Here is a 283,819-nt window from a genome sequence, read left to right on the forward strand (position 1 = left end):
GGGGCATTGCGAGGGCTTCACAAGTCCTTGGTAAATGCACAACTGGGGCTGGGGAAGAAGCTCAATTGGGCAACACCCGCCGAGCATATGGAAGTCCCTGGGTTTGATCCCCAGAGCCATTAAAAAAAAACCAAACCAATGGTGGCCCTTGTCCCCAGCGAGTGGCAGGAAGATGTAAACGGTCCTGGTTCTCCCAGCGCAGATCCAGTTTTAGCCCTGAGAATTTAGCATCGCAGGAGCCCCTTACTCCCAGGCTAGCGGGGACAGTTTGTCACCCTGGTTCAAGCACAGAGCTTTGAGGGAGGACAGGGTCTTCCGGAGCTGGGAGACAGCAGGAGGAGGCACCCGCCTTCACTCACTCCACCTGAGGATGGGGTGCAGGTGGGAGAACGACTCCATCTCAAGAGCTTTTTGAGTTCTTGAAATTGCAGCTGATTATGAAGAAGAAAGCAAGTTTCTATTTCCCTGTAAGTGGCACTGGAGTAGAGAAATGACAGTGTAATGATGTTCCAGTGGAACAATTATTTTCCTGCGATGGAGCAAGGTGCAGGATCGCTTCGATCACTGCCAGCCTCCTCTCACCCCCAGCTTGGCTCAGCAGCCAATAAATCTTGCTGCCTCCCTGACCCTGGCCCCTGTCCCCAGGGACTCCCTGAGCCGGTCCTCATCTGCCCAGTGACCCCTGCTTCTCCTAAAGGTGCTTAGGGTGACAAGTCCAGGCCAGTGCCAGGGTGGATGTGAGAGCAGACTGACCAGGGCGAGCGACGGCTACTGAAAGCCTGGCAGTGACCCTGGGCTGCAGATGAAGGTCTCAGTGGGCAGTCGGAGTGCAGAGGTGGAGACAGGAGGGGCCAGGAAGGGCTTCGCAAGGCAGCCTTCACAGAGCTCTGCGCAAGAGAGTGAGGAAGAGGGATCCGAGGAGACAGGAAGGTCCCACCTGTGCTGACCACTGAGGGGCGTACGGGAGACCTTCCTGTCATTGTCACCACCATCGCCACCGTCATGGTCCTGAGGTGACGCGATCGAGTCAGATGCTCTCTCCTCGAGTCTGGGCTGCCACAGCAAAGGACTGCAGACTGGTGGTCTTGGTTCAGACCTGCAACGTCCCTGACAGTCAGTCGGGTGTGGTCAGAGGTGGGCCTTGGAAGGGGGCCCATGAGGATCGGCCCTCACTGCAGACGGACCCGCTGGTGAGGTGCCAGCTGTGTGTGCCGTCCCCGGTGCAGCAGGGGAGGTGGCTCCCGGAGAGCGAGTCCTGGAGGGTGCTCCTTGTCCCTGGCTCTGTCTCTGTCTCTCTGTCCTTCCTGGCTGCCATGGGCTGAGCAGCTTCCCTCCGCCTGGCCCTTCTGTCTTGCTGTTTCTGCCTTGAAGCCAGCGTAATTTCTCACAGTTCTGGAGGCTAAAAGTTCCAGGTCAGGGTCCCAGCCTGTGTGACTCCTGCTAAGGTACGCGTTCTTGGTTGGCAGATGGCCACCTTCTCAGAGAGGAACTCCAGTACCTTCCTCTTCCGGTATGGGCACTGGCCCTGTTCGGTTAAGATGCTACTTTTATGACACATTTCACTTTTCCTCACAGGCCCTATCTTCTAATACACGAAGTTTAGGAGGACACGAGCCTTTCCCTCATAACACTATCGCTACAGACTGAATCATTGCATGCCCAAGATTCACATGCTAACGTCCCAGAGCCTGGCGTGAGATACCAGCAGCAAGGACTTCCGGAAGTTGAGGAGGTGGAGCCCTTGTGCACATGCACGGGCTTAGTGTGCTCATCTCAGAGCCGCCCAGGGCTGTCTGCTCACTCCTCCCCCCAGGCGAGGCCACGTGAGCCAGGAGCCAGCTCCCTCCACCAGGGCCCTGGCCTTGGGCTTCCACCTGCAGAAAGGTGAGAATAGAGCGCCTGTTGACCATGGTCGCATTACAGCAGCCTGAGCAGACCAGGACAGTGCCTAGCTGGACCTGTTCCTTTACAGGCTTCCGCTGCCCCTGGGCACAGAGGTTTTGTCTGAGATCTGCTCCCTTTCAGCCTGATGATAGTGTCTTGTCACCAGCCTCACCTAGGAGCTGTCACCCACAAAGCTCCAGCTGCCTTCACGGTGCTGTGTCTCCTTCCAGGTAGCAGGGTCCTCCCAAGCTCCCTGCCCTCACCCACAGCACTGGACCCCGGCTCTCATTTCTGCTGCTGCACCTGGATGCCGTCATCCGGGAGCTGCAGGTTGGTGGCTGCTGGCCTCACTGGTACCTCCTCCTGCTCCTCCAGACCTCTGACCAGCTCGCTGGCGGCCAGTGCTGGCTGCTGCTGTCTGCTTGGGAGCCCCCTGCTTGGTGCACCCAGGGCACAAGCCCTGCCACCTCCTGCCCATCCCTCTGCCCATACCGCAACTCCGCACCCACACCAACTCCACCCAGTGGGAAGCCCAGGCCCGCAGGGTCCTCCTCAGCCTGCACACCTGGAGCAGAGCTTCTCGCAGGACAGACCAAGGATTGGAACACGTCGGGCCCCAGGTTGTCTCTGGGGCGATGCTGGCACTTACAGACACAGCACTGTGAGCTCCAAGTTTCTTTGGCCATCCAAGAACAAGCTGAATTTCTGGCTGAGCTGCCAAGTGCTGAGGATAAAGGACAGGTGGCGGGTTTTCATTGCATTGTTATCAATTATAGGGGTCCTTCAGCAATTGCAGGCTAGGAATGAGGGACATGAGGACATCTGTAGTTTTGGCCTAATTTGTTTGGTTTGGGGCTGGACCCCGAGCTCGGGAACTACAGTAATTAGCCCAGCTGCAGAATTGGGCAAATGTAGTGCACGGCTGTCACTGCTCCAAGAGGCTGGGCTGGGACTCAAGCCACCGGCTCTAACAAGGGCTTTTGTGGGCTTGGGGGTGTGACCGCCCTTGGATGGGGGGCCGGGGCTCTGGTTCCCCTGCCTTGCCCTCTCCAGGCCCTCACAGTCCCTTCAGCCTAAGGGAGGGAGGCAGGGAGTCCCCGGGTTGGGAAGGCAGAGGAGCGGGAACAGCCAGCGCCGCCCCGGGTGGTGTGGAGGGCGAGGGGGGAGAGCCAGGGATTTGGTGAGCGGGAGGAGCAGAGGATGGGGCACCGCAGCCACCGCAAATGCACACTGCACATGGGCCCAGTTCTGGGGAAAGCGCATCTGCAATTTGCCAAGCCAACCAGAAAATTAAAAAGAGCTCAACATGCATGTGGGGCGCTGGGGGGAGCAGGCAGCAGGAGCAGAGGAGTCAGGGCCCTGGGCTTCCAGAGCTCTGTGCAGCCGCAGGCCTGGGCCTTCCTCCTTGGGGCTCAGCAGTGTCCTGGAAGCGCATCTGCGAGCCTGGGCACCGGAGCTGCAAGCGGTGGGAGACACACTCCTCTGGGGGCCGTCCTCTAGGTCCAGAGGAGCTCTGTCCTTCCCTCAGCCTGCTCAGGACGCTCCGTCTTGGCCATAGCACCTCCGGGTACTGGGTGTTTCTGGGCCGTGGTGTCCAGAGTCTGTGACACTCCGCTGACTGTGCGAGGGACCTAGAGGAGGCCTTGGAGATAAACTTTTGCTCTTAACAACAGATAAAGACTGAAAAAATGGCTCAGGGCCGCCTCAACAGCCTTGGGTAGAGAGGCCAGCAGGAGCAGCGCTGGGCCTCTGCCTGTCCCGGGACAGGTGCTCCTCCCCTCTCCCGTGTAGGTCCTCGGGGTACACTTCCTTCCTCTTCCGGTCTGCAGCCTGGAGGGTACTTTCCTGGCCCACACCCGTGCGAGGCTGAAAACACCCGGATGCTGAGAGGCTGAGAGGCGGACAGCACAGGGCAGCGAGAGAGCCCGGGGACCGCACCTGAGAGTCAGGACGGGAGTGAAGCCCGGGTTCATCTGTCGCCCGAGCCAGGCGCGGGTGCCGTGAGAGAGGTTGGGGACCGTTGCCCCTCAGACCAGGTCCCTGCAGGTTCGCTGCCGCTCCAGGTGCAGACTCAGCTGTGTCGGCCTCGGGTCTGCGGCTCACACAATTATCTGCAGTCTCCCTTCTTAGCTCTATTGCACCAGGTCCTCCCGCTCCGCTCTCTGGTGGACATTTTTGGGAGAACAACAGCATCGCTGCAGTTTGGATGCTGAGTGTCCCTGGAAGGTCTGCTTGGGAAGGCCTGGGCCCCGACAGGCACCCCTGGGAGGTGCAGGAGCCTTTGGGGGCGGGCCTACTGGGAGGTCCTAGGTCACCGGGCTGCAGCCGCGAAGGGCACTGTGGGACACCCTTGCTTTCTCTCTTTAGCTCCCGGCCGTCACGTGGGCAGTTTCGCTCTGCCACGCATTCCTGCCCCACGCTCCCCTGCCGCAGGCCAGTGCCCTGGGACCAAATTCGCCACCAGGAGCTCCAACACTGTGAGTCAAAACAACTTTTGTCTCCAACAGTTGAATATCTCAGGTATTTGTACAGTAACAGAAAGCCGACTAACGTAGGTGTGTATTTTACTCAGTGTTATGTCCTTGGGTCTAAAACATATTAGGAAAACTCGAGAAAGTTAGTGAGATGACTAGCTCAGCTGGCTGCTTGGGCCTCTCTGTCCAGTTTCTCTCTCTTCTTGTCCCCTGTCTTCATATTCTCTCTCTCTCTCTCTCTCTCTCTCTCTCATTTCTCAGTTTCTTTATTTCCTCTTGTGGACTTGGCCTGGTCCTTGGCTGAGCGGACCTGTATGGGAATGCGTATTTGGAGCATGTATTTTTTTTTTTTGGTACCGGGGATCAAACTCGGGACCTTGCGCTTGCGAGGCAGGCGCCGGAACCACTGAGCTAAGTCCCCGGCCCTGTGGCATGTATTCTTAACAGGAAGCTCCCCGCAAACCTAATTCTTTGTGAAAATCCGGAGCCAGGAGCTCGTGAGCTCTCCCTGTGGGCCTTCCCAGGATTCCACCTCTGCCCTGCCCATTCTGAAAGGGCGCGTCAGGCCCGTGCACAGGGTGGCTGGCACTCTGACCATGCATCACACCCATGTTCTTACCAGGTTTGCTGATTCTTCACATTCCTTTGCAACAGTAGAAGCCTTTCCAAGCCACTGTGAGAAATCAGGTTTATTTTCCTAATGTGACTGACTCTAGATGTTGCACCTCTGCTCCCAGAAGACAGTATCAATCACGGTAGCACTGTGAGAATGCAGATGACTAGAAGTGACTGCCTTTTGTACAAGAGATTAATTTGTGGCATAGAAAATAATCATAGGGGAATTTTGAAAAGGTGGGATCAGTGAGGTGGGGGGACGAATGTCAGGATTCTAGCCATGATTTGGTCAAAACGTCAACTTCTAGAAAATCTCTGAGAATTGCTTTATGGTTATTCTGGCTGTCTACACCTTCTCTCCTGACGCCTCCTGCCATGAAAATTAATCACTCCTGTGGATAATGAATGAGGTAGAGTCTGCAAGATTTTTCATCCACCAGCCTGTCGTGGTGTTTGGTGAGCCTGCCTCCCTCTGTGAGGACCCCCACATGTAGGCAGCCTGTAATAGCCCCCCGCCCCGGCCCGGGGTTCCCTGCCGCTGGTATTCACTTGCTTGCGTAACCCTTCCCCTGCCATCCACACGGACTTGCTGATTTGCTTCCCATGAAAGACTTAAGTTATAAGGAGACTGTGGCGTCTGCCTTGGCTGCTTGCTCTCTCTCAGTTGTTTTCGCACTTTCTGTTTCCTGCTCTTCTTTCTATGATCGCCAGCAGCTGTGTCAAGAGCCCGAAGGCAGCTTACAGAGGCGCCTGCAAGGAGGGGGCTGAGAGCCTTTGGAGCCAGTACGGTTTGCGTCTGGCATGTCCCCAGGAGGAGTGGGAAGGCTTGGTCCTCGCTGCCCATGCTGTTGGGGTGATGGCACTCCATCCAGTTGGGGGTATAGGGGCCCTTGGGGATAGTCGGTCCTCACCACTCCCTCTCCTTCCCCTGTTGCTTCTTGTTATTCTTCAACTTCTTCCTCCTTCCTCTTCGCTTTCCTCTTCCTCTTCTTTTCTTCCTGTTCCTCCTTCTCCTCTTCCTGCTTCTTCCTACCCCCTTCCTGGTGACCATGGGCTGAGTAGCTTTGCTCCTCCAACCCTCCCTGCCATGATCTGCCTCACCACAGGCCCAAGAGCAGTGGGGCCAGCCAATCATGGGCTGAAACCTCCTAAGCTGCTCACTTGAGGTATCTTGTCACAGTGACAGAAAGCCGACTAACACCAGCAGTCGTGTGCGTGAACACAGAAGTGGTTCATCCAGTCCACCCTGCCCCTCCACCGGGTCTGCACAGGAGACCACGGCAGTGGCCACACTCACAGGAGACCTGTGAGCCTGGGCATGCACTGAAGCCATACCTGAACAGGAGACAGTAACTCTTGCTTCAAACCACCGAGTTTGGGGGTAATTTGTTATGCAGCATGGATACCTAATACACCGACATAGCACCAATTCTTGGTCTTTTGAGTTCCTTTGGACCCCTCCCTTTCTCTGCTACCCCTACTTACTAACCTCAAGATTCCTATTTTTCCTCTACCTCCCTTAAACCTTCTTTTGTTTCATCTTTGGCCCCTCCCCTGTCTGCTTGGATTGAAGATCAGGCCTTGCACTTAGCATGTGTCTTGTCCTTAGTGCCTCTCCAGTCATGATGTTGGGAGCTAACTTTTGACTTCACACTTTATTATCTAGTGTCAGTAATGACCCCCTGGACCTGTCCTGGGCCTTCACCTGCCTCAAGGTCTGACCCAGCACAGCATCTGAAACTAAGCTGATTTATTAGAGCTGGAAGGCTTGACCAGATGCTCTGGCAAGACTTTCAGTGAAAGCTGAAACAACCTTCTTATCATGAGAAAATCCAGTGGGCTGCAGCCTTCCAGCCCATTCTCACAGCCCCTGTCAGTCAGGGCTTTCCCGCATTTGTTAGCTGAGGGACGGCAAATGGTCGTTGGCCCATTACTTTGTAAAAACAAGATGTTGTATTCAGATATTTTTCTTTCCTCTCTCTTCCTCCTATCCCCACCTCACTTAATAGCTTTCATTCTTTAGGTCCAGTCAGCATTTCATTCATTACTATCGTTATTTTTGGAAGTTACACATTAAAATGATGGAGTGTGGGGTCCATTCCTGGGCTCCAGTGACAGGGTAAATAATCCCTGAAAGTGAGAAAAGGTTCAGCTACGTGTTCTCAGCCATCCTGGTGCTGTGATAGTTCAGGCCTCAGCATAAGTCAGAGGCCAACCGAGGTGGGGCAGCAGAATTGGAATTCAGTTCTCCAGCTTGCCAGCAGAGTTAAACCCAGTCTTGCTGTGTGGGTTGGAGAGCATCTAGCCTTGGCTGGAGATGAGGCATGACACTGCCCGTGTGTCGTCACTAGGGAGATGCTGTACTAATAGATGAAAGTGCTTGGTGGCCAGAGGCAGGTGCTGTGCATACAGGAGGCCCTGGTACAAGTGGGACGAGGGCTGAGCTGAGATTGCGAAAGCCCATTGAGCACCTGTGTGCTCTCGCGGGTGATCTCAGCCAGCATCCACGATCCGATTGTTCCGGGAGTGCTCTCTCTAGGCCTCGACATCTCCGGAGTCCTGGGCTTGTGCATCTGGAGCTCACTGGCCACGTGACTGCAGGTCCCCAGGAGCTGAGAGTGCTCAGGTCCACGACTGAGCCCGCCACCTCCTGCCCGGAGCCGCTCCTCTGCTTCCCTTTCCCATCTTCTGCGGGCCCTCTCCTTCGCTCAGTCCAGAAAGCCGGAGTCACATGTGGCTCCCTTGTGCTCATCACTGCATCTGGCCGTTTCTGTGGCCTCCCTCCTCAGGAAGGCGGCACTTCTCTTTCTCTCTGTCACCGCCTGCCCTGGCTCCCTGGTTGCTGGCTTCCAGGGTGGCCTGAGCCAAGCCGCCCTCCCTCCGCACTTGGAGACGGTGAAGGCAAGGCGGTTTGCTCACCCCATCTCTTCCGAAGAGCATTCCAGGCTCCTCAGCACCGCGGGTGACCTGCCCAGCTGTGGCCGCGACCCTCATTGCTGCCCTCGGCTGAGCTGGCCCTGCTTCCCTCTCCGGTCTTACCTGTGTATTTCTCCCGTCACACACTGCGAGCTGCGTGTCTCAGGCCCAGCGAGGTGCCAAGAGCCACTCTTGGGCCTTTGGACACATGGTTGCCTTGCTTGGCGCTTTCTCTTCTCACCACTCAGCCTGCGCTGCTTGCAGACCTCAGGGCAGTCATCGGCTCCTGGAGGAGCAGTCGGGCCAGGTGTTTTCCGGCGTGGCCTGGATTCCCCGGTCCTTGCTGTGCCGTCAAACCTCGCCCGCCTCCTCGGGAGCGAGGCTGTCTGTGGTCCCGAGGGCCCAGGCCCAGGCCTGGCGCCCAGCACGGGATTAGTAGGGAAGTGACTGGCAGCAACAGGAGGTGCAAAATCTACTGAGAAGAAGTTCCCACCTGCTCGAAACCACTCGGTAACCAATCCTCCAGGGCAAGCTCATGTGGCAAGGCCATCAGCGGGCAGAGTGGGCCGAGTGCCAGGCCCGGGTGCTCGGGTGCCGCTTCCTGCCTCCTGGGAGGATGGGAGACGCTGGGGAACATCTCGGCCAAGGTTTGCTCACCGGGAAACAGGGAGTGTGAGGTGCACCAGCAGGGCTGGTGTGAGCGCCTGCCTCGTCGAGTGCTGGCTGGGGTGCACATGTCCCCCGCCCCAGGAGCCGGGACCCCGGGCAGGAATCTGTGCTTTCCAGAGTGGGGCTGACAGCAGACTTGATAAGAGCCTTCGTTGTCGGATACGACAATAATAGTCTCATTTATTAATATAAAAGCCTGCTAATAGAGGCGGCACTTTTAATTAGCCAACACGGCCACGATATTAATTTTTATCCCGAGTTATTTAAGTCCGGGAGCCTTCCTCCCCTCTTCGGTTAGCACTTAGCTGGAGGGCGACTGAGAACATTTGTAATTGGATTTCTGTGCAGGACTTAATTATAAGGAGACAATAAAGCCCCTGAAATGCGGCAGGTTCTACTCTGCTAACTATTATTTTCCAGAGACACACTTGGGCCAATGAATGCGCAGATTTATCTACATTATAATTTTGAAACTTAACAAAGCTTTCCCTTGCCTCCCCAGGCCTGAGAGGAGCCCGGCGGAGGGCAGCTTGGCGGGAAGGAGGAGGAAGTGTAGCTCTTCCTTGTTGCAGCCACGGCCTTCGCTCTTCGCTCCTTGGTCCACCAAGCGCTTCCCCGGCCCCTTGGGCTCTTGAGAGTGCACTTTCTTCCTCGGCCAAATGGCTTGTTAATAGGACTGGCTTATTTAGGTCTCGCCCAGAAAAGTCCCAAAGTGACACAGCAACGGGAGATATCGAGCCAATTAGTTGTTGGGCTTGTTGTCGTGGGGGGAATCTAGTTATTAATTTACTGTCCTTCACAGTGGCAGAATCGATGCAGAGGAAACCAGGAGGAAAAGAGAAGAGAGGCTCGTGCTCAGACCCGGAGACCCGGGGAGCCTGGGTGAACTGAGCCGCTGGGCCTGCAGCTGCCCTGGGCTCTCGGGACACGGTGGGAGGCTCCAGCCGCTGACAGTGTTCATGCTCCGCAGGGCCCAGCAGCTCCTGCGGGGCCCAAGTCTGGGAAGGGGTTTGTGCCTCTCAGTTTAAATTTTTTAAATTTAAATTTAAATTATGGGTGAGGGTTGCAGTCCCAGGTAGAATGGGAAACTGGGGGTTGGGAGTGATGGCATGGGCATCAGAAGAAGTAAGAAATAAAACACGCCTGCAGTCTACGGCCCATTCAAATTGCACTGTAACAAACGGTGAACAGTTTCATAAGTCACCGAAAACTCTCCTCTTTGAGGACATAATTTTAAGAGAAAACACAGTATCCCATCCTGTGGACATACTATAATATATTACCTTTCCCATATTGGCAGATGGTTAATTCATTTCTACTCATTATTATAAAAAAAGAGGGGCATAGATGTTTGTCCTTCTTTTTACTTGCTTAGAATTGAAGTGGAATTACTGAAACAGAGGGAATGAAGGGCTAGTAGACTGGAGCTGCTGCAGTCTCGAACGCAGTACAGATTGCCGCTAGCCGCGTGTGGGGAGGCTGGAGGCTGTGCTCCCACCGTGCTTCCTTCATCATCCCTTGGCATTGGCCTTTACAAGTGTGTGCCAGTTCCACAAGGCAGAAATTCCACTTCACCATGTGGTCTTCACACACGTTCACTGCAGAAGCCCTTCAACCGTGCTTTGCGTGTTTAAGCCATCATTTGTATTTCTTCTGCAAATAGCCTATTCTTGTTCTTTGCACACTTTTCTTTCGGTTTTAGTGGGTTTTTAGGGTTATAAATGCTATTTCATATTTTAAGAATATTAACTTTTTGATGTTTTTGTTGCAGACATTTTTCTCAGGTTGATTTTGCTGTTTATTTTTAGTTTCTATGATATACTTTTACAGAGATGAATTTTTAAGCGGCAAAATACATCAGTTTTTTTCTTTGTGTTTTTCCAGTTGCTTTTAAGCTTGGAAATTCCATCTCCACACTGATATACACATACTAAGTATGTGTGTATTCCAAGTATTTTATGGCTTCATTTTTAAACATTTAACTCTTTAATTCATTCAAAATTCATTTTGTTCTCTGTGTTGTAGTGAGGATTGAAATTGATTTTCCTCCTAAATAGTTAATGGCATATTTGAGCACTGTTTATTAAAGAATGGTTTCTTTCCCTGTTGGCTTAGATGCCGCCTTTATCACATGCTAAATTTTCTTAATATACAGTAGACTCTTCTGAGCTATTTTATACTGTACAATTGGTTCTTCTTTTATAATCACACTGTTGTACTGTATCTTTATTATTTCACATATTTTAAAATGTGACACATTTGTATGTGAAATGTAATATTTTAGTATCTGGAAAAACAAATCTTTCACAGTTGCTCTGTTTCTAAGGAAAAACAAAAAGCCATTTCAGCTTGTGTATTTTCCAGATAGATTTCTGTTATGTTGTCTAGATCTGGGGGGGAAAATGATCCCATTTGGAATTTTTGTAAAAGATTTGATTCAACATATATCTTAATCTATGAAGAATTTGTATCTTTATACTATTATACGATCTTGCAATTCTGGAAAGTGGCAGGTACTGGCTTTTCTCTTTACACTGCTTTTGCAGGTTAACTCTTTGATCTAAATGGAATTTTAGTAGATACTGTGAGATGAGAAATAAAATTGATTCTTTTCAAGTAACCTTTTCCTCTGAATCCTAATTTTTGCATAACTTACACTTTCTCCAGTGATTTCCAATGTTTCTTTTTTATCAGTCCACATGCATTAGGGCCTACGAGGTGTGCTCAAAATACACCGTGATTGTTTGGATAAAAAGCATTACAGTAAGAGGCACATTGCCCCCCCCCCCCCCACACTCCTTCTTGCTCAGACACACTCATCCCATTGTTCTTGTCGCTTGCTGAAGCAGTTCTGGAGTCCTCCTTTAGAAGGGTCTTCATGAGCTGTGACCGAGAGTACCGTGGATGTGCTGCTGAGTGCCGTCCTTCCGTCCATCGGAAAGGCAGGCTGGTGAAGACATCATGGTTGTCCTCATCTGCTGCCACCTGACCTCCCGCTCTTCTCCAAAGTCAAAATGACCGTGAAAGGTGTTATGGTTTAGGTCTCGATGTTCCCCAAGAGTCCCTAGGTGGCACTGGATTGCGGGAGCATTCTAGCTGACTTGTGGGTAGGGGTAGGAGGTGGGGTCTGGTTGGAAAAGGCGGTCACTGTGGGTGTGACCCAGAGGGGCTCCTTCCTGACTCTGCTGCTCAGCAGCCACGAGGTGAGCAGCTCTCCTCTGCCCAGGCCCTTCCACCACACGCCCAACCATGCAAGGATGGAAGCTTAAAACCTGGGCCAAAATAAACCTCCTCTAAGCTGTGGGTTAGGGTCCAGTGTCCCAGTGATGAGAAAGTGACTATGACACAAGGTCAGCCTTTGAATCCATTCCGCATGGAGGCAGCCACGATAGCACAACCGAAACCCCAAGAGAGCACGCCAGAACTGCTTCGGAAATGGCGAGAATGACGGGATCAGTGTGTTTGAGGGACGGTGAGTGTTTTGAATGAGATTAGTGACAATGCGTCTTTTGCTGTAATACATTTTAAAAACTAAATAGTCACCATATTTTTGTCTCACCTCATTGCTAGGCCACTGAACCTCAGTGGTCTGCCACACTCTAACTGTGGCTACAGTATCTGACCAGAAACGGTTCTTCCTGTACCAGCTGCAAGTGCTGCCCCTCCAGGTGGCTCTTTGAGTCACTTCCTGCTTTCCCCCAAGCCGGGATTCATTTTCTGAATGCAGACAGCTTGACGGTCAGCGTCACTAGTCGGATGTCTTTAGTGGCTCAAGGAACTTGCTTCGGGTTTGAGTTTGGAAAATGCTTGAGCTGGAGGCAACTGCTTCCTGATGTTTCCCCTCTCCCAGCTTAGCTGAACCAAATGTGCACCAATGAGAGGTTCAGGCTCTGCACTCTCCCAGAAAGAGTGAGGGGCGGTCAAGTCTCTGGAAGGCGGTGCAGGTGAGATCAGCCTCCTAAGGCCCTCTGTGTTTCTCAGTGTTCGCCATGGGCCAGGCCATTGCTGAGGACCTTGTTACAGTTATTAGCTCTAATTTTTGCCATAGCCCCCGGGGCAATCAGTAAGTACATTTCACATTAGAAAAGGAGCCTGGGGGAGTAAGAAACTTACAGATCATCACCCAGCTACTGAGTGCCGATACCTGTCTCTCACCTGAGTTGGGTCTAATTCCCAAGCCCACAGCTGCTACTTCTGGCTGGTGGTTGACTCAGTCAGAGTGATGCTGGCAGCCCCTCCCTGAGGATGCTTCTCACTGGGATTTATCATCTCTGGAAAAACACGCCTGGCTCCTTGAGCTCGGAGGAGTCCAGCTCCGGCTCTCCTGGTGACAGTGTCAGGTGAGGCCAGGTGCGTGAAGCGAGTCACGTGAGCTCAGCACTCCTCTCTCCACGCAGGCCGCTGGGGTCCCGTTAACGTCCACGGCGTCTCTGGCTGGGGTGACCTCCTGATTTCTGAGGCTGAACACAGGAGCAGAGAGGGCCAGCGTGTAGAGGGAGGGTAAGGCAGGGCTGGGGGGCTGGGGGAGAAAGGGAGAGAAGAAGGCTTCAGAGAGCATGCTGTGGACGTGGTCACCTCTGTCCAGAACAGTTCTGGCTGAGGTGGCAGACGCAGCCACCATCTCAGAATACTAGCATTCACGCATTGAGCATCTACCACACCCCACCTAAATGTGCTGCTACGTTTGATCAGTGAGCAGCCGTGTACAGCCGTTCTTCCACCCCTTGTAGTCAGGGCTCCTAGTGACGGTGGATTCTCTTCTTTCCCACTGAAGTGACTCTGTGCTCGAGTGCAGATGTATCGACATAGCCCCCATTTGACTTGTAATGTTCCATAGCTCTCCATCACGAGGATAGCCGTAATTTAATAAAAACATATTCTGAATGTGGCTCGGGTGTGCAGGGCATGAGCGGACAGGTAGTGAGGCACTTGGTCGTGGGAGGATAGACACACTTTACCAGGGCATTTCGTTTTGGGGATCATGGGGGTGAAATTCACAGGTGATAATTTTAGAGCCTTTTTGGATACAAATACAGCTTTGGGCTTGGGATTCAGGTGCTGACCTTGACCTTTACTGTTGTTTATTTGCTCTTTCTTTGGTAGATGTTTTCTTCTCTTGCTCTGGAATTTTAATCGGGCCACCCTAATAATCATGACGCCAATGAAACTACACAGATGGAGGCGTGCCTGAGGTCAGGCAACTTGCGCGGGGTCACAGTCATCTCTGCCATCCTGGGAGTTCTAGGAAGCATGTCAGGGGTAAGGTCTTGAGCATCCCATGCAGACAGGCCTGGAGCAGTCCTGCATTCGCTGATGCCTGGACCAGCTTGGACCCTCAAGGTCTGTTCCCATCTCGGCAGTGGCCGTGTGCTGCTGCTACTGTTCTGCATGCCTGGAATGTGGGCCCTGAGGACAGCACTTTCGGGGTGGAGGGGACAGAGGGCCAAGGTGGACCAAGATGCGGGTGGCAGTGGCCAGGATAGCAAGGGCAGGTGGAGTTGAGCCTTAGCAAATCTGCCCGAGAAGCTGCAAGTCAGGTCTGAGGGTCCGATGAGCCTTCCCCAGGGAGAACTGTGCTGCGTGGTGGGGACTGCAGTTCGGTTTCATAGAACAATAACCAGGCAGTGCTGAGGTGGGTGCAGACAGCTCCCAGGTCTAGGAGGGAGGCGGAGTCCCCACGGAGGGCGTGGAGGACCCGAAAGCAGAGGTAACAGCGCGGGGGAGTCGGGATGGACAGTGGAGGGATCAGCAGTTGCAACCCAGTTTTCCAAGCTCAGAATCTCCCAGACCCTAAGGTCAGAGAATATCAAGGGTCCTCCTTGCTTGTTCTTGTGATTCCAGTAAATACAATTTGAATTGGTGCAAGGACACAGAGCGGGAGGAGGCCAGTGGTAAAGGGAGCCCAGGAAGAAGGGCTGAGCATTGTGGAGTGACGGGCCAGGCTGAGCGAGAAGGGGCTGCTGTCCAGCCCCTCCGACATCCAGAGTCGGGGCTGTGCTCCGAGCCCTCCCGCCTCTGCTTCTCAGTTACTGAAGTCGTCACTGTCTCTGGAAGTTTCCCAAGGCCTAGGTGGACAGAGGTAGGAGCGGGTGAAAAACTAAGAAGGAGCAAGTTTAGTCACCGGGTCACTTGCCCGTGTGGAAAGGGCTTTGTCTCGCTTTTCATTTCCTTTCCGCCATGAACCTTTGTTGATAAAAACTTGTGAACTACGGATCTTTTCTAAGCCCTTGTAATTTGCAAAGGAGAAAGGTGAGACTAACAAAGAGAAAGGCTCCATCAAGGCCTGGTTTCATGGCAGATGAGGGGTTTGGAGGGCGATCAGCCCCGCTGGGGTGGATTCTGAGGCCTGGCTGAGTAGCACGACCAGGCCTGAGTCTCGGGGGTTTCCTTGTCTTGCTCTGACTGTGGCTGTTGCAGGCTGAGGCTCCGAGGAGCCAGGGCCACCAGCCCATCTGCTGTCCGAACCATGGGCTGGGACAGGGCAGGCCCCTCCCCAAGTCCTGGGGTCACTGATGCCTCCAGATATGGGAGGGCCTGGGGCCAACTCCCAGCACCATCACTGAGCTCCAAATGGTTTTGGACTCCTTACCTAATCTCTCTGCTGCACTCGATTGGAGCCTTGAGAGCTGCAGGAACCCATCCCGTGTCCTTCCCTGGGGAGCAGCCTGAAGTTCCCATTTCCTCTTCATTTCCCAGGGGAAGGCAAGACTGCTGAGTGAGAACGGCATATCATCAATCCTCTTGACCATTTCCCCCCAAATTTGTCCTAGGGTCTTCTCCATCCTGACAGAATGTTCCTGTTCCTTTGTTTATTTGGTCAGATCTCTATGGAGAGCTCCTCTATCCTCCACTGTCTGGGAAGCACCAGGAGGGCCCTGACCTCTGCTGGGGGCCCCTCTCAGGTTGTGGTGTTCATCTGGCAAGAATGATTTCGGGGTGCGCAGTGCACTTTTTGGGTAACCTGCACTGTCATTAGCACCTCACAGAATCGACCTGACTGCCTCTGAAGAGAGCCCAGGGGAGCATGAATCAGTATCGCTGGCTCTCACTGTAGAGATGAGGCTCGGGTGTCACTGGAGTCCTGGTGTAAAAGGCCTTAGGTCAACAAGGTCCCTGTCACAGTGGGCTCCCATCCAGGCTTCTGCGGGGCAGGGCATCTGGAATGCTCCAGCCAGCTGGAGGGCGAGGACAGTGGCTCCGCATAAGGAGACCTCCAGGTGGGCTTTTAAAAAATAGAGACCTGAGGGGACAAGCGGGACCTGAGAAATGCAGCCAGGTGAAGATGGGAGAACCAAGGAAAGATGAGGCCGGGCAGATCCAGAAGACTGGAGCACTGCAGGGTTCCTGGAGAGCAATAGGGTCTGGTGTGTGCTTCTGGCTCACAGGATTAGGGCCGGGCCAGTGAGGATGTGGGCTGCTCAGGGGGAACCAAGAGGGAGTGGCTTCCAACCTAGCTCCTCACCATTCCTCCCCATGTGAATCCAAGTCACCCACTTCCCCGACCAGGGGCTGGAGCCCTCCCTGGTCCTCCACGCTGCTGACGGCTGCCTCTTTTCTTCTTTGTTTGGCCAGGAAGGTTGGGATCTTTAAGAAGCATTTTCTACCAAGAAACTAAGGGAGAAAGCACCCAACTGCAGGTCCCAAGCCCTTAGCTCAGTGTCAGCGCCTGCTGAGCAGACTGGCTCTGCTCCCTTCCCCCGATGGCCGATTTTAGGTGCAGTCCTGGCTATGGAGTGATGCTCATTGTTTGGTCCAACACCAGTCTAGATGATACGGAGAAGGTATTTCTAAGATGTATTAGCATTTAAATCAGCAGACTGAGTACAGCACATCCCCCTCCATCATGAGGATGGACTGCATCCAACGGCTGAAGGTCTTAAAAGACTGAAGCTTGCCAGGAATAAGATGTGGCACCCAGTCTGCTAGACTCCCAGGCTGCCAAACTGCCCTGTGGATTTCACACTTGCTAGCTCCCACGATTGCAGGATCCGATTCCATAATATTCTCTCTTTTTCTCCTCTCCTTGTGTCTCTGTCTCTGTCACACACACACACACACACACACACACACACACACACACACACACACAACCCTGTTGGTTCATTGGTTCCGCTTCTCAGGAAAACCAGTATTGATACACTTAAGACCAGTTGAGGATCAAGATCCCCATTCTCCCTCCAAAGGTGTGTCCTCCTGCCACTCTCGCTGGGCCTGCTGAACACTCTCCCTTTCCTACTGTGCTTCCCTAGCTTCGTGCTGGGAATGGGCCCTCCTGGATTTGTTCTTTTGGCCCCGTCTGCATCTGCTGCCCTGTCTGGGTGGGTATACAAGCCTGGACCTGCCCCTGGCTCTCTGGGTCACTGTGCATCTTCCTACTCAGCTCCACCCTTCCTACTGAGCCTCTCATCCTGGCCAGGCTCTCAGGAGACACTGATCCTTGCTGTGGCCAGCTGGGTCCTGTCAGTGGCCTTAGCTGGTGGGTATTGGGCTTGGTCCACTTCCTCTGCTAATGTATCTCATGCAGCAATTTTACGGGCTGGCTCGTAGCTGGCTTTGCCTTTGGGTAAACCTGATCCATCGCTTCTTTTCCCAGTCAGCCTCTGCACCTTGTCTCTGAAGGGCTGAAGTCTCAGATACCAACCTTCATTTCTGAAAGTGTGTGCATCAATTCAGCTTCTTCCAACAGCCAGATGGAGGCCCTCATTGCTTCCTGCCGCTGGTCCTGTTGAAGAAGAACGCATGGCTAATTCTCTCACTCCATTTTACTACGGTGATATTCACTGAGTCCCTTGCATACGGTATCGTATTCAGCTCCCACAGACGCTTACGGATACATATTTGATACATTTGATTATCATCTTCATTTTCTGGATTTGAAAGCGGATTGCAATGAGGTTATGTGACTCGCCCCAGACCTCACGGTTTGGGAATGAGCTGCTACGTGCAGCAGTCTGAGTCCCAAGCCTATGCTCTCGGCCAGGGAAACACGAATCGTAGCTGTGAGAAGGAGGCAGGCTGAGGATGACGGTGGGTGAGTCCGGGATGTAGAAGGCAGCTGGGAGTGGGGTGTAGTACAGCGCCACGTAGCAGAAGTCGGGCTGTGTGCCGAGGGTGGGCAGATTCACCTCCAAGCTTCTGGCAGCCAGAGCAGAATGGGTGGGCAGCTGCTCTGCCCCTGGCCAGAGCTCAGCCTGCCAGGTGACCCTCAGGGCGGGGCCAGTGCCCACACTCTCCTGTGGCTTCTCTCGTAGGCCTTACCCTCCACATAGAGCCCCACTGTCTAGAATCCTCTTCCTGCAGTTTGGCAACAATTCTTTCGCACTTCTAGAAAAACAAACCTGTAATCCCTTCCAAGAAAAGGGGTGAGTCTTTCTCAGGGTGCAAGGATGGGGGATTGACATCAGACTGTGAACTGCTGGGAGCTGAAACTTTAGGACTTAGCCCCTGCTTATACACCTGACAGTGGCCAGTCCAGTGAGCAGATACGGACTCTGATGGACAATACCAATGTTAATGAATGCTAACGTACACTCTGTAGCGCCTGCTTGCTACAAGAGAAAGGATCCATTTCGGGGAGGACTTCTCAGTATTAGAGCTAAGGAACGGAACAGCAGCATTGTACGCTGGAAAATCAGGAGACCTGAACTGCGGAATCGGACACCTGTGGCACCACCGCTTAGTAACTATGCCCCGTGTGAACCCTCAATTCTCTGGGCCTCAGACTGGAGGAGAGTGGAGGGATTCGGCCTCCCGAGAACGAGAGGCCCATAGCAGAGCACATTCAGTGCCTGGGACCTGGCGATGCTTCTCCAGGTCCATCCACTCAACCATTCTTTCATTCCCAGCGTTCTTACCGGGCAGCTGCGGGGCCAGGCTCCGTGCTCGGTCCGGGGACACAACAGCGAACCGCACAACAGGTTCCGATGTGCTTTCTTCCTCCTCTTCCTGCTCTTGCTCCCTCAGTCTAATGATGCTAGGGACGTCCCAAGCCCAAGCGGTCAAGGCCAAGATCAGCCGGGGGAAACTCGGGGTATAAAGACCCCGGCATCCTACTCTCTCCAGGTTTCCCTGCGTCCCCCACTCCCCTTGCCAAGCTGGGGGCCGGGCGGGCAGTGACCCTGCCCCACCCAGGTCGCCCATTGCCTTTGTTGAGAAATGATTACATCGTCTTCACTGCCTTGGAATAGCAATTCTCCGGGGGTCTGGGCTTGCATTTCCAACACAAGCAGAGGGTGATTTCATGTTAACAAAAGGGGGTGGACGCCTTGGATCCGCTGGTCTGCTAGGACGTACACTAATTCCATGCAGGCTCAGCCCTGTGCTCTTCTCTCCCTCTGCAGGGTGTGTGCTTGCATCTTCTTACCTTCAGTACCTGCGTTTGTACCCTCCTCTTTCTCTGGGAAGAGAGTGTGAGGCTTGTGCACACATGTGTGGGACACGGGGACACATGGACATCAGACACTCAGAGGCTGCTAGGTAGGGACCGAGAAATCTTCACAACTGTTGTTTCTTAGCATCAGTGGACATTCAATGGCTCCAGCGCAGCACTCTCTAACCTGCACTTTCCCCATGCTTTGGTTTCACAGGTCCCAGGCCTGTCCTTGTGTGTTGCCAGCCACACCCGACAGGGTCTCTTTGAGGACAGATCCATGTCCCCCTCAGCCTGGGGGCTGCACCACCTCCACCCATCTTCTTCAGAGGCTCTGGTCTTAGTGTGGGTGCCTGGCCGTGGGCCCAGAAAACTCTCCTGGTTTCTTTACAGGGGCGGGAAGAGCAGCCTCCCATGTACAAGTGGCTGAGGTGCCAGGTGGGTTCTTGAGTTGTTCTTGTCTGTGTCTCACTGGTGCCACCACATGCACTGGCATTTCAGGATGAAAAATAGAGCAGTGGAAGAACAGAAGGGTGGAGACATGGCACCGTCAGGTCGGAGGGCGCCAAGGGTTGGGGCGTGTGGTTGCTTTGCTACGGGGCAGCCTCCTGGCAGTGCTGTGAACTGTGTGCCCTCGACCACATGGTTTCCCGCTCTGCTGCTCTGCGCTGGACCCGGCAGTACACGCTTCTTGGTATCTTTCCCGCAATAGACAATAAGGAAAAAAGAAAGTAAAAAGAGAACAACAAAATAAAGAAACAAAGACTTAACTTTGTGATCCTTCCCAATGCCTGGCTGCAACATTCCCTCCTCAGAGTCCTTAGGGTTGGACCACACTGAAATCATTGCTGACTGCTACATTCTTGCCTTTTCATTTCCATTCCTTCCCCACATAGCTCGGGGCCAAGCCATGCTCCTCAAGGGATTCGCACAGATGAACGCCTGTGCTTTCCGGGAAGGGAAGACTGGGTGGATGTCCTCACTCGGGTCTGGGAAGGGGCCTCCACCCCGAGGCTGCAGCGCTGGGGAGCTGTATTCTGGGGTCCTGGGGCTAGGGGGCGGTGTTCACCCATGGGTTCAGCAGAAGCAGAGTGTGTGTGTGCGTGTGTGCGTGTTATGATGCTGGTGACATTAATAAGCTCTGGCTCCAGAGAGAATTCTAGAACTTCCTCAAAACAACTTAGCTCATCTTTCTGCAAGCACCCCACTTTGAAATAGGCCTGTGAGTTATTCTGCGTATATGCTGCCAAAAAAAGTCAAGTTTATTTGAGGATTTAAGTTTTTTTTATCCAGTAAACTTTATTTGTATATAACAACAGTACAAATTGTGTCCTTGGCTTGCAAAATAGGAGTGTTTCATATTTACAATAAGTACAGGATAATATATTAGAATAACAAAAAACCCCATTTTACTGGAACATTTTAAATAATTTTCTTATTATTCCACAACACCTATAAAAACAACAAAACCAGACAACCATCATTGTATTTTCTTAAAAATAGATATAGTACAGGTTCCAGTGTGTCATGGGGAGTGGGTTTGAGTGGGAGGAGCTGGGAGAGGCGCTGGGCGCAGTCCCTGGTGTTGTGTGGTACAGTGCTCGTCCCTCCTCCCCTGACTTGGGCATCTGCCCCGTGGTGGCAGCTCTCGGCTGCGGATGCCGACATGGACGTCAGATACAGTCAGAGCGAAGACGGGGCAGCCTCCCACCCCCCTCAGGTGAGGCCGGAGCGCCAGGGGCACCAGCAGAAAAGGTGCAGCGCCAGGGAGAGCTTTGTAGGGTGGAAGTGAGAAGGGGAATCCAGGAAAGGCCGAGGAACCTCCAGTTTCCTTACTGAGCTGAGGAGGCCCTGCTGTTGAGGAGTTGTCCTGATCGTCTGTCAAGACATTCTCTGAAACCCCTCAGAGTGACACATTATCCTTCATGCAGAGGCATCCCTGAGGCCCGGACAGTAAATTCCACTCTGGGGAACCCGGAAGAAAGGATGGAGACAAGGAAGCGAGACTGGAGTTCTGGAAAGGCTGCTATGGCTCTCAAGACGTCCCGAGACCCTGAACGCCATCTCTCGAGTCCCGCCCCCAAGGGATCAGCTCCAAGGCCCTGCGTCTGGAAGCTGCTTTGCATCTCTGGCTCACTGCATCCCAGCCTCTCACTTCTTCCTTGTCTGCGTCCAGGCCCCGGAGTCAGCGTGGCACAGCGTGGCTGGTAAAGGGCTCCGCCATAGCAGCGTGCCCAGTGGCAGGTCACGGGGACAGGCTGGCAGTGGTCAGGCTGAGGCTTCCCAACAGGGTCCATTAGCCCTGTCCAGACCACTCCTAGTCCTTGCACACCCACTGGTGCTCCTTCCTGCTCAGCAGGGCCAAGGCCTCGGCTGCTCCTCTTGTGCTCCTTTGCTGGGGCTGAGGGAAGGACAGGCGCTGAAGCAGCAGAGGCAGTGCCAGCAGAGGAGTGGGCAGCAGTGGAATGAGAGCAACTCTCCTTGCTGGGGGCTGTCCCCAGGGGAAGGCAAGGCAGCTGGGTGGGTCAGCTTGTGTTCTTCACCGCACTCCCTTTCTGTGTGACAGGAGCTCTGCCAGTGGGGGAGGAGGACTGGGCCCGCTGCAGGAACCAGCAGCCTGGAGTACAGACATCTGGTAGGAGAAGGACTCTTGTCACTCACTTTTCCAGCACCTTGCGAACCGTTGCTGCTCACGAAGATTCTCTGCATGAGTGGATGCACGAAACAACTCCTCCCCTCCATTGAGGTTAGCAGCTCATCCCTGAGGAGGATGGGAGAGGGTTTTGCGAGCCATGTAGTGGTCAGAGGTAGGACTAGGATGGCGGACACAGGCACCTGGCCATGCAGAGGGCGGGAACGGGGCCGCAGGGTCAGCCAGGCTTCCATTTCATTCACTGGCATCGTCGGTCTTGCCAGGCCTTTGGGGGTGCTGCTCCTTCCCGAGAGTTGTCTCTTCCAAGGCTCAACAGAACAAGCGCAGCTGGACAGACCTTGGGGAGCCTCCCTGCTTCCCCGCAGGATGGGTGGCTTCTTGTGGGGAGGGACTGTGGGTTCCATACTTCTTCACACGAGGCCAAAATATCCTCAGATTGGAAAACAGCAAGAAGGGAGGGAACAACCTTCGTCTCCTCCCCATTCCACAGGGACTTTCCATGGGGTCTTGGGGTCCCAAGCCAAGAGCTGGTGGAGGGTGGGTAGGTGGGAAGCTAGAATGGGGCCGGCTACAGCCAGCGGCCTCCTGGCCTGGCCTGTGTGCAGCCAGTTTTCCTTTGTCTTCCCCTGTAGGGATGTTGCTCTGCCACTTCCTTTGCCAGCTTACGCCCCCCGCCCCCCGCCATGGAATCCCGAGGAACGTGGCCAGACCATCCACGGCTGGCTGTGGTCCTTTCCACTCCTCTCTTCATCCCCATGGTCCTCCATACTCCCCAGGCACCTGCAGGGACGCCTCCTCAGGGACAGCGTGTGGTCACCAAAGTGGCCGTTGGGAAACACGAGGTAAATCCATAGGGGCGAGGGTCAGATGCCGCCGAAAGAGATGTGTGACTGGTTTTGACTTCTTGGCAAAACAGAGCCCTGGATGCCAGCCTGAGCAGCAGTGTGACCAGGAACCAACCCTTCATGCACCTGGGGCTGGAATTTTCCCTGGGGATCACAAAGTCGCCACTGGTGTCCCTCTGGCCATGTCTCTTTTCCTTGCATTTCCATACATGATGGGCTCCGAGCTGATGAGCTTTGGGTGCTGTGAGGAGCAAACACTTTGGCTTAGTGCACAGGGCCTGTCATTAGGCTTCCTTTCAGGCTGTCAAGGCTCAGGGAACATCTACAGAAGTACATCATCAGAAGAAAGTGGCCTTGGCATGGCTGGTTGTGAATCATAATGAAAACAGCAAGTTTCCTGAGTATTTTGCTGAATGCTTTTCTCTTCCCATTTGCCAGCTGCATTCAGATAAGAAACTAGAGCTGAAGAGACCAGGCAAAGTCTGCTGTGTGGTTAGATGGCCGTCCAAAGCCACAAGCCAAAGAGGGAAGCCAGGGCTCCATGCTGCCTCCCCGGCAGAGATTCCTGGGAATCGCATGTGGTCAGCAGAGCCTCCAGGAACTGGAGTGGCCCGGGGGTACAGCCGGGCAGGAGAAGCTGGGGCTGAGTTAACTGCAGAGGAGATGACCCTGGTCCAGTCCCTCCTGCGGTTGCTGGTCTACTTTCCCAGCACTGCAGCTGGGATGCCTGGAGCCAAGAAAGGCAGAAGGTGGGGTGGGGAGATTGTCTCCTCTTGCCGCCCTTACTCTGCCCCTTTGCCTTTCTCCTGCTCTCCTGACCCGGCTGCAGTGCTGCTCGTAGAGAAACTGGAGCTGGTTGCTTGGATCCATGCCAAGGACGGATGCTGGGACTTCCTGGTGGACCCTTGTGCAATGTCCTGCTGCCACCAGAGGTGTCCTCCTTTGAATCACTCCATCAGCTTCTTGGGGGCTTCTGGACCCAAGCGCAGGGCTTTGGTCTCTTGGTTGGGAAACTACGCTCAGGCACACTGGCCATCCATGCTTGTAGGAGTCAGCAGGAGAGAGAAGGAAAGGAGCCCAGTGAGAATACATTCACTTGTCCTTCGATCCCACAGGTCCACGGAGGCAGAAGGGGACAGTGAGTTGGGGACATGGCAGTCACATCTGCTGAGGCTAGTGTGGTCCGCCTAGGTGGTCAGGAGCTTGGGGATGTGAGCGAAGGGTTGTCTCCCCTCTCCAGGCACGAGAGAATGAAAGAAAGTATAACAATAAATACTGCAGCTTCTTAAACCTATGCTCTTCAAGTATTGCTTGCTGTAAACAGTGTTTGATTTTTGTTTTCTCTTTAATTGCCGGGAACCACCACGGGATGACTGGAGTGGAATCCAAAGCCAAACACCCTGTCCCCAGTCAACCCTGAGGGGACCTCCTGGAGACCAGGCTGGCATGCCCCAGAATGTCCCTGCCTCAGGGCGGGGCCTGAAGAGGGGCTGAGCTGCTGCTGTCCCTGGGAAGCCAGGTGTCTGGTCTGGGAGGCCCGCCTCTCCGACGCATCCCTTGGTCGTTTTCAGGACCGTTCCTACTCTGCCAAGGTTTGGGATTAAATAAACCCCGAAACAGTACAGAAAGCACTGGTGCGCTATAGATAGCCCTTCTCTCTGGAGATGAGATCGGACAGTGTGTGGGTGTAAAGCTCAAGTCCCTGCCAGCCAGGCACGGCAACGCGATGGCTTTGCGCTGTGTGCCCAGTTCCACGGTGCCCCAGTGCCTACGCTCTCCCGGCTGCCAGCAGCTTCCAGGTCTGACCAGCTTCTGGGTTTGCGAAGTGTTTGGTGTGGATCTGTGCTCGTCCATTCTCCTCCCGCTGTGTTTCCTGCTTTCTACCTGGAGAGAAAGGAGACCTCCTCTGGCCTCTGGCTTCTCTCTGCAGCTCTCCGTGGTTTTTCCTGCCATTTGGACAGAGGACTTACACGAAGAAGGGGAGACGACAGGGACTAGAAGGAAGGGGTGGAAGTCAGAGTTAAACAAAGTTGGACGGGATTAACAGGACGGCTTTTTGTTTTGTTTTATTTCTGTTTTTTTCCCTTTTTCTTAAAAAAATTAAATAAAGTTCTCATTATTTCCCCAATATACATCAAATGAGTTTCATGCAAAGCAGCAGTCACAGAGGCAGGACCAGCGAGCCTGAGCCTCTCAGCTGGAAGGGCCGCCTTTTCCTCGCCTGGTGGCAGCCCTAGGTGCCGCTGCCATGGACGGCCGACGCCCGCTCTCCTCCCCACAGGAACTGGCTGTGACGGAACCTGGCTGGCGGCCCACCCCTTTCCCCAGGATGGGGCCTCAGGGGCAGCAAGCTCGGGGCTGGTCCCCTGCACTTGTCTTTCCTTCCGAGACTCCAGGGTGACGGCTTGGATGGGTTCCTTGTCCCAGGACGGCAGGCCTCCTCTTAGCTCTCGATGGACATGGCGCTGATTAGCTGCTCCACCTTGTAGGCCAGCCGCTGCCGCCGAGCCTGCTCGTCCTGCTCCAGGGCCCCAATGAGCTGAGGGACAGAGCAGAGGGAGTGACTGCAGGCCAGGTGCCCAGACACTGCCCATGGAGCCTACACCCTTCTGTCTACGCTTCCATAACTTCTGGTAACTGAAATGATTAACTGAACGAATACATTTAATTAATATACAATCATGCACTGCTTAACCATAAGGGCACTTCCTGAGAAATGGGTCATTGGATAGCTTTGGCATCACACAAATGTGAAATTAAATCAAGGACAAAAGAAAATGATATCAAGAAGCACAGAAAACAAGATGTGTGAGGCCAGCTGTAGCTGGTATAATGCAGTGTCCTACTCTAAGGTCAGCCGTTTTATTTTGTAAGTAGAAAGAATATATTCTAAAATGATGATAAAAAGTCTAGTATAGTAAACGTGTAAGCCAGTAACAGCCCTTTAATATCAAGCATTACTACTGGACCCAAATGCGTGTGCCACACTTTTGCAGACTGGCTGCTGGAATAGGAGAGGTGTTTACACCAGCATCACCGTGAATGTGAGCAAAGCCTTGTAATGGGACAGTAAGATGGCTAGGAGGTCAGACAGAGACATTTCAGCTCCATTATAATCTCAAGAGGCCACCATCAGGCATATGATGTGCTGATGACCAAATGTCAACATGTAGTGCATGATTATAATGCACACATCATCTAAATATATGTACATATGTATATATAAATTATATAGTTTAAAACAGTATTGGGACATAGAAAGCACTATGTGATAGCTATTATTGACCCTAATCCTGGTAGCCTGGATACAAATAAGGGGCAAAAAGAGGCTTGTCTTGTCCCTCTTGCTTGCTTTGCCACCTTCTGCCCACCATGAACTGTTTCTCCTCCGCAATGCCCCTCTGCCATGCCACTCTGCCTCGGAGCCAGCCAACTATGGACTGAAACCTCTGCAAACTGTGAGCAGAAATAAGCCTTTCCTCCTTTAACTATGGGTGTCAGGTATTTTGTCTCAGCAATGAGAGAAAAGTAATTGAGACAATCATACAATGATCTTAATTGAAAAACAATCAAATTATTAAAAGTGCTATTTATTGTATTAACATTGGGTGAAAGAGACAACAATGTATAAGAAAGCACCCAAGAAATCAGGGAGCCGTTAGGCTGCCTTATAAAGAAACGATAATGATTCTGAGCTCATGGGCTTTTGACTCCAAACAGTTTTCTTAGCCAGGGTCCTTGCACCATTGTTACATAAGGACAGAGTGGGCCTGTGCCCTGACTGCCTGCACACTGCCTCTGTGCCTGCATGGCCCTGCCTTACCTCCTCGCTGTACTTGCTGACATACGAGTAGATCTCATTGAGGGCGCTCAGCATGTTGAACTCTGCAGCGTGCAGGCGGGACTGCTCGGCGAGGTAGGCGTTCATGTCCTGGTCGCTGATGGCGGGGAGTTTGGCGATGTCTGCATAGTATCTGCCGCACACAGGACAAGGCCCTCGATGAGGACATGGCAAGGGTCTGCCTGCCTCTAACCTGGCCCCAGTCCCTGGCTGCACCGGCTGCTCCTGCCCCTCATTTCTCTCATGCTGGCCTCAAGTTGAGGCTGAAGCTGGAGACCAGAGCTTCTTCAGAAGACTCCATCCAGCTTCTAGCTCTGGGCTGCAGGGCCTGACAGAGTGGGTAGAAGCCCAGACTCCGGCCAGAATCCTTGTACTCAAACCCCAGCTATGCTACCTGCTAGCGGTGACCTGAGGCAAGATATGGTCAGTGACAACTTCACTGGACTGCATGTGTGCATGTGTGTGCGTGCGTGCACGTGTGTGTGTGTGTGTGTGTGTGTGTGTCTGCGGTATTGAGGACTGAATCCAGATGCCCCACATCCCCAGCCCTTATGTTTTTAATTTGGAGACGGGGTCTCATGAAGCTACTAGTTGCTGAGGCTGAGCTTGACCTTGTGATCCTCTTGCTGTAGCCTCTCAGAGCGCTGGGATGACAAATGTGTGCCACACCCAGTGCCACTGGCATTTCAGTGAGATGGCACACACAAGGTCTTTACCATGGTGCTGTTCTGTTGCTTAGCCTGTGCTAAATACAGGTAATCAGGATAATAATCATCACTTCCCATGGCACAAACACAGCCTTCCACCCCTCCAAGCGGAACATCGGAGCGAGGGAGGGAGGAGTGTGAGGTTCCCAGCCCGCATCTGCACACCTCTCCACCCAGCTCTTGTAGCTGGGGATGTCCTTGGCGTAGAGCAGTTTGTTGGAGGGTGAGTCCTTGCCCAGCCGGTGCTCCGAGGTGGAGCAGGAGTCCATGAAGGTCTGGGCCACCACTGACAGGCAGGCGTCCGTGATGCTGCCCTTGTGGATGTCGAACACGAACTGCGGGTTCTTGATCACGTTCACCCAGAAGCGCAGGGGCAGGCTGCGGGAGGAGGCAGAGCACCCCAAGAATCACACCTTCTATCTGAAGGTGGGGAATGAAATCATAGCAAAGGGCTGCTCGCTCAGCCGAGCTGCTGCTGCTGAGCCTGGGGGAGGAGGAGAAGGGCCTTGGGCTCAGCAGGCCCCTGACCCGTTCCCTAACACCGGTGGGGTGGGTGTGCCTGGGCCCGGCCCCTCTGCCAGGCTTTTCTAAGGCCTCAGTGCCCCAAGGGGAGCCCAAGTACAGAGGACAGCACAGTTTTCTCAGAGCTTCAAACAAAGCCACCAGGCTCCCCTCCAGCGTCCGTGGCCATTGTCCGGAAGGAGGCCGCCGGCCGCCCCAGGCACTGCCTGAGTGGGCACAAAGGGCACCACCTGCTCTCTCCGCCCAGCCCGGCTGCCACCGCCGCTTCCCAGGGCTGGCCTTGCCCAGCGGGGCCGGGAATGGGCTCCCTGGGGCAAGTTCTTTCACGCCTCTCCCCAGGGCTTTCTTGTGTCCCGGTAGGGGCAGAGGGAGGAGGAGGCCGATGTGATGTGGGCACCCTGGGAAAGCTCCACTGTCGCTCCCAGTTCTCCCACCCCAAGACGAGCCATCAGTAGTTAGGAGACTTTCTTCAGCGACTCGGGAATTTTTAAGCAGAGGAATTTTTAAGCTTTTCTGTTCCTGGGACCATGAGGCAGAAAAGCCCATTTACCCTCCTTCTAAACCTGAACAGCTGCTGTCCCCTCCTTTCCAGTTCTGCCTTTTTCCAGCTGCCTTCCGGCCTTAACCCTTTCATGCCTGTGTGCAGTGAGCCCTGTCCCCAGGCTTGTCCTCCACCCCAGGCACGATGGCCGGCTATCCCCTTCTCTGTCATGCCTTGAGTCTCACAGACTCCAGGCTTCCCCAGATGTCCTTGTCATGGCAGATCTTGGGAAAGGCCACTGTCCGTCCCCCCAAGGCCGCCTGCTGTGATTTCTGCTTGACTTGGTCACTTTCCGCTGACCTGAAAGGAGCTGCCTCAGCTGAGAGCCAGTGCATATCTTTGGTCCTCCTCCTCCCGGCAACCTGGAGGCCTTCTGATCATATTTCTTGGACAAAGTCTGGACCAGGGGCTCTGCCCACCACAACACCAGGGGAGTGCGGCTCCGTTGTGTGGGTCTGGCCAGCCCACAGAAGGCACAGGTTGGATAACTCAGAACTTGCTCTGATTTCCCCAGACTGCCTTCACCCGGTGCTGGGCGAAGATCCCTCAAATCCTGTCACTGAGAGGCAGAGGAAAGGCCCACCCTAGGGTCCTCCACTGTGGGTGCCTCGCTCCACAACCACCCAGCCTCTCTGTTTTCCCTGCACTGTGATCAAAGCTGCAGAAGCAGGGGGTCAGCCACCACAACACCTCCCAGAAGCCAGGAGTAGAAGGGGTCAGGGTTGGCTCTTTCTAAACTGTTTTGCTGGTTGCTAGGACTTTTGATTCCCAAATAACAGCCTGGGCCCATCTGTGTCAGCTCTGTTTTCTGAGATCGCTGACTCCAGACAGCTGCGTGGGCGCCCTGCCCAACCCAAATGCCAGGGCCTCACCTCTCCCCACTCTCCCCCAGAGGAAGCCTCTGACTCTGGCTTGGCCAGGCCCTGTCTGACCCGAAAGCCAGTGCTTAGCTTGGCCTGTGGTCCAGGGTCACACAGCAGGAAGGGAAGTCTCCTGACAGCCAAGGGAGCTGTCCTCCACTGCTGGTCTGGATGTGGAGGTGGCTAGGGAGGACAGCACAGCTGCGGGACACTCTGCCCGCTGCTTCCTGAGAGCTATGGTGTTGGGGGAATAATGGGCTTAAGGGATCAAGTTTGCCCCGGAACTCGGAGCTGTGGATTCAAGGCTGCAGCAGGTGTGTGCTCTCTCCCCACTTCCTGCCCACTGTACCACCGTCCTGTCTCAGTCAGAATGCCTAGCAGAACCTGGCTCTGCTCCGCTGCCAGCTTCCAATGCAACCTCTGCGTAGGTGCCCCAGCTCCCTGTCCTGAAGACCAGAGGTTTCAGAGTCAGGGGAGGGCACTCCCGGGGGAGGCAACCAGGCTGCATGGGCAGAGCTTAGCTGTGCATGAGAGTTCCAGCCGGCAGCCCCTGGGAGCAGGCAGTCCCTGGGAGCAGCAGCCCGGAAACCACACTGCTGTGCACAGTGTGCGTGCGCTGTGTGTTCTAGGAGCCTCCAGTCACGCAGCCCCAGCTAGGAACAGCTTGCCTGGCATGTCCAGGGTCCTGCTGCCCCCACCCCCAGCTCTGGGCCTCTGCAGGCTGCACCTCCTGCGGGGCACCCCTGGGGTTACCAGTTGCTCTTCCAGGTGTGCCGAACATCGGTGTCGTGGATGCTGTGTCTGTCTGCCTGCTCGTCCAGGAAGTCAAACATGTATTTGATGGCTAGGGGCAGGGCACTGCCCCGGTGCACAGTGCTGAACAAGGTCTCAAACAGGTCATCCACAAACTTCTGCAGGGTGCCCTGGGGGAGCAGAGGGGACAGTGTGAAGTGGGTGGAGGGAGGGCACAGCAGATGGTGCCCTGGGCCCATCTTGCCTGGGAGCCAGCTGTGAGGAGAGGCTGTGTGTAGTGTGGCGAGGTGGGAGGGGCTGAGGATCTGCAGAGCCTCTGCTCTCATCTGCAGCTGCCTGCGGCTGCGAGAGCAGGCGGGCTCAGGGCCTGTGATGGGAAGACAGGAAGTGCGCTGAGCCCAGGCTTCCCAAGGGCGGGGGCACAGTGGGAGGACAGGGGCCTCCTGGCTGGAGCCTGGCAGCGCCCAGGAGGGTCTGACAGGAAGTACAAAGAGCCTCCGGCAACTAGTGACCTGGGCCGAGTGGCATCTGGAGCACGGACTTCCGGGGCTCTCAGGCAAGGGCAGACCGAGCCTGGGTCCCACTGTGTGCAGGCTCCGGGCCACCTGAACTGCTAGCTTTGCCTTCTCTGCCCCTCTCTGCTGGTCTTCGAGCGTCACTGGGCATACTTGGGCAGAGCAGAAATGGAGAGATGGGGTCTGAGACAATGGCTCTGGGCTTTCTGGGAGCAAGACTGGGGCTGTGAGTTGGACGGTGCTGCTGGAAACTCAGCAGCACTGCTGTGGGCTCAGTGGGGGAAATCTAGCCCGACTTGGGGACAGGAGCCATGTGGCTGACATCCTTAAGAGTTATTTCATCCTCTACTGGCAAGGCTAGAAGATGCTGCCTCCACCTCCATCAACATGTGGGGCAGTGGGGCTGAGGCGAGGAGAGAGCGCCTTCCCTTGGACCGTTGGCAGGATGGGGCCTTCTGCTTTCTCTCCCAGTTCAGCCAGAAAGGGGTAGAAAAGGCAGTGGGGTGGAGCGGGGGACATCTGCCAGGCTTACACAACAGTAGGGTCTTCCTGCGGGAGGGGCCCGGACTGAGGGAAACAGCATTCTCAGGGGAGCAGTGGGTCCATTGCCGCTTTGTCACGGGGCCGATGCCCTGGGGACTCCGTCCATGGTCCTGGACCATGTCCCATCTCCATGGGCCCTCCAGGGCTTCCTGGCCTGGGCAGAGCAGAGCGGGAGTTACCTTGGTGGCCAGCAGCCGGGTCAGGTAGATCTCAGACACCATCTTGCTGCCCCGGTCACCCTCCTTCTGGTCGCCGTGGTCATGGTTCTTCACCAGGTGCCAAATCTTGACCCCACTCTCCAGGTCTGGGGTGATCATGGGGGCCCGGGAGCGCAGGCTGTCAGGGCTGCCCGTGTACCTGAAGGAGGAGTCTGGAGGGAGCGAGGTGCAGGGCTCTGAGTGCCTCAGGCCATCCTGTGGCTGGCCAGTTCATTCTGGACTCCCGCCCACCTGTGCATTCACTCAACAATCCGGGTGCCACCAGAAACGGACTGTAGACCTCACACTTGCTGGGTTACTTCAGGGATGTCTGCTTGGCATGAGGAAGAGGAGCCCGTAGTCTTTTCTAGAACAAGGAGCCACCCTGACTCCTTCCCAAGCCTGCTGCTTCAGAGGAAGGGCACAGGGCCCTACTCCTTCAGCTGAGGGCTGGATTGGTGGGAACGGGAGCAAATGAGCCGTTGCCTTTGAGTGGCAGCCGGACAGGGGGCTTAGCCCTGAGAGGAGGGGTTAGTGGAGCCGGGGACCCGCAGGCCCCAGTCTGAGCTGCTGGGCTGCCTCCCCGGGGCTCACCGTATCTGCTGATGGACGTCCGGGAGATGCTGGCAGAGGCGGGCATGTTGTAGGAAGAGGTCTGTTTGGGGACCAGGGCCACCACCGACCTGTCTGACACCTGAGCGGGTGCAGAAGACACAGTACGGGTGAACGCGGGTATCACGGGACTTTACACAGCCAAGTATGGTGGGGGTTATGGGATCTGAGCGGCAGGCAGTGAGGAATTTAGGAAGACCCAAAACAGCAGTCACGCAATGCTTTGCACTGTTATTGGGCCAGAGTGGCACTGCTGGTGTGGTAGCTTCTTGTCACAGGTGACTGCTGAGCACCTGAAAAGCGGTCAGTGACAACCAGGACCCACTCTAAGCATCTGCAGTGGGGTGTGCTAGCAATGTGCAAGATACGCTGGATTCTGATGATGCAGCATAAATAAAAGGACCTAAACGGTCTCACTAATAATCTTTATATTGATTACACAGTGAAACACTACTTATTTTAGATTGATTAGGTTAAATTAAATACATTGTTAACATTAATTTCATCTGCCAATGTTTGCTTTTTAATGTGCTTAGTAAAAAGTTTAAAATTACACAGGCACCTTGCATGTGTGGTTTGCACTATGTTTCCACGGGACAGAGCGGGGCTAGATGTGGCCGCTATCTGTCCTGTGAGTTCAGGACAGTTACTCCCATTTTACAGATGAAGAGACGGGAGCGGGGGAGGCTAAGCAACATCTTCAAGGTCACATAGTTAGAGCGAATGTTGGTAGCCAGATCTGGCGGGCTCCAGAGCGCATATTCTCCTCCCTCTACAGGATCATCTGGGATTTTATCTCAAGTCATACGCTGTCCCTTTTGGCTCTGATTTCTTCCTGGCCTGCACGCTACGATGTCTGGGCTACCTTGAATAGTTTCTACCAAAAGGGCAGCTGCCCTTGGGGAGTCAGAGAGAAAGGTGGTGCCTTACTCCATGCTCTGCGAGGGGACCAGGCCCAGCACCCATCCGATAGGGATGGGCTGATAACTGAGGAGCCATATTGAAGACATTTGGGCCATTTTGATTTAAGATTACCCTCCATCCAATAAAAAGGGAGAATCCCCAGAATTCTGGCGATCCAATTAAACCCCTAACGCAGAGGGAATAAAACAGCTATAATAATGTTATGGGCCATAAAATATTCCTATTAAACCATTTTTCATTTTAACAATTTTTATGAACTTTATAAGTTTGATTTATAGCTGCACCAGTCATAAAACCATCTTTCTGGGTCTTATATCGTCAGTCCCTCTCTCCCACCAAAAAAGAATTAAATGTTGGGAAGTCAAACTGTAAATGAACATTAGTGCTAACGAGATTCCCTGATAGCCAGTTTTAGAGGTGGTGTTTAATTTTACCTTCCCTATAAATCTGCAGGAGACTGGGCAGTTTTTTAATATCACTTTGCTAATTAAGATTATGCAGATTTTCTTCTGTAGGGGCTCCAACGACCTCTGACTCCAGGGAGGGTCATGGGAGGGCAGTGCAGACCTGAGGGCCTGGAGCCCTCGAAGCTGGTCCTCCATTCAGAAGGTGCTGGTGCTCTGTCGCTTCCCCCTGGGGCAGCTCGGTCTGCACCATCGCATTGGACTCGCTGCTTCTGCCCTTCAGGGATTCTCCTTGCCACCAACTCCCCAGAAACCCCTTTCTAAACGCTTGGCAGGGACAGGGGTTTACATGCCCTGCAAGAACAGATTCCATTATTTATGGTTTCCTGTCACCTACCGGAAGAGCCACAAGGTGACTCACAGGACCGGAGTTCAACTCAATTCTAGGTCCAGCCATTAAACTGCTTTCATTCTTGGATTTTCTTTTTCTCACCCAAACTGGGTTGAGAAAGCCAGTGCCCAAGAAGCCTGGTAGGGACTGTCCTTGGCTACCAGCTGGACAACTTAAACTCTGGGCCTCAGTTGTCTCGTTTGTCAGGGGGACAATAATCGTGTCTAACAATCATAGCTGTGGGGATTATTAAAGGAACCGGGATGTGGAAAGGCTGAGCGAGTGGCTGGTGTTCATCGAGCACTCAGCAAGTGCTGGCCTTAGTGTCCCATTGTGAGTATCGCCCTCATTGTCATCATCAGAGCCTCCCAAAGGGGGGAAGACCCTGGGGCCCCTGCCACCCAGGGCTAGCATTCGAGAAATGTCTCACACTCAGTAACACTAGGTAAATACTTGACACATGAATGAACACATGAATGACAAATGCCATCAGGGAATTGGAAGTGGTTTGTAGGACGAGCACTGTTTCGTGCTTCCGCTCAGGGGCTACAGGGTGGGCAGCCCAGGAGCACGCGTCAGAGCACAGAGACAGCAGAAAGTCCCCACTCCTGCCCTCGAAGATGCAGGACTTTCGCATGTTCTTGTTCAGTCCTAATTGGCTCATTACAAGTGTTCTATGGGATGCCTTCACCGCGAGTCGTGGTGGGCCGTGGGATGTGTTGTGTACAGAATTAACGGGAGTGATTAGAACTCTGTTGCAGTACGTATGCGTTCTGGGTACCTCACCTCTGGTTTCTAATCCTTCCACCACCTTCATACATTCACCAGTCAGGGGGTTATCTCCATTTTGCAGATGAGGAGCCCAAGGCTGGGAGAGACTGCAGTCACACTACCAGTTCCTGGGGTGGCGGGGCTTCAAGGGCAGCTCCCAGATCCTATCTCTTCCCTTTGCATCACCCTCCTCCTGCATGGGCTGGGCTCCAGGTGAGGCGTGAACACAGAGGATGAGGCCAGCCAGAGGGGTGGGGTCTGGGAGTACCGCCTGGGGTACCCAGTGTCCCCTGCCATCCTTTGTGCCCCCGAGGCTCCGGGCCAGCTCCTGGGCTCCCAGCAGTCTGGTCACTGGCAGCTCTGTGCCTGCCAGCCCGGCCTGCCAGCGCCTCTGCACACCTCACTTTGTGAGGGGGGGACACGAGGAGGATGTCATTAATCAGACAATCCCCTGGGCCTTGCAGCCTGAGGCGCTTCCTGTAGTTGGTTTAATTTCCCTCGGTGTCTCTCATTTCCAGTTTCTGTTTCAGTATCTTCCCCGAATCCCAATCTGTCTACCTGTGCTTAATCTTAGGGTCCCCCAGCCCCTGCCCCAAATGTTTCCCATGGGATAGGAGGGGACACTCCTGGATCTTGTGTCCTTTTGCTGGGGGTTTTCGAATGCTCACTGTGTCTTCCAGCATGCAAACACGTCACAGGCTATGCTTTCTCCTAAGCAGGGCAGGGATTCCTAGAGGCCCCCTTTTCCAAGCAAAAGGCAGCTGAAATAACTCTTCCAAGGACACGAGGTGGTGAGAGGCAGAACCTGAAGACAAGCCTGTCAGCTCCCCTGCTGCCTGCAAACCCGAAGCTCAGAGAGCAAGAAACCAGAGAGAGTAGGTGCCAGGCACTCTCAGGCACTGGTCACAGGGTGAGGGCTCGGCCACAGGCGGGCCTTCCTGTAGATGTGGGACCTGGCCTTGGCCTGGACAGTTATACCTGCTCGGAGGGTGAGGGTGGGGCCTTAAGACTCATGTTCGTCTAAATTCCTCCAGTGAAGCTAGGGGACACCAGGAGCTGAGAAGCCCTGTTCCAGGATCCCGGGAAAGGAAGAAAAGGCACCAAACCCACTGACAGGGGTCGAGGCTGCAGTGATTAGGAGGCAGGGATCACTGGGGGGCTGAAGGTCCCACACCCCAGCCCAGAGCACAGCACCTGTCTGAGCAGAGGCCCCGCCCCGGCCTCACCTGATAGTGCAGCAGCGTGTTGAGCCGCTTCCAGTCGCCCTCGATCTTGGTGGTGATGTCCTCGTCCTGCAGGACCACCCGGGCGATGCGGCCCTGGCGCCACTCTGGGGAGAAGGCGGCGCAGGCAGCAGTGAGGGGCGGGGCCGCCCAGCCGGGCCTGCTCTAGGGACCCGGCAACCCTGGTAACCCGGAGCCCGGTGCTGGTGCTGGTGCTGGTGCCCACGGCAGCCGGGGGGAGTCCTTCCCAGGGCCCCCGCCTGGCCCGGGCCCTGGGAGACACCTTCCAGGAGGCTGTGCTGGGGGTTGGCGTGCCCTGCCCTCCAGGGGCGCCCCTCGCCCACACTCCAGAGCCGGGCTTCCTACCCAAGTCCATGTCCACGGCGCGAGGCCGCTGGGAGTAGGGCACGTTCTTGTACACGGCGTCCAGGATCTTCTCCTTGACCTGCGTGATGGTGTCGCAGTTCAGCGCCTTCACCGGGATCTCTGGGCTGTTCTCGTTGTCGGGATTGACACAGTTCAGGATCTGCAAGTGGGGCGCGAGTCAGCAGCTGAGGGAGCAGTGCCGGGTGGGAGGCCGGAGGCCTCGGAGTCGGAGTCTTCTTCAGCTGCCCCCTAGGTGCAGCTCTCTCCTGTGCCTCGAGCCTGCATCACCGAGCCGCCCCTCCTTTCTAGCTCCTGGATGGCCGCGGGGAGACTGATCCTGGGCTGATGCCCGGGAGGGCTCTGGGGACGGTGCCAGGTGGGTCAGGGGCTGGGCTCCCCTTTCCCCAGAGCTTCTGCACCGGGAATCAGCAGATTCACCTCCTGTCCCCCAGTATTGCCTACAGTAAACTGAGGCAGAGTCCCCAGGGCTCACGGGCTGAGGCAGGAGAAAGGAACCAGGGAGCTGCCTCGTCCTCGATACAAACAGTACAGCCGCGGCTCCCGGACCTGTCGGCCGGCTCTGCGGGTCCCACGGACTGGACCGGCTCGGGGCGGAGGGTAGAGCGTGGGAGGAGCCGGCCCTCACCAGGGTCTTGTACTCTATCTGCTGCCGGATGAGCTTGTCCTCGCTCAGGGAGTAGCGTGCCTCGCCGGTGATGGCGTCGATGGGGCCCTTCTCCATCTGCTGCTTGATGGCACAGTACAGCATGAAGAGCGGCTCCCCCGCGCACTCCTGTGGGCACAGCGGGCGCGGGAAGTGTGGGCCGGGCCCTTCCTCTCTGGGCGCCCCCTCTCCGGGCGCCCCTGGGGTGTGGAGGTGCGGAGGGGCCCTGGGCGCCAGCCCCGAGGGCTGGGGTTCCCTCACCTTCAGGAACTTGTGCAGGAGGAAGGCGAACCAGTTGGTCAGCATCTTCTCGGCCACCGACTCGGTCCTGGGGAGGCCAAGGAGGCGCAGTTGTTATTCAGGCCTCAGAGTGGACCCTGAGCTGGTTCTGGGGGCCTGAGAAAATGGGGGGCACCAGGTCCCAGCCCAGCCGCACCAGGGTGCGGAGTGCGAGTCTCTTTCTGAGCTTGGGTTTCTGGGGCAAACGGTGGGTGAGGCCTTCCATCCCACACTGCTGCGGCCGTGCCTGAGGCAGAGGCTGCAGTCCCCCCACTGTCTTCCGGCCTCAGGGTGGTGAGCAGGGTGGTTCCTGCGTACCTGGATACTCTGTCTTGCACGTCTGGCACCTGCCCCTCCAAACACTCAGTCAGACTGTCTTGGGTTCCAATCCTGGCTCTGCCCTGAGCTAGTGGTGGACCGTGGGCAAGTCATTAGCCTCTCTGGGTTCAGTTTCCTCATTTTTAAAGGGCACAGTCTTAGTGTCTACCTCACACAGGTGTTGTTGGGGGCTGAAAGAGTTAAGATATTCAGAGTGCTAAGAATAGCACCAGCCCCAGGACAGGATGTGTAAACGTGAGCTACCATTACTGCTGTTGTGTGGCTTGGGATCCAGCCCTGCAGGTAAAGGCAGTGCTTAAGAGTCTGGCCAACAGGGTATCTGTTTTTGCAAGCATCCCCCACTCCCCGGCTGCGAATCTGGGGACTGGGGAAGAAACAAAGCTGCTGTGACAGAACCTTGGTGATGGAAAAGCCTGCCTGCCAGAGGGGTATTCTAACTCCCTGCACGTGGTGCAAATTATACCCTCAAGTAGCTGTAAATCCCAGACATTTGCCAGGGCCGCTCAGCAATCTGGGGCTGGGAGAGAGTGACAATGGCAGAAGAAATTGTAGCTTTCTCCCTGGGCCCTCCCAGCAACCTCTCCCTGCATTGTGCCTGAGATTAGCTCTAATTTAAATACAACAGATCCTAATGAGAGTTTCTAATGCTCAGATTGGCAGGATGGGGGCTCAGTGCTCATAAAACAAAGCCACGCTCACCCCACTCAGGCCCTGGAAGCCTGGGCCCTAGATAGCAGCAAGCTAAGGAGGAGGGGTGAGGTGGCTGTTCCCACCCCTGCTGCCCAGAGGGGCTCCAGGGCTGTGCTCAGCCCCCATGGCCTCCAGAGGGGTGGATGAAGGGGATCCAGGTTTGTAGCCCTCTCCCAGGCCAGGAAAGTGGCAAGTGGGGCAGGTGGTAGATGCTGTTGATTCCAACCTGGAGGCTGGGCACGGACCCTGCACCGTACCTCTAGCTCAGCGCCAGGCAATGGGAGCAGGGCTGGGAATGATTTCTGTCTGTGCTGTCCAACATGGCGGCCACTGGCCACAGGTAGCACTGGGCAGCTGGGCACTGGGAACGCGGCCAGCACCATCAGATTAGTGAAGTCGGCCTAGTATTTCACTTTAGTTAATCGCTCCCTATGGCCAGTGGCCTGGTGCTGGACAGCACAGCTCCAGAGGTGGGGGAGGGAAAGACCCGGCAATGTCACCACACTGTGTCCACGGGGAGCCTAAGTAAGGTGCCAGCAAGCGGCAAGGTCGGCGGGGTGTGTGCGTGCGTGCGTGTGCGTGTGCCTGTGTGTGTGTGTGTCCCGTGCAGACCACGTGCACTCGGCCCCCTGGACCCTGTGGTCTGTCAGGACTGCGGGACCGGACTCCGCTCTGGGAGGCCGTGGACACAGGCCGTGCCCCGTGGTGCCGCTTCTGGGGACCGGCCTCCCCCCGTGTGGCTTGGGTGCCTGTCTAGGGAGAGGCCGGTCCCCGTCCCGATGCTGCCGCCCCTCGTGCTGCCCGGCTGGGCTCGGACCTCCGCAGCAGCAGCTTGGGGTGGTTCTTGTTCTCCAGGTTCTTCTCGATGAGGTCGGACAGCAGCTGCTTGAGGACGTCGGTAGCGTACTCCAGGCGGCCCTGCAGCCCGGTCATGATGAGCGAGGCCACGTTGCCGCGGTCGCGCATGGAGAAGCTGCGCTGCAGCTCCAGCGTGCGGATGAAGGTCAGCAGGAAGACCTTGTTGTTGATGAGCTGGGCGAAGAGCTTCAGCGCCTTCTCCACGTGCTGCTGCCCGTTCCCCTGCACCTGGGCGGGGCGAGGCCGCTTTTAGCCAGGCTCTCTCGGGGCCTGCTGAGGACAGGCGTGGAAACGCCCACCGGACCGCCCACCCACGCTGCCCGCTCGGGTCGGCCGCTCTGACGCTCCGCCAGACCGGGGTGGCGAGGCCCCTTGAACAGCTCTCTGAGAGAACAACGGGGGCTCCCCAAGGGAAAGCCCATCAGACTCCCCTCAACTTCTGGTCCTGACTTGTTAATTTCAGTAAAACAAACAAACAAAGGAATGAACAAACCGCACAAATCCTATATCTTTCTTAAGCCACCTTAAACCAATTCAGAGTGAGGCAGGGCTTTTGTTATTTTTTTAACTTTTTTTGAGACAGGATCTTGCTATGTAGCCCAAGCTGGCCTGAACTTGTGGCAATCCTCCTGCCTCGGCCTCCCAGGTGCTGGGACTACAGGCATGCCACCATGCCCGGCCTAGGATTTTTGTTATTAATTCAGTCGTCAGTTAAAAGTCGACCAACAATAAGCCTCACCCTGGACTTGTGCCTGGATCCCCTGTCCCGGTGCTCCCATGGCTGACTTCCCCGACTGCACTAGCGCCACAAGGCTCTTCTGCACCGTCAGCCCGCACACCCCTAACCTGACCCCGGCCCCTGGCCCAGCTGGGCTTCCTGGGAACCCTGGCCCTGCGAGGTGGCTGGGCAGGGACACAGGCTTTACCTCCAGCTCCCGCAGGACAGGGTGGTCCTCAATGCCTGGGAACAGTACTCGCATTGCATAGGTGCGGTAATCCAGGTAGGGGATTCCTGAGCGGTCCAGGTCACTGGTGAGCTCATTGATGTCGGTCTGGAGCTCAGCGAAAGCTGTGAGAGTGAGTAAAGGGATACTCAAGGGGAGCCCCAGGCAGGGGAGAGGATGGCGAGGAGAAGGAAAGGGCTGAGGTGCAGACAGCGAGGGTTGGGGGCAGATCTCTGCGCGGGCACAGAGCCATCTCTAGAAAGCCTGCTACAGTTTGGATTTTGCTTCCCCCAAAGGCCTGTGTAGTAAAGGCTTAGGCTCCCGATTGGTGCCAGTGGGAGGTGGTGGAAAGTTCAAGAGGCAGAGCCTTCCGAGAGGTCTTCGGGTCACTGGAAGCTGGCCCTGGGAAAGCAGTGGGGACCTGTTGTGGTTTGGATCTAACAAGCGTCCCCCAAAGCTCACGTGTTCAGAGGTCTGGGGTCACTGGATCCCAGGACCTGTGCTCAGACCCTGATGGGTGCAGCAGTGAATGTGCTGCTGAGGAGGTGCAGCCCTGCTGCCGGAGGGGAGCTGTCCAGACTGCTCTGGGGATATACTCGTGCGCTGACGCGTTCTTTTCTCTTTTTCTTCCTGCCTGCTGTGAGTTGAGCAGCTTTCCCCTGCCAGTCTGTTCTGCCCTCCCATTGTTTTGCCTTGGAGGCAGCCAAACATGGACTGAACTGTCTCAAACCATGAGCCAAAATAAACATTTACTCCTTTACGACGCATGTGTCAGATACTTAGTCCTAGCCAAGAAAAGAAGCCTAATTCAGGACCCGAGCCCCTTCCTCTTTCCCTCTTCTGCTCTTCCACTTCCTGGCCGTGACAGGAGCAGTCATGTTCCACCACGTACTTCTGCCAGGTGTGCTGCTTCAACACAGGCTGAAAAGCAGCAGGGCCGATGCCCTGAAAATGGTGAGCCAAATTTCTCCTCTTTAAAGTTGATCGCTGAGGTACTGGTCACAGTGACAGCGCTTCACACGCTGCCTTCCTTAGCTGATGAGAAGATGGCTGGTTTGCATTTTATTTTTTCTTCCATGCTTACCTCTGATTTTGATTTTCTTTGTACATATTGCAGTGTGGCAAAAAGAAAGAAGGAGAAGGACAGACACCATACTCAAATCATTTGGTAAAGGTCTGGGAGGTGCTAAAAGCACGGGAAGAAATGGCTGGGAGATACAACAAAGACCAGTGCAGGCAAACTGCTGCCTGTTTCCAAGCAAGAGGATAACCAAGACGCCACTCCTGGGGCAGCCCTGGTCCTGGGGCCCTCGGCCAACAGGCGAGTCGGCAGTGCAGGCTTCTGCAGCCTCGCCCTGGTGGCAGCTCCGTTTTTGAGGGCCCAGGCTCTGCAGGCCTGGTGTCAGGAGGAGCCTCTCTCTGCCCGCCTTTCCCAGCAGGGCTCTTCCCTTTCCCCCAGCAGAGCCCTTGTTTCTGACAATGCTGTTTGCGGCAAAGGAGACATGTTTTGATTTCTAATGGAGATGTTTACTCAGAAAACCTGCCAGGTCCTAGGCTGGAGAGGACGCCAGGTACAGGCGTCACCGCAGGGCTGTGGCTGCATGGGACATGGGAGGAAACACAGTTGCTGCCCCTGCTCACAGGCGCGGCCCAAGCTGCTCCCAGCGTGGCCTTCGGAGCAAAGGCTCAGCCTGCAGAGCGGATAGAAAACAAACCCTGTGGAGTTGAGGGAGGGCTCGCCTGGCTTTCCTTCACTGCTCAGACGCCTGTGCTAAGCCTGGGGCCCTCTGCGAGGTGAGGCGGCCCGGGGCTGGCCGAGTCACAGCAGAGTGAGGCCGGGTGGGGCAGGGCCCTGGGTCCTCACAGAGAAGCCTTCTTCACGCAATGCTTGGGGGAGAGGAGAGGGAGTTTCTGGGAGACCGGGTCAGGACCGTGTGGAGGGCGGCAGCAGATGGGGTTGTTTGCGGGGTGGGGAAAGGCAAGGCAGGTCCGTGGGTGGCCGGCCGTGCTCACCCTCCTTGCACTCCAGGGCCACACGCGACTCCAGGTTGTCCATCTGCATCTGCAGCCGCTTGAGCGTGAGGTCGTTCTCCCGCGACTTGCGCTTGTAGGCGATGAGCACCATGATGACAATGACGAGCAGGAGGCTGCCGCCGGCCGCGATGCTGACGATGGCAGGCAGGGTCAGCAGGCTGTCCGAGACGACGCTCACCGAGCCGGGCGAGAAGACCGTCCCGCCCACGAGGACCTGCGCACACAGACGCGCGCGCGCGCACGCTGCACAGAGGGCACAGCCCGGCGGCCCGCGACCGTACAGCGCGAGCGGGGACAGACACGCGGCCAGCTGGCGCGGGCTTGGCACGAAGTGGCTTCCGCCTTGGCGTCCCCGCCCCGTTGCGGAGCGGGACGACAAGGACCCCGGCGCTTGGGCGTGGGTTGGGCCGCGAGGCGAAGGGGGAGCTTCAGGACCCACCGATCCGACCGTGTGCACGGGAGGGCCGGGAAGCCGAGGGGCTGCTCACCGTGACCTTGTGCTGCCCCGTGAGGGTGGGAGGCTCGCAGAGGAGCTGCGTCTCAGACACGGTGACGGCGCAGGGCGTCTCCCCGATCAGCACTGTGTAGTTGAGTTTGGCCCCTCCGGAGGCAGGAGGGCAGAGGTTCTTGCCCTGTAGAGAACAGCAGGCTCAACAGGACGAACAGATGTGTTCTTAGAAACAGGAAGGAAGGGTGGTCGGGCAAAGCCAACGGACCACTCCGTGGTGGGGTGTGGGGGCATCGGCAGCCGTCACGTGGAGAGAAAGAGGCTGCGAAAAGGAGATAAGGGCGGGAGAAGACGGGGCAGGGGTGGGGAACACCCACCAACAGGGAAGTCAGGGCAGCTCAGGAGGCACTGGCGCGCAGAGGTGGGGGTGACCCCCGGGCAGAGAGCACGAGGGAGGCCTGGACCTCTGGAGGTCACCGAGGCACGGAAGTGGCTCCGCAAGAAAGGAAGCAGCTGCTCCCAAGTCAGCTTCCCGGAACGAACAGGAAGCGTGAAAAGTGTCCTGGGGGCGCAGCCGGGGTCTCTAAACGGGCCCCTCCCCCGGGGAACAGTGGCTCTGGGCTCCGCGTGCAGATGGCGAGGCGCAGGGACAGCAGGCAGGACACGGGCTGCTCTCTGTCGCTCCCTACCTTCAGGATGATGGGCGACCCTGGCTTTTGGTCCAAGACGCCGGTTGGGCTGAGTAGCTCGAAGGTCGGGTTGGGGTAGTAGGTGAACTTGGTATCGTTGTAAATCAGCAAGGACTGGACGTTGTTGAAGACAAAGCCGAACTCCTCGGGCCGCTCCACGGTGTCCAGGCCAGGGCGGTAGTCGGTGGTCAGAGAGGGCGCCAAGCAGGTGAGGGTGGTCGCGTTCACAACTTTACACACCTGGGGGCCCAGAGAGCAGAGTTCGAATGCCCAGCACTAGGGGGCAGGAGTGGCATCCCAGGCCCACCTCCCATCCCTGCGTCTGGCTGGCATCCCAGGCTCCTTGGTATTACGTGGCGGGGCCTTATGGAGAAGGGCAGTGGCATTTTTCTGGGTCGGGGGAGAGCTTTTGACCTCATTCCTTTCTGCACTCATCACCACTGACAGCCGGCTGTGTGCCAGGCCCTGAGCTAGGAGTCAGGGCTGCAGAGGGAAAGAGACTCAGGGAGATGGACAACTGAAGTGGTATCACCACACGGTCCTGTCAGGGGCTGGAGACCACAAGTGCATACTCCGGGAGTATGCAGGAGTGTGCATCTGTGTGTGTGTTCCTGTGTGTGTGCATGTGTGTGTGTGTGTGCACTGGTGCTGAAGTGGAGCAAGCAGAAAGGAATGCCCTATAATCTGGAGAGAGAGAGAGAGAGAGAGGAGAGAGAGAGAGAGACAGTGTGAGGTGAACTCTGCCCTGTGCGTAGTAGGTGCTCAGTATACGTGCACTGAACTGATGGCTAAACAGGATCTTGCAACTCTGGGTGTTTGACTTAGGACCCCTCTCTTCTCTAACTGTGCACCCCAACCCTGCACTAGGGTAGAAGATCGGAACTGACACTGAGCTTACTGTGCCCCCTTTCTCTCGTTGACTCTGGCCCGCCACTTACCCTTCTAGCAGGAGTGGCCCCTGCCTAGGGAGGTCTGTGCCCTCTCTCCTGTTGGTCACTTCCAGGGCTGCCGTGGTGGGGGACAGACCGAAGAGACCACAGAAGGACCCAGCCTCCTGCCCTCTCCTCCTGGCTCCTGCCCGGCACAGCTTGGTTTCTGTTCTGGGAGCCAGGGCGTCCAGGAGCAGCCAAGGGCAACTCCCAAAGTGCACACTGCCCGGCAAGGCTGCCCTGGCAGGCCGCACACACGTGTGTCTGGACAATGCACACATGAGGCTTCACGTTCAAACAAGACCGTGTGTGTAGTTGCGAAGAAGCTGCCAGTCGCACAGAGACTGTGTCTAGAGAGGATGTCAGAGCTTCAAGTCCGGGTCTGAACCCTCTCTTTCCCCAGAGAGCTCGAGTTTGGTTAGAGTAGCTCTCTTGAGCTTCGCACTGCCGAAGGTGTCAGTACCGGTTCCTGCCACTTTCAGCGAACACGGCGCTGCCTTAATGTCCCTTTCGTGCTGCAGCTGGGGACACCGAGTCATGGGAAGAACAGAGATGCTGTTCCCCAGGGAGTGGAATGTGCAGAGAAGACACCCAGCCTCGGGTGCCCCTCCAGCCCCTCCTCCAGGTTCACCACCCCAGGGTGCTCCCTGGCTAAGCAGACCAGTCCCAAACAAGAGGCCTCTATGTGCTTCCTGCCCTGTCTGCTTCGGCACTTTGTCCGCCAAACAGTCCTTTGGGTTTTGTGGCTTCGCTCTTGCCCCTCACCATCCACTGGGCTTGCTCTGAAACCCAGCCTCAAGGAGGGGCGGCCCAGGTGGGCTGAGGGTGAGGGAGGGCCCAATGGACCCAGCTTCCTGCAGCAGAGTACGGGCCAGAGGCTGTGAGCATGGCCCGGCTGGAGGGGCGCTGTGGGGCCACCTGCCTCTCCTCCCCACAGGTCACATGGAAGCTGGGGATGCCAGCCCTCCAGAGCGTGCAGCTACCTCTCGGTTCCTAGAAACACTGCCTTCCTGCTTCAGCGGGGCTGGGAGCAGTGCTAGTGAGGCTCCTGCTGGGCTGCTGCTGGGTCCTCATGAGGGCAGAGGGGACCCAGAGCCTGAGCTTTACGCCAAGACTTCCGGTGTAGGTGAGGCTCTGCTCAGTCTCCTCTTCCAAGGGCTTCTGAGGCCAAAGCCTGCATGCAGCCTTTGGGAGTTGCCCTCCTGGGTGGTCACACATTCACTCCCTTTCCAAACTGCCCATGGTGCCTTCCTGTGGCTTTTATTTTCTGTACTCCGGTGTTTACTGGCCAGGGAGAGCCTGTCCTCACGGGGCTGGCCTCCAGGGAGCGAGCTCACACCCCATCTGGCCCTCTCAGTCACTGTCCACTGCCCTCATCGCCCCAGGCCTGGTGCCAGACCCTGGGACAGCCCTCTGCAGAGAGCCCGCTGGAACTGCTCGAACCAGCCAGTCTGAACCGGGTGGCCCCACTGTGCCTGCCGCTTCCTGTGGAGCCTGCAGAAGAGGCTCTGGCCACACATTCTCCTCCTTCTCTCGCCTCCTGGCTGACCCTCTGCCGCCCCAGGAACCCGCGTGGCATGGCATGGTTCCTTCTCTTCATGTCTAACTTGTGAGAATCAACACCATATCCCATACTCTGGCCTTGCAAAGTCTGAATAAAATGAGAACACTTGTATTTGAAAGCATGCACATGATTTTCTTGGAGAGTCTATCATTTCTGGGTGTGAGTGCACGATACCCATTCCTGACCCCACCTCTGCCTGAGGCCCTGGCATTTGGACATGTGTGTGCTTCCCGGAGCCCTTGGATGCCAGGGGATGAGGGGGCACTGGCTCTCTTCCCACAGTCAGGCTGCAGGCTGGGGAGGGGAGGCGTGTGCTCACCTCACCTGCAGCAGTGACAATGGCCGCCCTGTGCTGTCATGGTGCAAACGCCAGCCCCCGGCACTTCCTGCGGCCTAGTCATGAAGAGTCTGGATGCCTGGGATCCAGCATGACCCTGCTGCCAGTCGTGATTAGGGGCTTGCCATTTCAGTTTCCCCAGCTGACTCCTGAGACCTTTCTGGGTCTGACTTTCTAGCACACTGTCTCATTTTGTGCATCCCTGTGTTTCCTAACGGGCTTCGGCACCCTGGAGACGTGTCAGGGACAAGCAGAGAGAGCCGATAGCATCTCCCCCATCCCCGATGTAGCTCGCCAATCCCCCGAAGGTCAGAACACTACTCGTAGCAATTCCTATGAAAAAAATAATCACCCAAATCGCACCTTCTGGTCTAAATTAAGAACATAAAAATGTTGCAGGAAATACTGACTGCAAAGAGTGAAGTTGAGCCATCAGAAAAGACTGAAAACTATACAACAACATAGCGAAGATTCTGCTCTTGCCTGAATAAGAGGGCTTCTTTAAAGTCACAAAAATCCATAGTGGAAAAAAGTTAAAATACATGGCTCTGCACAGGGAAATAAAGGAGAATGTTCAACTTGGTCATATCCACAACTAGGTGCCCAGCAAGGGTCAGAAGCATCCGTGCGGTGACTGACATTACTGGGTGCCAGCCGAGTCCCGGGCATGTCACAGAGATGTGAGGCCGGCCTTGTCACGGTCATATTTGCAGCGGAGGAGTGCAGGATCAGAGAGGGTAAATGCCTGCCACTGTGACCGTGCGGCTAATGGAGCGAGAACGGCAGCACAGGGAGGCCCCCCCGCCCCACTGCTTCTCATGGACCTCAAGGTGCCCGTGTTCCAAACAGGGGCTCCGGTGTTGTGGCAGCTCAAACGCCACGACTTTCACACCCTCACTCTGTCACCCTCTGACAAGAAAGCACAGGGAACTGTAGCGGTCCTTACAAGGCTCAGGTACTTGGGACCACGATTCCAGGCTGAGGCTTGGGCCAGCTCCCCCTTCCAGCATCCGGGGGTTCCCGTGCTTCACCCACCGCTCCGGGCACAGCACAGCACTCAGGGAGCTGCGCCCATGGGGCCAGCTGGGCCAGCAGTTACTCACATTGACAGACTCTTTGCCATTGAACTTGACTCGGATCCTTGGCTCCTGAATGACGTCCAGGTTGAAGCCCGTGACCGTCAGGGGGGTGTGGCCACTGGGGACAAGCAGAGGCTGCATCAGATACAGCAGGCCTCAGCTCTAGGGACCCCTTGCGGAGCCAGCACAGCTGCAGGGAGGTGGTGTGGGACACAGGTGCCTGCCCGCCGGCCTCTGCCTCACCTGGTGATGCTCCACTCCGGCTCCACGCGCTGAACCCGGGGGTCGTCTATGTACTCGAACTGCAGGCTGTTATCCACACGGGCTCTGTCCACACTCACTGAAACCGGGACTGGGCCCAGCCCGTTGGATGACGGGGGAGAGACACACACGATCTCGTTCATTGACCTCCTGAGGGGGAGACGGCAACAAGTTGAGAGGAAAGGTGTGGGCCATCGAGGGTCCCCTCTGGCTAGAAACGGGGTCCCCTTGCCCCGAGGGGACGGGTGCAGACACGCATGGCATCTTGGTCCTTCTCCCCCCTGCCCGCCGCCGCTCCTAGTTTATCTCCTGGTTTGCGGCTGCTGTGCTTTTGGCTGTATGTTGGGGCATACCTCCGCCGCCTGTGTCCACCAGCGCCCTCTTGGCACCTGCGACCTGACCCTGGCCGGACGAGGGAGGACACACACTGGGGAAGGGGGTTAGAAAATGTGGGGCAGGCGCAGGGCTGCAGGAGCTATGGAGCAGTGCCACTTGCCTGGAATTTTCTAGAATGTGACTAAGCAGTGCTTAGTCTGGCCAGGCTGTCAGCACACACTTGCTGAGGACCTGGTGTGCTCAGTGGCAAGCACATGGTGCTTGCTGCGTATGGTCCAAGATGGAGATCACCCGGTGGGCAGCCCTGAGCACAGTGGTTCTCCGGAGCCTCTGCATGCCCAGGGCTTGTGGCGGTGGCTGACGACTGCAGCTTTCAATTCTTTATGCATAGGTCTGTGTGCTTATAAAACCCAGCGCACAAGGCCCCGAGTGGGAGCTCAAGCTATGTTTGGTCCTCGTGGTGACTGCAGGACTCCAGGTTGCCTTCTCCACCTGGCAGTCTCATGACCCTCACTTCCAATGGCCTCGAGAGGTAACCAGCCCCTGACAAACAGGACGTAGCTGACCAGTGAGTGGTGTGCCTCTCCCACAGTGGCTGGAGCAGCGTTTTGGCCCAAGTAGCAATGACACGGAGGTGATGGGGAGGGGCAGTGTGTGAACATGTGTAGGGACACACAGGCTCCTACACGGCCTTCCTGTTCATCTCACCCGTAGAACTCGCAGGTCTGGTTGCCCAGGGACACTGCCACGCTGCTTCCAGAGCCAAGGTAATGGCCCGTGATGGTCACCATGGTGCCGCCCGACTCTGGTCCACGGATGGGGTTGAGTGACAGCACTGAAGGGTTCTTGGGAAAGAGGCAAAGAAATGCTCACAGCTTAGGTCCAAGGCTAGACTTCAGGCTGGAAGGAGGGAGTATCCTCCTGCTGGGAGGGGAGGCACTTCTCCGGCCCTCTGTAGTCCCAAGTGCTCTCTGCTTCCTCCTGGAGAGTCGTCCAGGGAAGGCGGAGGGGCATGCGCCTGAATTAATGAACTCCCCAGGGGAGTCTTATGCTCATAACACAGAGGGAAAAGCAGAGTGACGCTGACTAATCTGTCAATTAGTTTACAAATTGAGAAAAATTTGAAAATGCTTCTCTATCTAAAGCTTGTCTTGATTTTTTGGCATAAAATCTATAGGCCTGCAAAAAGCATCCCTGCCTAGGCTGGGCCATGGAGAGGCTGTGTCCCTCCATAAATGGCCTGTGTGCACATCCTTTGTCCGGCAGGCCAGGGTCCCAGTGCTGGAGTCGCCAGTACAGTAAACGTTCAACTTGGCTTCTGCACCCCTCACCGGGGGGTGGCGCTCTGTTGGCTGGAACTCCCTAGAGGACGCACTAAGTCGTAACATTAAGCCTAAAGCGCAAAAGTAATGCCTGGCTTAGGATTCGCCAGGCAGCTGCTCCACATCACAAAGGAACTGCTTCTGCCTAGAGGCCAGTGAAGTGCAAAGTGCATTTAACGGAGCCACCACACAGGTATAAATTCTAGTCTGCATCCCCTCACTGCCGGCAGCCCAGAGGCAAGCTTCAGGCTCCTTCTGGACAAGGATTTGCTTCCTTAGTGATTGAGGAGGGTGGGAAGGCCCTAAAGCCCGCCCTGCTCTGAGGCCTACAGCTCACTCCCCAGCTGACCTCCTATGTTTGAGGAGGAGATGGAGAGTGGATTCTCCAATCTGAGCAAGAAAAGTGCAAGGTAAAGAGAGAGATGCCAAGATGAGAAGACAGGGTCTGCAAAACCTAAAATAAGCTGTAAAATGCTTCAGAGAGAACAGAATTCTGGGGTCTAGTGATTTTTCGCAACTCTTAGCAAGGCTGGTTTGACCCCATGCGCCCGTGTTAATGCTTTTTAATGAGGCACTCGGTGTGGCAAAGCAGGTAAGTGCCAGGCACCAGCTGTCAGGGCCCAGGTGGAAGTTACTGATTCAGAATGAAGCCAGCGCCCAAGACTCCAGGGCCTCAGAAGCGGGTCCTCAATTCGGGGTGGATTTAGCACCAGCCTTGCAGAAAATTTACGGGATGCCACTGCCTGTTGGCTGAGCATGAGGAGTGTTCTCAGACATGTGTGTGCGTGTGCCTGCTCTGACACACGGCCGCTGGCTTGTGCACCCTTTGCTTGTCCTGTGCAGGGAGGCATTGTTCTTGCTGGTCTCAGGGACCCCTCTGAACCTGCACTTAAAATATCCTTGGCGGGACACAGCGTGCGGATAAACAGACCTGTTTGATTAGGTCCCCCACAGTGTGGGTGCTCACCAGCCTGGAATTAGGACAAGGCGGTCACACTACGGGGACAAAGGGCAGCCCTGTCCGCCACTGCCTTGCTTTATCCAGAGCTCTGGCCCGGCCCCTCCGGGCCTCTGAAGCCTGCACATCCCGCGTCCACCCCGCCCAGGGTCGCCAGCGGTGAGGCCCCACCGTCCCTCCCAGGGTCTCCCACGTGGGCTGTGGGCAGCCTGGTGGAGCCTGGCTGGGAGGGTGAGGAGGAGGCCTGTGCCCTGCTGGGAGCGGCAGCCGGCTGGCCCTGCACTCACCACGAAGGTGTACTGCTGGTGGGACTTGGTCATGAACTCTGGCTTGCATTCGCCGATGCAGAGGCGCACGGGCCCCGAGGTGGTCCCCACCAGCGCGTGGCCCATTTCGCACACGATCCTGGGGAGAGAGCAGACCTGCGAGTGAGAGGCTCGTCCTGAGCGGCCATCCCTGCCTGCGAGCTCCCCGTCCTCAGTGAGCACCTAATCTCATCGCAGTCCTGCAAGAGCGCTGGGCCAAGAGCCAGCCCGGCCGCCCACCTGGCCGACGGGCTTGGCGCTCACCCGTGCTGTGGGGTGGGGCTGGCTCTGTCTAAAGCCTCTGATGCTCTCCAGGCCTCTGACGGTCCACCTGGCCTAAGTCTATGACCCGGCCTGTGGTCTCCAGTGCCGTTCTGGGGCAGGCTCCCAGGAGTGGCAGCATAAACCAGACGTTCCACAGAGGGCTGCAGGGCTGCAGTTTAGCCGACCTCTTCTCCTAACCCCCTGAAAGGGCGCCGAGGAAGGCCTACTTGCCAGGTGGACTCAATTGTGGACGGCTTCCCGCAGGGAGTTAAGGGGATGGATAATCTGTCCAGAAAGTGAGGCGGCAGATCTGCACCTGGCAAGGTGGGGGAGTGGGGCCTGCGGCCGGGGGTGGGCAGAGAAGAGGAGGCAGTGATGAGTTCATTAGGCTGCAGTTGACAGTGGGCTCCCACCTAATCGAGGCTGAGCATGCGAGGCTGGCCGCCCTGGTTGGAGGCACGTCTCACAGGCATGGGAGCCCAGGGACGCATGTGCAGTCTTCCTGGAACAGCGGCCAGATCGATGCCGGCTGTGGCTTCCCCACGCTTGAGACAGTGACATGGGCACAGTCAGGCCCTGGCTGCTTCAGGCACAGCAGCCTCTGGGAAAGGCGGGACTAGAAATGAGGTTCTTTCCTGTAGGTGCCACCTCGGGGAACCACAGAGCCCCACTGGGCTCAGAGCAAAGCAGGCTGGGAGCGCAGGGCAGGACGGGTTTTCTCGTCTCCCACCTGGTTAGGAGTTTGATCATGCCGGGGCCCCTGGTAGGTTTGCTTAGTGAGTAGTCAGGTTTAAAACAGACGCCCTCTCTGTAATCCCCTGCATTATCCCAGCCCGGGGGAAAGACTGAGCGTCGGCCTGAGCCATGCTATCTCAACAGCTTCTCTAGGAAGGAAGGTAACTAAACAGAGACTTCATTTCAATGTAATAAAATTTGCATCAAACAAATATGCTGTTTGCTCACACACACACACACACACACACACACACACACGGCACGCTGCTGGCTTCCCTTTCCTTCATAACAGTTAATCCCAAATAAGTACTTTCACTCCTGGCGAATATTTACTTAACATGCAATAACTGTCTTATTACGGTTAGCATATTAGATGCCACAAGAAAGCCCTGAATGTGATGGAAGAGTATTCTCTTTTCCTTTTCTCGATGAATAAATAAATTAATTATGAAGAGGCATAAACACGAGAGTGATCATCCATCAGCATCTGACACGGAAGCACCTCTGGAAGCCTCCTTAGAGGCATGCTGGAGAAGCTTCATCTGAGGTGTGACGTGTGCTTGTTTCCATGCTACCTGCCGGGGTGGAGCTTTCCCTCCCCTTTCTGGGGTGCTGGCACCCGCTCCCTCTGGGGCTCCTGGCATTGTCCAGCCCACACCCCTAACCCTGGGAGCTCAGAGGGCAGTGGACTATGCACGAGGCAGGGAAGAGGAGCAAGGAGACAAGCTTCGCCTCTCTGTCTGTTCTAATCGGTCTGATTGGGGCTGCGCGGCCTGCAACCACTGTGGGAGTGAGTGTCCTCCAGAAGCAAAGAAGAAGAAATCCTTGCTGGCGAGAGTTTAGGGAGAAAGGAAAATGAGAGCACACCGAGGGTGCAGGCTGCCGGGAAAGGTGTGCTCTCAGCCGGCCCCAGGAGCTGAGGAGGGGCGGCCACTTGGCAGACTCTTTCTGATGGAATTTTCTGCTCAGGGTTCAGGTCCCACAGGGTAAGCTTTGGGGTCAGGTGCCTGGGAGAGGCCACTGAAGCACCCTGGTGGGAAGGGCCACAGGCAGGGCTGGGCTGCAGGGAGCCGCAGAGCTGGCCCTGGGCCCTCCTCGTCTCAGAGCCGGGCCCTTTCCTTGTCTGGGCTGAGTGAGGCAGGGCATGGTCAGCAGCGGCCACCGGAAAGGAGGTCATGGGAGATCTAAGCACCGACAGTCCTGAGGAGGCCACGCGGCGGAGTCTCACTGTCCTTCCCTGCTGGGCCCGGGAAGGACACAGAGGCCTGGCCCAGGGGGTTTGTGTGGATGCTTATGTTGTGAGCTCTGGAGATGGGCGGCTAAAGGAAGACGCAGGAGGAGAAGGGGCGGTGGAGGACGGCACAGCAGCACCACTGACTGCAGACCTTCGTAATGACAGGGGCCACCCACCACCCAGGACGGGAGCTCCTGCCGCCCGAAGGCTCTGTGACCAGGACTCCAAAGCCCATGCCTTTGACCACTCCATGGCATGGGATTACAGGATGCTCTGGACGTCCTTGGGGGTGGAGCAGAGTGGCGGCAGCAGTGGAGGTGAGGATGCAGGGGTGTGGCTGACGTCCCGGGGCTCCGGGAGCTGCCAACGGCGCACCCCCCCAACAGGCCTCATAGCCCAGTCCTGTGGTTTGGCTTCTGGGTCTCCTGCCATCCTTGTCTTCTCCCAGTGGCTCTGGGATCCTTACGTGTTATTAGGAGGCAAGCCCTAGATGCCCATTTTCTCTTAGCAAGACGAGGGCATGGCCTAAAGCGCCTGGCCAGCTTTGACATCTGAAGATTGGCCTCCTGTCTGATGGGGCTTCTCGAGGTACACTGGTGCCCGTCAGCCCTCTCACGGAGGAGCTCCGGACTCGATGAGGCCACTGCTTCGGCAGCCTAAGGATAAGGGCCATAGAAGTGATCGCTCCTTACAGATGTGCTTTCCAGATGAGACATCGGAGGGTCCCGGGGCAGTGATTCCCTCCAGGTCGCCTCGCTCATCAGCAGCTTGACCTCTAGTCCTCGGGTCCCTGTCCCACTGCACACCTTCTCCTACAGACTCGCCGGGAGGACGCTTCCTTCAGTCACAGGAAACACAGACCTAACATCCATCTGGCTGTGCCTGAGATCGCAGGAGGAGTAGGGGGAGCTCGGGGGTCTGAGGGCTGGAGCTGGGGGCGCCTTACACAGAGCCCAGTCCTGGAGGGCTGAGCAGCAGCCTTAACGAGCACCCCAGGCCCCGATGGAGAAGGTCCTGCTGCAGAATCACGAGGCCCTCCACAGACCTGTGGGGTGCTGATTACAGGACTAAGCAGGCCCTTTAACCACCATTAGCCTAATTGCTGAGTGATAGATGGCTTGGCACCAGCATAAGGTGAATCATCACCGCGCCCGGGACTCTGCACTGAGCCCGTTTAGCCAAATTCGTCTCTTGCAGACATCTGAAACGATGGAGCCTGCTGCTCACTGCCCAGGATGGAGGCTTTAATGAGGCTAAGGAACTCTGAAACCTCAGGAGTCCTAATGAGCCTAGCACGGCTGGAAAGCGGGCTGCATCCAGCCAGGTACGGGGGTGTTGCTGCCTCCTGACTGTCCCAGGCCCAAGGAGGGGATGCTCATGGCTTTCTAGGGTCATCACTGGCCTCTGCAGGGCCCAGGGTGGCGTTCCCAGCTCCTTGCTTCCTCCCTTCTCTTCCTGTGGCTCAGGTGAATGCATCACCTTCGACTTCATAACAGAACGAAAGACCCTTGCATTTGTCCAGCACCTTTGGGTGATGTGGGCCAGAGAGACCGAGGAGCCTGCTGAGGCCTCAGAGCTGGCCGCTACATCAGCCAGGGCTAAGCACAGCTCACATCCAGCTGCCCGGAAACTTGTACTTTGCAGCTCAGAGTGTGACCCCTCCTACCTCTCAGAACAAGCTGGAAAGTGGCCTGCGTCCCCAAGGCAGGTCCTGGAGGCCAGGTGGGCTCAGGTCACTGCGACCGAGTGCCTAGTGCGGTCTGTCTGTCTGGCTCTTGCTCCCTCTGCAGGCCGGGCTGCCCCTGCCCTGGCCGCTTTCCCCTCCGCTCCTGGCTCTGAAGCGCTTATCCTGCCCCACCCCATCTCTCCTGCAGGCCCAGCCAGCCTTTTCTCCAGGACTTGCTCCTTGCAGGGATGAGGTTGTTAGTGAAGGATCAGCACTGGAGGACAGGGAGAATCAGGTCAGCTCTCTCCTTCCTGCCTGAGGCCCCAGCTTTCCATGGCTGGGAACCCACCCCTTCTCTGGCCCACACTGGAGTCATGGCCGATGGGTCATGGAAGATTCAGGCCCCTCCTGTGCAGGACACTTGCCCCACGGCTTTATGGAAGGGAAGCGTCCTGGACAAAGGTCAGGAGACTTGAGACCCAGTTCTGCCTTGGCCTGAACCGTGCAGGTCATTTCACCTCCCGAGTCCTGTGCTGTCCTGTTTGCAAAAGTGGCAATAGCAGTAATTTACCTGTCAGACTCCCGACCAATTGGAAATGAGATCGTGGATGAGAAAGTGTCCTGTTAACTGCAAAGTGCTGATGAAAGATAAATCGATGTCAGTTTCACGGCTGCTGTGGAAGGGGCTCTCGGGAGCTCAGGGCAGGGGCTGGGGCTGCCGAGCAGGGGCTCAGGGAGGGGAGCCCCGCCCCACAGTCCTGCACTTGCTCTTGCCCTTCCTGCTTCCTGCAGTGCTGGCTGTGCTCTCGGTGCAGTCAGGGTGGCGTGGCCCAACTTCACATGATGATCTGGCGGTGCCCTCCCTTTCTCCTTTGGAGGGGCAGCATCCTTCCCTCTACCCTCCTGCCCCCAGCTTTGTGCCCACCTCCTGCTCACCAATGCGCAGTGGCTGCCACTGCCAAATGAACACCCCAAATTGGAACATATGTCACTCCCAGAGCCCCGCTTGCTCGCCTGCCTGCCACTGCATGCCTATTTTCTAATTTCCAGCTGACATTTCCCTTAGTGAAATAAATGAATTCGCTCCTGCGGAGGCCCTGCTTGGATTAAGCTGCTATCAGAACCCCATGCACCCAACAAATTGTTGCCCACAGCCCACCTTGCAGGACGCATTCCAATGGGGAGGGCAGGAGGGGCCCAGGGGGCCTAGGAGGAGCCTGAGCTTATCAGGAAGCTGGCTCAGCCGCACTGTCCTCGGGCAGGCAATGACTCAATGAGGGGTGGTATGGGCACCAGGGCCCTGATGCCAGAGGAAGCAGGGAAGCAAACAGAGCAGCACCCGAGGAGGTAGAGGTCAAGTAGGAGTGCACTTGGGAGGCTCCTGGGGCAGGTTCCCTGGGAGGTGAATCCTGGGTACACCACAGAGCAAAAGAGGGCAGTGCCTTCCTTCTGCGCCCCTCTGCTCCCGTGGAAAAGGGCGGCCGGGGGCACTCACTGCTCAGCGATGATGTACTCCCCCGGCAGGGGCGCGCAGGGTACCCCAGCCACCTGCACGTGGTGCGCGATCTCAGAGAAGTCCAGGCCCAGGTTCACGCCGTGGATGGTCACACGAGTCCCTCCCTCGGGTGGTCCAGACACGGTCAAAATCTGCAGGAGGAAGTGGAATTAGCCAACCTGGTCAACCCAGGATTGGAGCAAGAGTAGCTCTGGGTTTAGGACTCTGACAGACACTGGGAATCCAGGTGAAACGTGTGTGCCTTTCATTCTTTTTGGCTCATCTAGAATCCTAAGGTCATCTTCTGTTTAACGTGACCTACTTGGTTAAGTCATTCAGTCCTCATTCACAAATATTTAGAAAAACTTATCAGAAAGAATTCTGGACCCCAGGCAGGAAATCATTGTTTGAGACCTGTCTCTAATTCACTAGTTGCCTGATTGCAATCAAATCACATAATCTCTCTACACCTCAGTTCTCAGTGGCGAAGAGAGTATTAAGTCTCCAGTTGGCAGCAGGATTGGGAACCCCAAAGCGAAGGTGTGCTTGGAGCATTTTGCAAACCAGAAAGGCTTTATGATGGTGACAGTGTTATTACTGCGACTCTGGGGTGCCGGACCCTGTGGGGTGCAGTGATGGATATGGGGCAGGTTTTCCTGCAGGGAACTTGCAGTCCCAGCAGCTGAGAAAATGAGGGCTCAAAATAACGCTGATCCAGGATCCAGGGTGATGAGACAGAGAGGAGGAGAAGCCCCGCGAGCTCAGAATGGGGTGAGATTAGGTGTGACTGTAGGGGATGGCGTATTTACCTCTGTTCTGAAAAAAAATACTCTGAGACATGTTAGGGCCAAGAAGAAATGACTTTAGGATTTTCCAAATCTTTGCTGACTTCCTGGAAGCAAGGATCATTTATTTATTCATTTTCAGAATCAGCCACCAAATGCTGATGATCTCATTTTGCTTTGACTCAACAGGAAACAGGGTGGCAGAACTGGCTTCTCCCAAGGTGTGAACTTCTGTCTGGGAAGAGATTAGGTTCTTGGAAAAATGCGTTTCTTTGAGATTCAACAAATCCCAGTGAATTAATCTATACTAAATCAGAAGTGGACTGAGTCCTGGATGGCAGAAGAACACAGACTGCCGGAAGTGGTGTCTCGTGCGAAGACCCTTACTTACAAGGGGCAGAATGAGACCCGGAGGAGTGAGGGATGAAGCCATGGCTCCAAGCAACTATGCCCAGCGCTCTTGTCAGTGCACCCTAAGAAAGATGGAAGAAGACGGAAGAAGGAGGGACAAAAGAAGAAACCTTGATGGAGACCAGCAATCCTTAGGGTCCCGAGATGGTGCCCCTGGGTGGAGCTGCAGCCCCGCATCCTTGGACCCGTGGGACATCTGCCCCTCAACCATCTCCACGCTGCCTGAGGGTGGGGACGACAGGTGAGCGCCGGGGAAATGCCTCTCCTGTCCGCTGGAGGGCGCTCGTTCGCCCTGTGCTGTGCCCTGAATGCCCAGATGACAGTGAGCAGAGAAGGGGCATCGGCTCAGCGTCCCGCTTCACTTCCCATCCATGTGCTGCTCAGACCTGGGGGCTCTCAGCAGGTTGGCCACCGAGCCGGGGCATGAACTCAGGCCTCCCGACCTCTTGTCCTCCTCTGCGGGCCTTGGACAATGCTCTCGCCTCCCTCCTTGCCAGCAGAGCCCTCACTGGTGGCTCATTCACCCAGGTCACCTTGTCTGCAGCTCTGATTTCCTTTTCTGGGAAGAAAATATCCCACCTTTGAATAAAACTAAATAAGATGCAGGGAATGAATCAAGGAGGCACAGGCAGGGGACTCAGTGGCTCTCTGTGGGGGCGGAGAAGGACAGCGTGGAGAGGAGAAAGCTGGCCGGGGGCACCGGAAGCCCCCGGAGACTAAAAATACCCAGCAATGACATCCTGGCCATTCCTCTCTGCGCTGCCGTCCTGCCTGGGGCTCAGGCTGTGGGAGACACACACTGGTCCGCACCGTGCAGGGCAGGTGTCGCCCCGCCACCCAGCCAAGCAGCGTCAGCAGCGTCTGTGCCTGTCTGTGTCTCTCACTGACCGACTGCGACGGCGCCCCCAGGCTGCACCCCTCCTCCAGCCACCTGGACGCCATGAGCTCACCTACCCAGAGGAGCTGACGGGACTGCGGTGATTGGTTCCCTCGCCTTCCCCCGACTTTTATTTTTAAAAATACATTCTTTTGCTCACTGCTGTTAATTACAACCTTTCAGAAAAACTGTGAAATGAAATCTTGCTGGAAAGCCTAAAAATATTTCCACCTTGCAGGTAGCTTGTGGGGGACGCGTTGTGGAGACGCTGCAGTGCTAGAAGGGCCCAGGGTCGCTCTCCACCGCTGCTAGGTCACCACAGTGCTTCTGGCCGACACTTGGGTCATGGGCAGCCGTGTGGTCACACGCTGGGGCGCTGTGCCTTCAGGGTGTCCACACAGACCTGCCAGAAGCCTAAGTCAGCTGGCACTGTTTAGAGAAGGAAGACGCCTGTATTCCCTTAAACTGTTGGCAAGTGTTACAGTCTTGAGGGGAAGACAATGTCACAGAGATAGGTAGGTCCAGGAAACAGCTGCTGAGATCCAAGCTGGGAGAATCAGTGCCCATCAGGGTCTTCAGGCCAGGTTCCGTGCCTGAGGGAGGCCGGGTCTTCGGACTGGGTTCTGTCCAGGCGAGGTCCAGGATGTCCTCCATCACCACCTCGTGTAGGCAGCACGAGTGTTCAGGATGGGGACAGCTGAGCCCCTTTCCTGCCTGGGGCGTACAAGGGATGCAAGGCTTATACTTCTTTGCTCAGAGTAAAACTGATGTGTGAAAGTCTGGATTTCCAAAACACCGATGGTGGATTGTGGGGGGAATGCTCGATTTGCAAGAGGACTCCCCAGGCCGCCATTACCGAAGACTTCCAAATCTACGTTACTGGCCCTGAGCTCGCTCCTGAGCTCTGCAGCCGTATATCCAGTCGCTACTGGACATCTCCACTTTTCCACACACGTCCCTTGGGCACCTTAAATGTCACCAGGTCTAAAAATGAACTCTTGATTTTTCTTCCTCCCACCCAGCCCGATTACGCTCGCAGATTCTCTTTCAAGGTTAATGGAATCCCTGTGTGCCCAGCCAGGAATCTTGTCCACACCATCGACTGCTTCCTTCTCCTGGCGTGCCGTGTACCCTAAATAAGGCCCCCAGGCCCCACGGGCCTCACTCCGGTGAGTCTGGAGTCTGTGTGTTCCAGAGCAGGGGTTAAAGCCCCACCTTCTCTTCCCTTTCTGTCTACAAGAGTCTCCGCGGTTCTCCGTGTAAACCCAACTTCTGCCCAGATGCCAGGGGGAGCACATGCTTGGCCAGGTCACTAAGCACTTGTTCTGAAAGCCCTCAGTGGCTGTGACCGGGACCGAGGCAAAGTCCCCAGTTCCTGGCCTGGCTTTGCGGTCCTTTAGGTTCTCCTCAGCCCCTTCTTCCATGCTACCAGACATCCTCTACGTCCTTCCAGATACAAGTGGTTCCTGTATCTAAAATGCACTTTGACCATTGCTGTGCCTTTGAACATGCTTGCTCTTCCCAGCTCAAAAAATCAAAGAGGGTCAAGATGGAGGTCTGTGCTTAGAGGGCCAAGAAATAGAGGAAGTCGCCTGCAGAAGACAGCCCTGCCTGCAGCCGTGCAGGAGGCTGGGAATGATAAGAGCCCACGATGCCTATGTGCTAGCTTTTGGTTGCAGGAACCTGGCCCCATTCCTTCATTTTTCCTGGGGGAGGCCACTGAGGAGAGGCTCGGTGGGGAAGGATTTCTTCTGCAGAGAAAGAAAGAATGGGGCCCTGCAGGATGCCAGTCAGACCAGGCAGCGTTAGGGTCTGGCCCCTTCCCCAAGACTGCACCCAGAGTGCTCTCTTAAAAGCAGCATGAGACTGCAGGACACCCGGGGCTGCGTTCTGCAGTGGGAACCAGCTCTGGCCTTTCCGCAGGGGCTGCCAAGAGCCACACTAGCTGTCTCCACCTATGGCTGCGGAACTCTGGGGAAGGCCTTGCAGATCTGAGGGGACTGTGGGGCTGCAGGCTGGGGAGAGACGTGGGCCAGAGGGTGGGCTGGAGTTGGGCAGCGTCCCCTGATGACTGAGGACACCCTAAATATGGCCAGCATATCGGGCAGGTCCACAGGTCTTGGCTTGGGTTCAGGTGGCCTCTGTGCTGTGGGTTGCTCCAGGGTAGGTAGGGAAGAGAGACTACCTGATGCTCAGGCAGCACTAGCAGGAAGAGAACAAGTAACCTCTAGAGTAAGGCAGATCTAAATTGGAAGAGCAGCTCTGATGCTGACAAGCTGTGTGAGCTTGAATCGAACGTCCTCATCTGAAGACAGAGGATACTGCTTGCCTGACAAGGACGATGTGAGGACTAAGCCAGGTAACATCTGGAAATCCCCCGGTATCTTGGTGTAGAAAGCAGGTCTCCATAATTGCTGATTTCCTTCCCTGTGTCTCCCTGCATCTGTGGATTCCTAGGTGGCAAAAACACGGGTGGTTGCGTTGGTGGGGAGCTTGGAGATGTTGGAACTCTCCTTGTACCAATGTGGCAGAGAACATGGGGCCAGGGAGCTCAGGGCAGACACCAGAGGGGCTACAGGCTGAGCTTGGGCAGGAGTGGGTGGGATCCGGTGGGATCCGAGCTCCACACAGGGCACAGTCTGAGCTGGACGCCACCCTTTCACCACAGGGAATTTTGGAGGACACTGGCTCTGTCCAAAATAGTCTTCACTCTTTTCTCCCTCTCTTCTTGCATTTCTTCTTTCCTTGGCTGTTAGCCACCTGGGCCCGGGTGCAGCATTTCACAATTAATTCAGCCAATTCTTCCAGGCAAGTAATTTTGAATGAGACACCCATGTAAACAAATGATTCGACAGCTTGGAGTGTGTGTGTGTGTGTGTGTGCGTGTGTGTGCGTGTGTGTGTGCTGTGCATCAGGAAGGAGTGGGCAAGAGGTGGAAGGAAGAGAAGAGCTTCGGATATTAACTGATTTCAGTCCCATGCTTTTAAACACAGCTTACACTGTGGTTTGGAAAACTGTCTAAATTCCTCCTCGTAGACTGTAGAAGTGGGGACTGGAAACAGAGAAATGGGAAAAGCTCAGAAGTAGCTGCTGTGAGAGTTGGGGTGAACTTGTGTGATCCTCTACTGCCCACCCCTTGCAGATTCTGGCTCAGCTCTCCAGGGGTTTATAGGGGCAACTTGGGGGAGCTCAGAGGCCCAGAGCTCTAGCGTGTGGCACTCGCATGCACATGACACTCGGTGGTCTTGGCTGGTGAGGCAGCTCACCACCAAGTGCCTGCCATCCCGCCCAGCCTTGCTGCAAAGACATCTCATCTTGGAGACCTCCCCGACTCCTCAGCACATGAAGCAGCTCCTCTCTGGACCCTTCTAGCCTTTTGAACACCTCCATACAATCGCCACACTGCAGTGTGACCACTCCTGTCACTCTGTCAGGCCAGACAGCCTTGCCGTTCTTAGCACACTGCTGGCATAGAGATGGTTACAATACACACTCCCCATTCGCTGCTCCTGGGAAACACTGGTTTCAAGCAGATTCTAGAACAGGCTGCATTCTTTAATGATACCTGGAAGAATGGAAGTGTATGCTGCTTGGGAGTGATAAAGCATTTTAATATCAGAATCATTAAGAAGCTCTGCTGTAATCTCCTTTGCTTTCGTTTAAGCCAATTTCGAATTTGATCCCTTGCTGAACGGAAGACTGAACAGCTGCCTCCTCCTCAAGTATCTTCCAGATACTGGAGAGCCCTGGCCTTTGCTCTTCAGACACTGTCTTCAGCCCTGAGATCCCCTTGGAGACTTCTCTCCTCAACCGACCTGAGACTCCACGTGTCCTGCCAGTGTGGTGACTTGGTTAGCATGCAGCAAGGAGGCCAGTGGGGCTGGCTTCCCTCTGCTTGTCACAGCCAGGCTGGCCCTGGATAAAACCCACCGGAGAGCGAACTGGAACCCGTAGTTATCTCTGCACGTTTGTTTTCTCACCCCAGTCGGGCACCTTTCACTCCACTCTTCTCTCCTTGAAGGAACCTGGATCTGCATCTTGATGGGACTCTAAGTTGTGCCCTTACCTTGCCTTCAGGGCACGGACACCTGAGGGAGTGGAGTACAGCTGTGTGCCACTTGCAGCTTCTGGCGCGGGAAGCACTGTAGGGCTCGGTCTAGCACAATAAACCCGGCCCGAGACCAGCCCTGGCCACGCCTCGGAGGTGAGGCCGGTCTTGGCCAAGCACCCGTTCATGTCATCCTGGGTCAGCAGGGTGTGGGACAGGTGGGCACACCTTGGCCCTTGCATCTGGGTGGAGCCTCCTCAAAGCTTCCGGGAGCCTCTGGGTGGAAGGTTGGTTCTCCACCTGCTCACTCCCCACCTTAACAGCAGCAGGGCCCCGCTGAGCCCCCTTGGCTGGATCTGTGTTCCTGCCAGACTCTGCCATGCTTGTTTTCCTCCATGGGTGTCCTGTCCCGGAAAGCAACGGCCAGGATGCAGCATCTGCCCTCATTCTTGCAGTCACTAATTGAACAGTTCAGCGGGAACTGTGCCACACAGCCGCCCAAGGGCGAGAGCAGATGCAGCCGATTAATTACAGCTGTGGAGATCCTAAGGGCTTTGAGGGAGCAGGGCAGGAGGGCGGGAAGGCCCAGGGCTTGGCGGCCTGCAGGGAGAGTCCTCGGGCTGGCTGCACGCTGGCTGCATGCTGGGGACCGCATTCCCATGGTCAGGCTCAGGCAGAGGCCTGGACAGAGCCCTGGCGGGGGCAGAATTGGAGTCTCCTTCAGAGGAACTTGGCGGGAACTCCAGGAAGCTGGGCTTCGATCCTAGAGCTAGTCTGTTCCCGGCTGACAGGGGTGGTGGGAGGGGAAGAGAGCAAGGAAGCACTTCGGGCTATTGAAGACTGTTCTGATTAGAATGCCTACCATTTTTTTAACATTTTATTCAGTAGGTGCTCATGAATGAGGGAGAAATCGTGTCGGGGGTCTGGAGGGTGTTCTACTTAGGGCTCAAACAAGTTAGGAATGCGGCACTATTGTTATTCCCACTTTTCAGGTGGGGAATAACAGTGTCCCCCTGAGGTTAAGAAGCTGCTGAGGTCACTCTGGGAGACAGAACACAGCCAGCTCCAGCCGACTGTATGCCCCTGCCAGGCGGGCCACCCTCTGGCTCCTGGGGGAGCCCTGGGCCACCAGCCAGGAGCGTGCACACCGGTCGGTCCAGGTCGTGGCTTCCTCTGCCCTCTTTTCCGTCCCCTGCGGCTTAGTCAGGGCCATGCTCTGCTGCGTTACGAGGAGCCCGGGTTGGCTGTGCTGGTCGCCGTCCCTCTTCCTGCTCTCTGGACCTCTCTGGGGTTCTTGGCGTTCACCCTACCTCTGGCCCCGTGCCCTCTCCCTGTGCGCGTCCAGCTTCCTGGACGATGCTGGAGTAGCCACACTGGCTTTCTTCCACCTCCACCTCTGCAGCAGGCTTGGGAGGAGCTTGGAGCCAGCTCCTCTCTCCCCTCTGGCTCTGGACTGAGGGTTCTGTTCATCCCTGTGAGCTCAGGAAAGAGGGCAAGGGTCGCACACAGGCCGAACGTGGGGGCCTGGAGTCAAGCTGCTGAGTTCCATGCTGCTCTAAAATGTGTGAGCAACGTGGCTTTAAGCAAGTGATTGTACCTTACACCACCTCACTTTCCCCAAGCGAGGCTAAGGACAGCAACTTCCAAAAGTTGTGAGGCCCAGTTAAGTGATGAACGTGAAGTGCTGAGTGGAGTTCTGTGGATAAAGTAGCACTCAGTGAGTGTGCGCTATTATTTTTATCATGGACATTCCTTTTATAATTAAGCAATCTGGAGACCCAGGAAGAAGCCAGGCGAGCTGAGGTCAAGAGAAAAGTGGGGTTAAAAGGTGGCTTTGCTACAAGCAGCATTCCGTGTGGGGACACAGGCAGGGGCAGACAGCCTGGCTAGTGACAGTGGGCTGTGCGACTGTGGCCTGTGCAGCCCTGCCAGTGTCTTCTGCAGGCTGACAGTCTCCCCGGCTGGGCTCAGAAGAGGAGAAGGGAGAGTCTGCATCGGAGTCACCTGGAGGGGAGCTGGAGGGCGTCCCAGGGAGGCCGCTCCAGGATAAGCCTGTCCAGCCTGTGTCCCCAGCTCCTGGTCACTCTCTTAGTGCCCTGTGTCCGACCCTGGGGTTTCAGAAGTGGCCAGTGAGGACTCGTCTCTGTGTAGCAGCGCATCCTCCCCTTCCTGGTCCACTTGCTCCCTTCCTGTTGCTCAGTGTCCTCCTGACTTTAGATGGCAGTGATGCCCAGGAGAGGCCTGCGAGTTTCTGGAGACACCCGGATGCTGGGTCCACAACAGCATATGGTCACATCTTTACCTCAGTGTGTGTGTGTGCGTGTGCACACACACACCTTGTCTGGGGAGGCGAGAGCCCAGCTGACGAGCTCTGCAGGAATCCATGGCTCCGGAGGCACCAGCTCTCCTGCCTGGCACGATTCCTCGCTGGCTCTGTCTCAGCTGATAGCACATTCACAGCCTAACTGTTATCTGAGCAGAGTAACTCCGTTATTCATCCTGACATCATCCCTGTTAGCTGTTGGTTGCAGTGATGTTATATTAATGAAGCCTGCAAATAAGTGAACGGGAGATCAGAGTGCTGGCTTGTTTCTCTGGAAAGGTGGTTGACTTCTTTATTTTATTTATTTATTTTTTTGGTTGGGAGCTTTGCAGTGAGTTGCTCTGGCCTTGGGCAGTGGCTTTTGGCCTTTCCTGCAGACATGCGGTACAGCCTTGCAGATAAATTCTTACAGATGTCACAGTCTTCCAAATAGTTTCACAAATGCATTTGCAATCCAGGGGACAGACAACTTCCTTTAGATTATTTGGGCACATGGACAGCAGGAGGCAGCAAGAGCGATGGCTCTTCTCCAACTATTAGAGTATCGAAAATTATTTATGCTTGGTTTTGAAGAGCAGTGTACACTCTTTTCTACAATTGATTTTCTTTCCCCAATGCAGGTAGCTAAGATAATGTTAAAGAGAATTTATATTCCCTAAGCATGGACTGGTGAGGTCAGGGAAGTTACTGCAGTTGAAAAATTCATGAAGCAGAGCTTAGACAGTGGTCAGTGGAGAGGCGACGGTAAACCCAGTGGCCCTGCTTGGCATCAGTACCCCCTTGCTGGGCACAGTGGCCAGTGGCTTCGGGAGCACACAGGAATATTCTTTCAGATCCCGATGTGGTGGCTTCCTGGTCACTTGCTGAGCACTAGCTCTGGGGCTGTGCCTGTATCTGTAGCCCACTGCGCCTTCACCTGTGGATCTCTGCTCTGCTGCGGATCTCTCCTCCAGGGCCCCATCCTCTGGGCTCTCCTGTCACAGGTCAGACCCCAGCCCAGGGAGTCCAGCTTCACCTGTTCCCAAAGGCAGATGCAATTACCCTAAGTTCCAACGCACCCTCAGATTCCCTCACACTGGTTTTCCCGGATCACAGGGACAGTGTGGACCAAGTTATGCTTGGGAAGACAGGGACAAGGCTCCATCTTGGGCATGCTTGGGGTGGGGTGAGGTGGGGGAGTCCATGCCCCCTGTCCGTCTGACTGAGAGGCAACCATCATGGTGTGGTGGTGGGGTCCATCTTCGCAACCCAGAGGTCCTGGTTTTCAGTCCCCGTTTGGCCATTAACCAGATGTGTGGCTTGGTGCCAATGAGTTACTTCCTTGAGTATTGTTTCCCCTTTCTAGATAATTATAGCCATCGTAAAGTTCTTTTTTGGAGGAGTAAGTATGCAAACTGCACAGTCTGGCACAGAGTAGAGTCTTGTTACAGAAAAGCTATTATTATTAAGACCCCTGGAATCAGAATGTGGCTCATCTGCTGGTGTCCATGGCCTAAGCAAGTGTCTTCAGAGGCTGTGAAGGTGTGTGCCCTGCTGCAGTCCCATTCTTCTTTTATACCGGAGACATCAGCCAAGGGTGTGCATTACAAGTTTCTGTCCTAGGCTCCCTAGGGGAAGCTGAGTGGCCTGCAGGGAGGGCTGTATCCAGCCTGCCTAGCTTGACAGTGCTCAGGGTCTGCTGGGCCTACCCTGGGAGAGGGTATCTCCTCTTGGTTCTTCACCCAGGACTCACTCATCTATGGAACAATCTCCAACCCAGAACAATGCATGACATACAGTAGTCACTAATTAAATAGCCACATAGGAATGAATTAATTCATTTGGAACTGTGGTAATGCCTCCTTTCACACAGAATTTTCACTGTTGTGGGTTGAATCCCCTTCCAAACTCATACATTGAAGCCCTAACTCCCAATGCCTCAAAATGTGACCTTATCTAGAGACAGAGTCTTTTTAGAAGCAATCAGGTTAAAATGAGGTCATTCGAGTGGGCCTTAAACCAATCTGGTTGGTGTCCTTATTTAAATAATAATAATTTAAGAGATAGACACACACAGGGAGAATGTCACGTGAACATATAGGCAGAGGTCCGAGTGATGCTTCTACAATACAAAGGATGCCTGAGACCATCAGCAAAGAAGAAGGAGCTGGGAGAGAGGTCCAGGGCTGATTCTATGCCAAAGCCCTCAGGGGAACTGTGATGGCTGTGTCTAGACATCCTCTCAAAACTTCATGTAGTCCTAGGTGGGGCTTTTTCAGAGGTGACTGAGTCTAGAGTGTGTGATTGATTCATGGTGCAATGCTAGGATTAAGGGTGGGTGATTACTAAATCAGTCCACTGATTGGTTTGGCACTGACAAATTCGTGGTAGCCTAGATACAATATATGGGGCAGAAAGAGGCTTGTCTCCCCTCTTGCTTGCTTTGCTGCCTTCTGCCCACCATGAACTGTTTCTCCTCTGCGATGCCCCTCTGCCACCCTACCTTGGAGCCAGTCGACTATGGACTAAAATCTCCACATTGTGAGCCCAATAAACCTTTTCTCCCTTAACTTTGTGTGCTGGATATTTTGTCTCAGCAATGAGAAAAGTAACTGAGACAAGAACCAACCCTGCCACACCTTAATCATGGACTTCTGGTTTCCAGATCTCTGAGAACATACTTCTGTTGTCTAAGCCACCTTGTCTGTGCCAATTTGTTAGTGTGACCCTAGGAAACTGATCCCCAGCAGGCACCAGGGTGGATACACTTATGCCATTAGCTCTGGGCCTCAATACCTTCTCTAAGTTTCTTCTCCTGAGAACCTATTTATTCAGTCTCCTTTCTCTTTCTTCTGGCTTCTTGGGAAACGCTCTTTTCTGGACCTTCCTTTCCCGTGGATGGCTCACCACTTCCTCCTCTTTGAGGCCCCAGCAGGTCCTGAGCACAGGCTGGGGAGAATAGAAATGCAGTGGGCCAGGCATCACAGGGGGTCTCCCGTCCTCTGCACCTACCCTGTTCCTGGGGTGGAACAGGTGACGTGTGTACAGACACCTGGATGACAGCTGGAAATGGGAGCAGCCTGGGCTGCCTCCTGCAGGGGACAGTGTCATTAGCACAGCAAGAGCTGGCTGAGAAGGAGCAGACGGTGAGTCCTGAGGGGTCCTGACCTGAGCTTTATGCAAACTGGGAAATCCAACAGGCTATACAACTTGTCCTACCCAAGATTGCCATAAAGGATGGGTCTCTAGGGGTGGGCTCGGTTGCCATGGAGACAGAGGGGGTAAGGAGGGGTTAAGGAAGCACACAGCTGCTCATTTAACTGCGAGTGAGCCCACTTCTTTGCTCAGAGTGGGATTTCTTTGAGGTCATCTCGTTTATTTTCTGCTTCCAGGCAGGGCAGCTCCCCTTCCTGCCCCCATTCATTTCCGGAATTGGAAGTTCTGCCACCCCCTGCAGCCATCGGGGGGACCCTTCCCTCCTCCCCCCAGGAAAGATCTCTATAGCATGTGCTGCTGCTTACCAAACTCAGCAGCGGTGCTGGGAGGGCACATAGTGTGAAGAAATGAAAATACGGGCGATACACACAAAAGAGTATGAACTCTGTGGACTTCTTATAATTAGGAGGTTTACGGAAAAGATCTGCCTGGTGTGAAGTGATTAGCCAAGAAAGATGAAGTAAAGAAAACAAGTTGGTTTCTCTTAAAGGTTACTTGGAACAGATCGTGTACTGTTTCCCAAAATGCCACAGAAATGAGGCAATGACCTGAGCTTGATTTATCCCACGACTGATGATGTTAACTTTGATCACTCGGTTAAGCTGGGTCTACCAGCTTTCCTCGCTGTGAAGTCACTTCTGTTCTCGTTGTGATTAGTAAGTATCTTACAGAAGAGAGCTCACGGAGCTGTACACATCTGGCCTCTCATCACACTTACACTGATCTTAGCAACCCTTGACTGTTCTTGCTTGAAACAACACATGTTGTGAAATTTCTAGATGTTAATCTTCTATTTGCACAATTCTTTCTAAATGTATTACTTGGGATCTAGTGTCCAGAAGACCTTCTTATCCTCTTTATTTGTTTGTTTATATCAGTCAGTAAGGACCATGGGTTCTTACTTATTCTATTGGTGAAGACTATAATTATTACAGTTTTCTTGCTCAAATTGCCCAGACGGGATGACTGGGATCCTTTTCAAGTTGGCCTCTGTGCCTTTTTGATATGAACCCTACCTTTTTTTTAGTACTTCTTGCCAAAATAACCCCAACAACTTGAATTTCTTTATGAGGAAACATCTGATATATCCAGATTGAGGGACATCCTATAAAATAATTGTTCTGGACTCTTCCACAACATGAAGGTCAGGAAGGGTGGTACAACTACAGGCAGAGGACTAAGGAGACAGGGCACTGACTGTCATATGGGATCCTGGTTGGATTCTGGACCAGAGTAGAGATAATTGGCAAAATGTTAATAAAGCATGTGTATTAGACGTTATTATGAAATCAATATTAAATTCCTGATTTTGACCATTATACTGTGGTTATATAAGACATTAACTTTGGAAAATCCAGGTGAAGGGAATATGAAAGTTCTTTGTACTATTTTTGTGTCTTTTTTAAAAATAAATTTGAAGTTATTTCAAAAATGAAATCTTATAGGACAGAAAATGACTTCTATATGTTAGGGGGATCGGGGGGAAGTGAAATGAAGGGAAATATGACAGATAACCGTGAATGTACTGTTCCAGGCTTGGACCCTCCTTCCCACATGTCCTGTCCAGAGTGACATCCCTCGAGTGGCTTTGGAACACAGCATGGATTGGTCTCTTCCTATAGATGCTTTTCATTTCTCTATAGCTCAAGTGAAAATCACCACCAGAGACTTGGGGCCTCTGACTCCTGCTGAGATGTTCACTGGAAAATCAATTACAGCCTAATTGCTCAGGGGGTTAATTAGCCTCCAGTAACTGGGTGTCCTCCGTGAACAGAGCAGGCTGTCAGTCCCCAGTCAGTGAGCAGGGGCACTGAGGCACAGGCTCCGCAGTGAGCAGCTTGCCTTGGGGCTGGGAAGGGGCTGGCCACTGGGGGCAGACGGCTGTCAGAGCTGGAGCAGGACCCCAGGCTGGGACTCCCAAGGCAGGAGGTGCTGATGGACTCCAAGCCCTGACTAATCCAAGCTTTCTGCACCACAGGTGCCAATGGTTGCACGAATCCACGACTGCAGCAGCAAGAATGACAGAACAGTGTGAGTCCTCAGGCCAGCAGCTTCCAGACATCACTGGAGTCGGAGAAGGCATGGAGTGGGAGCAGCTCAGGAAGCTGGCTGGCTGAGGGCAGAGGTGGGGCAACCTCCCAGTCCCGGCAGACATGCTCTTCTAGCAAGATGCAGACACAGGGGGATGTCACAGGCACTGTCACTGGCCACTTCGGACAGTAAACTGGGATGGGAGCAGCCTGGTCTTTAAGGGGCTGTGTCTATCCCTGAATAGCCTCACCCTGCACAGCTGCACACAGACCCAGGTACACACTCATCCCTAGATACTCTGCCACCTGGAGGGGTCATACCTAACTGGCCCCACCAGCAGGCAAGGCAAGAATCTTAAGGAAGTGGAAACACCGCTCTTTGTTTTGTTATCTGGGCAAATCACAGAACTTTTTCAAATGGTTTTGTAATTGAATCTGAGCTCAAACACTTGCTCTGTCACTTATTCTCTGTGTGACTTGAGCATGTTGCTCAATTTCTCTGGGCTTCTCAGGTTTTTGTCTTGCTTTGCCTTGTTTACTGGGGGTGCTCAAGAAGTTTCCCAACACTGACATAGCTGGGAACCAGAATTGCTTTCTTGGCCAATGGGGAACATGAGGCAGAGGAAAGGGCCAGAGCACCAGCTTAGGAAAGCTGCAGGCAGAGAGCAGCCCCTTCCAGCTTTTCATACCTGCCGGCCGCTGAGGCACCTGGCCAGGCCTTTGTTCCCAGTCAGCGTCAGGAATTTGCAGTTAGTTTCTAAGCCGCAGGGAGGGATGAGCCCACAATGCCACCCGTTTGTCCAAGTCCTCTTGTCCAGCCCATTCAAACCCAGGCAGCCGCATTTTCATCCACATCCTCTGTTCATCTTCCTCTGCAGTGTGCTATTTTGGAAACACCACTTTTCCCCTAGTATAATTAATTACCTATTTCTTCCCATTAAATCGCACAAACAAATGGGGACAGAGGCCAAACCCTGGGAAAGGGCGAGGTGGCTGACACAGTGCCTGTCTTTCACCGTGGCAACTCCTAGTAAACTGCGGCTCCTGGAAACACTCTCGTGTCAGGAGAAGCTGAGCTTGCTTTCTGCAGCACTCTCCCATCACGTCATGGCGCTAACGTCCTGTCCCCACCTGGCTCGGCCAGCATGGGGGGCAACTGGGCTGGCTCTGCACAGCCCTTGTGGTGCGCATGTGTGCACAGATACTACACTTGATCTTAGCCAAAAGGCCGAGAAGCGATGCATGTGTGCACAGAAATGCACCCACAGGCATGGAGCCACGCCCCAAACTCTCGTCTGTGATGCTTGGTGGTGAGGCACACAGGAGAGGCCGTCTACACCCACATTAAACACACTCCACTCCGAGGAGTCATCCATGAGCCTCGCCTCGCTCCCCTCCCCCATGGCCCTGGCCATCCCCTGGGAGCTGGGGGACTCACCTCAGTGATCTGGGGGTTGGAGCACTTGACATTGTGGCTGGACCAGTCGAGCCAGGGGCTGGCGGGGCTGCTGCAGTGCTGCTGGAGGGTGCATTTTCGCTCTCCGCTACACCAGCCGCACTCGAACTTGCGGTCGGCCTTGAGGCAGAGGCCGCAGCTCTCCCGCTGGGCTGCGCACTTGTAGAGGTGCACTGCAAAGAGAGAAGCCTCACAGATGGGGCTGCAGATGCTGTCCCCAGCTGTGGGGAATACCACCCACCGGCGTCACAACTGGCGGGACAACTGCTGGGGATTCCTAAACGGCACTCTTTGCAATCGTATTACTTAAGATTTCTGGCTCCTGACTGAATCAGATCAGGCCTTTAATTGTGGCTTCACTACTTCTTAGCAGTGTGACAGAGTATTTAACCTCCCCAGGCCCCATTTACCTACCTCTAGCTTGGAGACGATCATTGCTTTTTGGAGGTTTGAGTGAAATGTGTAGTGAGTAGTGAGCTCAGTCCTGTGGCATATCTGATGTTCTACACATGCTTATTATCCTCTCTGTGAACTCAAAGTGTATTCTCATGCTGCCATCTTTCGTACACTCACAGAGGGCCCTCCTTTCCAGAAATAAGGGCTCCTTTCCTTATCAGGAAAAAATGAAGCTCAAACAGAAACGGGATGATTCGCAGCCTGGCAAGGTCTGTTCTACACGCTGGGACCCTGAAGCTCAGCTCACGGTGCTGCTGGGCAGTAGGTCCCAGTAAGAGAGGCCTCTCCCCGGCATGCCAGGAAGGGCGTGGGCCTAAGGAAAGGCCAGGTGCGTGGCAATGGGGAGACACTGCCTGTGAGCAAAGGGCACGACACAGTCTCGTTCGCTGCCCCGTGGATGGGAACTCCATCCCTGAGAGGACAGGCTGGCTCCTTTACAGGTCACGTGTGGCGTCTGCCAACCCTCTGTCTTTGCTTTTGTCTCCCACTGACTTAAAAGCCTGGTGGAACTAGCCAGTCTGAGGAACTGTGCTTTCTGAGCCTGGAGCTTAGCTCCTTTCCTGTTAGGGTTTGAACTCACAGTCCCAAAAGAATTCTCCAAGAGCAGAATCCAGTTGGCCCACCATGTTTGTGGATTCTGTATCCATGGATCCGACCAACTGTGGATTTAAAGTACTTTTTCAAAGTGCATGTGCACTGAGCACATACAGACTTATTTCTTGTCACTATTCCTTAAACAATACGACCTAACAACTAGATACCCCAGGGCAGCTTGGAACACATCCACTGTGGAGACTGGGGGATGAATGTGCTCAGAAAGTCACTTTTCAACTCTTCTGCTCAAGCTGTCATAAGCTCCCTGGAGCGGGCTGGGTGCCTTGGCCGAAGGTCAGGTTCACACCCCGTGGAGGGGTCATTCCTTCTCTCCTTCCATAGGTCTTCCCATCCTCTGCCCTGTCCAGCACCCCTCAGGCCCAGCTGCACAGACTGCATTTAAATATCCCACACCATAGAGGGCAGGGCATGGGACTCTTAAACCAAGTGCACATTGGACCATGTGGTCCCTGGCTCACCACCCTCACATGACCCGGAGCAGGGCATCCTTTCCTCCTTGTACAGCATGGGACACAGAAACGAGGCAAGGACATGCATGCCGACAGGAGCTGTGCTTAGCCTGACTTCACAACGCTACAAGTGAAATCGGCCGCAGTTGAACCTAACTTGTTGGATTCTAGAGCCTGAGTCCTTAAACACAGTGGCCCCCGCCCGACAGAGCGCAGACTCCCCTGACACCCAGCTCGGGGAGGGCACAAGTGTGAAGCACAGACGACTGCCATGCATTCGGAGCTACACGGGCATCGAGAGCCTGCTGCCCCAGCAGGGATGGGGCTGCTTCTCCCCTGGCTCCAGGTGCAAAGACACCCTCTGGGATCCAAGCCCAGAGCCTCAGCATGGAAAGTGTCTGGTCTCCCTTAGTGGTGAGAAAATTTGGCCTGGCTAGGAGAAGAAGCAGGGAAAAGAAGAAAAAACCCCCCTGGCTCCACTTCTCTCTCCCAGTCCATGCAGCCCTCATTGCAGTGGCAGCTTCTGGGACAGAGCTGCAGCCTGTGGATGCCGAGAGACAGTAGCCAACCCTCCATGGCTTGACCCCTCTTGATGCCCAGGAGGGCCCTCAGATGGAAGCCAAGACTCTGCCAGGCTCGCTACTTGAGCAGCAGAGGATCTGGGGGAGGTGGTGCACGCCTGGAACCCTAGCACTCTGGGAGGCTGAGGCACAAGGGTTGCAAGATCGAGCCGAGCCCAGCCTGGGCAATTCAGCAATACAGTGAGACCCTGTCTCAAAATTTAGAAAGGGGCTGAGGATGCAGCTCAGCGTTAAGGCCCCAGGTTTAATCCCCAGTGTAGGAAGGGGGTGAATAATAGGGAGACATTGGTGTGTGGCGAGAGGGCCGGTGCACTCTGGGGGAAGAGGGTTCAAGTCCCACAGCAGCTGGGCTGCAGGTCCTCGCCGTGCTGGGGTTCAGCTTGCAAACCAGTTTGAAATTAAACTATCTGGGTCCAAATCCCGGCTCTTACTACTGGACTCTTGGCCCAGTTCTTAACCTCTTTGGATCTTACTTTCCTGTCTACAAAATGGGACTAATAATAGCGCGGACCTCCCAGAGCTGTGATAATTAGGAAAAGAATCTCAAAAAAATCTCTGTGCTCCGCAGGAACGGGACGCACACATACAAGACAGTGATACAGGCGGCCCTCGTGCATGTGCGCCCCCTGCTCCAGCGCACCTCCTCTTCCGGAACTTCTCTGCCCAGATGTGGGCCTGCGTCAGCCTGGCTCCCTCCCGATGCCCCAGGACAGGGGAGTGAGAGGCTGAGTGGAAACAATACCTCCATTTCCAGGGAACCAGCAGGACATCCTGCTGCCATTCTGGGTCAGGTTCCACAGACGCTTCGAAGCCACCGGGAGCCAATGGTTAGTGTGGATGCGCCAGGGCCCAGCGGATGCTCTGATCCCTCAGCCCCAGTCTGTCCCTGGTCGTCCAGAGATCAAACCTCCGCCCGCAAGTAGCTGCTCACCTTTCAGGTTCTGCGGGTTGTCGATGATGAAGTTGCCGTTCCACACCACAGCGAAGTCCACGGCCAGGTTGCTGATGTCCATCCCATCGTACTGGTACTGCAGGGGAGGGGGAGGCACGAGGTCCTGTCAGCAGGGCCAGGGCTGCCGAGCAGCCTTCCGAGGCATCCCTTTTCCGACTCTGCCACTAATGCCACTGGAGGCCACTCAGCCCCTTGGCTTGGCACTCAGTGCCTTCTGCCCTCTGCTCCAAGCTTATCCCCCAGCCTTCTCCTCTGCTCTTACCGAGATCTCGAACCTGCCACCTCCATGCACACCTGCTGACGCCTCTGTGTGTCTGGGCGGATTCCCACGTCGGGAGGAGTCCACCTCTCCCCCAAGCCCCATCCTGTACTGCAGCCCTCATTTCCCACTCGTTTGGACCCATCTTCCCGGTATCATTGCTCCAGCCCTCCCCGCCTCCCTGTCCCCTGGTGATAGTCCTTTGTCTCGAACCTGGCATCTCTTAGGGGCTGCGGGGCAGGCCAGGTCTCTCTGGAGAGGCCGTATGCTCCAGGAGGCAAAGCCAGTTCCCTCTGGCTGCCCTGTCACCCGCAGAGGGCCTGGAAGGGCTCACAGTAAAAACCATGGAGTGGCTGGCCAGGCCCACTCGCTTCTCTGCCTGAGTGTGAGCCTCCCTCTGTTCAGTAGCCCAGAATGTCCTTGGCCCACCACGACTGCCTCTAGCTTCAGGGACTTCCTCTCCCGCCGACCCCACAGAGGACTTTTAAGCCCTGCACACACTTTAGAAACAGCCGGTGGGGCGGCTCAGCTCCCACGGGCACCTCTGTGAAGGGGACCCGAGACGTGCCCAGGAAGGGCTGTGGCCAGGCCACACAGCTCCAGAGGCCCTGCCGCCTGCCCCTGCCTGCCGCCTTCCTCCTTTGTCGTGGACCATTTCTTTCTCCGCGCCTTCCCCTTGCGCTTGGCAGCCTCCCAGCGATTACAAATTCTGTCAAGTGCCCATGACCCCAGATCCGACAGCTCCCTGATAAGAGCCCCAGGTTCCCTTTATCTCTCCCTGGCGAATTAGCTTCCCTCAACACCTCTGTCTCATCCCGCATCTCCGAGCTGACCCCACAGTCAGAGACAGGGAGCTGGCTGATAAAAACATCTTCTCCGGGCCAGAATGATAATTAAACACCTTGTGTGCTTCCTGTCTGCCACTGGGGACCGTTTAACTCTTGCTGCTCTCGACATGCATCCACCTTCCTACCCTCCCACCGCACATCCCGCTGTCCTGTCCTCTGTGGTCACAGTGACACCGGCCAGGTCCTTTGTGCCCTGAGAAGGGATGCGGAGTTTGCTCTTTAAACTTCGCCAAGATCTCCACCTGTGCCACCAATAACTTGCCTGGCCCCGGCTGAAGGCAGGGCCTGGGGGCTGGCAGCTGCCCCTGTCCCTGGGGAGGTGGGGTTAGCCGAGGCCTTGGCATGGGCAGGGGAGACAGCCCCGCACTGGGGCAGCCCCGGCCTGTCCTCTCACCGAGCTGTTCTGGCACTGGACACTGGAGCTGTTGAAGCGCAGGGCGGGCACACGGTGGATGGCCCCCTGGATGCTGAGGACGCACTCGTAGCCACGCTGGCCGGACTGAGGCTGAGGCAGGTTGCGGGCCTTCAGGGTGATGGGCTTCACCTCCCCGACTGGAATGAGGATCTCCTCCGTGGGCACCAGCTGGGGACAGTCCTGGGGAGCAAGGAGAGGCTCCGTCTGTCCTGTGCTCACCCGACTCACCTGAGCCCGGCCAGAGCCTGGGGTCCGGGCCCTGCCACATCACCCAGAACAGGGAATCCTCCAGAGCCCCTGGGCTTGGTACTGTTATGGCTTGAATGCAGATGTCTCCCCACGGCAGGCCGCATGCACTCATGGGTGGGGCTCGGGGAGGCGGCTGGACCATGCCTGTGAGATACTGGATCACGGGTGTGTGACACTCATCACTGGACTGGTCCACTGATGGGTTACAGTGGCCTTGGTGCTGGGAGGTGAAGCCGGGTAGGAAGAGCTGCATCACTGGCTGTGGCCCGGAAGGGTTTGTTTTATCCTCCCCCTCCCCCTCCCCCTCCCCCTCCCCCTCCTCCTCCTCCTCCTCCTCCTCCTCCTCTTCCTCCTCCTCCTCCTCTTCCACATCTTCCTCCTCTCCCACCTCTTCCTCCTCTCCTTCTCCTCTCTTCCCCTCCTCTTCCTGCCCCGATCCCTCTCTGCTTCCTGCCACCCTGCCTGGGAGCCAGCCGACTACGGACTGAAAGCTCCACAGACTGTGAGCTAAGTAAACCTTTCCTCCTTCACGTTGTGGGTTTAGGGTATTGCATCCCCCAAAGAGAAAAGGACCGAGACAGGTAATGTCATCGATATCCACGAATATTCTACACTAGGCACGTGTGTCACAGTCTGAGGATTAATATTCAAGCACCAGAAGGGCACGCTGTGGATTTCATCTCCCGAGCCACTGGATCGCAGAGCCGGCCCAGCTCCGGTACCCCACAGTGGAGTCACCTGGCTCCGCACTCGGCTCCTCTGGCCCCACATTGTCTGGTGCCCGAGGTGGCCCGTTATGGCCAGCTTCAGCTCCTGGCTCCAGCAGAGCTGGGCTTTCCCAGAGTTGGATCAAGACCTCCCAGCACTGCTCTAAATACTTGCTCTGGCTTTTTATCTCATTTCATTACCAGGCCCTGCGTGAACACCATGTTGCTTTGGAAAACAAAACCCAAACAAGAAAGCTGCAGTAGGGGAGCAGTGGGAAGGATCCTGAGAGAGAAAGTGAGAAAGAGACAGAATTTTTTCAGTTCCGGGTCTGCTTGCTGGCTGCTTCTCCACCAGCTCCAATCTCCTCTTTCTCCCTCTCTCCCAGGGAAGCGGTGAGACCGTAGCCCCCGGCAGTGAGGATGTGGACATCTGCTTCACAGGGCATCATTTCCTACCTCCCAGCATCAACTCCAGAAGGATTCCCTTCCTTTCCCCTCCTCCTAGGCCTTGTTTCTGGAAGGAGCCCTTGGGAATTCCAGGGGCTGGAGTTGCTTAGGAGGCCTGCAGGGGGCGCTGCTGGCATTTGCTGTCCTGGGGCCAGGACTGCTGACTTCCTGTGAGTGTGGACAGTTTCCAGCAAGATATTGTCCCTGCGTGGATGCCAGAGGTGACCCTGCAGGAGTCTTGTGTAACACGGGTGGTGTACAGCAAGGTCATCACCTGAGCCAGGGGTCAGGGGCTGGGCACCCTCTGCTGCAGGGAGGAGCTGGACAGTTACCTCTCTTCTCTGGGTTCCAGTTGCAAGCTGGTCGCCGTCTGGCCCCGCCTGCCCATTAACCCTGAGACCACGGTGTGGCAGTCCTGAATGCAAGGCTAGCGGTGACCAGCAGAGCAGGCTGTCTGACTGAACTTAGCCAAGGGTGCTGTTCTCTCCGCCAAACACTAACTCCCACTTCCCACCTTGCCTTCTCCTGCTCCCACCGTGGCCTCTCTTTTATCTTTTATGAGCTTCAAACTCAGCTCACATCTCCCTCCAGGGAAGCATGCCCCTACCGTTTCCCTGCACTGGGTTTGGGATGGGTCATGGATATTCTGCCATGACTTCCTTTAACCCACAGAATTGCAATTTCTTGCTGACTTCTCTTCACCCTCCTGAGGACCAGGTGGCCTCTTTTCTGCTCTTCTATCCTCAGTTTTCATCTCAGGATCTGACCTATAGTGGACACTCAGTCTTTGTTTGTGGGAGGGTAAATGTAAGGAAGAAAACAGAGCAACAGGCAAAAAGATCTTCAAATTTCCTTTTAGCTTCACCTTTGAAGATTGCCTAGAGCTAAGGGGAGACCCTGGCTCCTGGGCATCAGCAGATTCAAGGAGGATTTTGCGTCCCAGAGGCTGGGGCTGGAGAAGGCCTTGGCTTCTGGAGGCATATGATCACCGAATAGGTGATCAAGGGATCGCAAGGATTTCAAATGCTGGGGCCAGGGATGCTTCCCGTGGAAGACTGTCCAGGAGGGTCTGCATGGAGCTCAGGGCTCTAGCACTGTCTCCTGCCCCTTGGCCAAATGCACATGAGGCCCCAGGCAGGTATGGCTTCTGAGGGACAGGACCCCGGGGCAGCCCCAGGACAGACGGCCCAGGCAGGATCCAGTCCCTCCATGGCCAGCTCCTAACCGCTCTGTACTACACTTTCGCTTTCATTCCCTGTGGCACTCTTGACTGAGGGTTTCACATATTCGTAGCCAAGAAGAAAAATGAACCCTACTTTAGGGAAACCCAGGCATCCGGCAGGGAAGGCTACGCCTTGTCCTGTTAGCAGCTAAAAATGTCAACAGCGACTCTGGTAAGTTAGAATTTTAATTTAGGATAGAAATAAGTCTAAGGTATAATGGGGTGTGTGTGTGTGTTTATTGTTTGTGAGGGAGAATAGCTTTTCAGATTCTGAACCACTTGATATATTGTAAGTGGTGAGCAGTTGTTCGTCATCTCTAATGAGCTCAGAGTACAAAATCAAATTTCAGTAGCAAGGTTTTAGAAATGGGTGTTTAGAAGTACAGTGTTTCAGGCTGGTAAACAAGATTGTAGAATTCGTTTAATTTTGATAACAAAAAAGCACAATCGGCTCCCAGAATCCTTGGATTCTGCATCCATGGATTCAACCAACCAAGAATCAAAAAATATTTGAAAAGAATTCCATCAGTACTAAACACACACAGACTTTTTTCTTGTCATTATTCTTTAAACAATACCATAGAACCTATTCACATAGCATTTACGCTGTATTAGTTATTATAAGTAATGTAGAGATGATTTAAAATATTCGAGAGGACCTTCATGGGTTATATGTAAATACTGTGCCATTTTATGTAAAGCACATCCAGCAGATTTTGGTATTCACAAGGGTCCTGGAACCAGTCCCATGGTACTGAGAGATGACTGTAGATACTATACATAAAGTACACACACACACACACACACACACACACACACACAGGGATACACACTTCTTGTCCAAAGGCCAGGAAAGGAAAGAATCATAAAGGCTTTTCTGTAGAATGCTAAGACTGCTATCAACATTCCCAAGATGCTAATTGGTCCTACTGATCCTCACAGCCTTCGGAGTCCTCCTGTTCCTCTGATCTGATGGCTGACTACAGCCAGGTCACCTCCTTAAACAGAGACGAACAGATGTCCTGTTCGGGAACATCGCAGGGCAGGAGGAGGTGGGGAGAGGACGCAACTGTGGGGAGGCAGGGACCCCCGTGTGGCGCACTGTGCATGCTGGGGCTGAGCGACATGCTCGGTTTCCCTGTGTGCTGCCAGATTTCTGTGCCAGAGCCTGTTCACCCCCTGAAATGACTTCTCCCATGTGGAAATGGCATTATCTTCACCCACTGGACTTCAAAGAGAGACAGCAACCAGCATCCTGGGAAGCTAATCGGATTTATTTGGTTCTATCTTTCCCCTGGGACATGGCATAAAGAAGATGTTTATGTATCTACATCTCACTAGGCCTGGTTTAGCCATGGAGGGAGATGAGTTTTAAAAGCTGAAAGCCATACATACCGCTGCACACACCACTTGCTAACACAAGCATGTAACAGCCTTATCTGGCCCGGGGAGCAGAGATTTGGGGCCCATCAGAGGGCTGCCGTGTTCCGACTGGTGGAAAGTTCTGCCTCATCACTGGCTCAATTTGTATGCAGTTTCCTGGTGCCCATGCTGCCTGACAGCGCAGACTGCCCGCGAGGGGGATGGGAAGTAGGGTGCAAGTGGTAATCAGCTGGATTAACAACTGCTACTATTATACTGCACATTTCTCACGCAGATGTGTGTATGGACACAGGACTGGAGAAAGCCAATGTATTTGAGGTCCGCTTGGAACACTGATTCTGAATCCTGATGTCTGCACTCAGCTGGCGATCAGTGAAAATACTTCACTCGTCTGAGCCTCAGCTTCTCTGTACTAGAGTCTACTTCACGGAGTAGTCAAGATGAGACAGATTTACACACGCACACGTAGCACTGCATATATGATGAGCACCAAGTAGGTGCTCACTTCTGATATTTTTACATTTGAATTGCACTCTGCAGGGAGCTGTTGCTCACTGTCAAGTGTCAGCATGGACCCTGGAAGGATGTGGGCAAATGCGCCTCACACGCTGCCACCTCTGTATCTGGAAAGGGCACTGCTGCTCTGTCTTCTGGGGAAAGTTCCTCCCTCTGTGTAGATGATTTCCACCGGCCCAGCCACACCCTGGACTCTTGTGACCATCTGCAAGGGGCCAGACTGAAGCCAGGCCTGAAAGTCATGCAGCCAGGGATGAAATACAGCCTTGGCTTTCGGTGCAGAGCACTCGCCTCAGTGTTTCTGGATGCCCAAGTTACCCATTGGCTTGGGAAAAACCTCTGCATTGTAGCGTTTTTGCTCCTATAGGTGTCAAATATGCGTTATGTGAAGCTTTAGGGCTGTTCCGAGAATCATCTGAAATGCCATACGTCAGTAGTTCTTAATCTTTAGCCTCTTGTAGGTTGGGACCCATGAATTTGAATTTCTAACAAGTTTGTGGGTGGTGTGGGGTGTCCCTGGCAGGCACACTTTGAGAATTCCCACCACATGTGAAAAAAAAGACAAATGTGTGATGCATTAGCATTGCTTCACTCTCTGACGGAGCCAATCAGCTACATATTGTTTCTAGAAAGTAGAGAGACATAAAGGCCTGGCTCATTCATGGAAATATAAAAGACAGAGTCCAAGGACCCCAGAGAAACAGTAGGGGGATTCCCAGTCCTGATAACAACACGACAGCGTCACCTGGGACTCGGAGATGGAGAAGGGGAACTCATCCCAGCTGGGCGTGTGCCCCCTTTGCTGCTCCTCAAAGTTTCAGGAAAGCAGAGTTTTGGACGAGCATGGGGGGTCCCCTAAAGCAGAGCTGTGGGCAGCAAAGCCCAGGACCTGGAGCAGTTCTCTAGGAAGACGATGTGGCTGCTTGTGGCTGAGAGCCGAAGGGATGTTAGGAGGCTGAGGAAGTGGCCCTGGAAACCCCATGGGGCCTCAGCTCCCTTTTTCCTTAAGTCTGGGCTTCCTGTCCCGGCCCTCCAGTCAGTCCCCGTGCCCGGCCAGGGGCCAGCGTGCAGACCCTAAGACAGCAGCGATCCACCCGGGTCTCACTGGGGAGATGGGAGAGGAGGGGAGACGGAGGGTCCCATCTCCTTCCAGTCTCACTTCCTATGCCTTGGGGGTAGAGGAGAGGGAGCTCCCAGGCTCTTTTTGGTATTAATTTGCACCTCAGTAGCAGGGAGGCAATGGCTTCTCTGCTCTCCCTCTGGAATGCCTGAATCTCTTATCCTGGCCTGGAGGGAGGTGGGTTTCTTCAGCTCCTACTGGGTGTCAAGGAGGCCTGGCCTGCTTCCAATTAGCCTCCAGGGCTCAGCCCTCAGGCCTCCGTCCTGCCCAGCAGGCAGAGTCTCGCTCACCCACTCCAGCTGTGAGGTCACACCCAGGCTTGGTTTTGGGGTTCTGTCTGCCTAACTAAGTGGCCCAGGCAGACAGTGTGGCACCTTCCGGTCTGCATCTACACTTCACCCAGCCTCTAGGTGCTGGGATCCTGCTCCTGTATTTCCGGTGGCCAGAGTGAAGGGGAGGGACTGAGGCTGTTGGTGAAAATCTCTCACTGCCCAGCGCTCACTTCTGATCCCACCCTCCTGTGGCTACTTCCCTTAGCTCTGCTGGCACCCAAGCTGTGCTCAGCTCTCAGTCCTGTTACCAGGGCAACAAGAGGGGTTTCCCACCCTTGTAGAATCCCAGGGCTGAAATGAACTCCCAGGGTCCACTAAGGCCTGCACGGTGCTTTCAGGCCAGTTGGGTGCCAGCATGCCCACTGGACAGAGAGGAACCCTCCTGGGATAATTCCCTGGGTACCAGGTACCTGGTCCCACCATTCTGGGGTCCCTGTTGGATGCGTCTGTCTTACATGACACCATTTATATCTCTCCATTTCAAGATAGACAATTTTACTTTTCAGATAGAATAGAATGCATATTGTTTTGGAAACTAAGAAGAGTTCAAGGCTATGAGTGTTTCAGGAAACTTTCAAGGTCTCTTTTCTTATGTGTAGCCATGGAGACCCTGAAGGCTCCATTTCTCAGCATCTTAGACGGGTGGACGCGATTCCCGTCAATGGGACTCCGGGACAGGGCTCGCTGTCTACCATTCTTCCTCACATGCATTCTGCAGCCACTGAAAGAGGGTTGGACAATAAGGACCTTGCAGTCCAGTGCAGCAAGGAGAGGTGTACAAAGTCAATAGTAGAACAGGAAAACACTACACCGTGGTGAGTACTATCTGAGTTCTCCAAAAACTGGGACAAGAGGAAGTGTATGTGAGCGCGTGGACACTGGCCATCCTTGGGGATGTATGTGACCTCACTGGCCATCCTTGGGCATGGAAAGCAAGGGGAACTGCAGGCTTCACTGTCCTGAGGGATTTGGGGGACCAGCCGGAAAGTCAGCACCCTGGATCACTGAATGGAATAGGCTTTGCAAAGGTAAGCCAGGTAATTGTCACTGTGCTGGATGACAAAGGTGAATTAGGTTTTAGGGGTGGGATTTGCATGATAAAAGCAGACATTTAGCAATGCCTGGTTCTTTTCATCAGCTGAATTTCTCTTTCTGCAAGGCCACATGTCCAGTCAGAGTCAGAGGAGTCAGAGAATCACTGAATTTTAGAGTTGGAAGAGAAACTGGCAGGAAAGAGGGGGTGAGAGTGGATGTTTTGTTGAACTAGACCAAGTCTGCAGCCAAGCGCAGGGCAAGACTCCGAGCATGAGCGCCCCTCCCCACATGCTTCCAGAGCGCAGTCTGGCTGGATGTCTCCTCAGCCTTTGGCCTCAACCCCGTTACCTCTGAGCTTTTGAATGCGCTGCACTGAGTCTTAGGAGTCAAGCAGGTACAGCCTTTCTTTCTCGAGTCATTGGTTCCCGCTTTCTTGAGCTTTACAATAACATGGCTTTCTGACAGGCAGAATCTTGGGCACAGGACAAGGTGGGCCTGGACAGAGCTGGTCAAGCCGCTGGGCTGACCATGTGAACGGGCAGCTCCAGTTCATGAGGAACACGGCCAGGCCAAGGTGAGCCTTCTTACCTCCGAAATATTGATGCGGCCCTCCTGAAAGGAGCAGGTGGTTGGGTCATGAGTGCAGACGTTGCGGTACTTGCACCAGTGGCAGCGGAAGGCGCTGTTGACACAGGACAGGCACCTGCAGGGACAGGGACAGTGAGAGGTCAGGCTCGCAGCCTCGTCAGGGTGGAAGTCTGTGTACATCCTAGTCTTCCGCTTGGGAGAGTGGACGGGTGGATTCTCTAACTCTAGTCCTGGTTTCTTTCTAATTTTCTGGTGCCAAGAACACCGTGGATGGAGAGTATGTCTTATAAGAACTATGGCTTTGTGCCGGTAGCTTGAAAATTTGCCTGGTGGGAGTATTTAAACCCCAGAAATTGGCAAAGGCTGCAAACTAGGTTTGTTTCTCAAACTGCAGGTAGTAAATCTTTACCACACACTACTGCCTCTAAGACAGAGGGGCTGCGCGAGCAGAGGGGGAACCTGGGCGGATAGGAGTCCAGGCTTGCTGCTGCTGCTGCTGGCCCCGAGATCCCTAAGTCATCTCACTCTCCGAGGTGGTTTCTTCATCTATCTGTAATAAAACAGTCCTCTCTACTCCGCAGGGAGCTTTGATGTCAAACAAGATAATGTACAGGGAATGGCTTTGGGAAGTACATTTCTAAACGTTAGTATTATTTTCAAGTGCTTAAGTCACCTATGATTTCAACCAATGAAATACAGTAGTATTTGAACGCTAACAAGTGAGTCCTGGCCTCTGCGTTCCTGGGTGTAGGGGAGTTAACGGTATTAACCATTAACTTCATCTGGCATCACTGCAAGCTCAGGCGTGGAACAACAGTGTGCGTGCACGGCACAGGCACCACTTGCCAGGGTGAGCACTTCTTTCCCTCTGGCTGCACGAGGAGGCTGTGGATATTACTTTGGCTCTGTGCGTGATCAGACCACTGGAGTGGAGGTGGGTTTGGTGGGTGGGGCTGCCCTTCAGCCCCAGGCCCCCTGCTGTACTCTAGTCTTCCCTGAAGAGACTCATCTGGCCAGGACCGGGCCAGGTCTGCAATCTGGTGCTACCTGGTGGGGCTCTGATTACATCTGGGTGGTTGAGGAGCTAGGAGGGGTCAGCTGCTGAGGAGGGGTCAGCTGCTGATAGGTCAGTGTGTAGAGCTGCTGTAGCCCGTCCACACCTCCCTCGCCCACATCGATGATCTTCTCTCCTTCTGCTTATGTACAAAGTTATTTAGTCTTTGGGCTTAGGTTGATGCTCTGTCGTGTCCTCCCCGATTGATTGGCTCTTGACAATATCTCATGATTTAGCAAGTAAGTAATGAACATGGACCAAGGGCCAAAAAGTGGTGCTGTCCACTGGAGCTGTAGACATGGCCCTTCTACTGGCTCATTTTGTGACTGTCAGGACAGCGCTGTCAGTTTCCATATTAAAAGGAGGGAACTGAACTTGATGCCGTGGGTTTTAAATATGAATGCCAAGGTAGAAGGGTAGATAGATCATGTTTGGCAATAAAATGGAATCTCTGCTGTCAAGATGTTTTTTTTTCCTTGTAAAACTTGCTGCTCCCTGTGACAGCATCTTCATTGCCATAGCAATCCATCACTGCAAGTGATGATGTCACACTGGATTGCCATGGAGATGAGGGTGCTCTCACAGTGGACTCAGTTCCTGCTATGTTAGTTTTCGAGGAGGCTGGTAGGTTCTCTCTGAGGTGTAGCCATTCCCCAAAGCTCACTGGGGCTGGCAGGCAGGGGTCAGAGGCCGCTGTTGTCCATTTCAGCTTTAGCACCGTCTGCCCTGCCAGGTTGGTGCTCTGTGGGCCATTTTCAGCTCTACTCCACTTTTCTCAGCCTATCTTCTGAGTTGTCCTGATGGGTTCTGATATGTTTCCCTGGCTACTGCGGAGATATCACAGCTCCAGATTATTCTGCTCATGCAAATCAAGGTCAGAGGCAGGGGACTAAGGACTGGCTCCCTGGTACCCTGTACTGGCTGGATGTTCTGTTGGGGGCTTCCCGGCAAACACACCTTCTCCCCACCCTGAGCCGAGCCCACTGTGCCCGAAGCTTGGAGCCTACAGACTCCATGCCCCTGGAGTTCTGCCCATTATGTAGACCTCAGTGCTCCTATCCTGGGCAGTGGAAAGATTGGGTTGCTAGAAGATGCCGATTACTGCCCCCCCGGCAGGGAGCTGTGGGTTGGACTCTTCCTCCTCGGGACACCATGGCTATTGGTCCTATAAGGATCCTGTAGTCCTGGTATCAAGATGCACATTTCCTTCTCTCTAAACCAAATAGTGCATGAGTGCCCAGTTTCTCTGCTGGGATCAGAAGAAGGTAAGTACAGGCTCCTTGCTCCTCCACTTCGGGCCTTGTCTTTTACTTGTTGAATGCTCCCAGCTTCCGGCACAGTTATGGGGTCTCCTTTTGGGAGGCACAGGAGGGAGATGCTGAGCTGCTGCAGGAGGCTGAGCTGCGCTGAACTCCAGCCCCCTGGAGGGTGGTAGCTTGGTCTCCTGATTCAGAAACTGAAGGACAGATCTGGAGCACAGTGGAGTTCAATCCTCCACTGCTTCTCCCCATCTGAGGCCCTTTCGTGGTGTGCTCAGAGAGGCCACTTGCCCGGTGTTCTGCCCTCTGTGGACTTCCCAGTTCTGACTTCTTCACTGACTGAACACCGCCTACAGAGCCATCACCGACTGGTCCGCCATGGAGGTCTTTCCACGGTTCTTAATCGTGACTCTCTTCTTACTGTCCCGGCTTGAGAGGTGGGGTAATGAGAGCAGGGGACGGAATGAGAGCGGAGGCCATGGAGAGCCGGTGCTGTTCGATCCCGCCCACACCATGTGCCTGGCCCTCCGAGGAGACCAGGAGGGGCCCAGCACACAGCTCCTGCCCCTCAGCAGCTTAGACACGGGGGGCGGAGGCCTCACACCCACATCCCCACCCAACACTGCTTCCCAGAAGTGCTTACAGTTGGTGGGCGCTGCAGTTGTAAAACTTGAACTCAGTGCTGACAAAAATCTTCCCTGTCTCCTTGGACCTCAGCTGCAGCTCTAGTCCAAACCAGTCTGGAAAACAAAAATACAATGGGAAGGAGTCAAAACCTGGGGATTCCAAGGGTGGTCTTCAGGAAAGGGGATTTCTAGGGCACAGACCATGGATGGGGGGATCCCAACTGGTCCTTTTCCCGAGAGAAGCCCTTGGCTGGTTACCTGCCCACCCCCAGACCCACATCCCAGGAGGAAGGGCAGGTTCCATGGCAACCTTGGCCTCAGTGAGGGATGTTCAGTTGCTGAAACTATTTTAGAAATATCAGGCCAGGGCCCCTTAAACCCCAGGTCTGTGGAGAGAACTGGCCTGAAGCCGCTCTCAGTCCCGAAGGGACGGCCTCCTGAAGCTCTGCACACTCTGCAGCTGCAACCCACAGGAGAACAATGTTTCCCTTCCTCCCACATGTCGACGCGGCCATGACGGTTTGCTTTCAGACTCAAATTCTCTAAGGTGGTGTTTGCATCTGGCATTGGAAGACTCAGCCAAGCAACTTCTGTGCCCACTGCATGTGACCTCCAGCCCCACCGTGGTGGAGCAGCACCCAGCCCTGGCTCTCTCAGCAGACGCTTCTTACCTTGATCCAGGGGGACAGAGGGGACATCCTTGGGCCCAGGCGACGTGCAGATGATAGTGCTCCCAGACACACGCCCTTCCACCTCTGTCAGGTTCCCAAAGGCACAGGTGACGCCTGCAGACAGATCTGGAGCATCACTCACGACCAGGTTGAGCTGTGGGGGGAGGGAAGGGCTCAGGAGACCCAGGCCTTGGGCTGGCCTGGCCTGGACCTGCTACTCACTGATCCCCCACCTCATCTATCAAGGCAGGAGCCGATCTAGCGGATCTTCCAGCTCTGCCAATGAACAATTATGGTAATGAGTTGCTCAGTGGTGCACGGAGCCAGTGGTCTCTATTCATATTATTATTAATTGATTTTTCAATCTTGTGCAGCCTCAGGAAGCACTAGGGGTTAGGGACAAAGAAGGAAAGGTACCAAAACCCATCTTAGATCCTGCTCATTTTGATATGGAAATCAATTGCAAAGCACCATAGGAATTAGAAAGTCGTGAGCCGAGGTCTTCATCGGTAAGGCTTCAGCCTGGGCTCCCGGGAGAGCAGGTATCACCGGACTGGAGGTTTGCCAGAGCGCACTGGGTTGGTGCAAAGAGGAGCTGCTCATACTGGCCACCCCTGGAGTGTCCGCTCCTCTGTCTCTTCCGCTCTCTGCTCTCCAGCGGTTCCTCGGCAGTGGAGCAGGAGAGTTGCCAGGAGCTCAGGGGACCAGAGAAGGGGCTGCCAGCAGGTAACAGCCTCTGCGGGGGGGGTGGGGGTGGTCTGTTACCTCTGGGTTCCATTACAGAGGCCAGTGGTCTCCAGTCTTGTCAAGTTTAAAGATGCTCTTTTGAGTGGGAAAAGTATCACAAACTTTCAGAGCATTTGTTCACTGAGAAAATATCTAACGGCAGAATGCTACTGTGAATGCACAGCAGTTTTCCATGACTTTGTACTCTGTACAGTGCAAGGCCAGGGGATATCTGAATGGGCAAGACAAGTGCCCGGCTCCCTGTGGCGGGAGGAATGGCCTCGGTTCCCAGCGAGGCACTCCTGCCTCCTCCAATCCAGAGGCCATGGTAGGTAGGGTTGCCTCTGTCTTCCTATCAACACTTGGCAGTGGCTTTCTAGGTCACAATGATAAAGGTGTTACCTAGCCTTTTCATGCATTTGTTTGTCCTTGAATCTTCGCCTCAGTTTCCGATCTTAGGGGACCCAGGTGGAAACCCCTCCCCTGCTTCATCCCTTGACTCCTGGAGAGCTGAAACCTACTGGTCGGGGTGAATGGGGCTAAATCCTGGGAGGCTCATGAGCTAATTAACACTTGGAAGTGCTCAGAAGCCCTTCAGAAAGAACTGATGGTGAGGACTCGAGGACATGAAGCATTTTGGGTTGCACCATGACCTGGGCTAAGGGCTCTTATATCCTCTCTCAGCACACACTGACTTCATACTGAACCCTCCCGCAACATAAAGACAACCTGAAGACCTCCTCAGAGAAGGTAACAATGGATGACTGTACATAGAGCATACATTAAGGAAAGTGGTATCTGGTTTTAGACTGTGTTATGCCATAGGTGTTTGTTATTAAATGCAAAGTCTGGATTTACAAAATAGATGAATGGGCAATACATTTGGGGGAATGTGGGAAACCTAGGAGTCACCAGGTTTTCAATCAGGGTTCCTTAGAGCCCTTCGAGGCTGGTCAATGTACAGACATCATGTGAGCAGTGAGGTGCACCCCTGCCCAGATGCCCTGGCCCCGGCCCCCTCCCTGCGCGTCACTCACCTTCTGGCTATGCTCAGACACCGAGATGCTGCTGGGCTGCACTGCCAGGCTCATGCACTGGCTGATGCTGGCGGCGAAGCGATTCGGCTCCCAGGCCCGGTGGCACTTGTCCCTGCGGGAGCACCTGAGGTAGACAGTCAGGAGCGGTCAGCCCTGCGGCCCAGGTGTCTACCTGCGCTGTCCCCTGGTGACTTGTATGGGACGCTGGAGGGCTCTGGGAACCCCTTGGGGGTCGGTGTCGCTGGCAGCTCAGAGCGGATTGAGGGGAAGGGGGCTTCCCAGCACGGGGCAGCTTGGATAGAAAGGACTCCCTTGCCAGTCCTGGTGGAGGCTCGGCTGGTAGCCAGGGGGTCTGGGGACCTGAGATGGCACAGCCAGGATGCAGGCTGGGGCGCTGCACCCTCGCCCCAGGCCCTCTGCCCTCAGTGGAAGTTACTTGATTTGTCTGTTCTCTTTCCTCCACCTCCCAGGATGCTGAGGACAAGGACTAACAAGGTAGGGCTGGGGTGATGGCCAGCACTTAGCAGGTGCCATGTCAGCGATGCCCCTGCAACGCCAGTGTAAGCAATGGCAATGATTCATGTTCTTATTCTCCGCCAGAAGTCAGAAAACAGGAGAGGGGTCTTAGCTGTGTGGGGCAGTGAGCCTGTGATCTTGTGGGTGGATTAATGGCTCTTTGAAGGCAGAAGTTATGTTTTATTCATTGGGATATTCCACCTGTCACAGGGAATATTTTAAATAAATGTTTGTGTCATGAAATAATGCCTGGAGACAGAGAGACAGACAAGGAGCCAGGGCTGCCTGTGCCAGAAAGCTTGTGTGGCTGCTCCACCTGACGTCTTCATCCCGGCTCAGGCCCCTCTGCCTCACGTGGCAGGTGGGCATGATAGTGCTCCTGTGGAGGAGCTTCAGGATCCCACCTGCCCTGTCCCTGTCCAGGGCTGACAGAGCTCCAAACCAAGCAACCCCGGGACACTGAGAGATTCCACCATCCCTCAGAGTTTCCCGCCCACCCGCCTGCTCTTCCAAGCTCCACCCCCTTCCTTTCCAGGCACATAATGGATCTAAATATGAATGCTGTCAAAGAAAAGAATTATTGAGGTTTAAGTGAATCCTTAAGATAGCTCTAAAGTGAGCTCTTGACTGGAGCCTTTATCTCATTGACTCACTGAAATGGCTCTTTTTTTATCATACTATTTATGGCAACAGCCCTAGCAGAGATAAATAGCCCGGGAGACGTTAACACACTTGCAAGAGCAAGGAACCCTGAAGAGACAGGGAGGTGCCTGTCCTCCAGGACCCCCTGCCTCCTCCCAGGCCCCCCTCCTCCAAGGCCCCAGCTTGTTGGCTCCCTGCTGCCCTCTTGCCAGGTGGGGCAGGCTGGTGGTGGGCAGTGGCGGGGAACTGCAGCAGGTGGTGAGGACAACCGGCCCAGGAGAAATCTCCCAGCATAAGCATGCAAGCTCTTGCTCCCCACGTGCCCTGGTGGGTAGCAAGCCCGGACAGGTGAGCCAGGTGGGCAGGGAGGGTTCTCTGAGTACAGGTAAGGGGCTGGGGAACAGAGGAAATCCAGCTGCCCTGAACCCCAGCCATTCTAGAAGACACGGGAGCCTGTCCCCGAGACGTGGGGTGGTCCGGGGCGGCTGGGAGCCCCAGCGAGCTGATGGTCATCCCGATCTCTAATTCTGCTGTGTTCTTATGGGGGACATTCCACCCGCACCAGAACTGGGAGGGCAGGGAGGAGGGAGGGAAGTTGGGTGCAGCTGCTGGCCACTGCAGAGCCAGAGGGCGCACAGCCCGGGACTTTTGCACGGAGCCAGGCGGGCTGCTAGGCTTTCCAGACAGAAACTCTTGAGCAGAGAGCCTGTTGGCCGGTGGGTCACCCTCACTGGTGGGAACCCAAATCTGCCCTCTGGGCGTTTCTGGGATGCAGTGTGCATGGCCCACCCCTCTTTGCTGACCCACACAGAGACCAACTGGGTCGTGCTGTGCACATTTTTGCCGGACTTGCTGAGGAATCTCTTACCTCAGAAACCTAAGCTTGGAACCCTGTGTATTTGTGGCCTCAGATCCAGTCCAGATTTTGCATCTGTGAAGCACCAGCCTCTCTTCCTCCCTCTCAACCCTCCCAACACCTGCTGCGGAGGCTGGAAGCCAAGAGCTATTGTGCGGGACCCTGAACTCTGGCCCTCCGCCTCCGCCTCCACCCCAAAATCCACACATTTCATGGAGATGTTCTGCTGCCTGGCACTGGGCCACGGGGTTTCCAACTCCATTGGGCAGGAGAATTCCTAGCCAGCTCCCGCCTATTGGTGTTCACCCTTTGCTCTCCCTCTGGGGCTCTTCGAATTAGGAAGTTTAAGTGTGATTTTGCATTTCTATTGAGCTGTGTTCAAGGAGGGGGTGCATCTGAATAGGGGTGTGAGGCCAGTTGGAGGGAGATGCAGACTTCTTGGAATCACAGAATAATGAGGCCAGCAGGGTCCTCCCAAGGGCACAGAGTCCATAATAGTTATTTTGATTTGTGTAGCCTCTTCTGGGCTTCCTTATTTCCAAAGCACTGATTATTTCATTTAGTCTTCACAATTCACCTGTGAAACAGGCGTTTTCCCTATTTGGCAACAGAGAAAGGAAGGCCTGGAGCTGTCAGAGGACTCTTCCAGGTCACACAGTGGCTGGCCAGACACAAACCTCCCGACTCCAGAGCAACACGTCCACAGCCCTGGGCTGGAGCAGCCCTGGGGTTTCTTGGGAAACCTAGAGAGATACTAGTGCTTCCCTGGTGAGATCGCTCAGTGATACCAGGAAACAGCCCTGTCCCTCCAGGAGGCTGAGATGGAAAGACCCAGGCAGAGGCGTGGCTTGTAGGGAGAAGGCCCCTCAGGGGAGCTGCCTCTTCCTGCCTGGCACTTGTGTCATGGTTAGGATCACTGTGCAAAGGAAGACTCGCTCCTCGGTCTGCAAACTGCTGTCCCGCGCCCTTGTCCCGTCCCAGGGAAGCCCCCGTCTTCTGCAGCCCTTGCCCCTTCTGGAACGTCCCAAACTTACTTATTGTGCAGGGCGCACCAGCCACAGTGAGGGTCTCCTGAGCTCAGGCACTCCCCACAAGTCGTGTACTGCTCGCATGACTCCACGGGGACCCTGGTGACCTGGCAGAGAGAGGAAGGAGCACAGGGAGGTCAGCTGTGACACCTTGCCGATGTGCGTTCAGACTCTATGCACTCTGCACAGCTGTGTCCCTGACCAAGGTGAGGCCAGGGCCCACAGGGCTCTCCACACTCTCATCTGCGGCTGGCAGGGTCAGGTATGGTTAAGCGGAATATGTTTCTGAGGCAAAGGGAGAACGTGTCTGCCAGGGGTGGAGCAAATCCTCCAGCCCGCTGCTAGCATCCTCCACAGAGCTGGGCAAGCCAGGGCAAGCGCTGAAAACAGTTAACTCCCTTGAAAGGCTATTGAGTGGTACGGTCTCGGAGCTGAAGAGGTTTCAGCTGGGCTCAGGTTGAGACATCCTGTCTGCACAGAGCACACTGAAAAGGGGAGAGAAGGAGAAACTTTTCCCATCAAATAATATTCATAGTACAGCACAGGCTCTTTACAGTCAACCTAATATACCACCTGGATCCAATTATCCTTTCTTTGATGGCTGCATTCAGTTTCCCCAGTAAATCTCCCAGCCTTTGAAAAATCTAGCTGCCCAGGAACCTCCACAGAGAAGAGCTGCCGTCTGTTCTGTCTTGCCTGGAGAGTGGGGGTCTGCAGATGAAGCCCCTGCACCCTGGGGTACACCCCTGAAAACTGGCTTTCTGGTGGGGTGCTGCAGGGGCCTGGCTGGGGCATGCTGGGACACCATGCCCCCCAGCGTGCGTGACAATAAAAGGCCAGGGAGGGATCAGAGGACTGAATTCTCCCAGGTGCTGTGTCCTGGGTATCTGTTTGTGGCTGGGGCAGGAGGCTGCTGGGCTGGGAATGGGCTCTCACTGGTTAGGGCCCAGGGGCCTCCCGCCTACGGAGGTGTGAGCTCAGGTGAAAAGGTAAGCCATGGTCCGGCAGCACAACATTCTGCCTCTGGCGGGGGCACAAAGCACAGGACAGAGACACCTTCACAGCATCCTCCCGAGAGGCTCAGGAGGGGACTGAAAGCCGTTCATTCAGCAGAGGTTTGTTAGATGTCAGTTCCGTGGGGACGCGGTGCTAAGCGATAGAGAAACCACAGCACACAGCAAATAGCTTCTGCCCACGTGGACCCCGCAGCTCGAGGGAGTTGGCAACTGCAGACTGAGCTGGTCAGCCCTGTGCTGAACGTCTGGCATGGGGCTGGTGTACATGCCGGGGGCCTCAGGACTTAGAGGAAGCTTGCCCAGGGCCACCTGTAGGGAGGGAGGGCCCAGGGGAGCTGTGTGCCAAATGTTTTCCAAGGACATTCAGAACTGAAGTGTTGCCAGGAGCAAAAGCCATCAGAGACAGGGCCAGTCTGACCTGAATGTGGGTGTGTGACACCAGCCTGCCTTTTCTATGAGGGTCCCCGCCCACCTTCTGCACACCATACACTTCCCAGCCCCGTCACAGGCACCTCTGTAAATGAGGGGCATTGTCAGCCCTGAGCTCTCCTAGCTCCCTTCAGTAACAGAAAGATGAAATGCAGGTAGGGTTAGCGATTCTCTTGAAATTCAGTTTAAGAAATGGATCCTCAGGGCCAGGGATTTAGCTCAGTGGTTCTGCTGCCTGCCTCTCAAGCACAAGGATCTGAGTTCGATCCCTGGTACCAAAACAAAACAAAAAGAAAGAAATGGATCCTCTAAGCGTAGTTTGGGGAAGAGCTGGTTTAAAACACCTCAAGCGGGATACACGAGAGGGTTCGAGATGTGTCTAAGTGCAACGCGACATGACAGGCGACATAAAGGCTAATATGTCACAGGCTCCCGGACAATCACACACTGTCAGGACCCAGTGTGGTGGTCAGGCCAGGAGTTCTGAGCACAGGTCCCTGTGGCCTTCCGATGGGCTGTTGCTTAACCTTCGATCCCACCCAGGGGGTGCCAGGATGCATGAGGTCCAGATGAGGCCTCCAGGGCAGATGGTGGTCCTCAGACGCTTCTTCAGCCCTTAGAAGAGTCCGGAGATGGCCCTGGGTTCCGCTCCATTGTCTGACAGGCTCAGTCTGGCGGCAGTAGGGCCCCAGAAGACAGTTTCTGGGAAAGCTCAACATGAGACAGTCAAGGCTCTCCAGGGCCACAGTGGCCCTGCTGCCCAGACCCACGCCCACTCCTGGGACGAGGCCAGCATCCAGGGGACACTTTTCTGGGATGCTGAGCAAGGCCTCTCCACCCTCAGAGGAGGGCTGCATCAGCCTCTCCCAAGTTCAGACGTCCAGCATTCCACTTCCTGTGGTTACCTGGCTCCTCCCTGAGACCAGTTATGATTTCTGACCTGCACAACTGGACAGTTGGAAGATGACATCGAGCCATCACCAACACTGACCGATTTCACAGGCCTTTCACGCACTCTGCCTCCTGGGCCAGGATGGCTGCAGAAAGTGCCTTTCCAAAGGGGCCCGCGGATCTCTGGGACCCTTGCTGCCTGCTGGGCTTCCGCTGGCCCCCTCCAACCTGCCTTGCCAGGCCTGAGAGCAGCAGTCCAGTGCCCAGCTTCCTTTCTTGGCTTTCGGGCTCCTTGTGAGTGATGTCTGCATCTGGCTGGAAATTAAAACAACTGTCCGCATTGCATTCGGCCCGTCTGTGCAAACACAGCCCGGCCCTCAGCAGCTGGGGCTGGGGCCCTGAATGGGCGCAGTGTCCCCAGCAACAAAGCCCACTTTCACGCCAAGTGCCACGGAGATAGTGAGCCCTGTTCTTCTCCAAACACGAAACCAACAGCACAACTATTTTTCCTGTTTCCTGGGCCCTCCTGGTGGGATTCTTTTTTTAATGCACTGAGTTAAAGAGTAAAGTGAAACAGGAAACTTATGTGGGGGGGGAGGGTTCTACAACTAGAATTACTCCCCCTCTGAGGTCTAATAGCCATGCACAGACCGGAGGAAAGAAACGTCACAGTGACCAAGAGGAGGTCCTCCAAGTCAGAAGTCCCCATGGGCTCTCGCTGTCCTTATGTTCATGGCTTTCTATGTTCATGCACCAACCAGTGCTCACTGGTCATGTCCTCCATGCAGGCCACTTCAGGAGCATAAAATAGCAACAGCATCAAAACACAGCTATCACCCTCGAGTTGCAAACAGACCGCAATAAAAACCAGAAAGTGCCAGTATTCTAAGAGAGGTGCTGAGGGAGGGATGAGAGACTTCCAAGTGAAGACAAAATGCTTGTGTGAGTGCCCCGTCCAGTGTGACACCACCAGCCCCCGAGCGGACGTCTGAGGGCGGCTCACCGAGCTGAGGTGGCTGCAAGGGCTCCACACACATGAGATTGGGAGGAGTTAGGGTGAAAAAGAACATAAAAAAATCACGTCAATAACTTGTCATTAACACGTTTCAAAGAGACCCTTTTGTATAGATTCTGTTAAATAAAATCTGTTTTTCTCACTTTTGGGGAGGTAGCTGTTAGCAAAGTGAAAAGCACTCGTGTGCTCAGGTCTGCCGCTGGCACTTTATGTGTCGGACACTGCTGTCCAGGAGGGAGAGCCAGGAGGCTCTGCTGCAGACGTGTACGGCACAGGTCCTGCCGGTGACTGCTATACCAATTCCACAGGGAATGGGCGGGGAAGACAGCACCGTGCAGCCCCTGGGACCTCTGGCCTGTTACTCCTTGGTCAAAAGAATGTCCCCCATAAGTAGGTGGCCCTGTGGCTTTCAAGGGGCGATGGCTGTCAAGGCATGGTCCTCAGGCCTGAACTGCTGGTGTTACCTTGAAGCTTATCAGACAAGAAAGCCAAGGGCCCACCAGATCAGAAAGCTGGGTGGGGCCCCAAATGGGCTCTAGCATCTCTGCAGCTGATCCCTGGGGGCTACAGCTCAAGAATCACTGACACAGAAGACTTCAGCTCTTTGGGGACAGCTTTCTAAGTGTCAGGCTGCTGAGCCTGCCTGGGGGCTTCAGCAGGAATCAGAGTAGCTCGGGATATGTGGGGGAAAGCAACTGAACTTTGGGGACCACTTTATGCTCTGGGAGAAACTGACTGTTAATTTTGAGTCTCTGGAGTCTGCAGAGGACCAAGTTCAGGCTCCGGAGTAGGGAGCCTCCTCCTGCACAGCTCTGGGTGGCAGCTGGGCCCTGGCTGGAGGACTGGGCTGGGGGCGCTTTCTCCTGGAGGGCGTCCGCCACGACAGGCAGCCAGGGGGCGCTCTGCTGGGGCTGAGTCAGAGTCTAATGGGGCACTCTGTGGCGCTCTTACAGTGTCTGCTTATCATTATTGCATTTTAATTATGCCCCCCCCCCCGAGGGCAGGGGGGGGGCTGGGCCGGCTGAGGCGGTGCTGAGAGTCACACAATGGGACAAGGCCCTTCTCCTGCCCTGATCCTGTCCCTCAACCCATGGGGCTGCCTTCCACGGGCTTCCGCCTTCGTACTCCACATTCTTTTCTGCCTGATCTTATGTCTTGTAATTATGCCTCTAATGAATATAACTGTCCTATTAAGTCATTTACTTAAGAAATACTCCTAATTAAAGGTGACTCACACTGTGCTGTTGGCTCCTCTGGCCCCAGGGCCCCGAGTCCCTGGTGCCTTCCTTGGCCCGATTCCACCTGGGAAGGGCTCGGCAGAGGTGTGCCGATGATGAGGGGTGGTCTCCCCACTGCCCTCTCAGTTCGGCACTTGGGCAGCCCATGGGGGTGCACCTCACCACGGACGAGGACCTTATCAGATTAGGGTTGGCTGTGGGGACAGTCATGGGGGAAGCCCAGAACCAGCCTCCGTCCCAAAGATCCTGAAGATCACGGCAGGTCTGCAGAGTTTGGGACATCCAAGGCCCAGCTGGAAAGGTCACTGCTGAGGCCCTGGCAGTGGCAGTTACCCTCATCCTGGACAGAGGCCCTGCACGGCTACTGCCGTCAGCTGCAGACACACCGCTCTTCAGATGGAAGAGCTCCCAAGGCAGGCCATAAGAACAAAAGCCCAGGCTGGGTGAGCTTGGGGACAGAGCACTGGTGCTCCATCTCTGCCACCTGCGTGGACACCTGCAGGGGCTCCCTGGTCTGAACACCCGGAGGTGTCTTTCAGGGAAACACTGGGCTGAGCTCAGAAAACCCCACAGGGTTCTAGTGCCAGACTGTGCCTGAGTCCTGCTCAACCTTTACACACTGACTGAGCACTGACATCGTGCCAAACCCTCCAGTAGGCAAAGGCATGACATCTTCTGCCTTCCTGAAGCCCACAGCTCCACTGAGAACAAAACCAGGGGACAGATGATCTCATTACAGCTGGACAGATGCCACCGTGCGGGGACAATCAAGGCCCAGTCGTGGGTCAGAGCGCAAAGTGGTGGCATGCCTCAGCGCCTGGTGGGAGCCCTTTGTGTCCAAGAGCCTTTAGGGTTCTTTGCAAACATGCGAGTGAGACACAGATGAGCAGGTGGGAAGGACGAGGCAAAGCTGCTCCCCAGGGAGCGCGGCTCGGCCACTGAGCGCTCAGTCCCCTGCTTCCCTGGAATCCGTTCTCCCCCGCCAGATGGCACACCTGTCTCTGCACGTGTGGCCAGCTCCTGACACTCGGGGAGGAACAGAGGCCTTCTCAGCGGCGGGGGCCAGGTGGCAGGGTGGGAGGTGGCCCAGGCAGCCGGGCTGGAGTGTGCAGTTGGCCTCATCGGCAGCCTCCTGGTCCCGGGCCCGGGGACAAAGCTTACAGCAGCTGAGGCTGGGGGAACTGGCTTCCTGGGCCTCCCCTTCCCTGTGCTTTCTCTTGGCGGTCCCTTCAGGCCAGCCCACCCCTCAGTCCTTCAAGTTTGCAGCGCTTTGGGCCCATTCTCTCCCTGTCCCTCAATCCAAATCCATTCCTGAGAAACCATCTGATACCCATTGACACCCTGGCGGGGGCACACAGAAGAGAGGCCCACCAGGGCTTCCGTATGGACTGAGATCAACAGCACAACCCAGCAGTGCTGCTGGCACAGGGTTTTAGCGTTTTCAAGATGCTTTCACGCGCATTATCTCATTTGGCCTGCAGAGCTCCCCAGAGGAAGAGAGGACAGGTATTGCTGTGTATTATGATTCCATTTGATCCCTCAGGAAGTTAAGGCCCCACAGGGCTGTCCTGACTCTGGTCTCACAGTAAGTGGCCCGTGGCCAGTGGAAAGAGAACCCTCTATGACCCCAGATGGGGCCACTGACTCCTCTCTGACAAACTGGATGGGCTCCTGTTGGGGCAGGCGAAGCTCTTCTGGGTCAGTTCCAAGAGACAGAAGCTAGGTCAGATCCGAGGCAAGTCCAGGGCAGGGTTTAGGAGGCTGGAGGCAACTTGTGGGCAGGTAAGGCTCTGCCTGCCTGCACTCGGCAGCTCTCGGGACCCAGGAGCTGCCAGCCAGTGGAAGGGGCGGCTCCTCTTCTCCACAGCGTGCCCAGAGTCTCGTCAGTGCTGCAGCCAACATGGAGGCTCCAGGACGGTTTGCCTGGGAGCTCAGGGCTCTATTCTCCTCTTCACACGGAGGGTGGCCGCAGGTCAGAGTCCTCGCAGAGAGAAACGTGGGCCAGAGGTAGGGGAGGCCCAGCCTCGCCGCCAGCCCTGGCCTGTTCTCTTAGGCATGGGAGCTGAAGGGGACTGTCTGGGGAGCCCTCACATCCTTTACTGCCAGCCCCTTGCCCCATGGGCCGGTGGCCAGCATCGTCTGTCTTTCTTCTTCCCACACACCCGCACCTGGGCAGGCTCTTACCTTCTGCCCTGGGGTTCATCGCCCGACCACTGTGTGTCTTTTAGCTCATTTTCTCGGCTCTGTTTCCTAATAATGATTCAGCTGGTGACTCAGGATCCGGAGAGCCAGAGGTGATACCAGGAGGTGGGGATGGAGGCAGGCTGGGGTGGGGTGGGCTGGGTGGTAGAAGATCCCCACTGGGACGGGAACCAGAAAGGGAGAGGCTGTGCACAGGCTCTGCATGCTCCACCTGAGTGATGGGGTTTCTGTCCCATCCCGGCCTTGCCCTGGGCTCTCCTGTCAACCACTTCCGCTTGACCTCTATTCCTTGTCATCAACATGAGACAGCACTGCCCGTTCCAGCTGTCACAGGGAGCGGGACATCCAAGCCCACATTTTCAGCATGGCTCTTCCTTAGGAACCCACTTCAGGAACTGCGAAAACTCATTCTTGTTTACTCCCGGGGTTGGATCTGTTTTCTTAAAAAATCTACGGTCCTGAGCAGAGCCCCTAAACCTTCATGAAACACACACCGTCCAGCCCCAGCCCGGCTAGGTGGTGACGGTCCTGGGACCATTGTTATTAAGAAAAGAAGCCAAGAGATCCCAGCAAAGGCCTTGTATCTGGAGGCCTTGAGGGCGGCAGCTCAGGCACCTCGCAGCTCCTGGCCGGAAGCCGACCCTGGGCTCTGTCCTCAGTATGCCTCACTGTCTGGAGATCTGAGGGAGGAGTGCAGTTCAAACAGAAAATCTATTTTTAATGACTTGGGGGAGAAGAGCAGAGTGGCTGAGTAATTCAGAGTAATTAAAGCTATCTATCACTCAGAGAGGGGAGTCCAAAGTTGGTTGAAGTTTTCAAAGACATTTTTTTCTTCCTCATTCATAAAGCCCAGCAGAGGTCTCGGCAGAGTCAAAGGGGAGAGGACACTGGGGAGAGAAGCTGCGGCCCCACGCTGGCCCTGGACCCGAGGTGGCCCTGGCTCAGGTAGGCCTCGGGCTCTCTGTGTCGGGATGGACTGCTGGACCAGCTTCCACACGGAACCTGTCCTGGGCACTGGCTAAGAAGTGCTCTCTGAAGGGAGGGCCCTCAGTTCAATCCAGCGCTGTGCTTCTCAGCCAGTGGCGTGGAGCAAGTCTCGGGACCCCCTGCAGCTCCAGTTTCCCCCTGAAGAATGGTGGCAGCAATGAGCTCAGTCTCAAAGGGCCGTCTTGGGGCACTGAGATTTGCTTACAGACAGCCTTGCACACGGCTGGTGCTCGGCAGGGCTGGCTCCATGCTCTGTGCAGGCCCCACTGAAGGGGCAGGGCTTGCATGGGACCCCCAGCGGACCCCGCCCTGGCTCTGCACTGTGTCAGGTGACCTGAGCCGTCCACCTGGCCTCTCTGGGCAGGGATTGTGCATCTGTCATTTGGGGAGAACCACGTCTGCCTGTGTGTGAAGAGCAGCCTGCACTTCTCAATGCTTTATGTGTGCTGAAACCCAGGATTCGAGCTGAAAAATGTCCAATTATGCCCAGAGTCCCAAGGATGAAGGTAGAACTTAGATAACATAAAAACACAAGGAGAGTAGAAAAGTGAGCAGGCAAAACAGACATCCCAGGACCAGGGAATTTTCTCAGCCAGGGCTCCCGTGCCAGAAATACCAGGGAGGCAGAAGTCAGGCTCTTCTAGTTCGGGATTTTGGAAGGATCTACAGAGAAGCTGCGATGCTGATACTATGTTGTCTCCATGACAACAGTGGATTTATTCCGGTAGGGAGAGCAGGTGGGATAGGAAATGGGGATGAGAAGGATTTTGGAAACAGGGTCCAAGAAATAACTAAAACAGACCTCTGACCTCGGAGCCAGATGCCTGGGATTAGCCTTCTGGGCCAGCACTGACTCATGTATCCCAGGAAGGCAGAGGTGAGGACGGGCGGTGGCAGAGCACCAAGACCGAGGCACCCCTGTGACCCAGCCATTTTGGCCCTTGTACTCCATGCTGTCTGTCTGTCTGGGGTGGTTCCGATGAGGCCCCTGACCACGCAGGGCCACACCCAGCATGGAGCCCACCTGTATCTAAGAGTTGGGTACTTGCCTGACAGACCCTACTCTGGGCCCTGCCTTGATTTGGGGCCCTGCCTTTCGGGCACCAGAACATGAGAGGGGCAGTTTGGAGCTCAGTCAATCCCAAACTCTCTTTTGAACATGGAAGCACCTACTCTGGCCTTTAGCTTAGGAAGGTGAGGTTTAGAGTGGAAATCATCAGGGGAAGGAGCTGAGGAGGCGGGTCAGGGATGGGGTAAGAGCACCTTTACGCTGACTAGGCAGAAGGTAGAAGCTACGGTCGGTGTTGTTTGACATGAGGACTCAGGGAGTTCACGTTTGGTAGGATCCTTTTACAATAGGGAAGGGGCTCTTTAGGCCACCACTGCTCCTGAAAAAGACCTCGAAAGAATAGAAGGGGGCCTCCCTTGGCAAAGTCCCTGGCATTGCCCCCTAACCAAGTTCATTTGTGTCTCCTGGTGCTCAGCTGGACTCCCTACTCCGATGTGGGCAGCCACGGTCATTGACACACACTTGCAGGTTCTCAGCCAGTCCTTGTTTCCTTGTTTCTCGTCCTTGATACCTTCCCTGGAATCCACTGGAGCGTTATGAAGGGACCCAGCCTGAGGTTCCCAGGCCGCCTTTATAAAGGGAGGACAGTGCTACCAGATGGTGTAGGATACAATCAGGCTTGATCAAGCCCAGGGCCGAGTCTCCTGTAGGCCACTCTAGACAATGGCCATGCACACAGGATAGAAAAACCCAGCTCCGCTCTGCCCACATCACTGGGTCTGAGATAGGTCGCCCACCTCAGGGGTTGTATAATTCTGAATAGGCAAAAAGATGTCACACACCACAGAGTGGAATTCTTGACCACCCCTCAGCTTTCCTTCCCAGCCATCTGAGACTCGGGCATCTTGTCCACCCTGACGTGGCAGATATCTGGAAAATCTTTACTCTGACTTTTCTTGGTAAGCTAAGTGGCCTTCTCTCTTGGGAAGGACTCCAGAGCAGTTTTTCTTTTTCTTTTTTTGTCATTCACAAATTGAGTCAATGAGTGTGTGTGTGTGTTCGACGATACAGAGGATAAGAACATGTTCTTAAGACCTAAGGAAAAAAATACAAATCTCTTGCACTGGTATTGACAGTGGTGGATTTACTGTTGGTTGGTTGACTTGACCTGGTAAATCTAGATTCATATAGACTATAACTGAGTAGACCCGCACATGGTTAACATATATAATTAATTATTTATGTATTCATTCTTTCACTCATTCATTAGTCCACCAGGGATGAACTCATTTATCCATCACCATCAGTTTGTCGTCCATCCGCCCACTCACTCACCCACCAGGTATGGAATCCTGCACAGAGGTGCTAACAAATGCACCTTAATCATGATCTTCAAGAGCCTGCTGGGAATACACCTTCTGGCCAGGAAGCTGGCACCCGCGAGTGAGAGCCTTGAAACCTTGATGGCAGGAGGGGAGGAAGGAAGTGGCAGGAGGAGAGAGCAGACCACCAACTTGTGAAGGTGCAGGGAGACTTCCAGGAGTGGCAGGGAGAAGGCAGGAGAAGGCAGGGAGCTGATGTGGAAGAGAGCGGGCAGCCTGCGGGGTGCAGCGAGGACGGAGGCAGCAGCATGGAAAGGAGGACAGGAAGTTCTGCCTTACTTCTCCCCGGGTCCCTGTCTTTGCGTCCTGGCCACCCCGGCTGCAGTCCACACCCTCCCAGCTGGACGGCATCTCCACACCTGTGTGCGCACCTTCACCCCTCCTCCTCCTCACTGAGGCTGAAGGCACAGTGACAGAGGCCGGGGTCCACGAGCCAGAGTCTGCCCGGCCAAACCTCGGCCCTTCTGCTGGTGACTTCTGGGACCTTGGGCAAGTTACTCAGCTCTGAGCATCTCTTATTGATTCGTAAAAGAGTCATAAAAATAATGCATATACTTGCATAAAGTTTTTCTGTAATGAAGACATCAAAAGGATCTGCATGGATTTGTGTTCAGTCACAAGGCCAGTAGGTTATACAGCTTGGACTCAAACCCAGGCTGCTAGCTAGCAAGTCTTTGTTCTTAACTTCTTTTACAATTCATTCATTCATTCAGTACTGGGGATGTAACTCAGGGCCTTTGCATCGAGCTGCAGCACTAACTTTTTTTTTTTTTGGTTACTGGGGATCGAACTCGGGTCCTTGTGCTTGCGCAGCAGGCGACGAAACCACTGAGCTAAATCCCTGGCTCTATCCCTAACCCTTTATTTTTAAATTTTAGGACAGGGTCTTGCTAAGTTGTCATGCAGCCCAGACTGGACTCAAACTTGCAATCTGCCTGACTCAGCCTCCCAGGGTGCTGGGATGATAGGATGTACCACCAGCTGGACTGTTCTTAAATCCTACACCATGCTGCCTCTTAGGCACAAAGGATTCACCACTTGGAAAATATAGAGCCCATTGCTTTCACGCAAACGATACAGGCAGCGGTTAACCCTAATAAATATGTAGAAAGCACCTGCCGTGCACTCTGTGTAGACACTGAGTTCGAAGATTGTGGCTCACAGTGGTCAGACAGACGCCCGTCCCCAGGCGCAGCGGCAGCCTCTGCCTGACAGGTGACGAAGCTCCAGGAGCAAAGAGCAGGTGCAGCAGGGAGGGCTCCAGGGGCGATTCACAGTGCTGATCTCTGCTCAGAGTACAAAATAACAAACACTGGCCCTTCCTGGAGTTCGTCCAGACACCAGGCCTGACGTGTTAGTCTTTTAAACTCACTTCCTGCTGGGCTGACATCCCAGCTCCGCCTCGGTCAGCACAGTGCCCCTGCCAGGCTGGCCCCTAGTGTGCCTCATGCATCACCCTCACCCCACTCTCCCTCCTCCAAGAAGACCCTCCCGACCGGCCTCAGTGACTGCTGTCTCCGAGGCAAAAGCCCACCTGTCTGCCCAACACTTCTTAGGTGTGCGTTCCTTCCTTCCTAACGGAGGTGCGGTGGCTTTGCAGTGGTGCACTGTGAACCACAGCTGGGATTTGGATCTCTCCCAGGCTGCGGCACATGGAGGGGATTGCTCACAGCACTGGACAGGGCAGTGAGGGCTGACAGCTGGTCTCCTTGGGGACGGCGTGGCCAGCATTGACTCCATATTGCACTGTGTGCTTTCGCATCTCATGTCTCAAAATGTCCATGTGTGTGCACATGAGCTACTTGGCACTCTCGGAAGAGAGGCTTTCGTGGGTGACAGCCCGGAGTGGGCTCGTGTGTGGGCTCTGAGCCATTTAAGGCTGGCGAGGCTGAGTTGAGATGATCACTCGGATCTGCGCCACGCACTGTTCTCCACTTAGCTCGGCTGACGGTGACGTGACTGCACTGTAAGTCGAGGGGTGTCTACCACTGGCCTTTGCTCCCCTCCCTCCTCCATGGCATCCCTGCCTGCCCACTTCCGGTTCCCACACAGCAGAGGTCTGTAAATACCTGCTAAGAAGCTCGTCACACAGGCCCAGTGACCTCGGTTTTATTTTAAGTCACTGTATCTGCTGGGTTTGATAGCTGGTGCCGGGGGCCCCTGCACTCTGCTAGGATGCATCAGTTGACTCGAAGGTGTTTCCAATAAACAGACAGTGTTTATAATACAGGAGTGGCTGCTGGTGTCACGGAAAGGACACAACTATTAAAGGCAGAAGAATGTGGCTTGGCCTCAGTACATACCCCAACCCCTCTGAGCTTCGTTTTCACATCTGTAAACACTGTTAGATGTTAACAGAGCACCGTGAGGCACCAGGATACAACGTGCTGCGTTCCGACCAGGCGAGGCAGAATGTCAGCATCCAAGGTCAGGATTCTCTGCCCCTTACCTGGCCCCTGACCCAATTAGTAAAGGGTGGGAAGAACAGAAGGAAGAGAGTCCACGTGCTTTCGGGAGGAAGGCTGTGGAATTCTGAGCCTAGACACTTTCGGGAGGACGACTTGGAAAGCCTGAGAGGCACGTCCTGGACGTAGGGGACAGTGAGGACCGGCAGGACGTGCGGAGCCTGGCGGGCTCCCAGGACTGAAAGTCACCGTGGCAGGCCTAGGATGGGCGAGGGAGCCCTAGTCTGTGGCCTCCTTCAGAGGGAGTGCTGTGTAAGCATCCTGTAACTGCCCAAGAGGAGCCCGGGGGGTGGGCTGGTGCTGTGGCCTCACTGTGCACACCTGCATGGAGGGAACTTCTGGAAACAGGGCCGAGGGGGCGTGGCCAGCAGGAGGAAGCGCCTCCCGCTGGCTCGGTGATGCTGACGCGGGGTCAGCTCAGCAGGAGGTGTCCGCACACAGCCCCGCCCCAAGAGTCAGAGCCATCAGCCTGGAGCTGTCCTGTGACAATTCCCGTCCAAGAGAGAAAGCCCTGACCCCTCCCCTTCCTCCCTCCACAGGCCACGTTCCTGGGCTGGAGGAGGATGAAGGTGTGAGAAACAGTGGGGTGGAGGCGCGCACCCCTCCCAGCTGCACATGGGGGCCCCGCGGCAGGCCCGGTCGGGAGGAAGCAGACGTGCACTGCAGCCAGGCTAGCGAGATTCATTCCGGTGGGAACTGGCACTAACTCTGAGTGGAGACTGTGTGGGACTGGAAATGGCCGAGGACTTCTCACCCCAGAGGGAGCCCCGAAGCCGTGCAGCCTGCTGGGCCCCAGGGGCTCACCCTCCACAGACACAGAAGGGTCGGTGGAGGCGACACCATGGCCAGCCCCCAACTGGGCACCGAGGTGACGCTTGAGACTGCTGCTCCTGTCGCACCTGCTCACACACAGTCGTGAGGGTCCCAGGAGTGGGAACCACAACACGGCATTGTTCAAGCTCATTGCACAAGTCTGGCTGCTGACTGATAACTCAGATAGAATGATGTTTTTAAAAGAAAACACTGGCTGTCAATCAACTGTCAGTGCAGCAGATACGCCTGGGCTCCTGCCACCCTTCTGGGGACGGAATGGGCCACTCTGTCATTCTCCAATCACAGTGCTCAGAGGTCAGAAGGACCTGAGAACTGCTGCCATTTGCCTGTCTTCCAGGGGGCACACGGGAGGCCTGCAGCTGGCCTTGCTGAGGCCCTGGCTTTGGGCGTGAGGGTCCCCCCTCCACCCCACCACAGGTCCTCCAGAGCAACCTCCAGGGTCACCGTTTTGCCTGAAGGTTGGTGAAGGAGAATGTGTCTTTGCTTTCCTTACCGCTTTCTCTTTCTGACCTTCCTCATCAGCTGCTTCAACTAGAACCCATATCTTGGAGCCTCTGGGGGTCAGAGGGGTGGGAAACTTGAGGGAAATAGAAGAGAGACAAAGATTTGTTTTTCCTTTTTTTAAAAAAACAGGTGCTTAGGAAATTAGAGCAAATAATCACCAAGTTGTCTGAGTCTCTATTTTATTTGGTGCATGGCAGGTCTGGTGGAAAAAAAGTGGAATTTTAAATAATTTTGGAGTTATAACTGATGTAATTAGGTGCTCAGTGAACACTTAGCATTGAGCTGCGCTTATTAAAATTACTGTTTTAATCAGAACATTGCTGGAGAATCATTAATAATACAATGGCTTGATTCCCTGGAACTCTAATTAGACCTGGACTTTTAACCACCTGAGCGTAATCTGCTCGGTCTGGATGCTCACTGCGGTGATGCATTAACGTTCGGGGGCGAGAAGGGACGGGGCTCGGAGCTACTCAGTGACTGCCTGGTGCTTTCCAGTCTGGGGCCAGGAGAGGGAGTGCAGAGGCCCAGGTTAGTGGAGCGGATGCAAGGTGGCAAAGGAGTAGCTCAGCCAGGGCCAGAGGTGACAGTGTTCAGGATGAAATGGCAGAAGTGTCCCCCACTGCTGCTGGTGAGAAGTGCCTTACGCACTGCTCCAAGGAGAAGAAGAGGCCTCTGCAGGACACCTGCCTTCCTCGAGGTCTGCCCTTGCCCAAGCTGCACACACCTCCGGGGAGGGCACAGCCTTGCCCCTGCCGAGCCCCTGCCAAGCCATGGCCCTCCAGCATCCATCCTCCATGAGCCCTAATGAAAGGTCACCGAGGTGACAGCCAGGGGCCACTTCTTCAGTCCCCTGGCCAGCACTTGTCGGCACCAGTGAGACAGACCACGAGCTTGGTCCGTTCTTCTGGACCGTCCCACACTTCATGACATTGCTTGGTACCGGGTCCGGAGCTGGAGGGACAGGAGTGGCTATGCCGGTGTCCCCTGGGACGCCTGGCTGAGCTGGCATTTGAGGAGAGGACCTTGGGCTTGGAGAATCCTCTCCACCCAGCTGGTGACCCTGTGTCAACAGTGCTGGCAGCCCCACAGCGGGCGGATGTCATGGGGTGGCCGAAAGCAAAGGAAATGGAAACAGGCTCTCTGCCCTTCTAGAGCTTGCTAACGAGGTGGAAGGACATAACAGATGCAAAGGAAAGAGACAAGACACTTAAGTGACAGCTATGGAGAAGGGAAATCCAGCTGGGGCCAGCAAGGGCTTGCAGAGTTAAGTGGTGATCAGCGTAGGGAGGTATTAATCAGAGAGAGAGGACGACACTTCCGGAGGGAGGGCTGCGGTGCAGGAGGAAGAGGGACACTCCATGTGTTTCACTCAGCGCTCCCCTGGCTGCCCGGTCACTCCACCCGTACGAACATGACCACAGATCATACCCTGCACTCACGCTACACACCAGCACACGGACACACACGCACTCCCTCGCGCTCAGGCTGGTGCAGAGGGCACGTGCCTGTCATGCACACCCACTGTCCCTCTCCAGTGCTGCCGGCACACACCTGGGGGACAGAAGGGCCCCTGGGAGCAGCCTCCCTCCAGTTTTTAGTGAAGGATTGGTGCCACTCAAGATTAAGCAGGGAGCTAAGGGCGACAAGCAGACTCCTAAGCAGAGCCAGAGTCTTAATGAAAACCAGAATGAATGGGGCAGCCACACAGAAATCGCACATAAGCAGCCATAAATATCCGACTAGCAGAGGAGATCCCAGATACTGCAGTTTGGAACCCCATCAAATTACTTCCATTATAATTCATCAATAAATAAGCGAGCCTGGCCTACAGTTAAGGTTATGGAGCCTCAGAGAATGGGGGCTGAGGCTGGGCAGAGCCGGGGGTGACGTCCATTCCTGCCTCTGACCAGCTCGGCTTTCTCGGGAATGTTAATCTGCTCATTATGTCTCAGTTTTTCATCTACAAAATGTGGATGATTATCTCTCTAATAGGGATGTTGTGCGGATTAAATTAAGTCCTAGACAGCTCTAATAATAATTTATAATAATATTAACAATTTATTGTTACTATCAATTTTCATCATGATCTCTCCTCCTGCCAACTTTCAACTCCCTGAGGTCAAGCGAAGCCCACTGGAGTCGCCTGCCCGAGGGTGGGATCCACACGGAAAGAAGGAAAGAGGAGAGGGGCTGGAAGGAGTGGAAACAGACACCAGGGAAGGCGAAGGGGTTGGGGGAAGGGGAAGGAGGAGGACAGAAGGTCCCTCCGAGGCCACTCGCTGTCCGGTGGTGCAGTGTTCGTGCTGTCTTTGGGGGTGATGGCCAGAGGAAAAGTGATGTTGTACCCTTCCTAAGGTTTTTTAATAAGGGCTTTATCGAGATGTAATACATCATAAAATTCACCCATGTAGAGTGCACAACTCAATGGCATTTAGTACGTTCATGGAATTGTACAACTACGACAAGAACTGACTTTGGAGTACGTTCCTCACCCCTCAAAAGACGCCCCTACCCGCTGGCAGCCCCCTCTCCCTCCCCATCAGCCCCTGGCCTCTGCACCACCAGTTGGCTTTCTATCTCAAGTGGTTTGTCTGCTCTACACATTTCCGATCCACAGGACCACATGATTCGTGGTCTTTCATGACTGGCTTCTTTCATTCAGCATAATGTCTTTTCAGTGTCCCTCCACACTCTAGCACATAGTAGCAACTTCCTAAACTTTTAAATTCAAAGCCAAGAAGGTGAAGAAAAGGGATTACTATCCCTACACACAAGCACCTGTCATGACGCAAACTGCCCAGGATTAATCTCGTGGAATCAAGGTCACCCGATAATTTACAGACTTAGAGACGGGGCAGTTGGGTTCACTGCGGGGGACGCCAAAGCAGAGGGAAATGCTGTGTTTCTGCGTGGGGGCTCCCTGGGGCTCTGCGCACTTCTCCCGAACAAAGGGAAACAAAACAGGCTTCAAATGTTGAACGCCTTGCTATGGGTTTATGATTAGATTTAATGTTAAGAGACAAATAAGAGTCTCCTGGTATTCTGTCCATATGTCTCTCTTACCTCTAAAAGTGACAATTCCCAGCTCAATTTTTACAATGTAAAAGGAGGACTTGCCCCTAATGGTTATCCGTCATTGTTTTTGTTGAAAGTAATTTTATACATTAAGGCTGTAGCCCGGGGATGCAGGGAAGCAGAAAGCAACACCCTGGGTGGATGGCAGTTCTGGAAGGAGGAGGGCTGATCAGGTGGGTTGGAAAGCACTAGGCTGTGTACTGGACACAGGGAATGCCCGTCGCCTTTGTTCCTTAACAGAAGTGACAAGTGTCTGCCCCTTAGGGCAGCTATCCCGAGAACTACAGGAATGACGGTATCCACTGCAACTGGTTAACCCAAGTCATGGAATACCTGCAAGCCTAAATAGAGTGTGAGCCTTCCCCTCCATCTGATGTCTACCAACACTACCCCATGGCCACTAGATGTTAGTCTAGTGCCACAGGTAAAGAAATCCAACTTCATGAAAAATAGCACCAAGGTTCCACTGACTGATATATATGCTTCAGGCAAGCCCAACCAAAGATGGCTGAGAAAATATATTTCCTGTATGTGTGAGGCCTTCCCTCCTGCCTATAAATTTCAATATTGATTTGGCTTGAAATACAGGGAGAGGAAACTGTCTGTAGCTAGGCCAAAATGGTGCCACAGTGCCCTTAGAGGCCACTTAGAGCCACAGCTGCAGACCGGGGAGAGCTCAGAGGCTGAGACCAGAGCCAGTTCCGGTGTGACTACCCAGCACCTCTTCTCTGGGCTGCTCAGGGACTGGTATCCAGTCGAGTCAGTGGGTACTGTGAGTGTCTCAGCACAAAATTCACTTTTAGAAGAAAATTCATTTCCAAATGTAACAATCACTCTACCCAATGGGCTTTTGTGTAGGGCCCTATTTCATGAAATAAAACAGTATGATGTTGCCACTCTAAAAAGGTCAGGCGTTGTTTATTAACAATGCCCAAAGGATCTCATTAAATCTCTGAGCAGAGGCTGGCAGGAACTAATATTCTCACACATCTGAACTGATGTGCACCCCAGTGAAGACCGCCCTGGACCGGGCGCAGCCCAGGGGCACAGGCCCCAGCTCTGTGGATGCTATCACGTGGCCAGGCCCATCCTCCGCTATCCAGTCTGCAGGGGGCGCTGGTCAGAGTTGCTTCTCCTGGAATTACTCCTGAGTGTGTTCATAAGTGGGTGATCTCCAGGAAGGGAAATAGAATTTTGGAAAAAGTGAGGTAGCTAGGATTTTCTCCATCAAGCAGGACATGCTCCAATTTGTACTAGGAGCATAAATTTGCATGTTGAATTTCAGAGGCCCCAAATCAAACAATATTAGATAAAATAAAATTAATTTTTGTAATCCTCTGTGATCATATTCAAACCCAGTATTCAAGTTTGGCACACTGAATAGGTTTGCCTGCCTGTTTTCCTATTAAAGCTATTTTCTCAATCACTGATGGAGTTTGGCTGTACAACTGGTGCTGGAGGGGCCGAGTTTCTCTGACTACTGCTGAGAGGAGGAAGCCAGCATAGCCTGATCCTGCAGGAAGCAACTGGACAGCACCATGAAGTGGGTGGTTGGGTTCATCCTGGCTCCTCTACGGACTTATGCTTTCTCTGTGGATCTGGAAATGGGCTTGGCCATGGAATATGAGGGCTTCACTGTCTAGGGGAAATCGGTGGACTTCCTGCTCCACTGTCCCAGTGGTTAGTGACCTCATGACCCCCCAGCATGGTCAGGGCCTGTCCAGTACAATGAAGGGTATTTTTTCAAAGCCAGCATTTACCAAATTTGCCAGGCAGTGTGCCCTCTACATGGTCTCATTTAATCCTTGTGACAGTCTGCTGGAGTGGAGTCTATCATTGTCCGTTATTAACAGTTTACCTACAGGAAACTGAGGGCCTGATAAGATCAGGTGACTTGAAGCAGGTCAGTGCTAGGATTCCAGAGGTCTTAAACCTAGAGCCTGCCTGGCACCCTGCTGTTCTGTCCCCACAGTAAGCAGGGAATGCGGGCAAATGTTTAGAGCTGGGCGTCCACCTGCATACCCTGCCTGCTGGGAGCCCCTGCTCTGCTGTTGCCTCTCACCTGCCACCACCTCCGTCTAAGTCCAGAGTGCCCTGGAAGGACGCTCACAAGAGGAGAGGCAGGCACATGGTGTCCTGGGCCCAGGGACAGGTGACCTTTCCAATTCAGCACCCTTATAAATCTCACCTAATGAAGTTAAGGAGGAAGAGGAATTAATGAATAAATGAAGGTTAAATCACTCGCTACAGAAAATTGATGCTGACAGCGAGGGCCAAGGAGAGAGCTTGGAAATCAGGAAGCAGACCTGCACAAGAGATTTTCCAGACTCCGTTCCCTACCTGTGAGGGAGGCCAGGGGCTTTCGTTGCTGACACCGGTGTTGGGGGCCTTGGGAAGCCCCAGAGAGTGTGCTGTACCTTGGTTCAGGGGAGGAGGCCCGTGTGTGTGCATGCATGTACACACACACACACACACTCAGCCACATGGTTTACACTATTACCCCCTGCACCAGTCACCATGCAGGCGGGTGGGGTCGGCTTGGCTCGTTCCTGGGCTCCTGGGGACCTTGTGGATGTCTTCTTGACACACACACGTGCTGGCCTCCCTGGTCTCCCTGTACTACTATGACCACTGTCACCCTCAACGCTCCCTCCCGGGGAGACACACCTCAGAGTGCATGGCTGGGCCCGGGAAGAGAGGGAAGGACAAGCAGAAATTGCCACTGGCCACAGCAGGGCCGCCAGGCCAGGAGTGGATGCAGGGCGCAGCAGAGGTGCAGGGGAAATCGGGCAGGAGGAGAGAGGATGGCTGAAGGCCCTCTTGTGAGCCAGGTGGCTGAATTCCACGCAGGCTGCTGGCTCCCCTGAGCCTTAGTTTAGCTCCTCAGGGACGTGGAGCAGGAAGGGGCTCTGCAAAGGAGGACCACAGCCCAGCCTGGGGCTGCGAGCAGAAAGGGCAGTGGCTCTGGGTCCCCTAGGGTTTCAGGAGTCTGGTCAGGGACTAGGGAAGTCAGAGGCCCCACCTTGCTGGCCCATCCTGCCACAGGTGGGGGAGGTATGGAGGGAGTCCTGGGCCGGCAGGGGCTGGGCTTCGCTGTGGGCCCGGGAGGTGGGTGGGAGACCCAGAGCCAAGAGCTGAGCAGATCCAGCAGCCGGGAAAGGTCCCAGTGATTTCTCCAGGCTCCTCAGGAGCAGCAGACAGAGCTCTGGGACGGGGGGAACGGACAAGGGGCAAGTGGGCCTCACTGTTATCTGCTCCCCTTCATTCTTCTTGTCTCTTAAGACAGAAGCTAGAAATAGACGCAACTGGCAGCTGACTTCAGGCAGAGAAACGAGCAACTCGTCAGTTGTGGGGGTTCCACGGCAGTGACGAGGGAATGCACAGGCCTGCGCTGCAGCTGCTCCCAGAGGCCTGGCTCTGCTCTCTCGGGTGTTGATAAGGAGGAGCCACTTCATTTTCTCAGCAATCTGCAAGGCAGAGATCGCTGCTATCACTACGTCACAGAAGAGAAAACAGGCTGAGCGAGGGAGTACCAGCCGCAGGAAGAGGGGCGACAGTCGAAAGCAGTCCTCAGCGCTTGACCCTAGCCTACCATGCCTCCTTTGCCTACAGACTTTCCTTGTTTCCCTTCCCCGAAACTTCAGCACCTGTGAGATACCAAACTCAGTGTCCTCTCCTGGGCAAATGGAAGCAGCGCAGACAATGCCTCTGCCACCGAGAAGGGGCTGAGGTGAGGGGATGAATGCCATGGGCTCTCTCTCTCCTTTACCCTCTCCCCACCAACCGGGATGCACAGAGGGCTTCCTCCACGTAGAGCCAGAGGAGTGGCTCTTGTATGGGGAGTGGGCCTGCAGGATCACAAAGGCTGTGCCAAGGCGGGCAGCCTTTCTCATGTCCCCGGCCTGTCCCACGGGCCTGCTGGTGGCCCTGGCCACAGGGCTGCAGGAGCTGGCCCACGGTCGCTCCTTCCCACGTTGTGTCACAGCAGCTGGGCCCGGAGGCCCTGGTCCTGTCGGAAGGGTGGTGGGCAGAGCCGGGCTGCAGGCTGCACACTGTGAGCCTGAAAGCATTGCAAGGCTGCTGCCCCCATCACTGCGGCAGGAGGGAGCCCTCCCGGCTGTGCTGCTCTCTTGGGTTTTGAAGCTTTGCTGCCCTGAATCACTGTCCCTCTGGTTTTCGTCCTACTGGCTGGAGGCTCCCCTCCCACGGGTCACCTGGGCATCCTCTCTCCAGGACGCCTTCCCCACCTCCCACAGCGCTGGGCAGTCCCCACTTCGTCCCCAGCACTCTGCTCACTTTCCTTTTCCTTGCTTTTCCTGAAGTCCTGGGGATCAAACCTGAGGTCTTTGAACGGAGCTACATCCCGGCGACTTTTATCTTTTTATTCTGGGACAGAGTCTCACTGAGTTGCTAAATTGCCCAGCTGGGCTCGAACTTGCATCCTGCTGCCTCAGCCTCCTGGAGCGTGTGGCTGGGCTGCTGTTCTCATCTCTGTCCCCATATCTCTTCCCGGTCTTCTTCCTGCCCGACCCTCTTCTCTCCTCTGTCCGATCCCTCTTCTCATCAGCAAACACTGCTTGAAGGACAGGCTGAGTCCACAGTTTGCTAAGCAGTCAGCAGCTGATGACACAGCCACCCTTCCTCCATAGGGTGGAAATTTCAAATCCCAGCCACTTTCAGAGGTGGGAGTGGGAACACAAGGAGGAGGGGTGAGGAAGGCAGCTCCATCTGAGTGGCGCAACCTCGGGATTTTAACCACGGCATGCACACTGTGAAGCAGACCGTGGCTGAGACACTGGCTTCCTGAGCCGGGCGAGCTGGGATAACGTGCAGCCCAGCTGGGTTCTGCAGGCAGCGCAAAGCCAGGCAGAGAGGGAGCTGCAACTCACACTTCCCGGGTGGGTCCCTGTGACAGCGTGGAAGAAAGAGCCCTGCTAGGGAGAAGCCGGCCCTTAGCCCCCAGGGAGCCCTGCAGCCTGCTCCTTCCCACCTCCATTGTTGTGGGCAGCACAGGCGCGCTGGGGCCAGGGCCGGCTCTGAGAGAGCGCTTTGCACACCCACCTGCCTCTCGGCGCTGTCATGGCTAGGAAGACTGTGCTGAAGGTCAGCGTGGGAATGAGCTCAGCCACAGTCGACGGACCTGACTCGGGCAATTTGCAAAGGCTGACCCTTCGCCCACTGCTGGCAGCTTGTGCTCCCCCTCCCCTTGGCCACCCTCCCTTCCTCACCAACTCCCTGGGGCCCAAAGTCAGAACCCAGGTGTCCTTCCTAGGACCAGCCCCCAGGAGAGGGCTTCTCTGGCCGGCAGTGGAAGAAAAGCCCCATGCAGTTTTGCAAAGCAGCTCCTTGGCCCCTTCTGGCTGAGGAGCTCAGAGGCCAGTCAGTCCTGAAGAAATCCCCCAGAGGTGAGCTTCCCTCCTCCAGGGCCCTCACAGATCGAAGTCCCCAGAGCGCTTGTCCACGCCTAAGCCCAGCTCCTCTCCCTCTCTGGGGGCCCCTGAGCCTTGGTCCTCAGGGGGAGGAGCCGAGTTACCTATCAGCTGTTGCCCACTCCCACCCGATGAGGCCTGGACTCCACACTGTTTCTTCCTGAGGGGCAGGCTGGCCCCTCCCCTCCCCTGCCCTGTGCTGATGCCTGTGCCTCCCTTGACACCTCTGAAACTGTATCTTCACATGGCTGCCCTGGTCTCAGCCATCAGTGGTTGGAAATAACTTGTCGTGACGGCTCCTATGATGTTGCACCTTTTGTGTTGATAGAAACAACAAAACAAATCAGACTCTCGGCAAGTGATTGAAGCCTAATTGGAAACCCAAAGTGGCACTAAATGTTATGGTCTAAATAAAACACATTCAATTACCGAGACTCGACTCTGGGAGCACGGGGGACAGTGCCGGCAAGGAGCTGAGGAGCGGGCTGCAAAGTTCGGGTGCCACAGCCGGCACCCCTGCATTTTCCTGGGAGACCACGGACGGTGAGCCAGGAGACCCTCCGAACGCGAGAGCCCCTGGCTGGGGCCAGAAGTAGAGCTGATCCCAGCTTGGGTGCAATGCTTCGCAAGGTCTCCACACCCTTGAGGGTTTTCCGGACAAGGCCAGCTGGGGGTCGGGTAGCAAAGCAGGTGGGGGCACTGCGACCTCACCCACTGGGTCCCCAAATTGCTACCTTGGTGGTGGGGAGGGCGGGATCATTGCAACACGCACACCCATGTGTCACTCCTTGCTCTGCCTCTGATCAGCCTCACGATCCCCTTTTGCGGGTCACTTCATCTTGCCATACCTCAGTTTCCTCATCTGTCAAGGAGGGGCCAACACCTGCCCTTCCAGGTTGTCTGCTGCCCAGCTGAGATGAATGGCAGCAGCAGTAACTTCCCCAGGGCATGGAGGGTTTCCTGTGCCCACCCGAGCAGGCCCGGGGCAGTGCTGGCCTGTTTTTACTGGGTTTGTAAATCGGACAGTGTACCACCACCCCTTTCCCTGGGTGTGCAGGTGAGGAGTCTGCACCTGTCTCCTCCAGCCTGAGTCCTGATGTTGAGCCTGGAGCAGGGAGCAGAGAGAGGAGCCAGACAGCAGCCAGGGGGCACTGTCAAGGGAACGAAGCAGTGTACCCTTGGCTGCTCCAGTGTAGGGTGGAGGCCTAACCTGGCTGTCTGCCAGCGTTGCTGCTCTGGGCAAATTACTTAGCCAGATTGAATTTCAGTTTTCATATCTGTGGAAAAGGCTGGGAAAGTAAAACTTATTAGCTGAGGTCATGTTTGTAAACTAAAATAAGAAAAACACGGCATAAATACTAGCTTTCGACAGATCTTAAAGAGAGGAGGGCTGGGGGCCCAGTGGGAGGTGGTTTCTTTCTTAGGTGTGGTCACAGGTAGAGCATGATCTCTAGGGCCTGGCCTGGCCATGAGATGAGGGGGCACAAGCATAAAATATAATGACTGCCACTAACATTTATGAAGCAGGTAACCTGTGCCAGGTGCGCTTCAGATTGCCTTTTATGCATGAACTCATTGGATGTAATCCTCACGCAGATGCCACAATTAAGCCCACTTACAGATGAGGTTACCGAAGCGCAGAGAGGCGAAGCCTCGCCTCAGAGCTGTGAGGGCTGGAGCGGGGACACAGGTAGAGGCAGCTACCTCCACCAGCGAGCACACTGCGTCTCCCCCACCGGGCTGTTCACTTCTCTCCTCCTTTACCTCCATTCCTTCCCTCCAGAATGCACCATCCTGAGGACAGGGATTCTACTGCATTTGCCCCCACACAGAGCATGCTTAGTGCTGTGGTTGCCCTGACCAGAGCACCTATCTTCAGGCAGCCCTATTCCTACGGAGATCTTTGCTGGGACACCCTTAGAAGGACCCTGTCCCTCTCTGCATATGCAAATGATTTATCAGCAGACGAAGGCGCTATGCATTATACATGGTAGACACTTGACGGTCTGCTGAATGACTGAATCGGTGTATGCAAATGATATGCAAATTTCTCCCATTTTAATTTGACCCTTGGGAACATCTTCAGGGACTCCTGTGGGGCTGTGTTGTTTTTAATTTTTTTAATTAAAAGTTTTTAAACACAACCAGTGTTTTCTCTTGCCTGTGCTGAGGGAAGCAGTGTCAGGTCGGGGAAAGAAGGCTGGGTGGACAGGGTTCACCAGCAGGAACCCTGGGTCGTTTGGTGGCTCAGTGGTGACCCAAGTAAGCAAGGCCCCTCCCTGGGCGTCCGTTTCCTCTTAGAGAAGGGGCTGGGGCCGGGTGGGACTCCTTGTGGTGTTGGAACACTGACTTTCCATCCCTTCCTTGAACTTCACTCCAAACAGTCACAGTGGCAGCCTTTGGCTCTTCCTACCTAGACAGAGGTCAGAGCCTCGCCAAGCACTGGAGCAGGAGACTCCAGGGCCCCTGCCCATTTAAGGAAATGAGGGTTTTAGGCACCAGTTGCCCAGCCTGGGCATTGTGCTCAATCATTTCTTTCCAAACCAAAGGATTTTAAAAATAAGAGGCTGGAGTTTTCTTTCTAATATACAGCAAGCCAAGCGTCTGATTAATAGGGTAGGTTTGCATTTCTTTCCCTCATGTGAAAATATTTATAAAAAGGATGAGAATATTAATAGCCAGGGAATTAGCTCTGTGTTAGGCTCTGAGCTTGTGACAGTGGAAATGGGGGAAAGAAAGGGCACATCCATACCCAGAGGGAGGCGGTCACTGCCCCTGCACCCGTACCCGAGGCCCCAGGAGCCAGGACTCCTCTCTGCCTTTGGAACAGGTGGCGATTTGAGCACTCAGCTCCTGGCCACCCTGGGCCTTGACCAGAAACGCATGTGCTTCAAAGGCTTGCACTGAAAGTGACCTATTCTAAAGCAAAAGCACTGCAGCAATTCTAGCATCCCCACTTTCCTGATCTGCAAACTCTGTGATTCTTCCGCAGCTCCTCAGGGTCGGCTCTGGAAGTCGCCTCCTGGCCCTCACATTCTGCCTTCCCCAGGCTCAGCCCAGACCTCCCAGCCCAGGCAGTAGTGGATCCTCCTGCTACTGAGTCCCTGTCGGCCTTGTAACAGTACACCTTGGCCTACTCTGCCCGGGCCCTGGGAAGCCGTATCGCCCGGACTAAACAAATAGGCACAATCAAAATAACAGTCTGAAATGTCAGGACACAGGAGCAGGGGACATCTGGAAGTGTGGTTCCCAGTGTTTTTTCCTTCTCTTCCCCGAGGTCTTCAGGTGGCTTAGGGGGTTGGCAGTTTAGTAGCTTTGGCTACAGATAGCAGACTTTCTACGTCAACGCCGACAATACCTCCTTTGAGAGGAGTTCTTATTTTTGGCCCTAGATCTAGGTTAGCAGTTGACACGGCCTCTTCCAAACCAGGGAAAATAGAAGCAGCTCTCTGGGGAAGCTGGCTGGACACTGTGAGAGGCAACCGGACCTTCCATTCCTCCCTGGGCCCCACGTGGGCTCTTTACCCAACGCAGGGAATCACTGCAAGGTTTTTCCTGTGTTGGAGAGTCTCAGGGAAGGGTAACTTTTCAATCTTTCCAAATAATTTTTGTTTCTCATAAGTCCAGGGCAAAGTCTCCTTGCCCCACCTCTCTTCACTACTTAAGGCAAGGGTGGTAAAGATGCCAGCTTCCTGCCTTCCCTGAAGGAACTCTTGGCCTGCCCATGGAAGGCTAGCTCTCCTGCGTGGCCTGGGATGGCACTGGTAACTCGAAAATGACTGCCGGGCGTGCCATTAAAATCAGCACCCATGGATGGCCCGTTCCTGGCAGGGTGTGACCATTCCTGACAGGTTCCCACATGGCTTTCCCAGAACTGTTTTTGGGGCCCACGGACACGTAACGGATCTCACTCAGGACTCACACAACCTTCCACATGCTGAAAACCACCAATATGTCCGTATGTGTTCAGGGAAATCAAAGTGATTCCTCTGAGTCTGGAGTGCACTGCCGAGCCTGCATGGGGCAGGAAAAGGACAGCTACTTGGGGTGCACCCTGGTCGTCAGATTTCTCACTGGATCATCTCTGAAGTCCCACAGCTCTGATGCTCAGGGGTTTCTTAGCCCTGGCAGACAGGAAGGCGTGTGCTTTCTTTTTTCTCAGCCTTGATTCTTACAGTATGGTCACAGATCACAAAAGTGATGGGCAACACGATGATAAAGTGACAAGCAGAAGACAACACCCTCTCTGACTTCCGAAGTGCAGGCTTTAAAAGGCAATAGTGTGTCTACCTTGTCTGTGGAGATGCGTACTCTTGGAGCCCTGAGCCGCCATGTCTGCCATGAGCAGCCATATTCAAGCATCCTCTCTTGAGGCCACCCCTGCTCTGAGGAAATCTAAGACATAAGGAGAGGCCTTGTATAAGACATGCTGGGCAACAGTCCTAACTGATCCCTTCTTCCAGTTCCCAGGTGCCAGATATGCAAAAGCTTCCCGATCATTCCAGGCCCTCGTTCCCAGCCATTCATGTCACGGCAACAGAGGCTGCAGACGTTGTGGAGCAGAGACAAGCCAGCTTCAGAACCTGTCTGCGATCCTGGCTCAGGCCACCTGTGAGCATGACAAAATACTGTGGTGTGCTCTTAATTTTGAAATGGTTTGCTATCTAGCAACAGACAAATAGAACAGTGTGCCCACCACTGGCCCACAGGAGGGCATTCGGAAGGGGGCTCAGGGCCGCCACCTGGAGAAGGTAACCCTGTTTCTGGGATTTCATTTCATTTCATTTATTTATTTATCTTTTTGGTACCGGGGATCGAACTCGGGTCCTTGTGCTTGCGCAGCAGGCGGCAAAACCACTGAGCTAAACCCCCGGTCCTTGGCATTTCATTTTAGATGCCACAAATGAAAGGCCCCCCTGGTGAGTCCCTCACTGGCCAGGCATCCACACATCAGCTGGACAGGCCCAGAGAGTTCGGGTGATGCAGGCTCTGCTCCCTCCTTGTCCCCACAGATGGCTGCTTTCCAGCCTCCCAGCTGGGCCTGGGGCTGCCTCTCTGTGTGCACTCAGGGGAGCAGGACTGTTTAGTCTGCTGGGCACATTCCTGGATTTTAAAATAAATATCAGATTATGAGTGACTCAGCCCAGTGCTGTCCTTTGGTCAGGCCAGAGTCCCCTTAGGCCCTTGGGAGGGAGAGGCAGGAATGGAAGGTTGGAGGCCATTGCGGGAAAATGGGAATGCTGCCCCTGCTGAAATTTATGGCGGGTATGCTTCTAGCCCTTTCTGAGTTCCTGGGAGGTTTTAATACTACTACTACTAAACACTAGCACTTACTGAAAGCACTGACCATGTGTCAGACACATGCAGTAATTTATGTAGACTCTCAGTCTTTACAACAGCTACATTCTCAGGCTCATTACACAAGATGAAGCAACTGAGGCTCAGAGCAGTTAAGGAACTTTCTCAAAGTCACATACTTTGTGATTGGCTATGCAGCGGAGGTGAGTCTCACTTGCACAGGCAGCTCTTAGCCAGTGGGCTGCTACTCTGCTTCTCCAGGCCTCGAAATAGACAGCAGAATCCCACATCCCCACCCACTTCCATCATGCCCACCCCTCGCCAGCCTCGCTGCTGTTCCCAGGGCTCTTTCCAGCCTGCGTGGAGCACTCTCCACTCTGACTCCCTTTTTCCATTTCACCCTTCGCTGGATCATTTTATGCCTCTATTCCCTCTGCTAATTCAAACTAATTAAAGTACAAAATAGAATAATTGCTTCCATCCCTATACTCTTTGCCCATCCACCCTGCGTACAGAGTGGTATTCCTTTTCTGGGAGTGGCCAGCCTGATGAGTTGGGTGGAGACCCTGGCTTTCCTGTTTCTCTTCATCTTGTTGCTGAGTTTTCACTCGGCTTGCCGCCTGACTCTCCCTGGACCCTACCGTCTGACTTCCATTAGACGCGGAGGATATGGGAGCAACTTGGATTCATGCTCATAACATCTGTTGACTCTGCTGATGGATGAAGGTGAGCTTTCTGGGGATGAGCCAGGCATCCTTTCAGGAACACCTGGGCAATCAACAGCAGGACTGGCAAATCTGCTCTCAAATTCCCCTTGGGACTGGTTGGCCATAGATCCATTAACAGTACATTAACATTGACTTGTTAGGCAGTGGCGCTAACAACCCAATGGTTTTACTAGTCCTATTTCTTAATTACATTTAGTTGAGAGAGAGAGAGAGAGAGAGAGAGAGAGAGAGAGAGAGAGAGACAGAAGAGAGAAGTGCCTCCTGGATTGTTCTAGCTTTGTAGGAACATGAAAACCTTCTAGGCAGAGTGGGAGATGAGGAACAGTTGCTAATCCCTTCATGTAGTGCCAAGGATATAACAGGTACCATGTTTTAGGGAAGGGGTGGGGGAACAGAGAGATAAGTGTCGGGGATGGGGTAAAATTAGATTGCCAAAGATTTGTTATCGAGTGAAGTTATGGGAAGTCCATTCTCATGATGCCTTACAAGGTTGTAGGATTTTTAGGGAGCTCTAGTTTTAAACTGTGGCCTCTATGGCTTGGACATGGTGTGAATGCGGCCCCCATGGGCTCACGAGTTGGAAGGTGGTGTGGAACCTTTAAAAGCAGGGGTCCAGTGGGACGAGATCGGATCATAGAGGGTATGGTCCTTAGAAGGAAATGAGGTAGTGGGCCATTCGGTTTGGACTTTCAGCCTCCAAAATCATAGCTCAAGAAACCTCTTCACTTTATTATGAGTCACCCAGCCTCAGATATTGTGTTATAATAATGGGAAATGGACTAAGACACCGCCCCAACGCAGGAGTATACGTATGCATAACCACACAGGCAACCCTGCAATCTCCAGCGCATTCATTAGTCAGCAATGCAGGTCACCGGAACGCACATGGCCTCCTCAATCTCTCCTTTACAAGTTCTGGTCCAACCTCAACCTATCTATGGTGCTTTGGGTGTTGTCTTCTGCAGGGAGAGAAGAGTCTGAACCCCTCAATCTTAGATGAGACTCTAACATCTAAATTTTGGTGGGAAAACAACAATTTTATGCACTGATTTAAACTTAGAAACAGTGTGGCATCTCTATCTTTAAAGGTAAGGAACTGAAGTCCGTGAGCAGGTAAGGGTCCTCCTGGCCCAGGGAGTGAGAGGTGGCCAGGAGGATCCAGGGCCCCAAGCTCAGCTGAGCCACTCACCTCTCTCCAGCACCCTCATCTCCTACTACCTAGGAAGTGGGACCATGCAGTTCAAGAGCAGGAGGGCTTTGTAGGATATTAGTGACAAGCATTTATATGGTATGTGAGGCAGACTGGAAAGAAATTCCCCATCTCCTGTCCCAGAAGAGTCCAACTGACCTTGTGTGAGACACACTAAGGTTAAGTGACGTCCAAGCCCTCTCAGCCATAGAAGAGCGAACCAGACCTTTGGCTTTCAAGGACAATCCTGTGACCTGACAGATGCTTCTGAGGAATAAAGGGAGACACTGCAGCCGTGCGAGTTCTACTGCTGGTTATCACAAAAATGGGACCAGAACCGGGCCACCTGACTTTATTTTTACCTATGGATCTCCTGTTACCCAGTAGCCTGCCTTGCATAAGAGGCCTGAGTTCTCTGTGAGCGCGCTGCTCGATGGCCTCACACAGACGGGCCTCAGCCCCTGGTAAATCACCTGGCCTTCTATTTTTATATAAATATATCTGTCTAGATGACCAGCTTCAGAGGCCCATCACACATCCACCCTGGGCTCGGCCTCCTGATGACAGCCCACCTGGTACAGGAAGAAGCTCCCCTCCTATCTCTCTTGACCAGTGGCAGCCTGTGGCATCAAACCCAGGGTCTCCCCACATCTGCCATCTTGCCTGGCTACCATTTCTGTGCTCTCTTTGGTACAGGTTGTACCACGACAGAGGTCACCGGAAGCAGAAGATGAGGCTGAAGAGGAGCGTATTTATAAATAAGCTACACGGACCCTTGGTGTGGCCAAGGCTGACGCTCCCAGAGGCAACATCAGACAAGGACTTGGGAGGCCACTGAATACCCTGACGTCTCCTCCAGCCACAGGCCAGCTCCTCCTCTTGTGGCCACATTTTGAATGCATTTTTAAAAAGCCAGAATTTATGCCTTGGAACCTTTTCGGCTCCCCCAAGGTCTCTGTGACGACCTCTGTCTGCTGCGTCTGCCTTTTCACTTCACTGGGCTTGTGGAACTCTAGCGAGTGGTCTTACTCTGAGCTACTTCCCTGGTCCTTAGCCACACCTGGAGTCTCTCGTGGGTCTATTCAATCCTTCTGACCAACCTTTTATCTGCTTATAAAAGGATATCATGTGTCGGTTCGTCCTATCTGACTATTCCTGCAGAAGTGTCTGGGATGGTGTTCACCAAATGTGAACACAAGGTTACATTTTCGTCAGTGTTAATCTGATGCTACATTTTGATTAGTGGGATTTGGTGACTTGTGACTGTTTTCTGATTTTTACCTCAAAAATAACCTTCTGTCTGACAAACAAAGAATATGGAGAAAAAGCAGAGCACTTGTAGAACTCAATTTGACATTATAGATGGTGGGGTACATGTCTGCCATGGTTTTAGATCTAAAATGTACCCCTAAAAGTTTCATGTGTTCAGAGGTGGGACTTTTGGAAGGCAATAAAAATCATGGGGTTGCTATACCCATCAGTGGATTAATCAATCCATCATGGATTAATCAATCCACTGGAAAGTTCACAGATGAATGTGCTATTAGAAGGTGGGGCCAGGTTGGAAGAGGTATGTGACCTGGAAGGGTGTATTCCCAGCTCCTCACTTTTCTCCCTGTTTCCTGACCACCATGGGATGAACAGTTTTCTCTGCTAGGCTCTTCTACCATGCTGTTCTGCCTTAGAGCAAGCTGACCATGGACTGAACCCTCAGAAACCTTGAGCCAAAGTAAACCTCTCTTTCTTCAAACTGCTTGTGTTGCACATTTTGTCCCAGCACGGGAAAATGACTAATACAATGTCTCTTACCCTCTTTAGATTATAATCAACATAAGAGTAGAGGACCAAATCCCATTCATTTTGATGTTTGCCCAATACTTTTCCCCCCAATAAATGTGTGCCCAATAATGGTCTCTTTTTGGCCTATTTTCTGGGACTTTTATTGGGACCATATGCCAGTGTTTATTTTCAAGACCATCTTATCCACTCTAAGGTAGGCAAAGATTCCTCCAGCTCCACAAAATTCCCATCTGGACTTGATTATGCCTCAACTGCAGGGGCCACACAAAAGAAGGTGAAAAAGACAGGTGGGTTCAAGAGGATCTGGATGTAATTTGCATGCAATTAGCATATGATTTGTGTCATGTATTCTCAAGAAGTAATTTTCAAGTTAGAACTGCATCACTGCCTCCCTTAATGCTGTCATTTGCCCATCCGCCTCTTCCTGACTCCTTCTGTTCATAGCTCATCCCCGGATTTAGACTCCTTACATTTGAAGAGAAAGGAGTGAAGAGAATTCTGGGAAAGGTGAAGCTGATCAAGGACATGGAAATCCTTGCAAATAATCAGACTGACATCCGAGATGAGAGGCACCTTGTGAAAGCCACTGGTCCCTCCAGCCCCAGCCACGTCTTCAGCTGCTGAGGAAGGCTCATGGTCCTATTTCTCCTTCTTTGGCCTTTATCTGACTCATTCTGCTCAGGAAAACAATAAGAACAAGATGGCTGCTGAGCAGCTGTTAACCCACTGACCTAGTGAGTGGAATGGACTAGCTTTTGCTAAGGCTGCTGGGTTTGCTGGATGCCCAGTGATCTGGAGAAACCCCCGTCTTCTCTCCCTGCAACACAGCTCCCTGTGCACCGGCCTTCTCTGCTCTGCTCGCACACAGCCAGGGAAATGGACTCTGGGGGCATCTAAGAGGAGGAGGACTTGCTTGGATGCCGCCCAGCAGAGGGGAGAAGTGGGTTTTACAGGGCTCTCCAGCTCTGTAGGCATTGTTTCAGCCTCCCAGAGCTGACCAGCTTATAACTCGAACCAATCTAAGACTCAGGCCACAATTTTATCTCCTTCTGGGGCCCTATCTGGGGTCTGTCTCTCCCAGGAGCCAGCCCAGCCTGGAGGCCTGGATTATTTACACCTCTTTGGCACCCTTGAGCAGCAGACTCTGTGGGCCTGAGAGCAGTAAATCTACCTCCTAATCATACCAAGCTGCTTCGTGCGGTATGGCCCATTCCAGCAGGCTGTTCATCACTTGCTGAGATGGCTGTGGACAAGGGAGAAGCCTCTGGGAAGTGGCTGGCCCCCGGCAGCTTCCCTTTGGCTCCCTGTTGAAGCCTGCAGGGACTCTGCCTCTCTCAGGGCGCCTGTGTAGCAAGCCCAGAGGTCTCTCTTCGAGATGGAAAAGCTTCTGAACAAAGTTACAGATTACCAGAGCTGGAAAGGAGGGATGGATGTGAGCTCTTACCTGCCTCTCAGACATGACGTATAGGTAGCGCTGATCAATGGAGAAGGCCATGTCCCGGAGGATGGGGCTCCCATCTTTGAGCACAGAGACCATCTCGTACTGGACCCCACCATGGGGGGGACCATCAGCTCGAATCTACGAGAGAAAAAGAGTGTCCTCAGTATCTCCATCAGCTTTCCCAATGGGCTCCCTGCTTCCACCTAGAGGAAGTAGCTTACTGATCATGACTGCTGCTCCTTCCAATTGCTGCTCTGTAGAAAGAAGAGCCACTTACTGCAAACATCCAGTTTTCAGCAAGAGGAATTCTTCCCTGGAAGTCTGAGTGTGCTGGGCTTGGGATCGCTGAGGGTGGTTTATCTGTATGTGCTCATATGCCCTTAGGAATGATTCTGACCATCCCTCTGTGATGATTCTCTCCTTTATTTATTTTTTGGTACTGGGGATCAAACTCAGGACCTTGCACTTGCCAGGTAGGCGCGGTGCCACTGAGCCACATCCCAGCCCACACTGTGATGATTCTTGTGTGCCTCTGTTTGTATTTACAGTGCCATGGGATGCATGTGTGTGCAAGCCAATGTGTGTTTATGCACACCTATTTGACCTTTCAGTGGGAGAGTCAGCAACTCCTCATGTATCCTTGCTTCAGGCAGATGCGGGGAATAGTGCACACGTGCAAACCATAAACACTGGTCACTGAGAGATTCAGAACTCTTGGCCCTCAAGAAGTCTTTCTTCCTCTAGACTTAGGCTCTAATCACCTTCGAGTCCACCCAGTGGGACGTGGTGGTCCAGGAATCCCAGCTGAACCTCCCCAAGCCCATTGCAGGACAGTAAGAAAGACTTGTACTTCTCAGCCTTCATTGTGCAGTTGAATCATATGGAAAGTTTTTAAAAATACGAATGCCAGGGCCAGATGCATTCATCAGAATCTCTGTGGGTGGGGTCTATGCACCCTCATTGAGTTTTAAAAGCTCCCTAGGTGAATTAAATGAGCAGCCAGGATTGAGAACAGCAATATAATCCAGCGTTCTCAAACCAGTATGCCCTTGGGGTCAAGAGCCTGGCTGCGTACAAGGCTGGGACCTCCGTCAGAATTTCAGCAGGGCGGGGAGAGCCTGCACATGTGAATTTCTAACAAACTCCCGGGAGTGCCAGTGCAGCTCATGCAGGGGGCTGAGAAGTACTAGTCTAGGCTGGCTTCTGCATGTACAGTGCCGCAGCTCCAAGGAGAGAGGTTCTGAGGTCACGGAAACAGCTGGGGGCAGGGTGCCTTGGCTGGAAGGTTCTCTGTCTCCAGCTTCCTCTCCCAGCCAAGCAGCTGACCTCTGACCAATGCTCCCTGCCCTAGTTGGTTTGCTTGGTCCTCTGTCCACCTACACACTCTCTAACTCAACCCCACCTCCTCCGGGAAGCCTTCCAACCTTTCCAATGGCCAATTAATTGCTCCTATGCAGATGCCTTTTTCCCCCAACCGTTTGGTCTCAGGATTACAACTGATTTGCTCATGTATGTGTACTAGAAACAGGTATCGGCACCTACTGGAGTTGTTCTCTGATCCCTTCAGCTGACCTAAGTTCTGTCAACATTTTGAAGGTGAAGATGTGTTCTCCATTTCTCCTATAACCCTCGCTGGATGTTCGGGGGCCTGGGAAGCCAGTGTGTGATGGATAAAAAGGAACGTTTGAGACATGCTTGTGGAAAGGACGTGTACCAGGCACCAGTGACAGAGTATCCTGGACTCCAGTGCTAAGTAAAGTCAGGGCAAAAAAATGTGAAGAGCAAGCCTGCTCCTTCCTTTCGCCCTCTGCATGCACTCTTGGACTAACCCTCTCTTCCCTCTGCCCATTTCTCCTCAGCACCACGACTTATTCAACCCCAGGCCAAGCTGGGTGCTCAACATCATGGCAGAGGCGGAAGGTGGGACGAACGGAAGCATTTTCAGTTCTCACTGGCTCAGTCAAGAGTCACTGGCAGTATTTATTTCAGGGTTGGGGGAATGGGGCCGGCAGGGGCTTCCATCCCGATTTCTCCACCCTCCTGAGAACTGGCGGACTCGAGGGGCGGAGACAGGGTATGGTCAGCACTGTGGGGTTGGGTTGGACCAGGGAGGGTGGGAAGCAGATGGCGGAGCTGGCAGCTCTGGATCTGGAGTTTCCAGTGGCAGAAACAGCAGACCCCTCCTGAGGCTCCTGTGCCCAACCCCAGGGATATGAGCAGTAGGCCAGGCCTAGGCCCTACCATGCCTGGGCCACTCTCCTCTTTCCCTGCTTAGCTAGGGGATCTGGGCTGGAGGCTGAGGAGGAAATGTCAGTGGAACCAAACACAGCCTTCTCTCAGCCACTCCTGCCCCTCATACCTACTCGCTTTCCCCTCAACTCCACCTTTGCTCTGTTTTTCTACCTCAGGAGTGGGCTTTCCACACTCCAGGCCTTTGCCTGGAGAAATGCAGTCGGTCTGAGGCACTAGAGCTCTTGGGTAACTACAGGAGGGAGCGGGTGGTGGGTGCTGTGGTGGCCATGGCTTCTGGCTGGCTCAGCCCCGGTTTTCTCTTCCACGGCCTTGGGAGCTCTGGTCTGCTCTTGCCCAAGTCTGAAGATGCCTGCCCATGAAGGGGACATCTCAGTACCTCCCCACCCTCCCATGACAGCTGCTCCTTTCTAGGGAGTCTGAGGTCTCCCAGAGGTGCTGGCTTAGGAGTTGCAGAGTCAGCTGTCTCGAAGGCCTGGCCAGGACCTCCTGGCTCAGGCGGCCAGTGGGCCTTTCCATAAGCCTGGGGCTTGACCTGGATCTGCAGCAAGATCTGGGCATGAAGTCAGAGGAGGAAGGAAAGCTATAGACCCAGCCTTCTCTCTGTGGTGCCCGGGACCAGGCAGTGGTCAGGTTAGACGTGGAACTGAACCAAAGGCAACTTACAGCATACGGTGCTGCATTCAGTTAGGGCTAGTCCCAACTAGGAGCTTTTTACTGAATCAGAGACCTAGTCAGAAGTGTTTAAAAATTCTTTGTCTGCAACTTCAATCTTTTAATAAACCAGTAGAAGCCAGAATCAGATGTATAACTCTCAAAGGCAGAGCTAAGACTAACCCAGAACAGAAGATGTTGTTGGTGCCGAACCTGAACTAAGCTATCCCATCACAGGGGGATCGAAGACTTATCATGGTCCAAGCCAGGGCTTTGGAACTCATAATCTGAGCTCTTCCATTCTACCGGGCCCAGGGTGGGGTGGGGGCTTGATCTGGCTCCAGCCTGTTTGGTCCAGATGCCTGGCCAATGCACGGCTCCCATGGACCAAGGAAGCTGTGAGCTTCAAAGTTGTCCTCTATTCCTCCCAGACTCAGAATGCCTAATGGTGAGGTGAGGGACCATCAGGGAGTCCCAAAATAAAAGCAGGAGTTGGAAAGTCCACCTATGGGGCGCCCACTTTTCTGTGGCATTCCACAGAATGACAGCTCTCCTACCGTGTCAGCGTGCATGCCCAGCGCCTGGTTTCAACAACCACAAGTGCAACAATAACATGAAATAAACCACAGATCCAGTGCAAAAGCATGGCACTAGCAGACCAAGTAGCACAAGTCTCGATGTCACCCCAGGCAGTGCAGGAATTTGGGGACAACAGAAGAAGGAAGTGACAAGGACAGATGGGATAAGTCACTGTGACGGTTGAGTGATGGTGTCAACTTGAGAAGTTGGTTAAGTGAAGCTTGGCTAAATCAGCTCAGCAATTCCACACTCTGGGGCATGGAGGACTCCACCTAGGGCGGCTCATGGGCTTGATGGTACAAAGGGGAAATGAGGAAGGAGGCTCTGCCTCTGTTCCTTCCGAGGAGCTCCAGTCTTCGCCTTGGACGTCATCTCCTGGCTTCCAGCGCAGACTCTCCAGCTTCCGGAGCGAATCCTTCAGCTTCCGGTGCAGACTCTTCAGCCTTCCATCCCAGACCCATTGGCCTCCTGGTACGGACTCACATGGGGCACTGCAGTGAGCTCCAGGCCTTCGACTGAATCCTAGTCTCCAGTGTGCAGACAGACCCTCTGCACCCTTCCTCATTGACTCTGTGGGCGCCATTGTGAGCCAGTCTTGTGAATTCATATACATTTGTGCATCTTGTCTGTTCCTCGAGTCCATATGACTGATACAGTCACCAGCGTGGTTTTCTAGCTGGTGACCTCTCCTAGGAGGGCCTGACCCTGGGGGACATGTAGAAGCCGGAGCCATTTAGCTCGGACAGGCTCAGATGGTAGATAGCTTTGTAGTTTGGAGTGGCCCTGCCTGAAGGCAGTTAGACTTGGTACATTTCCAAAGGGCCCTGTTTACCTAATTAATTTGTTAACAGCAGCCATATATAGCATTTACAGCATTCTCAGCACTATTGAGATCGGCTTACAAAGTGTAACCCATTTAACCCTTATAAGTACCCTGGCATAAAGCTATTACTGTTCCCATTTTATAGATAAATCTGAGGCCAAGAGAGTTAGGTGATTTTCCAAGATCGCACAACTGAAGTGAGGCAGAACTGAGATTTGTGTTCAGGGCCCACATTCTCTGCCACTGTGTGCTATTCCACAAGGGCAAGCATCGCTGTCCTTGGAAGCCCGAGTTCCCTCCTTATCTACTCTTCTTTCAAACCTCTACAAAGGAGACAACCACCTGGTTTCAGGGGCAGAAATAAACTCAACCTGATGTGGAGGCCAAACTTGGAGGCTAAAACTCAGTTGGACAGGGCTGGCTTTGGGAGGCCTGTGAGGTGAAGCCCAGGAGGATTACTGTCCAGATTTCCAGGTGGGAGTGGCCCCTTAGAAATGAGAGTGAAATAGTAGTCCTCTTAGTATCTTTCATTTAAATCATAGCTATGTCGGTACAAAATTAATGACAGCCTCATTACCTGAATATCCAATTCAAATCAGTGGATCCAATGAACTCGCTTACCTGTGAGTCCTGCACATATTTTTCCCTTTGCATCAATTTCAGCTCTAAATTATGGGGCCCTTACCTGAGATTCAGCATTTTAATATGGCTTTATAAATTGCAGTAATAACAGTGGGCGTAATTGTAATTTTTTGCAAGTACTGCTGAAAAGCAGGACAGCTGGGGTCTTCTTCTAATGGCCCTTGGTGGAAACAAGATTGGCTTGACAGGACCCACAGTGCGGAGGGAGGCACTGGACCCCAACCCTGAACTTTCTTATGAGCTGGAGGTGTAACCCCAGGCAAGTTGTTCACCTGTTTATATCATGGTTCTGTAGCTACCAAGTAGGGTGGTAACTCCTGTTCCTCCCAGTGGAAAAAGGATATTGTGAAAATGAAACGAGTTATCAGCCATGAATTCAGGACTGTCCAATATTTACGTATTCCATGAGCAAGGTCTGCATCAGGAGCCGAGAGCGATAAACAACACGGGACCCCGCCAAGGCGCAGGGGATGGGGAAATGGACCACCCAACTGGCCTTCACAGACACTCAGGCCGGCCTGTGAGAAGAGGTGGGCATGGGGCAGCGCGGGGAGTGCTCAGTGCGTCGGAACAGGCGCCACGGGAGGCTTCCTGGAGGAGGGGAGGCCCTAAGTGGAGAGACAAGGGCGGAAACAGAGTTCTTGGGAAATTCAGGGTGTAATGCAGAGAGAAAGGCAGCATTGCCCTGCCAGAGCCCAGATTTCTTAGAAACTTGGTCTCTTGGACCAGTTCACTTGGGGAGGACATGACTTTGACCCAGATTGCCGAGGAGGGCTCAGCGCCGGTCTTGGCGGTCCTGGCGCCTCCTGGCCTGATTCTCTCCGGAAGAGCACTCCCGTACCGCCCGTTCTCTCTGCCGCAGTGCAGGGATGTGCGTGCGGGTGCGCTGTGCGTGGGATGTTTGGTTCTGTGTGATGCGTGCTGTGTGGACGTCTGCGCGTTCAGATCTTTAAGGAGGGCAGAGGTGGAGGGCCCTGTGCTGCTCAGACGGACTGCGAGTGCATTAATGAGCGCGTGGATCCGCACCTGTGTGCGCTTCGAGAGACAATTCATGCCAACGTTTATTTTTGTACAGCTTCATGACCCAGATTATTTATAGACTGAAGGCTTTGGTAAATTCAGACTGAGATTCTTCCTCCTGCTCCTGCGTGTGCATGTGCGTGTGCCCGCGCGCACACACCACACACACACACACACACACACACACACATACACACACTTGCCATGCCCCACCCCCTGAGCTGTGAGGAGGAAACTTAACTGAGCTCACAGTCAGAGCTCAGCAGGCCGGGGATCCCTGGAGGAAGGCGGGGAGTTCACCCTAAACGCTGGAGGGAGACTCCAGAGCCTGGAAATGCAGCCTGTGGATTGCTCTGAGCCAGGAGAGGAGGGGCCAAAGGTCCCCCTGTCTGCGTCCATGGAGAGGCAGAAGGTCACAAAGATGTGATAAGCTTTCAGAACACACACACACACACACGCATGCGCACACACACACACACACACACACACGTAGATGCTTCCAAAACTAGTCCTCAGTGAGCTGTCAGTCCATCACTGGGACTTTGACACTGGAGACTGATATTTCCTGGTACAATTATTTCTATTTCTGTGCATGTTACGAATTTGCCTTCTATGCAGCTGGGGGTGGGAGCAGTGCCAGCCTGGGCCTGGAGATGCCTGGGTTTTAGGGGCCAGGTGGTAGCTTTCTCCTGGGATATGAGACGTTCCCAGAGTCCCTGGGCCTCCAGGACAATCTGAGCATTAACAGCCTGGCCAGCGAGGACAGCGGATCCGAGCACCAGCTCTGAGTAAGGTCAAGGGGCAGGTCAGGTGGAGAGAATGGCTGGCGGGAGCTCCACGGGTCAGCTCTGTCTTTTTCCCCTCCCTCCCTTCTCTCCTTCCCTCCTTTCAAATTCCATGGCACTGAGGATTGCACCTAAGGACTTCACACTGAGTTACATCCCCAGCCCTTTAAAAACATAGTTTTTAAAAACAATTTTGAGCTAGGTGAGGTGGCGCATGCCTGTAATCCCAGCACTCGGGAGGCTGAAGCAGGAGGATCACGGAGTTTGAGGCTGGCCTGGGCTTTGTGGCAAGACCCTGTCTCAAGAAAAAAACTGAAAAAAAACTGAGACAGGATCTTCCTAAGTTGCGAAGTTGCCCAGGCCAGCCTGGGACTTACCATCCTCCTACCTCAGCCTCCCAGGGTGCCGGGACAGTTTTCTTTTTCTAAACTGTGGCTTCTCTGCTCTTCATTATCCAGAAGAGGACAGCGAAGCACATGTCTGTGACACTCCCAGGACAGGGAGGAGCGGCCAGCGCTGTGCCCCTTCCTGTGGTTAATGACGGACTGCACCCCACACAGGTGCAGGTCTCTACCCAAGGGCTTTTCCCTCCACCACTCAGGGGGGGCTGATAGCAAGATCCAGAAGAAAGCAGAATCCAGGGCTCTTGATTCCATCTCTGCGGGGAGGGCTTCGCACCTCAAGGCCCAGGCAGGGATGGGGACATGGACAGGTAAACCCTGCTGGGGAATTCAGGAACCTGCCCCACCTTTAACCCACTGCTCTGGCTCTAGGCTTTGGCAGGCCAGAGGCCGCAGGAAAAGCGGCAGCCAGGGGCAGAAGAAGCACTTGATTCTTCGGGAAAGCAATAAGATAAACACAGCAAGGGACAGCCTGGGTGGTGAGCAGCCTGATGAAATCAAATCACACAGAGGCCTTGCAATAATTCACAGAGAATGCACAGAATTTGGGGCAAGGAGAGTGCATCGAAGTGGTAGGAAGAATTAATGAAGAATAATGAGGAATTTCTGCCACACTGAAATCTCTGTTTACCCAGCGCTCCCGCAATGTGGGCCCTTCCAAATCTCCATTTAAGGCGCTGCTCACAGCTTTTGTGCCTGGTGGTTTCAGGATAGAATCGAAACACAGGGACTGACATGAGCCCCCTTCATGAGGCTCTTGGAGAGGGGAAGGCATGCTCTGCAAGAGGATGGCTAGAAGTCAAGGGAGTGGGAATGCTGACCAGCAGCTCCACTCTTGGGAAATGCTCCATCCCAGCTCCAGGCGGGAGGAAGGAAAAGAAATCAGTGAGGCCTAGGACTGGAGGTACATGGTCCTGAGTAGCTTTCTCTCTTTATCGTTTCAACGTATTTATGGAGCACCTATTCTCTGTCAGCCAGTGCCAGAGGGGTGGGGGCGTTCACAGCAATGATTTCCAGAGCTCTACCAGGCAGGCCTCCCTGTTCTGAGCATAAGACTGTCAGGCATTTGGGGCCGGATCACACACACAGCTGGTAGGTGGCAGTGCAGAACTCAAGGCCGGGAGGGCCCGCTCCCCAAGGCTGCTGCACTCTTTCATTCTGCCCCTCTCTGGGGCTTGGCTTTCTCTCAGCCAAGGAGGAGGGCAAAGCCTGTTTCCAGACTGACGACTACATCTAAGCAGTGCTAGGGGACTCTGGCTAAATTCTGGGCAACAGAATAGATCACATAGCTGTCTCTCCATTGTGACAAAAAGGGCCACCTGCAGTTGGGAAAAAGAGAAAAGGAGAGGCGCTTAAGAGGGTTATTTAATGAACTTGTTCTTTTCCATGGCCTCTGATTGCTGTGCCTCGTCTAATCTGGAACTGTAATCTCCTGCTCTCCTTAACACTGAAGACTACTCTCAGCTATAGGGCCAGGAAGGGAGGCGGAGCGCTCTGAGCACCACTGTGTGGCCCTGGCCCCAGCCCTGTGTCTGGATATGGGAGACTCCCTGGGATTTTTAAGAGGAGAAAGCATTCTTTAAAACGCACACAGGAGATACACAGCAGAGCGCAGAAGACACATGGTAGCTGAGAGAGGCGGAGATGCATCCATGCTGCTGTCTCTCCCTTCTCATCGCTGTGGGCTGGGGCTGGGTTTTATTGCCTCTTATCTGTGCTACTGCAATAACCTGAGAAATCTCCCTGCCTCCAGCACATTCCTGCTCTAATCTATTCCAACAAACACTGCCAGATTAATCTTCTTAAAACACTTATTTGATCCTGCCTTTTCTGTATGCAAAATCCTTAAATTTCAGGTGTTTGTAATTTTCTTTCCCTTCCTTACCTCAGCCTCCGAAGTTTTTAAAATGGTGAACATACACACAACTTTTGGAATATTGGGGAAACATAGTAAATTGTTGTAAGCATTCATGCACATAATCAACACCTTTAATTGCCTCACTGAAAATTTAGAAAAGTTCACATCCTGAGTTTGTCACTCAAGGGTTTAACTAACATGGCCTTCACACAGTTTTCTAATTTTATCCTCGGCTTGCTGGTCTTCATGTGTTTCCTTGACAATTTATTCTACCTCCTAGATCCTAACCATCCTTCAACACCCAACCTAAGTGTGATCTCCTCTATAAAGCTGGCACTAATGCTACCTGTGCCAGTCAGCTTCCCTAGTGCTGGGACAATCTACCTGATGCCCACAAGTTAAAGGAAGGGAGGTGTATTTTGGTTCACAGTTTCAGAAGTACAGTCCATGGTTGGCTGGTTCTGGGCAGAAGCAGCATGGTGGAAGGGGAAAAGCTGCTCAGCTCATGGCTTCTGGGAAACAGCCTGAGAGGAAGGGGCTAGGGACCAGATATAGTCTCCAGAGTCACACTGCCATGACCCATTCCCCCTGACTAGATTCAACTGGACTCAGCCGAATGGTCCATTCAGCCATGAACTCTTCAATGGGTCAACCCATTCACAATCCAATCATCTCTCCAGGAGTCTGTTAATCTGGTCAAGCTAACAATCAAGATGAACTGGCACACCATCTTTGAATGGGAATCCCATAGCATCTGGCATGTCTCTTGAAGAAGCTATATGTGAATATACATAGTTACCGTTCCTAAATTCAAGAATTTAGAGAAGAGACTGTTTGGAATAGTGTATGGCTTGTATCTTGATGCCCCCCCCCCGCCCCCAACCCTCATGTGCTCATAGGTGGATCTTTTTGGAGGTGGCATATCTAGGATGTGTGAGTATGGATTAAGGATGCGTGATAGCTAAATCAGTCCATTGATTGGTTTGGCATAGTTCTGGGTGTGGATAATGACAAGCTCCACCCTGGGTGTGGGTGGCACCAACCAATAGGCTTGTAGCCTGAATGGAATAAAAGGGAAAGGGAGGCTTGCTGCCCTGCCTGCCCTGCCATGGACTGTTTTTTCTTGGTGATGCCTCTCTGCCATACCACCCTACCTTGGAGCCAGCTATGGAATGAAACCTCTATAAACTATGAACCAAAATAAACCTTTCCTCCTTTAACTCTGGGGATCAGGTACTTTGTCTCAAAAACAAGAAAGTAACCAAGATGAATAGGTGCTGTGCTTTGCTATGCAGGTACAGCCACACACAGGGTAGGCCATCAGACACACAATGGACTATCCATAACATACATACCGATGGAATGGATGAGTCCTTGTTGCTGAGACCAGGCAGAAGGGGACTGTGACTCACAGCTCAAACTATTTAACCCTCATTATTGTTGACATCATGCTAGAGAGGCACTGCCATTACCTTCAGGGTATAGGTGAACTCCTAGAGGCTTAAAGGGGTGCAGTGATTTCCCCAAGGCCGCATAGCTGGCAGGCAGAAGAGCCAGGATCTGAACTGTGTTGGATCTTCATTTTCCTACACCTGTTTTCCCACCCAGGAAGGGATCTGCCCAAATGCTGTCACCTTTACACCTTTCCCATCACCCCTCCCAGGAGAGGGGCTTTTATAATGAACTGCTTCGTGACAACAGGCCCCTAATTAACTCACTGCTATTCTTCCGGGCCGGATCATTCGAATTTAGGTGGGGGAATGGAGTGGTGAGCAGGGGCTGTCACTCTCCGCGTGACCCGCAGTGGACAGACACAGCCTGGCCTCCTGCAGCACGGCTCTGAGAGCCCCTGGCCACCTTGTTCTCTCTGCTGGACACTTGCTTCTCCCTGATGCCCAGCCGTCCTGTGCTGATGCCCCACAGCTGCCAGGCACGGTGCCAGTAGCAGGCAGATCGCTGGTGGCTGGGTCCCCTGCAGCAGGTGCCAGCATCTCACTGCACAAGGTAAGAGCAGGAAGCAGGCCTGGCCTTGGCCTTAGCGGGAAGAAACTCTGCGTTCCCTTTTCTCTGAACATCAGCAGAACACCGGATTGCTGAGCAGCCTCGGTTCTTTCCTGTGGGTCTCCGTGGGTCTCTCCCCGTCTTCTGACCCAAGCGGCGCCCTCACCTGGAGCTGTGCCCTCCTAACCACAGTGTCACCACCCCCCGAGCAGCTGCAAAGGATGCCAGTGCACAAGAGGGACCGAGACTGCCGAGAGCTACTCTGGGGACAACAGAGAACAAAATAAACCTAAGAAATGCCCCAAACCAGCGCACGCTCAGGGAGGACGCAGAGATACTGCACAGGGGTCGCCCGGGCAGCCTCTTCACAGGCCTTTTCATTTCATTTCTCGAGGGTCCAAGCCCCACGCATCAGTCTACCCTTCCCTAGGTGCCACCGTCCAGGCACATCTGGGGTGGAGGCCACAGGGCACTCAGCCAAGGGAGCTGAGTCTCATTTTCCTCGTCTCCAAAACTGGAAAGAATGATTCTGCCTGCGCAAGAGGCTGCAGCGGGAACCCTCGAGGTAAGGAATGGGCGAGTATGCAGGGAACAGGGAGGGAGCAGGAGGGAGAGGAAGCTTTGATTCATTTGCTTTCCATCCGTAGACTCAGGTGGACCAGGCCGAGGAGGACAGTTGGGCAGGGTGGGAATCTGCAGGGTGGTATGGGGGCAACTGGTCACCCCTGTGCTCTGCCTTTTCCAAGGGAGCAGGTGAGAGAGATGGGGAGGAGGAGGAAGAGCAGTAGGAGGGAGAAGAGAGGAGGAGGAGGGAGAAGAGGAGCAGGAGGAGCAGGAGAAGAAGCAGGTGCCCAAGCCTGGGCCTCCGCCTGGTGAGGCACCCAGCCTCCCTGTGAAAGCAGCCCTGCTAGCAAGGAGCCAGCAGTGAGGGCTTGGCTGGGTCTCCTCCGCAGCTCTGTTCTGGGGACAGAGCTTTGAGGCCACTGGTCCCAAGCATGGCGGCATTCAGACTGAGACCCCTTTCATTTCTCAAGAGTAAAGCTACAGGGCGGCTCCAGTCCTTCACCCACAGAGAGGAGGCAGCTCGGGGCAAACCTGCCCACTTCTAATCTGCTCCTTAAAAAGACCTGCAAGCAGCCACAGCTCGGCTTTTGTGCAAAGCACTGAAGCAACCCCTCCATGCCCCCTTTCTCTTAAAAGAGCGCTGCATCTCTCCAGGGACCAGAGTCATTAAGAGAGCAGCACGTCACCTCTCGAAGCAGCGTCTGACAATTTGGCAGTGCGCTGGAAAGCACCAGGGAAGCTGCAAAGAAGCAGGGGAGGTGGGTGGGACAGGTGTGTCCAGGGGTGGCCTGGTGTGGAGCAGGGGGGCAGGAGGGGCGTGCCACGGGCTCCCGTGCTTCCCCACTCTGCTGTCTGTCGCCTGCTGGCTACCTGGGGCTGCCCGACAACCAATGTGGACAAGGGAGCCCTGCGGGGAGGGAGAGCTGGTGCCCCGCGTTCCACCAGACACCGGAACTGCCAGGGACAAGAGGGGCTGGGGTGGCTCATGGGGCCGGGCTGGAAGGCTGGGCCTGAACAGTGATGCTCCAGGCAGCAAGGCCCAAGCCCTTCCTAAAGGAAGGGAAGCAGGTGGGAGAAAGGAGTGCCATGGACTGCCAGGCAAGTTGTGCTGCGAACAGGCCCAAGGCAAAGGGAGTGCTGGGACTCCCATGGGACACCTGGATGAGTCTCCAGCCTGGGTCTCAACAGTCCTGGCCACTGGCAGAGCGGACGCTTTGCAGGTGTTTCCCAGAGGAGGCACAGGTGTCCAGCCTCCCAGGGGGATCACAGAACTCAGCTCCTCCTGGCTTCCTCCGTGCCAGCCCCACAGCCTTACTGGGCACCCTAGGACGGGAGCGTGTTTACCGTTAACTGGGCACACGCTCTACGTCAGACCTGGCACCAGGCATCTTACACAAAGCCCACTTCAAAGAGGAAACACTGCAGGTCACAGAGTCAGGCACCTCCCAGGCCACACAGCCAGCCAGCCGTGTGGACGGATTGGAACCTGAGGCAGTTTGGTATTAATCCATTTGCTTCTCTAAGAGACACTCACCTTTGTCTTGGGTTTAATGTTAACATCTTATTGTCTGTCGTGCTAATGCTCATCTTCTGCTGTCTGAGCCCTTACCTAAGTGCCAACATAAATTATAAATTCCCAGAGGTAGAAGTTGAATCCATATAGTTCATTTTATTCAACTTTTAGCAGTGTGCCAAGCATGACAGGGTGTTTAAAAAATTGCATTCTATCCCTGAATCAACTTAGAGCTCCGAAAAGCCACAAACGTGGACCACAAAAGCTTACGCAGCCGGCCTCCCTTTACTAATGCCTCGCACACTCGGCTTTGACTGTCCGCTGCTCTGTGGGGTCTCTCCCCAAAGGCCACTTGTCACATGGGCGTCCTAGTTGTGGCACATTATCAGGACACTGCCACCTAAAAGAAGCCTCTGATATTGATGTTAAACTCTTGTCCTTGTTTCCGTATAATATCTCACATGATCACAAATCACTTCTAGAATGTAATGTCTGGGCCTTGTTGCTCCTGAAAAATAGAAACACTTCTAGATCCGAGATTTCTAGCTGCTTTCCTGTCCTTTAGGATGTAGCTGCTGGGACAGTCAGGCCGAATCTGAGGCTGGTATTGGAGCCCCACTTAACCTCCTTGGTAGCACGTTTACGCTGGACCCTTGACTTATGAACTCAATTCATTCCTGAGGCTGGCTGTAACTCAAGTTGATCAATTGGAGGCTCAGGCTCCTCTACACAGCCTTCAAAGTCTCTCTCCTGCACACAGGCAGATCTCAGTGACCTTGGAGAGACACTGGCCCAGGATTTCTCAATGAACCCCATGCAGGACAGGATGCTGTACTGCTCCTTCTAGAACTCTTCAAGGGTTAAATCTGTATCTGAGACCATCTGGAAGCACAAGCAGCCGGCATTTGGACTGTAACTTAAGACTTTGGTCATAAGTTAAAACAGATTCTGGTCATAATCCAAGCTGTTTGCATGTCAGGCCAGTCATAACTTGAGGGCCCACTGTACTTCCACTCCTTTTGTGGATTTGCTATTCTAGCTCCAAGCCAGTTATCTGTACATATGTTTGCCAAATCCTTTATCATAAGTCACTGTAATTCCTTCTTTGGAAAAAAGTAGGATACGAATGTGTGCGAATAATTATGCCCTCATCTTCTGTTTGTACCACATGACTCTGTACCTGGTTGTATGCTGCCTCATGTACTATCAGATCTTTGTACCAAGGGTTTGTATCTGTGTCTCTGTAGTAGGAGAGGGCCAGTGGGTGTCCCTGGGAAGGCTTAAGCACAGCTGAGGTACAGGAAGAGGTGGGAGATGTGGCTAACACTCAGAGTCAATGGCTGACTTGAACTCTGGCATACTAATAAAAACCCATAGATGCCCGATCTATTTGTGGCATGAAAGAATGAATGACTAAATTAATGAATGAGTGCTTTTTCTGAGTCAAGAGTCTTCTCGTAGGCCAGGAGGCAAGGGCTGTTTGGTATAAGGCCCACCTGGGCCGCAGAGGAGAGGCAAGATCACGAGGCGAGATCACTGTGGCAGCTGCGTGTGCCAGGCTGGACACCCAGTCCCAGCTGGGGCTAGAGCCTGGCTCGCCTGTGCCGTGGGTAAAGGCGCCAGGTCACTGCGCTGGGTGCCAGGGGGCACAGGGCGGAGGGGGGGAGAGCAGAGACAGAGGGAAATGGCCTCCAAACCTGTCTCTGGTGTCACTTTAATCTCCTTCCACTCCACTTGCTTCTCTCTCTCTGCCTCCCTTCCTCGTCTGTCTCCTGTCAGTCCAAGTCTCTGTCTCTGCATCTGGGTGTCTGTCCTCTCTCCCACCTTCTCCGGAGTCCCCCAGAGGGAAGCTCTTCCCAGCCTCCTTCCCCATCTACCCAGACCCCAGGGGGAGCTCGGAGCAGGGCACCCTCCCACGCCACCCTGCCCTGGGTCCACACCTGGACTTTCCGCCTCCCATTGGCCCTGACGACATCAGTTGGGCTAATTTTTCCCCGTAATTAAAAGGGAGCCCCCCATTCCATCTCTAATCTCAGATAATTAGCTCTCTAATTGCCAGTGCTGGGCAGGAAACCTCCTGTTTGGACAGGGATTTGGACAGGCAGATTAGGCAAACACCATGCAGGAAGCTGTGCTGGGGAAGCAGGTTGTTCTCAAGGTTTGTTGTTAGAAGAGGTTTGGGGTGGGTGAAAGGGCCTGGTTCCCTCCAGGTGGTCCGCCTGCCTCTGCCCCTGTGGGGTTTTCTGACAAACAGGCGGGCAGCCTGTCTTGGCTCTCAGCCGGCTGGGTATTCCCAGAGAGGGCGCTCCTTCCTGGTCACAGAGCAGTGTGCTTCCCTCCCTGCGAGAGGGACAGGAACAGCCCCTCCACGCCCACCCTGTGTGCTGGCTGGTGTTGGTCCAAGGTTAGCAAAATGGGACGGGTGACAATAAAACTCTGACTCCTCCTTCCAAGCCCGTGAGCAGCAGTGGTGCTAGGAAAACGGGAAGTCCCTGTCCCTGTCCCATAGGCTTCGGGGAGGACCCTCGGAGCTGGGTGCAATTCTCCCAGCAAGGCTGCCACGTGTCGGTGTCACAGGCAGGGCACCATCGTCTGCTCTGCCCTGTGTGCTCTGGTGATGACATTTTTGTTGTTTCTACCACCCAATTTTCCTTGCAGAGACGGAAGAGGACTCTGACAGCCAAGGGCTGTGGACTCTGCTGCTGTAGAGGTCTGAAGGCCCACTGCTACCTGGGCGGCCTCCGGGACTTCTTGCTGCTAAGGGGTGGGGCTGGTGGCTCAGGTGCCCTAAATGGCTGGGCGTGGCCAGCACCCATGCTGCTCCTCCTCCCTCCTGCGGTGCTGGGCTGTGACAAACAGGCTGGGGCAGAACTGAAGCTTGGGGCTGCTGCTGGGAGCCCCGAGAGGGGCACCTGTGGGACCCGGCCTGCCCGCTGCAGAGGGAGGCACCTGGCCCTGCTGCCCTGCTCCCAGAAGGACCTCAGGGACAGGGAGGGAGCCTGGCGGTGGATGGGTTCCAGATGGGCTGTCAGGTTTGCCCACACTCGACTGTGAGGCTCCTCTGGTCTCTGCGGCTCCGTCGGCTCTGATCCACTGCCCAGAGAGGCCCGCTGTGGAATGCCCGTGAAACCCAACCCGCTCCCGCCAGCGCCCCTCCACCCGCTAGCAGGGACATGGTGCTGCTTCCCTGCTCCTCTGTTTACTCCTTCATTAGCACAACCCTCACCGGCCCCCAAGTGGACAGGGTTGGAGCTGGGCCTCTGGCTCTGGCACTCTGACCCCTTCCCCTGGGAAGAAGTAGTAGAATGTTCTAGGTTCCACTTCTGGATATTTGAGAACAAGGTGTCTGCCCGGGGAGCCTGGGGTGTGGCAGAAACTCCTCGAGCTCCTCTGGCTGCCAGATCTGTCGAGCTGGCGGTGACCCAGGTGTGGAAGGAGAAAGTGGAGCACAAACCTGGGGGACCAGGCACGAGTATGTGACCGAGGCTGGCTGCTCTGCGGCTCCCAGCCCGTTCACCTTGCCCGACACGCTGGAGGAGAGACCGCGCTTAGACGGGTTTGGCTGGGGCTCCTGCATCTGGCCACAGACATCACGAGGGCTTCCTGTGCCCCAGGGAGGAGGCTTTCGCTGTGGAGGTACAGAAGCAAACGAACATGAGCCGTGGCCTAGAAGCCAGGGCTGCTTTCCGATGCCACATAATTAATAGATTAATTATTCTCAGCGAGGGCCCAGTGGGTCTTGTAATATAAAAGACTTCCACTCATCCCCCACTGTTTAAACACAATCACATTCATTCCCGCCGAGGAGCGAAAGGAAGGAATCATTGCAATGGCATGCGGTGCGGTCGGGCACATCAGGACTTTCTGTCTGGCCCGACATGCCTCAGTTTCCCCTCTGTGACTAGGCTTTGGCTCCACGGTGACTGGGCTTTGGAGTTCCAGAACCTGGCATCATGGCCGTCGCCCACTGCGCTGCTCCAGTCTCTTCAGGCCTGCTCCCTGGGCCCTTTGCTACGGACGGACGGGCAGGCTGGAGGTGGCGCTGCCGGGTCAGGGCTGATCAGCTGGGTTGAAATTTGCATTTTGCTTCAGAAAAGCGGTTTGGGTTCTCCGACTGAGAACAGCAGTGCTCCGGCTGGCCGCAGTGGAGGACGCCCCCAAGGCCCGGTGTTTGAATCAGTGGGAGTAGCCCGCCTGCCCTCTCCTCAGCCCCTTGACACCTCTCCCTCACACCAGCAGGCGGGGCTGCAGCACACCCCTCTCTGAACATGCCTGCAGAGGAAAAGGCTTGCTTTCGCTTCTTCAAAGAGGATTCGAAGCTCCCTCCAGCCTCTCTGGAGAATCAGCGAGGGAATAGTCTGTCTTAAAATGCCATTAAAACGTCTCAGATTAGAGCCACTCCTGGAATGTGCAGCCTCTCGAATGAGCGTCGGCTGACCTGGGGTCAGCCTCTGGCTCCCTGCGGAGCCAGCGAGGGTCAGAGGTGCCACCCCAGCCTCAGATTCCCACTTGCATCCTGTGCCACCCAGATGTCCTTGGGCGAGACATTCAGCCACTCTGCGCCCACTTTCACCCACCCCGTTAGTTAATACAATTTGAAATCACCCCTTTCTTCCTTCCCTGATTCCAACGCGCTGCCTGCCAAGAGAAGCGGCCTGTTGTGTCCGGAGGAGGAGGCCAGGTGCTAGGTCGCCCCTTCCCAGCAGTCCTCCGGCCCTCTCCCCAGTCAGGGGCTATTTTAGGTGGAGGCTCCAGCCAAAACCTGCACTTTATTAATTCGCACCAACTACTCTGTGTAACACTCTGCGCGATTTCCAGATTGTGTTGAATGCACAGGAGGAGGAGCCGGGGGTGGCCTGGTGCCTGGCCCAGTGTGGCGCATGGAGCAGGCCTGGACCCAAGGCCAGCCCGAGTGACCTCGGCCGCTCTCTCCCCTCTCTGGGCCGGCTCTCTGGGTGTGGTCTCTGATCAGGCCGAGCACAGCCCCATACGAGAGCCTCCATTTCAACATCGCCACCCTCAAGGGAGGCAGGGAAACAGCCTCCTTAGGAAACCCAGGGACTCGGGACGCCGGAGCTCGGTCAGCAGAGGGGCAGGAGGGCCTGATATGCCTGGGGAGGCTGGAGATGCCACCCACCATCTGCTCTTTCCGAAGAGGAGATGGAAATAGAGTTTATCTCAGAGCTGGGAAGACAGGAGGGAGTCCTGGGGATCACACTGCTGACCGCTAGGTTTCTGGGGCTTTCTAGCTGTGTGATTTGGGCAAGACCTGCAGCTCCTCCGGGCCTCAGTTTACCTATCGGTAAAGTTAGCACTTCCTCAAGATGAGCTTCCAGGACCTTTCTAGCTTTAGCTTCTTTCTGGGAGGAGCTGACAGGGAGAGGCAGAACCCCTTGCGGGGAGAGTGCAGTCTGTGTGCTTCCTGCCCCTCGGGAGGTCGCAGGAAGACAACCAGGAGGAATCATGGGAGCAGGCTCTGCCCCTCTAGCCGGAGTTGGATGAGGACGTCAGTGCCCACGACGGTGCCACGGCACAGGCCCTGCTGTCCCTGCGATGCCGTTCTCAGGGGAGTAAGGCCCAGGGCGGTTACACCACTCATCCCGAGTCAGCACGTCCGGCAAATGGACAGAGCTCAGTGGGGTGGGGGAACAGGCGAGGCTGCTTGCTTCCATGGTGAGCATGGTCACCCCTGCGCACTCGGCCAGGGAAGCATCCACACGCTAGGCCCTCGAGGCCGGTGCAGCCCACTGCTGGAACAGGTGGGATGAGATGGGGCTCTGAGGCGTCGACTGAGGGGCGCAGTCTAGGGAGGCTTCAGAGAGGAGGCGGTGAAGCTGCGCACTGGGGCCCTTCCTCAGGCCAGTGGGGCGGTGTGGGAGGACCGAGCAGGCCCAGGCTCTCTGTATGGAGCCGGGAACTTAGGAAGCAGAGGGGGGCTGGAGAAGCCGGGCTCAGGGTGTGAGTGCAGCAGTGGTGCCCAGGAAGGGGAGCAGAGAGATGGGGTGATTCTGGAGGGAAGCCAGAACTGTGCTCAGGACTTTGAGCTGGACCTAAAAGCCGCGGGAAGCCATTAGCAGTTTTTTACTTTTTCCAAAATGTGGAAGCTAGTAGGGTGTGGGGTGCGTGCCTGTAATCCCAGTTGTCTGGAAGGCTGAGGCAGGAGGATGACGAGCTGCAGCCTAGTTTGGATAACTCTGCAACTTAGTGAGACCCTGTCTCAAAGGGAAAATACAAACCAAGAAGACTGCAGTGTAGTGCAGGATGGAGACCCTGGGTTGAATTCCCAGCCCAAGAAAGAAAAAGGAAAACGAAGGCAGGGGAGAGAGAATGAGAATGGGGAGCGCAGCGTCAGGAGCAGGTCATAAACGTCTCCGCTCTGTGGGGGGAGGTGGTGTCTGCAGAAGACAGACAGATGGACGGACGGACAGCCGGATCGGACAGCCAGCGGTCAGTGAGGGCGGGACAGGGGAGGAGACAGAGCAGCTCCCCTTTCCTGGCAAAGCTGATGGGGCTGTGGATGGCGGGGTCCTTGGGGCTGGGGGCCTTGGAGCCATGCACATTAGGGGGGACACAATCGGCCTAGATTCGCCCCCAGGAAGACTTTCTGACCCTCCTTGTGCCCCAACAACACGGGCTCCCTCAACACAGGTCCTCGCTGAGTCCCCGGTGCTGCTCCCAGTGTGGGCCAGCACTTGCTCAGGAAAGACTAGCTAGCGGGTCAGGCATCCCCTTCCCTCACCTTGGATGTGGCCTGCCACTTGCCCTCTGAGTGCCCGGGCTGCGCCTCCCCCGGGAGCGCAGGGAGGCAGCTGCATTCGAAGCTCACCTGTCCAAGCTCTCCGCACTGATGGGGTCTGACACTTCTGCACCGTGCTGCCGGCTGGCAGTCATGAACAGTTTAGCATGGAAATTGGCCCTAGCAGGAGGGGCTGGTGCGTGCACATGTGATTAGAGAGCACTTGGCCAGGGGACACCTTCACCCCTGCAGATCTGTGACTTCCCGCCAGGCGACCCAAGAAGGGGAAGGAGGAGCGAAGATACCACCCCTCTGCCCAGAGTCCCTCTCAGGACAGGGAGAGTCCCTGGTCCCCTGCCCATGACGAAGGCAGGAGAGTACAGTGGGGACTTCTCCTCCCTCATGACGTGGTCTCTGAGGAGGGCCAGTTAGGAAACATTCCTCCTTGATGCCTGTGGGACCTGGAGGAATGGGGAAGATGAGAGGACTCAAGACGCTCAGGAGCAGGATAATGCAGCTCCTTAAAAAGCAAGGGCAGAGATCATCTGTGAAACTTCCAGCAAGGGGGAGTCCAGAGCCCTTCCTGGGCCTGGCGTGGGAGCTGGGGTCCCCTCTCGCAGCACAGCCTGCCTGGGCCTCCAACAGCTGGGCCTCCAACAGCTGGGCCTCAGTGGGCCGCGGCTGCCAGGATGGAGGAAGGAGCTGCTGAGGATGCACTTAGCAGGCGCGGCCTGGCTCTAGCGGCACTAATGGATTCTGTTATCTCGCAGGGACCCTTGTCTGCAGATCGGCAAAGCGGAAGGAGGTGGCAGGTTAAAAATACTCTGTTAGCAAAGAGGCTTGGGCGGGCGGGGGCTGCAGCCACGAGAGCTCTCGGGTAGGATCCACAGCTGCCGGGCCCTGGGCTTCTCTTTTGCCTCCAGTCTGAAGGTCCTGATGACAGGCTAAGGGCTGTGCGGATGGGGGTTGATTCTGTCTCTTTCCTAAGGGGCAGACAGCCAAGGGCCAGTGGCCTGGCCTTGCTCCTGCAGGCCCGATGCTGGCACCACCTGTGGCTCTGGTGCTGGGGCAGGTGATGCCAAAGCTTGGATGCATTTTACAGCTCATATTCTCTTACCCAGAGGAGGGAACCCAGGAATGCTTTTATTGCCATCCAACAGTGCACTGCCGCCTAGCAGCATGCCTGGGGGCGAGAACCTTTACCCCAGCTTTGCACTGGGGGAACAAGGCTCTGAGCTCATGAGACCTGCCCAGCCACCTGTCTTGGAAGTGGCAGTGTGGGCCTCTGAGACTTTCCTGATTCCAGTCCACAGCTGACCCGCACCCTTTTTCTCCTAACTCTCGCTCCCCGTGATCCAATGTGGGAACTCCCACGGGGCTCTCCCCACTGCCCAGGGCAAACTCTGGGCAGCTTCATTCGCCTCAAAGCCCATACAGGTCCGGCGGGCTCTGCTGGGTCGGAGGCCAGCCCAGGCTGGCTGTGAGCATTCATGCCATCCTGCTCAGGTCAAAGCGGCGGAGCCCAGGAGCGCAGAGCCCCAGGTTCGAGTCCACCCTCTTCCACTTGGACCAGGGGATCTGGGACTCATTAGCAGACCAGAGAGAGCCATGTTCTCCAACTCCCATTGGCAAGTAGGTTGGGGCCTCACTCTACTCTTTCCTTCGGCCCAGAAAGGTAACTCTAAGGCTGGCTTCCTGGGACAGCCAAGGGGCATCTCTTCTGCATAAACCAAGGGCCTCTTCCCGCTGGAGTGGGGAAGGAACGGTTTAACAGCCCGAGGAATGAGGACCCTGCAAAGGGACCCCTTGCTCACCACTGTGCAGTGAAGGAGACTACTGGTAAGGGCACACCACGGTTTTTGCCTTGAACACATGCTGGAGAGAGAAATCCACCAGAAAGGCTGACAGTTTGAACGACAGAAAGAATCTCCATGGGTTGCAATTTCCGCCGAAACGCCCGCAACGCTCACCAGAGTTCCACTCCTGGTCTTACGTTGGCTTGCGCCCCTTTCCTCTGGGGTGCCTCTGGCTCAGCTAGCTGCCCGGGGCGGACATCAGGCTGTGGTGGAAGAAAAACAGGCAGAGGAGATGCAGGGACTATAGAGGCTCTGGCAAGGGCGGGACACACCGGTCGCGCCCAGCACGGTGCCAGCCACAGAAGGCGGATGGGTGCCTGTCCTTGCCCCTCAGCTTAGACTGAGAGGGAGCCATGAAGACACCTGCGAGGCTCAGGGACAAAGGCCCACGGAGGGAGCTGGAAAATGCCTCTGAGTTCAAAGAATGAAAAATAAAGTCCACAGGTCTGAGCGGGAGAGAGGCAAAGTACCAAAGGTACAGAGCGGCACAACCGGAAAGGTGCAGAGAACACAGTGAGGGCCATGCGCTGCTGAGAGAACCAGCCAGAGGCAGGAGGGGTGGAGCCGGAGCGGCGGGACACACGGGAAGGGGCTTAGAGAGACGCTGCTCTCCCTCGCGTTCTAAGCAGGCGATCTGCAGCTCTAACTCAGCTCGGCACAGGCTGCCCGTTAGTCCTCCCTCCTCACCCCATAGCGCCCTGCATAGCACAGTGGCGTTCGCCACCACTGCTGAGGGTCTGCACAGCGCCCCAGTCCGCACCTCTCCTAGCAGGGCAGGGAGCTCCCAAAATAGAGCGCGGAGCGGAGCTCAAGGCTATGTTGGAGTGCGTGTGCTGACTCCCTGCTTTTCTAGGTCGCTGGGGATTGGCGTCGACTAGACAAAGAAAACCCACGTGCGGCTGCCAGGCTTCTCCATGTCTGGCCGACTCTCAACCTGCTTCTTGCATGAGATCGCAGCCTAGAACTCCTGGGGCCTGGGCCTGGGCCTGGCCTGGCCTGGCTGCTGAGGGTTTCACAGAGCTTCTGAAAGGACAGAGCTCAGGGGAAGGGGGAACAGGCAGGGACAGCAGGCCAGCAGGAGACTCCGTGCCCCCGCCCCAGTGAAGTGCGCAACAATGCATTCGTCAGCCGGGCAGTTCTGAATGCACTTCATTGCACCTCATTGTCTGCGGCTGCCGTTCCCTGGTGGAGCCGTAATATTCTCAGCACACGCTATGTAATTAAATAGCAACACACGTGTCCCTGCCCAGTGCCTGCCCTGTGCCGGACGTATTTACTTGTGCTAACGAGAACTGGCATGGCCTCACTGAGGAGTGGCCCAAGGAGGTGGCGGAGGCTAAGCCCAAGCCTCTGGACGTGGAGGCGCACACCCAGCCCCTCATTCTTCCCACTGCCCACTGCTTCCTCCCCTCCTAGCCCCAGAAGGGCATCTCGGGCCCCTGGAGGGAGCGTCCCTCCAGACCGCAGGCCTAGTGCCTCCGGCTCCGCCTCTCCAGCGGGAGGAGCCGCAGAGCCGCGCACGGTGCATAATGACTATGTTTCTGCCTAATACAAATTGTGGTAATTTAGCAGCCCAAGCACCAGTTCCCTACCGAGATCCCTGTGGGTGGAACTCACACACTCAGACTCAGCAGACACATCCTGCATGGCCCGTCCTCACAGAGGGCGCTCCGGCCTTTGGGTGCCTACGTGTCCCTGCTGGGCTGGGTGACAATGTGATCTGCCCCGTGGTGGCATCTTGGTGGAGCCAAAGCAGTCTTTAGAGGCAGGCCTCAGTGTGAACTCTGGTGTCTCCAGGAACTGGGTGTGAGACCTCCCGCTTACGTACAGAGTGGGGACACAGAGGCATCACTGTGAGAAACGGTGCCCCTCACATGTTTGTGCATCTTCCATCTCCTTTCCCTGTTCGGATATGACTGCCTCTGGGCGGGGAATGGGTGGGTCCAGAGGGGAGGGGACTTCAGGGACAGAAGGGCACCTTGCACCCAGTGCACCAGGTCCTGGTCTATTCCGTTCACCGAAGTAACCCTGACAGCCAGGAGAGGGGCCAGCCCAGAGCAGATGCTCAGCCAACGCTGACTGAATAAAGAAACACGGGTTTCCCTATTTAACCCTCATCACAACCCAGGTGCTGAGTACATCGTCACCACTCTGCAAGAGAATAAAAGGGCTCGGAGAGGCGAAGTGCCTTGCATAAGACACACAGCTGGCCTTAGATAAAAACTCAGACATCTGAATCAAATGCTTTCAGTGCTGTCTTTTCTAAGAGCTTGGGGAGTTTCTAATTTTATGAAAACAAGGAAAAATAAAGACAGAGAGGAGATAAACAGTGTGTGCTTTTTAAGAACGACAGGCACTGTTCCCAGAAGAGTAAGGGCTGTCTGTGGCCAGGCCATGACATCCTGTAAGGCCCATTTCAACCGGCACACGAGGTCAGGGAAGCGGGACTCCTGAGTCTCAGTAGACCCCAGAGGGGGCCCTGGCAGGCACAAACCAGGCTGCTCCATGAGCATGGGACCCAGACTCCACACCACACTCACTCAGAAGCCGTCCTGGCCCTTCCCTGGCTTTCTTTTTGGCTGAGCTGATCACTCGCCGAGCTTGTGCTGTGTAAAGTGCATTTCCCAGAGCAGCTCTTGATGGTCCCTGAGCAGGCGTGGATGCCCCCAGACCAACGGGACGTGGAGCAGGTGGGCTGGGGAGACCCAAAGAGAAGCTCTTGATCTGACCTCCAGCAGCAGAGGCGGATGGGAGTGGCCCCACTCTGCAGACCCAGGTGTGATGCATGCTTGAAAACTGAAAAAGAGGACAGACTGATGGGTGAGCACGAGAGCCAGGGACAGCTCAGAGGGTTACACCTCCAGCCAGTCTGCGCACGCTGCCTGTGCCCTGGAAGACCCGGAACTTGTCGCCAATGGTGTTCGATCGCCCACCAGGGGCTTGAGATGGCAGAGACCTAGCTCCAGGGCAGGCTGCTGTTGGATCCAAGCAGATATTTTGAGTGCACCTGGCCCTGTTGGGAAATAAATCATGGCCACTCTTCTAGAAAATCAGCTTCAGAGGGACTCTTGTCTGGGTAGCAGGTGGCCAGGGCCTGAAGCCCTGGAATCGGAGAGAAGGCTGGGCCTAGGAAGTCACCTTGGGCTCACAGGGGCAGAGTCTGGGATGGGACAGGGACTGAGGCAGGATTTGGGAAGGGATTGCTCCACCTAAGGACTCATGACAGCTGAGCATGCTGGGAGTAGGCAGGGGCTCTTTCAGACCAGAAAGGAGGGAGCGCGGAAATGGCATGCACAACAGCTGAGAACAAGGGTCTCGGTCAGCAGAGGAGGGCACCAAGCCCAGAATGCCAAGAAACCCAGATCCTAGCTGTGGTTTTGACACACATCAAGCGTGGTGGCATTGGGCAAGTTATTTCCCCCTTGTGGTCTTGAGTTTCTTTATAAAAGCGGGGCGGGTTTCAGATTGCATGCACTCTGAAATCTTCGCTATTAAGAAAGACTGAAATTCCAGGCTTATTACTTCCACCTCAAATTTCTGGACTTGCTGGCCACTGCCAGCCATAGAAACCAGAATTGCCAAGAACCTTTCTGGGAGGTGTGGGGTGCTGTTTGCACTCTCATTAGCTATTCATCACCTCTTCTCCTTCCCAGCCCCTCCCATTTCCCATATGCAGATGGCTTTGTTTTCCAAACCTGATAGATGCTGACAGGTATATTGTTCTCAGCATCACCAGACTGCCAGAGGCAGCTTAAGTCAAATGATTTTCTTTCCCCTAATAACTTGGAGATTTTTTTCTCTTAAAAGATGAAAAAAATAGGTCTTTTTTTAATGCCTCTCTTTTACCTTAAAGAGACAGAGTGTCATTTATCTTTCTCTTTGCCCAAAAGCAAATGAAAAGAGTATTAAACAAAGACCAGCCTGGCTCTGAGCAGTCATTTGTGACTGGAGGCTGGGGAGCACAGCGGTGGCCTTGGGGACCATCTCTGGGACTGGGGATTGACAGGCTGAGGGGAGCAGGGGAGCTGAACTGCAGCAGGAGGAGGGGGAGAGCCACCCAGGAAGGCAGGCGAGCAGGGCCCTGTGGGCTCGGACGCCTGCCAGGCAGGGCAGGGGGTGGGGCATGCGCCCACTGGGACGGGGTTGACCAGGCGCAGGAACGTAGGACGAGCATGTTGGTGCAGTCAAAGTCCACAGGAGGACTCCGTGGCCGCAAAATTATTTTGACCTTTGAAACAGGACTAAGTGCTAATGAAAACTGCCTTTTACCCTATAATCGCTACAGTTTTTAATGAACAATGAACCACTATTGGCTGATTCATCAGCCAACAGGTTTGTAAACCTCCTTCTGTGTGATAAATATCCTGGTAGTATCAAGATAAATAAAATACAACTTTTGCTCTCAAGAATCCCACAACCTAATGAAAAGAAGACAGGGAAAGAAAAATAACAAGGGGGAAAGCCAATGAGCTAATGCCTGACACAGAGGCCGGTGGTGCCAGGAATTCAGACACGCCTCGGGCTGAGGGAGGGAGGCGTCCTGCAGGGGTTACTCCCAGGCCTCTGTACAGAGTGGCACCTCTGCCGGCCGCCTGTGAACACGGCACAGGGGTTCAATGGACACAGGTCAGTTTGTTTAGCACTCGGCTTGGGAAGAGGCAAAAAACCCAAGTGGTGATGTCAGGTAGGGGCTCTGCCATACCTGGCCATGGTCACTTCGTGAACCTAAGGACCAGCAAAGTCTGAGGGTGCTGGGGTGGGCGGAGCCTCTCCAAATACAGAAGTGACAAGGTCACAACAATAATCGCTAAATTGTACGGAATGCTTACCACAGCCAGTTATTATTTTAAATGTTTGATACATGCCCTATTATTTAATTCTCAAAATTAATTTAATCCTCAAAATGAAGTTATGAGCTAGTTCTCCACTGGAAAGGTAAAGAGAAAGGTAAAGCACGGGCAGTTTGAGAGACCTGTTACCTACCTTCCTCACTGAACTTTGTTCTCTTTGTTCAGTGACCCTAATAATAGTTCTTAGAATTCTATTGATGAGGGTTAGATAAGAAACTGCACTTGAAGCTCTTAGCAAGTTACCCAGTGCATAGTAGGTTCTCAATACATCTCAGCATCGGCACCATCAGCCATGGCCCTGAGGGAAAAACACAGCACACGCGCAGCTCAGGGTGGAAAGCACTGCTCCTGGCCTCTGCCAACTTCAGAGTTGCCGTCCTCAGCCGGGGGAAGTATAAATGGAAAGACAAGTGGGATGCTATTGTGAAGGCCAGCGATGCCGAGATGTTGCTTTGCGGAACAGCCTGTTCTGGGCCTCCCTCTATTTCTAGCTCTCTGCTTTGCTGTTGCTTGAAAACACGTCCGACGTCCTCCTCACTTATGTTACCTCTCCTTCCACCTCCCCTGCCACTGCCTGCCCAGTGTCCCCACGGCACTGCCCATGCCTGCGGAAGCCACCTGGGCTTGCCAGGGTCCGAGCTCAGCTCTGGGCAGGCTGAGCCAGGCACACGCCCTGAAGCTTATCTCACCACTGCGCACCTGGCTTCTGAGTGTTCGGGTGGCCATTGCCCCAGGAGGCAGCCTTGTCTTTCTGAGAGATCCCGGAGGGCAAGGGGGTGAGTTGTACTATGCCCAGGACAGCACCCTGCGCCTGGCCGTCCTTGCAGAAAGGGGGTCTGGGAGCACCCTGGCCTCGCCTGGGACTTGTGTTGGGAGTAGAGAAGCCTGCCAGTGCTTCGCTGTTGTGGTTTGCTGTTGTGATTCGCTGTTTTGTGGTTTGCTGCTGCAGTTTGCTGCTTTACAGTACTGGGGTTGAACCCAGGGCCCTGCACTGAGCTACATCCCAGCCCTTCTTTTCATTTTCCTTTTTTCCTTTTTCTTTTGGGACAGGCTCTCCCTGTCACTGAGCTGCCCAAGCTGGCCTCCAGCCCATGATCCTGCCCTGGGGGCCATGGGTGAGGCAGTGCCAGGTGGTGGCTAAAGTAACACCTGGAGCGGACTGCAGAGGGCACCTAACCTCTATGAGCCCAATTCACTAGTCTGTACCTGGGTTGGTACAGGAGTCTGCGCCGGTAAGTCAGTCACAGCAAACCTGTTAGAGCTTTAGGGACAGCAGCCCGCTGTGGAACTCGGGCCATAGGTTCACCACCACTGATCTAGAATACTTGGAGCACCAGCTGGTCGGGAAAGTGTGTGCTGTGCTTGCCAGACTCATGGCCACTGCCACTGCTGCCGCAGAGCTGGACTAGGGAGCCTGCTGGAGGCCTCCCAAAAGGTCCCTGGTTCCACTTTGCTGCACTGTGAGCCCCATTCGGATTTCAGATTTCCGTAGCATTTGCTGAGCGCTTAGCACCAGTGAATATATTACCTTAGTTATTTAATCATCGTCCAACAGGCCCCATGTTATGCTCATTAAGAGCCCAGACAAAGGGTATTCAGAGAATCTCTGAGAAGTTCTCAGTGTCACGCAGCAGAGGATGTGTGGCAGGGTAGGATCCATGGACGTCCATTGCTCTCTCCTCTCTACTCTGCACTGGGACAAAGGATGGGCCCCTGGGTACTGAGCTGTCAAGGTACAGAACACTTGGGGTCAAGCTTCGCGTTCTGGGCAGATCCACGGCTGGGGTTCAGGGTGTATACCAAACCTGTTTCCAGGGCAGGTGGGGGATTTGCAATGAAAATGTGACCACCAGAGGCAGGCTCGGCCAGCCATGGGATGGGGCCACCAGAGTGAACCCTCTCATCAACAGCCGGACCTGCAGAGGGCTGGGCCGCACAGAGCCAGGAAGAACTAGGGCAGCACCTGCTACTGCATCCAGCTTGAGTCTCGCTCCCTGGGACCACTAGCCGGGCACAGGGACCCAAGGTGTAGGGGGTGTGTGCATGCTGGCCGGTGCATGCGTGTGCGTGCGCGCGCGCGCACACACACACACACACACACACACACAAGCACGCACATCAGAGACTAAATTGGAGTCCTGATCATTTAGCTCTTTGGGAGAAACAGAAGTTAGTGGGGTGTGTGGGTCCTGCCCCCGTGCCGAGTCCCCTCTGAGCAGGGCACTGGATCAGAGGCCAGAGTCCCTCAGTCATGCTGTGCCTGCTTCCTGCAGGTGAGTCTACTAGGACCGGGACTGGAGGTGCCATGCCTCCCAGCTGGGTTCAGCTCCTTCCAGTGAGGGGCTTCCAAAGATGGAAAAGAGGCAGGTGGAGACATGGCGAGACCTGGAAGCTATGGCGTGTGGGACCGACTGGAAGATGGGAGAGAAGGGATGACTCTTCTGAGAGGCTTGCCCTTGCACTATTCTTGCAGGGGCACTGGGGGAGGCGGGAAGAGCAGACGGCAGATTCACAGGGAGATGCAGCAGCAGGAGGCAAGGGCTGCCCAGGGCGGGAAGCAGGTATTGCCAGACTCTCCGATGGTCCTCAGCCAGATGTGGAGACCACACGGAGAAGGGTGTGACATGGAGGAGGAGGCAGAGGGTGGAGAGGGAGCATGGCTGCAAGGCAGGAGATGCAGGTGGTGACAGCTTCATCTAGGCCATCGGGCTGGGAGGGAAGTGAGAAGAACCCCACCGGTCAGGCTGGCGAGGACACCGGGCCCACAGGGACCGACAGGCATTTCTGCTCCAGGCCCCACCAGCTTGCTGCTTTCCATTCCTTCCGGGCCTCGAACCCAGCAGGACACCCCTGCGCTACCCCACTCTAGCGCTTTGCCTCCTTTTCTCTGAGGAAGCAAGCGAGTGTTTCCAGATCTCCCCAACGCCTCTGGGATGCAAGCGAACCCGGATCTGGCTTTTACTGATGGAAACTTCCCTAGTGCTAAGAACCCTCAGGAGAGGCCTGGACTACTTCTCACTTTGGGGAAGCAGGGACAGCTGGCAGCTGGCTCGGGGAGCACTCTGGACACCGGCAACTTTTCAGGCAGGACCGCAGTCCTTAGGAAGCAGAGCACCACAGTTTGTCTCCAAGCGAGCAGACCCTTGGACCTTGCAGGCATGTGGGAGGGGCAGGTGTGCGAAGTGTAAGCTGGAGACCTGGAGCCTTTATCTGATGAGGACTTGGAAACTGGACACAAACAGGACGGGAGAGAAGACCGAAGGGCAGACAGAGCAGGCTGAGAAGAAACCAGGGTGGCCTTCCCCCATGTCAGCCAGGTCTACTGTCTGCACTGCAGCCCTCCGGGGTCCCGTGTCATCTGAACAGGGACACAAAGGCTCCTGCGGTAGGCAGGAGGGGACAGGCTGCCTGGCCTGAAGGCAGGGGTGCTGTACAAGGACTTCTAATGATCCTTGGGGCTGTATCCCACCAGGTAGACTGCTGAAGCTGTCTCCTCCTCTGCCCTGTCCTCTGCTGAGAAGCCTCAGACGGAGGCATGGGCCAGCTGTCTCCACACAAGTAACCACTGCTCCCCCAGGGGATGGGCTGGAGATCTGGAAAGGTCATCCAGGGACCCAGCAGCAGATGAGGTTCTGAGGGCACAGGTCAGGCTGCAGAGGGGGTGTGAGGGAAGCAGTCTTCCTAGGAGACTGCCGAGGAAAGCTGTCAGCAGAGAGGAAAGGCCCTGCATGGGAGAGGAAAGTTAACAGGTGCTGGGGACTCACTGGCAGGGTTGTAGGGTGGGACAGAGGTTGGCTTTGCATTGTTGGTATCTTGGGGTTTTCTTTGAAGTTGGCTGATGGACGGCTCAATCAGTCCCTGTCTGCGGCAGCCGGCCTTACATGCCCTCTTTGTATCGCCGGCTTGCCGGGTGCTTACAGTTTACAACATGCTTTCAAAGGCAGGTCTGATGTGAGGTCACAGTAACTCTGCTGAATAAATGAGGAGGGAAGGCACTTGTACCATGTCACAGGTGAGGATGTGGACATCAGAGGATCAGTTCTCATCTGGATTTCTGATTGCCGGACAAGTGCTGGGTTGAACAGGTAAGCACTGCAGAGGCAGCCGTGCCTGAAACTCACTGAGCCCCACCGTTTTCAGGGAGGTCGGTAGGGAGGATGGTGGAGCCCTGATTCTCCAGTTACACACAGATACACCTTTATTGGCTGGATCAAGGAGCCATGGCTCTGTGCACTTGGGCTTTGAGGCTATCCAATTACAAGGCTGCAGGCATCTTGGGGTCCTGGAGACAAAGTCAGAAGTAGGCTGATACAGGAAGGAAGAGCCTCAAGAAGATCAACCAGAAAAGCACCCAAGTGGGAAAAGAATAGCAAAGGGACGCTGTCCAGAGAAAGCAGGACGGTATCCAGAGGGATGCAGGAGACTGGGGAAGCTGGAAAAACCCAATGTGCCTGGAATGTGGCCCACACTGAATTAAAAGCTAAAAGCTGGAGTTGGCTCTCAAAGCGGCACATCTGATCACGTCCCTGACCTGCTGAGAGACCTCCACCGCTTCCCTTTGGTTACCGAGGTCCATGCTCCTGAGCAAACCTTTCAAGGTTACCCATGACACAGCCTCAGCCAGTTTTTACAGCAGCTTCCCCTGAGCCCCGGGTCCTTGGGTACAGAACCATTCATAGCTCGCCAGCCCCACTGTGCTCAAGTTCACACACAGGGCCTCTGCACAGGCTGGGTGCTGCTGTGGAGTGGGCTGTAGCCTCTTCTGGCTCACATTGCTAGTGTCACAAGTTCAGCCTGAATGGCCCTTTCTCTCCATGCCTTCCGCAACTCTCCCAGGCTGAGTTATTCACACTCTGTGCTCCAGGTGCAGACTTCTGCCTTGGTACTGTCCTGTTCGCACCAGACACGTTCATGTTCTTCCCGCCTAATCGATGCAGAATCTAGCACGGGTCCACCCTGCCCCAGTGATACAGGCACGCAGATTTGGGAACCAGACCGCCTGGTTCGCAGCCCTGCTCCACCCTGGATTAGCTGCGGAACCTTAACATCTCTGCCAGCAGTGCGGCTTCATTGTGAAAAGGGGTAGTAATTACAGATCCATCAGGGAGATCCAGAATTACGAGTTAATGTATGCAGAGCTCCAGGACAGTGCTCTTAGTAAACACTACCAGTGTTTACTACAATGATCATTACCTTTCCAATGAACGAAGAACAACATGGAACTAGCATGCTGGTCACATTTTTCCTAAATGACTTCCAAAGGACTCAGAAGGACTCTGATCTGGGCTGGGGGAGGGGAATCCAGCTCTGACAAAGGAAAACACAGAAGAAACACCTGCAGAAGCCTCACCAGTGGGCTGCACAACCAGGTCAGCGCTTCTCAGAGCTGGGTCTCCATGCAGACACATCCATCTCATGTGGGCATGAACGAGAAACGCCAGTTCTTGGGCTGCACCCTGGCCCAGTGCTCCCGCATGGGAGGTCCTGGGGGTAGGGGCCGGAGTGCAGCGTTAAGTACCTGTCAGGTGATTCTGACAGATTCTCAGATTTGAGAGACACTGGGTGAGACTGCTCACCCCTTGTTTTGGTACAGTGTGTGGCTCGAGGTCTGAAAGCTGCCATTGCAAAGCAAGTGTGGACCTTTGCGCCGGGGCCTTGAGCACAGGGTGGGAGGAACACACTCCAGACAACGTGCCGGCCCTGGCACAGTCCGCCTAGGCCAAGGGAGCTCTGCAGGTGCCCACTCCTGTCTGCTTCCCATGCTCCTCCAAGGTGTGAGGAGAGAAGAGGCTGTGTTCCCCACACTGCACCCTGAGAAGCCCTGGGTGCCCTGGACAGAGGGGAGGGAGCCTGGCTGTGACAGTGGAAGGACGAGGTATGCACTGCGCGCTTGGGCCCCAGCGGTGTGGGTCTGGGTGAAGCAGGCAGCTCAGCTGGAGGGGAGGGGCGAAGTGGGCTGGGATGAGGGCGGGGAGCTACACAGTGAGTCAGGCGGGCTTCCGCCCTTCCCCCGCCCTTCCCCGAGAAAGGCCTGACGCGTCAGGTGAGAAGGGCGTCTTCAGAGGTGCAGATGGGGCTCTGCCAACCCACCTCCTCTCCAAGGGGCTCCGAGGTGTGGGAGCGAGCAGCGCTGTGCACTCCCGCTGCACCTGGGCCCACAGCCCACTTGCTGGGAACCCAATTTCCAGGTGTTGAAGGAGGCATAAGACAAACACCTGTATCCATCAGACCAAGAGGAGAAGGGAAGTTCTAGTGCCTGGGACCTAAATGTACCCAAGCTAAGATGCTTCTGGGAGGGCTAGCAAAATGTGATCCCCAGGCTAGCAGCACTGCCTCCTTTGGAAACTTAGAGAATCAGCATCTGGGAGACAAACTCTCAGGCTGCAGCCCAGGCCTGCTCAGGGGGAGGCTCTGGGGTGGGACCCAGCCGTCTGGATTCAGCACCCTCTAGGGTGTGCCGAGGGATGCTCAAGGTTGGTTTAGGTTTACCTCTTCTTTTTTTGCTACCATGGATTGAGCTCAGGACCTTGTGCTTATGAGGCAGGCACAGGAGCACTGAGCTAAATCCCTGGCTCAAGGCTGGTTTAGGGCAGGGACCGGTACTGGCTATGACCCTTTAGGAACAAGCTGCACAGCAGCAGGAGACCCATTGTCCAGCCAGGAAGCTTCCTCCGCCTTTGTAGCCACTCTGTCGGGGCTCGCATCACCTCCCCAGCTCTACCTCCTCAGCTCAGGCTCAGCATCAGATTCTCCCAAGAGCGAGGGCCCTCCTGTGAACTGAGCATGCGAGAGAGTGAGGCTCAGGGCTTCTTATGAGAATCTAATGTAATAAGAATAGGAATCAAGTGCACAGTACATGCAATGGGCTTGAATTATCCTGAAACCACCTCCCACACCTGAGTCCATGGAAAAATTGCCTTCTACGAACCAGTCCCTGGCGCCATAAAGGTTAGGGACTTCCGGTTCCGGGAATGGGTTGCAGCTTCTTTCTTGCCTTGAAGCAGACAGACCCCTGTTGCCCACCACCAAGCCCTGCCCCATGCCCTGGCCGGAGTGGCTGTCGTGCAGTCTGCACAGGGGCCATAGCCTGCAAGGGCACCTCCCGCTCTGGGCCAGGGCCAGAAGCCCTGTGGGCGGAGAGGGAGGAGAGATGCAGGGAGGCTGCCATGGTTCACTTTCCCCCAGTGTAGAAGCCCTGGGGAGGCTCCAGCCTCCCCGCCACCGAAACCAACCGGCAAATGACAGGATGACGATGTGATATTACCAATAATGATGCTAATGGGCTCAATAAGGCGGGTCAGGCGGCACCTTGCCATCTTGGGTCAGAGGGTGGGGCTGGCGCTGGGTGCGTTTGCTTCTAATTTAGAGGAAAACTGGATCCCACCCAGCCCCGTTTCCATGCCGGGGTGCTGCTGAGCTCCTAGCACGTTGTTCCGCTCCCTCCACCCACCTGCCCTGTAGTTGTCGGCTCCTCCTTCCTGGCACAGGGCTGAGGTGCAGGAGGAAGCCAAGGGGCAGGCAGCACCCTGCTTCTCCCTGCCAGAACCCCCCCATGAGAACAGAGCCGGGGCAGAGGGAGCCCCTCACTCTGGGTGCCGCCTGCACGGAGGGCCAGGGGCCTGCATCTCCAGGAAAGCCATGCAGAGCAACGGGAGGCAGGAGCTCTGTGTCAGGCAGAGGCTGCAGCAGATGCACAGACAGCTCGAGCTAGACTCTCCTTTCAAGGACAAGCAAGATCGCTGGTGGCATCCTGCTTCCACAGTGCTGCTGCCCTGCCCAAGGCATCTTTCCTATCCTCCACCCTTGCCCAGGATAAACGCCATCCCCGTCCCCAAATGCGGCAGCCTTTCCAGGAGGATCAAAGGCGACAAGGAGACAGTCAGGCCCTGGGTCTCTCCCTCAGCGGGCCGCTGCCCCACCTCCACCCTACCCCCACCCGGGGGCTTCAAACAGGGCGGAAATGAGCACAAGGCCCCTGGCATCACAAGCAGTGACTTGTGAACATGTGCTTGGCTTGTTTCTCGTCCATAACATGAGGTTTAGAGCGCTCACTGGGGGCTTGTAGTTTTTTTAAAGAGCTGTGTGTATGTTAAAGTCATTAATGTGGAAGGGGGTGGGCAGGGGAGCAAAGGCTGTTAGAGCGGGAGAAGAAAAATGACCTGTCTTCAAGCTGTCAGCCCAGGAAGCGCCTCTGCAGCAGGGGACAGGGCTGGGTCAGGGCCCTGCGGGCACCGAGGGGCCCCGATGGCGGGTGCCGGGTGGAGGCCAGCGAGAGCCCATCACCACCACGCCCCTCAGTCCTGCTGTGCCAGGCAGGGGCTGTGGCCCCTGGTCAGGGGACGATCATTACATATGTGCAGGGAGCCACCAGCGGAGAAGAGGCGGGCGCTACAGCGCCAGAACCAGAGGCTCTGAGTGCTTCCCAGGTAGCGGGACTCAGCCAAGCACTCAATACCCACTTTACAGAGGGCCCACAGGACGCCACACCCGCTCCACAGGGGAGGAACTGCGTCACGGTGGTTCGGCATCTCTTTGGCCAAGGTCCCCCTACTAAGACCAGCTGCCCCTCAGGAGTACGTGCTGCGCCATCCCCAGGGGGGGCAGAAGGCACCTAGGGGCTTAAACAGGGGCTTGGGAGACCCAGGGGAAGGCAGCACGCCCACCACGGCCCTGGCTGGGTCAGGCATCCGTGTTTCCACCAGGGGAGGCGTGAGATGGGGTGGCCCCTCTGGAGCCCCAAACCCCAGCCTTGCAGGCCTCAGCAGGCGGTGAGAAAGCCCACGCTCTCAGGCCCCAAGCTGTGGCTCTTCCTCCCCTCCAGACCTTCGCAGGCCAGACAGTCAGGAGGCAGGGCTGAGCTGCAGCTCTGTGGGGGTCACGAGCAGCAGAGAAGCTCTGGGCCCCAGGCTCTGAGGGCCACCCCACTGCCCTGTCCTCTGGGCTGAGGCCGGCTTCTCCTGGGAAACGCCTCGGGGCCAGGGCTGGGCTTCTGCCACCCAGGCACTGTGGCCTCCTGAGGCCCAGAGAGCAGGGACAGGAGAGGACAGGCAAAGGCCTGGTCTCACCTAACCCTTCCTGTGTAGCCAGACCCCGAGGGGTGCATTCCAGCTCCACGAGGCACGCCCCGAATCATGGGCAAGGGCCAGCGTCTTCTTAGGGAGCCTGGGAGGATGAAAGGCCCAGCCCCCAGCGGCCCCAGGCCTCCTTTGCCAAAACATACTGTGAAAGGGCCTCTGACCTGCATCCCGTCAGCCCTGTGAGAGGAGCAGACAGCTCGTAATTCAGGGGTCACCGGTAAGCAAGGTGCAAAGGGCAGAGGCAGGAGGGGCGGGGTTCCTCGCCTGCTCTCTGTCTGCAAGGCCCCTCGTCCAGGCGCCCAGCCTGGCCCCCGTCTGCGGCCCAGGCCCCTGCAGCAGGGCAGGGCCAAGCTCTGCAGGGGCGAAGCCATACCCAGCCTGAGACACTCACCTTGGAATGTCTACTCTTAGGAGTTTGGTAGGCAAAGGATATGCCAGAGTCCCTTGCGGTCTCTGATGTAGGAAGTTCTTTCTATTATCTTACTTAACTCTTCCCTGCCGTAGCTGCCACACGAGTGAAAGCGAATGTACTTAGCACCTGTCCCTCCTCGCCCACCTCCACCTCTCCAGTTTAACTCAGCCCGGCTCAGCTAAGCCCGGGGCTTAGAACCTGAGAAGCAGTGACTCAAACCAGTTCTGGAACAGGAGCGGCGGGCTTGCCTCTCTTCCCTGGGCAGTGGGAGCCCCCCGAAAGCTGTGGGGTTTGTACCCCATGCCGCAGACACCAGAGTGCCTTGCCCCTCCTCCCGAGAGTGGAGATGTTGGGAAGTTACACCCCCAGAGGGTAGCGCCAGAAGAGCCTTACCATGTCATCTCTTTATCTTGCAGATGGGGAAACTGAGGCATATTTGCCCTCACTCTAAGTGTTTATAGCAGAACAAGGGCTCTTCTGCCTCCTCTGCTTATAAGACAAAGGAAAGGGGTTGAGGAGCTGCCTTCCGGCTGAGCGAAGCTGTGGAGGGAGTTTGTGCCCAAAACTGTGGGTTTAGGCCACCCAGTAGGCACTAGGCAGCCTGGGGAGTTTGTGAACGTCTCTCACCGTTGGAGCCAATAACAAGCAAAGCTCCAGGATCGGACCACAGACCACTTTCCCCTCACTGGCTTTCTCCACACGCGCAGTCCAGCCAGAGCCACCAGGCTCCCTTCCTCCTGTTTGCCCTGAGGGCCAGGCTCGGCTGGACTCAGAGGGGAACCCTGACTGAGTTCAGTCCTGGAGAGCAAAGGAGAGAGAGCCGCTCTCCCGGAGGTGAGGCCAGAGGACCAAGGCTCACGGATGGAGCTGCCACGGTATGCAGGAGGCACCTGTGTCACTGTGCACACGGCGGGGCGGGGTGGGGACACTAGGGACTGGGAGCCCAGACAGGAGAGAAGCGGCGGCCACTCCTGACCAGACAAGCTCATCCCGAATGCGGAGGGAGGGAGGGACAGCCCTGCGAAGTCACTTTCTTTAATGTCACCAACATTTCATTTCACCCTCACTCTGCCTTCCTATCTCTTCTTTCTCTCTCCCCCCTGACCTTCCTCAGCAGGGAATGGGGAGTGGAGGGAGCCAGAAGAGAGGGCTGCGGGGCCTCAGGGCTCTGCTGACCATCAGCAGCCTAGAGCTGCTGCTGACAGAAAAGAAACGAAGAGGCAGAGAGGGAGGGAAACCAGATGTCTGCAGCTGCAGCCCTGCTCCACGGGGTGCCCCTGCCAGGACCCGAGCAGGGAGCTGGGGCCAGATGTGGCAGAGGCTCAGGGCCCTGGGGATGCTGGGCCCTGCTCTCTACCCGCAGCTTCTTCTGCCTGGTGAGCAGATCCCAGAAAGGGGCCCGTCTGATGCTTCGGCTGAGAATTTGCTTTACTCTGGGGCAGATGGAAAAGAAATTGCACCAGGATTCCTTGGAAAGCTGCCCCTTTTCAGCTGGGATGAGGGGTGTGGGGTCTCTTTCGGGTCTTCGATGTCTCAAGCTTCTAAGTTGCATCTACCTCCCACTCCAGGTCGGCGTGACCCAATACAGTATCCTGAGCCACATGAAGCTCTTTACTTTTCAGTTAGTTAAAGGCAAGTAAAAGTAAGACACCCAGCTGCTCAGGTACAGTCGCACTTCTATCCCCCAGTACAGTGGTGGTGGCTCCTGTAATCGCAGCACAGATGTAAGATTATCTATTTTTAGCAAGTTATTTTGGACGGTGCCATTCTAGAAAGTTCTTCCTTGGGTCCGCTTTCCTTCTGGCTTTCTCCAGACGCTCACAGGAGAGCCTGGGCCCTGGGAGGGAGGATAACTGGTGCCACGGAGGCCCGAGAGGTGGGCCGAGGCGCGGAGAGGAAGGCAGTTGCAAGCATGTTCATTCTGCGGACCTGCAGACTTCCTCTAGCCCTCGAGTCTCTTCCCAGCACCCAGCAGTTCTCCTTGCTTGGAGGACAGAAGGCTGTGCGGAGCAAGAATTCAGCAGGCAGCTACAGCCAAACAGGTTTCACAATCACATTCTGCCTCCCATCCACACCCCTGCTTGAAGCAGTGAAGGGAAGTCCAGGAGGCTGGCTCCAGGTGAGGCGGGTGTAGTGTCATTAGCCTGCCTTACCACACAGGGCCCTGTGGGACGGGGCATGCACGGACAGGGACAGGGACACAGGCTGGGAGGGGCCAGCGGCTGTGCTTCCGTCAGCTGTGAAAGCTGCTGACGTGACAGAGAAGGAAGGAGAGCTGTGTAAGGAGGAGATGGGCACTCCCAGCCAGGCCTGCACCAGCTCCCATGGGCCGGGCTGCCTTCCTCCTCCGTCCTCCTGAGGTTCCTTGGTGCGAGAGAGATCGGGAGGAGCACACACATACATACGTGTGCACACACACCCCACGGTGATCCAGGGAGGTTTCCGGGAAGAATCTGTAATCTCTCAGGGGCCCCAGCAGGACCGGCCAGCCTTCCAGAGCCTCTCCGGGACCAGCAGTTGCATGGAGCTTCTGCCCCAAGGTGGGGGCCTAAGGAATCCGGGCCATTCCTTCCCTTCCCTCGGCCACTCACACCTCGCCACATGGGATCCCTGCCTGAGCCACAGGAAGATTCCCTGCCAACGTGTCCTCCTTGCCATGAGCACCGCTCTGGGTCATTCAGAAGCAAACCGGAGGCTTGGACGTTTGGGTTTCACTGAGGGGCACCCTGGGCGGGGGGGGGGGGGTCCCGAGGGGCCAGGCCAAGCTACCTCGCCCAGTGTTCAGATTTCCTTCTCTAGAGGACCTCGCTGCTCTCCCAGAAGCACCCCCTCCTCCCTGCACAGCTAATTGGCAAGATTGGCATAAATACATCCATATAGCTCTCTATAAATATACACATATTTAGCTATATATATATATCTTTTCTTTTAAAGACTTGGCAAGAATTCCCTAGAAGCCTTTTCCATGACACAATAGAAAACCAGTGGAGTCATCAGTTTGATGGTTCCCACAAATACAGCTTCAGGCTGACCTTTGCCAAGGTCCCGGGAACTCTGGTTCTAGTAACCTAATCCCTGCAGCCCTGCCAGCCCCCAGCCCCTGGAATACACAAGACAAAACTGTTTCCTAGAGCTGCTGCTTTATTCCTCATTGGCCTCTGTCTGGAAGTGAAAACATCAATTGCATTCAATCTATTACCTGAAAAAATACTAGGTTTTGTATCTGAGTTTCAGCTGGCAACAGGGAGAAATGAGCAGGGTAGGTGTGGGTGAGGACGGGGTGCCGATGGTTTCCCAGGGGCCCGTGTCTCTGGCAGCACAGTGGGGTGCATAGCACAGGAGTCTAGGAAGGGTCAGACATCACTGGGGCAGAGAGGAAGGGAGCCGTGGACTCCCGACGAGGAGGCAGTGCATAAGCTGGACAGGTACCAAGGCACAAGCACAGCCTTGGGAAAGTAGCCCAGGTAATGACTTTCTGAGGGAGTTAGCATCAGGTGCAGATTCTCAGAGGCTGTCTTCATCATCCTGCATCAGCACTTGTTGGAAGGAGGCCCGGGAGAGGAAGGCAGGCTGGGCTGGCTCTTCCGTCCTTTCCTCTCTCTTTTTCTTCCTTCCTTCTTTTCCTTCTTTCTTTTCCCTCCCTCCCTCCCTTCCTCCCTCCCTCGCTTCCTTCCTTCCTTCCTTCCTTCTCCTCCTCCTCCTCTCTCTCTCTCTCCTTCTCCTCTTCCTCCTCCTTCTTCTTCCTCTCTCTCTCTCAGGCTTGGGTGGGTAGCCAGAACCCCTGTGATTTTTCTTGGCCATATTAAGATTCTAGCCACATGTTGACATCACATTTAATCCTGAAACAGGTTTTTTTCTCTTGATTTTCAAAGTAGGAGTTGGGAAGGGGGACTCATAAATACAGTGGAGAATGCAAAAAGACAGAATCAACCAAGAAAAGCAGAAAAGGTAATCTGGGAGGGAAAAAACACCGAAAAAACAATAAAAGCCAATCCCACAACTTCACCTCCCACTGCCTTTCTTGTTTCCGATTCTCTCTTCAAAGTTGTGCTCTTATTTTTGTGACAGAGAATGCCAGCAGGTGCTGCTGGCAGCTGTTTTAAAACAGTGTCAAGAACGTCTCTCAGAAAGGTAGACTCGAGGCAGGAGGTGGTGATGGAGAAAACGGGGTGAGGGGTAGGTGGCCCCACATCTGCAGAGAAGGCAGCTAAGGAATAGAATCTCGATGTTATTTTGTACAAAATCCTTCCTGAAAGAAAGCAGGGGGAGGGACAAGAGACATTTTCCAGGGTTTTTTTTCTTTTGCAAGAATTTTGAACTAGAATTACAAGCAGTGTGCTGTCTTTGGGCAAATATCTTAGCTCCTCCGGGGCATCTCCCACTTTCTCCTTTATGGTTAGTGACTGTCATGAGGATTAAATAAAAGGACCCGGAGACCTCTGAGATGGACCCCAGCAGACCTTGGGGTGATCAGCCCTGTAATTATCCACATCTGGAAGAGGTAATGGCTCCCAGACTGGCAGGGGTGTCAGCAACGGGCAAGAAAAAGAGGTTTTTTGTTACCTGGCCCAGACAGGGGCTCTGTGCCTCAGTGAGTGAGAGAGACAGGGAAGCTGGGTCTGGAAGGAGGCACGCAGCTGCAACAGAGCCTTGACCCCACGCACACTCAAGACCAGAAATGCTGCTCTGCTCTGTGTTTTCTGCTCCATCCTCTAAGACTGACCTCAGGGTCACAGACCTGAAAGCCTGGAAAGCCAGAATTTTCCCTGGAGAGAATACACAGCCACAGCTGCAGGGGGTGTCTGCCTCCCTCTGCTGATGCTCTGCCTCCTGCAGGGACAGTGACAGTGACAAGTTCCCTCCCTACGGCCTGCTCATTCCGTGTCCTTTCTTCCTCTGTGAAACACATCACCTATCCATATGTAGCCGTATGTAATCCATGGGGAGGCCACAGGCTATCGGGCAGCATGGATCTCCAGATGCACAGGCAGGGCACACAGTGCTTAGAAGCTGGAATGCCCACCAAGGGCCTGAGGCTGCTGATCGGGGGTTCGGGACGGCACAGGGTGAGCTCTAACCCTGGCCTGCTCACCCGTGTGCAGCCCGCCAAGGCTTCCCACACACCCGGCACTCCAACTGCCCCAGGACCTTGCACAGCAGGAACTGGAATTGTCAACGCCTCCATTCAGAGACAGAGAACTGAGTGGCACCTCCAAAATCAACGGCCAAAGGGCTGGGACAGGAGCCCAGGCCGTCTGACGCCCAGGCTTTCTTCCCTCACTGCCCCTGCCACACCCGGAGTGTTTCTGGGAAGGGCGTACCCCATCCTGTCTCTGAGGGAAGAGAGAAGGAGGCAAATGCACCCCAGGTCTTCCAGTGGGATGGGGGCCTGGGGTGGGCACCTGCTGTGTTGTCCTTTGCAGGGCTGGGCATGGCTCAGTGGCGCAGCGCTTGTGTGGAAGGGAAGGCGCTGCGTTCCATCCCCAGCTCCACAGAGAAGATGACATATTGTTGTTTACCTCTCCTTCACCCACAGCCAACAGGGTTTACACACAAGAAGGGTTCAAGGACAACTGTTCGAATGAATGCAACACGGAGGATGACAGGAAGGATGAGGCAAGGGTTTGGAGGATCATGGAGCCACAAAGCTGGGGTTTAGGCCTAAGTAGCTCTGCTTCACAACCGAATAATCCACCAGGATCTCCATGCAAGCCACCTTCCACCTCCGCAGCTGCTGAGTACCAAAGACGGGGACACAGGGTGGCGCGCTGCATGCATGTCATGCTGCGTAAAGTCGGGTTCCAGAGGTCCCCGCAGGCCAGGCAGCAGAGAGGAGAGGGAGTCCCCTCGGGGTCTTGGAGCATCTCGGGGCACTCCTGCCCTGGAGCACCAGCGTGCAGCCCAGCAGGAGTGGCTGCCCCGGGGGATGAGGCGGTGCTCAAGGGCCAGGCCGCATGAAAAGCACGAGGAAGAGGGCATGAGGGGAGTGGTGAGGACAAGACAGCTGCTGGAGTGGGTGTCGGGTCCCTGCCAGCCCCGGGTCCCGGCTTCAGGGCACCTCCGGAGAGAGGGCCAAGCAGGCCTGCCGCTCGGCTCCTCCTCACTGCCCTCTCTCCGCTGCGCGGTCAGACTGGTGACCGCACACAGGAAGGCTGGGGGAGCTGGTGGCAGCTGGCTCACTCCGAAGGGAAGACCAAGGGCAGCCCTGTGGGCGATCCAGGAGCCTGGGCTGACCCTGAGCAAGACGCAGCATCCTGCAGAAAAGGTGTGGGGTTCAGGCCCCCGAAGCAGACACTGACTGCTCCCCGCCTTTTACAGCCCCTGGAAGGGGCACCGTGGGCTGAGGCAGGAGATGAATGTCTGGACTTTAATTTCTTTAGTGCTCTGTCTCTGCCAAGCACTGTGCTCAGAGATGAACACCCCTGGCCTCACTGAATTTTCCAGAGCAACTCTGCAAAGTAGGTCTCAGCATTTTCATTTTGCAGCTGGAGAAACCGATGTTCAATAAGGTGAACTGATTTTCCCAACATCATCTGCTTAACAGGTGGCAAAGACAGGGTTTGAAGCCTGGTGGTTCGATCCCAGATCCACCCCTCCTTCCCCCGCACACTGACCCTGACCAAACAGCCCACCAGCCAGACGTCTCGAAGGAAGGCCCATGCCTCGCCTCCCACAGCACACAGTAAATCAGCATGGAGAGGCTGGAGGCTGGTGGAAAGCAGATCTGTATCAAGCGCTTCAGGAGCAGGCAAAGTATCTCCACCCTCTTCCCAGCCAGGGGGTGGCTGTGTGTAAGAGGAGAAACATGCGGGGGGCGGTGGACTCTGTGCTCAAATCACCGCCCACTCCAGTGCAGCCTGGAGGCAGACTGGGGCCTCAAGGCGTGTGTGCCATCGTGTGTGTGTGTGTGTGTGTGTGTGTGTGAGAGTGTGAGAGAGAGAGAGAGAGAGAGAGAGAGATCGGGAAAGAAGGAGTGGGAAAGGAGTGCCTTTTTTCATACCTGATGGCATTTATGAACTGTACATCCCTCTCCAAACTCATGCTTCTCCCTCGCTTATTCATTTCGTGTTTCTCTTCCCTGTCCTTGTATGGAGAGCTCACGTTGCTTAGTGGATGAGGAGATTCGAGGGTTAGACACTTGGGTTTGCTTTTCAAATCTACTGAATTGCCCAATAAATGCATCTTATGTGAAGGAATGGGAAAATAATGTCACCCCTCTGAGTCTTAGTTTTCTTCTTTGGAAAATAAATAGTCTTGGTATCTCCGATGCATGGTGGCCAGGAGGGTTAGGTCGGGGCTCAGCGCCCTGGTAGGCATGTGCTCGTATCAGCACTAGGTGGTTGCTTCTTCGATCAGGGCTTCTCAGCCTCAGCACTACAGACATTGTAGGCCAGATAATTCTTTGCTGTGGGGCCATTCTGTGCATTGTGGGATACTTATTTTAGCAGCTTCCCTGCCCATTAGATGCCCTAGACTTAAGAATCAAGACCCAATCTCCAGGTTATGGGCCCTGGAAGAACCACTGGCTCAAAGCAATTAACACTGACATAATCACCAAGTACACTCAAAGCACAGAATATGCAGCTACAGTAATACGCATTCTTTTTTGAATGAGTGAGTAGACACACGAATGAACATGCTAAGTAGTAAGGGGTTTTCATCTCCACACCCTCGGAGGAGTACAGTCCACGGAGCTTGGGCACTAGAAGGCGGAGGGAATCCAGGGGAAGCTGGGAAGGGCACCTCCTGCCCCCTTTCCCCATCTCTCTGCTGCCAGCTGTGTTTTGGTGCACACCTGGCACCTGCTGGGATTTGCAGATGAGGGGTGACAGGTGAGCAAGGCTTCGAGCTCAGTGTGGCTGAAGGATGCTCCCTCTGGGAATGCTGTCCCAGAGGGCTGGGTTGCACCCATGGCAGCTGGGCTCTCTGTGCAGGAGACATGACTGCGTGGACCCTGTGCAGTCCCCAGAGAGCCCCAGTGCTGCCCTGCAGGAACACTGGCCGGGCCCCGGGCCCCTCCCTGGGAGGCACAGCAAGCCCTGGGGTCATATGACGGAGATTTTGCAAAACTGGACCTGGAGATGGTTCCCGTCCTAGGAGCTTTTCCTTTTCTCTACCCGCTTTCCCCCTCTCCTTCCCGGCCTTTTAAACCTTTACTGCATGTCTCTAACAGGCTGGTGCTTTCGGGAAGGCTGAGTGTACTAAGAGAGGGAGAGAGAAAATGAAAGGGACAGTTCCGATCTGTGTAACGATCAGTGACATTTACCGCACTTCCTCTGTTTTGGACACTGGTCTATCCACTCCTCACGCAGTAACTCAATAATATGTCACAAGCCTGCAGGGGGAAATTATTATGATTTCCAGTCTGCAGATAAGGAAAGAGGCACAGAGAGGTGAAGTGGCCCTGACTGTTCCCACAGATCGTGCAGAATCAGGAGTCCTGTGGGCATTTTGGCCTGGACTCTTAGCCCTGCTCTGGTGGCCAGGTGGCGGGTGTGCTGTGACACACACAGGAAGGGGCTTCCTGGAGGAGATGGCACCACAGTGTGTGCAGGGATGAGCTGGGTGGGGAGGGGCCGGTGTCCCCAGTGAGGGGGAAGAGCAGAGGGCAGAGTCCTGGGCTAGGGGAGCAGAGATGGGTCGTGGTTCCACGGGGCAAGTCCTCCAAGGACACCCTGCCCCCCACTTCTGGGCTGAGCTGGCTCTGAACCCTGAGTGGGGGCCACCACCTCAGCCCATGCTGGTCTCCACAGTCAAGGCCTTGCCCAGGCTGGGCCCCGAGGCACACCCTGCAGAGCCACTGTCCCCCAGCACTGACGGGCTCTGGCCTGGGCCCTCTGGCTGGCAGCATCTCGGGCTCATGCTGTTCTGCTGTCTCAGAGGTGGGTGCTGGAGATGGCGCGCATGTGCGTGTGCACCCGTGCTCGTGTGTTGTGGCACAGTAGATGAGACAGCTGGCTAGAACTGGCACTGCTTCCTTTGCTCAAAGAAAACTAAAGTCTGAAGTTTGGAAAGCACAGCCCTTTAGAACTTGCCAAAGTTTTAGGACAAGGACATTGTTGTTGATATTACTTCCTCACAGCCCTTGGGGCCTTGGGCTCCAAGACACCTTGTGCCTCAGTTTCTACCCCGGTCTAATGCCAGTGACCTCACCCAGCTAGGCAGTGAAGAACGTGACAGAAGACAGCGTCCAGGCCCCAGTTTAATTCCACCACTCAAGGCCAAGCCGGCAAATCACTTACTCCCTCTTTTCAGTTCTTCTTCCATAATAACACAGCCTGGGTTGCTGGGATTATGAGGTGAGCTCTGAATATGTACACAGCAGCTCTCTACTGTTCAGCTGAAACCCTTGCATGCCTTTAAGGGCAGCATTATTTATTTATTTATTTTTGGTAACATTGTCTGATTTTTTTTTTTTTTTGGTACCGGGGCTCGAACTCAGGTCCTTGTGCTTGCAAAGCAGGCGGCGGAACCACTGAGCTAAATCCCTGGCAAAGGGCAGTATTATTATCTTGGCATTTAGAGAACAACTGGTAGACCCATATCAAGTGAGGTACCCTCAGGCCTAGGAGCCAGAAAAAGATTTTACTTAAAAGGGGCAAATTGAGGCCAAGATATAAAACCACTCACCAGGGTCCTCCATGTCAAAGTCCTGAGGGGGTCAGAAAGGTGTCAGGGCTCAGACCCAGCCTCGGACTCAGCATGGCCTGTGGCCTGGAGTCCTTTATTCCATCTTCCCGGGCAAGGAGAGCCCGCTCCACCGCTCCCTGCCCCTCTGAGCTCATGTTGGAACCCTGGTCTGCTACTCGTTGCAAATCCATTCCTAGGTCTGCAGTGATGGGAAAATCCGAAGGCTCTTTATAGGGTCTGTCTGCTCTCATGAGCTGACTTGGGGAAGTGGCGGAGTGAGAATGAATGCCTGCCGGCTGGAGTCACAGGCAAGCTTCACACACTGGCCGCACGTGTTCTATGCGTTGCTCAGGCTGCTGGTGTGGCGGGCCTGCAGGCAGGTTTATGAGATTAAAGCCCGGTGCCCAATAAATAATTTAGCAGCTTTCTGCAAAAAACATACACACAGCATAATAGCCACTATCTCCAGCAGTCTGATGTGTACATACATTTTAAGTGCGTATGTCTTTCTTCTGCATGTTTCCATTTGATGTGGAGTCCAAAGCCAAATGAGGAGGAGACGGGCACTGTCCTCACCACCCCCTCCATTCATGCTACCACCAAGATGGGGCACCGAGAAAGAGACCCATTCTCTGTGCTGGCGTTCAAGGCCACCCCCCAGTCCTACCCCCCACCCCCGGCCACGCCCTGCTTTGCCTTCATTTGTTGTTTGTGTGTGTAGAAAGAACCTGAAATCTCCACACAGCCAATTATTCATTCAGAATTTGCTTTTCTTCTCCTAGGGGTGCCTTTGACGGAGCAGAGCTGGCTCCAGGTGCTGACTCCCACAGCGGCACAGTGGCTTGCTTATGGGTGTAGCTCAGAAGCTGGGATAAATAAATACCCAGGCACAGCCACCGCAGGCCAGGCTGAAGTTTTAAGGAGCCAGGAGTGGTGGTGATGGATTGGGACGATGGTCTTGGGTGTGTGAGGGGGGAGGCAGGCAAGAAGGAGGCAGGGAGGAGTGGCTATCGATACCACCAGGACAGGGGGGCCGAGAAACGGAGAAGTTGCTCTGAGATCTGGAAGCATCCAAGGGAGGCAAGAGACACATGGGAACCTATGGAGTGACCCGAGCAGGCAGAAGGAAATTGTGCCAAACGGAGCCCTCCTGTCCGGACCGGAAACGGCACTGGCTCCGATTACAGTTCAGGGACCAGCGATCTCTGTGGGGGAGATAGGTGTGAGGGAGGAGGCCAGATTTCCCACTAGCTTCATGGCGAGCGGGTTGGGTGGCATCTGTTCCGGTCCCAGCGCCTGACTCTCGCTCTGTGCGTGGCATCTAACCCAGGCCAGGCCACACCACCCAGCTCACCCCTGCCCACTCTCTGCACCTTGCTGGCCTTGAATGCATTTACTGCCAGGGCCTGTGGTTTATCTCCCGTTGTTTATGGCCTGGGACAGGCTGCCGACAAACAGCTCCCCAAAGAGTGGGGAAAGGCAGGCATGTGCCATTCTGTGAGGCGTTTCCCGGAAATGAGAAGGACAGTCATAAAGTGCTGCAGGAGGAGGGGTCGAGGGTGGGTACCATGCGCCATAAAGAGCGTAATGGACGAATGCTAATACACAGACTGGCTGCTGCCCAGGGGTGTCTGCTGAGCTCAGACACAAATACTGGGGAGGCACCAAGGAGACAGGGTTTTTATTTCTTTGATTTGATGGTGATGGGAGGTTGCGTGTGTTTTTCCTCCATTTCTCTGCCTGTGGCCATTTCTCTGGGGATGCCACCAATCTGGCCGGGACTGAGGTTACTCATTTTATGACTTCATGAGGGACAGCACTTAGGTGACTGGGAAGACTAGAGATACGGGGGGATTTAGGGGTGCATAATACTGCCTCACAGGGAGAACCAAATTTGCGTGTTTTGGCTGTACCATCTAAGACCTTGCGACTAACAGGATAACGGTATGAGATGAGTGTGCAGTGCTGAATGTCTGACAGAATGCATGTATGAGAAAGTGTGGACTTGCCCAATATCAGGTTAGTTTCTAGTATTAAAGGGACCAATTGATATTCTTTATTAAGTGGGACTGATTACTGTTCTGTATTTAGTGGGAACCCAAACAACAGCAAACCAATAATCACCCAGTGGGAATCCCCATCCCTGCTCAACCTCAGGATGAAGAGTAAAGCAAGTGTTTTAGAGCTAATGAAAAGTGTCCTCAGGCACTTGAGGACTCAGTCACACACACTCTTCTCTAGGGCGCTGTATTGAGCAGTAGGTGTATTCTCTACCACATGGGCTGCTGGCCCACTGCTCTCCGACCACACACTTGCCTTTAGGGTACACGTGCACAGAGTGTGTAGGTGTGCAGGGTTAGTGGGCCAGATGATAGAAGTGCATAAAACTCCTGCAGCACCTTGGTTCGTGTCAGGGTGCTCCTGCTCCTGCCTCTCTGTGCTAAAAGAGCTGAGTGGCTGTGAGCTAGGGGAAAGCTCTGAGCCAGGCCCTTGAAGAAGCTTCTGGTCATCTCAGGCCTGCTTAGCCCAGAGAGGAGAGAGAAGCTGCAGAAGCTGTGAGCCCAGCGGTCTTTTAGTGTGAGGGAATGAACCAAGAGCAGGGAAGGACATGGGGCAGCAAAACACCTCTTCCGTCCTCTGTATTTGGGTACATGTGGGAGAGGGAAAGAGGGGCAGGGAATCTTGCAGGGTGTGGCAGACCTGGGCTGAGCTATTTTGATACTTAGTTAACTGTACTGGACCTTGGGAAGTAGGTGACACTGAGTTGCTGAGAGGTTAAGTAACTTAGCCAAGGTCACAGACTTGGTAAATAATAGAGCAAGGACTTGAACTCAAACCACTGTCTCTTGTAACAATGACCTAAACACATGAAAGAAAAAAATCAATAACAGATGTTTAGAAGAAAAATTATTTTCAGCCTGGAGGTCCAAAGAGCAGAGACTAATGCATCCTTGCACCAACTGGCACACATGGTTATTGCAAGTGACGAAGGAGGTCGGTACATGGGCCATGGCTGGAAAGGGTCCGATGGCCCTGGTAGGGTGACATGTGATCGTGCGGGCTGGGGGTGACGGCCCGCAAGAGGCTCCAACGCGGAGCGGGGCCTGGCCTTGGGAAAAGGCTGGGAATGCTGCAGACTTACCTGCACATGCACGAGAGACCCGTGCTTCCCACTGCCTGCAGCGAGGCTCTCCAAGCGGGGTGAGCGTGGCTTGGGGGCTCCCTGGGTGAGGCTCTGAGGCCACGTGTCGGGGTCCTGCCCCGTCTCACCCCCAGGACAGAGGCCAGACTGGCCCCATCAAGAGGTGTTTGGCGCAGCCTCTTTCTGCTAAGCTTGGGACACCGGGGCAGACTCTTTTCCGTGGGCTCCCAGCCACCTTAAAGTGGGAGGAAGAAACCTCCACGGTGTCCCGTGTCTTGGCCTACGCCGAGCCGAGCTGCACCAGTTAGACTGAGGGTGGACTCCAAGCTGAGGCTGGATGGTGAGCAACCAGCGCTGGCTCCGGAGCATCTTCTACTAGCGACTTTGGAGAATGGCCAGATCCCTAACAGCTGCCCATGGCGGTGGGGAGACCTGCTCCACGCTTCACCTTTGCCTCCTGACATTTTGGTAAAGGGCCAGTACAAATATAGAATGCATAATTTTCACATCATTCCTGGTGAATTCCAGGTGCACCCCATTAGCAGAGTTCCAAGGATGCCATTTTCTATCAAGAAAAAGACATGACACACCAAGGTGCTCGGCTCAGGGCCCTATTAATAGCAATCCTAATTATATGGCTGCAGATTTAATTCATAGTAATGATTAGTGTCACAATCAAAGGCGTCAGGGATCAATATTGATGGAACTGCGGAACCCCATAAACAGAGGTCCGAGCCTGGCCCCTCCCGGCACTGTTGTCTGCGGGTAACTACTGCATTAATGTCTCTTCCCATTCTGCCACATCAGAATGACTCCATTTCTCAGTGTTCTCCTCCTCTCCACGGAAACCTCTGCCCAGCCAGCTCTGAATGGCTATGACTGGCACACAAAAGATCCCAGACAGTGTCTTTGAAGAAGGGCCCGGGGGCTCCCGGGGGTGATGGGCCCGGGCCTCACGATGCACACAGAGCTTTGGACTCATCAGCGGCACGCCTTTGTCTTCCCTTCAGAAAGCTCATGGCAAACAACGAGGCCTGGAGAAAGGGGAGTCCACTGGGGACTGTATGTAGCACAAAAGGCTGTCACCCCATCCACTGTGACCCGGAGGAGGAGGCCAGAGGAGAGTGACACAGGCAGCGTGCACCAAGGTGACAGCTGCTGTGTCCCCGGGCTTGGAACCGCAGATCAGCAGAGTGCGAAATGTTGCCCCCGCTCCTCAAATGCAGCGTCTCACACCTCTCTGATGGGCATGCGGGAGCTAGAGGAGGACGGGTGGACTCAGAGAAGCCAGGATGACTCCATAAGAGCTGGCGGTAGAAGGACAGGTCTCGAGTCACAGGGCTCTGGGTTCTGATGCCAGACCTCTGCTTCACAGCAGAGTTACTGACAAAGTGACTTGGCTTCTTGAAGCTTCATGGGTCCCCTTGTAGAATGGACATAACGTTAATTCTTACCTTGTACGAGTTCATTAGGCTTAACTGAAGGAACACTTAGCTCATGACTTAGCATACAGCAAATGCTTAGTGTGTACACAGACAGACAGAAAGGAAGGAAGGAAGGAGTGTGTGCTTAGAGAGAAGACTAACACGTAAGACCTGAGACTCTCACTAAACTGTTCTGACTGCTTGGCCCAAGCTGAATTGCTTCATGGTTGAATGGCCTCCCTGCTGGACAGGCTGCGGGACTCCCAGGCACATGGGGCGAGGCTCGGGCTGGGGCGGTCCCCAGAGCAAGGCTGCTGAGCCGCACTGGCTCTGCCCACTTTTCGGTGCTGCTCAGGAAACACTTGCATTTCAGGGACCGCAGAGCTGAAGGTGGGGCTCTGTGCCAAGGGAGGACCCTTCCACACGACACAGAGAAGGACCCACACCCAGGCTCCAGTCTTCCCTCCGTTACGAAGAACCAGGGCAATTTTGAGCACGTTACTCACCCTTTCCAGGCCTCAGCTAACTCATTCACAAAACAGAACAGTACATATCTCACTGGCTAAAGTCAGAATGCTGGGCTGGTGTTTGGGGTTCCTCTCTAGGTATAAAATCAAGGATGCACACGTCCAGGAAGCTTCCTGGTCCTGTTTGCTTACTTCATTTTCTCCCTGGGGGCGCTAAGTCCTCTGCAGGGCCCCCACCCTCTGGTTCCCTCCCCCTCTGCCTTGCTTGCTCTCTCACCTACCCCGGCAGTCAGGCACGGGAAGCTCCTGTCATCACTGAAGCCTGCCGATGCCATTCCTCCCCCAGGCTTAGGTGGACACTCCGCCAGTGCCCTCAGCCTCGGCACAGAACCGAGTGCAGTGCAGTAGGGTGACAGCTGATCGGGACACCAGCGGCCCCAGCTCTTGACATTCTTCCCCGTCTTGGAGCTTGGAGACTTTCCGAGGGCCAAGGGCAAGACCAGGGTGGAATTCCGAGGAGAGACCCGGAAGACCAAAGCCAGATTAGTCACCACCTTCCACGTCCGTACACTTCTTGCTTCCCAGACAGAAGGGCATGGCATCGAGGACAGCACAACTGGGCAGCTGCTCCAGTTGCCATGAGGTTTTCCTTCATCATCTTGTACTATAAAGTGGCCTGGGTATACATCTGGCCCACCCCTGCTCTGAAGTATTTCTGGTTCTGGTTCTAATTCCCACATCTTCCCCCTATTTGCCTCAGGACCCTACACACTTACTCAGGTGCGCAGGCTCTCTCAAGGTCAGCGCACAGAGAACCACCCAACCCTGCTGGGTCATCTGGAAATGATGCGCTAAAAGGAACAAAGTGTTTGGGTCTTTGGATGGGAAACACAGCAAGAGTCCGGGGTGCTGGCAGTGGTACAAGTAGGAGTGGAGTAGGAGGTCACTGGTAGTAACGGAGCCATGGCAGCGGGTCGGCCTAGGCCGATCACCTACAGCGTGCCGGGCCCTGGATCAGACCTTCTGCACTCCCCCTACTCTGATGCTCACAGCAGTCCTGCAGGTAGGCATTAACGGTCTAGTCGAGTCGAGGAAAGTGAGCTCCCCCAAAGACCACACAGATGGTGAGGCTGAGTCACCAGCGCCAGGGGATCTCTGCGGCTTGGGAGTGTGCACAGGGGGAGCGCGGTCCTGGGTTAGCTAATTCTGCAGAGCTGCAAGAGCGGAACCCACGCTTCCCGGCCCCACCCGGGAAGGGGTCAGCACGCATTGTTTGGTGACACAGGACTCGGAAAGCTCTCCCTGGTGACTAATGCGACTGGATGCCAGCGTCCGGCAGGAGCAGATTAGTTCGGGTCAGCTGGGCCCAGTCTTGGAAATATTTTTTTCCCATGAGTCAGGGATGGGGGCAGGGGCAGGATTCTCTTCCTCTATCTGACTTTGCGAACATGTCACTGAAAAGGACCCTGAGCTGGCCATGTCAGGGCCCCAGGGAGCCAGGAAAGGAGTGGGATTTGGAGGAAGACTCAGATGTCAGCAATAATAGAAAGCACTTTTGGGCCAAGCACTGTATGAAGTGCTTTTCCATACATGACCTTGTTTAATCCTTACAGCAAATAGGAAAATGTATATTATTATTCCACTCCACAGAAGGAAAAAGTAAGGCTCACGAGTTCAGCAGCAACAGTGATAAAATTTAGCATGTTTCTGCCTCAGTTCTATGCTTTGTGTGAATTATTTCCCAGCTGTATTTCCCATTCCATTTATCATCTTTTACATATACTACATATTTTGCTTACTTGTGGTATCTGTCTGTCTTTTACATTAAGATGTAATCTCCACTAGGCCAGTTTTGACATTTTGTTCACTACTATACAACCAGCCTTTCACATATAGTAGATGTTCAAAACCTTTTAGCTCAATAAATTATTTTACTCACTCCTTATTATAATCTACCTAGGCAGGGAAAAGAATCACGCTCATTTTATAGTTGAGGAAACGGGAGCCCAGAGGTCTCACTATTAGTAGGCTGGAATCAGAATCCCATAAGCCCGCCCGTCCTTTGTTATGCACACAGTCCCTCCCTGAAGGCAAAGGACGGGACCACGTGGCCTTTGGAAGTTGCTTCTGACTCTGAGACCATCATGTCCATGCTCCTCTGCAGGCAAGCAGGGCGCTGTGGCCTGCAGGCAGTTTCCTAAAGACAGGCCTAGCACCACGGCCTCTTGAAAATTGCACAGGACCTTTTGGGCCTGGATTCTGTGAGCTTGAACCCTTACCTCCAAGCTCCCTGTCCCCCAAACCCAATTCCCTATGCTTCACCTCCCCGCAAAAATGTCCTGAGCTGCAGGAACTCGCTCTCAGCCTGGGCACTATCTAGCTGAATACACAGCCTGGTGCCTCCAAGGCTGAATTATGTAAGAGACTTCCACCACAGGAGCCAAAATAGAAGGGTCCTTGGTCTCTCCCTTTTGGCATGCTCTGGGAGGTCAGGGCCCCTTCTCAGGGTCGGCTGGGGCTCTGAACAGAACCCACACCCCCTGCTTACACCTGTCAGGCTGAGCAGCCCATGTGCAGGGAGCGGGTGGCTCTGTAAGCATGCCTCCTTCCTGGTGCCAACCAACTGCAGCTTTTCCCAGCTTTCGGAAGACCAGTTCCTGGGACCCAAGAGGCCTATAAAGCAACAAAACAAACAGCGAGTCTGGCGGCCGGCGGGAACCTGGGCAGAAAGCCAACCTCATTACCAGGGCTGGGGCGGTGAGCGCCACCGCCCCACTGCTCCACGCAGGCTCCGGGGAAGCACAGCGGCTTCTCCCCACCACCCAGCCCCGGCGCTGCTGAGAGGCCCGGGGAGCCAGGGTGTCGGGCCCAAGGTCACGAGCACTGGAACCACGGCCAAGTCTCCCAGCACTGGACCCGCAGTCCGGCTGCTTACTTAATCAGGGTTCACGCTGAGAGACGAGTGAATCATTTCCACTCAGAGGAATGAGTGCCTATTGTTGGTGGGACTGGCACCAGAGAAAGGCATGTTTTTCCACTTTTCATCCAACTCGGCCTTCTGTCTGCCAAGGCAACTCCACCCCAGGAGGAAAGCCAAGTAACAGGTTAGGAGCTTCTGGTTGTTTGGGGAGGAAATCTAAATGCCAATGCCAATATCGCCAGTGGCGCGGGTCGGGAGCACTTAAGCTGGCGCAAGATACTCGACGCCCCTGTGGCTCAGTTTTCCACATCTGCACAGTGGGGTGGGATTCACAGCTGACGCCCTGAGAAAGACAGAAGGGCAGTGGGACAGTGTTTCGCCAACAGCCCATGCTATCACGCTGCTGAGTGCTAACACCCTCTCCCCTTGGGGTGGGCACCACTTTGGGGGCTCCCGATGGATTCTTTCATGTCTAAGCTGCTACTGCAGGGAGCTCCCAGTTTCCCTGGCTTGGCCAAGTGAGTAGTTGGTGAGATTACACAGAGAAGAAAAGGATGAGGACACATCAAGGCTTCGTGGAGGTTGGAGCTAGGAGACCTTGCGTCAGTGGGTCCCTCATGCAAAGGTGGAAAGAATTTTCCTTAAGAAATTCAGAGGCATTTCCGTGGCCACTGTTAGCTAATGGAAAAAATGGCGATGCCACAGGAGGCCAAGTCCCCCTGCAGAGCATGGAAAGTCTGCATGGGTTTGCAAACATGGTGCACGAGTTCCCCAAACTGAGAGCTGGTGTGGGAACAGCTAGCTGCCTGCTGTCAGCAGACCAGCCACCCCCGACCTGGTGAGGAGATGGCTGTGCCCGCAGCCCCGGGGACCCCAGGCAACAGGGTATGCCAGCCCTCCTTCTGCCCAGCCGGTGCTTCTGAGAGCACGGCCCTCCCTCTTCCAAATGTCCATACAGAAGACAGACTCTTCCTCTCCCCACCGGAAGTTCTTGTTTCCGTGGCTCTGCACACTGCTATGTCCTACCCGATGCATCAGGACTTCCGTCCTTTCCCAGCGAGCCACATCATGAGCAGTCACCCTTGTCTGATTCCAGTCCAGTCAGTGCAGCTGGGGTCCCACGGCCGGGAGGATCCCGGTCCATCAGATGGAGATCAATGCAAGGAGCCCAGAATGTGGGAGAGGCACTGGGTCTGGGAGTGGGAACTAGACAATAAGAATGTGAAAGATCCCCACCTTCCTGGGTCTGTGGCTCCCCAGAGAGGTGGGTTCCCTGGTAGGTGCTACTGAGACAGGTGCTGGGGGTTGAGGAAGGGACAGCTCACAACAGTGAAGGGATAAAGCACAGCACTGGACCAGCAGGCCCGGCATCTGGGGAGGAGAGGGAGCGGGGAGCTAACAGCTTCTACTGTGATTTAAGGCCCCAGGGCGGGGGGCAGAGAGCCGCGGCAGGACCACACACCGCCAACAGGGCTGCAGAATCAAGGGCCAACGTGGCAGCTTCCGCAGCTGCACATGTGGGAAGAAACCCTGAAACTGAGCTAGTCCTTCCCCCACGCTCCTGTGCCCTCCACCACCCCAGCCCTCCGGGCCTCCGTGGCTCTTCCCTGAAAGCTGATGGTCCCCAGCAGTGGGTCTGCAGGTCCTGTTGCCACTCTTCCTGCCTGCATCGGCACCCGCAGCCCCTGCACCTCGGACAGGACTGGCTCAGCTGCCCTTCCCCAGGAGGGCTGGCATCACGGTCCACGGCGGCCAGGCTCCAGTGCCTACCTTCCCCTCCACATCCTGTCCCGGGTCTGCTGCCAGCACCTTCTCTGGCACACCTCACCTTGTCTGGGTCAAGCACCGCCCTGCCCGAGGCTCAACCCAGCCTCTTCTTCAAAGCCCACACGCAGGGCACCGGGGCTTCCTGTCTTTGCTCCTCCTCTGCCTCAGCCTGCCCTCGTGTCTCAGCCAGGATGAGGCAAGATCACAGGGAGACCACGGGGCTTGAAGCAGGGGGTCCCTATACAGTACCAGCACCCTGGACTGGGTATCTCCACTGCTTGGGTGCTCACTTCCTCTCGAGGCAACTCTTTCCATTGTGGTACAATCTGGTCACGGGAAAGTCCTTCCCTATATTAAGGGCAAAGCTGCTTTGCAGCAACGCATACCCTTGGCCCTGTGCTGACCTCTGGCCACAGTGGTTTTGTCTAATTCATCTTCCACAGCTTACCGTAGGCACTCAGACTGTAGAGCCGGGCGATCAGGGTGCAAGGCCTACCTCTGCCATTAACACTGCTAAGTGGCTCTGGACAAATTTCTTTTCCTCTCTCGGCCTCCATTTCCTTATCTATAACGTGGAGATGATAACAGAAGCTACTTTCTAAGAATTATATCAAGACAAGACGGGTTAGTAAATACAAAGCTCTTAAAATAGCACCTGATATAGTAAGTGTTCAATAAATTACATTATATGAAACGAGCTGCCTTTCATCCTGCATTATTCTATTTCCCGTGGGTTAACATCCTTTTAAACATGCCCTTCACATGACACAGTCCTGCCTCCTTCCACCCCTGGTTTATCCTGCCTTTTACTTTACCACATTACCTCCGCTGTACAGAGAGTCACTGTCACTCAGGACCAGACGCTGATCACCTGAGGCAATGACTGGTTAACGTGGCTTCCGCTGCACCACACAGCTGGCTCGTGGTGGCCCTGTGGTCAGCTCAGGTCCCAGGACCTCTCTCACGTGACCCTCGTAGGGCGTGGAGCCACTGGGGCTCCAGCCTCCTTCTTCCTGTCCAGGTTTTCTGGGGCCTCTGAGTACTCGGGACCTTCCTGGCATGCACTGTGCATCTTCTCCATGTATCACGGAGGTCTCAGATGTCCTTGTCTCTCACCCTCACTTATCATTCTGTCTCCTCCAGGTGTTAACAGAGCCCAGGAACCTTCCCCTGCCAAGGGGACCGACTCTAGTTGCTGGCTTTCTTGTGTCTTTCAGCCCTGTGCTGAGTCTTTGTCTTCTTGCTCCCAGCCCTGGTCCACCTTGGCTCTGAACTCAGCCTCTAGAGCACGGCACATCTTGGCTTTGAGGCCTGATCCTCACTCGGCCTATTCTTTCCACCTGCTTTTGGCTGAGAGGGAAATGGCCTGGTCTACGCGTGCTGTGTCTCACAGACAGCAGGGTTTGAGCAAGGACCGGTGCAGCCCCCCCTCCCCAGCACGTGGTGGCCATGACCCTCCTCAGAGTCTCGGCTTCCTCTGACCTTCTCCGTGCGGCGACATCCTGCTCCTACGGGCTCCCTGGACCAGGGCTGCGCCGTCTGACAGACGCCTGGCCAGCAGGGAAGAAGCGAGCTGCTCTGACACACCCAGCTTCCCTCCCCTCTCAAAACTCTCAGCTATTTTTTTTTTTTTTCTTTATTTTCCTTCCTGTGTTGAAAGAGCTACAGGGCCTGGACATGGTGAGGGTTTCCTGGGGACATTCCATAAATTCCTTGTAGGCTGCTTCCCTAGAGAGGCTGGGTGAGCAGGACGCAGCAGGGGCCTGCATGCGAGTATCAGGTAGCTCAGAGTGCTGTGGGTGGGAAGGAAGGGTGAGCTGCGTGGTGGAGGAAGGTGGCTCCTATGAGGTCACAGGACTAGCAAGAAAGGGCAGACGGCTTGCAGGTCTCAGCAAGCTGTGGGCAGCCGCGCCCTCAGCCTTGCCCCTGAACCCCCTGACTCGCCTTGCTGGTCGGCCACGGCGCCTGCAGGGCACAGAGAATTTGGCCAGCTTGCGTGGGGTGTGCGGCTTGGAAAGGTGCCCAGCAGCCCCCTGTATTTGTGCAAGAGGCACAGGGGCATGCAGAGGAGAGCACTGCACCCCGGATGTCTGGCCGGTCACCCTTTCCTTCCGTGTCCCACTCCGTCCTTTCAGCAAACACCAGTTCCTTCATTCGGGCCCAGGGCATCAGCCCCTGGCTGAACTCTGATGAGCCTGGGCCTGAGGATCCACCTCACCCTCTGTCTCCAGGTTCCAAAGCTGCTTCCTTAGGTCAAAAGGTGCCAAGTTTGGGACCACGACAAGAAGCAACTTGTCCCAGGTCTCTATGCTTGGACAAGACACTTTTCTTCTGCAGGCCTCAGTTTACTTGATGAATACTGAGAACAGTGGGCCAGATGGTCGCTAAGGTTTCTTAGAGAGTGGTTCTACTTCCCCAAGCAGCCGGAGGCTATCCCACGTCTGAACACCAGGGGAGGGCAATAGGAGGAGGGAGGGAGTGAGAATGAATGAAGAAGGAGCTTCCTTTAATAGAATCTCCAAGTGAATCAAGGAGACAGAGTCACAGGAATGATCTCCAGTTTCCCTCCAGAGGGGAGGGAAAAGGTCAGGGGAGGCACCACACACCAGCCTATTCGTGGCTTCTGCTGTCCCTTAGCAGGGTTTTGAGCAACTCAGAAAGACGCGGTCCCCTTGTGCCTACGAAGCAGTAAGAGAAGCCCCACAGGCAAGAGGTGTGAACCACGGGGTACATGGTGGGACAAGGGCAGCACATTGGGCTCAGGCCGGAGGCCCGTGTGCCGGGCAGTAGCAGCTACCTAGGTGTTTGGTGCTGAGACCCATAGTGTGCTCCAGCCGACTTCGTTCACGTCACCAAGGACTTCCGACAGGAAGTAGCTGGTCTCAGGGAGCGAGCGGAACTGGGTCTGGCATAGCATGCCACTTTTCAATTTTAGTGGATGCTCTGCAAACACTGCTTCCTTCTCTCATGTTGGGAAAGCAAATGGAAGAACCACACTCACCCTCTCTTCTATGTGCTGAAAAGCCAAGCCAGGGCCCTCAGCCCCAGGCAGAGGGGAGGCCACAGGACAGGGGCAAGTAGCAGCCTTTCCTGAGAGCGAGGAAACGGCCAAAGGGCTTTGGAATCCTGAGAAGCTAAGAGATCTGATGGTTCGGTGCCTCCTCCTAGCCCTGGACCAGTTCCCTAGTTCCCTAGGGCTCCTCGGCGGACTCAGAACAATAGTGCGGAAAGTCTTCGTCAGGCCCCTCCCAGCTATGCCTCTTCCACATTCCCTGACAGGGAGCCCTCAAGGCTCTGTGTGGGTCAGGAGAAGGAGTGAAGGAGCGGCGGGTGACACTGGCATGCAGGGGGAGACGCGGCGAGCTGGTGGCTGTTCCTTGATCCACAGGTTTGGGATACAGAGAAGTGGCGGGAGGGTACGCTTGGGAAAGGGGATTAGCTGGGACCGGAAAGAATGCAGCTGCCGTAATCCCACATAAGGAGCCAGGCTGTCCTCCCACTCCACACCCTAAGCCCCAGACAAGCAGGTACAAGCTGCCGGGCTCAGCCCGGGCACCGCAGGCTCCTGTGCTGCTGGCCCCACATGGCCCGCTCCCTCTCACTGGCGGAGGTGGCTGGGAGGCCTAGGACAAGATGCCTGCTTCCTCCTGACCTGTGCTTTGGGTACTGAGGTGGGACGAAGAGCTGAGGATGCAGGACGGACAGTCAGGGAGTGGCCTCTCCCAGCATTAGCAGCAGCTGCCTAGGTGCTCAGAGCTGGGACCCCGAATCTGCTTCAAGCAACTCTCTTCAATTCACCAAGGACTTCTGACCCACACAGTCAGCTCTGCACGTCCCAGGGAGGGAGCTAAAATGCGAGTGCTCATAGTCAAGTAATAAAAAATAAGTTCCACTTGATTTGAGAGTGAAGAGTGATTTCTTCCCCTTTAGGCAGGGTATCTAGAAATCCCTTCAGGTTTGGCAGGATTGAAATGTTTGCATTCTCCAGACACCCACTGCCCGAGGGCTGCAGGAACCAGCGCGGAGAATAGCCAGAGTTCCCCTTTGCCCCCTCTCCATTCCCAGGAAAGGCGCTGGCCCGACAGCCCCTTCCACAGGGGATGCTGGGCAGACGGCCCATGGCGGCGCACAGCGAGGCTGGAGTCTTACCTTCCTCAGCTTGCCGCTCTTCGTGCCCACGAACACCACGCTGCAGCCATTGTAGACGTAGGAAGCCACAGAAGTCATGCGGTCGCGGCTGGTGGTGTACAAGGTCAGGCCCTCCACGGGGGTGGAGCCGCCCAGGGGCTGGTTGATGTCCAGTCCACAGAAGCTGTCATCGATGGGGACAGGCTGCAGTGGGAAGGGGCCAGTGTGAGTGACGTGCAGGTGGTGGCATCTGTCGCCTCGGACCACCCCACCCACTAGCTAGTCTGAGCACGTCAGGCCTTGGAGAGGCGCAGGTATGAGGTTAGGGGACCGGCATGCTCTACAAACCAAACGTCTCACCAGGGGACCACGGATGGCATCCTGACTCCTTCGGATCTGGAGGGGAAATGGAGCAGCCACCCCCACCCAGCTGGGGTCCCCGGTGCCCACCCTCCTGCCAGGAGAACCAGTCTGTAAAGCTGAGTGCTTGAGCTCATTTCCTGGTTCGCTTAGCATCCCTGAGGACCATGTCAGTCTGTGAGTGTCTTTCTAACACCTCCTCGGTGGATAGTCAGCCTAGAGGCAACATCACAAAACTTCCACCAGCCTGGAGAGGGTTTCTCCTTCCTCTCTTGGATAGGCTGTTGTTTCCTGGGCTGCCAGGTCCTCACCGGGGCACAAGGAATTCTAAGACACTCAACAGTCATATGATCTGCTGCTGTGGGAGTACACTAACGGGGCCTCCCAGGCCCCCAGGTGACAAGTGCCACACGGGCTCCTGTGGCTGGGCTGCAGACCCTGGGCCAGAAAGAGCCCCGAGTCCCGGGAAGCCTCTCTCCTGGGTCTGGGAGGTGTCCCAGCGGTGGAAGGAAACGGCTGTGGTGAGAAGCACAGGAATCGGCACGGAGATGCGGCTCCCTGCTCCCCTGCACCTCCGTTTCTCACCCTCACCGGGAAGAGCAGGCTGACACATCACCGGTGTCAGCATCATTTCCTTGGAATAATCGGTTTATAAGCTACAGCATGTGATTTGTTTTAAAGCCAGGGACGTCCCTTCCATTTCCTTCTCAGTTCCAAAGGGAACAGGGACTCAGTTCTTACGGTTCCTCAGGGTTTTGCTGAGAACTGCTGCTCCTGCTCCGGCAGCCATGATGCGCTGGTGTGGATCTGTTCTTTAGGGAAGGACACCAAGTTCTAGGCTGAGAATTCTGGGAACCCTGGTCCTGGGCAGCCCCACACACCAGAAGGAACGAGCTTCTCAGGGAGGGAGGAAGCAGCTGCATGCTGGTGGCAGCTCAGGAGAGAGCACTGAGTGACATCAGCCAGCGTAGCGGTGCCATGGCCGAGGCATTTACACCATGGGAAACAGCAGTGCCACCAGCTGGGGCTCCTCCTCCTCCCTCAGGCTGCATGCAGCCTCTGACTGACTCTTCACCAGCACATCAGTGGGCCAGGAAGGAGACTTAGCTCCCTAGAGAGGCAGATCTGAGCCGTCAACCCTGGCCTTTACACTTTCTACTTCTCCCCCTCATCCCTGCACCTCAGGCAGCAGCTGCCCCGTAAGAGTGGATGATCCACATTAGCCCCGCTGGGTGACCTTGGAAATGTCACATACCCTCCTGAGCCTCAGTTTTCTCCAGTTACCTGGACGAGGTAATTATCAACCTTCCTTTCAGCTCTAAGGCATTGATTTCATGGCTTCAGTTTTTTCCTACTTTCTCCAGGGGTGATAAAACCACAGTCTATGCACGGTTGTAACCCAAGCCAGCTTTTCAGAAATGGTGACAGAAGCAAAAATCTTGCTGGTAATTGTGGATTTCTCTGCATTCTCAAGACTGCAAGGGAACCTCGTGCTCTAAGGCCAAGCCCCTGGGACTGGCTGTCGTTTCTTTCTCTCCACAATTTCTTTCTCAACATGCCCACAGATGTCCCCCTACCTGCTACCCCTCTACTTTTGCTCGAGTAGCAAGAACTTGAAGTCCGACTTTCACGGAGGCAGAGTGGCTCCCAGCGTGACTGGACTCAAGTCACACGGACTGGACGGAGTGCAACTTTCTGCCTTACTGTTCCTACATGTCTCATTCCAAACAATTTACTGAGTCTTTGGAGCCTTGTGTTACCAGCTGCAAAGTGGGGTGACCACTTGTAGTCTATGGGCCCCTGTGAAGATCAGGTGGGACAGCATTTAAAGTGCTTGGCCCGGCCTTGGTTCATGGATGACTCAGAGAGGCATGGGCTTTACCTCTATCTTTATCCCTTTTCTGGACACAAAGCTCGGATCCTTCACCTGAGTTTCCATGCTAGTTCAGAGGATATGTTCAAGTCAAGCCCTGGGGCCACAGAATTTCGCCCTGACCCTTATGCCCTGCAAGGCCCCTGAGGCGTCTCCATCCTGTTCCAGAGCCTGTGGGTGCTCGACCGCTTTCTCTGTGCCCCTGCTGTCCAGGCTGCACCCCAGGGCTGCAGGGCTGCAGAGTGAGGAGCTAGCCACTCCCTCCTAGGTCCGGGCAGCCTAGAGGTCACCTCTCCCCCAGTGCCTCCGCTGTCCTTTGGTCACAAGCCCAGGCTTGTCCTGCAGGCCTCTCCGCTCTGGCCCTGCAGCAGGCAGGAATCAGCAGTTTCCTCCTGACAAGGGCCTCTGGGCAATGGGAGCTGAGCTGGAGTCTGGTGGGCTTAACCCCCTCCTTCCCTCCAGCTGCTTAGGGTCTCTGTCATAAACCATAAGTGCCAAAAAGAAACTTGGAGGGTACCTGGGCCAGCTTCCTCATTTTATAACAATCGGACAACTAAGCAAATAGCTGGCTTTCTGCTACGATGACTAGCAGTAGTAATTATCATTGCTCATTTGTTGAACACTTATTATACACTAGGTGCTGTGCTAAGCACTTTACATACATGTTCTCTTTGATCCTCACAATAACTACGGAAAGAGGGTAACATTATTTCTATTTTTTAAATTAAAAAGAATATGGATAGGGCCGGGTACATACGCTACCCAAAGTCACACAGGACATCACTGGGAGAACTGAGTTTTAACGTGATCCGCTGGGCTCCAAAGCCCGTCACCTGAGCCGTCATCCCATTGGGCCAAGCAAGTGAGGACGGGCGCAAGGCATCCTTAGGCCTGACCTGCGTCCTTCCTGAAGCCAGCCGAGATCCAGCATCAGCAGCCTCCACTTGGAGGCACACAAGGAGGACATTTGTGCCTCAGGCTCAGATTTTCCCCAGGCTGTGGACCCAGAGCCCACAGCCCTCTACACAGAAACCTGTCTTTACCCTAACGTCAGTGAACTAACACGCCAGGCATGGTGCTAATCTCCCATGCGCCTTCTCATCTGCTCAGCCCGTGACGTGTGTGTTACGATTCCTGTTTCAAGACGAACATGGAGAGACTCAGCCACTTCAGAAGCAGGAAGTAGCGCAGATCGAATCTGGGCCCAAGTCCTGGTTGCAGAAGCCTAAACTCATGACCGCTGCCTTTTAAAAAAAAATGTTTTCTCTTTGCCACTAGATTACGTGGCCTGAGAGAGCAGCAGTCATAGTTGTTTTATGTTTCATCCCCGTGCCTAGTACAGAGCTAGGCACTCAGATGGTCTCAAGGCCTCCTGTTAAATGCAGGGATGGAAGGTGGACAACGGAGGAGTGATGTGAGTGGAGGGATGGAGAGGAGAAAGGGAGAGGAGGAGGAAGAAGGAGGGATGGAGGGATGGAGGGAGAAGGAGAGAAGAAGAGAGTCATGGCTACACGGATGGACAGATAGATGGAAGAATGAAGACACAGGGAGGAAGGAGGAGGAGCAGACTGATGCGTAGAGGGGAAGGAGGAGGCAGACGGGAGGAGGCGGGGACCACAGGGAGCACTTTAATGGCAGTGTCCCGTGCCTGAGACAGGGGCTGGCGCTGATTTTCTTGCCCTGGTGTCCTTAGGTTCAATCCCAAGGACAGCCTCCCCCTCCCCACCCTTTGCCAGACTCTAGGTCCTTCTCCTGCTTTCAAGCTGTCCAGCAACCTTCACTTCCTGCCCTCTCCGCTGCCTCAGATACTCAGTGCCTACTCTAGCCCCTCGCTGGCCAGCAGGGTGGCCTGCACGTATGGGCTCTGGTCCCACTACCTCTGGCCCGCCCTGTCTTCCGCTTTCTCTCGCATGCTTGCATCAGGCTGCAGTGGCCCCTCACTGTCCCTCAAACCTGCCCGCCCGGGTTCCGCATTCTTTGTTCTTGCTGCTCACTCTCTGGAATGCTTTTCCCAGAGCCCGGCCTGGCCCTTCTCTTCCCTTGCTAGAACACCCCTCTCTCAGTGAGTCCCTCCCTCTCACGTAGGCACACATCACCGTATTGGTGTGTCCTGACTATGTTTCTGCATTCATTCGCCTGGTCTCATAGCAGGTAAGATCCACAAGCCGGGAGCTTGGTCCATGCGGGCACATAAGACGTACATTTGGAATGAGCAGTGAATCAACATACATGGCCCAGTGCCTGGGATAGTTGGTTACCACCTCATAAAGAGCCTGAGACCTCTGCATCTAGCCCTCGAGGTGGGGAGCAGGGTGTGCAAAGCCCTTGAGCAGCAGAGCCACAGCTCATGAGCCTGGGGAGCAGGAGAGGAAGTGCCCTTACCGCCTTGGTACACTGGACGTCCTTGCCCAGCAGCCAGTTGAGCTCCAGATTGCCCTCGCCTTGGTAGCAGGACTGCAGGCGCTCTTTGATCTGCAGGTTGACGGTTCGGATGGGGAAGGCACACAGGGCGGAGTCGTCGGGCGGGTGGTGGTACTGCTTCTGTCCTTTGGAGAAGATGGCAAAGAGCACATCGTCCTGGCTGCTGATGTTGAAGGCCTGGGCCAGCGCATCCCCGGGCTTGGCGAGGTACGCGGCCTGCAGCAGGCGGTACTCCACGCCCGCCCGCGTGCAGCCGAAAGGCAAGGACACGTAGGAGTGGAACTTGGGGTCGTCCTTGCAGAGGCGCACGATGCGAGAGGTGTAGAAGAGGTCTCCGGCAGAGCTGACGGACACGCCCTCCGGGGTCTCGGGCTGCACGGTGAGGAAGTAGACGAAGCCCCCGCTGGCGAAGCCATAGATGTAGAAGATGTCGAACTGGGAGACCAGGGCCAGTGTGTCTGAGGGGATCTTGATGAGGGAGGAGACGAAGTCGCTGTGCAGCTCGTAGTCCAGCATGGCCGCGGACTCGGGGTCGCGGGGCAGCTGGCGGCTGGACAGCGTGGGGAAGTAGTCCTGCTTACCGTCCACGGCTGTGCCGATGAAGAGCTTCCCGTCCCGGCCCTCAGAGCGCACGATCACCCCGTACATGGTGCCCGTCTTGTTGACGCTGGACAGGTAGTGCTCCTTCTTGTGGGAGGGCTCCACCAGGGTGAACAGGTCGTCCAGCCGCAGCAGCTTGCAGACGCCCTGGTAGAGGCTGCCGCAGGCCAGGAGGCGGTTCTCGGGGTAGTCGATGAGCAGCAGCTTGTTGACGTTGTTGGTGAGCGTGAGCACCTCCCCGCACGGCTGCACGATGAGCGGGGGGTAGCAGGACCTGTTGTCCTCCTCCGGCCCCGTCTTGTGGGCCACTTGGACAGTCAGGTTGCCCGTCAGCTTGTAGACGCGGTTGATGGCCCCCACATACACAGCCCCCGTCCCTCGGTGCACAGTCAGGTGGTTGAAGGTCCAGTCTCGGTTCTCAGAGTGGAAAGTGCTAAACTGAGGCATGCCGGCCGCCCCGGGCACCAGCAGCACCCACAGCCCCGCGAGCAGGACCCGAGGCCAGCGGTTGGCACGCCAGAGGGGGGCCAGAGGCTGGCAGTGCCCCCGCTCCATCTGGACAGAGCCGAGGCCCAGGGGACGGCCCCCGGGGGCTCCCATGGACGCTGTCTTCCTGGTCAGCCTCACATGGTTCTGGAAAACACAAGGCAGAGTGTCAGGTCCAGAACAAGTTCGGGGGGGGCACCGAGACGCCCGACCCAGGGTCCCCCTGCCGCTCTGGGAATCTCTCCCCTCTGTAGTTTGGGCTTTCTATTTTTACCGAACGTTCTCCCTCTGAGGGCTGCTCAGGGAATCCTTTATCTATTTTGGTCTTCAGCCTTCACGCTGTCAAATACTTCTTTTTTAACTTTACAGAGCATCCCTATTTCTGTCCTCCTAAGACGCCACGTTTATCTCTCGGAGAGGTTAAAAGGCTGCTGGAGTTCACTGGCCAGTCAGTGCTGCTCTGGGGCCGGAGTGTCTTTGCCGGCCCCCGAGGCCCGACAACCTGTGAGGAGGGCTCTCCTGGGCTCTCCCGAGTGGGGCAGTGCAAAGACATCCCTGCGCTCCCAGAGTCCTGGTGCCCAGGGCTGTTTCCTCCTCTCTCCTGGTCGCCATCCACTCTGAGTGAGGAGCAGGGCCTGGAGCACTGGTCCTCTCCCTGTCCCGCCCTCTTCTCCAGAAAGAATCCCTGAAAAGAAAAGGATGCTGTGGCCACTAAGCCTGGACTCCCCGTGTGCCACTCGGGGGCTCACGGAGCCCCTCTGGTGGGGAGGATACCTGCTGTGCCCAGGGACACTTGCTGCCTCTACCTCTTGGCAGCGGGCACCACGGGCAGCCAGAATCCTTGCTCAGGGGCCCGGGTGTCTGAGCCCAGCTTTGGTCCCTGCCACAGGAGTTTGGGCTGGTGACACATGGAGGGGGCAGAGGGTCAGGGTCCCCCAGCCTCTGCCACACCTCCCGCTGCACGAGCATGTGTGAGATGCTCCAAGCCCACACCCACCCCAGCCTGACCGCTTTACTACTGTCTGCACTGCAGGAAGCTGGGACAGCAGGCCAGGGCTCCTGGGGACAGGCTGCAGGGACACCTCAGGCAGCACAGTGGACACTGGGCCGGCTGCCCCTGATTCCAGAGCCAGGGACAGTGGCAGTATGGCAGTGGTAGCAGGAGGAGCAGGCAGTGAGCCGTCCGGCAGGGACATCTTTTCTCCAGCTGGACAGATCACCCGGCACCCTTCTCGGACAAATCCAGACAGAACTGGCACTGGAGGTGGCAGAAATAGGAACACTCGGGCGAGGGAGGAGAATTCGCTCAGAGGCAGCTTAGGGGGGGCCTGTCTGTCCCTCCACTCCCCGGGCTGGCTGGTCTGGGTTACCCTTAGAACAGACGACACTCGCTGGACCTCCCCAAGTTTTGGAAATTCTCCTTCCTGCTCTTCAGCTCTGCATTCTAGGCCTGGCCGCCTTGAAGGTTCCTGGGTGGGTCCCACCTAGCCCCACCACTCTGAGCAGGCCCCGCTGGGGTGTTGTGGGGTGACTCATGAGGCCCCAGGCTTCCTTGGAAAGAGGAAGGCAGCAGCATGAGGCTGACCTCAGCCACTGCACCACAGCCCTTCCGGCCCCGCAAGCACACTGGCAGAGGCTCCAACCTACAGAGCTTTCGGTTTGGAAACCAGAGGTTATTTTTAGCCACGTCCTGAGTCCGGCAGCAGGACGTGAATTCCTCAAGAGGAGCTGCAGAAAGGAAATAACAGAATCCTCAAGTTCTCCAGCTGCACAGGGAACCTGAAGGGGCTGTGCTTTGCCTGCCCCTCTCTCTGGGTTGGTAAGGTCCTCGGGCCCAGGTGAGTTCTGTCCAAGGCAGGAGGCCGACGGTCATCACGCTGTGCTCTTTGAAAGTGCTCTCGGGAGCATGACTGCATGCAGTTGAGCACAGCTTCTCCTGCCTAGTCCACAGCATACCTGCACATTCAGGTTTAGCTTGTGGGTGGCACAAGGAGGTCCTGCTAGCAGAGATAATGCCAAGAGACAGGGCGTGTGGCTCAAAGCCATCTCACTCACCCTGCTGGCTACTGAGACTCCTCCCAAGGCACAGTTTGAAAAAGCAAATGGCTTCTGTGTCAGGCAGATTTTGGGAACAGATTTGGGACCTTGGGCAAGTCAAGTCCTAGCTTCCGCGTAGCAGAATCGATGGGGATAATCGCAGCAGCGAGGTCTCTGGTTGTCATGAGACTAAAAGACAGGCAGGGACTCCCTAGCGTGGCCGCTGGCTCACAGGAGCGCTTCAATCGTGTTGGCTGTGGGGATCATCACTGAAGCCTCTCCAGGAGACAGCACGCCGGACGTCCTGCCAGAATTCCTGACCTCTTTTTGCTTCTAGTTGTCCCCTCCGAGGGAGGGACGTTAGGAGTGAACTTTGACCCCCAGCCCTCCCTGACCTAGTGACAGAGCTGGGTCTGGGAGCATGTAGCAGGGAAAGGACAGATCCAAGGGGAACTTCTCGGTCATACCGCTGCACAGTTCCCAGTACGGCCTCTCCACAGAGATGGAAGAATGGGGAAGCACAGGCTTCAAAGGGATGGACGAGTATGGGAGAACTGGCCTCCTCGCTAGGAGGCATGGGGTCAGAAGGAAGGACGGGGGATGGGGGACTCCGGAGCTCCGCTTCAATCTGTCTGCGTCACTCAGGAATTGTGCTGTGGCTTCAGGCTGTCTAGCATCCTGAGCCCATTTTCTGAATAAAAGATGTTGCAATGAGTCAATCTGTGGGATTTCTCCTCTCAGAGGAAACGATGCCTCTGGCCTGGCTCCTTCGGCTCCGCCAGTGGCTGAGGTCCTCTGTCTACTACTGAGGCGGACTGGGCCAGGCGTTTCCAAGACAGCATTACAGTGGCCTGTTTTCCTCTGCCCCCTAGCAGCACCTGTTCCGGGACAGATGCTCCTGTGAGCAGCCAGGGAGTTCAGCCCACCGGGCACAGGGCCGGCCACCAGGAGCAGCTGCCACTGGCTCTGGACTCTCGAGGAAGCAGGGTCTGCTGCAGCAGGGAGAGGCGTCAGGATGGGGTCTCTGAGGGCCAGTCGAGGCTCCCTGCTCTCCGAGCCAGTGTGGGCAGCACTAAGAAGATGCTCTGAAGCGGCACCCAGGGGGCCAGGCTCGGGCTCTACCTCTGAGCCTCAGTGCCACAGGAAGCAGTGAGGCACCATGGGCCAAGGCCCTGGCCATCCTGCAACCCCATCTAACTGCATCAAATGTGCTTCCATTACCATCTGACTCACAGGATCACTGTGATGAAGTCAGTCAGTAACTATACAGTGCTCAGGACAGAGCCAACCCATTTTAAGTGTTTGGGATATGTTAGTTTTGTTACTACCAAGTTATTTGTTGATCTTGACAGATTCTCACCTCCATCTAGCCCATGATCTGTCTCAGAATGAATTTCCATCCTTAGTTTGGAAGACGCTAGTGAGCATATGCTTGTGACACTGCCCACCTCGAACTTCCTCTTAACCCCAATTTTCTGCTAGTGTTAACCTGGGGAGTTTTCTTCTAATAACAATGCCCTCTTCTTGCTGTCTAGTTCATGAAGCCACATGTCACACGCATTATCAAAACCCTCAACTGGCCCGGCCTCTGTTCTCCTACCAATTTCTTCCTTCTTCGGCCCATTCTCAAACAGAGGCAGGCTACTGTGGGACTCTTATCTGCAAGGCCTGGAGAGACATCTTCCCCGCCACGCTCCAGTGTCAAGGAGAGGACATGCTTCCCTCTTTGGGAAGCAAGTGCCACTAAATATTTTATTTAGAGGGCCTGGAGACATCATCTCTGAGAGCAGGGTCCAGGAGGCAGGTGTTGGTTACAGCCAGCGAAGGCATCTGATACCTTCCTGATCAGCTGCTGCAGGCGTCAGTGGCAAAGCAGAGAGGAAAGGACCATCAGACATTTCCAGTTCAGCTCAGAGGATTCTCTCCTCCTGACAGTGCTTTCTGTTGCCCTTTTCAGGAGGCCAGGGGCACAGGCCTCTCCACTGTCATGCGGCCTCTCGTATTGCAAAAGGAGGTACGTAGAGGGGTTAGAGGTGGACACTTTTGCCAAACGGAGTCAGAGTTCACGTTGGTGGCTCTCACAGGGTTGGACCATCTGTAGCTCATCTCTGCCCCCTACTACTGCCACTGTCCTGGCACCCAGGGTTTCATAGCCAGAGCAGGAAGTGGTGCTGGCACTGCCACGCCTGCTAGGTGAACCACACAGTCTGGACCCCGATAGCCAGATGATAAGGGAAAGGTAAGGACAGCATGGAGTGCTGTGAGCTCAGAGGAGGAGTGGCAGCTGCTCTTGAGATCCACCCAACCTCCTTCTGCTACATCAGAGGGGAGTCCATTGTCTCCCCAGCTCTCCTTTCCAATATTTAGGCCTTGAGAGAAGGACTCGGGTATGCACCCTGAAGGAGCTGAGAAGATCACTCCCGCCCACCACTTTTTTCTTCAGATGAAGAAGCCAAAGTCTCCAGAGAGGAAACAAGTTGACCAAGGTGACTCACAATGCGTCAGGGACAGTTGGAGTCAGGAGCTCTAGGCAAGGCCGAAGGCTCCTGGGAGTCGGCCGTGCTCTGAATTAGTGGCTTCTCCCGCTGGGTAGAAATGAGTCGGCCTAGCCGGGAGGTGGTGCTCAGGGCAGGAGGAAAGAAAGAGGCATCAGGACGGCTCCCACAGTGTTGGGGAGGTGACCTCCTCTGGCTTCCCCTGGCCCAGGCAGGCCCAGGCAAATGTCACGCCCAGGAATATCACCGGCGTTGCATCCTCAGGGCCATGGTGTCCTGTGCCACATCCTTCTGGGTTGCAGATGACCCCATCGACAAGGCAGATTTTGTGTAAGCATGGAGAGCTTCGTCCGACAGCACCAGGACCGAAGTTAGATCTGTGTAGGCATCCTATCCACAGAGGACCTGCAGCGCCCACCCAAGGAGAATGGACTTTTCTCACATTGATCTTTCCTGATGACTGACTTGGAATAAGTCTACCCAGAGCCCCGGGCTTGGCCCAGTGATGTCAGAGCCTCCTTTGGGTTCATGATTTCTGTGAATTAAAGTCCACGAGGATAGGATGGCTGGACGTGATATTCCAAGGCCCCTGGTTCTGCCCTGGAGGGCCCGGCCCAATGTCCTCTGCGTGCTGAACTTGCAAACATTTCACTGTCGTGGAATGACCTCGACCTCGGAGGGAGTCCGGGCATGGGGCGGTGCAGGTGCAAGGTGAGCTCAAGGGCAGGCACAAGGCCCGGGCCGACTGAAAGGCCTCAATTAGGGTGCAAGGGGTTATCTGGTATTTAACTAATTATCAGGCTGAAGGGATAATCATGGGTTGAGCTGATTTTTTCCCCACTGTCACCCTGATGGTGTCTATAATACTATTATTCAAATGCCCGTGACTCTCACTGAGGAGACCAGGGGAGAGAGGCGGGTGGGAGGCGGGTGGGGAGGGGGCTCTTGAATCTCCATGGGACGGGCTGCAGGAGGTACGATTAGTCCTTTGCCTATTTCAGCTGTCACTCACGCACAGACACCAAGATTGTTATTAGTGTTATTTTATGCACACCATTTAGAGGCAGCAGGGGGAGGGGAGAGTGAGATTTCTTATGGAAAATAACGGGACCAAAGGAACAATTTAGATGTCACTGCTATACCAGCTGCCTGTGCTTCATTAATTGAATCGAATGTCATCTCCCCCACCCCCCCGCCCCGACTCTGTGTGGCTGTGTGAAGCTGAGTGCCTGGCCCTCGATCCAGAGCAGCGGAGGAGGAAGAAGGTATGCGTGGACAGCAGTAGGGACCAGGGCTCTGTCCCTGGGAAGGTGATGAGACCCAGGCTGTGGCCCCCCAGGCATCGTGGGGTGACAGTTTCTCTATGTGTCTTCAGGCACGGTCGCTTTCACAGAGTAGATAAACTAGATCTAATCTGCAGGGGCCCAGGAGCCAGAGAAGGGGATTCAGGGCTCTAACATCCGCCTCGGTGTGACTGCAAGGGAAGGATGCACACTCCAGATGGGGAGCCTCCAGGGGCTGCCTCACCCGCCTGTGTGTAGCTTTCTGCTCTGGCGGAGGCCTTGGGCCCCCACAAAACTGCACGACAGTGCGGGGCTCTGTGTCTCCCACATGGTCAGAGCACAGGCAGAGCCGGGTTCCAGCAGGAAAGGTGGGAGAACAGGTGTCAGGGCTCAGCTGGGTCATCTCCAACTGCTGTGCCTGAGCCCCAAGCCCCAGGAATGACTGCATTGGACAGAGATCTTTAGGGAGGTGGTCAGGCTTCCAAGAGGCAAGCACTGACCCAGGAGGACTGGTGTCCCGGGAGGGAGGGGATGTGGGCAGAGGGGCACTCACCTGGGAGGGAGACGGAAGAGGCATAGGCAGGGGGCTTCCTCTGTGTGCGGGGCAGGGGCCCGGGACGCACCCTTCCCTTGCAGCCTTCACAAGGACCTGATCCTCAGCCTCCCTGATCTGGGCTTCCCAGCCTTCAGCATGGTGGGAAATCGACGCCCCCTGTCAGAGCCACCCAGTTGGCCACCCTTGCCTACACTAGCCTGGGGAGCTCCAGTGGCAGAGGGAGGCATGCACTCCAACCTTCTGGCTTGGGACCGCTCTTTTAAAGAGAATGGCGTGTGTCCCTGTGCACACACTTCCAGAAGGGGATAGGAACGGTCTGGAGCCAGGGACCCTGGAGAGGCAGCACCCTGGAGATTCTGGGAGAACGGAGGGCAGCAAACCATGTTGTTCCTTTCATCCCTGGGAAAGGGCGGCCAGAGGACCCGCTTGCTGCTCACCCCGCCCGAGTTTGGGAGGAGAGTCAGGATTTTCTGATGATTGCTTTCCTATGCGGTGGGTCTTACCATTTTTGCTTCTTGCCCCTGGCCTCTGCACCCCCTCTGCTCCTGTCCCGGACAGTGACTCTATCACTCGCTGGACCCCAGGACTGCGGGGAGCCCTCTCTGTGCTTCCACCCCAGCTCCTTCTCCGCTGTGGGTCCTGCCCACAGGCCGGTGCTTTCCATACCAGGGAGAATTTTCTGGTAGTTTTTCCAGATCTCTCAGTGGGCTCTGGTCGAGGCCTGGAAACCGCACCAGATCTCCCAGGGCCTTAGCAAAACATCCAGTGTTTGTCCTCTCCTCGCACAGCCTATAAAGTTTGGAGTTGTCTCCCTGAATTATGAAGGCTCTAAGACATGCACTCATTTGAGGGTCTGGTGGAGCAGCGGGGGGTGGCTCTGTGCCTTTCTGGGCACTGGCTGGCCTAGCTTTTGCAAAGTCAAAACAAGATTCATTACCCTGGGGCCAGGAGCAGGGAGATACACCGCCTGACCCTGCAGACCTGCCCCATATGTAACGGGCCTGTCAGAAATCTCCCAGAATTCCCTTTATTATCTAAAGGTCGCCACCCGGGCAGAGCTGAGAGAGCTGCACGGTATAAACTAAACTACAAGAGCAATCAATTTCAGCAGCTGCCTTCCCTGCTGCCCCATCCTGCTCCCCTTCCTGAAGCTCTGCCCTCTTCAACCCCTTTGGGGAGGACCAAGGAGAAGCAGCCTTGCTATGGTCACTGCCCCCAGGTGAGAAAGAATCTCCGCCAAAGAGCAGGGCTCTGGGGGTGCCTGACCCCCACCCTCCGCTGACCCTGAGTAGGGCCCTGTTTAAACTATCTTGGCATGGAGTTGCCATTCTGGTAGGCACTACCAGACTAAAAGACAGGAAAAGGCAGGAAACCGATAATAACACAGAAATGGCTTTTCCTAATCAAGTCTCATTCATGTTAGGAGACCTCATTCCCTAAGGGCAGCATCATAATAGCAACTCCCATTTCTCTTCTGTTACAAAACCAATAAAGAGCAGCTCTACTTATTATTATTAGTCACCTGTCATGTGGTGAGCTGGGCCAGGGACTGAATATGCCGCTGACGAACCTGTGATCAATCACCTTGCATGGTGGGCATGCTCATCCGCATCTCACAGATCAAGAAACCAAGTCTTAGCAGCCTTGAACACTTGACTAGTATCACTCACCTAGGAGGCAGAGTTTCTGGCGCCCTCTGCTTTTGCCACTATTCCACATTGCCTAGATGTTTAAATTTATTTCTCAGCCAAATCCTCGTCTCACTAGCTGGGAAAACTCACCCGAATTTTAAGTAAGACTCAGCAAGCACTTGACTTCAAAGGCCAAGTGTGAGGCTACAAGTCCCTTACCTGCCCACCCCGGCTGCTCTTGTGTTTCGGTGACGGAGCGCAACTCGGGTGGGGGTGGAAGGAGCTGTGGTTCTCAGTTGCCCAGGGGGTCCAGGGTGTCTTGTAGCAGGAACAGGAAGCTCGCTAGCCAGCCGACACCTTTCAGAGCAACCCCCCCATGAACTTTCCAAGGAGCCTGCAAGTCACCTCTGCCTCTCTTCCCACCCATGAACAAGGGGGGAGTCCAGCCTTGTGGAGACCAAAATGGGGCTGGAGAGCAGGGTCAAAAAGTGCCCATCTAAACGATTAAATAAAATATAGTTACTCTGCATAATGCATATTATGCTGCCATTAAACATAATGTTTTCGAGGAATAATGACATGGTTCCAATCCACACTAGCGGAAGGAAAACAGAAGCAAAGGGTCTACAGGAGAGAGCCAAGCAAAACACCAGGCGTTCATCTGAACTCTCAGTCCATGAGCTGGCCCCAAAACTCCACTTATTTCCCCCATCTTCTTCCTCCTGAAGCACAAATGTCAACACCCCAGGAGCCCCCAGGTGAGGTGGCTGTGCTTTGCCTTTCAGGACTTCCTTCCTGTGGCCCTGCCTGGGTGGCTTCTTGCGCCCAGCTCCTGAGGAGTTCCAGGGACAAAGCTCTCCCCATTCCTGATCTTCCTGCCCCAGGTCAGGGACGGTGGCCATCAGTGCCAGGCCGAGGTGCAGCTTTTAGCGTTGTCCATTTCCGGCAGCTTGGGCTCCCCACTGTTCAAATGGGCGAGCTCTTCCCTAGGAGCCCAGCACAGCTGCTCTGGAAATGGTGCCTGAGGCGTAGCTGCGTCATGGCCCTGGGGAAAGCACAGGTGGGCGGTGGAAACCAGGCACAGACACCCTGCAGGGTGTGTCCCACGGCGCTCCATTTCTTGCATCTCAGACCCTATGTCTAACTGTGCCAGGCGCATGGTCAACCTCGGAGAGATACCCATGGAAACATGACTTCCTGCTACTGACTCCCCAAGCAGAATCGGAACACCGAAGGGCCCAAGTTCAGTCCTCCTAGCTGGCTCCTCTTCAGAGACTCCATTCCCAGCAAGCCAGGCCCCCTCACCCCTGGCTCAGTGAGTGCCACTGCTTCGAGCCCTCTGCTTGAAGGCCTGCCTGTACTTTCTTCTCTGCCTCTCCAAATCCCGCCCGGCCTTGAAAGCCCTTCCTGTCTTCTAACATCAGTTTGAAACGCTGGCTGAGAAACGTGCCGATCCATGCTAGTGTGCTGCAGCACAGGCTCCCTTTTTCCACGTGAATCCAGCCCATCTCCCCACTGAGAGAGAGGCCCTTCGAGGGCAGGAATACCTCCAGGACGACGACTTTCAGGAAGAAATGTGTGTAGTCTGAATCACACAGAGCTGTGGAGAGGGGAGATGGGGGTGCTCGTTTGCTTTTTCTTAGCTGATGCCCCCTCAGTTACTCTACATAACGGTGTGTGTGGGAATGGTTTGAATTAGCATGCTTGCTCAGACATTTGTCAGATACTTCGCAACTACTGGTGAAGGGAGGAACAGCTTGGGACACATCGGGCTGCTGTTTTCCTTGAAGCCGCTGGGAGAGGAGTAATTCATTGCTTGGTGAGGTGGATGAGGGGACAGAAAGATGGGGGAGAACGGAGGACACCAGCTCTGCCTTTGAAAGATGTCCAATCCAGATGTGTGTGCAAAAAGTCTTGGCGAGAAAGCTCCAGAGCCACAGACCTTGTAACTATACCATACCAAACTATAGCAAACCGGCAGCATAAAGGGACCAGGAGCAGATGGAGTCGGGGAATCCCTCAGGAAGGCTTCAGAAGAGGACACGATGCAGCCAGGGTGCAGAATAATGACCTTGTCCTTTGGAGACAGAAGTAAGCTCAAGTCTTCTACCTGTGACTAGCTGGGTGACCTTGTGCTGACCTTTCCTGGCCTGTAAAATAATACTTCACGGGCTTGTGGTGAGAATAATGAAATGATGAATGTGAAATTGTTTTCTCAACCCTCCAGCTTGCAGTAAACACTCGCCGCTCTGGTTTCTGTTTGGAGAAACCCTATAAGGACATCCTCTCCTTGTACTCTGGCTGCCAGACCTTGAGGGCTGGGTCTCAGCATGGGCATTGGGCACCAGCTGAGCGGTGGACATGGGGACCTGGCACCCAGCTGCTGAGTCCCAGCACCACCCCTGAGTGGAGCCACGCTCTCCCCGTGCCGACCTACCATGTACTGGTCACCCTCCCTCTCCCCATGGCATCTATGGACCCTGGTGCCACCTGTGGCAGGAAGGGTGGGGTCAAGGGGGGACAGAGGGAGGAGGAAAGCGGGTCTCTCTCTCTCTCTCGGAGGAGAAGGAGACAACCCTCCTGAGGACTAGGGCTTCTTCTTAGGGATCCAGGATGAAGTCTGTCTTCCTTCTGGTCCCCTGCCTCTGCTCTCCAGCACTTTTCCAAGTCGTGGGCAGCTTTTGATTGTGAAGCTGTACTGCTCCTTTTCTCCAGGGGCATCTTAAGTAGTCTGAGTCCCACCCTGGTCTCTCGCTGCTGCTCTGGTTACTATTATCTTTCTCTCTTCGTCTGAGACTCCCAGCCAGAGGGGAACAGATCCGGGGCTGGCAGCCGGCCTCTCTTAGGTAGCACCCGTGTTCCCCTCACTCACCTGGCCAGGGGCACAGGCTTCCAGGCCGGATAAAAGGGGCCTGCAGACTGAGGGAAGGATGGCACGCCGGCAGAGGTCTGTCCCTTCGGGCCTCATCCGTGCCTGGATCCCCCTGCACTCAGCCTGGAAGACCCTTAAACACAGCCAGCAGCATCCATCCTTTGGGGGGCAGCTCTGGAGGCCCTCAAGGCCCCATCAGCCCAGATGGACTTAGGTCCAGGAGCCCTCTGCACTCTCATCATCAGAGCGGCCAAGGCAGGCAGAAGAATGTGCTGAAGGCAAGCAGGGGACACAGCAGGCTGCCTGGCGGGAGGACCTGGGGCAGGAGATGAAAAGAGGTCCCTGAGTGGGGACCAGGCCCAAGGTGATGGATGGGGTGAGAGAGAGAAGCCTGAAAAGGGTAAACAGCCAGGAGGGACAAGGGAGGAGGGCTGAGGGGAGAGAATGCTGGGGTCAAAGAGCACCGAAATGCCCCTGCAGCGCCTGACTCGGATCCAGGCCAGGCCCCCACACAGGGTGCGCGTGTGCAGACAGATGTGCAGGGCTGAGCCGTCCTCCCTGCACTTCCTGTGACAGGGTGAGGGGTCCCCCCGGACACAGCCCGTCTCTGCCGCTTCCTAAGAACTGCACCTATTTTGTCCCGCGGGCCTGTGCGGCCAGAGGCCTCAGCACCAGTGTTCTGTGGGTGACAAGCCAGGGGTCTCTGCGGTTACCTGTCTGGCGAAGGTGCTAGGTGTGGCAGAAGGGCTCCGACACGGAGTTCAACATGTCACCTGCTTCTCTGCTGCCTGGAGTTGTGGACACCCCCAACTGGCACTTCCAAGTGGGGGAGAAATTGCCCACTCCTGGGGTCCCCTGCGCTTCCAGGTGGGCTATGTCGTGCCCAGGCCTAGGGGACTCTGTCACTGCTCCTAGGGAGTGGAGGCGGGTATAAAAAGCCACAGCTCAGAGGTGAGCTTGAGGGGCCCCTGTGAAAGCTGAGAGGAACCAGCCCAGAGGTGAGAGCGGCTGGCCAGCCCCTGAAGGCCGCCTGGCTGCTGCCCAGGGCTGGCCGGTAGGAAGGAGGCTGGGGAGGGCCTCGGGTTGGCACAGGAGGTGGCAGATGGACAGAGTCCAACAGCACAGATCTGTGCAGAGCGAGCCTAGTGGGCCCCAGCCCCCAGCCCCCAGCCCCCACGGCTGACCGGGGCCAGGCAGCTTGCTGCCCGCTCCCCTACTGATGACCACAGCTCGGCCACAGTCCCGGGACGGGACGGGACGTCAGCACCGCCTGCCAGTCGGTCGGGGGCACTGGCTCCACTCTCCCGTGCTCAGCCCTGGCCTCACCCCTCTCCCATCCCCGGCACGGTCCCCGGCGTGGCAGATCACTGATCAATTCAGGGCTGTTTAATAACCCTTCTAGTTCAGTGAAACAGGCTGTCTTGTTTTCTTTATTTTTAACACTGACTTTCGTTTCTTTGCTAAGCATCTCGCTGTCATTTAAATTTCTCTGTCTCCAGCCAAGCTGATAATACATTGGAGTGAGCAGCTGCTTCGGTCCTGTAGATGACAATGATTCTAACTTAGAGCTGCGTCAGCCGAGCGCTGACCATGTCTCAGTGCAGAGGGGCCGCCCTGCTTGTAGAGGGAGTGCTAATTTTAACACGATTAGAACTCGGGGTCCAGGGCCGAGCAGGGCTAATCTGGGCCTCGCTCCCAACAGCCCGCTAGCTTGGGGTGAAGGCATGAGAACAGCTCTGCTTGCTTTGGACTTAAGGCCGGGTGCTTTGGGTCACTTGTGCGGACCGACACTGGGCCGTGCCTTTCCTCCCCTCGCATTTGCAGAGCAGCAAGGAGACCACAGCTGAGAGGGCCTGGGGTGGATCGGGGGGTCCCAGCAACACCTGTGATCCCTTCCTGCTCTAGAGCCCAGTCCCCACTTAAGACCTGGTTGTCTTCCAGCCTCTGCTTAATTCTCCACATGTACGTTCCCTCTCCTGCTGGGCCCTTCCAGGGTTGGATAGCTTTGGTGAATCTCCCACCGGTCATCCTAGCCACATAGATGTTCCCTAAACACGGGTGTTCCATCAAATTGAATTATGTGATACCAACTTCCAACTCCTTGAAAGTAATGTACCTTCCACCTGGCGAGGCTTTCAGGGTGAAGCTTTCCGCTATTTGCTACTGGATAAATGCTTTGCCCTTTCCTGTGGCAGGCCTGGGACGGCTGTATCCTCGAGACCTTATTTTCCAGCCAGGCCCCCTGGGCACTTCACAGCTGGTGGAAAGCTTTGCCAACAATGCTGAGGATGTGCAGGGAAGCCAGTCAGGTGGCTGGACCAGGCCCCTGGACCTCAGTCCTCCCCTTGTTCCCCCTGGGCAGCCACAGCTGCCTGGGAAAGCTCACAGGTGCTCGGTGCCCAGACCCTGGCGGCCTGACTCCGCCTCCCTCTCCCCTGTGGCTTCTGAGCTCTCCCTCCACGCCTCCCAGCCAGCACAGGCTGCAGGCAGCTGCTTGGGTCATTGTCTCAGCCTCTTCAAATTGTGAATGCTGAGTCTATAGAGACCGAAACACAAACAGTGCCCACACTGCCTCTCGGGGAGGGAGGGGCAGCCTGGCCCTGCCAGACCCATTGACTGAGCAAATAGCAAGGCTTGCTATGGATGGAAGAAAGCTGGTCGGAGCGATTCAGGAGAGGGGGCCTCCTCTAGCACACTGCTCAGCGCCCAGGACGGGCAAAGGGTGTGTGCTAAAGGCCAGCAGATGGACAGAGAGGAGGCTGGGCCTGCTCTGGGGAAGACGGCTCCGTCGAGCTGCATGGCTGCCCAGCTCCAAGGAACAGAACCTCCGGAGGCCACTGTGCACAGGGTGGCAGGGCCGTGGGGGGCACACTGTCCAGGAGACGCAGCTGATGCTTTGCCCAGATGCTCTGTGTCTTGAGCAATGACCAGTGCTGGCCAAAGCCCAGACGCTGAGTCCCAAGGCCCAGCCTAGGCTCCTGCTAAGCTCTTTTGCGCTGCGCCTGCACCATCTGTGCCCCAGTGCCTCCCAGAGGAGATCCCTCTTCCGGGCAGATCTGTGCTGTCCCCACCCCTCTTGGGGGGTGAGTCTTGGCCTCACCAGCCCTATGACCACGCCATGCACTTCTACTCCAGAAATTTAAATTCTAACCCTGCACAAGTGCTGACCCCAAGCTCTACCTGTTGTCTTCTTTTTGTTTTTTTTTGGTACTGGGATCGAACTCGGACCCTTGCGCTTTTGAGGCAGGTGGCAGAGCCAGTGGCTGAGCGAAATCCCGGGCCCTGCCTGTTGTCTTCTTGCCAAGGCTGTGGGCTCTGCTCTGCTCCTGGTCTCCACTAAGTGCTCAGCCCTAAGCACTTTAGCACACAGGGTGGCGTTAAAGAAGATCTTATTTGTTTTCATAAAATTCCAAATGTGAGAGGCAGGAGGGAGGGAGAGAAGGCAAGAGCCTTGCCTTTTGTTCTGCTCCACAGTTTAGAACACCTTTCCACATCTGCAACCACTGCTGCGTTTCCATCTCCCCTGACACCTTCTTCCTCCGCTCCAGGAGTGAGGGCAAGCGAGGGCAGGTGTGCAGGACCGAGAAGCACTCATTCTCATCGCACAGATGGGGAAACCGAGGCTCCGGGCCGGGAGGATCAATCCTGCCAATGTCGCCGCTCTTCCTCCCCTGCCCTCCCCGCTGTGGCCAGGGCGCAAAAGGGGAGTCCTGGTCCCCAGGTGAGAAATCTTCCAGGAAGGAGGCAGGGCAAGTGTGAAGCAAAGCCCTTTGTTCCCCGTGTGAGGAGCCTGCTCTCTGACCCCAGGCTCTTCCTGACCATCTGTCTGACCCCTGAGTGGGGCCAGCCCCTGCCCGGAGCTGGGGTGGCTTCCTGGCTCCATGACACTCACAGCGTTCCAAGTCCTTGGGCCCAGAAACCTAAGGGCTCGGCAGCGGGATCAGGCTGGGTGAGCAGTGGGCGAGCACTGCATCTGTCTCCAGAGAGGCCTGGGGAGGCCTGGCCCCTGAGCCCCTGGTAGTGTGAGATCAAGGGGTGTCAGGAAGGCACAGGCAGCGAGGGCGGAGGCCTCCCAGCAGGGACTGTGGCATCCAGGACACCCCACCCACCGGGGCAGAGGGTGGGCGCTCTGAGGACCCAGGGGGGCTCCTGTCTGCAGAGGGAAGGGCTGGGGCCCTGCTGAGGCCCACCCTCCCCAGAGTTCTGAAACAGACTCTTCTTCCCCAGGTATCCATGTTCCCGGGGTGGGGGGCAGTGGCAGGCTGGGGAGCAGTCAGGCAGATGGGAGGTCAGAGGCCAGCCTAATATTTACCCAGCACGGCCAGGGCCTTTCGCTTTCATGAAGCAGGAAACCTCTTCAAAGCAGCAGCGCCTCCTCTTGCCACCTCTGCCTGCAGCAGGCCGCGCACACACCATTCCTCTCCGCCCCAGCCTTCTGCCTCTGTCCCTCAAAGGCCTGGCCTTCTGCTCAGAGACGTTAAGCCACTGGCCCAGGGTTGCACAGTGACGGAAGCTGCCAGGCTGCCCTGACAGTGAGGCGTCCCTGAGATCCAAGCTCACCTTGCACAGGTCCATCGGTATCCTGGGACTGCAGGAGGCTACAGCTGTGCACTTTGGGTCCAGAGCAAAGCACAGAAACTCAGAGTGGCACAGACTGGAGACTGAGGCTGAGTGGAGCTTTACAGGGGCTGGGTAATAAATTCTTTCCTCGGTATATCCATGTCATTCCCGAAAGCTCAGAACTGCAAAGGCTCCAGTGCCCCTTTTCTGGCGCTGGGGATTAACCCTAGGCCCTTACTGACTTACACCGACAGCCCTTGCTTTTGCTTAAGTACCTAAGTTGCCCAAGCTGGGCTCCAACTTATAACCCTCCTGTGTCAGCCTCCCAGAGTACCGGGTTACAGGCGCATCCACCACTCCTGGTGTCACAGGGCTCTTGAAGGCAGGCGTGTCCCCTGGTTCTGTGCCTTCTGCAGCCTCCCTCACAGGCTCAGCCCAGCCTCGGCTGGAGCACCCTCAGGATCCTCAGGTTCAGCGAGGGCGCTGCTGCCATCAGGGTTAGAGGAAGCTTGCAATGTGAGCTGAGGCCTGCTCCTTCCTCACCCTGGCCCAGGAGTCCTGGCCGGCCTTCCTCCTGGGAAGGAGCTGTAAAAGACAGTGGATGCGTCCCAGGTTCCTGTCTCCTGCTCCCGAAGGTGTCTGTGTATAAATCTGGGTTTCTCTCTCAGGGAGTTGTAGGGAGCTCCTTCAGACACGAGGGGGTGAGAAACAGCGGGCTTCTGGACTCGATGTGAAGGGGATGGGTCTCACCTCCTGGCCCAAGAGCTCTGGGGAGTGGAGTGGCCTGCCTTCCATCCCGAGCCCCAGCATGCTGTGTACTACAGTCCGGCACCTGCCAGGACGTACAGCTGCCTGGCTCCTGCGGTTCTCTATCTCTTACCCTAGGGTTCTGTGGATGGCTCGCAGTGAGGAGCCAAGATTCCTTTGAATCTTGTGCTTGGAGTCACTATGTTCTTCGCACCACATCTGCGATCGATCCCTATTTCTTTAAACTTAAATGGATTCCAATTCCTGCTTTCAGGGTCTTTCTATTTGGTCCAGAGCAAGGGGGAAGAACAGGAGCGTAACTACTCAACTATGCAGGTGAACTTGGAGGTGGCCTGCAGCTCTCCTCTCTCTTCTCTCCTTCCACACCTAACCCAGACCCTGGGGCTGCCATGGAGGGCAGCAGGAAACGAAGGCCGGGAGTCTCGGCCCGCAGGGCGGACCAAGGAGGGCTGGGTCACTCTGTCAGAAGCCACCGTCGCTGGGCTTCAGAGAGAACGGGAGAATGCGTGTGTGTGTGCGCCCGTGTTAGGGGGTCACAAAGGGGGAAGAATCATTCACCAGCTATTCACTCTGAGCCCCAGGACCCCGCCTCCTCTTCCTTTTGAAAGACAAGTTGAACTTTCCAAGGGCGATTCCATAGCCTTTCATCTCTCACCCTGAAAGTAATTTCAGCCAAGGAAAAGCAGGATTAAACTTTCATAACGCGATACATTTATCTTGTTTTTCCTTCTTTCTTTTCTCTGTCCTCCCTTCCCCTCACTCATGACCCTAGGTAAAGTGAGCCAAAGGGAGGCTGAGATTAAATACCAGAGCATGGTATCAGATCTGAAGAGGTGCTGCTCTCTGGCCCCCTGTCCATCCAAAAACTTCAATATTTCCCATTCCCTGTTAGACAGTTATTATCTCCCAGATGAGAGAAGCCGCTGGGCCCTGCTCTCTGGCAATATTGTCCTTTGCTGAAATGAAAGGGGGAATTAGAATTCAGAGAAAGGCTCCCATGGAGAGTAGGAAGACAAAGATTAAATCACTGATACGCTGACCTGCATTCAGTTCCTCAAAGGGCTTTTTAAAAAAAGTCTCCTCCCGAGCAGTTTGGCAGCCACCTGAGAGTGTTTTGAACACCTGCATTTTGGGAGTTAGAGAAAGGGCAGGCATGTGAAGGTGTCTCAGGGACAGGCCAAGGCCCGGTCTTGCTGACAAAGGAAGGTGAGGGCCTCTTGGCGGATGGTGGGGGCTGGCCGGCCTGCAGTGGGCTCGTGCCCACCCTGGACTGGCCAGTGCACGGCCTCTGCCTGGGCTGCTGAATGCAGCAGGCAGCTTCCACTGCCCCGCGCAACCTCTCCCCCTGCCTGCCGAGACCCCGCCAGCTGCGGTCTCTGGATAGTGACAGCTGAGAGTCTCCGACACCCCCCGCCCCCCAAAACACAAAAGCCACTGTCTCCAGCCCAGCCTAGTTCTCACGAGTCCCCTCTAGTGGAGAAAACCTGCTACTTCCGCTTCCAGTGAGCCCAGCTCCTCACCAGGCCTGGCAGCCAGGGAAGAGCCCTGTCTGCTCCCAGCTCCTTCTGCCCAGCACTCTGTCCCTCTCTGCCCTGTCCCTCGCCTCTCTCCGCTCATCTGCAAGGCCCCTGTCGATGTCTTGACCTCTGTCTTTCCACATGCACCTTTGTGCCTGCATCTCGAGCTGCTTCTCCGGTCTACCTGCTGCTTTTTGCCCAAGTGCAGGACCTTGGGGCTGGCCAGCAAAGTGTGTCAGGAGGCCCTGGGGTCAAAGGGCCTAAGCGCAGAGGACGGCATCGGGGCCCCCAACTCTGAGCCAAAAACAAGGCGGGGGAGCAGGCTTTCCTGGGGACCACGGGGCACCCCCCCACACTCCACCCCAGCCGTTCGGGCCCCACTCCCAAGTTAACGTGGGCCTAACAGGTTTGTCTGTATTCCTGCAGATGGCTGTCTTCCCCGAGCTCCTGCCTCGGGGTTCTGCGGGAAACCAGCCCTCTTCCCTTTGATGCAGTCTTCCTACCACCTGCCTGCCTCCCAGTCCGGACCCGAAGGCCGCAGCTCAAGGGCAGGAGAGGAGGGGGGGTGGGGGCCGAGCAGGCCAGGGGAGACAGAGCAAACAGTGTGGCAGGAGGGCCAGGAGGACACCAGCTGGTCCAGGCTTCCCGGGCAGGAGGAGGGCCCGGACAGGGCAGGAGGTTAATAGTTAACTGCTCAGGCCGAGCCTCTCCCTGCAGCTCACCCCTTCCTCCCCTCCTGACACTCTAACCCACAGGGGACCTGCTGCCCAGCAAAGAACTTCTCACCTCTGTCTCCACCCTGGAATTCCAGATGGAGCAGCGTGGGCTCCAGGTGCCCCAGTACCAGGGAGCAGGCCCCAGGGCCGAGAGCTGAGCAGAGGGGAGGGCGCTCCCTTCCTGCCAGCCACCCCGGCGATGGATGCCCGCCTTGGGACAGCTGTTTGACCCTGGAAGGGACTGCCTTGTCTCTTCTGTCTGCCTGCACCGGGCTCACCTTCAGAAATGACCAAAAAAACCAGGGGACACCCACCCACCCCTCACTGACCCTAATCAGGCATGAAATCTTTGCAACTATGTGAGAAAGCTGTTTCCCACAAGGGATGGGGTCCCATTCCTCACTGTTTGAACGGAGCATATGCACAGGCAGAGGAGACTCCCACACAGAAGGAGTTGCTAACAGGCCGGCCCTGGGCTCGGGTGGGGAGTGCTCAGGAGCTGGGTCCCACCGTGTCTCTCAGGACAGCATGAACTATTTCTAGTTAACGGACTGGACTGTAACACAATGCCCGTCTCCTTATGAGGGGACAGGGTGGGGTGGGCTGCCTGGCTCCGGACCCTCGCCTCTCCATTTGCCACGATGGACAGAAGTATCTGGGGCCCCATCTGTGACAGCTGTGTGCAATGCATGAAGACAGCTGGGGGGGGGGTGGAGACAGGAACCGCCTCCCACACAAAACCCTGTTTGGGGAGGCAGTCGCAGAACACGGGGTAGAACAGAAACTCTGAGACCCCCAAGCAGTGACAGCTCAGCACCTGAAATCTGTCACAGTACCTGAACTGGCAGTGTTGGCTACTGCCAGCTGCCGCCTTGTATATTTAACTGTGTTACTGGCTCCCCCTCCTGCTCCTGTGTTTTCTTGTAACATGCCCATGAAATAAAGATTAGCTGAATAATCAGAAGTATCTGTAAAAGGGAAAGGGACCTAGCAGAGAAAAGGCTGTTCTTTGAGGATTTTCTTGCTAACCTCATTTTGAGCCCAGACTCCTGCAAAACAGATGGGGAACTTTTACCCTGTCCACATCTGCAGCTTCCGACGGTCCAGAGAGGGAGGGTGGGTGTGCACCAGAGGCAGGGGAGGGATCGGCCGGAGCTGACGGGAGGGCCTTGGGATCGCTCGGTCTTAAGTGACAGGCCTGCGAAGTCACCATGGGCTCTGCACTTGGACTGGGGCAGGAAGGGCCTCCTGGGCTCCTGTCCTCATTCCCCTCGAACACAGGACCAGCTGGGATTGATTCCCTCCCAGACCTGTGGTCCCTGGGCAGAGGAGACCTCTTGGTTCTTTACCACCCAGCTCCTGCTGCTTCTGGCAGCGTGTCACTCAAATGCCATTTCCATTTAGCTGCTTTGCAAGCCAATTTGCCCCCACCCTAATGCAATTTGCTGGAGACAGAGAGGGAGCAGAAAGGGCAGTGGCACCGCCTGCTTGATCAGCAGGCCCTGAGGAGGGCCGGGCCTGGGAAAGAGGAACCGCTGGGCTTGGGAATGCCGCTGGTGGCAGCAGGGGCAGTGCTGGGGGGAGTTGACAGACACGAGGCACAAACTCCTGGGGTACCTTGGCCGAGTCTTCCTGTCTCCTTGGTTCCCTACCCTCTCCGCAGGCCCTCACTCCTAGGCCACCAAGGAGAGATCACAGCTAATTAGTTCCATGGCGCGGGTAAGGACAGACAGAGGCAATGAATGCTTCTTTCCTCCTGCTTGGAGGTCAGAGGGGAGGGGAGAGCAGGCTGGGAGTGCTGGGGTGGTGCATTTCAGTCAGGGGCAGCCCAACTCCTCCTGCAGGACTGGCTCCCCAGGGGACTCGTCGCTCAGCAGGAGACCCCAGAATCCCAAGCCCATGGGGCAGAGGGAAGTTCCTAGGGCTGGGAAGGAAGGCTAGCAAGAACGGGGCCTACTGCCTTCGGGGTTGGACCTGACTCCCGCCCGGTCCACCGGGCATCACCTTGGCGAGCCCGGTCCCCTGCGCCGCCCAACAGAAGGGGTGGACGCTCCGGCTGGTGGACTCTGCTACCTCCTCCAGCTAAGCGGCTACCACGCTCGGCTTTCCGTTCTAGACCTGTAGCTGCCCAGCATGCTCAGCCCTCCCAGCGCCCTCTCCCTAGCCCCACTCGGGAGCCTCAGAGCAGGGGAGGGCGCTCTTCCCAGGGCAAGGGTCCGGCCACACAGGTGGACGTGTTTCGGAGCCTCCAGTGGCCGTTTCTGGCAACTCTCACAGCCACCTTGGTCCCCATGGACACCCCATACTACCCGTGGGGCGGATGTGACAACCAGACTCCCCAAGACCCTATTCCACTTGTGAGGCGGGGCAAAAGGGAGCACATGGAGGGAAATATTCTCAGAGGCGCTGTGAGGGGCCTCTCGGACCTGGGAGAATCCCCCTGAACCCTAGGCTCCTCTTGTTCAAATCGGGGAATGGTCCCCAGGACGCGACAAGAAATGGGGGTGGAGGCACGGGGCTGATCCCCATCCAGTGCCTTGGGGTCATTTTCCAAAGCCAGGAACTGGAGGGAAGGGTGATCTTCCCTTTCCCTGACTCCAAATCCCCGACCCCAGGAACAGCCAGCCACATCCGTAGTGAACGCCCCCGAATCAATCCATCGCTGGCCACAACACAGTGGCCTCGGCCGTCTGGCCTCCGCCCCCGAGGCCCTCCCGGACCCGCTCTGGGACGGCCCGCGCCCCCTGTTCTTCTGAGCCGCGGGCGCCAGCAGGTGCGTGGCCAGACGCCCGAGGCCGGCGGGAGGCGCGGGGCGGAGAGTCCCAGGCACTCCCCGCGCACGCCGCGCTCCGGCCGCGAAAGTGGCCGAGCTGGGTGCTGGGGCCGGGCCGGGAGGCCGCGCGGGGAGCCGCGGGGGTGCGCGCGTTCGGGGCGACTGGGGCGCCCGGGCCCGCCACTTACCCGGCTGGGCGACGTCGGTCTGTCCTTCCGCCGGCAGCCGGCTGCCGTCCGCGCGCAGCCCGGGATCACGGCCACGGCCGCGGCCACATCCACTCGGAGTCCGGGTGCATTAAACCCACGTCCGCTGCCTGCCGCTTATCTGTATTCCAGGGTGGCCGCCCGGGCTCCTCCGCGCCCGGTAGCCTGGCCAGGCGCAGCCAGCGCCGGCTCCGGGCTCCGAGCTCCGAGGGGCGCGGGGGTGGACAGCGGTGCCTCCGCGGGGCGAGCGGCAGAGCCCCGCTGCTGTCTTCAGATTTTTCCGGCTCGACTTTCCGGGCTCTCTGACATCAGCAGCCGCGGCGCTTCCTTCCTCCGCGCAGCTCCGCGGCGCGCGGCCCCACTTCCTCGGGAAGCCGGCTCCGGTCCCCGCCCGGGCTCGCGGCTCTGGAGAAGCAGCTGCGTCGGCCTCGCCCGCCCCGAGCTGCTCAGGCGGCGGCGCCCGCGTCCTATATCGCGGAGCGGCTCATTATCATAGAGGCCGCGCCCCGCCCGCGCGCTCCTCCCCGCGGCCCACAAAGGCGCCGCGCGCCCGGCCTCCCCGCCTTCAGCGCCAAAGGGCAGGAGGCGCGCGGGGCCCGGGCACCGGTCCGGCCTCCCTCGCCTCGGCTGGCCGGAGGAGCAGACAGGGGGCGCTCGGGGCGCAGCAGGGCCGAGGCTCGGACGGCGCCCCGCGTCACCTGTCAGGGCGGTCGAGCCCAGCCTGGCGCGGGGTCGGCTCTGCGGAGCCGGCGGTCTCCGGGGTTCGGCGCCGCCGGACGAGACTGAAGTTGTTGGTTGTTACTAAGGCAGTGCGGCTGGCCGCGCCTCAAGTGTCCAGCGGGTTAGGGTCCTGGGCATCGGGCGAGCCCGGCTCAGGTGGAAGGGGGCGTGGGGACCGGGGGCGACCTCCGTCCAGACCTGGGGGACCCAGCGGCCGCGAGGCGGGTCGGGTACTTGGCTCAACGACCTAAGGAGACGTGTCTGGGTTTCGGGGACGGTGTCCCCCGATGCCCCCGGGGCCCGTGGGCACGGATTCCGCGCCACCTCGCGTGCGCATCCCCGCAGCCTCTGGATTTGGCTTTCAGAACAGGGGCCTGTGAGCCAGACCCAGCGGGTTCGCAGGAGCTGCCGGACCCGGCTCCCACGCGAGTCTGCTCACCAGGTCCGGGGAGTAGGGTGGGCTTGCTCTACTGCCCCCTCGTGGCCACGGTCCTCTCCTCGGAGGTGTGAACAGAAAAAACCGACTCCCGTGAATTCACACGCGGCGGGCCTCAGAAAGAGAAAGGAGGCCACCAATCATCTCCGATGCCTCTCCACTCAGTGCAGGATCGGGGGAACCTAGGGTTTACTCCAATTAGCTAATTCTTCAGAAATTGTGGACAAGTCGCCCAAGTCTTCAAAAGCTCTCCGTGTAATTAATTAGCTTAAGTTGGTGTCCTGGGGCTTCCACTGGTTACTCCTGACTCTGTCCTGGAGGTCCAGAGTCTAAGACTCGAATCCGTCCTGTCTCTTTCTCGGATCTTCTCAACACTTCAGCAGTTCTGTTTATCCGGTGCTGTTACTCATTTGTCAGGATAAGTGGATCTACCTCCTTGTCCACAGTCTTGCTGCCTTCTTACATCGGAGTCGACAGAATCTAAACCACACCTTATTAAAGAAGATCCGGAGGTGTGGGGAATGCTGTCCTATTTGCTTCATGCAGCATCAGTCTGCCTGCTACACCTGTCAGCATTCGAGGTCAGCTGCAGACATTTGGCTGGTAAAGCTGACAGCTAAAAACCAGGGCAGAGGGTCCACCTCTGCCCCTGCCTCAACTTAATCCCATCTTGGAAGATTGTAATACAATTTAAATAATTTTCAGATATGATCTCCCCACCTGAGTGTTGCAGAAATAAGTCCTAGAATGAAGAGCAAGGGAGCATACAATAAAATAGATGCCCTCACTCGCCTCGTTGTTCACCCTGGACTTCTCCCCTTCCCAAGAACAGGGAGCAAAAGGGAGAAAGATGGAGAGAGGAGTGCTCATGGGCAGAAGAACACGGTGCAGCTAGGGTGACACAGTGCCACCCAGTTTCCATGCCGACACTGGACAGCGTGGGAGAGCTGAGTCCCCCAGGACCCTGGGAGCATGTGGGGTGAGTACCAGGACGGGAAGAACCCACCTGAGCTGCTTTGAGGTGCCCTGGATGGACCCTTAAATTCCCTAGGTCTCTGTCTGTAAAATGGGGATTTTTACCTTCCGTGACCTGAGAGCTGAATTAAAATGCCCTCATGGAAAAGTTTTTGAAGAATTGATAGTGTCATTAAAAAAAAAGAAGATTGTTGCTACTTTCAGTCTTAATAGGCGAGGATAAATATTGATCTTATTACTTAAGGATACAACTATAATATACTTTGGGAATTAAAAAGAAACTCAGATTGATGATTTGTATTTAGAGCTAACTCCTCCAAGCATGGGCCATAGTTTCCGTCTCTGTCCTGTAAGGTGCTCAGGTAAACCTGCTCCTTTGATCACTCCTGTCAGTTCACTCATGAATGTTTGTTAAAGAGCAAATATACTGCAATGTGTTAGTAGAATTGTATGTAGTACATAGTGACCTATTCAGAACATTAAAGAAATGCTTTTGAGATAGAGTCTCACTGTGTAGCCCAGGGTGGCCTTGAACTCACAGCGGTCCTCCTGCCTCAGTCTCTCGAGTGCTGGGACTACAGGCCTGCACCACCACACCTGGCCTCAGAGCATTAAACAATTTAATGTGTAAGGATTGCACCTATCTGTGGGTTGTCCACAGTGGGGTTACTTTGCTATATAAATGTGTAATGATCAAATCCGGATAACTAGCATATAGTCACGTCAGACATTATTCCCTGTGTTGAGAACATTCAGTCTTCTGCTATTTTGAAACAAACATTAGGTTACCGGTAACTGTAGCTGTCCTACTGTGCTATAGAACACTAGGACTTAATCTCCCATCTAACCATAGTGCTCTCTCTGGTAACCAAGTGCTTGCCTGCCCCTCCTTTCTCTTCCCCCTTTCAGAGTCTAGTAACAGCCACTCTACTCTCCACATCTACGAAATCCACTTCTTAAATTTCTGAATATGAGTGGTGACGACATGCAGCATTTGGAGACATGAAGCTGGGCTTCTTTCACTTACCCCGAGGCCCTCAGGGGCTCCACATCATTCACAGAGAGTTATAGGAGCGCACTCTTTTTAAGTGGCTGCATACTATTCCAGTATTTAGCATGGTTTTTTAAGTGCACCATTTACCGACAGACTCTAGGCTCAGATTGTTCTTCATGAGATCTGGTCTTCTTCTATCTACCCAGCCTGCTGCTGCTCTGTTTCAACCTGTCCAGCTGATGTCAATGCCAGACCCCTCACTGGTACCTTGCAGTTCATCCCCACTTGGTGAGGAGGGACAGCCCCAGCTGGGCTCAGCTCTGGGAAAGCAGGCACAGAGTAAATATTTATCAGTGAACGAGTGAACAAATGGGGTCATGTGTACGGCAGACCCTCAGTTTGGGAACACTGTCACAAGCTCCTCCCCGCCCTGGCCATTCCCAGAACCTCAGCCTACAGTGTCATTTGTGGCACCCGTACAGTTAACCCTGGCCCAGGTCCCTTGGTCGGTCACAGGTCACTAGGTGGGTGACCTAGGGTGACCCAAGTAGAAGAGAACAAGGCCTGCATCCTGGCGTAGAGCTGGATTTTTCCAGTGGGAACTGAGGATTTCTGCACGAGGCAGGTCTGGCCAAGCAAGCAGCTCCACCTTCGTGTCCGGGCGGGGAGCGGCCCCTCAGGTCCTGGGAAGCGGCCCTTGTGCTGGGGAGCAACTGGCCCTCCCCGGGGAAGTCCTCCCTGTCACGCAGCGGCCTCAGTCTGCACATAGACGCCAGCACGGTAGCCCCTTGGATCCTAGGAGGTATTTTTGGCGCTGAAGCTGGCCGGCTTTGCCAGGCTTTCCGCCCCAGGCGGCTTCTTCCAGGGTGGGGGTGGGGGCAGGCAGCCAGCCCCACTCTGCACGGAGCGCTCTGTGCGTGTGAGTGAGTGTGAGCACGCGTACACTGAGGGCTCCCGGAGGCGGGCGCTGGGCAGGGGAGCTGTGCTGGCCACAGTGGGAGGCGAGTGAGCTCTCGCTGTGCCTGCTGTCGCCAGCCGGGCGTCTGCGCCCCTTCGTGCCACCGCCGACACGGCCTGTCTCTGATGGAAGGCCAACGCCAGCTTCCTCATGCCCGCTCTGGGGCCTGCCCCTCAGGAGGCAGGGACATGTCCCCTTGTATGGCCCCTGCGTGCCCCGGGCAGCACCTCACCTTCACCCTGCAGCCCCATGGGGGAGTCCCCACCCCCCTCTGTGGGGAGCAAAGGCGTCGGCCTGACAGGCCGGGCTGCGGCCAGTGGGCCTAGTCCCATGAGTGGAAGCGAGAGGCTGCCGGGCTGCCAAGGCGGCGGGCCTCTCCCGGGCAACGGGGCCAGGCCCTGCGTGCAGGGACAGGGCACCTTCTCCGGGCTTCTCTGCACCGTTCATAAGGACGCCGCCTCCCCCCCCCCAAACCCCACTTCCGAGTGTGCTTCAAGCAGGAGCAAGCCAATTAAGGCTCCAAATCAAACAGGATGGGATTTCACTCCCTTCTCACCGAGCCCCCCAGAGCAGCACTTATGCTGCACACTTCACCTCCTCCTCCTCCCTGCAGCCAGTGTGCTACTCTGGGAGGAGAATGTGCTCTGGGAATCCGGGCAACAGCAGCCTCAGGCCTACTTACCAGGGCCCTGGCAGTTTGCAGGGCTCTGCGTTACCAGGCCGGGGCTGCAGGGCAGGGCGAGGGCTCTGGCGGGCTTCAGGGTGGAAGCTGCAGGCCGGGTGGGGGTGGGGGATGGGGGCAAGGCTCGAGGCCCCTGCTGCTGCTGCTGCCGCCAGCAGGGGGAGCCTGGGAAGGGCCTCACGCTCTTGTGTGTGGAAGGGACCCCAGAGGAAACACCACCCGTTTGTGGAATCCCGGGTCAAAGCCCTTGGTGCCTCAGTTTCTCCACCTATCAGGAGAAAATGATATCCTGTGCCTTGCATACCTTGCAAGGATTCGCAAGAACCAGACAAAATGCTGACTGTGAAGGCTTCCCACACCGGAAAGTGTATGAATGCTGGGTGATGTCGCCTTAAAATCTGCACGTTCCGCCCAGAGGGAAACGGACTTCTCACAGGCCACACCTGACAGCAGTTTCTGGTTTGGCTTTCTGGGGAACACCCTTGGGCTCACCAAAATATCCCTTTGCATATGAGATGCTGTAGCACCCCTGTGATGATTTTGATCCAAAATGTTCCTCAAAGTCTACTTTGTTCCCAGGTCAGGTTTTGGTGGGTGACTGGATCATGGGAGGTGCTGTACTCTGCAGTGGATTAGTTCACTAAGGAGTTTATGGCTAAATGTGCTGTTAGGAGGTGGGGCCTGGTCAGAATGGCAGGTCACTGGAGGCGTGGCCTGGAAGGGTGTGTGCCTGCTCCCCTCTGTCTCTGCTTCCTGGCTGCCAGGACATGAGCACCTGTCCTCTGCCAGGCACTTCCACCATGCTGTTTCTGCTTTGGAGCTCACTGACCATGGACTGAACCCACTGGAAACTAAGCCAAATAAACCTCTTTTTTTTTTTTTTTTGGTACTGGAGATCGAACTGGGTTCCTTGCGCTTGCACAGCAGACAGCGAAACCACTGAGCTAAACCCCCGGCCCCAGATAAACCTCTTTTAAGTTGCAGGAGTTGGGTATTTTGTCCCAGTGATGGAAAAGTAATGAATACAGCTCCCTCTCACTTTTGGGTCCCCCTTTCTCTCTCATTCTTCCATGTGAAAATGCTACAGAGCTGGGAGATTCTGATTAGTCACCTTCCTGTGTGGAACCAGTGCATGTTCATGTTGGATTGGCCTTGTCACCAGGTGGTGCTCACGCCCACCCATCCTTCCCTGCAGGAAGAGAAAAGGGGTGGTGGAGGTGCCTTGAGACACAGGAGTGAAAGCAGCATCGACTCTCACTGGCTGGGGTGCAGTAAGAGGATGCACTCTGGAGACCCGTCCTGGAGCAGCCCTCACCAGCCGGGAGGCCCCTGGCATTGTGCAGTCACTGTCCTTGCTGGCTGTGATGCCCAGCCTGGGGCAGGTGACTGTTATCTCAGAGCTTCAGTGGGAGCAGGGTGCCAGGGCTCTCTGATGGATCACTGACCTATGGTCAGGCCAGCTCAGGCCCTCTGGGGTTGGAGGGAGGCTGGAGAGACCAGTGCAGTCGATCCCTTGGAGATCAGAAAAGCTCAGAATCCATAGGTCAAGGAGGATCTTCCCGTGGTTGTCAGGACTATCACCAAGCGCCACGGTCTCACGGTAAGTGTTAAATGTCTGGGTGGGCCCCAGGCTCAGTCACACCAGTTGGCAATGTGCTGAGATGATTTCTAGGCCTCACAACTCTCATCTTACAGGCCAAACACCAGCAGCCCATCTTACAGGTGCAGAAACTGCGGGTCAGAACAGCCAGGGTTCTGTTGGTAGTGTGTGGTATGGCCATAGTGTGAACCCGGGATGTCTCACATCTGTTTTCTCTAGTTTTATCCTTTCCTGAAGAGTACAAAGCCTTGCAAGTCGAGGGGTCTGTACTTCAAAGGCCAGGGAGTGGGAGTCCCCGGGCCCCGCCCTCTTCGTGGTGTCCACTCGGCCTGTGACCCAGCACTGCAGCCGGCGCTCCGACTCCCCCACCTCCTCCAGAGCCCAGCACAGCCCGGCAGAGCTCCGGCCACTGAGGGTCAGGAGTGTCATCTTCTCTTACAGAGGAGCCCGTTTGGTAGTGGTTACCGTGATTACTGTAAACAATCACACTAACGAGCTGATGCTCCCCTGTTTGACGGGGTGAGTGTGTCTAGCAGTGTGAGCCCTCCGCCCGTGGGAAGAGGCTGCCAGCACGTGTGGATCTCCGCTGGCTCCCTCGCCTCTGCCAGGCACAGCAGCACATGCAGGCCACGCCCATCTTTCAGAATAAGGGGTAACTGGGTGCAGCATGTGGTGCCCCCACCCTACAGAGCAAGCCAGCTGCTCTCTGAGGGCAGCCGTGGGGAGCCAGCAGCAGGCCGCCAAGGCTGTCTTTTCCTCCATGGAATCGCTCCCTGAAAACCAGCAGAACTGGACTCTGGGCTCCTCCTAAGGGAGGGGAGAAAGAAAGACAGGAATGCCAGAGAAGAGTTCCCTGCTATCTGGGCGCCAGCTCTTCAGGGACAGACATTACGGTCCCCTCCCCGCCCCAGCCTCTGCCGACTCTTCCTGACATATCTGGGCCCTAACACGGAGCCCGGCCCTCCCTGGGACCAGAGCCCAAGCGAGGTGGGAGATGGCAGGACTGGGCTGCAGCTCTGCTCTGTGAGGCAGTGCAGAGTGGCCCGGTTGGGTCTGGAGCCTGCAGCCTGACAGATGGGGCTGGGGTGGGGCCAGGACGGGTGGAGGACACTCCATCGTCCCATGCAAGAATAAATAACCACAGCCTGAGTGGATCAAATACTCTGTGTCCTGCCCAATGCTGGATGTTTGGGCCAGGGTGTGAGTGATAAGAGTCTGAAAGCACAAACCCAGAAAGGGCACAAGTTGTCAGCAGGCAAGAAGCAACTGCGTGATCAGTAACATACGAAATGACGAACAGCCACTTTGGCCTGGTTCTCCCTGGCTGAGTTGTAAATTCCTGGAAAGACAGGGCCATACCTAGGGTTCTCTTGCTGGTCAGTTTAACTTTGCACCTTTTTCCCTTATGTGAAATACTTTCTTGGAGGGGATTCTGAGAGGGGTGGGAGCTGAAGAGAAAATCAACAAGAGAAATTGTGTTGCCATCCTGCTCTTCTGGAGGCCATGGTGTTATTTTTCTGAAATAGATTCTATGAACCCTAAATCAGCATTGGAAAGAAAAGCGGTTCTATTTCCATAAAAAACCCCAAACGAAACAAAAAAACACCCCCCCCCCCAAAAAAACAAAACAAAACAAAACAAAAACCAGAAGTTGAAAAACCCCAGCCCTGGGAATCAAGACGAGAGGACTCAATTCCTGAGGCTGCTGCTCCCGTCTCTGTGACCTGCACCAGGCCACTTTGGTCCTGAACAGCGGGATTCAGGCTGGGTGCTCCCCGACTCCTGAGCACAACTTCCAGCCCCGCTGTCACCCTGACACTCTCCTTAGGAGAGAAGAAAGGAGCTAACCCTCAAAAGGCTTAAAAAATGGACTAAAGAGTCCAGTCCAGGGGCAGAACTGAAAACAGGGCTTTGCCTTTGAGTTGTCTCAAGCTGGATGATTTCTCTCCCTGCCTGCCTTTGATAAACGCTCCAGTGCTGGGATCTGGAGTTACGGATCTCTCTGAGTCCTGGGCATCGACGTCTCCTTCCATCTGTTCCACTGCTAACATTTCCCTTTGTTCCAGAGGCTGAGGGTATAGGGCGATCCGGTTGTGCACATTTACCTTCTCCCCTCTGCACCCTCTACAGCCCTCCTCTCTCGCCTGTGGAGTTCCTAGTTTCCCACCGTTACACAGGACTGTGGCCACCAAAGCCTGGCCACTGTCCAGGTGTGGGCCCTGCAGGGGGACGGAAAAGGCTGTGGTCTCTGCAGGCCATCGCCCCCTCTGGTGGAAGGACAGGGAACATTCCTGGCAGCAGATCCTGCTCTGCAGTTGTCCGCGAGGCTAATAATTATGACTGTGTTAATCACGACAGTGGAAGGATCGCAGGCCGTTATTTTGAAACGATCGGCTCCAGTCAATGACTACTTAGGACAGCAGAGGGGAAACATCAGCTCCGGGGAGCCCCCATGTAAATGGAGAGCTGCTGAATGAGAGATCAGGAATAATGGAACGTGTATTTAGTTCCATTTTCCTTCCTAAAAGGGCCCATCAGAGTAATTTCCCGTGCACTACACCTCTCCATTATTTACAGTCTCCTCTCGGGAGAATGAAGCGGGCCGGGACCTCCTGTTCATCCCCTCCCGACCTCCCTGTCCCTGCCTCCCATTGATTGTGTCTCTTTCTGGAGTCGGGCAGTCACAGTATGTCCTCCTGTGGGGCCTTCAGGGAAGCCACATGCGTGTGGCTGTTCTTAGCTCTTGTCCTTAACTGCTCTTTTTCTTTTCGGCTGGAGCGCATTTTCATGAAGCACAATCACAGAGGACCGGAATGTCCTGATGTCTGGGGAGCAGCATGTTTTGCTTTTCTTCCTTCTCCACTTGAGTAAGAATGACACCCCCTAGCCACCGTGTCAGGGGCTGCAGGCTGTCACTGGAGGTTCTCGTGACGGGCCCTATCTGCCCCTGTGCCGGCTGCTCACACACAGGCCTGTGCTGCCCTCTGTCCCCGGAAAGCGCCCAGTTTACCATGGCCCTGGACTGTTGCCTGTGGCCCCCAGTGCTCTGGAAGATGGCCCTTTTCTCTTCCCACAGCTGTCCGCTGCCCAGGCAGCCTTTGGGGCCTTCTCGGACCCATCTCTTTGGAGATACCTTTTCTAATGTAGGCTCTGGAACTTTCTGCTCATCTAGTTTCAGGATTTGTGCACGAGTTCTCATCTGCCATGCAATTGCTGTGGAGAAGCCACTCTGTTGAGTTTCTTTCACTAGTCATATCTGCTCCTTTAAAAAACCTGTTCCATGTGGCCGTGGTGAAAAAGTTACCCTCCTGCACTGTTGATGGAGGTGCAAACTAGCACAGCCATTATGGAAATGAGTGTGGAGATTTCTCAGAGAACTGAAATTAGAAATTCTGCATGACCCAGCTATCCCTTCTTAAGGCATCATACTTCAGTGATACTTGCATGCCGATGTTTACAGCAGCACAAGTCGTAATAGCTGAATCCTAGAAGCCACTGGTGTACCTATTAACAGATGACTGGATAAAGCAAATGTGGTCTCCATAGATAATGGAATACTACTCGGTTATGAAGAGTGACAATTTTGAGGCATTTGTAGGAAAACGGATGCACTTGAAAAATATAACATTGAGTGAAATAAGCCAGACACACAAGCTTAAATGCCATATTACCATTTCCTATTTGAGTAAGGCAAAGGAATAATAAAGGATGGATGGAAAAGGACAGGGGGACCAATCTATCCAGTAGGGAAGTGGTCCAAGGGAACAAGGGCGAGGGCTGAGGAGGAGGGGAAGGGGAAATGCGAAGAGTAAAGATGTGCGAGAAACCCAATAACCCCGATCAATGTAAACACTATGTGCCCTAACGTGAGCCAAGAAAAATAATATCAACAAGTATGGAAGAGGGGATGGGGAACCAGAGGAGGAGGGAAGGGAAAGGGGGATTTAAAAACACCAAGAAATAAGCCGTACTATGTACACATAACCACCCCAAAGATGATTGTAAGCTGCAGGAGTTGCAAACTTCTGCTAATTTTAAAAAGCCATTTCAGAGATGTGAAAAGTAAGGATGCTTAGAGCGGTCAGGTGACTGATAGGTCACATGCCCAGAAAGTGGCAAAGAAGCTGGTGGAATCCAGGTGATGTAATTTTCAGCCCACACCTGTGCCCAGTGGTGAGCTTTGTGTCCACTGCGATCCTCCTGGCTCTTGCTGCCGACCTGTGTGCTTCACTCCTGTGCTCCATTTTTTCTCATCTTCCTCCCTGGATTGCAAATTCCTCCTGGTAGGGACCAGGCCTCTGGGTCTCTCTGTTTTTCCTTGGAGGTAAAAGCTGCGTGTTGAGCCATAGCCACTCCCTGCCCCACATATATCCAGAATGCCAAGCTGGAGACGCCTTGCAGGGGCATTTGGGCAGGTCTTGGTTCTGACACAGCGAGCCTGTGGGCTGAGAGGTGGATGTCACCGTCTCTGTCCCTCTGAGGCTGGTGCTGGGGCCACCAGCTCTGCCCCCTGAATGGGACCCCATCTGGCTATTTCTCACACAGAGGCCACTGACTTGCACTTAGAGCACTGACCCCTCTTACCTGGGGACCAGTGAGCTCTCCCAAAGGCCTTGGATGGAAGAACCGGACAGGGTGCTTTAGGATTCCTGTGTCCACCTCATTCCTCACCTCCGCACTTTAGAAAAGCTTCAGGGCCAGGGATTTAGCTCAGTGGTTCTACCGCCTGCCTCGCAAGCGCAAGGTCCCCAGTTCGATCCCTGGTACCAAAAAAAAAAAAAAAAAAGAAAGAAAGAAAGAAAAGCTTCAAAGTCCAACACTTCTCTTAATTATACCCAGCAGTTGATCTTAATAGTTAACTCAGTCACATGTGCAGCAGCTCAGCATTGCCAACTCTCATTGCATGTCCGAAGCAGGCAGGTGTACACACTAAAACGTTTGCTGCACTCAATGGTAGTTAAGAGCAGAAATATCCCAGTGGGCTCGATTCCTGGCTTACTCCGCTGTGGTCATGGCAAAGTTTCTTAACCTCGATGTAACTTCAGTCTCCTCCATTGGCAAATGCACAGAGCGGACTTCACAGAACCATTAGGGGAAGTAAACAACAGACTTGCCTGCCACTCTGATGGTGCAAGAAAAGCTACTCCTGGCGGGGCAGATGTTCTGTGACAGTCACTGCTTTGTCACTCAGTCGTGCTGGCCTTGCAAATTCGGGCTGCCTCTTCCCTCCTTGCTTGCTTCTCAGAACAGCAAGATCAGATGGGCCAGCACAGTGCGGACCACTGATGCGCAGTGGTTAATCGGGGCAGCTCCTATTCCCAAGCCCAACTCAGAACCGCGCACCTTCCTCGCTCTGTAAACCTTCAAAGGCTGTATAAGCGTCTCCACTTTCAGGTGAGGAAACCGAGGCTCAGGAGGTGAAGTGCTTGCCAAGATGATGCAGATGACAGACGGCAGAGCCATTACTGGAACAAGGTCTGTTTGTTCCTAGCCCCCAGTGCTGTTCTTGGGGAGGCACAGTTCCTCCTACAAGTCTCCAGATAACCCCTTGTCTTTGGGCATCTGCCACCTCTTCTGCTGCCCCTCAGAGCCCTGGAGGAAGACACTGGTGTCCCTGTCCCAAGCAGTGCTGGCATGGCCTCCGTACCACCTGTGTCCGGGAACTCCATCCGGGAGGACACTGTGATCTTGAGACAGCCCAGAGGCCGTGTGTGTCCCTGTCCTGGGAGGCCTTGCCTCTCATGGTGTCAGTGGGTGCCACCTGCAGTGTGGGTGGGATTAGCTAATTATTTGGACTGAATGAAGCTCTTGAGTCACTGAGCTCCTGAGTCCCACTCACGACCCTGGGGCTGGGCTCTGGCTTCTGTCCCGGGAGCAGATGCAAAGTGTGCAGCTCTTCCCAGGAGGAGGAGGGAGGGAGCCTGCCTGTGAGAGAGTCCAAAGCTTTCCCGAGGCAAGAGGTCTGGTCAGGTGCCCCCTAAAGCGGCTGCGTGGGCTCCCAACCTCCTTCCCTCCCCTTCCTAGCCACACGTGCTCTCTCCCATGAGAGGACCGTGTGGGGGCCAGGCTAGAAAGATGTTTCTGCAAACTCCAGCAAAGGAACCCCCGCTGTCTGGGACTAGAGCTCACTGTGGTTGGCAACCGTCTCACCCTGTATTTTACTTTCCTAGAATTCCCATGGCAAATGACCACAAGCTGGGGGGCTTAAAAACAATAGAAGTTTATTATCATGTGGATCTGGACAGCAGAAGCCACGAGCCAAGTTTCTGCAGGGTCAGGGTCAAGTTCCCTGTGGAGGCTGCAGGAGTAACCCTGCCTTACCCACTTGGGCTTCTGTGGCCATCCACAATCCTTGGCATTCTTTGTCCGTAGCTGTAGCACTCAGATTTCTTTATGGAGCCTCTCTCTCTCTCTCTCTCTCTCTCTCTCTCTCTCTCTCTCTCTCTCTGCTTTTACATGCTTTCCTATAAGGACACCACCAGTCATTAGATTTAGAGCTCACCCTAATCCAGTATGACCTCATCTTAACTTGATTACATCTGCAAAGACTCTACTTCCAAATAAGTTCCCATACAGAGGTACCAGGCGTTAGGACTCAAACACACCATTTTTGACAACTCAATTCCAGCCCACTGCACCTTCAATAAGAATATCTCCTACATCAACTCAGAAAGTGGTCTTTATCTCCTTGGATCCATCCAATCATAAGGCATTTGCTACCTTGTAACTTTTAAAGAATATAGAATATATTCCCAGTAACCCTGAATCCTGTTACAGGGTTATGAGCAGCTCAGCCTGGAAGATCCTTAAATTCTAACCTGTTTTTCTTTTGAGTCTTGACCTGGTGGAAGCAATGGTTTCTTGGGACTCCTTGAGCCGAAGGTTTTTCCCCACCACAGACCTCCCTTCTGTGGGCAATACAGGGAGCAGCTGGGAGGCTCTTGTTTTTTATCAGTAACAGTTTGGTGTGCATCCCAAATTATCACAATGCGATATTCAGGATTCAGGTCCCTACAGGACTCTCTGCCTTCAAAGCCTTCCCGTCCTCTCCTCGGCTCATATTCAAGTCCACCAGCATGCCTGCCAGCCCCTCTGTTTTCCTTCACTCCTCTGTGCCTTGGCCTTGTGACCTGAATAGCTTTTTTCGCCATGCCTCACACTCTGGAAGCCAGAGAGCTCAGGGGAGCCCTGGAGAGAACATTGAGACAGGCAATTGCAGGCGTGTGTAGTGTGTGTGTGTGTGTGTGTGTGTGTGTGTGTGTGTGTGCATGCACGTGACCTGTGATTAAAAAAAGATCTGTTGGGCTTAATTGATGCATTCAATAACCATGATGACTCCCTCCCTGGAGCTTTCCGAAGTAGCCAGATGTACCAAGGGGACCACCTCCAGGCTTTGCATTTGGTTCACACTGCCGTCAGGGGCACAGCCGATGGGGAAGATTATGTGGACCCGCACAATGGCTGAGAAACCTAAGCCTTGTTTCTATAGCACCCAGCTGCCATCTCTGTCCACCAGGACACCAATTAGACCATCTCTGGCCTCTCGAGCCCGGAGGATAAAAGTGAAAACGCAGACTGGGAGGAAACCAGCTGTGTGGCCGCCCCCAGCCATCCCACCCACCCACTGCCTCTTTTCACTGCTAGATGATCAAGAAAAATCAAAAGAGAGAACCCATGGAAAGTTATTGTATGAGGAGGGGATAATCCTCCCCCTGCCCCCAGCTCACAGTGAGCGTAACTTCTGAGACACAGGTCTGGGAGTGGCCGTTGTCATTAAAGCTCAAGTGAGTGAAGTGCAATCTGATTTTTGCTTCCCACGTGGTTGCAGCAGAGTGACAGTGCACTGATGGCTGAAACGAGAGGTCAGCAAGTCAAGTGTGGCTCTATTCATACCATGAGCTCTGGTGCCAGAGCTGGGGGTGCTACTCTTGATGCAGCGCAAGGCTCAAAGCCCAGTGGGAAGGGGGGTAGCAGACTTGATTCTCCTCCGGACACTGCCTTTCAGTGCCCCAACTTGGGTCAATATCTGCTTACTTCAGGGACCCGATCCCTCCAGTCCCTCTGGCTTGAAAGTCCTGCCTGAGAAATTGCCCTTGGGGGGATGTGAAGGTTGACGTCATCCCTGCCCAGGGCAGCCTTAGGACTGATGAAAGGAAGCAGCTGCTTTGCTCACGGTGGACAAAGCTGTAGGCTGGAAGGTCACCATGCTGGTTCATCCTAGGTGTTGACAGACTGTGTGATCTTAAACATATAATTAACCTTTAATGGAACCAATTCGCTTTCAAAGGCAGAAAGCCCACCCTCCAGGCTTCTGAGGTTTGCTCCAAAGAAAACCATCAGGATAAATAAAATAACTAGTTAAGTGTTCCTTTTGGCTTTGCCAACAGAAGTGCACCACTTCCACCCATACAGGGAAGCTCCATTAAGAGACTCATTGCAAGGGTCTACATTGCATGTGGTGGGGTGACTATGCTTTGGATGGCTTATTAACTGCCCATGGTAGAAAAGCATGTTCTGTTATTTAATTCATGTTTTTGGTGACTACTTCTGGAGATTCCATGGGTCATGGGTGGAAGTTGGCAACACATACTTTTTAAAGAGCTGAAAAAGCTGTATAGGTATTACGGCTATAAGACATTGATTTAGGCATTCCATTCAACACTTTTATTGAGACCATGGGCATGTGGAATATTTAAAAAGCTGTTTTAGGGTTGGTCTGGTCTTGGCTTTCTAGGCAATCCTAGCAACATTTGCAACCAAGGGAAGCAGACAGAAGTGCAATGAAGCACAGTCAGGTAACACTCAGGCACCAATAACTACAAAAGAGAGGTGAACAATGAAGGTAGCTGTGAACAATCAGCATGACCACACCAGTATCCTGTGGGCAGGCTATTTCTCTGGCTGTAATCAACTTGATGAGTATCCTATTCATGTTGACAGGGCCTTAGAGGTATAACATTGGAGCCAACCCTTGAAGAATCAGTAAGATGAAAATATTTCTCTTATTTGCTTAAAATATAATATGAAGGATAACCCATAAAGCCAACAAGATTACCCCTAGAAGGAGTAGAGAGAGGTCTTCGCTCTTACAGCCCAGCAAAGAGTTAGACTCCTTTGAATACATCATCTCTTGAAGATTTATTTTTGGATCCATGTAAATATTTTTACATAATTTTATACCAAAATACAAGCACTTCTTAAAAATTTAGAAAATAAATCCCAGGGCCCAGGAGGAGGCTCCCTGCCACCATTCCACTGCTCCTAGGACAGAGGAGGTGAGCCAATCCCAGCGCCCAGGAGGAGGCTCCTCTGCCACCATTCCACTGCTCCTAGGGCCGAGGAGGTGAGCCACGTGGGTACCAGCAGCACCCCCCCACATGGAAATGAGAAAACATGTAAACAAGCCTCAAAAACAGACTTCCAGATCACCTACAGCAACCTCAAAGGGAAATGAGATGAAACAATCTGATGCTCAACCACCTGGACTCCCTGAACTGGCAACAAAAGAGGATTTGGAAAAAATGAAACCAGAAATAATTTCTCATGTAACAGCAAAGATTGTGCTCATAGTGCAAGACATGATTAATAAATCTAGAGAGGACACAGATAAAAGAATAGAGGAGCTGAGGAACATGATGGAATCCCAACATAGGAAACAAATGGAATCCATAAAACAGATGCAAACAGATTTCCAGGAGATTGAAAACCCCACTGAACGTCTACACAGCAGAATGAACCAATGTGAGGACAGAATTTCGGATATAGAAGATAAGATTGCAATTAGTGAGCAGGAAAAGAAAAATTGCTTTAAAATTATAAAGGAACACAAGAAATCAATCCAGCAGCTGCTAGATGATGCAAAGAAGAATAACATAAGACTGATTGGAGTCAGTGAAGAAAGAGGAGAGAGTGCAGATGACATAAAAAAACTGTTCACAGAAGTGATGGCAGAAAACTTCCCAAGCAGGGGAAAAGAACTTGACATACAGATAAGTAGGGCATATAGGACTCCAACTAATCTTGATCAAAAAAACTGTACACATAGGCATATAATAGTTAGGATTCCAGAAACCCAACAGAAGAACAAAATTCTACAAGCAGTGAGAGAAAAGAAACAAATCACATACAAAGGAAAGCCATCAGAATCACAGCAGACTTCTCAATGGAAACCCTCAAGGCAAGAGGAACTTGGAGTGATATATTTCAAGCCCTGAAGGAAAACAGCCTCCAAACCAGATTGATGTACCCTGCAAAACTATCTTTCAAAATTGATGGAGAAATAAGATACTTTCATGATAAAGAGCACCTCAGGAACTTCATGAATACCAAACCGGCACTCCAAAAAATTTTAGACAATACCCTAGGAAAAGACAATGAGGATCACAACCCCAGGAAGCCCAGCAGAATGAATCTGTTGGGTGTGACAAATTAAACGCAAAGGGGGAGAATCGAACAAAAAGAAAAAGTCATGACAAGGCTTTTAAAACTTTTAACTTCATCTCCCTAATGAGTGTATAATTCTATCTTGTTATTGTACTGATTAGCACTTTTCTGATTCTAGTGTTGCACACCTTTCCTTGTGCTCTACTGGCTATTTATCATCTTCTTATGTCTGCTTTTTAATTTGGTTGTCTGTTAATGAGCTGTAAGAGTTCTTTATATATTCTGGTCATAGGTTATATGCATTGTAAATATGGTCTGTTTAAGGACTACTTTTCATTTTAATGATATCACTTAAAGTTCTAAATTTTGATGGAATCTCATTTATCAATTTTTTTCTTTTATACGCCATGTTTTTTCTATCCTAGGAAGTTCTTGCCTACCCTAAATTCATAAACATTTTCCCTTATAATTTCTTCTTAAAGGTTTAGAGATTTAGTCTTTCATATTTAGGTTCATAGACCTCTTCAAGTTATTTTCATGTATGGAAATAAAGGGTTGAGGTTAATTTTTTATATTTGGATACCAGGTGTTCTAGTGCCATTGGCTGAAAACACTATCTTTTCCTCTGCTCTTGAATTGAGTTTATATTCTATAAAATGTTAATGTTAAATAATCTTTCAAAACTCAGTGGACCATATATGTGTGGTTCTATTTCTAGATTCTCTGTTTTATTCCAATTATCTATATGTCTTTCCTTACACCAACACAGCCTTGATTACTTTAGCTTTAGAGGAAGTCTTAAAATTAGGTACTAAATGTCTTCCAACACTGTTTTTTTTTCTTTTTACTTTTCTAGGTCCTTTGTACTCCTATATAACTTTTAAATTTCAATATCCAATTCTTCATTTATAGCAAGTATACATAGACCTGAATTTTATATATATATACATACATACATACATACCTACCTTGTGTTTTCCAATCCTGCTAAATTCAAATACAAGTTCTAGGGGCTCCTAGAGATTTCTTAGTATTTTCTCTGAAGATGATCATTTCATCTACATATATAGATTTTGCTTTTACCTTGCCAATCCTATCCTAATTGTGTTATTTTACTGCCAGACTATTTTGGTTTAGGCCTATGTTTCAAAGTTTAATGGACAGATGAAGAGTAGACATATCTGCCCTTGTTCCCCACCTTAGGGAGAAAGCATTGTATCTTCTCCATTCATATAAGGCACTTTTGCTGGAAGTATGGAGTGCATGTCTTTAATCTGTTGAGAAGGTTCTGTTCTACTTCTAGTCTCCTGATAGCTTTTACTATGAACAGCTGTTGAATTTAGTCCAACACTTTTTCTCCAACTAGTGACAGAATCATATGGCTTTTTCCTTTCCTCTGTTAAAGTGATGACTTCTCGGGGTGGATCTTCCAATGCTGAACCAACACTGCCATCCCTATAATAAAACCACTTTCTATGTATTTCCAGATCTGACTTCTAATAGCTTGTTTTGTTAAACAAACTTCTATCTATGTTCATACTTTTTTCTTCTATTATCTTTATCCAGTTTTAGGATTAGCACAATGTTGAGTTCCTAAAATGAGGGGAGAAGTGTTCCTTCTTTTTTCTGCTTTAAATGTTTGATATAATTTATCAGTAAAAATGTATATGAGCCTGTTGTTGTCATATAGGTAGGTTTTCAAGCTAGGAATATACTTTCTTTAATAGGTGCTATTCAAGTTTTATATTTCCTCCAGAGTTAGTTTCATTAATTTGTCTTCCAAGGTACTTCTTAGAAGTTGTCAAATTTATTTCAAAAAAGATTTTTGTAATATGCTTTCTATATCCTTTTAAATTCTGTGAAATCTGTGGTAATGTCTCCTAGATATTGATATTGTAATTTTAAAAATGTATAATTGATATTGTGTAATAGGAAGAAAAGGTCTAAATGAGCAGGGGAAGTGGGAGGGGTAGGGGAAAGGAAAAAAGGGAAAAGAAAAAATATGAGAAAAGAAAAAAAATGGAAACAAAGTCTTTGTAAATAAGGAAGGGTGTAGGGGGTGAAGGGAGGGCAGGGGAAGGGGAAAAAATAAGAACCAAGATACTCATGTAATGGTACAAGATCTCAATGATGTATGTAACTCTATTTTATACCTAAAAAGTACCAATAAACTTAATAGGGAAAATAAATAAATAAATAAAAAGTTTACTATGTTAAAAAATTTAGAAAATAAAAGGAAAGGAAAAAAGAGTGAACTTTCATGTGCTATCAATTGGAATACAAATATACAATTGGAATAGCAAAAAGTCTTTCTAGTAACTCTAAAAAAGTGTTTTGTTTATAATCCTACTGGTATAGATCAGGAGTGCAAAAAGAATTGAAAACAAAAACAAACCCTTTAGTTATCTTTAGTGATCATATTGTTAGTAGCAGCGTTGGTATTGCTCTTCTGAAGTTGTAGTGTATCTGAATTATGATGTATTACACACACACACACACATATATTATGTGTCCTATGTAAGTGACTGTAAAGAAGTCATTGAAAACAGGGATTTTTCTTAGGGCAGAAAAGTAGTAAAGATGTGAGATCGAGGTTGAGGTGAAGACAAACCTGTGGTTCTCCATCTGTATAAGGAATATCATTAGGAACCTGTGATCTATTCTATCTTCCAAAAGGATCCAGGCTAAGCGGTCTATCAAAAGGAAATAAAAGTAATAAATGATTCAGTAACATGGAGACTCTTAGCTCTCAGATGATGGCTTCCAAATATCATGATTCCAGATTCAATGGATGAAATATACAAGAAAAATCTGGGAAAATATGTCATACCAGAAAGTAAACTAAGTATTGGATGCTACTAGTGTCACGTGCAAAGAGCCCTGGAGCCCAATAGAATCGCTCTCACTGTGTAGAGATGGGATAATTGGAGCATTTGGAAGGATAATAATTGTGAAAGATTGAAATTCAAGCAGCTTCATTCACATGCATGTGTTCATACTGAGATCTCTACTGGTCATTGAAGGAACTATCTTGTTATCTTAAAAACAGATTAAGTAAAGGAAAAAATCAAGATTCACCCTGCTTCTTTTACATGATCTGTATCTCAGGACTATCAATGAGGAGAAGTTCCTTTTTATAAAAGTATTACAGCTACAGAAATAAAGAATAGAATGAAAATGTCACCATTTTGCAACTTCCCGATGAGGTTGCCAGATACAGCCAATAAAGACGAGGACTTATGGTTAAATATGAGTTTCAGATAAACAGCAAATGGTTGATCAGTGTAGCTATTTCTCATGAGCTATTTGGGATGGACTTATATAGACTACCATTTATTGCTTATCAGAAATGCAAATGTTCCTGGGTATTACAGTAGGTTCCACACTGGCCAGCCCGACTATAAGTTGATACATTTAGGCAATAACCGCTGATACTGCTAATGTTACACACTCAAACAAACAATCAACCAGACCTACGAATCACCCAATGGAAACACAGGCTGTAACCATGATGCAGCCTCGTCAAATTATTGACATTGAATCAGTCAGCCCTGTTTTCAACAGGAAATACAGGAGGACAGAGAGATTATCTCAGATCATTAAAATACAAATGACTGGAATTGTACAAGTGACTCAATTAAAGAACTAAAAAGTTGCAAGGGGGAGAATAGTAAAAAATAGCAATTGAAGGAGATGCCTGCAGGTTAAATGGAAAAGGTCCATCAATGTACTACAACATGTAGATGTTTTTCCATCACATATCTTACAGGAGAGGGAGAGGGAGAGGGAGAAAGGGGGTTGGAGAGAAAGAGAGAGAGAGAGAGAGAGAGAGAGAGAGAGCGCATTATTAGTGTTGATACATTGGGGGAATGTAATAATGCTATTGTGGTTAATTTTAAAGGGTCCCTAAATCAATACTAAAAGACTAGACATGATTTGCTTCAAAACGATCAGGTGTGTGAGTAGAGTGAGTGGGTTATAAAGAATGAGCACGAGCTGACTATTGTTGGTGTTAGGCACTTGCGATCCTTTTGATTCGTGAGTGCTCATTGTTCTCAGGTTTTATGCCTTTCTACATAATTATTTATAGTCAGACATACATTTTACAAAATGAGGACCTAAGGTAAGATGGGCTTTCCAAGCACTTCTGTAGGCATCTTACTCAGTTTAATCTCACTAACACCAAGTGAAGTAGGTCTGATCATTCTTCCCGGTCATAGGTGCAGAATGAAGCAGACCAATAGGCCAGGCCCCTGTCCATGGTCACCCAGGAGCAGGGCTAACTCCAGGCAGCAAACACGTAACCTGAACAGGACACTCATCCCCTAACTGGTGGGCAGAGTGGCCCATCTTGGGTGTCTGTGGCAGCCACTTGGGACCTTTGGGTCCTGCGCAGCCACAGCCGCAGCTGCAGTCATGCTATTGGTGGAGACTCTTGCCCTCGTGCACACCCTGTCAGGCAGCACCCGCACCTGAGACCGATGAGCTGGCTGGCTGGCCTCTAAGGTCGCCTCCCATTACGAGTCTGTGATTCCGAGTAGGCTTTCTCCCCGCTGCAGTGACTCCCTGAAGGCGTGCTACGGAAGCTGCGAAGGCAACAGGAGAGCAATCAGAAGCCTGGGATGAGGCAGCACAGGAAGCCTTGTGCCCCAGAGCCTGGCAGCAAGTCCTAGAGCCTGGTGTTCCTCAGGAGAGGCCCTTCTCCCTCTTCCCAGCCCTGCCCTGCCTATGGTTAGCGGGCCTTCCATTTACCAGGTCAGATCGTTGGTTGGGATATTGGCAAAATGTTCTTATCAGCTTCTGGTTATAAACATAATTCTGTCCGAGAAGACCCCCTGCCCTCTGCAGGGAGAGGGAGAGTGCCTGCAGATATCTTGTTTTCTAACAGTATAGTTAGTGCACATTGTGCCTCATCTTCCATGACTGCACCCTTACTGAGAGCTGGATTGCGAAGGTCTGCCCCTGAAGAGTGTAATGGAAACTCTGCACTCAGGCTCTGCCCTTTCCTTATAATCCCCCCTTGCTCTTGTGGCACACACACACTCAGAATGAGGCAGCTCGGTGGCTTTCAAGGGTAATGGAGCAGTCTCTGCCATGATAACCAGAGCACTGGTTTTGTCAGCTCACTGACTGGGAAGAAGGGCTACACGCAGGGCTACTTTGCTCGAGCTGGGGACAGTCTCATAGGCTGGTTGACACATATACATTATTTTCCATAACTCAGAGCCATCTTTGGAGCTGCCAAGAGTCAATTCCAACTCTCTGTTTGGATAAGATGGAGGTTTCAAAGGAAAGTTTTCCTTGGCAAAATGTAACTCTCAGCTCTAACAGCCCAATGATGAAAACACCAAGACCAAAGATGATGCAGGGCTGCTTCCAATTACTGGGGTTGAGCTCAGTGGAAATAGGCCTCATGACATGCTTTGGATTAGGAGCAGACGGTGTCTCAATTGGCAAGCCAGAGAGAAAGAAAGATCATTTCTCTGCTATTTGGTAGATTTTTCCAATTACAGAAAGGTAATTCAAGTCTTTGGTGATTTTGGAAGTCTTCCCACTGGAAAATTCCCATTGATTCTTGGTATTTGACTTATTTTGGAAGCATTGAGCATGTTTTAGAGAGACCACAGCCGAAGTTGTTTGGTGTTTGATAAGAATCCTCAGGCAAGTGGTCCTGGCAGACGTGCTCCTGGGACTTTCGCAAAAGCCTAGGAAGCAGATCTGGCTATTTGTGGGACTTGAACTCATTACACATTAAAGAAGAGCACCCCCAGCTGTGGGCAGTGAGTGAGTCAGAAACATTTTCAGGGCAGAGAACCCAAAGAAGCTTAAATAGTCAACAGAAAATGAACTGGAAAGGTAGTGGATGGAACAACACATCTCCCTTTGGTTTTCAAGCCCATAAAATTGTTTTGATTTGCTGATGAGCCTTCAGTCACTGATAAGAAGCCAAATGCTCTGTCTGGATAACTCATTTTATGAGGGTCAGGAGGCTGGGCTTTGCCCTTTGACCCTTGACACCACTCTGCATTTCCTTCTGAACTTCACACTTGCAAAGAAATTTGGACAGAGAGGAAATGAAAAAGCTTTGACTAAAATAGCAGATCCCACTTTTAAAGTTTGGTTTCTTTTGTTTGTGGGCAGTCAGCTGCGCATGGTCCTCCTCCCGTGGCGTGCCCCGCCCCCATCCCCACTGGCCCAGAGCCAGGTTTCTTCTCCTTACCAACTTTCTGAACCTGGACAGCTTCAGACATCTTAGCTATGAAGGAAAGGTGAAACCGCTTAGCGACTTGGGATTCCTTTGGGCAATGGGCGAAAATCTGCTGAATGAGTGGTTATCTCAAGTGCAGTCTATGACAAGCTCTCCATAGCCTTACTACGCGGTGAGAGAAGAGAACCCTCGCTCTCCTTGCAGGCGGGAAGTGTCCAGGGCGTGGTTCTGGCCACCTTCACATGATGACGTGCTTATCTCTTGGACCACAGTTCCGGCCACTCGGAGCAGTGGCCACGTGATGATGGTTCTCAGTGAACCTCTCACCGTGGCCTCTGCCATGTGGGTGAGGAAACGGAAGGGCCTTCGGTGCGTCCTCCCCAGGGCCAGGCTCACCAGCAGACGTCCCTGTGGGGAGTGAGGGAAGGCAGGAGTCGCCTTGTCGAGAGCGGCTGGAGCCCCTCCCGCCTGACAGTGCCCGCACTGCCCCCTCACCCACCTCCCCTTCCCCGGCTGGCCTCAGGCTTTCTGCAGCAGGGGACAGGGCCTGCGAGGGATCAAGCAACTGGCAGGGCTGAGCAGCTTCAAGTTTAATTTCCTGAAAGGACACCAGAAACAGCGGCAGTGGGGTGACAGCAAGCCCGGAAGGCTCCCCGTGGGCTGTGTCCTCTGGATCCAGACGGGAGGAGAGGGCGGGGCAGGTCCCTGCAGAGCCCGTGTGAGGAGCCTGCCCAGCACTGCGCTCTCCTCTCTCCACTTCCTCCTCTTCCTGAATCCTGCGCAAGGGCTCTGAGACTGAGGCCCCTTCGCGTTTCTCCCTCAAACTCTTCTCCGGTCCCGGACTCAGAACCTGTGTGAACGTGCTAGACGGGGACTCGGTGAGGTTGGTTTTCACATTTGCAGAGTCCTGCATTTCCTCTCTGCCACGGCATGCTCTCCTCCTGCTCTACAGTCTACAGCTTCCTTTCAAAGCTCAGATCACGCTGTGATATCTGCATCCACATGCCGGCTCCGAAAGAGCAGGAGTCCGGGCAGAGCCGTTAGAGATTACCCAACTGCCTTAAGTTCCTTGTGGAAACTGAGGCCGAGTGGGACAGGAGCTGCCAGAAGGCATGCATGGAAGGAGTGGAAGAATCCTAGCTATGACTCAGCTTTGGCATCTTCCCGACACTTGCAGCTCTTAGGGTTATTTACATCAGTTTCGCCCTACATCTTTCGCCCAAGTACATCTTAGCAGCAGGGGCAGCAGAGATAGAGTTGAGCCCCTGTCACAGACGAGGAGACTTCCACTCAGGGAATTCCACGGCTGGACCAAGGACACCCAGGCATGTGGCACGTGGGGGAACAGCAGGCTCCGACACCGAAGACAGCAGTGCAAGGGGTTGCTACAGTGGGACAGGATGGGTGGGCAGGGCTGGATGCTCAGCCAGGGTGTGGGGCTGCCTTTGCTCCCCGTAGCTTTCTGCTGGCTGGACGGCTGGTTTTCTTTTCCTCGCTTTAAACCCGGCCACTCTTACAGGCGTGGGGGTGTCAGGAGGAGGGAGCCTGCCCCAGCTCTGATCACTGAAGGCGCTCTGGTCCTTCCCCCACCAGCCCCCTTCCTGACAGCGGCTGACTCCCGCCAGGCCCGTGAGATGTAGTCACATCATTTGCATTTATCCCAGAGGATATACCGCCTTGTCTGTAGCCTTTAGTCTGACTGAATTGCTTTTCTGCTTCATGAAACACAGGCTCTGCAGCCCAGCACTCCCCTCTGCTCCTCACTTCACCAGTGCCGGGCCGTAACCCACTTTGCTCCCGGGTGCATTTATCATATTGATTGTATAAGAAATAGATCATAAGCAGAATGAAATTACCGAATGCAATGATCTGGGGCATCCTATGGACCAGATCAATCTTGGGGCAGCCAGAAAAAAGTTGCTCACTGTGATGTTTGTTTTCCAAAGTTGATTTTCATTGCAAATAGCAAATTCCATCAGCTGAGGCACCTGGAGGGGAGGTCTGCTGTGCTGACGCGCATGTGCGTGTGTGCGTGTATGTATGTGTGTGTGAGTGCATGCGTGTGTGGGTGTGAATGTATGTGTGTGAGTGCACATGCGTGGATGAGTGTGTGTGCGTGTGTGTGCATGTTGAGGGAGAAGAAGCATGAAGTTGGGAAGATCCATTCATTACATTCATCAGGAAGGAGGCCTCCTTACTTAGCTCCTTTGAAATATAAGTTTGAGGCTCTGCCTACACCAAACCCATTTTCTCTTGGCTAGCTCATATTCTGCAAATTGTTCCTGTGTGTGTGTGCGTGTGTGTGTGTGTGTGCGTGTGTGTGTGTGTGTGTGTGATGTGCTGTGAAAAGGCAGGCCTCCCCCTTGATTAGAAGACCCCTTGCCGACCCTTTCTAATCTCCTGTGAACCCCTGAGCTGAGCATGCCTGTCTCTGTCTGGCAGATCTGGGGTTTGAACGTGCGGAGGGCTGGCATTCTGACAGTGTGGGTGGTATGGGCAGGCATGGAATTTGTTCAGAAGCTGCTTGGTGAACACGTGAGTGCCTTCCCTCCCAGCCTGCGGCTCCAGGCGAGACCTCTGCCATCCTAAGAATGTTCTCCTTGTCCGTGTATGGGGCTGGTGAGTTTAGCCGAGGCTGGGAACCCAAGGGAACACGATCCCTGGCAGCCGGCCACCACCTCGGGTGGAGGCAGAAAGCCACAGTGGGAATGTGGTCTGAGGCCCGTCACCCCTTCCCACTGTGAAATCCATCCCCAGACACCGAGACTCAGTACTATTGGCTTTGGCAACATTCGTCATGCCAATGAACTCCTTGAAATTGAAGAAGCCCGAGGGGAAGGAGCGCAGGGAGGAGAGGGATGAGGAAGGGAGGAGGGGAGAGAGGGAGGGGAGAGGAGCCACCCGCCCTCAGACCAGACCAGGCTCTGAGCTTAACGGGAGAGGCCCGAGATGCCAGGTAACTGAGTCCCTGGAGCTCTCGGGGAGGGCCCGGCAGGAACGGACCCCCTCCCAGACCCTCAAGCTGTCTCTGCCTGCAGTCTTGCCACCGACACTTGGAGACCCATGGAACTATCTCTGGAAGCCTTCCTGTGGGGCAGATGGCTGAGGAAGCGCATGCGTGCCCAATCATACATACTGCTATCAACCAGACGAGGAGAATAAAGCAGCGTACACACCTATCCACCAGGGCTGAGGGTGGGCTTCCTGGACCTGTGTTTGCAAGCAATAGCTGTAGCCAGAGGAAGCGTTCTGAGCGGGGACTGGGGGGAGAAGGAGCATGTGTGTGACAGGCAAGATGAGAACCAGTGTGTTGGGCAGGCGTGGTGCACACCTGTAATCCTAGCACTCTAGGAGGCTGAGGCAGGAGGATGGGAATTCCAGCCCAGTCTGGGCCACATAGGGAGAGTGTGGGCTTGGGCCAGCTGGGCAGCTACCTGGGCACAGAGACAGCCATGATTAAGATACGGGGTAGGTTACAGGGACGGCCCCCACTGACTGGCAGGAACCTCTCCCGCCCGAGTTAATTTGAGACAAAAGCCTGATGCTTCAGCATGGGATTCCCGCCCTGTCCCGGGCCTGATGGATCCATCTCCGTAATGAAATGCACACAGTTTATTTTACCAGCTCTAATTACTTGAAGAATGAGTGTCAGGTTTCTTTATCCTCCTGCCTGGCCCTGAACCCTGGCCAACCCCACAGTCCTTACGCACCCTGAGAGCTTTTATTCCAATGAGTGAGGAGCCAACCCACCTTTGTAAAGAGAGGAATATTAAAAAAAGAAGAAGAAGAAGAAATACTTAATGTTCTTCTAGTGGATGAAAAATTTCAGAAGATAAATTAAAGTGTTTTCTGGCTGAACGGAGAAACCCGGGCAGGGTGGTGGAGATAATTTTCCCAGGACTCAAAATGATTTATCTTATCTCTGCATTCTTTAGACAAGAGGTTCCATTTATTTAGTCATTTATTTTATGAGTTTTCTGAAGACCCCTCCTGCCCCACTGCTGACACACACAGAGCTTGGCGCAGGGAGCTGGGTCTGGAAAAGCAGTGGGATTTGCTGTCATCCGATGGCCCCTCATTCCAAGAACTGGCCTTGCTGGAGACAGCTCAGCTGGAAGGGTGGGGACCTCGGTACCCGGGAGGTACAGACCCCTAGGTGAGAGCACCATGCCGTGTAGGTATTGTTGCACCTCTGCTACCCCTACCTTCAAACAATGGGCTTTGAGGAGGGCTTGGTGAGTCTAGCAGTTCTGAGTAGAGGTGGTCTTGCTTTTCTGAATAGAGGCGCTTTGTGAAATGTCTGGAGCTATTTTGGGTTGTTACCTGTGGGGGTGGGATGGAGGCCCTGGCATCTGGTTGGTAGAGCCCAGGACACAGCTCCATATCTTGCCATGCAAGAGTCACCCCATGGTCCAAAATGTCAGTAATGCCTTCTCCACATACCACTACCATCTGCCCTGCCCGAGACTGACCTTGGAGTCAGCCGTCCAGAGCCCTACTGTTCCTCTCTCTGCGCCTCACTGTATGCTGCAGGAGTTTGCTCAGATGCTGCAGTACAGCCTCAAAAGAGGAAATCTCCTTCTTTCCCCCCTAACTGGAGACAGTTTAATTTAAAAGCAGCACTAATGAATAACATTATTTACGTGAGGTGGTAGAAAATTTTCAGGAGGCTGGCATGGTGGTGCACACCATGGATCTCAGGAGATGAAGGCAGCAGGATTGCAAGATTGGGGTTGGTCTGGGCAACCGAGGAGCCCCTGGCTCAGAAAAGTGGGGGCTGGAGGTCTCACTCAATAGTGGAGCACTTACTGAGCATGTGTCAGGCATTGGGTTTACCCTGCAGTACCTCGAGGGGAGAGAGAGAGATTGATTCAGGTTGGAGTAGAGGAAAAACCAGCATTATGTCGGGAAGCCTCACACTCCTTTTTCTGAGGAACTTTCTGCCACACATAGAACTCCTCACCGTAGAGTCCTTGGCAGTGGAAATAATTTGGGACTAGGTTGAGTCCTTAAATAGTTTCCCTTTTGCATGCCCCAACCATTATCCTGAGTGTTTGAAAAAGATTCTGCCAAGGATTTTTCCTCGGATCTTCATGAAACTGGATGTTACATACCACAGAGTTATTTTTGAGCAATTAAAGCTCCCCATGCCAGGTTTTCTCATCACCTACCAAAGCCATAAAGAAGGGGCCTTGTGTCTGGCTTTCCTGGGGAAACAGATGGCACTTTGGGTACTGGCAGGAGACAGGTGTGAAGTTTCAGGGGCCGGAGGGCTTGTCTGGCATACTATGCAAATTCAGCTCCATTTTGCATGCCCCCTAGGAGCTACGACCAAATGGAACCTGCTTTTACATCCCTGTCCTGTGTGTGTGTGTGTGTGTGTGTGTGAAAGAGAGAAAGAGAGAGAGAGAGAGGGAGGTGTATACGCATATTGGGGTCTCAATGTGGGCTATACATGAAGTGATTCTTAGGTATAAGGGAGGAAAGTGATTACTTTACCCTGATCTAACTTGTACACAAAAAAGAGATAGGTAAATCCCTGAGGAAACCCTCTGCTAGTGTCTGTCTGCTCTTTGCCTTCAGGATGCTGAGAACTCCAAGCCACTAGCTTAGCTCTGAGGGTCACAGAGTGGCTCAAGTGCTGAGCACTCAGGAGTCCCTGGGCTTGGACCGTGGGTTAGCAGTCATTGCCATTGGTGATTTGTGTTAATGAGTTCATCCTGCACTCTGGCTCTGTATTTTCTTTCGAAGGGGCACTGAAAGGGACCCTGTGCCAAAGAGTTTTCAGGAACAGTCCCAGTTTTAAATGTTGTTTTAGGTCTCCCAAGTACTTGTTAAACCATATGTCCAATTTTTATATTTTTGAAAGTATGTTCTTTGTAACTATCAGATTACTTATTTTGTCACAGAAACACTCTCTAGTCCTGGATAACCCAGAATCAAAAACTGGGCCTCACTTCTCCTGACTTCGAAGTTTCTGCCCCTCTTTACGCAAGCCTAAGCAGCCAGAGATTCCAGGCTGGGGACAACCTTGTTGTGACCAGCTGGTCATTTAAACTGTGTTTCTCTCTTCAGAGAGCAAGGACGCCAACACTGTTCTTTGTTCCTGTTCCTAAGGAGTAAGTTTTATTTGCTTTCACTCAAATGTCCCCAAGTGCCAAGGCTGGGTTACCGGTGGCCCCAACCAGCTGGCGTGTGCTGCTCTGGGAGCCAGGGGAGGGAGTGTGGGTTGTTTAGTGGGAAGCCGGCCCCATGGCGTGCTCGGTGCCACATATTATCATCGAGATGAATGCATTACTGAGGAGCACACATCTCCTTGGGGCTTCGGCATGATGGGGAACACGTGCTACAAATGAGGGCAGATGGATCCTATTTGCTGGGCTACAGCCACCGAGGCACCCAGTGCTGTTAGATAGGAGCAGGCTGTGCACAGATGGGGCTGGGGCAGCCATGCACACGGGTCTGTGCTCGACTGTCAGTGCTCAGGTCTCATCTAGTGCCTGGCATTGAGGCCTCCAGGAATCCCTGCACGCACATCAGGCCCAGGCATGGTAGTGGGTGTGGACCGTGGAGGCGGCAAAGGCCTCCCACACCATTCTAGTAATAGAATGAGCACCATTCACTCCATGGGGCGTGACGCCCTGAGATGCAGCGCAGGTCCAGTCCCCAGAGAGCCAGCAGAGACCTGTCAGAGCAGTCGCTCCTCAGAAGCCTCTGTGGGCTGCAGTGGGGAGGTCCTGCGGAAACGACCCCTTTGGCATCCGTAGCCCTACGCTGTGGTCCCCACATCCTTCGATGAAGCGCCTCTCCTCACCCCACCCACTTGCCGTGTGCTTAGGTGGCATGGGCTATTCTCCATCGTGAGTCCTCCAGCTGCTGTGCAATGCTGTCCCTACCCCTGCAGTGGAGGCTGGAACTGGAGGTCAAGTTGAAAGCAAATGTTAAAAGACATAAAATGATTCTGCTACCAGGCGATTTTACCCAGGAGCGTTCTTTGTTGACATTGTGCATTGTCACAGTTCCCCGGGAATTATCCTCACCCCATGGCTGTCTGCTGTGGTCCAGCATCTTCCCCTGTCCCGACACAGGGAGCTGCCGAGCTCAGAGACTCTGCTTCTGGCTTCCTGATTGACGTTCGCTGCCAGTGGGAGAGCACACTAGTTCTTCCCAAGCCGGGAATGGTGTAAGGGTGCCAGGGGCCAGGATGTGGACTCGGAGGCCTATTCCTCTTCTTGTGGGCACAACTGTCATGCATGCCGCATCTCAGAATTAGATATCTTTACTGCAAGTTTCCAAACCAAGCCCTGTGCTAAAATCTGGGGGAATGGAGCAGAGAAAGATGTGGCCTTGTCCTGAAGAAGCTCTTAGAGGAGAGAGACACAGGATGACTGAGAAACAATGCAACATGTGCAGTGGGGAGTGGGATGCAAGAGCACGCAGTGGGAAGGGGACGCACAGCGTCTGAACCTGCGTCGTGCCCTGGACACCCACAAGTGAACAGCGCTGACGTGGTACCAGGGCGAGGAGGTGGTGGAAAACAGGTGGCAGTGTGAAAATGACTTAGCCCCAGAGCGTGAGCACTGTGTGCTCGGGATAGGTCAGGCCGCAGGGAACAGGCAGAGCCCAGAATGGAATCGAGGCCCTGGACTGAAACTCACCACGTACATCTTCGCAGCCTGGCTGCATCCCTTGCTGCTCACTGACGTTTCAAGCACTGTGCCTGTAAGGAAACCTCGCGTGTTCAACACTGCTCTGCTAGTCTCAGTCTCTTCATGTTTTCAGTCACCTACAGTTTTAGCTTCCATGCCGTAAAATGTGGGCAATACAAACACGCCTCCTCAGCTCCCCAGAGCCTTGGACCCTCTTTTTCCATATTCCACACCTCCACCCGGCCTGAGTCCTTCCAGGTTTTTACTTCCCAACTTCTTTCCCATCGTAGTTTCCCCTTGTACAACATGAGCTTGGTGGGGGGAAAGCTAGGTTATGGACAAGCATGTATTCTCGAGTCTGCAAAGTGCCCTGCTCATGTTAGTATTATTTATGGTGTGGAATGAAAGGGTCAGGTCCTACACAGTGGGGAAGGGTGGGTACGAGTGGGAGTGGTGTGTGATTAATGTCCACTGACCTTTGGCAGCCGTGATGGGCCGGTGAGGCGGAGCCAGCACTCACACGTCAGCCCCACCTGGTCCGGGGGCCTCAGGGTGTCCACACTGGACAGTTGGCAGCATGGCCGATGACAGGTTTAAAAATGGAGGCCCAGCCTGGAGATTAAGCAGCTGCTGAAAGGTAAAGCATCATTTGGTTTTTGCTGTCAGAAAGAGTTAGACTGGGAGACATTTTCTGTAAAACACATGTGCAATTTGGGGACAGTTTGTCCTCATCATGACTTCTGAGTTTTACATGTTTTGCTCTTGTCATATTGATGTACAAATTCAAGGTTAGAGCTGACATTTGTTCGGCACAAAGAGAGGCGTAATTATGCGTCAGGGTCTTTATCAGACTTGTTTCCTGGTAGAAGGGAGAGCTCATTGCTATTGACTTGAATGCACACTGGGGTGGCTGGTAGCAGAGAAGGAAGGCATGTTCAGGGGTTTATTTCTGCCTAGGGTCACGCTGGCCTGGAAGGGCCCCTGAGAGCCACGTAGGAAGTAAAAGGCTAGGAGGCCTCACTCCAAATTTGAGTGCAAAGTGAGAAATGTGCACAGGAAACCAGATCGAAACGGGCTAAGGGCCGAGTCTGCAAGGAGCTGGGGAAGCTTGAGGCCTGGTCCCCCTCTCTGGGTGGACAGCCAGAACGCAGGAGAGGGGGGCGTCTGACTCTGCACGGTGTCTGGCATTCCTCTGTTAGGGACCTGTGTTCTTCCATTCCACACTCTTTCGGCCTGCACTTCTCGAGTGTCCATTATGTAGCTTTATCCTAGACTTTTGAGATACAGTAATGAAAAAAAAAATCTAAAAAATTATCTGCTGTCATAGATTTTAGATCTAGCAGGGAGAAAAATAAACAGTAGATACCATAAGCAAATAAATTGGATAACATGGCAGAAAACTGAACATGCTATGGAAAAAGAACAAATAGCCCAGGGCAGAGAGTGTTCGGGAAGTGTTCGGGACAGAGCAGTGTTCTGAGTGTGGTCCAAAGGTATGATCAGAATGAAGACTTGCTGTAGGCAGGGAGTGAGACAGAGATTTCTGGGGAAATGCTACTCCCGCAGAAAGCACAGCCAGGGCAAAGACTCTCAGATAGAGACGGAGAGGCAGTGATTTGGGCAGGAGCGGAGTGAGGCGAGAACACAGCCTGGCAGTGAGAAGTAAGCCAGAGAGGTGGGGGCAGCCGATGGCAGAGGGCCCGGCAGGCCCTGCAGCAGGACTCTGCTGTATTCGGCGCATCCTCTCTTAGGTGCAAATGACCTGGGCAAAACACCTTGTGGTGCTAGGAGCCAATTGTGAAAGTGTCGGAGAGGAGAGCACTTGTCTTTGTGATAGACTGGAATCAGAATGTTCAGGGCTTCAGCCTGGGTTAAAATGATAAAGAGAACATAGAAAGGCCATGCTGGCCTCGCTAGGTTTCTATCCATCCGCCCTCTCACACTGGGATTCCTAGAATGAACACCTGGCCTCGAGGCTCTGTTGCCTTTCCATTCTTGGTTTGCATGTGGTGAGATCCTGGCTGAGGACTGAATGTGACTGGGGTCTTCTCCTTGCAGAGTTGTCTTTTCTCTCCCTTTGGGTGGGAGTCTGCTGCTGAGAAGAGCAAGGAGTGAGGGCACATCTGACAATGGTGCAGTGCCCAGAAGTGACCAGTGCTCTCTACACAGTGAGATGGAGAGAAAAGGCAAAGGAAGGCCTTGGGATCTGGCATTTGTGATGCAGGTGTCGTGCTTGGTAGCTGGTCAGGAAGTGATTTCCTGTAAGGGCCGGTCCAGGAGGACAGGAAGTCACCTTGGGGTGTAGCTGTAGACTCCTCGGAAAGATCTGGAAGTCATGAGGACAGCAGCAGTGGGGCCCCGAACACCGCTGGCTGGACAGCTCACTTGTGTGTGACTCGGGTCTGGGAAAGTGTTCTGATTTACTTTTCTTCAAAGAACGTGAAGAAAAATGTCTCAAGGACAGAAAATGTCAACTGCTTGTGGGTTTTTAGGAAGTCTTGGAAAATAAAATGAGATACTTCAAGTTAAGGTCAAGGAGTCCAAGTTGATCTGGAACGGAAAATCACTCATTCACCTCTCTGTGACCAGGCAGAACCCAACCCTTCTTAGCCCGGAGCGTAATGCCCGCGCACGCACGCGCATGTTTGTGTGTGTGTGTGTGCACGTGCATGCGCAGTAGTCATCTATCAAACTTTCACAGGCTCCCCTATTGGGAAGGCTTTCTTATATCCAAATAAAATTTCTCTCGGTTTCAATCCCCAATAAGCACAGCTTCTGTTGGAATTAATGCAGAGCAGAAGCTCTGGCCTTCCTTCAGATGAGCTGGGCTTCATTATCCGGTGCTGAGACAGACGTTGTTATTTGAGACACCCCTGACCCCTTGCATTTCCTTTGTGACCTATTACAGTGCCCCACGTAGCATTACAAGCAATTCATTTCTTTGCGCATTGAAGCCTTGTTAAGAGACAGGCTATTAAAATGTAAATATCTCCGAGGTAGAGCTTCAGGTACACTCATCTGCTCTGTTATGACAGCTAGTTGAGGTTGAGGGGATCCTTTAGTGGTAAAAGCTTTGAAGTTCTATACACCCGGGTTTGCATCTTGGCTTCAACCTTTAACAGCTGTGTGATCTTGGTGACTTCTTCAGTGTCTCTGGTTGTGTGTCTGAAAAATGAGGGAAATAACACCAGACTTTAGCTCTGCCTGAAGACTAAATGAGAAAATGAATATAAAACATTTTATCCTGTGCTTCACACACCGACTATCTGCACATGAGTAGGACTGTGGTTGTTAAGGGGTCCCCCATGGAATCTGGGATGACGGGGACAGGAGCACTGAAGTGCATCCCTAGCAGCACTGGAGATCCCAAGGCAGAAAGGTCAGAAGTAACTTAGCACACTTCCTGGTCAGGGCCTGTCGTGTCTCCCCTGAGGAAGCTGCGGGCAGGAAAACAAGCCAGGAAGAAGGAAGTACTGAAGGGTGTTCCCCCAAACTGCTCAACTACTTCTCCTCCGATCACTCCCCCTGCCCCTTCTCTCTGCTTTATCATGGATTTCTTTACCTCCTGCCCAGGGTGCACTGAAGAGACGAACTTGGCTTTCAGCATCAGGCTCCATCACGTGGGCAGTGGGGCAACCAGATGCCATTCCAAGTGCTGCATCAGAGCGGGTGAGACTTGGGCATCACTGCCCTGGCACAGCCCAGGAGACAGTGTGCCAAGGCTCATGCTGGTGATCACGCTTCCTCCTCTGAAGCCTGCTACATCCACAGATTTAGGAACCAGCTTGATGGAAGGCAGTGGGCACTGGGGAGATTTGGAGCATCAATCCATGCATGCCATCTGTAGCTGGCTTTATATAGTGCAGGGGGAAAGGGACAGACCAGGATGAAATGGTTTGCTTTGTTTGACTTCATTGGGAGGGAGGGGGCTAAGGAGTCAGGATGCTAAAATTGCCTGGGATCAGGTGAGGCCAGTTCTACCCTCAACACACACACACACACACACACACACACACACACACACACTTTTCTTCTCTACTACTCAGGAACAAAACTAGCCTGTGTTTTCCTGGAAAAGATAGCAGAGGCAGTTGGGTCTGAAAATCTGATGGTCACAGACATAGAGATGTTGTGCAAACTTGAGGATTGCTAGATAGCAGAAGAGGTTGCTATTATTGCTGAACAATAAGGGGGAAGCTAAGAGAGAGAATGCTACTGCTGTAGGCATGGGTTCATCTTCTGCCCCTACAGGTATACAAGGAATCCAGGTATCGTTGGAGAGAGCTTGGAAGGCCTTTCTTATTCATGCATTGAAGGAGAAGGTATGTGAACCCTAAGAATGCCTGCAAGGTGATATATTTGCGGTTTAGTTTTGGGGCCATCTAAGCTCAGGTCTACAATCAAAGTGTTAATTCTCTGCCACACAGGAGATTGCTACTCTGTCTCTTTGGTCAAAAGATAACTCAAGACAAAGAGCTCCAGAAACATGTTGGAGAGCAGATGGATGGAACGGATTATTATACTTCTCCTCACCACTCTGCCCTTTCATCTCCTTTCCCGTCTGGTTTTTGTATTAATCCCCCTCTCATTCTTCTTCCGGATGCTTCTGTCATTGCATGTAGTACTCTGATGATGTTTGCCTGTCCCTAAATAAGCTCTCCTACCAGACCGCACGCCTTTGAGCGCCAGGTCTGTCCCATTCAGCACTGCATCTTCTGCCTCCAGCCCCGTGCCTGAAGGGAGCTGAGCAGTCCCCACTAGGACTTTCCCAGGTTGGGGGTGTCCAGGGTACAGACAGTTTCCACCAGAGCTTGGAGCAGCTGGTGTCTATGACATCTGAGACTTTTGGGGACATTCTCTCTTTCTCAGTAGACATAAAATCAGTGTTATTACTGGAAATACATGAGTGATGGCTCCCCAGGGGATTATTCTGAAGCTGATTTCTACAATCTAACTCTCAGCTGGACCCAGAAGGTAGGGAAGCTGACTTGGACTGGAAAAATTCAAACTTTAACTTATTCCCAAAAGTGACCAGGTACTTTCTTCTCCCAGTGTTCCAAATGTCCTACTTTGAGATGAAGGGCATTACGGGGCAGATCCTTACCCTGTTGTTGTTCTTTGCAAGATTTCTCCTAACACTCATTTCCTTTGCAGAAGGAGCAATGCATCTCTGAGTTGTGCTGTTTCCTCCTATTTTAACAGCTTCCAAAGGACATGATTAGTGTCAAATGGCAGCGCTCATATCGGTGCAGAAATTCAGTGCTTACATCCACAGAGGGAAAACTATTCTCTTCTCCCAGACACACCCCTTCTGGGACCACCAACTTCCATGCCTGGCTGTGAGCAGACTGGTACCTCTGTCCAGGAGAATAATGCAGCACCTCTCCTTTCGGCTTTTCGGTATGAACACCATCGGCTTTCTGTTTTTATGACAAATCCACCCACTGGGTGGGTGGTCTGTGGAGTGAGAGGACGATGTCTGTGTGAGCAGGGTGTGTCCGTACTCCAGCCCCTTCACTTCCTGACACGTGATCGGAACTGAGCCCCTTAACTTCCCTGGACCTCCGTTTCCTTAGGGACAACACAACAGGAACGAGCACTACAGCCACTTGCTGTTGGCACTTGCAGAGCTGCTCGGAGTTAATTAGGTGCTTTTCATAAAACTGGGCAGGACCCTAAGAATGGAGACATTTAGTTCTATTTGGGAGTCTACGGTGTACAGTACAAGGGTTTTAGATTCAGGTGTTGTTCTAAATCCCAGTTTTCCTATGTATTAGCTTGGGAAGCCAATTATCTTTCCTATGTTTCATTTTCCTTGCCTAGAAAATGAAAATAATGATATATACATCCAAGGGTCAGTGTGAGGATTAATTGTGACGATCTGGGACTTCAACAACTATTTCTTTCAGGTACCATCCTAGTTGCACCTGCCACTTGAACTTGAATGATGCTAACTCCTTGGATTATAATTCACTTGTTGGGTGCAGAATATCCACGGCCTCCATTTTATCAAATTTTACAATTTATCAAAAATCTGTAGGACTGGGGATTTAGCTCAGTTGTTCTGCTGCCTGCCTTGCAAGTGCAAAGTCCCGAGTTGGATTTCCAATACCGGAAAAAAAAACCCCTGTAAGGCATTCAAGTAAGATCGTCCTGAATTCTTTTAGGGAGTACTTTTCTATCTTTCTTCTTGGAACCACTTTACAGTAATTCTTCTGTAAGTCTAAAATCATAGCGTTTATGAATCAGAGATCTCAAACTTGGTGCCTGCAGGGGCCAGCCAGATAACATAAATGTGTGAACTGGCCCCTGTGGAAGACATTAAAGGTACACGTGTATAGACTGCTCGTGGTCGTGCTGTTCAATAGCAAACAGCTCAGGTGTGCAGAAGGGGAGAGGTGCGTGGGCAGACTGGGACTAGTGGTCACGTAATGCAATGTTAGCTAGCAGGAAAATGAGCAGCGGTATGGATGCAACTTATTCATTTTTTAAAAAGGGTCCAATAGCTCACGTGACATGATGCCCATTTCATAAAGTTAAAACCCTAAAATAAAACGAATGTCTTTTAGAAACACATATAAAGGAATCCAAGGAGTTCCATCAGCAGGCAAACATGGGATGAGGTGCATGGTGGATGGGATGGGAGAAGCTCACCAGACAGACAGGTACAAGCTTTTGTCCGGGCTGCGATTTTTGTATTGTGTGTGGGTACAGTGATGCTTATAACATTACTTAAAGGCAAAACAAAGCAGGATAAAAGATTTTTCTTACTTTTCTCGATATTGGGAGAAATAAATGAGTAGTGTAAAACTGCTTTGTAAAACCTAACATACAGCGTAGCATGAGGGATTCTGATTACAAAGGGGTCATGAGCAGTACTGCTTGTTGCTAATCTGGGGTGCAGGCTTGTGGGGGGCTGTGGCCTGGGCAGTTCACAGTAGCACTCATTCCCTCCAGCTTCTTGCTGTTTTCTCCTCCTCGTTTTCTTTGTTAAAGAGCACACCTTTGGAGCACACATCTATGCACAACATTAGTGAATACAAAGATCAAATTACAGAAGCAAAGCTCACACATAATTGCTCTTTCCCCTCTCCTTGTGCGCACTCGTACCTCGGCCCCGGCAATGTGCACCCCAAGTCAGTCAGGAAGGGCATCTGGACCAGCTGCTGGCTCGGGCCACTGATGCTGCTCATGTCTGGTAAAGCAGGTGTACAGTTACTAGCAATCAACAGCTGGCTCTGCCCCCATGTCTCTAGGGTTTAACAAAATAGACGTGCAAACAGTGCAATATATATATTCAGTTACATACATGTCACACATATACATGTCACATATACATTTAGTTACATATACAATTTTATATATAATTTAGTTACTAAAGAATAAGTGAGAACTATGGTAAGAGGACACATCTGTTAACTCTCTGGCACTGACCATGTGGGGCACTGGCCTGGGCTCTAAGTGCAGATATAACTGTGCCCTAGGGGCTCACAGGTAGCCTCACAAATGGTAGCCTCAGAGGTGGTGAGCACACTAGTCCAGTGTCTCCTTGGCGTGGGGAGCAAGACAGGAGCCTCTCATTCAGCCTGAAGGTGAGGGGAGGCTTCCTGGAGTTGGAGTTAGAAAGCTGATGGGGCGACAGGCTGTGTGCAGCTGTTCAGCACCTCAGGGACCAGAGGAGGAGAGAGGATGACCACAGGACAACGGCAGCTTCTTATGGATAGAGCGCAACGTGCTTACATGTGTGCATGCATGTGTTGGGGGTGAGACAGGGCTGAAGCCTGAGGGGGAGGCAGGAGCTGCTAATGATCGGCCTTGTTTCAAGGCGTTGGATTTGATCCTGAAGCCCCGGGGGACCCATTTCAGGGGCTAACCAGGGGAGCGATAGAGCAGATAAAGCAGGACAGTGTCCCTGTTCTTTCCAAAACAATCCCCCCTTTAGGTCACACGGGGCAGGGATTCTGTGGAGGAAACATCTTTTTTCCCTCCTCTTGTTTAAAATACCCCAGAGGAGGCTGCCTGAGCAGCTGGGAGCCGCACAGTGTTCTGTCTCAGGCCTTCCTAAGCTTCTGACTTTGGAGAAACTCTACTTTGAACCTGAGTTTTCTGTTGATCAGGGAAGGGCATTAGCAATGCTGCTTATTTCTTCTGGAATGAATGAGATGGTTGTTACTTGTGAACATCTCCGAATTTGTTAAACAAAACTCATTGGAGTGTTGTTATTATTCCCGTTCTGGCCACATTCAAAGCTGCGGTAAGGAAAGGGAGACTGCTGGGCCATCCAGACATGCTGCCCTAGGTCAGGGAGTTGCCCTTCTCTTTCTAGCCCTCCTGACAGCTTCTGTCCTTGGTTCTGGGGATGGTAGGTCCCCGGTGCTTTGTGAAATCATGTCTCTTCTTTTTAATGAGACTAATGGTTAATTAATGAGTCTTTGGCCTAAGTAAAACAAGTCTAGGAAGAGATTATTCTGCTTCATGAGTCCCTGGAACATTGATCAGGGGACGAGAGCTTGAGTTGGCGCTTTAGATGGCTTTCTGATTTTTGAAAATAACCTATTGCTTGACATTTTGCCCAATGCCTGATTTTATTTTCATGTTGGCCTCCTTTAAGGTGGCTGTGGCATCCATAAATTTTCCTAGTCCAAAGGGATCTCTTGGTCACATCTAAACCCATCAGCCCTGATGGTAACCATGGAAACCAGGCTCCTCAGGGTGCTCCCCTAAAGTCTGTTATGTGGATCAGACCCCTGTCTCTCTGGGATAGTTCAGATAAAGTTTCCATAGGAGCAGGCAAAAGACATGCTGACTCTTCATCATTCTGGTAGCCCAAGGAGCCTTGAGCTGCCTTCTCTGGAGCCAAAATTGTGGAGTGACTGATACAGAAGGTGGGTTTCCAGCAGAAAACACATCTAATACTTATGGGAAGACAACCACCTGCCAGAGGCTACTCTAAACCATTTACCCACACAACCTGTCCAATTCTCACAGCAGCCTTATTATTATCTGCGCTTCACAAACTAGGAAAGTAATGACAGGGAAGATAAGGGACTTGCCCCAAGCTGCTCGGCAAGGATCCCACCCCCACCCTGACCCTGAGTTGGTGTGTGGACCTCGTGCGCTGGACACCACTGCAGGATGTGAGCTCCTGTGTGCACTCACAGACCTCAAGCTTGAAAAGACCCCTGGATCCTTTGGCCCAGGCCCCTGTCCCCAGGCAGCTATAATTTCACTGTGAATTCTCCCCCTTCCTCCTCACTTACAAAGCCAATAGGCCAGGGGTGGGGCAACTTGTCCAGACACGGTGACTGCAGGCCTGGGGAGGGGTACAGTGTCCTCAGGGTGCAGGGCTACCCTCCCTCGACCTCTCTCCCTTTCCTCACCAGCCAGACCAAAGCCATCTTCCATGGCCTCCTCATGGACTCTGTGTCTCACGAGTCCACTTCCTTTCCCCTGGCATTCTAAGGCAGATAGATCACTCAGGCTCAGGTCTGGGTTGACATTTTACTTTAAAGAAAAGTTCTTGAAGATCTACATCTTCACCCTTTCTGACTAATTGGCTCTGACCAGAGCATGGAGAACAGCATTTTGCCAGGTCCTCTCTGGCCCATGAGTGGGATGCTCTGAAGCAGGGGCTGGGCTTCCATACTTGGTGTCCAGCTGGAGGGGCCTGCTTGGGGATCATGCTTAGGGCACTGGGGACAGGTTACCCAGGGTTATGGTCGGTTATTTTGCTACACACCCCACCCATATACTGGAAATCAGACATTCAGGGTGCAGTTGTTTTTCTCCTATTAAATAAAAATTGTAAGGGCTGCCCTTTCTATAGAAAGATGAGAGCCAGCCTGGCTCTGCTCTCCAGGTCTTTTCCAGTTGTAACCTCAGTTACACACACACACACACACACACACACACACACACACGGCACTTGCTGGTTCTGATCTTAAGCTACTCATTCCTCCTCAGTGGCATGCAGGTCAATCTAAGATGGTAGGGGCAAGGCCATCCCCCAGGGTGGAGCGTCCTACACTTTGTCCTTGGGGGATAAAGCCAGTCCAAAAGCTGATTGTGCCAGGAGGGTACAGGTCCAGGCTTTCTCTCTAAGGCTTTCTGCCTAAGGCCTGGGCTTTCTCTCTTCCCTGTGACTGGCCTTTGGTCACGCACAAACAAATGTGACATTACGATACAAACATGCCCTTGCGCTTATCCCCACACCTAACCCGTCAACAATTCCCATCGATTCTGCCTCCAGGAGAGCTGCTACATCCACCCACTTTTTTCTGTCTTCCATGCCCCCACCTTAACCCAAGTCTACATCATATCTCGGACAATTGCAACAGTCCTCAGTGGCCTTCCGGTCACCATTCTGGACCCCTACAATTCTTTCCCCACTGATTCATAGAAAGATCTGCTGCACAAGGCAAATGAAGTCACTCCTTTGCTTAAAGTACTTTACATGCTCTCAGACCTAACGCTGGCTCCTTGGCGAGGCACACAGAGCCCCGAGCTCAGCTCTGACACATTTGTCCCCAGCAGCTCCCTCACGGTGTAGCAGCTGTCAGGGCCCTGTCGGTGGGTGAGGTCCTCGCAGAGGCCACACTTGCCCCGTTCTGGAGCCTCTGAACTTGCTCTCCACTCTTCCTACCACCCTTTTCTCCTGCTTGTCACATGGCTTCCTCTTACCCCTAGGTCTCAACCCAGTGTCACCTCATGTGCGTGTCTCCGCGTACTGCTGTGTCTAACACACGCCGTCTCTGCCACCCTCTATTAGAGCATCCCATCTGCGCCCTTCTCCAAGTTCATCACCATCTAAAATTGTCTCGTGTAATTATTCCTTTATCTGTAATTGTCAGGCTCTTTGATTATTTTCTGTATGTAGAAATAAGCTTGATAAAAGCAGGGTCCATTTTCATTTGATTCACTTCTAAATGCCTTAGGCCTGGAACCCAGGAGGCATTCATTAAATATTTGTAGGAGGGAAGAAAGAAGAAAGAAAGAAAGAAAGAAAGAAAGAAAGAAAGAAAGAAAGAAAGAAAGAAAGAAAGAAAGAAAGAAAGAAAGGAAGGAAGGAAGGAAGGAAGGAAGGAAGGAAGGAGGGAGGGAAGGAAAGAGACAGAAAGAAAGAGTTACTTTCATTCTGCAAAAGCTGAAGGCTTCAGATTTGGGAGTATTCGTTCCCTTTGGCGTCATCTGTTACAGGAGCCAACAGGAGGCGCGTGGTTTATGGAGCCACTGTTTGGGTGGGAAGTCGCCCGTCGCGGAGATGCACTTACTCTCGTGCCTACCCAGCCACCTCTGGCACCCCCTCGGCCACCTCCCACTTCCTCACCTGTGGACTTGATTTCCTGCTTGATAACATTCCCTGCAGGAAAAATGAATTCGTTTCTGACTCCAGCAATGAGCATGATTAATGTGTTCTCCTTTCAGTTCAGGACCTCAATTTAAATCCTTTCCTGTTCGCCTCGATCAGGAAAGGTTTCTGGGTCTGAGCTGAAAAAAACCCCTGTGCTCGCAGTCAGTTATTCTGCCTTGAAGCCCCCGCGGTGCACAGGGCGGCCCTGAGCCGCACAGCCTGGTGTCGAGGAGGGCGCGCAGCCTGTCTGGTGCCATGCGCCGATGACTGAGCCTGAGCTGGCCATTCCTGCCGTGCATTCTCGGGGTCACATGGATTGTCCGCTGCCACTACTTGAGCTTAGGTTGGGCCTTTTTCTTCAGCCCTCCCCTGGCAGTCTGGTAGCTCCTGTAGTGGGTTCAGATACAAACCTGGGCACCATTCACAGAATCCACAGGCAGGCCAGGGGACAGCCCAGCACAGATGACCTCAGAGACGAGGTTGTCCTTGCTTCAAACACAGGGTTGGTGTACGGTAGCAGTCCGGAGTTGGCCTGCCCGGGTTTCAGTCTTAGACGTCACATCTTGGGGAAATGGCATAGTCTAGCCGAACCCCAGTTTCCCCATCTGTAAAATGGGAATGATAATAGTAAATACTGCATAGGGTTGTGGTGAGCCCTACATGGATAAGACATCTGACTCAGAGCAAACTCTCAGCAGTTTTGGTTATTGTTGCTGCTATGGTTTATTTCTAGATTCCCCCAAAGCCTCACGAGCCTGGGGCTTTGGGGAAGTGACTGCATGCAGGGGTGCCCTGCTTCCGGGTGGGTTAGTCCCCTGATGAATTCAGAGCTAAATGTGCTGTTAGGAGGTGGGGCCTGTTAGGAAAGACTTGGCTCACTGGAGGCATGGCCTGGAAGGGCCACTCCCACCTTGGCTCCTCCCCTTGCTCTCTGCTCCCTGGGTGCCATGAGGTGAGCTGCTTTCCTCTGCCAGACCCTTCCGCTGCAGGGCTTCTGACTGGAGCTGGCCAACCACGCGGGGACTGAAACTTCTAAAACATGAGCCCTAATACACCTTTCCTCCTTTAAGTTACACGTATCAGGTATTTTATCTCAGCAGTGAGAAAAGGGACAAAGACAATCGCCTTGGCTGTAGAGAGAAAGTAGGATGAAAATCTCCCAACGTCACCCTGTTGACTGGGAGTGTAACTGGTACAGGAGAAGTTCCATCACGGCAGAAAAAATATGTCTTGTAATTTCTTCACCTCAGTTTTCACATCTAAAAACCTGGCTCCTCGCCTCTATAGATGGTTCTGATGTTTAAAGCATCCAGCAAGTATGGAGAGTAAAACGTATAGTAGTTAATACAAGCTAATCACTCAGAATGTAACCGTGAGCCTGACTGTTGTTACACCATTTTGTGTTTCTATTATTATTTTCATTGTTATTCTGAGTCCTCCGGAATTGCGCGGGAGATGCTCAGCACATCTGTAATGAGCGAATGAGTGAATGCAAAGGAGAAACCTGGACTCCTGCTCCCAGCTCCCTGCAGCTTCCCCAGCCCTGCTCTCTGCCTTACAGTGGAGCCGCTCCCCTTAGGGAGCTTGACTCTGTCAGGACCCTGCACCTCCTGTGCATTCTTCCTACTCCTGACCTCTAGCTCGAAATCAAACCTTCGCCTTTGGGACTGAGTGCTGTTGGCTTTCTGGGGTCTAAGTTGGTGGCCGTCTGTCTCCCTCACTGGCTGGACCACTGTCCTTGGCTCCGGGGACGTCATTTGTCCTCTCCTCTCCTCTGTGCATTTGGCCAGAGGCTCTTGGTTGATTCTGAACCACGCCCTCTCTCTCTCCTCCCTCTTTGTGCTTGATCCCATGTCTACATGCTCTGTGCTCTGCCTCTCCCTTAGTTCTGCTCGAGGGACAGTCTCTCCCTTCCCAGGGCTCTTCCAGCCAGTTATGACCAATCTTCAGCCTTCTTCGACACTTTTTGGAACTCTTGATTTCTCCTGTGTGAACTTCTTCCTGTAGCTGGGTGGCAGGAATTCACAATTAACCCCTGAGCTAAGCCCTTTCCCTCCTAAACTAACACCCTAAACAACCCTCTCTTCTCACGTCGCAAGATGACATGTGTGTGTAGACATGAACATAGACACACACAGAGAACACGCATACAGACACAGCAACGCTGTGGGGAGAACATTTTGCACTTTAGTCCTTTTGTTCTTATTATTTTTAAGTCCTGCTGTTTGCAGTATGCTCCACGACGGCCGACCGTGGTCAGGAGCATGGTAGGGATGCAGAGTCGTGGCCCTGCTCCAGCTGCTGGATTGGGATCTGCTATCTAACAGGACTCTCTCGGGTCTGATGGTCCCAAGTGCTGCTGCTCCACTCACATTTCTCAAATTACAGTGTGAAGGAGAAGCCCTGAGTTCTTGTTAAAGTGCGGATGCTTGATTTGGGCTCTGAGTTTGACTCTGTAAGTGAGAAAGGACACCCAGAATCCTGCCTTTTGTCACCTAGTCTGCAGGTGACTTGGGACTCTGAAGGTCACACTGGGAAACATCTCCTGCTGTTCAAGTGTTGCGCTTCTCATCCTCAGCTTTTAGGATGGCAGAGCAAAAGGTGACATTTGATACAGTTTTAATGAATCAAGCTGTATTCCTCTTATTTCTTCTTCTTCTTTTTATTTTGGTACTGGGGTTTGAACTCAGGACCTTGTGCTGGGGAGGCAGGTGGCAGCACCACTGAGCTAAATCCCTGGCCTCTGTTCTTCTTAAAACTAAAAAAAGGGAGATGTGAATGTGGCCATCCTAGGACAGTGACTGCTGGGTGAGTGCATAAACCCTGTAGTTCTTCACTAATGAGCTCATAACTCAGACTTCCTTGAGGTCTTTATGAAACACTTTGGTATAGGTCACATGCTCTTCTGCATCTTCATGTTTTCTGCAGGATAGGAAATATCAAAGAATACAACCATGTCTTTACCTCTTTTTTTCTTAAAAGCCTACCATAAAGCTTGAGGGTATAAAGGAGTCTCTGCTCCCAAATTCCTGCACGTGACACATTCAGAGGGCCCTTCCCCTGGCTGCCTGCTGTCCACATCCCCTGAGTGTAGCCTTGAGTTTGGACAGGACCTGCAACTTGGTTCTCTTGTGTGTGGCTGGCTGATGGGTACTGTTGGAGCCCCGTGATTAAGTCGTGGTGTGGAAGGCTGTCTCGATACCAGACTCTAGGGTGCTCCACTGTGCTGACTTGCGGAGCACATGTGGATGTTCATGAGGCTATGTGCAAGGGACGAAGGGTGACCATTAGGGACAGTAGCTGACAGCTAGAACAGAGCCCTGGTGAGGAACTGAAGCGCTAGGGACAGAAGAGCAGATTCGTCCTTGTGAGCTCCAAGTGAGAATCCAGCCCTGGCCCACACTGAGCACAGGCTTGTGTAAGACTCTAAGCAGGGGACCCTGCTGAAGCAGGACCAGACTCCTCACCCTGGAAAGGGGGAGATGACATGTGTGCATGGCAAGCTTATATGCGTATGGTGATTTGGTCCAGAGCATAGATACTGATATTCTGGTCACTTCGGTTGACCTATAAGGAGACAGCTCCATCCGCTGGCTGGCAGGAAGTAGCAGCCGATGGGAGTGAGGGTGTGGGGTGAGTGTGCTGTGTATCTTGTCTGGGTCTCCATGGAACTTCTCAGAAGATGAAGAGATCCAGGTGGTCCAGGCAAGATGAATTTTCCTTTAAGTTCCTCATTTACTATCTTATCAGTTCTCCCACACTGCCTCAGTTTCCCTATGTTTAAGAGTAATGAAACCTAATTCTCCCACTCAGTTTAATAAAATCAAGGTGACAAATGATGCATGACAACATCTCATTAATATCCATGTCTTGTGTAGAGACTGGGACAAAGTCTGCAATATAAGTGAAAAGTAGTTTTCTTTTCAATTAATTTTCCCATGTGCCGCACGTCATTTCTCTAGGCCAGTCAGATGTTTCAGCTTGCTTCTGAAATCGGCTGATTCAGGTTTCCTTGGAAAACCAAACAAAAGGAGACACACTGAGACGTAAACACATTTTCCATCCACCAAATAAATAGAGTTTAGAGCAAAGAGGTTAGCTTTCTTAACCCTATGAAGACCGTACACTATGCTCCTGCTCCCTGGCCGGTGTGCCGGACCCTTGTACATCAGTGTATGTGTAGGAGAGACATTGCGATCAATAATTCATTCTGAAATGGTCCCCTTTCCTGGTGCTCCTTGGCACGTCTCTTTAAGAACACTCCAGCCACCATGGTAGGTGTATTTAACAGGATCAGGACAAGCCTTAGTCACCTTGAAAGCAAGTGGCTTTTAGGACTGAAGGTCAGAGGTTGGGGACCAGAGAGAAATCTCTTTGGCTTTGCCTCGATTTGCCGGAATAAAAGGATGTACTCTCAGCACACTTCCTCCCTGGCAGGGGAGTGAAGCTGTGTCCTGGCTTGACAAAAAAATGAATCTGGAGTCTGCTTTTCAAGTAGAAAAGGTTAAGTGGCTGCATAACACCAAGCAAAGGCTTTGTAATGGGCACTTGAGGCAGGAACATACTTGCTTCTCTGCAGTCATTTGTCACCATCTCCCAACCGGACGTAGAAGACCATAGCAGTGGGTCCTTCCTGCCCCCTCTGCTTAATGTTTTGAAATGGGGAGAGGAGGCAGCTTAAAAACCCAGCCTTCCGAAAATAGTTTTGTAGCTCCTGTTGCTGCCTTAGGAGGTCAGGGTGGCGTTTTGTACTATGAATAAAATTTTAATAGTGCACAGACATAGAGGTGAAATTAACCGGTGGATTTGAGGAAGGAGAGGCTGGGGAGAGTGAGCAACTAACACGTTCATCCCCACCCTCCCCGTGTGACTGTCACCCACCCCAGTCCCCATCCCAGAGGGTGAATCCCATGACCGCAGATGCACCCAGGGTCCCTGGCTCGCACCCGGACTCAGGCGCAGGGCAACCAGATACAGCGATGGGGGTGGAAGCAGCCACCTGCACAGCCCCAGGCAAATTTCTGCCCTTGTTACTGATGGAGCCCTTCAAAGCCTGGTCACCTGCTGAGCCATGCTGTGTGGCAAAGCTTTGGTAAGGCTGTGTGTAGGATGACAGAGAAGGGGGTGGCAAGGGACAAAACATCGAGATAAGAAGATAGCCGAGCAGACTCTGGTGTATCAGTGCAGGAGTTACATGCGTCTGGTCACAAATGACTTGTTAAGAGTGCAGACTGGTGCAACCACTGTGGAAATCAGTGTGGAGACTCCTCAAAGAACTAGGACTAGAGGTTCCATTCAACCCAGCTATTCCCTTGCTGGGGACCTTCCCCAAAGAATTAAAAGAATCATACCACAGCGATATATGTGCACCCAGGTTTATAGCAGCACCGTTTGTAATAGCTAAAGCTTGGAAACAGCCCAAGTGCCCATCAACTGGAAACTGGATAAAGAAGATGTGTTGTTTTTTTTTTTTATAAAATGGAGCACTACTCAGCCATAAAGAACGAGAAACTAGAGACCTTTATAGCTAAATGGATGCACATTGAGGCCATACTCAAGTGAAATAAACAGGACACACATGTGTAAATACCGAATAGTTTCTCTCATGTGAGAAACTGAAAGTGTAAAGAAGGATTAAAAGGTATAATGGATAATGTGAAATAGGAAGAAAAGGGGCAAAGGGGAAGGAAGTGGGAGGGCTAGGGGAAAGGATAGAAGGGAATGGGATTAATATGAGAAAATGGAAAAATAGGAACAAAATCTTTGTAAATAGGGAGGACTGGAGGGGTTGAAGGGAGGGCTGGGCAAGGGTGAAAAATAAGAACCAAGAGAGACTATGTAAAGGTGCAAATTTCCAATGATGAATGTCATTATATTGTATACCTAAAATGTACCAATGATTAGAATGAATAATCGATAATGCAAAATAGGAAGAAAAGGTTCAAAGGGGTAGGGGTAGTCAGAGGGGCAGGGGAAAGGAAAGAAGGGAAAGGAAAAATGCTGAGAAATGGAAAAAAAGGAAATAAAGTCTTTGTAAATAGGGAAGGGTGGAGGGGGTGAAGGGAGGGCTAGGAATGGGGAAAAAATAAGAATCAAGAAGCATCATGTAAAGGTACAAGTTCCCAATGAGAAATGTAATTGTGTTGTATACCTACAATGTGCCAATAAAAGAATTTAACAAAAAAAAAAAAAAAAAAAAGAAGGAACCACAAGGTACTGTTGATTCTCTCCCTTTCCATTTTCCAGATTGGAAAAGTGAGGTTCGTTTTCCCACCTGTAAATTTTTTCCCCTCTACCATTTAAGAATTTGTGCCATGAGACATTTTGCAGTTTTCTCAATGATTAATCAAGCACGAATTTATTGAGCACGACTCCCTGTTTCACATTGTATGATTGTTTTATTAAAATGAAGTGTGTGCTCTCGTACACTCCCTGGAATCCAGTTCCTACCCCGAAGGACCCGGGAGTTGGACGGGAGGAGACTTACACAGGGTAAAGCAGGACGGGGGAAGGCAGTGGGGCTGCACACTACTAAGAAGCTCTGGAACCATTCTGGAGGCTCCAGGCAGGAAGGAGTAAGACAGCTGCCTCCACTGGAAGCCCCACCAAGGAGCGAGCATGGGAGGACACCGGGTTAGTCCGAACCCACTCCCGGGCCATGTCCGAAGCTGGCTTCCTGGGGGCAATCCTTGCTCATTTGCCCCCCACATTTTGTGTTTGTGGATTTTGATCCCTGTTTCCAAACACACTTTGATGGTATGAGCTAGTAATTTCAGGCAAGTAACTTCCTCTGTCTGGACAGTTTTTCTCATCTGTAAAACGAGGGAATTAACTGATCTCTAAGGTGTCTTTCTACTTGAACAGACTGCAAGATCCTAAAAACAGAACCAGGTCAAGAAAAAGAGAAACAAGACTAACTGAGGAAAGTACCCTTCTTCTAAATATGAATTAATTCTCTTTCCCTCTCCTCTTCCTCCTCCTTCCCCCTCTCCCTCTTTCCTCTCTCTCAGGGTGGTGAACACCAAGGAGCTAAAGTCGCCTGGGCTTGGTAAAGTGGGGAATGTGGCTGAGTGCAAGCCTACCAAGAGCTCACCGTTGAGTCACGAAGTCTCTGTCTGAATTATTTAGCTCTGTCACAAACCAGCTGTGTCACTAACCAGCTGTGTTAACCTGGACATGTTGGGGCCGCACTTCTCTCTCTCTCTGTGAGTGTTGTCTCTTGCAGAAACAGGTGGCCCTGAGCTCTCCAGCCTTCCCTTTATTACCTCAAATCAACATTATCACCTTTCCCACTTACTGTGGAGAGGGAATCCGGCTACAATTTACTGGTGTGTGTGTGTGTGTGTGTGTGTGTGTGCGCGTGCACACGCCTACACATAGTCCACAAATCCATCGTAGTTGATCAACATCACCTCCACACCATGTGCTCAGGTTGATCCCTCTCACCATCTTGTAACTGTGTTGTTTTTCCAGACTAGTCTTTCTCATGCTAACAAAACTAAGGTGTGAGAGTAACAGAAGGAAATTAAAATTGAGAATAGAAAATTTAAAACAGGGTGCTAGGCAACTTGTCTTCCGTTATTTCTAGAACAGGATTCTTATTCGGGCCTCTCTCTCTCTCTCTCTCTCTCTCTCTCTCTCTCTCTCTCCCTCTCTCTCTGCTATCTATATCAATATCAATATGCATCATTGTCTATCATGTCACAAGCATCATGCACCTGCCTACTGCACAAGGCCTTTGTTCATATTCTGTGCTGAGGTCCAGGACTTTCAGACTTTTCTGAGGTTCCAGTTTCCCTCTCACCTCCCCAGGAAAGGTACAAATGTGCCTGCTGGGAAGGGCCACTGACACGCTTCTCTAGGACACATTAAGGTGTCCTTGTCCCGATCACCTGTATTGGCTTATTCTGTTCACAGCTAAGTTTAAAGCAGCATCTACTCCATATTATGAAGAGCTCTCAGCTCCCAACTATGAATATGTAAATATTTAATTTTACCAATATGAATAACTCCTTACAGCTTTGCAATATTAATTTCCTCTGTATCTGGCCATCAGTCAGAAATCTCAGGATCCTTCCATGGAACATCCCTTGGAATCAGGCTGTGCACCATCTTCAGTGGGTCCTTCCAGCTTGGACGGTCTGTGAACTTGGCTCCTGTGAGCTTGCCTACCTGTGCACCTTGAAGGGTTTCCTGCAGTCTGCTTTTAGGGGACCTTCTTCTCCTCAGGTGTTTGGAGGGGAAGAAAGGTTGCTTTCTGGCCAGTCACTGGGATGCTAAGGTCCGGGTTACCCCGGTGACCATCTGTTCACGGTCATTGTGGTGGGAAGGCCACGCAGAGTCCTTGGGCGTCCGCTTCTCCATCACTTGCCTGCTCTCATTTTCTTAACATCTTCACCTATTCCAGGAGCAGTCAATCTTAGCTTGTGTTTGCAGCCACAGCAGGGAGCCCATTTCCATCGAAGAGAGGACTCCTTTAATAAATCGAGCTCATTTGTGCAGCAGTAGTGCAACCATTGATTAGAGGACTGATTGGAGCTGTGACTTTCCTTAGGAAGAAAATTAAGAAAACAGATTAAAGGCAAATGACAAGTGGCTTTGTCTTCTTGGGAAGAGGACAGGAGTGATTCTCCCTGTATTCCATGCCTTTTGTCTGTGCTGATGGAAGATGAATTAACGCCTTCCGACCATGGTGGTGCCACCCTCGATGACCGAGCACCACAGAACCTTACTGAAATGACCTTCATTGTCCTTCATCCCAAGTCCTTCAATTTATAGACGAGGAAACTGGCTCAAAGAGGGAGACTGACATGACAGAGGCCCAGCAGCTCTTCTGCATGACCTCTGGGCTACAGCAAGCCACTGTCCATGATGCAGAAAACCCTAAAAACCATCAGAGTGGGTGTGAAGCGACTGCCGAGCAGTGGTGGCCCAGGCACACAGTACAGCACTGCTCCTGAGGACGGCCATCGCCCGCACCTCTGAAAGACGGAGGGAAGTGGGAGAGGGCGTCTTGACAAAGGGGTGAGGGGCTTCTGATCTATGGGGACACGCAGCACTCAGGCTCCCATCGCTTCTTTCCTGAAGCCCTCCCCTCTGCCCTCCCCTCTGCCCTCCCCTCTGCCCTCCCCTCTGCCCTCCCCTCTGCCCTCTATGGTCCTCATCCACCCTCTCACTTGTGCATTCTTCCTTTTGCACACATTATTCCAGCGCCTCTTATTCTCCCAAAGCATTTTTTAGACACTTGGGAAGCTTTTAGCTTCTGTAGCATCTAAAGTTGCTCTGCAGTTGTCATTTATTTATACCATATCTAACTGCAAAGTAATGAGATAAATGAAAAGCAAATAGTAGACATCGAATCACAATCCATTGTACACTTTTAGGAAAGAGGGGCAACGATGCATTCTGCTCTCTATTCCTGGAGCCTAACAGAGTTTGGCACTTCTGGGTACTCAGGGAACTTTTACTGAATGACCAAATCAGAGGACGAGATGCCCGCAATGTGGCCATTTAGAGACTTCTTGGTAGTTCTACAACTAGGCTATTGTTCTTTGCTCCTATTGGTCAATAACTTGTAAGGTCCTGCATAGGAGCTGCCTTCCAGTTTAATTTCCTAATCACTCCACGTCTTTTACAAAAACACCTTTTAAAGTTGATATTTAGAATTTGTGGCCTTGAGGATTCTTTCACATGTATTATTCTTTCAGTCCTCATAAAAATCCTCTGAAGGGATGGTTGCGATTTCCACTGTACAGATGAGAGAGCTGCCTGAGCAAAGGCACACACCCCTCAGCAATCACAGTCGGTCAGGGTCAGAGCAGAGGCTCAGTGGGAAGGGCTCAGAATTGCAAGCCCCTTTTACCTCCCTCTCCACTTTCTCAGCCTAGAAGTAGAGTCCTGGGGCTCACTTCCCATCTGCATTCCCTGGAACTCTGAAATAGCTTGGCTGTTACCAAAGATCAAATTAATCCATTCTCAGAAGATGAGGATTTGCTACCCTCAAAGTTACTCCAAACCTGTTGGAGCCCTTAGCATCTTTGTCAGGGATGAGTTAATTCTTAGCAAAATTAGTCATGTGAACAACGGCAGCTCCAAAATCATAAACATGTGACTTTCCAGGTCTGTGTGTGTTATTCTTCACAAGCACGAATACATGAGAGGTTTTGTGTGTGTGTGTGTGTGTGTTCTCTTTGATCAGTCTGTGAACTCTCAGAAGCAGAGAATAGGGCATGTTTTATGAATGCCATTTAACCCTCACATTGCTGTAAATAAGTGAACCGAGACTCCGAGAGGTCAGGAGAGAGCCCAGGTCCTCTGGCTCCCCTGCCCAACACGTCTGCCTCTGACGTATCTTCTGCTTAGTAATCTGGTCTCCCGTTGCATGAAGGGCCACCGAGGAGAGGAAGGACTGTGGGGAGGATCAGCATCTCTTTGTTTGTATCGGGCGTATGTGGTGGTCCTCAGTTGGGCCAGGTGGCTCAAGTTCTATTTCCCTTGGGCTGCTAGGTTCTATTTGCCTCTGTGTGTGTGTGTGTGTGTGTGTGTGTGTGTGTTTGTGTGTGTCTGTGTGTGTGTGTGTAGTGAAAGGAACGAGTTACCTTGATTCTGTTTATATTGGATGCAAGTGTCAATGCTTGAGAGTAATCTGCATCTCAGCTCTATTTACTGTGCAAATAGAATAAAAGCCTTACTGCTGTGCGTGAGAGGTGGGAACTGGGCGGGGGGCAGCGAATGGGGAAGTAGAGGGAGAACAAAGGTTTGGTGTGGAATAGGCAAGAGGTGCTGGCCCAAGAGCCCCGAGTGCCAGCTGTGCTTCGGTCACTGTGCACTGTGCCTTCTGCAGACCACTTCCCTGCTGGGCCCTCAGTTTCACTGTCTGTGAAATTTTGAACTAGAACCAGGGCTACCATACTGACAACCAGCTGGCAGAACTCAGCCTAAGGATTTTTTTTTTTAATCAAAGTGCTTACAAAACGCCAATAACCACACAGAATTCAGGCTTCACTCATAATCTGCAATTCTCAGGCCTGGCTGCCCCTCCCTGGAGTCCTACCCCGACACGACACCCTGCTCACTTTCCAGGCACCTGAGATCTCACAGGTGGGCTCGTTACTGTGGGCGTGTCTGGATGTCACCTGACTCCACTGATGTGCTCAGCTGGGTTATAACAAAATGTTGAAGGTCCCGAGGGTGAGTGGGAGCACAGCTCTGTGGTTAAAGTTCAGGGCTGGAGAACAAGTCTGCCGTAGTGTGGGCGGCACTCTCTGCTCCTCACTAGTGTGCTGCTAAGCTCCGATGCCTCTGTCTCCTCACCTGGGTAATGGATATACACCTGTGAGGATCGCATGAGTCAGGGTCTCTAAAGAGCTCAGAACGCTGCCAAGCACACCCTGAACAGTAAGTTAGCTGTCACTATTGTTATTAGTGGGGCTTTTAATGAAACATTTACACAATCTTGCTTGAAGATGTTGGCCAACATTCACAAGGTAAAACTGAGTGCCCCATACGATATGTGCACATTACAAGGCACATGGGCCCGACATAGAGACGTAGAGGACCCTTTTGGAAAAGCTTTCAAGATTACTTGTGAAACTAAATATCAGCAAACAATAGATTTCCCAATTCTTTTTTTTTTTTTGCAATACAGGGGATTGAACCCAGGGCTTTCGCACCCCTCCCCTCTTTGTTTTTTGTTTTGAGACAGAGTCTTGCTAGGTCACTCAGTTGCCCAGGCTGGGCTTGAACTTGTGGTCCTCTCACTTCAGCCTCCTGGGGTGCTGTGATTACAGGTGTGTGCTATCATGCCCGGGTTCATAAATTACTTTTATCTGCAGACTTTGATTTTTCAGTCTCATTCAGTCACTAAGGTAGGAGAAAGGCTGCGGATGCTCAGCCCTGCATGGCCTGGTGGGATCCACCATGCAAACCCATTCCATATTTTCACGACCCCCTGGAACTACTGTTTCCCCTGGGCTGCAGGGGCTGGTTATTCGTTTCTCACTGGCCTGGCCTAACCCTAATGGGTTGGCCTTGGCTTTGACTCTGGAGAACACTAGTGTCAGTCTCACGGAAGGAGCAAGTGGGGAGAGGGTACTCAAAGAGAAAACTCATCAAAAATAACAAGTACCTCCCTGTCCTTTTTCCCCGGAGCATGAAATAAATCGGCAAGAGTAGAAATGAGGGCGAGACTGTGTGCATGAGCTCTCTCTGTGTGTGGCAGCGCCCTCCCGGTCTCCGTAATAAGCATGTTTATTTCAGTACGTGGCTGGTCACACTCACCCACTCTGCACTTCTGATTCCCACCAGACGCGTTTATAACCCCGTCCATGTGGCCAGACATGGAAAGTGCTGACCTAGGGGGCTGAGCAGTGGTTCTGGAGGACTTGAGGATGGCCTGGTCCTCTGAGGCCAGCACCGAGGGAGGACGAGCCCTTTCTGAGGGCAGGGAAGGAAGGAGAGGGTGGGCAGGAGGGAGTCATTAGGAGAAAGTCTCCTTTTGTCACCTCAGGTCCTTCTGCAGAGGCAGCTGACAGAGAATCCTGGACCCAGTGACAAGCAAGTAATTAACCTGACACAGAGAACCACAGCCCTCAGGAAAAGGGAAAGGGAGAAACGGGTGGAAGAAAAGGAGGTGGAAACTTCCAGGTAGCCCGCTGCAGATGACCTGCCCCTTGCCACCTGCTTCCTCCGTGTCTCGCTCCTTGCAGCAAAGGCCACAGGGCACCTGACTTGCATCTGATTCTCGAGTTAGAAGCTCCAGGAAGTGCGTGGAGCAATGCCTTGCTGCATCCTCTGGGACTTTGAAGGCTGTGAGTCTGGCTCCGTTTCTTCCCGTTAACTCTGCCCGGTGTCTTGCACTCTGGGATCTGTCAGTGCTTGGTGCCTGTGCATGAGGTGGGAGCCCCATGCCCCTCGCCTGGGCTTCATGCAGAGGGCCATTGCCCTAGGCTTTTGGGGTAGCACCCTCCTTTGTTGGATGGCACTGTCCCTCCCATTGTAGGCTGTTTGGCATCCCCGGCTCCTGCCCCTGCCGACCACACTCTGGCCATGCCCACATGTTTCCAGCCGCCCCTGCTCCAGGAAATTTAGTCATGATGGCAAAATTCAAGGCCAGCGAGACAACAAGACTTTGCCCATTCGTCCCTCTCTTTTGTCCCAGGGAGGAGCAGGGACTTCTTTCGCTGTTAAATTGGAGTGAAGACACCTGGTGAGTGCAGAAAGGCTGGCCTCAGCCCTTCACGGCTCACTTTAGGTCCTGCCTCCTGATTTTTAGGACCTGCAGCTCATTCTTTCCTGCTCTCCTCTGAGAAACTTCCTGAGTGGCCTGGGCTTGTCTTGCACTGGCTCTCAGTGGGTCTAAGTCATGTGACTTGGCATGAGCACTAACAGACCACTTGGCGGAAGGCTGGCCTTACTTTCTATGCAGCTCATCGAGGGTGGAGCTGACATTTTGATCTCCATCTGTGTTCTGAGCCTTCTTTCTCCTGACCTGGACAGGGAGAGAAGGGGTGGAACTGATGGCCAGGTTCCTTTACCCAGTTTTCTGCCCAACTCTGGTATGATGGCCTGGCTGACAGGAGAATGGCAGGGGCAATTTGTTCCTGGAAACAAGCACTTTGCCATCCTCGGCCCAGCCTCGAGGAGGAAGGACTCTTTCAAGGAGGCATCAGGGCGGTTTGGTGATGGGTCCAAATGCTGCCTATCTCAGCCCGACTCAGACCTGAGCCTTCTGCTCGTCCCCTGCAGCATGGGCAGTTGCAGTGGCTTAGTCAGTTTCAAGATTCATTTCTGAATCCTGAAGGGGAACTGAAGAGCAGGCTTGGTTCATCCAACAGAGAACACAAACCTGATGGGGTAGAGGGAAAGTAAATCTCCCCTGGATCCTCACCGGATGTGCTGCCAGGGCAGAGGACAGGTGGCACCACCTTGCTACTCCCTGGATCGGGGCTGGCAGGGGCTGCAGAGTACCTGTCGGTCCAGCCTCAAGGTCAAAGAAAGCTGTGACCGGTTTGCAGCACGAGACCCAATCTGCAGTGGCTGTTCCCAAAGTGGAACCGCAGATGGGGAGTTTTGTTCTGGTGAGTTTTTGGATGATACCTTTTGGGGAAGGAAACATAATGGTGGTGGGGTAGGGCAGGGAGAGGCTAAGTCAGGTATGTTCCCCTCTGGAGTGGCTTTGGTTGTTCCAATGGGAAGATTTAGGGTACAGATTGCACCCCAACATGACCCACCTTGAGAGGAGGCCCTGGCTTCTGTCCCTCTACGGGTGATGGAGAGGCCAGCCCCAGCGTTGAGTTCTGCAGTGTAGGCTAGTGGTGGTGTCAGCCTGGAGCCTCTGCTGAGTCTGGCCGGGCACGAAGAGCCTGCAGAGTGCGGGGTGCAGCTGGATCAGCAGCTGTGGCGCGGCCCACGTGTGACCTGGCTGGTCCCGGAAGAGGGCAGAGATTCCTCATGGGGGCTGAAAATGGGATATTCCCGTGGTTCTTAGCACGAGTCCAGGCATTCTTCGGTGCGACCCCGTCCGTGCACAGTGAGTCTCCAGACTCCTTGTACATTTGTCATCAAACACAGTGGTCACACCTAAATGCAAGCCCTGATGCTTACCCATAAATTCCATCACCTTATTTATACCTCAAAGCCCACAGAGGCCTTATCCAAGACAGGGAGAGTCTGGGAATTACCGGGAGAAAAATCTTGAAAGCTGCCCCTGGCACGGAGGCGGCACATCCCACAGATCAGATCTTGCTTGGCAGTGTCTCTCTAGGAGCAGAGCCCTGGGCTTGGGGCTAACTAATGTGGGTGCTGGGCTTACATGGTGTGAGAGAGCCAAGCAATCGCGTGTGCCTGTGGTCACTGCTGTGTGCCCTTCCTGGCTGTCCCCCATGTGTGGGATTCAGTGAGTGACCTGAGTCCTCTGTGACCAATGGCATCTCCTCAGAGGACCCACTTCCGGTTATGTGTCTCTCATTCTTTTTCTTTATTATTATTATTTTTAGGGATAAGTTAATGGTGATGGTGTTTTCAGGACCAGACTGAGTAAACATTTGAAGTTCACTATTCATTTTCTCAAACAATGTGCTCATGATCTTGTTTGGTTCCCTTCTTTCTTCAGGGTCCCAGGGCTCCCAGAGCCCCCACGCTGTTCTATTCTACTTTCCTCACCCAGCATCTGTTCCCCGATGGTCCATTAGCTGCCTATCACACCCGAGCCTCCTACAGACGTGGCTTCCACTCATCCCATCAAAGCTGGCCTGTCTTGTGTCCCATTCCCCTAAGGTCCTATTTGCTGCTAATATGATGATACGTGACAATGTATTTGCATTTGAACAGGACCAGCTCCTAAATAAAATGCTCCTTTGGCCCACAGCAGGACTTTTGCCTTGGTTAACATTCTGGGAAATGTGGCTGTAGGAAAGAGATATGCAAATGTGGTTGCTTTGCAAATGTAAATAGGAAAGACATCCATATAAACATAAAATTATGTGGGGCAAACCATTGCTCAAGAAAGGAAAAGCAGAGACCAAATGATGTAGGGGGAGGGTGGGAGATACAAAAAGAACCCAGTGTGCAGATGGAGAAGACTGTTTTCAGGGAGCCTACATAGAACAAGGAGAGAAACAAGCAGAAGGCTGATGAACATCAAGGGAGAGGAGTGACTAGACAGAGCAGAAACATGTGAGGTCGTGGGTAAAATAGGTACAAAGGAAAAAGCATGACTTTGGAATCAAAGAAAAACAGCTATGAAAGTTTTGGTTACTCTAAAGTGGCTGTATGATCTTGGACTAATCCTTTAACTTCTCTGAAGCTCTGTACTATATTGTACATTAAAGGAATACTAATAGCTGCTTAATGAGTTAATTAGGCAATTGGATAAGGAGATATATATGAAATATTTACAGTAGTGACTACCACATAAAAGGTACTTTTCCTCTTCCTACTCTCTGCAATTAAATTCAAGAGTCACAATCCTATGAGAGAGAGAGACAGATACACACACACACAGAGAGAGAGAGAGAGAGAGAGAGAGAGGCATGAGTTACAGAAACCTGGAACCTGGTTAGAGAAATCTGGATGTGAGAACCAGAGAAGAAAAGAAGGTGGATCAATCCATAGTGTTAGAATGTTGAGGAAAAAAATAACTTCTGTCTGAATTTGAGGTTGTTTTTAGAAACTACCATCAAGGTCTTGGTCCTTCGGAAAAGAGCTGAGATGGACTGGGAGGGAAACAGGGTATGGCTAAGGCAAAGCAGGTGCCCAGGGCTATGAAAGACAGAGGCTCCAGCGTCTAGGTGCCTGAGAGCTGGAATTGGACCGAAAGTGTTGCAAAGTCCGCCTGTGATTGGTTGCTTGTGGCCTCAGTGGTGTGCCTAATCTGGGTCTCATTTGCATAGCTGACAGCTAGGTCCGTCTTCCGCAGGACTGACATGAAGAATAAAAGAGGGAACATACATCATTCTCGTCAGGCATTGCTTGGCACATTCACCAAAGTCTAAAAATATGAGCTGTTGTTTTGCGCTGCAGTTCACCTGAGCAGTGATGGGCCCCTGTATTACTCTCTCCTCAGCTAATCTTCAGGCCATAGAATAATTCATCCCTCTCACCTGCTGGGCAAGTGTAGGAGTGTTAAAGGATCACCAAAGAGGAGCTCTGGACATGAGGGTTTGGAATAGAAAAGAGAAGGCAACAGAAAACACGGTGGTAGACAGACAAGGGGTGAATTCTGCTTTGAGCTGCCAGTGTGTATCTGTTTGTGCATTTATTGTACATGTGTCACTACAAGTGTGCTGTGTGCAAAGTGCCAGAGATGTGGCAAGAATAGACAGCCATGATCCTGAGTGAAGAGAAGGAGTTAAATTAGTGAGGCCTGTGAGAGGCAAGCAGCAAAGATCAGGGTGGCCTAAGAAGGGAAATGAGATCTGTTTCTGCAGAAGTGATAAGTAAGCAGAGGTTTGACGGGTGGGCAAGAGTTAGCCAGGTGAAGTCCAGGGCAAGAGGAATCACACACACACACACACACACACACACACACACACACACACACACACACGCAAGTTCCGAGGCAGGAGAGAAAGAGAGACCTGGCATGTTGAAAGCTGAGCTGAGACCACTTCCCAGACAGTCATTGCAAGTGAGTGGAAAATAAGAAGAGCTGTTGGGGGAGGCAGAGACCGGATCAGATCAGGACTGAGACCCAGACTGTTTACAATCTGTAGACAAGGTTTAAAGATTGTAGATTTATTTCTAAGAACCATAGGAAGCTAAGCAAAGGATAGCAGGAAAAGACCAGTCCCTCTGTGTAGCTTTCTGTATGTGGCCACAGGTTCTTGGCCAAGAGTTTGAGTGCTGCCCTGGAAGGTTCAGCCAGCTGAGGTGCTGCAGAGGGGTGGAAGCAGCAAGAGCTTCAGCCCTGGTACCCCAGCACGGTCATCTCCAGGCCCCGGGGGCCAGCCCATGGGGTCGGTCAGGCAGCAGGCTGGAGATTCTTATCCCCAGGATGGGACCCAGATGGTCACCTACAGCAGGTGGCAGAGTCCACACAGGGAGCAGATGGAACTTGATCTTTGTTGAGATGTCTTCCTTTCTCTATTAAAAAAGCTTCAAAATGATCCCAGAGAATATTTTGGACCCGTGAAGGTAAAAACATCTCCAGGACAGCCAGTATTTATTGCAAAACTTCCTCAGCAGCCATACTTCCTGGCTAAGAGGTATGTAGACATTTAACAGCAGATTTAATAGCAGATTGACAGAGCCATTACACATCACCTGATTCAAGTGTTCCTTCTGACAGATAAAAAGAACTATCAGATTTATGGAATGACTACTGTCTCCCAGGCGTGGTTATATAGTGCTTTACACACCCCATTTTATTTGATCATCACTACAATCTTGCAAAATATTTATTATTAAACTCCTTTTATAGATGAGAAAACTAAGGACTAGAGCCACTGAATACTTTAATAGCTCTACCACTTACTGGAACACAGCTAAGTGAAAGAGCTGGTCTGGGTCTCCCTGCCGTAAGGTGCTTGGACGAGCTGGAGACTTGAAGCCAAGTCCAATTAAAAACAAATGCCAATAACAAAAGAAATAGCTGAAATCACTTTTCACTACATATGTGATTTGACCCTCATATCCAAAACATTTCATTGTCTCATCAATATAAAACATGATTAATAAGATATTTTGCATTCCTTTTTCATATGGACTCTTCAAAATCCAGTATATATTTGTATACTTGGGATACAGTTCAATTTGGCCTAATCATATCCATGTGCTCGGTAATGATGGCTGCCGCACAGGGCAGGGCAGATCTAATTCATAATCCATCTAAAACAAAGCTACTGACTTCTCTCAGTTGTGAAAATTAAGTGGGAAAGCGCATACAAAATGCTAGACCTGTGTGTGGCTCTTAAGGCCTTTGCAAATTCTCCCTCTGGCTCCTGTCCTTCAACCTCAAAATATGGAAGGTATCAGCTTAGAGATCTCACCTTTCAACTATCCACATTAAATCTGGGCAACTTAGTCCATAGGATTTACAAACTTATTTCCATATTGCTTTGTTGTGCATTATATAATTAGAGACCAGCATTTTTCCTTATCTAATTACGTTCTGTAGATCATGATTCAGACGTGAATTTCCCTTCTTGAGTCACAGGTAGAGAAGGTCATAAAGCAAGGCAGTGGCAGAGTGAACCCAGCCTGCAGAGACAGAGGCAGTGGTCCATCTACCAGAGAGGAGCAGGAGCAGATAACCAGGGCGGTTCTGTGCACACCAAGGGCAGGAGGATTGGCTGTGTGGATGCCATTGGTGGAACCATTGGAAAGGCACAGCGGATCCTTTGGGAGAGAGTCTGGCTGCTAAGTGCAAGATGCAGCGGGCAGGTGAATGTCATCTCCGCTGTGGCGTGATTAGGTCTTCAGAGTGATAGCACAAGACCGAGAAGGGAACTGGCTTCAACATGTTTCTTTGGCCTTCTGCCTCGACGCCCCCCTTCCTTCCTTCCTTCCTTCCTTCCTTCCCCCCTTCCCCCTTTCCTTCTTCCTACTCCTTTCCTCTCTGCTTCCCTCTCTCCCTCCATCCCTTCCTTATCCCTTCCTTTGGAACCACCTCCACTTGATTTGCGAGCTGATTTCATGATGGAGCAGAAATGCCAGTCAATGGTTGGGTGTCAGTGGGAGAGCGTCTCCGATTGGCATTAGCCTGCTGGGCCACCTTCCAGAGCGTCATCTACTGCACATGAATTATTACAGAAATATCACTGCTGTCAGCACATTCTGCTCTATACAACTTCCTATTATTGTTTTTTTGGCAGACAACACTGAAATTTTAAACAGCCCGATCTCGCTTAAGTAATGTGAGTTTGGTGGCTCTAGAAACAGTTTTTTGCCTCCTCAGAGAGCACCGCCCTGCAGCCGTAGTTGGCTTAGATGGCAGGTATGAGACAGCATCTAATACAAATGGAGATGAGAGACAGCTTTGATTTGTTTTCCCCGCTCTGATTTCATCCACTTCCCAGCACCGCTTCTCTTCTTCTTTATCGTCAATTGCAAGAGGAGGCTTCGGTGCCCTGGATGTTTGGGTGACAGAAGAGAGGGAGCTGGGGATAAATCAGCCTGACTCCGCAGGGTCACAGTGCGGGGCTGAGGTCCTCCCTCACCAAGGGCTGCCGGTAGCTGCATGTGCCCGCCACTCAGCCCTCACTGTGGCCTGGCTCGCCAAGATTCACCTGGACTCTACCTATGATGGGGATAATAATCTGGCCTGGAAACTCCAGAACAGAGTTAGATGGCAGCCCTGTCACAGAGCAGGTCATCTATCATTGCAGTCTGCATATGGGGGACAGGCTCCAGGGAGCATAGGGGCAGAGGGGAGCTCGGGAGCTGATACCTGGGGAGAAGGCTGCCAGAATGGGGTGATACCTGACAGAAGAGAACAGGCAATGCAGAGGGCTCCCCCAGCCTCTCGAGAAGAACCGAGAAGCTAAAGGTACAAGGGAGGGGCACATGTCAAATCTCAGAGGTCAGCAAGTTACTAAAACTCAGACAGAACAAGACAGGAAAAGCAAGGCATGGATGCAGGGTGCCCTGGTAAGAACTCCAACTGCTGAGGCATTGCTGGCCTTGGTTCTGGGCCTCTTTGTTCTCTTTCTGTGTGGGCAGAGCCGGGTGAGGCTGCTGAGGACGAGGACACTCAGGAAGATGTAGTGAGAAGAACTGCCACGGCAGATTGAGGAGGCGGAAGAGGAATTGTTCTTGTTATACATGTTTGTTCCCATTTGCATTCTGCTGCTACCATGCAGAGGGCTGTGGGCTTTAGCTTTTGACAGATCCCTAGGAACCATGACCCTTCTGCACTTCTTCTCAGAACCCCACACATTGACTGTTTTATCATGAAGTTACTTAGAAAACTATTTGGGCTGCAAAAACAGTTTTTAGAGTGTCAGGTGACTACTCCTGGTACAAACTTCGTCTGAGAGTCTCAGCTCCTGCTCGGCTTCTCCTTTCCTCAGACAGTTTTCCTGCTGAAGGTTCCCACTCCTATTCTAGGGTGCTTTCAGGAATGTAGGCAGGTGTTAGAAGTAGCAATAGCCCACGTTATGCCATCTTGGACCAAGGGTGTTGGCGATGGAGACCCCTGTCTTCCCACAGGCCCCTTCTCCAGGGTGACCCTTGGATCCTGTGACCTAGGAGGTCCCAGACTGGGCACAATCTCATCCTCAGGGAGCAGACCTTCTTGGACTTCAGTACACCCTTCTGCTGGCAGCTTTCACTTGGGCATGGGGCAAGGTGGGAAAGGTAAAGACTTCCCTAGGTTGGTTTTGCACCTTCAAGTCCAAGGCCAATCACTGCTGCTCACCACGTTCATCGTTGTTTTAATTCTAACTCTGGGTATTTTTGTTTTCTATTCAAAAGCATAAGAACACTGTTTGCCAGTTCGTGTGGTTACTGCTTTAGTAATCCCAGTCTTCACCTATGTCTCTGCAAAGCAGAGCTTGAGGTAGGACGAATGGCAAATGCTTTATTGCATGGATGTGGAAGGAGCAATCCTAGTGAAATAAGACTGAAATAGAAAGAAAAGCAAAGCAGAGCAGGAAGAAATTCAAATACGAGGCTGTGTGTTGTGAAGCTGGCCACAATTTCAGCAGAAAAGACAGCTACATGTGCCAAGCCAGGTTCTAGAAAGTGTGAGAACGTTTTCCTGACAGAATTATATTTCTGGAATACTCATCATGATCCAAGTATCATCCTGTGGCTTTCTATGTGCTCTCCTGTGATGATGCTATCAAGGGCGCGGTTTCACATGCAGAAGCACAAAGGTGGCAGCGACAGCATCCGAAGTCAAGGAGTTTAACTTGAGAGTGGTCCTGCTCAGCCACTCCAGCACACTGACCTTCAGCGCAGTGAGGTGGTTTGCATGTGAAATGTTCCTCAGATGTTCCTCACCATGCAGCAGCCAGGCCAGAGGACGCAGGATCCTATCAAATCAAATCTACTGCACATTTGTATCAGAGGTTTTTCAAAATGCAAGTGCTTAGGAATTAGGTCTCACCTAGGGTGAAGGTCTAAATTTTGACTAGGAACAAATGGGTTGAAAATGCCCTGCAGATGATTCTGATCTTCTGTGAGGACTGAGAGCCACTGCAGCCTTTTCCATCTACCTGTAAGAAAGGAGGTGAAGACAGGATAGTGGGGCAGATAGATAGCACCTCCTTCTTTGTATGGCTGATTTGGGGACTTAGATCTGTTTCCCTGTCTCTTCGTCTTTGGGAGGAGCATTGGGTAGTGTTGGAGTGAGTGTGTGTTTGTGTGTGATAGGACTGTGGGTATGTAGTATTCTTTTACCCATGAAAGACAATAGCATATTGATTGTGCTGTGCCTGAAGTTAGGAAGTGAAAAGCAGCAGGCTTGACCAAAGGAGCCAGTTCTCAAACTTGAGTCCTTCAGAAGACAAGAACAGTGACCCTGTCAGTCCATGTCAGAGCTGAGGCTTCTGAACTCAGTACTCAGTCTCTTAGGTCCCCAGCTGTGGCCCTCATCAGGAGGTGAGGAGAGTCTGGGAGCAACTCTTCCCCATGCAGAAGGAGCTCTCCACATGGTAGGTTAAGTGTGAGCCTGAGATTATGCTGAAGTGCTAACTGCCAAGGAACTAGACAGCTACCTTCCAGTCTGGTGTGCAGGTTCATTTCCACTTTCTCTAGGTCAGCAAAAGAGGAAAGATTTCCTCTGTTTTCATTCTCCACATGCCCCTGGCTTCCCTGTGTTTTGCGTGTCTTATCTCAGTTCTGTTGGGGAAAAAATGGTGCACTGTGGAATGGCTTTGGAATGGCAGGGTAAAGAGGGTACATGGCATTCGACAGAGCATCACAGAATATTTCAGCTCACATAGGGTTTTGTTATTCTTCTTAGAAGTATGCATGGATGTTAATAACACAAACCCCTCAGACCTTGTGTGTGAAGTCATATGACAATGTGTTTAATATTTAATAAAAGTGACCCAGACCCAGTGCTGCTCTCTAGTAACAAACAGATCATGAAGAATGTCTTCAAAGGCGTGAGTACCATGCTCTTGACAGACGCCGCCGTCAGGAGCTGTCCCTGGAGCAGATTCACGTGACAGAGATAATGAAAACAATGGACTTTATTCTCATCATTTGCATGTACCAGAAGAGGGACGCTGGAGTGTGCGTGCCTGTGTGTGTGTGTGTGTATGCGCACGTAGGGGAAGTCACACTTGTTTCCAGAAGACAAATGAAGATCTCACAGCTGTTTAAACTCTCCAAAAATGGGGGGATCCAGCCCCCTGCTCAGTCACTCTTAGCAACTAACCTCTTACATCACTAACAGTTACAAGTAGAATATATCGCATTATTTTACATGTGAGGAAACTGAGACCACAGAAGCTGATGTCTAGGTGGCTTTACAGCTAGGATTTGATCTTTGCCCTAGGTTTTTTAGCAGCAAGTTCAAGCCCAGACTGGGCAACTTAGAATCTTAGCAATTTCCTGTCTCAAAATAAATTAAAAAAAAATAAGAAAGGCCTGGCCATGTGGCTTAGTGTAAAGGGCCTGGGTTCATTCCCCAGCACCTGCAGGAAAAAACAAACAAACAAACAAACAAACAAACAAAAGTGTTGAGGCCTTGGCTCTGCTTTCCTCACTGGGTAAGAAATATGTTTTATAAATGAAGATTTCTCAATTATTTGAACTTGAATTTGATGTGTGACTACACAATCTTGAGGAGACTTGATACTATCATCTGAATCATGAGCAATCAGACTAAACGGTGAATGCGGTCCTCACTTTTACCAAGGAGAAAATATGAGTATAAACATGAAGAGATTTGATCAAGATGCTTGCTCTTGGGAAAATGCTGGACAATATCATTAACCAGATAATGAACGCATGAGGGAAAAAAGAAGTCATCCCTAGAAGGATCCATACCTTCCTCAAAGCTAGTCATGCAAATAACCTCGGTCTTTTTCTAATTGTTTTACTGGACTGGCACGCTGAGAAGTGGGGAAGAAGCTGGTGGTTCTAGATAGTGAGAACAGTGATATAGTAAAACCTGTGTTGGAATTTCTCCCAACTGGAAAGACTTGGAAAATACAGTCTGTGTGTGTTTGCTGCTGCTAGGATAATGTCATTCAAAGTAGCCTGTCTCTTAAGTGATACCATCAGGGAGGGAGGTGTCTGGTATCAGCTTACAGGGCTTTTCTCCTGTCCTTGTCAAGTATTTATCAAAGACCTGAATGAGACATCAGCCACACGCTGATCAAATTTGTAATGACACAGAGTGAAGGTCAGCTAGGTGACAACCGATATAAACAGGTCTCGAAAGATCTGCTATCTGGAAAGATGCGTCATAACTAACAGGATATGTTAGAGAAGGATAAAAGTAGAGTCTTGGTTTTGTGCTTGAAAGACAGGTTGATTTCATGATTAGAAAACTGGAAAGAAGTGGTCTGAGCCCAGTCCACATGTGAAATGTCTGAGTGAGTTTTGGCTGGCCATAGACTCTAGCAGGTACATAAATAAACAGTTCTGTCTGTCTGTCTCTCTGTCTGTCTGTCTGTCTGTCTATCTATCTACCTATCTATCTATCTATCTATCTATCTATCTATCATCTATCATCTATGTATGTCAGGCTATCTATCATCCCAGCCATCCATCAATGCGTCCATCCATGCATGCATCCATCCATCCATGCATCCCTCCACCCACGCGTCTATCAGATCCTGTCTGCAGTGAACTACTTAGAAGTCCCTCAGAACATTGCAGTCTATTCCCAGATCCATGTCTAACAAGCAGAGGACTGGAGACCACTGCAAAAAGTGTCTTGGTACCTTGTCAACTGAAGCTTGACTGAGAAGGCTGGCAATGTACTCAAGAAAGCCACTTTTAGAGGTAATAACAATTGGCTTCAGACCTTTAAAAGAGTCTTCTGGAAAAGATGAATGGGATCACTCTGCTGTGCTCCAGAGTGCAGAACCAGAGTGGCACCAGTGGATGACGGAAGCACGCAGACTCGATGCAAAGACGATTTTTTAAATAATGAGAAGCATTTGCAGATGCTCAAGGTGATGGCTGTGTTAGCAGCTCCTGCCCAGGTGAGTTTGAAGGCAGAGGTGAAGTGACCGCTCCAGGAGCAGGATGCTGCTGAGAAGATTCTAGTGCACAATGGTGGGGCACCCAGGATTCTCCACAACCACTTCCAACTCTGAGAAACTGACCCCATCCCCGGCCAGCTTGAATCCCCCCGGGCCTGGATTGCAGTGGCCACTTGGCAGGGAGGGAGGAAAGTCAATGGCTTTAGGCGGGATTGGGGTTGTTGGAAAAGCTCTGTTCATTCCAGGGTCTTACTCAGAGACCTACAGAGAGCAGCTGCCCCTCCAGACAGCATGCATCCCGGGAAAGATTTCTGAACTTCAAATGGAAAGGAGAGTGGCCACTCCTTTGAAGTGAATGCATCAAAGTTCTAATAAGAGCTAATAAAATTGTTATGTTGGGTTCATATCTTCTGAGAATATCAAGTCAAAGCCTCCCCCAAGGGGAAAACTGTTGCATAACTATTCCTATGATTTTTATTTCTTCAGAATGATTTCCTAAATAAAAGACCACAAAATTATTTTGGATTAATTGCAGAGTACAAGTTAAATCTCAGTGGATCTGTTCAGATTTTACTTGCAGCCGAGAAGATGTCAAGGGGTGGTTAAAATGTGAACATGCGACAGAGCTCCCCGAGCCAGTGCCCTGTGCTCTCTGTGGTCCTTGCTGTCCAAAGCACCTAGCAATGGGATAGCATATCATTTCATTTGTGAAGGGTTAAAATTTCCTGATTGAGTTTCCACAGATGAGAGCAGGCCACTCCCATGAGCCCCTAGTACTGACCATTGGTGCATAGAACAAAGGCTACCTATGGATGCAGGAGAGAAAAGGACCAGGTGTGTCACCTGCATGGCCAGAACCAATGACAGCCAAGCTTGCACCTGGCACTCCTGACCAGGGGTGTTATAGAAGAAGGAAAGCTAAGAAAACTGATGGGCATGTGCCAGGTATCATGCAAGGAAGTGCTGTTATTATCCATGATTCTCAGCTGAAGACTCCAAAGAAAAATTAGATCCAGTGGTTGTTCAAAGTCACACAAATTAAATGACAGTGCTGGGATTTGGCTGTAAGCTGCGTGCAGGGTTCTCACCACACTACATTGCCTCTCAGGGTGTATGTTTTCAGCCCATAAAAGGACGGCCAATGGGCGTCTTCACAGCTTGGGGTGGGGTGTAGGCACTCACCTGTGAAGATGTCTCTGACACGAAGAGGCCATCTGCCATTTGTGGCTCCCCAAGGAGCAGAGGCATGGTGTGCAGTCGGGCAAAAGAGGAGGTAAAGTCGGCAGAGCGTGGGAGGGTGAGTCCTCACAGGGAGGGTGGAGGACGCTCCATGGTGCCCGGGCCCTGCAGAAGGGCAGTGTGGGGAGAGGGAAGAGCTTGTAGGAAGAGAGACCAGTGCACAACAGCCTTCAGGAGGGTTGGAGACAGGGAGGAGGCCCTCTCCTGGTCTCAGCCTCTCAGCCAAACTCTGAGTGACTCAGAGCTCCCTGCCTTGACTTGCCAGGCCTTTTTTGTTAGCAACTTTTCTGAGTTGAGGAAGAGGAAGAGGAAAACCATGGGGAAGCAACATTGAATGGGAATCCCAGCACTGCCATTTAATTTGTGTGACTTTGAACAACCACTGGACCTAATTTTTCTTTGGAGTCTTTCTTTGGAGTCTTTCTTTGGAGCCTTGTGAGAAAATAAGGGGAAACATCAGACCCTGCTCTTTCCTTAAAGGAAAGAAGCCGCTCTCAGTTCTAGTTGTAATGCATGGGGACATTTTAAGTTTACCGTACTTGACTACTTTTTGTGCCTAAGAATTTAACTATTCCCATGTCCCTTGGATAAAGCAGAAATGCAGTTTCTGCCCCTGTGTATAACTGTCCTGTAACCAGGGCAGGGGAAAAGCAAAAGTTCAGAGAGGAAACCCCAGGGGACTTGAATCGCCACGAATCTGTCCCCTTGTGGTTGCCAGGATTGGAGCTCTCAGGAGCATCCAGTGTCTAAGACCTGCGGATTCTGATCTGAGAGGCTGGGGAGGGGCCTGAGATCTGCTTTTTTCATCGTCTCCTGGTCCTACTGATGCCACCTCGGATTCTGGACCACAATTGGAGTAAGAAGGCGCCAGCCAGCTCTGCGGGAAGTGGACTGCCTCCCACGTGTCAGCATTGTCACAGTCAGGAAATCTGTCCATCTGACCCACGAACTTGCCCTTTTCATTCTGCTGGCAGCACAGGGACAAAACAGCTGACAGGCCTTCTCTTTGTGTCAATCCTTTCTAGCTGAAATTTCCTAAGTGCTCACAGTCACCTGGGAGGCTGGAAGGGCTGGCTCCTGAGTGGCCCGATGAGTTGGCAGAGCCTCTCTGAATGGCTGATTGGAAGGACTCACGGAACAATAGCTGTTCCTCAGGAGCAGTGTGGTGGGGCATGATGGCGACAGTAGGGACCTGGTCCGCTGTGGGTGGCAAGCACTTCTTCCACGTGCTCCACTTTCTCTCTCTGGGCACCTTCTGTGCTGCTCTGGGGGAATACGCACAACTGTGCACTTCTGTCTCCTGAGCTGTTCTTTGTGCTCAGCTGCCAGCGAGTCAGAGTGGTTCCTGCTCAGGCAGATCCCTCAGCGCGAGTGCATGGTGTGGATTCCCAGCCACCTCCAGCACCTTCGGGGTCTGCTGGCCAGTGCACCTGTCTTGGCCTAACTTGGGGCAGAGGTGGAACCCAAAGCGGCCGTCCCAGCCTCCTCTTTGCTTTGTTCTACCTCCCACCCCCACGGCCCTGGTCACCAGCGTCTCTCTTCAGCTCCATGAACCTCTGTAGTTTCCCTTTCGGTGCAGTCAGATCCTCACTGGTCACTTGGAGTTGGCTCCTGTGAAGTGGACATGACAGATTCTGACAAAAGAGATGTCCTTTGCTGTCCTGAAAAAACAAGGGCTCTTGATGATGCTTTTCCATCTGAGCCATGCATGAGAGCCGGGCAGACTGCAGGGTGGCGATGCCCAGTGAGTCCTTACTTCTGTGGGTGTGCCTCGCTTCCTTTTGCACTTTTTGTGGGGTGAGGAGCTGCTCTGCCTTTAGCAGCTCGTCCTTAATGCTGTATATCTCCCTCTCAACCCTCCAGAGCCACCAAAGTGAGGAAGCCCTGGCCCAAGAGCATCACAGACAAGGATTCTTGACCAGGCTGGACGAGCTGTGAGGTCTTAGGTAGACAAGTTACCTAACTGTCTGTGACTCAGCTTTTCTGCCTACACATTGAATGAATCAGGCTCATTCATTATTCACTCACACAACAACGTGCTAATTTAATGGAAGGTTTCCATCCTCTAAAGAGATGCTTTATGGAGCTTTGTACCAAACAGAAAAGGAAGGAAAAACAACATTTGAAGCATCCCCCAAACATGCCTTTCTACTCAAACTACGCCAAGAACCAGCGATGTTAGCATCACGGGGAAACTTGTTAGAAATGCAGAATCTCGGGCCCACTCCCGATGATGAATCAGAGCTGTGTTTTAACAAGATCCCCTGGGTGATTCATGCACCCATTACTGTTGGAGAATTACCGGCTCCACGGGTAATATCGTTTCCCCTGCTTTCACTCACATTGTCTCCAGATAGCGTTCTTTCCCTTAAGGAGCTCGTAATGGAGGATTCTGACAAATCCCTACCCTATGAGGTGCTGAACGTCTTTATAGAGACAGGAACAGGAGACTTTGAGAATTTAGACCAGCAAATGAGTGACTGTGCCACTCACTGAAGAAACACTTGAACATTTGCTATGTCCCTGGCACTCTTCTGCACGCTGGTGAAATGCGAATACGCTCAAAGGGAAACTTTCTGTTTTCATGAACTTATTTTGCAGTGGAGGAGACAGGTAATAAACAACCCTGAAAAGGTGCAATTCCAGATAGTGATGAGCACTGTGAAGGCAATAAAGGGGGTGCTGAGGTAGTGCCTGGGAAGGGGAACTGGGAGCAGCTCTTGTTGGCTTGGCCTACGTGGGCCCCTCAGAAGAGCTGCGATCAACTGACCTGCAGGAGAGGGAAACAACCATGGGCAGATCTGCTCTGCAGGGGACAGGGCCGTCAGGGAGGAGGGCACTTTAGAGATGAAGCTGCCCCCCTCATGGCATAGCAGGAACGCAGGTCAGTTGGGGAGAGAAGGAGGTCGATGGGTCAGCAGGAGTGGACACGGGGCTGGGCAGGCCACAGGAAGTGTTGGCCTGAGTTTTACTCGGAGTGCAGTTGTAGTAACATGCTCTGATCTCCACAGAGCAATGGGGTTTGGCTATGGGAGCACCGACCAAGGAGGATGAAGCTGTCTGTGGGAGGACAGGTGGGAGGGCCGTGAGTGGTACAGGTGAGCGAGGAGGGTGATGGGCTCAGATGGGGAAATCGACGGGGAGAGAGATAAGAGTGGAATAGAAAGAACCCTTTCTACTAGGGTTAGAAATAGAAAGAGGATCTTTTAGGGAAGGTTATGAGATGGGCTGTGGAGAAGGAGCAGAAACTCACCGGGCAGATATTAAAAATTCTAGGTTTAGAAGACTGCAAGTGTAGAGTCATGTGCTTTTGGAGCCACATGGTTGGCTTCATGGTGTCCTTCTAAAATGAACAAGATTTAAAAGCCTCTACAGTAGGTGTCTCACGCAGGTGTACAGTTCTTTCCATCCAGAGTGGCAGCCCTCACAAGCTTGGTGACATTGCTGACTCCTGAGCAAGGACTCCGAACCCTCTCCCAGGGTGCACGCTTCAGAGGTGCAATAGCCTGGGAAGCCTCTCTCTCCTTTCTGCCGGGCAGACCTCGTCCTGACCTGCTCACGCACTCACTGCTGAAGAGGCTCCTTAGGTCCTCCAAGCAGTGTGTTTCCAGCCCTCAACTCCAGAGCCGCCCCAGAAACCATTCAATCCAAGCAGGAAAATGAATGTGACTGTCACCAACGCAGCAGCTGAGCAGCTGCAGATGGTCCCATTATGTCAATCACCATCAGCAGCTCCCTGGGACTGGCAGACTGTCATCTCCCAGAGATTAATTGTAGAAATCTGTGTATGTATTAATGGATCATTTATTCAGATTGATCTTTCACTCATTGATCTTCAGTGTCTGCATGTGACCAGGTAGCTATCACTCTTGTGATCTTCCTGGAGCCAAGCTTTACTCTGAAAGACTCTCCTGGGGTTTCTTAGCAAGCGTGATAGCTCCCATGCAGATTTCAAGCCTGCAAACCACATCTGCAGTCAATTTTGTCCCATCTCCGGGGAGCCAGAGTACACTACAGTTTTTTACCCTTCGATAATTTGATTTTAAATATCTTAAGTTCCAAATCTGCCATCACAGCACTATGTCAGGCTAAGATAGGGGTCTTCAGTAGAACAGCTTTAGCACCTTGGCCCTTGAAAACCTGAGCTTCCTTTTCACCACTCTGTGTTCCCTGCATCCACTCTCGTGTGTGGACTGGCTAAAGAGCTTGAGGTCCACTGCACCCTGGAAGTGGTCCATTCTTACTCATCTGTGAGGGGGTTAATTATGTCCCCCAGACATTCACACATTGAAGTCTTAAATTCTAATAACTCTGAATGTGACTACATTTGGATACAGCCTCCAAAGAGGTAAAGTAAAATGAGGTAATATGGGAGGGCCCTAAGGCAGATGACAAGTGTCCTATTAAGGAAAGGGAATTAGGCTGTAGACATCTTTCAAGGGAAGACATTAGAGAGAGATGACCTGCTATGGGCTGAGGGGATAGTTGGGAATAAGCCAACTCTGCCAACACCGTGGACTCTTACCCTCCAGCACTGTGAGAAAATAAACTCTTGTTATTTAAGGCCCTAAGTCTGTCCCACTTTGTTAAGGCAGCCTGAGCAGATTAATCCATCCATCAGGCCTCACTAGCAACACACATTTTTTGAGAGGATTTCTTTAACTCTCAGTTTAACTGAGATCTTCCTGGTGTCTGCTTCTACTACTCTGTCTTTCACTGCCCTAACATTTTTTACACTGAATTTACTTTGAATGGCTCATTTATAAGAAGACGTCACTCAGCTGCACAATGCCAGGATGTCTCTGTTGTTTGCTGCTTTATTTGATATGGAAGCTGATACTAATTGTGATAGTGCATAAACTTCGACACCTTAGTAACTTACCACAATGAAAGTGTGCTTCTCATTCATATCATAGTTCAATGTGGGCCCAAGGTCCAAGGACTCAAGACACCCTGTAGCTACACCTTCCTCTGAAGGGATCCCAGTGGAGGTGGTCAATGTGGGAAGAACAAATGATCATTGGCAGGAAGTTTCTATGAGCTGGATCTGACTTTGGGGCATCCACTTGCTCTTATGCTATTGGCCAGAACCCAAGTTGTGTGGTTTCTCCTCATCATAAGGAAGGCTGGTAAATGTAGTCCAGCTGTGTACACAGGAAGCGAAGAAAGCATGAGTATTGGGGAACACTAGCAATTTATACAACCGCTATATCTCCAGCACCAACAATAGTGCTTCACTCTTACAAGGTGCTTAATAAATATTTTAATTAATTAATTTACTAACTTCCACAGGTCACACACTTAGCCTGAGGTGAAACTGGAATGGTTTGGAATCACTTCTCTATCCAAGAGCCTTTCATTAAATAATTCTACCTCATTTGTGCACATTAGGAAGACACAATCTCCCAGACTCAAACATCTCTTTGCAAGAAACAATCCTAACCAAAAAAGTTGTTTCACTTCTAACATCAGAACAAAACCAGGGAGATCAATATGTGTTTTCCCATCTTTCTACAGTTATTTCCCAGTATTAGGCTGAGCTCCTGGAGACAAGGCATTAAGCCTTGAGTATTCCAGCCTCAAGCCAGTGCCTGGCATGTCCTTAACTTCTTTTCAGCCAGCATTTATTGAGCATTTAGTATGTGCTGTGCTAAATACTTTACATCCATGAACTCATCAAACTGTGTCAT

The 283,819-nt window shown here is 53.5% G+C and overlaps 1 protein-coding gene and 1 pseudogene across 1 annotated transcript; both read right to left on the minus strand.

The window, feature by feature from the left end:
- Positions 1 to 24,475: 24,475 nt before the first annotated feature.
- On the minus strand, positions 24,476 to 210,771 carry Plxna2 (plexin A2). Its single transcript, XM_004862039.4, has 32 exons — positions 210,310 to 210,771; positions 187,789 to 189,060; positions 183,195 to 183,377; positions 123,678 to 123,812; positions 90,746 to 90,846; positions 87,698 to 87,821; positions 85,935 to 86,088; positions 85,281 to 85,377; positions 82,325 to 82,439; positions 74,705 to 74,905; positions 73,183 to 73,279; positions 70,133 to 70,323; positions 55,026 to 55,177; positions 49,614 to 49,731; positions 47,755 to 47,891; positions 46,693 to 46,860; positions 46,474 to 46,567; positions 42,541 to 42,780; positions 41,892 to 42,035; positions 41,383 to 41,617; positions 39,352 to 39,494; positions 38,385 to 38,653; positions 36,521 to 36,587; positions 36,242 to 36,388; positions 35,596 to 35,755; positions 35,233 to 35,336; positions 31,499 to 31,598; positions 30,887 to 31,077; positions 29,650 to 29,819; positions 27,139 to 27,351; positions 26,249 to 26,399; positions 24,476 to 24,964 (listed from the first exon to the last, which is right to left on the minus strand). The coding sequence occupies exons 2-32, from the start codon at positions 189,025 to 189,027 to the stop codon at positions 24,869 to 24,871; spliced, it is 5,736 nt and encodes a 1,911-aa protein (XP_004862096.1). The 5' UTR covers positions 189,028 to 189,060; positions 210,310 to 210,771; the 3' UTR covers positions 24,476 to 24,868.
- On the minus strand, positions 69,873 to 69,934 carry LOC147823199 (U2 spliceosomal RNA; annotated as a pseudogene).
- Positions 210,772 to 283,819: the final 73,048 nt, after the last annotated feature.

Source organism: Heterocephalus glaber, unplaced genomic scaffold, assembly GCF_053883595.1.
Source record: "Heterocephalus glaber isolate CG9 unplaced genomic scaffold, H.glaber_assembly_v1.0 deba00001600, whole genome shotgun sequence".
Lineage (NCBI taxonomy): Eukaryota > Metazoa > Chordata > Mammalia > Rodentia > Bathyergidae > Heterocephalus > Heterocephalus glaber.

Bases quoted from the DNA above. Each gene is read 5' to 3' on its own strand.
- Plxna2 (XM_004862039.4), bottom strand. From the start codon at position 189,027: ATGGGAGCCCCCGGGGGCCGTCCCCTGGGCCTCGGCTCTGTCCAGATG. The intron at 46,861-47,754 runs GTGAGATGAACA...TCTCCCCCTCAG, and splicing joins CAGACCTGCGAGTTCTACGG to GAGGTCAATGAACGAGATCG. The intron at 41,618-41,891 runs GTGAGCAGCCCC...CTGTGTGCGCAG, and splicing joins CGGGGCAGCACAAGGTCACG to GTCCTCGTGGGCGGGACGGT.